Source organism: Sturnira hondurensis, unplaced genomic scaffold (genome assembly GCF_014824575.4).
Source record: "Sturnira hondurensis isolate 20B ecotype Veracruz unplaced genomic scaffold, ASM1482457v3 Scaffold0014854, whole genome shotgun sequence".
NCBI classification, from domain to species: Eukaryota; Metazoa; Chordata; class Mammalia; order Chiroptera; family Phyllostomidae; genus Sturnira; species Sturnira hondurensis.
In genome coordinates, this window is record NW_028087485.1 from 11,378,743 (window position 1) to 11,667,100 (window position 288,358).

A 288,358-nucleotide genomic window follows, 5' to 3' on the forward strand; every position below is an offset into this window, starting at 1 on the left:
CAACCTGACAAAAACTAGGTATAATTTTGATCTATTCACACCAGACGGCTATTGTTGTGTTGGCTGATGTCATTATTTTATTTGACATCTAAAGGAAACGAGGTGAGTGTGCCTGACTAAATAGTCAGGGGTTGCATGTTTTAAAATCCCTAGCAGCGCGCCAGGTGAAAATTGTTGGGCCAGAGGAGCGTAGTTGGGTCTTCACATACCCACCGTGGGGGGCGGGGACTGGATGTCTGGTGTGCACGTGTGTGGACACATGCTCGTTCATTCAGGAATCACTCATTCCTTCAGCAAACCCGTATTGAGTGGCAAGTGTGTGCCATGCCCTGAGGACAGAGGGGCAGCACTAAGGGGCTTATATTCTAGTGAGGGGAGTGCATAGAATAGGTGTGATTTAGGAGGCATCCCTGTGCTGTGTGTCTGGGTGCAGACTCACTGCAAAGTAGAAACAAGCACGGCAGAGGTGTGTGCGAGGCCCAGCTCGCCCTCTGGTGATGGAGACGCTGAATCCTCATCCGTCGTCTCAGCCCCTCTCTCCACATCCGGACTCTCTCACACACCCCTGAACCCACCAAACTCACTATCTCCCCTCCATCTGCTCCTTCTACTGTCTTATGCAATCGACCTGGAAATCTGAGGGATCCCTGGCTCCAGGACTGGCTATATAATGTTCAGGGCCCGATGCCAAATGAAAATACAGCCTCCTTATAAACTTATTAAAAAATTCCAAGACAGCTTTAAACCCAGCACTGGGCCCTGTTAAATGTGGCGTCCTGCGGGACTGCACAGGTCACGTGCCCGTGAAGTGGCCTCGGCGGGCTCCTCCCACACGTTTGTGTTCACATTCGTTGTCCTCACCGTCTCTCTCCTTTTCTGTGTCAGTGCCAACTCCTGCCTCATTCGTCCCTCTCAGCGACCTGCCTCCCTGCTGGCCCCCAGCCCCCCGCCCTTCCCTACTCCAGCCTCCCGGCCCCAGTCTAAGTCGGGTTCCCACGCACTCGCCCCGCCCCTTCTCCAGGATGCCTGGCTTCTTAGACTCACCCCAACACCCCCTGCACTTTGCCATTTTCACACCCACCCGCCCCCCGCATTCAATTCCTTTGGAAAATGTACTCTTCCTTTAACCACCTTTTCTTTTTTATAATTTTTACTTTTTGATTTTAGGAATCACAGAACTTTTATTAAATAGTCTTACCTACACTTTTTTAAAAATTTCATTTATTGACTTTAGAGGGAGAGGAAAGAGGGAAGAGAGAGACTCAGTATGCTGTTCCATGTAGTTGTGCACACATTGGGGGGTTTTGGTATGTGCCCTGACTGGGGATCGAACCCGCAACCTTGGTGTATTAGGAGGACGCTCTAACCAGCTGGCTCGCCCCCAGCTTTTCTGATTTTCCTGTTGGAAATCTCACGCCACAAACTGTGTACTCGGGTCAAAGCACAAATCATCCTCTGCTTTCACTCACAGCCCTTTGTCTGGTCCCTCTAGTAAACTTGAAATTCCAGACGCAGAGACGGCGTCATATTCATCACTGTAACTCCACAGCACCTAGTTGACATGTGCGTGGCAGGGGCTCAGTTAATATTTGTCGAGGCAGCTGTTGGTGTCTTTTGTGTGGGAAGGCCCTGAATTGTGGGCAGAGCTGTGTGTAAGGGCCTGTGTCCACACACACACATTTCTGCTTACGTGTGTACTTATTATCCACGTATGTGCGGGCATGTTGGGAGCACACATGTGCCCAGACGTAAGTGGTTTCTGTAGGCATGTGCATGAATTGCGGGTGTAGAGGTATGCATGGCTATATGTGCGGATTTCTGCTGGTGGGTGTGTACCGGGATCCGGTGGCAGATGTTCGCCCATGCGTGGCACAAAAGCACGCGTCCGTGGTCTTGGGAGGTGGGGGCTGTGCCTGGACAGGAGCTGCAGGTGCACGGTGCAAGGACACAGGCGGCTGGCGCGTGTGCAGGCCATGTGTGTGCACAGCTGCGTGTCCTGGCCTTGGGCAAGCCGGACGCCCAGTGCGCCCCCTGCTCCCGCTGAGCTCGCCGCCGCTTTGTTCCTCCGCCGCAGGCAGCCGCATGGGGTCCCGGCTCAGGGCCCGGCCCATCGTGATTGGCGGCCAGGAGGCCGCTTGGCTCCCTCCCGGGAGGGTGGAGCCCGATGATGGGCTCCCGTTACCGGCGCAGAGGGGTAGGGGTGGGCGGGGTGGGGGGGCACGCCAGGCCATCCATCTTCTGTTATTACAGCGTAATGGGGCTGCTCGGGCGCCCGCCCATTTGTCATCGGCCTCGTTCGCTGATAACGGGCATTTGTCATCACTTTCCTCTGCGCCAATGTCATCAGCTCTGCTGACAGACGGAGGTGGGGGGTGGGGGATGTCGCGTGCATGAGCACAGGCGCGCACACGTGCACATGGGCCTGCTGGACAGATGCTCATGCACGGGCACACGGAGCCGGAGGGGGCACACTGAACCTGGGGGACACACACGTCCCTGTGTGTGGATCAAGACTCCCTGGAGACAGACGTGTGTGCAGACACACACTTGGAAGAGCCTCATCTGTCAAGCAGATATTCCCAGCTGGAGATTCTCTCCCCAGTGGAGGAGACGTGTGCTGGGGGGAGGGCTGGTCTTCGTGGTTAATGGCAGTTTGAGCGTAGGTGGCCCTTTGCCAGCTCCCTGTGTGCACACGTGTGACATCAGCCACCAACGTTTATTGAACCCTCCACAGGCTCTACAGGCTTGTGTGCGCCTGTGTGTCCCAATGGCCGAGTGTGGCAGCACAGGGCCAGCCGAACAGCCACACTCAGGCCTCCCTGACCTCTCACACAAGGACTTTCAGCAAGACGGCAGGTGGGGATGGGGAGCGGGGTTGGCGGGTGGTGGATGGGTGGTGGTCCCCACAATGCCTTCCTCCCAATCCTCCAGAGACAATTTAGCTGGGAGTGACCCTTCCACTCCTGGCCCCACGCAGGTGCTTAGCCTAGGCTGATTTGCAGCATGAGGGACTTGGGAAAAACTTCAGAAAGAACTTCCTGCCTGGAAAGGGTGCAAGGCAGTTTGGGGGTAGAGATGGTGCTACAGTAGCCAAGAGGGGAGCTTGGAAGGCACAGAAGATCTCCTGTCCACATCCTGTGCCCTCCAGGTGGGGCCAGGAACCCGCCCACCTAGGGTGTGGGTGATGTGTCTTGCTGATGCTGCAGCCTAATGCACTCTCTCAGGGTGGCAGAGGGGGCTCCTTTAGCCCTTACTAGGGCAGGAGTGCCCCCATCTCTCTGGTCCCTGGCTGTCTGGCGTGTATCAGGTTCTTAATAGATAACTGTTGAATGACTAAGTGATTGAAGATAGGGTGTGGGGAGGAGGTGGGGAGGTATTTTTCTAGCCCCTCCCTGAATAGCTGTCAGCCACTGATGACACAGATGTCACCTCCCACCCTCTCCCCAACTCCCTCACTCTGTAGCTCCCCCAAATTCCCCTTCTCCCCCAGCCTCTCCCTCCTGGGCTGAGGGGGAGGGGTTGGGGGAAGGTCCCCTGGCAAAGCAGGGCTTGCTTGTTCCTTGTAAATGAAGACCATAATTAACATTAAATTAAGGTAATACAAATGAAGGCAACATAGAGGCTGACAAGATGAGCGTTTGGGGAGGCAGTGGGGAGAAGTGATTCATATTTTTAATTTACTGTACGGATGGGCCGTGTGGCTGGGGAGCGGGCGGCTTGCGTGGAGGGGGTGTCGCCCCGCGATGTTTGCTGGGCTCTGAGCAAGCACACAATGACTATTAAACCCAACTGTCCATATAATGGGACAGATTCGACAAGACACCCACCGGAGCACCAGGACCCCAGCCGGCCAGGCTGTAAATCCTGCCCGTGCGGCGCTCGCCTGCTCACCTGTCCAGTTATCCTGGCTTGGCCCAGGCCTGGGGCAGGGTGGGCTCAACCCCCACGGGGCCCGAGGGTGGCCTTGGACTTGGAGAGTCAGGGGGACCGAGAGGGTCTAGGCAGTCTGCCCTGGCTGAGCAGTGTCGGGGGACACTGGAAGGTCAGGTCCTGATTGTGTTGGGGTGAGGTGGGCCCTGGCACCCCCTCTCAGCCCAGGACCTTGGTGGCAGGGTGGGGCTGGAGCTCTGTGGCCCACTCGGGGTTTGTCCCGGGAGTTGAAGAGAAGACAGTGGTGCCCCACTCCAGGGAGGGGCGCTAGCACCACCTTCGTCTACATCAGGGCTCCCGCTTAGCCATCCTCACTCGGCACCAAGCCCGGCTTCTGACCCACGGAGTTCTCACAGCCGTCCTGGGGGAAGGTGTTCATCCGAGTTTTACACGTGGGGAAACGGAAGCTGGGAGGGAACAACTTGGTCACGAAGCTTGTAAATGCCCACTGCCTCATTCCACACATCCAAACCTCAGAGCCGGGGGCGACCCCTTGATCCTGAAAATGTCTTACATGAAATGAAAGCCAGCATCCCAGGCGCCCCTCACCCACTGGGCTCTGAGGCCTTAGACTCCCGGAACTCCTGTGAGAACTGGGATGCAGGCCTGCACGTGCATCCTCCCGCCCCCTGGGCCCCCAGTCAGAAGAAAAGTGTCAACAAGTTCCACGCAGGCAAGGAGGGGTCCCTGCTTACTCACTCTGCAAACGGAGCTGCCTAAAGATGCTCGTCCCTGGGATGAGAGACGCAAGTGTAATTTAGGTTTTGATATTATGAAAGTCTCGCTGCTCTAAAACAGCGGGGCACTCGGTGCCTCATTAATAAAGGATAAACTCGGAGTCTATTTACAAGGCGCTTTTTGGGGTTATTTACTCTCCAATATACATATGTAATGTTGCGCATACTTACCGCTAGGTACAGCTCATCCTTCCAGCCTGGGCCTTGGAGTCGCCCTGGGAAGTGGAGGCCCTGCAGGGTGGAGAGGGTCACTGGGGAAGAGGGAAGGCAGAGCGGGCCCCCTCTGAGAGAGGGGAGGCTTTGTGGGAGATGACAGGTCCCCATGGAGAGAGGGGAGCCAGAATTTTAGAGCTGGACAGTAGAAAGGTCAGAGAATGCACCCTGTCTGTCTCCCCTACCCCCTCCATCCTCCCTGAAGCCCCTTAAAGACAGGCAGGGTCCAGGCTAAGCTCTCTGCCTGGCCTCCAGGCTCCTGCTCCCAACCTCTGGCTCTGGATCAGGCCAGGGTGCGGTGGCTCCCTCACCACGGCCCTGCTCTGACCAGATCTCAACCACACTGGGGAAGAGCCCCCCCCCCCAGCTCTGAAAGGTCAGCCAGTCACTATCAGCAAGCTTGTCTCTGCAGCTACTGTGCACCAGCAGCTCTGTCACAGCCCCGCCGCCCCGCCCGAGTGCCCAGTGGTGCTCAGAGTGGTTTCTCCCTCAAACCGGGATGGAGGCTGCCTCCCAGCTCCAGGCGCCAGGGGCCAGCCATGCTGAGTTGGTCCCCATCGCTGCTCACCTGCCCATCTCCCTGCAGCTGCCACCACCTTAGCCTGGCCTCCTCCCATTTCCTGTTGTGTCCCAGTGACTGCATTCATCTGTCAGGTAGGGAGGGCACTGTTTTCATCTTCATTTTATAAATGAGGGAGCTGAGTCTTGGGCTAGGGAACTCACCCAAGGCCATACAGCCAGCAGGTGCCAGGCTGGGATTTTAATCTGGATTAAGGTTTTTACCCCCAGAAGGCCTCCTCGAGGGTCCTGGGCCTTGGCTGCCCACTGTGGCCCCTCTGTGAAGCATGGCCTCTAACCAGCCCATAGCCTCCATTCTCCTGCAGCGAACCACCCTTCACAAACTGACCTCAGCTGGTTCAGTCACAGAACACCCAGCACATGCAAACTTGGACCTGGACCCTGGCTGGGTGGATTTCAGTGTATGGAAGTGGATCCTGGTTAACGTGCTGGGGAGCTTGGACATAGGGCCACCCACCCGTGCACCCCACAGCTTAGTGTTGTGAGGCTGTTTGAGCTTGTCAGCTCCTCATCGAGGAATGTATGGTCCAGGGCCAGCCTGGGGGCAGTAATGGTGACATGTGAATGGGGCAACATCAATGCTAACCCCACCCCTGGGACCTGGTCAGTTTGGAGCAAGGAGATATCCGGTGGCCGCTGGGAGACCTGCAGCCTTGTTGCAGAGAGCCCTGTGGGGTGGTGTCAGGTTCCCACCAGTCCCTCGGGAACCCCCAGGGGTCTGAAGGAACAGAGTCACCACTGGGATGCAGCTCATGGCTGCTCCAGGCCTCGGTGGGAAGAGACCACGTTCTCTGTATTCTTCCTGACCTGAGGGCCCAGAGTTGGGGGAGAGCTGACCTGGACGGTGCTGGGCAGAGGGAGGACGGCAAGCAGGAGGACCTGATCCATCATTGTTGGAGAACAATGAGCCGTCACCAGCCTAATTAAAGATGTAATTACAGCAAATGCATTCTGGGCTGAGAATGAATGATGGATGGTAGGAAGGCACCTTGTAGCCAGCAACCGGGGGATGCTGCTAAGCTCCTCACTCCTGGTTGGGGAACCTTCCCCCTAGCTGGTTACAGGGTGTCCCAATGCCCCCCAACAGGGTGGTGACAGACAGGTGGGAACTAAAGTGGGAGCTGAGGGACCAGGCAAGGGCCAGGGCTGGTGTGACCACTTGCGAGGCAGTGGGGCAGGGCCAGGAAGGAGTGTCTCTGTGAAAGCATCACTACAGCATAAGACAGCCCCTGCTTGGGGGGCGGGGTGGGGGCGGGCTGGTAACAGGGCCCCTGGAAAGGCCAGAGGGGTGGATGGCCATTGAGCTGTGGCCCCAAAGAGTGAACACAGGGGCCAGGCCAAGGGAACGGAGCCTACAGAGGGTAACCGTAGCAGGGATCTGGTGGGCTGTACTGGCTTTTAGGTCTGGCCCAGGTTTCAGGAACTAGGAAGTGAGAGACTCTCCTGAGGTCCCATTTGTCAGGGAGGGGGGCTGGGGGAGGTCAGGGTACAGGGCAGGGACTGGCCATATGAAAAGAAAGAGGTGGGCTCCTCCCACTGCCCTAGCTGCTGCTGCCCCCTCTTTCAGCAGGACAGGCCCCCAGCCACCTCCCACCCCTCTCTAGGACACACTAAGTTGTGGGCACTGGTTGCGCCAGGGTTGCCTGGGTTTGGGACATCTTCTACTTGGGATCTCTCACCTGGATCCCAAAGCCTGTTTGCCCTGGGCCCCCACCCCCACCCCCAATCAACGCTCAGGGAGTCTGAAACCCTGCTCGTAGGGTCGGGTCACTCTGAGGCCAGCCTGAGCTGCGACCATCCCAGGGCCACGGCGTGCAGGCCTGCCCAGATGGGGAGCTTGGTGGCCTCAGCTCCCATCTGCCATAGTGGCCCCTGGCCAGGGTCCTTCAGGGTGTGCGAGCTGATCCCAAAGGAGGGAGGGCGGGGAGGGGGTGGGGGGGAGCCCAGGCAGCAGGCAGAGGGGAGGGAGGGAAGGCCACTGACAGCAGAACAAATGCTTGTAATTTTATAACCAATCTCAGCGTGTCCATGGGGGGCCGTTTGTGCCTCCACTCAGGACCAATCAGCCTGACAGAGCTATGAGTCTGCCTGAGTGAATGTGAGCAGCACCCCCCCCCAACACCACTTACTGCAATCTCATTACCCGCCCAGCCCAAGCCCGACCAGAGCTGAGGGGCTTCGGGGAAGGGCACCCAGCCCAGGCTGGAGCAGAGCCAGGTCAGGGCCTGGACCGGGCCTGGTGCCAGGAGGGCAGGCCTTGGAGAAGCAGGCGCAGAGGGAGGGAGGAAGGCTTGGGACACTTACTTTGCACCCATTGGTTGCTGAGCCTGTAGGACAGGCTAGGGCACAAGCCCCTGCCCTCAGGGGGCTTGCAGATGGGATGGGCCCCAGGGAAGGTAGAGATGGGAGACGTGACAAGGGGAGAAAGGGAGGCAAAGAGGGCAGACCCCCAAGGCAGGGCTGGCCTTGGGCCAGGATGGAAAAGAGGATAAGAAATCAAGGGAGAGGGAACCAGAGAAACCCTAGGCGGCAAGATGCAGACAGGCCACGGGAGAGAAATGCCTGCTGAGGTGAGGGGCAGCCGGCCAGTGGTGGATATTAAAGGACGGCCTTGCTGGATATCTGGCTCTGGGGATGGCCATGTGCCCATTAGTCTCTCTAATTGTCAAAAATCTAATTTAGTGTCTGGAGCCCGGGCCAGCCTCAGGTTAAATGGAGAAGGCAGGCCTGGCCATAAATCTGCCCTCCCAGCCTGGGCTGGTGCTAACTCTGCAGTTAAGTGAGGGGGTGAGGAGGGCAGCGAGATGGGACAGGGAGGGTTCTAGAGAGGGGCTCTCTCTGACCCTGATGCCTATCCCCGTCTTGCTAAGTCACGGCCAGGCCCCCCTCTTTCCGGAGGAAGCGGACTGGCTTGAGGCTCATTTGGGCCATTCAGGGGAAGGGCCTCCAGTGTGTGATGAGCTCAGAGGAGGAGTCCCGGGTGCCTGAGACTGGGACTGTAACCCCATCAGTCCCTCCTCCTCCTGGGCCCACTCAGGGTTGAGGGGTCTGCAAGGGCACAGCTCTGCACAGGGGTCAATAGGAAGGTCACATTTCCTAACACTGAACCTTTGGTGAGGAAGGGGATCACACCATGTGACCAAATGACTGGTCATCCCGTTCACTGGGTGACTGCTGGTGATGGCCCAGGAGACCCAGGGGCCACTCTTTGATGGAAACACACATGACCCTTGGGCAGCTCAGATTCCAAGCTACAGTGTGGGGACAGGACAGCCCCCTCCCCCCAGGGCCTGTGTGGCCTGAGGCACGGGAGGGCTTTCCACCTGGGCTTAGTAATGACCTCACTCCCCTCAGAGCTGCTAATTGAAAGCAAGGGGTGTGGTGGGCGCAGCAGGAAGGGTTGGGGGACTGAGAGGGCTCCTGAGAGGCGCTGCTTCCATGGGGGGAAGAAAACGACTTCTCCCGGCTTCAGCTCCGTCTCACCAGGCACCCACACGGCCTCTCCCGCTGCTACCCGAAGTGCCTTTAATTAGCAGCCTAATAAAATGCTCTTAATTGGCAAGAGCCAATCAGGAAAGAGAGGTCTCCTCCCCTTCGTCATTGCCGATGGTGGCACAGCTATAGGTTTCAAGAGAGGGATCCCAGACCCGGCCTGGCTTTGGGAAACAGTGCCTTCAGGGCTGTGTCAGGGGCGTGTCCCAGACCCCTGCCTTCTGAGGGAAGCTTACTCTGGGTTTGAAGGTGACCCTAAACCCCCAGGCCCAGCCTCTGCTCAGTATGGGGCTCAGGAGCCCAGCTGGGGACAAGTGACTAGATGCCAAGGCCTGAGCGGTCATTGCTGCCTCTTCCCTCCCTGCCCTTAGCTGATAGGAAGGAGAGCTAGTGTGGTCTCTGGAAGTTTGGGGAGCCCCTCTTCCCACGCAGGCTCCCCTTCTGCACAGTGTTCGGTCCACCCCATACCCTGCTATTATGCCTCCAGCCCTGGCAGGGATGGCTCTGCATGGGGGCCCTGCCTCTCGCAGTCTGAAAATGCTCTCATGACCAGTCGGTCCGGTATGACAGGCACTGAGGCCACACAGCTGACAGCGTTGACAGGGGGGTCTGGCCAGGAAAGGACACTCCCACTAGAAGTCCACAGAGGTAAGACAGGGATGGGTTTGTTCTGACAGGGTCCTGCTTGTGACTCCAGGAAGGGCGGGGCGGAGGGCGATGACATGCCCTTGCACCTGCCCAGGTCTGGTCTGAGGAGGGAAGCGGGTGTGCACCCCCCCACCCCCCGCCCCCCAGTCAATGCCTCCTTCATTTTCACGGTTTGCTGGAGTCTCCAGAAAGTGCTCCTCCTAAATATACGTTCACCCGTCTGCAGTCTTCTGACCCTCTCAGGAGGAAGTCAGGGCTCAGCCATGGTCATGGGGGGCCACGGCTATGGGGTCCAGTTCCCCAGTCAGACACCACGCTGGCTTCAGTTTAACAGGGGACATCCATGGTCTGCCGGGCCCACATTTATTCACAGCATTTGGCCCCGACTTCTCTCCACATCATTTTCTCATGTTGGATTATTGTAAAACGTACTTGTGCACTCTCTCAACTTGTATATTGAAAAACTCACTGTCCTACTGGTGCCGGGGCAAAGAGACAAGACACTTGGAAAATTCACTTTAATCTTATATTTGTAATTTAAGTTACTTTTTTCTGAACAGTTAAAAAAACCAAACACACTATGTTACCATGATTCTAGGTTGTGGACACATCGGCACATTGACTACACATCACCGAGACACGGTCGCACGAGTCAAAGCGGTCAGCGCTTGTTGAGTCGAGAGAACAAAGGGCTGAACCCACGGAAAGCTCCCAGGGAAGCTCACATTTGTGGCCGGGCCTGCTCCATGGCTGGAGTCCCGTGAAAATCTCTCAGAACAGCGTGGGTTGGGCTTGAGTGATCACTGACTTGGGAAGGTGTTCGTTTCCTTGGTACCCAGAGGTCTGACCCTCCTTTTCCTTCAGTGTCCAAGAAGGAACGAGACAAAAGGGAGTTGATGCTTATAATGCCATTTATCCTTAACCACACTTATCCTTAGATGCACACAGAGCCAATCAGGAGCTGAGAAAGCCAGATGGGCAGGCTGCAGAGTACGAAGTTTTAGAGGTCATCTGCCTCCCGCAAATTTCAGTGTCTAATCACAGACACACAACTTCCAATAGAAGAGGTTTTGTGATAGCAATGCGCTAAGTGTCACGTGAAACCAGGTTGCCATGATCATGCTCTTTTGGTTTCTCTCCTTAGTTCCAAGAATATCAAAGTCACAAATGAACTACGGGTAAAAGCAACAAGAAGCAAAACCCAGCCCTATTCACCTCGGAGATGGCCGTGTGGATGAAGCCTGGGGAGACAGACTCAGTCTGCAAGCTCTGGGTGCCCAGGTCAGACGTGAGAATCCCTCTAGGAGGGGAGAGAGGAAGGTGAGGAGGAGCAAGGGCGCCTCCTGGAACGTCTGTTGAAGGTGTCCAAATGGGGAAGGAGATCGAGATGAGGGTTAAAGTCAAACAGTAAACCTGATCATCAAGGAATGTGAGAGTCACAGGTGGGGGGGTATCTTAGCGCCCCTTTTTCAACCTAGATGTGTGGTGGATTCCTCCATAACTAAGCTTGCAGCCTCGACCCTTGGGCTGGCACTTCAGGCAAGACGGTGTTACCATCTAAGGTAAACGGAGGACACCAACGCCAGCAGTTCCAGAAAAGAAAACACTCTCCTCATTATTCCCAACAGCCCCCACCTCTGCCACCTGAGCCCTTTGCTTCCACACACAACCAAGTACTGGGTAAGGAGGCTGGCCCCAGTACGCAGACCAATGGGTACCAAGAGATGGCCAAAGAGTGTATATTTTCTTCTCTTTAGCTTTTGATTTTACAAAAGAAAAATTAAAAAGGATTTTTCTTAAGCAGAACACAGAATGGATGATTTAGGAGTCCCAGTGTCTTTTCCAGTTCAGAAACAAATTATAAGGGCCAAACTTTACAGTCTGTCAACAGAGTTCCAGAGAGTGCCTGTCTCTAAAGTTTCTGGTGAAGAGCCACCAGGAAGAATTTGTCAAGGGACAAATGTGAAAGGCATCCCATTCACAGCACACATCTGCTTTCAAACTGCATGTAAGAAAGCAGAAGGAAACACGTGTGGGGCAAGGCATGCTGGTGTCGTCCCGGCAGCCCCGAGGGGATGGAGCGCCCACACGGGCGCACAGGGCCCCAGGTGCAGGTGCACCCACACTCCCTGTGCCCACCTCTGAAGGGGCTCCCTCCTACCTTTAAGAACATTCCTTTGGGCCCACATGGGCATTTCAGTGAGAACAGAGTAATCTCCAAGGCAGACATTTCGTGTCACAGCACAGAGATGCCTTCAGCTCCTCTTCTACCATTCCTTTAAATGTGCTGAGACTTTCTTTGTTTCTTTTTTAAAAGGTCAAACTTTACATTTATTCTGGCCCAGTTGGGGATTAGTGATAATCAATTCCCACTGAAATCATGCAGAGATGGTAAGTGGGGTTTACCTTCTCTGGAAATGAACTTCTATTCACCTGATTATTTCTTCTACAATGAACTGGTAAATGACCCCTAGAGCTGAGAAAGGCGATTGACTCGAGTTTTTCAGACCCCTTCACTCCACTCCCATTTCCATCAGCAGCAGTGGACAGCGTGGGGAACATCCTCCGTGGAGCCAACGGCTGGGGACTGCAGGGCCACCTCCATCTCACTTAGGATGTACTGGACAAGCTTCAGAACAGTCTCAGAAACAATCTACCTTCCAACCTAGACGGGACGGCAACACCCTGGGCACCAGTGAATATTCAACAGCTCTCACTTTAGAACAGCAGCATGTGACAGAAGGGCTAGTAAGTTATGGCTATTGGACAATATTTTAAAACAGCTTCAAACCCACGCCTCTCTAACGCCTGACCTGTGTGTCTTCAGGGCTGATGGTCCTCTGCCTCATCTGCAACATCCTCCTCAACCAATCAAAAAGGCATTAATAGTCAACACAATGGACAAGGAACCACGATAAGTGACTAAATAGAAAACATTTCTTTGTGGCATTTGGGTAGTTGGGAAGGGAATTGTACTCAGAAAATACTTCCTAGGCAATGACATATTACATTGGGAAGTACTTTCTGACTATAACCTGGGAATAAAAGCTTAAAAGCATTCATAAAGCAGAAAAGGAAAACTGTGTATGCATGCCTGCCTCCCAACACGTGATAACACTCGGTCTGGGTACATCTTGGGAAGAGACGCCTTTTTGCAAATCAGAAGGAAGAGGAAAGATGGCTTTGCTCGCCTTCGCCATTGCTGAAGTAAAGGTGGCCTGGCTGTGAGGTTACTTGCAGCTGGCTCCCACTCCGAAGTTCTCCAGCAGTTGGTTAAAAAGGGGCTTTCTTTTACTCAACTGCTTAGATCAGGGATGGAAATGAAGGGCCTGAGAGCTCAGCTCCCCAGGGAAACTTGAGACTGTGCCTTGGCCTCGGGGGTTTTGATGGGCACGCCTGTGCCACCAGAAGTGGCTGGTGCAGGTCCATTCCTTGCCGCGAGAAACAGGCTGGGCACACGCTGACGGCACTCTCTGTGCTCCCGGGCTGGGTGGCACCTGTGCCCCACACCTGAAGCCCATACAGCTGCCTTTCAAGTAGCCGGGTCAGCCCGCCCCTGGCTGAGGTCCATTTGTTCATGTTATTCACCAACTCCCAGAGAAATCTTCCTGGTCAGAGGAGAGTGGAGAGTAAAGAAGACTGGAGGGAAGGAGGGAGGAAAGGAGAAGAGAAGGCAGTCTCTGCCTCAGTATGAAACCCTGTGTGCCAAGCTTCACCCCGATCTGCTCTCTCTAGCAGCTTTGCCCTTTGTAAATACTGGGTTTGGGAAAAGCAGAAGGAAGGTTCTGCAGTGCGAAGTTGAGATGATTTAGCTTGATTTTTGAGAAATGCTATTTACTGGACTAAATGAAAAAGAGACAAACTTTTACTCCTGACCACCTCTAAAGCTACTTCAACTGTGGCCTTGGCAAAGACACAGGCGCCTTGGTGCTCACAGGCCCTGGTGAGGAAACCAGAGATCTGAACCATGGTGCAGAATGCACTGAGCGCCTGGCTCCGGCCATTCAAGCCTTTCTGTAGGCTGAGCCTTACCAGTGATTTAAGATGAAGTACAATGCTTTTTATTACACATCTAATTGTTAATGAGAGAAAATGCAATCAGCAACTCCTTTGCACACTCTACATGGAGCCGAAGAGACCGCTGAGTCCAGAAAAGATGTGACCATTGATGGAACCCAGGGAATTTCGGCTCTACCCCTCCCTCTTTGGGGAAGGGTGTCAGAAGGAGAACAGAGTTGCAAATACGATGGAAACACCGTGTCTGAGAACTCATCATTGTCATAGAGGGTCACCTGCAGCAAAAGCCTCAGTTTGAAATTTTGACCGAATAGCATTTAACTTTTCTGAAAAGTGTTGCATTTTCTAGCCGATCTGTCTCATGCTAGCTGAAGATTCTCTCTTCATACTTTGCAGGTGGAGCAGAGAAGCAGGTTGGAGGGGAGTGAGGCAGGGGAAGAGGTGCAGAAACAGAGAAAAGAAATGGAAGAAAGAGGCCCGATCTCCCAGTGTACTTATTCTCGTTGTCTCTCTCTCGCCCCAGAGACGGTGCAGACAGCTGTCTCCTAAGCACAGTGGGGCTGTGCTGAGCTTGCCAGGCGCTGGGCCTTCCTGCGGTTCACAGGGAGACACTGGGTGCTGTCTGGCTTCAAGTTGTACCCCGCTCTCCCCTAGAAGTGGGTCTCTCCCAGCAGGCTATATAGGGAAACTAGTTCTTCTGCTTAACAGCAAAGCAAGAGAGATTCTGGCAAAACACTAAATATATTTATAAGTCATCTTTGTCTGGAACCAAACGAGGAAAAAAAGGTGCAGAGGGGAGAGGAGGAGGGGAAGTGAGGTGAGCTTTAAAAGTTCCAATCAGTCACGAAAGAAAAGATCTTCTGATAGCAGCAGGGAAGCAGTCAGCTGTGCTGAGCAGCCCCTCCGGGCCGACTGCAGACCAACTGTGTCCCAACGGGAGTCTCAAAGCCCCACTCCTCGGCTAGTCCGGGGGAAGTGGGTAGTATTTTGATTGTTACTGTTGTTGCTCATCCTGGTATTGGCAGATACGTTAAATACCGCAACTTTAATGAGTCCTGTGTGAAAACAGAGCAGATAGTCATTAGTCCCTTTCCCTGTATTTCTCACTCGCTCTTTGAGAAAAAGAATATTAACTTAGCTGTCAATTGGGAGAAAGGCTCAGAAATCCTTCCCAATGCCTGCTTTTGGCCCCTGCCAAGTAGGAGCTTCTTTTAGAGGCTGCACGGCCTGTTCGGGGACTTGGCAGGGGCTCACTGACATGTTCAGAGTCACGCAGAGTGATCTGATGTCTTGAGATGAAGAGGGATCGTGTGGGTGCAGCAGCACCGAGCTTGTGTCTGCTCCCTGCACAGGTGCAGCGGGTGAGGGCAGCTCTAAGGCTCTGGCCCCGCGTGGCCTCCCAAGACCAGTGTGCAGGTGGTGGCTGGGTGTGTGGTCTGGAGGTTAAGGCAGAAGCCTTGGGAAAAGACACAGCAGCCAAAGAAAGGGGGCTTCGACAAGGAAACAACGCCTGAGACAGACTCTTAGGGGATGTGTATGCTGTAGGGGTGAGAGAGGAAGGAGACGTAAGCTATAAGGGCACCAGGAAAAATATTACATATGGCAGAATGCCACAGAAATCTCAGGAGCAGCAAATTTTGGCAAAAGGAGGGGATAGGTAACATGATTACAATATTAATACCAATAAACCACTTTTTACTAAGGGCTTGTTAGGTGCTAGGCATTGTGCCAAGCAATGAAAATTTTATATACAACATTTCAGCTGCGATCCTCATAACAGCTCCGTGTAGCAGGTGTACCTGCAACCTTCACTGTACTAATCAGGAGACCAAGGCCCTGGGAGGTCACCTGCCCACGGGCACACAGCCAGGACTCGTGCCCAGGCCTGCCGGCGGGACTTGGCCGAGGAGGCCGAGGGGCGAGGAAGCAGCACGTCCTGTGAGAAGTGGGCACTGAAATGAGCCCAGCAGGGCACGAAGCACCCCACTTAGAAAAGCCACTGTAAAAAGATGTGCAGGAAAGTGTGCTAAACGCGTTCTTCTGCCACAAGCACTGAGGCAGGTGTGGGAGCCAATCCCCAGGGATAGTGCAGTTTTCCTAGACCAGTAATGACTTAACGTATTTCAACTGGGTAGGACACCAGGTATGGTTGGGATATACCACAACATAGTTAAAGATGAGTTTTAGGATTTTTTTCCTGACTCAGAGGGAGGATGAGGACTTGAATGGTGAATGCATGGAGTCCTCACCAACTCCAAAGCTACTCCCAAGGTCAAAAGATGGTTCTTTTCACTTTTAGAGGGAGTAGGGAGTGGGCATAAGGATAAAAAAAGCTACCTCTTACATCGAATGACACTGACAAGGCTGGGAGAAGTTGGCATTTTTCACCATGAGATGTTCCCATTCATACATTAAATTATCCACCCGATTTAAAGGGTTTTTATCATGGGTATTGGTTTAATTCAGGAAACTACAAAGCCACAGGCTTTTGGGTCAATTACTCTTAGTTTTGAAACTGATTCAAATCTCTTACTTTCTCCCCTCCCCCTTACTTTCTTAAGAATGCTATTAAATAATCGGGTCAGGAATTATTAGTTCTACTGCACACAGGTCAGCTAGGTCTAGTTCAGGAATCACCCAGAACGGAGGCTGGCGACCTGGATGAAGGCAGCATCCAACACACAGCCCCAGCTCTGTGTCATGATGTCAGCTTCCCTTGCTATTCACAACTTGGAAAGACAAAGGGCAAGAAGGCTCTCCGTGAGCTAGCAATACCTACAGCCAATATTCCATCCTCTATTCACAGTGCTGTGTACACAATTCTTTTTCATACCTGGGCACGTATATGAGGTCAGTGTACGATTATTTATCTGGAGATATACGTGTATGTTCGAGAAGGTGAGCGGGGGGGCTCGGCTTGGGCGGTCGGGTCGTTGAGGAAGTCCCAGATGAGGATCGTGTCATCGTGTGAGCTACTGACAATCTGGAACTCATCGAACTGGAGTCGGAAAACTCTTCCCGAATGCTCCTAAAGAAGCAGAAATGGCAACTTCTGAATTACTCAAAATCAAAAGGACACATACTCAGCAACATGTCAAAAGGAGTCAATGGTAAGGCTATGTAGTGCTGATCATTTTCTCGAGCATTTAGCTGTTTTAATGGAGAAAAAACCTAATTTGGATTAAAGGCAAGATGGAAAAGTCCAATAGTGGGCAGCTGATTTCATGCACAACCAAAGTAATATTCACTAGAGCTGAGACATGTCAAAGAGCATGCTGGTTTCTCACTGCTACCTCCCCCAGCCTTGGGCTAAACAAGACCACTCCGCATGGCCTCGTCCTCTCTCTGCACCCCTAGGATTCTTCTATAACCAGCAGCCGAGGATTGATGCACAATACTAAGCAGTGTGCCGGTAACTGTTTATCAATGGACTCTCCCAACTTGTAAAAGCATCTGCACATTTTCACGGTGTAAAAGTTCCTACCCTGAAAGAAAAAAAAAAGTTCCTACCCTGGCCAATTTCAAGCTATCTATATGAGCTCAACAAGCTGGCAAAATTCAGGACAATTTACTACCCGACTTAAGCAGTTGTAGGCATACACAGCACACCACTGCAGCACCCCAGAAGGCTTCTTGTGCCCATCGCTAGTCAATACTACCTTCATCCCAAAGGTATCAATTCACTTTTCCTGTTTTTCAATTTCATATAAATACGCTCAAAACAGCGTTCTTTTTCCTGGTTCCTTTCACTCAGCACTATAACGTTCCTCTCTGTTACTAGTATTACTAGTATTTTATTACTAGTCTACTCCATTACATGAACACACTACGATGTACTGTGCCCTGTGATGGAGCAACAGGCTGATTCCAGTCTTGGCTATTGTAAGTAAAGTCTCTATGCACACGTATGTTGATGGGTATGTGCTCCCATCTCCCCGAGGAGGAGCACCACTGGCCCACGGAGTAGGTGTGCACTCAGCGTTAGTGGGCGTGACAAAAGTTTTTAAAGTTCTACCAATTTATACTCCTCTCGGCTGTGTATCAGAATTCCAGTTGCTTCACATCTTCAACAAATTGATATTGCCAAGCTTTTAAATTTTGGCTATGTTGATAGATTTGTAGTGGTATTATATTGGGAGTTTTAGTTTGCATTTTTCTTTATGAAGTTGAAATAGTTCCCTTCTATTCCTAGTTTGCTGAGTTTATCGTGAACGGATGTTACATTTTGACTTTTCTGCATCTATCTATACAACCATGTGATTTTTCTTCTTATCCTTCTGATGTGATGGATTACGTGAATGGATTTTTGAGTATTATACCTGCTTTTGCATAAGTGGAATAAGTCCTGCTTGGTCATGGTGTGTAACCCTTTTTATACATTGTTAGATTCAGTTGGCTAATATTTTGTGGAAATTTATCTTAATATAAGTTACTTCATTTTATTGGCATATTACCATCTTTTAAATAATGGTAATTTTTTAGAAATTTTCTTTATTGTGAAATCACTAAACCTAAGGAGAGTAATATCACACTTAAATCTGAATCAAACAATTTAAAGTATTACCAAAAAATCCTACCTAATAAATTTGTATTAGTTATGAAATTGCACATTCACCTATTACATCTGTATTTTTTTAAAACATTTTATTTATTTATTTATTTATTTATTTTTTAAAGATTTTATTCATTTATCTTTAGAGGGGAAGGGAAGGAGAGAGGGAGAGAAATATCAATGTATGGTTGCCGGGAACTGGCCTGCAACCCAGGCATGTGCCCTGATTGGGAATCGAACTGCGATACTCTGGTTCGCAGGCCCGCGCTCAATCCACTGAGCTACACCAGCCAGGGCTAAAACATTTTATTTTGAAGTATGGAAATAACCATGTAACACCTGCCATCTTGCCCCCTTCCGGTCACTGTCAGCAGTGCTGAGTGAACGTGCTCTGCTGCGCAGTGCGTCTCCAGAGCCCTTACACACAACGAAACTAAAACTCCCCAGGCACCACTCTTCTGCTTTCTGTTTGTATATATTTGGCCACTTTAGATACCTCGTCATATTTGTCTTTTTGTGACTGACTTGTTTCACGTAGAATAATATCCTCACGTTTTATCCATGGTGTAGCATTCTTTTCAAGGCTGAATAATATTTGTGTGTGCATGTATCATGTTTTGGCTATCCGTTCATCTGTTGATGGACACTTGCGCTGCTTCCGCCTCTTGGCTATTGTGAATAATACTACTATGAACATGAATANACTAAAACTCCCCAGGCACCACTCTTCTGCTTTCTGTTTGTATATATTTGGCCACTTTAGATACCTCGTCATATTTGTCTTTTTGTGACTGACTTGTTTCACGTAGAATAATATCCTCACGTTTTATCCATGGTGTAGCATTCTTTTCAAGGCTGAATAATATTTGTGTGTGCATGTATCACGTTTTGGCTATCCGTTCATCTGTTGATGGACACTTGCGCTGCTTCCGCCTCTTGGCTATTGTGAATAATACTGCTATGAACATGAATATGCAAGTATCTCTTTGAGATCCTGGTTTTGATCTTTTGGATATAACGTATACCCAGAGTGAGAGTGCTGGATCATAATTCTATCTGTGATATTTTGAGGAACTGCCATACTGGTTTCCACAGAGATGTACCATTTTACATTCTTTACACAAGTGCGAATACACTCATAGACGAGCATCTGTGTGCATGGGACATATTGGTCTGTGATTTTCTTTTCTTGTAATATTTTTGTCTGCTTTTGCTCTCAGGGTAATTCTGCTTCATAGACTAAGTTAGGAAGTATTCACTTTGCTGATATCTTCTGGAAGGGATTGTTGAGAACTGGTATAATGCCTTCCTCACACATCTGGTGGAATTCACCAGTGAATTCATCTGGGTCTGGTGCTTTCTGTCTTAGGAGGTTATTAATTATTGCTTCAATTTCTTTAATAGGTATAGGCCTATTCAGATTGTCCATTTCTTTTGATGTGAAGGAACAGGATATCAAGTTTGGGGCACAGAGTTGTGTTCACAGTATGTCTTTATTATTATCCTTTTAATGACCAGGAAATCTGTAGTGATGCAAAATTGTATTTAACATTCAAAAATCAATGTAATACTCCAATTAACAGAATAAAGGTGAGAATATATGATCATTTCAATGGGTATAGGTAAGTGCATTTAATGAAATCCAACATCTACTTCTAATAAAAACTCTCAACTATCAAGGGACAGAAAGGAACTTACTGATCCTCTGATAATGTTGACCCATGAAAATCTATAGCTACCACATATCTGTGTATATGCAAGTTGCCTTTTCCCCATGATAAGGACATCCAGTTACTAATTCTTTTGATCATTGTACTGAAGGTCTTAGCACAATAAAACAAGAAAGAGAAATAAAAGGTATACAGGTTGAAAAAAAAGTAAAAGTGTATTTCTATGTATTTGCAATGAACAATCCAGAAACTAAAATGTAAAAACACCATTTACAATAGCATTAAAAGTATGAAATACTTGGGGATAAACATGATAAAAGATGTATAAGATCTTTGCACTGAAAGGTATAAAACATTGCTGAGAAAGTTTAAAGAGACCTAAACAAACAGAGATACACTGTGCTCATGGATCAGAAGACTCAATATTCCTAAGAAGTCGATTCTCTCTAATTCAAATTGATCTAGATTTAACACGATTCCAATGAAAATCTCAGCACATTTATTTTTGGGGGGTGGGGTGGGGCTTATACTACTAGACGTCATGAGTTATTAAAAAGCTGCACTAACCAAGATAATATGACACTGACATCAAGACAAAGACAGACGGCCCTGGCTGGTGTAGTTCAGTGGATTGAGTGTGGGCCTTCGAACCAGAGTATCGTGGTTCGGTTCCCAGTCAGGGCACATGCCTGGGTTGCAGGCCAGTTCCCAACAAGGGACGCATGAGAGGCAACCATACATTGATATTTCTCTCCCTCTTTACTTCCCTTCCCCTTAAAAATAAATAAATAAAATATTTTTAAAAAGAGACAAAGACAGACAAATAGACAAAAAGATCAATGGAACTGAGTAAGTTCGAAAGTAGACCCAGACACACATGGTCAACTGGTTTTTGGAAAGGCGGCAGAGGCAAGTCAGAGGACAAAGGACAGTTCTGAATAAACGGTGCTGGGATAACTGGATATCTATGTGAACTCTGAATCACACTTTGTACCATCTACAAAAGTTAACTAAAAATGAATCATAGACCAAAATGTAAAAACTAAAACTATACAACTTCTAAAGAAAACACAAGGGAAATCCTTGTGACTTTGGATTAGACAAAGTATTTTTTAGAGATATAATATCAAATAGGAAACCATAATAGACAAAGTTGATATACTGGGCTTAATCAAAATTAAGAATTTCTACCCTGGTTGGTGTAGCTCAGTAGATTGAGTGTGGGCCTGTGAACCAAAGGGTCAGCAGTTCGATACCCAGTTAGAGCACATGCCTGGGTTGCAGGCCAGGTCCCCAGTAGATGGTGCTCAAGAGGCAACCATACATTGATGTTTCCCTCTCTCCTTCCCTCCGCCCCTAAAAAACAAAAAAATAAAACCCTTAAAATAATTAAGAATTTTTGTTTTAAAAGATTCTTTTAAGGAGATAAAAAAACAAAATGGGTCTCCCGAATATGTAAAAAATCTCAAAACTCAATAATAAGACAACCACTCAATTAAAAAAAATGGGCAAAAGATTCAAACAGATACTTCACCAAAATAGATATATGGCTGGCAAATTAACACATGGAACAGTGTTCAACAGTAGTAACATTAAGGATATGCAAATTAAGATCACAATGAGGTACCATGAAACACTTACTAGAATAACTCAAATTTAAAAAAGGCTGTACACTGAGTATTGGCAAGAATGTGGAACTCTCATGCACTGTCGTACTGTAGTGTTAAATGGTACAACTACTTTGGAAAACAGCTGGGCAGTTTCTAAAAATATTAAACATACATTTATCATATGATCTAGCAATTCTGCTCCTAGGATTTACCCAGGAGAAATGAAGGCATACGGTCACATAAAGATCTGCACATAATGTTTATAGAAACTTTATTTGTAATAGTCATAAACTGGAAACAATCCGAATTGTTACCAACTGGCAGATGGATAAACTGTTGTAGAATCATACAATGGAACACCACTCAGCAATGAACTACTGATATATCAACAACATGGGCAAACATCAAAATAATTAGGCTTAATGAAAAGAAACAAAAAAGAGTACACACTCTTTTTTGATTCCATTAATTAAACCCTAGAAAATGCAGACTAATCATAACTGACAGAAAGCAGATCAGTGGGTGCCTGGGGCCTGCAGCAGGGGACGTGGGTGGAACGGGAAGGAGGGATCACATAGGGACCTGAGGATAAGTTCATTATCTTGGTTGAAGTGATCGTTTCATTGGTATGTACATATGTTAAAATTAACTACTAAGTTGTATACTTTAAATATGGCCACTTCATTGTATGTCAATTATATTTCAATAAATCTGTTTTCAAAAACTTAAGACAACTCAATAAATGAGGACAAGATTTGAACAGATACTTTACAAAGAAGGAACATGAAAAGATGTTCTACACCATTAGTTATCACAAAATGCAAATTAAAATTATAACCACTACAATTCACTAAAATGGCTATAACTAAAAAAAAACCCCGACAATAACAAGTGCTATCAAAGATGTGGAAAAATGAGCCTCTCATACATTGTTAGTGGAATTCTAAAATGGCATGCATTTGTAAACTCCTAAAATGCCACTTTGAAAATAGCTTAGTAGTTCTTTTAAATTCAAACATACACTTACCATAGAAGCCAGAAATTGTACTTCTAGGTGTTTACCCAAGAAAAATGAAAACAATATGTACATACAAAAACCTGTATGGGAATGCTTTCAGTATCACCAAAAACTGGAAACATTCCAAATGTCCTTAAATTGGTGAATGAATAAACAAACTGGTTTATCCACACAGTGGAATACTACTCAGCAATAAAAAAGAATGAAGTTCTAACACAGGCAACAACATGGATGAATCTTAAATAAAGTGAAACAGGCCAAAGGCAAAACACTAATACTGTATGATTTAATTTTTATGACATTCATAAGATAGCAAAAGTATAGAAACAGAAATCAGATGAATGGTTGCTAGGGGTGATTCTAAGGGACACAATTTTAGGGAGACATTGGAAATTTTGTATAACTTGATTATGGTATATACACATCTGAACAATTCACAGAAGTGCAATAAGGACTTCATATCAAGATGGTGGCATAGGCAGACATGGCCCATCTCTTTGCACAACCACAAAAAAATTGCAACTAAAATATAGAACAATCATCGCTCAGAACCGACAGAAATCGGGTTGAATGGAAGTCTGACAACTACCTGGCTAACACTGTTTGGCCTGCCTTGGAGATCCCCAGAGACTCTGCCCCACCCAAATTATGGGCGCACCTAGGCTGCTCTTCCACATGAGTGGTTGGTCTTGGCTTGTGCTTAGTAACTTCCTAAAATCCCCTCAAATAAGCAACAGCTGGCCTCAGTGAGCTCCAGGTCTGGAACTAGCAGCCTAGATTCACGGTTGACTTAGCCTGAGAATCTCCACGCCCAGTACGAATAGCAGCTATCTCAGACTGCTTTATAAGTCAGGCAGGGTGGCCCCAGGGAAAACACAGGTAGGGGCTGACTTCGGCCTACACCATCCAGTAAACCCACAGGGCCAGCACACCCAGTGGACAGCTACAGACATGTTGGAGCACCACTTCACCACACTCTGCTCCTGCACAGCTGATCCCCCAGAGGTGGAGGTTGGTGGTCAGTGGTCACAGCCAATCACTGCAGCTGACTAATCTGGGTAAATACCTCCCACTGATCTGCCAACAGCAACCAAGGCTCAACTACAACAGGAGAGCATACTCAGTCCACATGAGGGGCGCACTTCGAGTTCAAAGCTTAAGTGATGGAGGAGGATGTGCCACTGGACCCTATAAGACACCTACTATATTAGGTTATACTACCAAGATACCACGTCAAAGCAGCTCCAACTGATACATAGAAACAAACACAGGGAGGCTGCCAAAACAAGGAGGCAAAGAAACGTGGCACAAATGAACCAACAGATCAAAACTCCAGAAAAAAAGCTAAACAAAATGGAGATAAGCAATTTATCAGATGCAGAGTTCAAAACACTGCTTATAAGGATGCTCAAGGAACTTAGTGAGAATATTTTTTTTAAACACTGGATTCTTTTTTAAAAGATTTTATTTATTTATCTTTAGAGGGGAAGGGAAGGAGAGAGGGAGAGAAATATCAATTTATGGTTGCCTCTTGTGTGTCCCTTGCTGGGAACTGGCTTGCAACCCAGGCATGTGCCCTGACTAGGAATTGAACCACGATCTTCTGGTTCGCAGGCCCATGCTCAATCCACTGAGCTACACCAGCCAGGGCTTAGTGAGAATATTAACAGAATAAAAAGATCCAGTCAGAAACGAAGGATACAATAATTGAAATAAAGAACAATTCACAGGGAAACAACAGTAGAGTGGATGAAGCTGAGAATCAAACCAATGATTTGGAATGTCAGGAACCAAAAAACCAACCAATCAAAACAAGAAAAAAAAAGAATCCAAAAAAACAAGGATAGTGTAAACAACCTATGGGACACCTTTAAGCATTCCAATATTCACAAAGGGGTACCGGAAGGAGAAGAGAAAGAAGAAGAAATTGGAAATCTATTTGAAAAAATAATGAAGGAAAACCTCCCTAATTTGGTGAAGGAAATATACAAGTCCAAGAAGCACAGAGAGTTCCAAACGAGATGGGCACAAAGAGGCCCATGCCAAGACACATCATAAGTAAAATGCCAAAGGTTAAAGATAAAGAGATGGGAGGGGGTTGTGGGAGAATGGGTGAGAGGTGAGGGGATTAAGTACAAATAGGTAGTTACAGAATAGCCACAGGGATATAAAGCACAGCATAGGAAAGGGAGTAGCCGAAGAACTTAACATGCGTGGCCTGTGGACATGAACAAGAACGGGGGGATTGCCTGAGGTAGTGGGGCGTGCTGTTGGAGGGGCACAAAGGGGAAAAAATCAGGACAACTGTAATAGCATAATCAATAATTTTTTTCTTAAAAAGTACACTAAAATGGACAAATTTCGCTATATGTAAATCATACTTCATTTTTTAAACCTATTTTTCCCCATTTAGTTTTCTTTCAGAGGAATATTTATTTATTTGTTTGTCTGTTTATTTGAGAGAAGGGAAGGGAAGGAGAAAGAGAGGGAAAGAAACATCAATGTGCAAGAGAAACGTGGATAGGTTGCCTCTTGCATGCCCCTAACCAGGGACAGGCAACTGGGAACAGAACCAGTGACCTTTTGGTTTGCAGGCCAGTGCTCAACCCACTGAGCCACAACACCCAGGGCTGTAAATTATACTTTAAAAACTAGACTTAGGTTAATTGTAAATGAATAACAGTACATATTTTAAAAACATGTGGAAATATGAAGGTAAAGCATGCCTGGTACTGAAAGGACATGCTTTAATTCCAACAAGGAAGATAAAGAAATGTATCTCTCTCTTTTCCAGAGCAGAGACTGCCTAAATGTTGAGCCAGGACCCAGAATACTGGGGCTTCAAATGCTTGCTCTCACATCTTCCCTGTGCAAAAGATTGGCTTCCCTAGCGCCCCACCTAATCTTTTTCTAATGGAAGCAGCTTTTAACTTTAGGACATTTTCTAATCCAGGCCTTTGGCAAACACCATGATAAAGAATTTAGTGCTTTTGAAAGTGACATTAGTCCTTTTGAGGCACTTTTCCCCAAAATGTCAAGACGTGTATGCAAGGGGGCATACAAGGAGTAAAGAAGGTGGGATTCGAGTTGCTGGCAGCGCGTGCCTTGAGTAGGATGCAGAGATAAGGGCCCGACCGGGGCCCAGGCAGACTCCCGTGGCACTTCTGTAGGCACAGGTGTGCGGGTCCTCAGATTCTGGACGGGCTCCAGTTGGAGTAATCACGTTCCTTCTCCCCGAGTGCCCTACTGCTTCTGGTGGGCACAGAATTCTCATTCACTTCCTGAGCCGAACTGGTGTGTAGAGTTGCTGTGCAGCTGTTAAACAGCCGCCACATTTCTCTCCATATATGGCCTCTAAAGTGCTTTTGCAAGAAAGATACTACATAAACATATTTTATTATCATGTATTGGTTGCCTTTCCATTCAACAGCAGGTTTTGTGAGGTTCTAACGATCGAATCCAGATCTGTATTCCACAGCACACCAATGTTTAACTCCTTCCTACTCCCCAGCTCCCTTTACACAGCAAGACTTACCACAAGGGTCCGCAGACAGAGAGTCCCTGCAGGAGCACGGGGGTCCAAAGCAGCTACAAGATCCCACACTTTAATTTTTCTGAAGATGAAAAAGGGGACAAAAGTCTTTGTTAAAAGCAAAATTAAGGGAGCACAGGAAGAATGGCAAAAAGTCATAGTGATAAATTATGTATGGTGAATATAGTTTATATGATAAACACAGCTCATAGGAATATATAAAATCTTTTTTGTTTTGAAGACTTGGTTCTGATATTCATTCTTGAACAGAGGTTATTGGTCTTAACAGGGGGAAATGGATGTGATTAACCTAAAAATGAGAAAGGGGTTAGCCTTAACAAAACTGATAAAGATGGGGAATGGTCAAGTTACACCATGCTTAGGGGCTAAGAGCAGATTTTACATATTAGACTTTTTAATAATATAAAAGATCACTTAGACCTAGGAACCTATAATTCTGAGGCATATTCTTTTTGGTCAGTTCTAAGAATGGCACAGGTCACACATACCAGAGGACTGGGTCCCTTTAAAGAGTTTTGGAGCTTATATAAACAAACCCTCATATTTTGATTTAAATAAGAGAAGTTTAGCCCTTCTAAAAGTTAATTATAGGTCATCTCTCCTCGTGATAAATAAGAGACCAAACCCAAGAAAGGTGGGTATAGATCAAAACCACGGGAATGAGGAGACATAAGCTTGGCCCTGGCTGGGACCTGTCAGAACACCCGGAGCCATGTGCCGAGGGCACGGGCATGATGACTGACTCAAAGCAGAAGAGGCAGGCCTGCTACACGTCCCCTGGCTTGAATTGTCTTAATGTGGTGGCAGTATAATCAGTTCATACACTAAGATAAAGATGTTAAGTTAGTTTCTGATGTTTAAAAAGCTGCCAATATGTGACTGTAGCTTTCTATCCCCCAAATCAGNTTAGACCTAGGAACCTATAATTCTGAGGCATATTCTTTTTGGTCAGTTCTAAGAATGGCACAGGTCACACATACCAGAGGACTGGGTCCCTTTAAAGAGTTTTGGAGCTTATATAAACAAACCCTCATATTTTGATTTAAATAAGAGAAGTTTAGCCCTTCTAAAAGTTAATTATAGGTCATCTCTCCTCGTGATAAATAAGAGACCAAACCCAAGAAAGGTGGGTATAGATCAAAACCACGGGAATGAGGAGACATAAGCTTGGCCCTGGCTGGGACCTGTCAGAACACCCGGAGCCATGTGCCGAGGGCACGGGCATGATGACCGACTCAAAGCAGAAGAGGCAGGCCTGCTACACGTCCCCTGGCTTGAATTGTCTTAATGTGGTGGCAGTATAATCAGTTCATACACTAAGATAAAGATGTTAAATTAGTTTCTGATGTTTAAAAAGCCGCCAATATGTGACTGTAGCTTTCTATCCCCCAAATCAGGTACCTTGACAAGATGGTACCTGAGCAAATATACTTTTGTAAGAATTTAGTATGTGCTTGGCATTGCTAGACATGGGATCCATCCATAACATGAATGGATTCTATACTCACTTAAAATTAGACGGAATAAAATAAAGATTATTGAACTTATAACTGAAATGCTAGAAGTAAAGGGAACTGTACTTTCTGGAATCATTCAAAGATATCAAAACTTAAGGTCCTACCACACTAAGCCCTACAGATATCGCCCTCCTACGTTTTAATTTATTAGTAAGTCACTATTTTATACACATATTCTGTTATACTGGATTTGTCCAGTTCTCTGTAATATAGGGAAAAATCAGACAACTATATAACCTAAACCCCAAATATTGATAAAAATCATGAGCAAACAAGTGCAATGAAATAACTAGGAAGAATATTTTGGAAAAGAGTAAACAAAGGAGAGGTGAATTCGGAGAGCTGACCCCAGAGCCATTGTAGTGGGCCATCTACAATCTTTCCGTGCCAAGGAGCAGCTATGTTTAACATCCTGAGGCAGGAGGGGTTCAGATGCAGATGCAAACTCACCCATCATAGGCCCCACTAACTATCCTCTTGTTATCAAATCGAATACAGCGCACCAATTCCTCATGGCCTTCTAATACTCGTAAACATGCACCACATTCTATGTCCCATAATCTGGAAAAGAAAATCGAGTCAAGTAAATTCTCATTTATTCTTTCTGAAGTTTGGAATGTTAAAATAATGTTCTTCAATGTTTTTTTTCAAGAAATCCACAAAAATAAAATAAATCAAGACCCACACAAAAATGTACTGTTCCAATGTAATTTATTTCCTTTCTGCCACATAAGTCAGGTAGAAATATGTATGATTTAAGTTCAAACACTATATATTTTCAAAGCACAATGTTTTATGTAATTCTGTAACCAGGGTCTCCAAAGCATAAAAAGGATGAATTCAACGCACATAGTTGCCTGTGAAGAAAACGACCAGCTAAGGAAAGTAACGCTTCCTGAAATCACCATAAGACAAGGGGAAGCATGTCAGTGCACCCTGCCCTCACAAAGCACCTCCATCTCTTTCCCTGAGGACACTCTCTGCTTTCATGTGCGGGCCAGGACGGTCTTTCTCACACAGTGGTAGTGCAAAGTAAGTTCTCGGTGGCTTTTATATACTAATATACAAAAACTATATGCTTTCAGACCGATCCAAATGATTTCCAGGAATGATAATCTCCTTAGATACAATAATAGCTCTATCTGTTGTTTTTTTAAAATGGGCTTTTCATCCTCTTAATACTTCTTTGAAGGAACAGAGAGGATTGATAAATCACCCAAATACAATTCATATCTGTGTCATCCATCTTTGTGAAGAGAAGAAAACACCAAAAATACTTCAATTTGTGGATTCTTTATAATTTCAAAGACTGGTAACTCCCTGGCCAATTATGTGATGCTAAGAAAACAAAATGCACAATTTCTAGTTGGGAAACAAATCCTGTTCCTCTAAAGAAAAACAAAAAACAAAAAAAGTGTCAGAGAGAAACTGTCTTTAGCTATTTGTTAGCATTTTCCAATGGTAGACAGGTGAAATTTAAAGAAAAGGGCTGGGCTTTCAACCTCAATCTACTTATCTCCCTTGCTCACTTCCTCATTCAAGCAGTACCTTTTAAATAGGTCTGTCTGGTGATAAAATTATTGCAGGGAGTTATTACATCAACAAAAAGCTTTGCTGTGCTGCCTGCCTGCTTAGGGCAAACTTTTGACCTGCAAGAAGCTAAAGAAAAACATTTTATTATAAACATAACACAGTTGAAGACTCGTTTGAACTGTGCACAATGAATGGCATGATGATATTGATCCCTCCTGTGCAAGGGCACCTGCTGCTCACCTGATAGTGTTGTCAGATGAGCCACTAACAACCAGCCTGTCTCTGTACTGCAAACAGGCGATGCCGCGTTTGTGTCCATTTAAGGTCCTTACAAATTCACAAGTACTTGTGTTCCACACCTGAGACAGAAAATGGCATTTGACAATTGATTTGATGCTTTCACTAGTTAAGCATATGGCTAGTGGAGTCCTGGAGAAGCAAAAATAGTACTGGACAAAGTCAACCTCTCAAATCAAAGCAAACAAACGACAAGTTCAATTCATGGAAATATTGGGCTAATTTGGAGCTCGCTGCTATCACATGAAGATTCCTCAAAGTGATTACTCTCACTGTTTTTCTTGTCTTACAGACACACTGTTTTTTGTTTTTTTTTAGATTTTATTTATTTATTTATCTTTGGAGGGGAAGGAGAGAGGGAGAGAAACGTCAATGTATGGTTGCCTTTCATGCGTCCCCTGCTGAGAGTTGGCCTGCAGGGAACTGGCCTGCAACCCAGGCATGTGCCCTGACTAGGAATCCAACCTCGATCCTCTGGTTCGCAGGCCTGTGCTCAATCCACTGAGCTACGCCAGCCAGGGCCAGACACACTGTTTTGAACCTCAGTTTACTCCTGCCCTTTCCACACTCACCATTCACCAGGTGTCAGCTTTTCTCATCTCATGGCACACAAACTAATTACTAAAATTCTGCAGCACACCCCCCAAAATATTTTTGATGATCTGACAAAAAAATAGGTGTAATTTTGATTCATTCATATCAGATGGCTACTGTTGTGTTGGCTATTGTTATTTTTTAATTTGATAATCTAAGGGAAGAGGTTAGTACCCCTGATTAGTCAGGTATTGCATGTTTTAAAAATTCTTGTGGCACATGGGTTGAAAATTGCTGATTTATAGTAACAAAATACATAACCAACCCTGGCTGGTGTAGCTCAGTGGATTGAGCACTGGACTGTGAAGCAAAGAGTTCCCAGTTCAGTTCTCAGCTGGGGCACATGCCTGGGTTGCAGGCCAGGTCCTTAGTGGGGGGTGCGTGAGAGGTAACCACATGTTGAGGTTTCTCTCCCTCTCTTTCTCCCTCCCTTCCCCTGTCTAAAAATAAATAAAATCTTTAAAAAAATAGCCCTTGATCAGGTTTTCACATGGTTCCCCTATTCTTTAGTTGGGGACTTATTGCAAATGTCTTTTACCTTTATAGTCCTATCTCCAGATGCAGAAACGATGTACTTGTCATCAAAGTCTACAACATTGACGGCAGCTCGGTGTCCGACCAGCACCCTCCGGAGGGTGATGTCAGTTGGGGAGGCCATATCCCACACAGCAATGGACCGGTCTTTGGAGCAGGTCACCATCATGCCATTATTGAAACGTAAGTGTAGAACTGCTTCGCAATGATGAATCAATGTGTTTAGCATTTCACCTGTATTTACATCCCACACCCTGGAACAAACAACATTAAGAAGGCTATCTAAGATTTTGATGGTACTGGTGCTACAATCTACGACCAGTATTTGACCATCGTACTTCCCATAATTCCTGCTCCATGTTCATAGTACTACACCCCACTCTTGTTCTGCAGCTTATAGTTGAACTGAGGTACAGAGTATGGGTGGGCCATGAGGTGGTGGTAGGTAGAGGGCTGGACTGGGAAAGTGGGGAAAGGAAGGAGAAGGGATGCTGCTGACGTGGACTGCTTAAGACGCGCTACTTGAAATGTGGGCAAGCGTGGGGGTAGGAATGAGGTAGCAGCCACCTTCACCTACTAATTGGACACAGATCTCAAGATTATTATAAAGCTTCTGATAATCAATCTGATGCCATTAATAAGATATATTCAGGCTGGGAATCTGATTAATAATAGGAGCACTAGCCCTCAGGAACTAGTACTGACATGGGCCAAGAAGCTTCTGTAACAGACTGATTTAGTTAGTACTATGAATTTGAGTTTGATGATCTTGGATCTTAGATTTCACCACAAAGGTCAAAGTCCAAGATTACTTAGACCCTACTTCTGTGCTTCGAATGGGGGTTGGGATCAAGAAGAGCTCTCCACTGTAAATATGGGCATCGCAGCAGAGTGTGGGACCCTTGGATAGCTTGAAAATTTTGTGTGATAAAATACAGTATTTGACTTTGATTACTCGATTTTTGTATATTTACTTTGGTTTTGATAACACATTTTTATTTCCTTTTCCAGTTTAACCCCCCTTTTTCACAAAATCATTTTTTCCTTTATCCTATATATATGATAGCCTTTACACTGTTTCAGCTTCCTTGAGGCACTCCACATGTACCAATAAATGTTAAATGTCGATAACTATAAGAACTGAGTTTGCAATGCCTTTAAGTCAAGACGAGAAACAAGAACAGCCTTTTCTATTTACAGAGGATAACTGGGAATGGTAAACATTTTACTTCAGAGAATCTAACAATGCAGTTAACGGCTTTTTCCTCCCAATTTAAAAAAAAGTTACTTTTGATGCATTATGTTTGCTAAATCCTTTAGCTTAAGGCAAAATTCCTAACAGAGGTTTCCAGCGGTGCTGCTGGTACCCAGAACTCAAGCTGCACTGGACTCCAGCAGCATAATGGCTGTGTCATCAAATCACTAATGCCTCTGGAAATTGAAGGCCCCTCCCTGAGTGAAGCTTGCAATTAAAAACTGCAGGGACGGCAGGGGAGGGCTTGGCAAAGAGAGAGCATTGCTCACCTACACGCATTTTAAAAGAGAGAATGCATGCCTGCACTGCGGTTATAACTACCTGAAAGGAAGGCTTCATTCCTGTCATGTCATTCCCTTGTGAAGTCGTTTTTGTAAGGAATGCAAGGTTTACCAAGTTTTTATAATGGATGATTCCTGCAAATTTAAAAAGGCTGTGTAGTTTCTTAAATGTACCAAAATGTAAACTTACCTTAAGCATTCCTAATTCAAGTTTTCTAGTTCTAGACTGACACAATGATGGGGGGAACTAATGGTTTATTCTTCTTTAGTTATGAAGTTTCAGAACTGTGTTCATGCAGCTATGTACAGAGTTACCATCTATGACAAAGAACAGAGTGGATCTGGTGTTTCAGAGTTCAAAGATCATTTGAAATTTTCTACCTGACCGTGGAATCCGATGATCCAGTTATGATCACCCTCTCGTCATACTGGAGACACAGGACAGAACCTGTGTGGCCTGTGAGAATTCGCTTGCATTCCAACGTGCTTTTATCCCAGATCTAGGAGGACAAACAAGATCCTTTTGATCACTGTGATAATGGGGTGCTGCAGAGACTTGCTGGCTCTATTATGTGTTTGATTCCCCAAAAGAATCAAAGCCCAGAGCAGTGTGGAATGCATTCTTTTCTCTCCGTATAGCTAAGCACTATACATATGTGGCTTCGGTACTAATGCAGACTTTATCCTTTTCATTAAGGAACAGGGGTAGCCTATAATTATGTGAGGGCCAAGAGTAATAGCCCATTCAGTGGAATTCAAGAAGAGAATTTAGCAATCTATTTGGATGCTCTCCTGGGGGGGAAGCAGGTATCTGTCCTTTAGGGAAATGATTTTGGCTTTGGGACTAGAAACAATCTAAAATGCTAACTTACTTCCTGGAAATCACACTTAGAATTTATGCTTTGGATAGTTTTATGAATGTGATTGCCCTTGTTTCTTCAGCTACCTTCCCACAACTGAAGAAAACTCACCTTGATAGTGTTGTCTCGAAGGCCACTGACTATCTTCTGATCGTCATACTGTAAACAGTAAACTCCTTTGCTTGTCTCGCTTCGGCAGTGGATTCTCTGTAAACTGTGTCTTCCACATCTCCAATTAGATTCTATTGTCTGAAAAGAAGGGATGGGAAAGAGGTAGTAATTAGGAAAGGACCAGAACTAAACTCTTACCCGTCGATCCCGGCAACCAATGATAAGTGCTCCAGGCTTCACTCTACTGGCTACGTAGAACTTAAGGCAAACTAAGAAATTGCTTTAAAAAAGGCCCCTACTGAAAATTATAAAACATTTTTTCCATTTGTAATTAAACATTTATTTCCTAGAACTCTCTGCATATAATTAATCCAATTAAATAATAAACCTGGTGGAAAGAGACTGCTCACCAATGGAGGGCAAGCTGTGAACCACCTGAGGTTATGTGCTCAGGGCTCCTCCTACCCGTGTGGCAGCCACTGTGCCCAGTGAACTTCCGTGGAGGCTCGATTCAGAAGGTATCTGAGTACCAGGTTAAGAGCGCAACTTTAGCAGTCTCACTGCTGTTATGTGAAGACATCATAGTCTTTCTCTCTCACCTATTTATTACTAAACAACTTTTAAACACAAATTTTTGCCTAGCAACTTACTATATTTTACTTACTCTATTCTCTTACCAAGAAACTGTTTGTTGACCTACATCTATAAACCTTAAACCAAGTTTGCTGTAATGATGTTACTGAAGATCATTGTTGATTCTCTAGTATTTTGTAAATACACAAATATACATAGATTCTTACCTCAATGTCTTGTATAATTTTAGGATAAAGTGCTCTGTAAAACGAGTTGGGAGGAGCATTCCCATCAGGAGGTTTGTTTTTGAATAGATACTGTCCCCTAAAAAACAACAAATATTTCCCAATAAAAATCGTAATAGTATGCATTCCCGAGGAGCTTCATATTTCTTCAAAGTATTTTCACAGTTACTACTCCATATGTCTCCTTAACTAGCATAAAGAGGTGTGACGTTAAGTCTGATTTCAGGAGTCCCATGTCAAGGAGTAACTTTCTGGGCTCTAAGGAACTGGGCCAACCTCGATTTGTTTTTGTCTGAAATGTGGTGATTTCCAGTGTAGAAGATGTGCAGATCAGGTCTTCAGGAATATTATAATGTCAACAGATAAATGAAATACATATACTGAGAATTTACCCGCTGGGCTATCAGACCTCTGGACTGACAGACTTATTGGCCTTGCCTTTGGAGAATTTTACCTGAGATGGTGAGCCCTCGCTTTGGACTAGGTGCATGCCCCACGGTCTTACTTCACTGAGGGGAGTGGTGCTAGTCAGTGGAGCCTAGCACCACGGGCAGCTGGAATGCCTCTGTCACGGAGAATATTTTTTTTGTTTTCATTTATGTGGGTTAAGGTGTGTTGGCAACTCAGGCACCCAGGCTGCTGGTTGGTAACCAGTGTAGCTATGATTTTAAAAGAGCAATCTAGTTCATTTGCACAGAAAACAAAGGGATTGCAGGAGTGTTCAGAAGCAGGTATGGAAGAAGATGAAAAGAAATGCCTAAAAGCACTGTGCTGTCAAGTCTAAGGCATGAAATTGACTTTCACAGGTGTGTTCCTGGCTATGTACATACACACATGCATTTTACTGCCTTTCCTTGATTCCAGTGAGCAACATTTGTTAGCATCTCCTTCCTTATGACAGCACATCTTTGGAATACTCATATCCCAAGCTAGATCTTTGCTACAGAAAAAAATCAGTAAATGGCAATCACTTCCTGCTGGGTAAAAAATTTAATTCCTTATCCTGAAGTTAAGAACCCACCAAACACGGTGTGGAAGCTAGTAAACCCCACTATGGGTGTACTAACTGCTGTTCTCACTGGCACCGTGCCTTGCAAAGTGGAGATAGGCAGAAATGCCTCTGAGTGTAATCCTGGCACCAGAGAAACCATGTTTTCTCTGGGCCAGTCATCCACTCCTCCCTCTATAGCTCCATTACAATATAATTAATTGTTTCATGTCTCCAGGAGCGTTTCTCCCCTGCCCTCTTCCTATTATACACCTTGAAAATTAGTTGAGGAAATTTCCTATCAGGAAGGTAGCTGCTGGCTCTGACTTGTGTGTTAACACAGGGAGGGAAATCTACAATGGAGCCCTGGCTGGTGTGGCTCAGTGGATTGCATGCCAGCCTGCTAACCAAAAGGTCGCTGGTTCGATTCCCAGTCAGGGCACATGCCCAAGATGCCAGCTAGGCCCCTTCCCCTCTCTCTAAACAAATAAACAAAATCTTTTTTAAAAATCTGCAAAGAAGAAGCTAAAATAATAGTTTTTAAAAAGGAACAAAGGATCACGCTATAGGATACACCAACAAAAAGAAAAGGGCTAAACAAGATACAATGAAATAATTCTGGATTAAAGGTACTCTTTTCTAAATAATCTCATTCTAGAAACACACTGAAGACAAACAATAGATTTTGAAGAGATTCTAAATCTGGCTAATAATTATAATAATTCAACTCCAACATCATATAATCAGGTAGGAATCACTGTATTAATCGTGCAGATAAAAAAATCAAATGTCGGGGGTTGAGTAACCTGCCAAGGTCACACAGCTAGGGGGCGGAGCCGAGATTTGAATCGAAGTCTGACTTTGGCTCCCACCCCTTAACCACTTTGTTGTCTCTCAGGGCCCACTATTCCTCAGCGATTCCTGTCCTCCTCTTACTCTCTGGTTACACACACTACCTAGGTTTTCTTCATAAGCAATGAAACTCCACACCTAAGGAAAGAGAAATCATGTCAACCTTGACTGAAGTTGATGAGATAACTGCACTGTAGTTACCCTGACTTGCTAAAGTATATGAATTTCTTTAAATCAAAGGGATTACAAAAAAGGGTGGCTAGGTATTCAAAACTGGCTCCTCAGTCTATGTACGTTGTAAGTCAAAACCTTTCACAATGGAAGCTCTTTGACAACAGGGACCGCTGCTATATGAAATGCCTAGAGTCTCTGAGAGTGTAAGTGCCTAATAAATGCTAAATATTAAGCTCAGAATGTTATCACAAATGTGATCTGCTGATTAAGAAAATGGACTTTTCCCAGGTTGTCCTTTATTGTACTTTTAAGAGTTACCATTACTGAGCAGAGAGAGCATATTCAGTATTACTCAAGAGAGAAACTGACAGAATTTATGGCATAGAGTCAGACTGTCAAATTTACCTAGATATAAATTACAACAGCAAAGTAGAAGTTAAATCAAAAGCTTTATTAGAAAACTGTATTTACTTATTTTTTGGTTGGAAAAAATGGATGGAATTATCAAAGATAGCATTTGGGAAAAGGTGTAACAGAAAGACTTTACTGATTTAGTAGGCTCAGTAAGATAACTTGAGGAATAAAATGAAAGACTGATCATAGACCAAATTTTTTTAAAGAGTGGGAGGAGGATACCAACACAGGAAAAAGGGCAACATGTAGAAAAAGAAACAGCCACAGAAAGTCAAGGGCATACTGGAAGAGGTCTTCATGGGGTACCAAAGACAAATATATTTGTAATTTCATGGGGCTGTATCACACTAACTTGATAAATATGGCCAAAAACAAAGGAATGTAGTCAGAACCCTGATGGACACTCGAAGAGTAGGAGTGGGTTCCTGTGGTTGAAGAGACTGAGAAAGAGTGAATAAGTTGGATCCTGGATTATTTCTCTGCTATACCGTTATATACCCCTTTCGAAAGGCCAAAAGGCCACCTCTCCAATGATCTCCCCCCCGCCACCGCTCCCTACTGCTTACAGAACAGACCTTGCTGTTTAGTGTCAACTGTAAGCAAAATTGTGAAGCCTGTGTTTATGTCCAGCATTTTCACATGCATCTGCCAAAATCTGTCTGTGTATTTCCAATTCTCCCTATCTTCAAAAAAGACTTTGTAAGCTTCTCAGTGTCTGATAAAGGTTCATTGTCCTTTACAGTCCAAATGGGAACTAGATGTATTTTAACAGGGAACAAAACCTTCATAGCTATGGGAATGAATCTCTATAACAGAAATTTCAGGTCAAGAGTTATTTGGAGGAGAGTTTCTTTTCTTTTCTCCCCCCTCACCCCCCACCAGGGGTAGAGGAACATTCCTAGCTGCCCTAACATTTTCTCATGCAAGCAACTACTTGCTCTATCTGCAAGGCTGGTCTTGGCAAGCTTAACAAAATGATGGATTTTGAATACCACATAACTATATACTATTTTGCTTTTTCCTACTATAAGAGTTAATTCCCCAAAATGAAATAAACTATGAAAGATAAGGTTTCTATTTTCCTATATTGTGAAATAAGTGATAAAAAACACATTTGGGAAGGAGACATAACAAAATACTTTCATCGATGCAATTTTTAAATTGCCGAAGAACTGCCTGACATTTGCTTCCTTTAATTACATTTGAGAGAAATCTTAAAGTCTTCCCAGTAGCCAGAATGACAGAAATCTCTTGCAGCACTTGGTATAATATTTACAGGCCATTTTGTTTATTGCTTATTAATTAATTTCAAAGATGAAAGAAAAGGAAGGGAGCCAACCACATTTTTATGAAAATTGCTCAGAAGAGCTGGCCCTCCACTCTGAGCTGTTTTGTCATCGGTGTGGTCTGAGAAAAACAGGTGACAGGACTATGGGCTTGGGTGACACTGAGCACACCCCACCTGCCGGTGTGACTCGGTCGGCCACAGCACGGAATGCCACCTTTATTTTATGGAAATATTTACACCTGACTTTCTTAGAGTGACATTCTAGGGGCATCCTCTGGCTGAAAATGACACAAAGAAGGCATCTTCCGGAAGTTCGAATAAACTGATACCACTCTGGTAAGAAAACAACAAAATGCTGAAGTCTCAGGCTGCTGACTATATAATAATGCTGTAAGGAATTCAGGATTAAGCAGTAAAATCTTGAGAAAATATGAGTCTTATGAAGCAACAATTATTTACACCAAATTCCATCTTTCACTCTTCTTATGGCTGTAGTTCTTATTCTAGTTGGGCATAAAAATAATTTCGATTGCAAAGGTGATAAAACACCACGGGCAGGGGCTAAAGGCAAGGAATCTTCTGAAGGAGAAAATTATTTGTTCTGGACAGGTTTAGGGGAAAGCTGAATCTGGTGGCTTCTTTGTGATTCAAAGGCATCTACCTGCCTTATAAATTGCCCCTCAGCCCTTTTTCAGGGTACTGCTTTTGTCCAGAGAACAGAATATGTTTTAAACAGGAGGGCTGGTCAGTTTTTCATTATTTTTTGCAAAGCAGTATGAGCACATTATTATGTCATTTATGTGTCATTGGTCAGAAGAAAAACTGCCAAGTACATGAACAGCTCGGACATTTTTTTGCTATCAACCAGCAAAATCACTGTAGTAAATCAGAAATGGCCTCACTGGTTTTCAACGATATTCCAGTGACTGTGCGGCCAGGTTCTGAAGCTCTGTAACGGTAAGAAAGTTAAAAGGCTCACCACCCTCTCCGTTCTGCCAGGCCTCTCCACAGAGAATCTGTCCTGACCATTCTCTCAATGAGCTTTTTCCATAACATGCCGTCGGATGTCACTCGGTACCACTCCTTGCACACCAGTTCAGCAGCACAGAGAGACCTGGCATCCAGGTAGGACAGAATGTTCTCCGCGATGTGGTCCAAACCCCGAGCTTTTGGTGGCAAGAGGAGGCAAAGGAGAAGAACAGAGGTGGTGAATGGCTTTTTACGAATGGTTCTTTAAAACAGGACAGCTTTTATTCTATGAAGGCACATTACTGTTTCTAGCGCAGTCCAGTTTCTTTTTCAAACAGAGACTTGGGTCAAATGAGTGTCAATAATTTTTCCATAAGGTTACAGAAATGAACAGTATTTTCTATCTTCCTCTAGATAAGGAAGTTAAAGCTAACATCCAGCAAACCCCCCAAGACATTAAAAATAAAAAGGATCTCAGAAAACAATTCACATCTATCTGTATGGATTTCAGCACTAGGGGATGTTCTATGGATGGCATCTCCAACTCTGTGATTCAGACCCCCCCAAATCTCTATATTAGGTCCATTTCTCATTCTGTTTCTATTACTGCTGCAGTTCCAAAGCTGTTCAGTAAAAGAAATATCCTTTAAATGTACTGGGGGAGAGGCACTAAGTCAGAATGTGCTGGGTTATGGAATTTTGGGCATGCAGAAAGGAGAGAAGGAAATACAGATTGGTATAGGAACATCCCGAGAGGGAAGACAGAGAGGTATGTTTAAGTTCAAGGATGAGTTTAATTTCAAAGTTTAAAAAAAAGACTATATTTGAGAATAGTTGCTGCTATAAAACTTAAATGACAGTTGACCAAAAATGAAAAAAAAATCCCAGACCCACAGATAACTTGGTTAGAATTTCAGTCTATTTTGTTGGATGTACAGAAAAAAAAAACCCACAACCCCNCCCCCCCCCCCCCCCCCCCGCCGAAACAGTGGACAAGTAGATCTCGGGAAAGATGTGTAAACTAGATGGGCTTCCCAATTAAAATTCTCTACCACTCAAATCTGCAAGGAGGCCTCAAAGGAATAGACCCTATAAAATAGGATGATCACACTAATAAACCTCTGGCTGCTGTTCTAATTCACAAGTGAGACAAAAACATTCGAGGTTATTTCTCTTTATGGGTTACATATCGAAGGTTTGCTAAACACTTCAATAGTGCAGGAGGACTCCTTCAAACTCTGACTTCCTCAGGCACAAACTTAATAAACAAAAAAGAAGGCCAGACTTCATTTCTGCCTTTCCCCTGAATTGTACAGACACACTTGGACGCCATTAACAACATCCAAATGTGTTTAAACGTTATTCTAATTATAAAGATTGTATGAGTATCAGTCACACTTTTCAGCAGATTTAGAAAAGGAAGCATTAAATGAATCTTGTTTGGCTGGCATCACATGTTCATATTTAAGCATAAGCAGATGGAGGCATCCATCACCTCAGTCTTATTAAAGGAACATTATTATAAGCCAATTAAAGATATAATAATCAGTTCTTCATGCAAAATACAGTGATGATACAATTCCTGCATCTTTATACTGAAACTTTCTACACCATGAGAAGTTTCCAAAATCTATTCCTGTGCTTTTGATGGCTGCCGTTGAATTGCTCCTGATCTCTCACAGTGTCCCTATAATAAGTCTTCGGAAGTAATTTCACCTAACACTCCCAACAAACCCATTACATTAATGGATTACAGGCATTTTTTGAAGCAGTTTGGCTTACTAAATGTAGCCAGATGATGTAGGTTTGTAAGTTAAAATGGACATAAAGAATTAGACTGATGAGTGAATCTTGTAAAGTGGTCAGCAGACACACACCAGGGATCAGTATTAGGCAGAGGGCTACACTGGCCTAATCAACTCCTGTTCAGTTCTTAGTGGCACATGCTTGGGAGAGCAACGAGTCTCAGCGAGTGGGCACAGCACAGCAGCGAGGCGCTCGCAGGTTGTTCAGACAAAGAAAACTGATGGCCTGAGGCTGAAACAAAATCCAATGAGTAAAGAGGGGGCAGAATCCTATTCTATTTAACAAAAGATACAGGTATAAATTCAGCTTTAAAATGGTTATTTCTAAGTTATACCCAGGCATTTCTTTTGTTTTAAAGAGCAATGTAAATTACAATTTGGAAAAACAAATATTAAAAAAAAAGCTATAATTGGCAAAGATTAAGCAAAGTTGTAATAAACAGTTTTGGGGAAGGTGTCAGTTGGTATATTTTTCTTAGATGATAGTTTGGCATGTGTTATAAAAGCCATAAAATTCTCATCATTTTTTAATATAGGAATCCCACTTCTGGTATTTTTCCCTAGGATGTCCAAAAGATTACTGAAAATAAGAATGTCCACCACAAATTATTTATAATAGGGAAGACATTTTAAACTACTTTAACGTTCAATAAAGAGATTAACCATGTGTTTTAAACATCACAAAGAATTAATCCTATAGGGGAAAGGGGAGGAGACAGTGGGGAGAAGGGTTTTCAGGAACTACTATAAAGAACACATAGACAAAACCAAGGGGGAGGGTGGAAGCAAGGGAGGGAGGTGGGTTTGGAGGGGGAGGAGGGGGGGGAGAAAATATAGACAACTGTAAGTGAACAATAAAATAATTTAAATTAAAAATTTTTTAAATAAAATAAAATTAAGCCTATAAAAATGTTTTTAAAGAATACTTAGGAAATACATTAAGAGAAATATTAAGAAAAAAATGTTACAAACACATTAAGATCCCAGCTTTAGAAGGAAACACACACACACACACACACACACACCTAGAAATAACAAGAAGGCTATGTGCCAAAATATAACTATCACATCAGTAGTTCTCTTTCAATGGTGTGGCTCTGGGAAATTTTATTTTTATCTTTTAAACTTCGCCTACGTCTTGTACTAGATCACCACCATTCAGTAGCACAACCATAAAACCTCCTACATCAAAGTATTTTAAGTTTGTGTATATGTGCATATATGAATACTTCAGTGTGTTTGTACACACACAGTTTACAATAGCTATTTGGTTACTGTGCACAGTGAGATTGTAAAGCCTGGAATTTATATCCTGAGATACTCCTAAAATACTCAAAAATGTTTCTTATTCATTCCTACAATTTAAATATTCTGTTGATAAAACTCCCTTAGAAATCCAAAGCCAAGTATAGCAAATTAACATCTCTTGAAACTAACACACATCTCAAACCAGAAAAGATGTTACTTGACTGGTATGTGGGTAAAAAGGGAGAACATAGGGAAAAGAAGAGTTTCTGTTTCCAGAGTTTGATTTTTTTTATTTATACTCCAAGAAGGTACGATTAAAGGACTCAGTTTATAAAAATCAAGCCAATAAAGACTTTTAAAAACAGAGATGTATAGCTGAACATCCAGTACCATTACCATTGTCGTATCTCCCAGGCAAATTAATGGCTCACAAACACCCGTAGACGTACCTGGCAAAGCAGTTATGAAATCCCTCTGCAGCATAGGTTTAAGATACGAGTTTATGTGCCCATGTTGGTAATGGCACATTTGGGATATAAGATGTTCCACAAATTCCACTTGATCGGACTCTGACCACTGCTCAAAATATTTGACACACAGTTCCTTTTCCTTCTCATAGCTTGCCGAGAGCTTCCGCTGCTTGGGCACAATCATACTGGAAGTGCCATTGGCAAGTTTTGTCTGTAGAAGGGGTGGATTAAAAAAACATACAATCATAAGTATTGAAAATGAGGGAAATGCATAATTTGCTGGTCTTGCATGCCGTGTTATGTCTATATGACGGAGCTCACTCTGTTACTCTATTAGTAATTCAATGTTTGTGAACAGCAATCACAAGGAAAACTACAAAAATACCACATTAAGTTGGCAATTGGAATACTGCAGTATGACTAGGCACCCATTTCCAAAAGTTCACAGGAAGACATTATTTGGAGATATATAGATGAAAATCCAAAGTTGAAAGCATGTTATTACTCCCAAGCAAAAAAAGCTAATTTGCTTTTTCTGTATACACCAGTTATTAGACATTTATACAATTACTGACAACTTATTTTTTAATAGTGAAATAAATTCTCCATACAAAGAAAGGCCAATGAATAATTTGAGATGCTGCTAAATTTGGAGCTAAAGCTTAAATAACAGTTACATGTTTCATCTACACTTACCGTCCAAAAAAATCCCATCTCCACTCTCATCAAAATTATATGCTATAGCCTTGGCCAGTGTGGCTTGGTTGGTTGGGGCATTGTTCTGTCCACCAAAAAGTTACAGATTTGATTCCTGGTCAGCACACATGCTTCAGGTGGGGGTTTGGTCACCAGTCAGGGCACGTCTAGTAGGCAAGTGATCAATGTTTCTCTTTCACATCTATGTTTGTTTACCTCAACCCCGACCCCTCTCTTTCAAATCAATAAATATAGCCTTGGGCAAGGATTAAAAAGATTATATGCTATAAAGTCATTTTATTAATTGGTTTAGTTAATAAATATTAATCGAGCATTTACAATGTGTCAAACACTATCCTAGGTGCTGGGAATATAACACTGAACAAAAATAGCTGATACTCTAGTGTGTACAGCAAGTTAAAAACATAACCAAATAAACAGGAAATACAATGTCCATAATGCTAAGAAGAAAAATAAAGCAGGATAAGGGGACACACAAAATTATAAGATGGCCCCAAGACTCTTGGCTCCTGGTGTAGACACGTCTTCTCTCAGTTTTTCAAACAAACATGTAGGTACTGCTGTGATTTAATTAAGGTCTCAAATTAGTTGACCTTAAGGTTAGGAGATTACTTTGGTGGATCTGACCTAATCAAATAAGCTCTTTGAAAGCAGAGTTTTTGCCAGTTGGTTGCAGAAGAGGAAGGAGACCACGTGGCAAGGAATGCAGTCAGCCTCTAGCAGCTGACAGGCAGTAAAGAAAAGGGGACTTCAATTCTACAAAGGCGAGGAACTGAATTCTGCCAACAACAATGGGCGGAGAAGAAAAATTTCCCCCTGAGTCTCCAGAAGAGAAGTTGGCCTGGCCAACCCCTGATTTCAGCCTTGTGATAACACTGAGCCAAGGACCCAAACATGCTGTACCAGACTTCTGACCTGGAGAACTGTGAGCTAATGGATGGGTATTGTTTTAACTTCCTAAGTTTGTGGTAACTTGTTATGCAGCAAGAAAAAAAAACACTCAACAACAAAACTAATATAGTTATTTAAGTCTAAGGAGTCAGGAAAAGCTTTCTTAAAGTGATGATATTTGAACTGAAACATGAAGGAAATAAGGGAACTAGACATTTTATTACACAGGGGAAGAATGGTGTAGAACATGGAAATTTTGAGAGCAAAGGTCTTGGGTGGCCGTCTGTCTGGCATGTTCAAAGAACAAGAGGGCCCAGGGAGCAAGGAGAACTGCAGCTGGATGAGTAGCCCAAGCCAGATTGCGCAGGCCGTTTAGGTGGTGGCTAATCTCCACAGAGGGGGGCCACAAACAATTCCATTCCTCCCTGAACACAAATGCTGTTTCTTCCATCAAGAGGCTGAGTTTGTCCTAACCTTTGAATCTAGACTCTAACAAAATGTACAGAGAAAGTGATATTCTGGGACTTCAGAGCCCAAACAGCATCTGCTCACTCCTTCTTAAAGCTTTGAGCCACCATGTAAGAAATTCAGGCTCCCTGCTGGAGAGGAAAAACCGGAGGATAAGAAACTAAGAAGAGGTCATATGAAGAAGCACCTAGAGTGAAAGCCTAAGAGTGACATGATCAGTCACCTTTGAAAAGGATCACCACTGTGTGGAGAATGGACCATAGAGAACATGAATGGAAACAAGGAAACTAATTAAGAGACCACTTTACAACAGTCCACAGAAGAGACAACAATCTTTTTTTTTTAAAGATTTTATTCATTTATCTTTATAGGGGAAGGAAGGGAAGGAGAGAGGGAGATAAATATCAATGTATGGTTGCCTCTCGTGTGTCCCCTGCTGGGAACTGGCTACCACTCAGGAATGTACCCTGACTGGGAATCAAACTGCAATCATCTGGTTTGCAGGCCTGCGCTCAATCCACTAAAGCTACACCAGCCAGGGCAAGAGACAACAATCTTTACACTAGAGTGGTAGCTGTAGAGGTGGTGAGAGATAATTGAAATTCAATGTATATTTTGAAGGCAAAGACAACTGACTTTGCCAATAAACTGGATGTAGAGTATGAGAAGAAAAAGAGAAGAGGTGAATCCAAGATGGCGGCAGAGTAGGTGGACCAACTGGAATTACAACTAAATTATAGATCATCCTAAATAACCAACTGAAGACTAGCTAGTCATTTTTTAATATACTGACTTTTTTAGATTCGTTGTTCTACTTATTTATGCATTCACTAGGTGATTCTTGTATGTGCCCTGACTGAGGATCGAATCCACCACCTTGATACATCTGGATGATGCTCTAACCAACTGAGCTATCCGGCCAGGACCAAGACTAGCTGAAGAGAAGGCTTATAACCAAGGATTTATAGAAGAAGCCAAACCGAGACTGGAGGGGAGGGCAGAAATGTGAAAAAGGCTCGCTCGGATCTCATGACACCGAGGTTCCAGAGGGATATCTTAGCTGTGGATTATGAGATGTGTGGGGTCTCAACCCCAATCTGGACCCTCCAGCTCAGAGCACTAGAGCTTGGAAGAGGCACCCACATAACACCTAGCTATGAAAATCAGTGAGGGTTCTGTCTGCTAGAAACACAGGCACCCTCTTAAAGGGCCAACCCACAAGATTTCATTCACAGCCATTCACCCTGGGCTCCAGCAGAGGGAGGGAGGACTGGACTAGAGTTGTGTGAGGAGAGTCATTCTCACATAACACAGATGGCATCTTTCCTGGGTACAGCACTCCCCTCCGTGTGGCATTAGGCTGGGGCAAAGCAACAGCTCCACCCTCTGGACGCCCTCTTGCCCAGAGTACGGAGCTTACATCTGTGGAGGAGTTAGCTGCCTTGGGCGGGGTGTAGAGCTCTGGGCAGACTCAGGGGCTGTCTGTGACTGAGTTATGTGACTTTGGGGTTGGGGCCTCTCCCCTCACTTTCCTGTGGACCTCAGTGGCACTTCCTCCCTGTGGGAGATCCACTGGCCCTATTCTCCTGGTTTCTGGTAGACCCACTCACCAGACTCCTAGCGGCTCTGCCCTGCCAAGGTTGTGGCAAAACCTGGGATCAACTGAATTGTGTGGGTCTAGGGCAGGGGCCACACCGCCCACCTTCCCTGGGACCTGACCAGCACCTCCCCTTCCTTCATGGGAGATCCACTAGCCCCATCCTCCCAATTCTTGGCGACCCATTCCTTCTGAGCTCCAACTCCTCCTGGCAGAATCTGGGACAGACTGAGTTCTGTGACTCTAGGACAGGGGCCATTTTGCCTTTGCATGCCCGACCAGAGCAGAGCTGTCCCTTCATAGAGCAAATCTTAGTCTATTTGGGCCTGATAAGCTCTGCTGGCCTCACCCTGATGACTCCCTGAGAATATGTAAGGCAAATCTTGATGGACATAAAAGAGACAGACAATAATACAGTCATAGGTGGGGATTTTAACACCTGTTGACATCAATGGATAGATCTTCCAGACAACAAATCAACAAGGAAACAGCAGCTTAAATGACACACTAGATCAGAAAGACTTACTTGATATCTTCAGAGCATTTTACCCCAAAGCAGTAGACTATACATTCCTTACAAGTACACATGGAATTTCACTAGAAAGACCACATGTTAGGACACAAAACAAATCTCAATAATTTAAGAAGAATGAAATCATATTGAGCATCTCCTCTAATCATAATAGTATGAAACTAGGAATCAATCACTTTCAACTAGAAAGTGATTTTCTTTTTTTTTCCAAGAAAAAACCCTGAAAAATATAAAAAGACATGCAGGTTAAATAACATGTTACTAAACAATGAGTAGGTTAACAATGAGACCAAGGAAGAAATCAAAAGATACCTTGAAACAAATGAAAATGAGAACACAACCCAAAATCTATAGGACACAGCAAAAGCAGTTCTAATAGGGAAATTCATAGCATTATAGGCCTACCTCAACAAACAAGAAAAATCTCTAAATAATCTAACTTTACACTTAAAAAAAACTATGTATAAGGAACAACAAACGAAGCCCAAAGTGAGGAGAAAAAAGAAAATAATAAAGATCAGAGCAGAAATAAGTGAAACCCAGTCAAAAAAAACCCCCAAAACCCATATAGAAGATCAATGAAACCAAGATCTGGTTCTCTGAAAGGAGAAACAAGACTGATAAACCTTTAAATAGAACCATCAAGAAAAAAAGAGAGAGGAACAAATAAATACAATCAGAAATTAAGGAGGAGAAGTAACAACTGACACCAAAGAAAAACAAAAGATTGTAAGAACAAACAAAAGTACCAGACTGAATAGCTTTACAGGAGTACTTTACTAAACATGCAAAGAATAATTAATGCTCATCCTTCTTAAACTATTCCAAAAAATTCAAGAGGAGGCAAAATTCCCAAGCTCATTTGACGAGGCCAGTATTATCCTAATTCTAAACCAGATAAAGACACTACAAAGAAAGAAAATTATAAGCCAAAATCCCTGATGAACGTAGATGCTAAGATCCTCAATAACATATTAGCAAACTGGATCCAGCAATACACCATAATCAAGTGGGTTTTGTTTTTTTTTTTTGAGTCTGTTTCCATCTTCTGTAAAATAAGAATAATTATACAATCTAGTCCATTGGGTTTTTGTGAGGATCACACAAAACAATAAAAAAAAATGTGCTTAACTTACCTGTGTCACACAGTAATATGATTAATATTATTAACACTTCCAATACTGTTGGAGTTGGATTCTCCCACTTAAAAAAAAAACTTTCTTTCTATGTAATACACATATTTTCTATTTTAATTTTCATGGAAGTATAATATACATAAAGGTGCATAATTTTAAGTGTACAGCTTGATGAATTTTCACAAGGTGAACATACACATGTAGGCAGCACCCAGATCAAGAAAGGAATTATCACAAACTTCACAATCTCTGCCTTGTGCTTTCTCAGGTCACTAACCACCCCCTGCCCCACTCTACCGCCCCCAATGATAACCACTACATATACCACATTTTTGGACTATAAGACAACCCCCCCACCACCAAATTTGGGAGGAATAGTGGTTGTTAATGTTGCTGTTAAATTCTGTTTATATTTACATTGGTGAAATACGTTCTTTATGTTATTAAATATTTTACCACATTTTTGCTTCAAAAATTTTTTTCCTATTTTCCTTCTCTAAAACCTTGGTGCATCTCAGCCTCGAGTGGAAAACTTATTTGAACAAATAAAGGAGAACTTCCCCAGTCTGGCAAAGGAAATAGACTTCCAGGAAATCCAGGAAGCTCAGAGAGTGCCAAAGAAGCTGGACCCAAGAAGGAACACACCAAGGCACATCATAATTACATTAGCCAAGATTAAAATGAAGGAGAGAATCCTAGAAGCAGCAAGAGGTAAGGGGACAGTCACCTACAAAGGAGTACCCATCAGACTGTCAGCGGATTTCTGAAAAGAGACCTTCCAGGCAAGAAGGGGCTGGAAAGAAGTATTCCAAGTCATGAAATCCAAAGACCTACAGCCAAGATTGCTTTATCCAGCAAAGCTTTCATTTAGAATGGAAGGACAGATAAAGTGCTTCTCAGATAAGGTCAAGTTCAAGGAGTTCATCATCACCAAGCCCTTATTATATGAAATGCTAAAGGGACTTATATAAGAAAAAGAAGATAAAAAATATGAACAGTGAAAGGACAGCAAACTCACAGTTATTAACAACCACACCTAAAACAAAAGCAAACTCAGAGGACAGCTAGATCGGAAGCAGAACCATAGAAATGAAGAACACATGGAGGGTTAGCAACAGGGGAGTGGGAGGAGGAGAAGGGGGGAGAAGGTACAGAAAATAGCATAGACAGTAGGTAGAAAATAGATAGGGGAGAGGGCAAGAATAGTAGGGGAAATATAGAATCTAAAGAACTTAAGACACGTGGTCATAAATTAAAGGGGGGGAAGGTGGGGGAGGGGTGTGCAGGGTGGAGGGGAATGAAGGGGGGAATATAACAACTGTAATGGTATAATCAATAAAATATATTAAAAATAAATAAATAAAGATAAATAAATAAAATAAATAAAATAAAACCCTGGTGCATCTTATCACCCAAAAATACAGTGTGTGTGTGTATATATATAGATTTTTTCCCTTTTTATTGAATTTATCGGGGTGCTACTGGTTAACAAAATTATACAGGTTTCACAATTCCACAATATAATCACCTGTATACTGTATTGTGTGTTCACCAACCCAAGTCAAGTCTCCCCCATCACCACTTATCCCCCCAGACCCTCCCCCACTCTCCCCCACTCTCCCCCACCCCCAGCAATCACCACACCGTTGTCTGTGTAAACACTATGTTTTTAAAAACTGTCTGCCTGCACAATTGACAGTAGCATTAAAAAACCCATGTGATACTTGGAATGAATTTAATAACATATGTGGAATACCTGTAAACTGAAACTGTAACTATTGCTAAAGGAATTTTAAAGAGACTTAAATAAACGTAGAGCTAAATTATATTCACAAATTGGACTCAATATTATTAAGATGTTCACTTTCTAACTGATCTATAGAATCAACCCACTATCAACCAAAATCCCAGCAGGTATGGAAATGCAAAGGACCTAAACTTTAGACAAAACAATCTTAAAAAATAAAAATAAAGATGAAGGACAAATACTAATAAATTTCAAGACTTACAGTAAAGCCAATAGTAAAATCAAGACAGTGCGTGGACAAACATGTAGATCAATGGGGCAGAATAGTGAGTCCACAAATAGACTCACATATGGTCAGTAGATTTTTGAGAAAGGTACCAAGATGGTTCAATAGGGAAAGGATAGCCTTTCAACAAATGATGCTAAAACAACTGGATATCTATTTAGAAAAAACGAACTTGTTCTTTACTTTAGACCATATATAAAGATTAAGTGGATTCTAGCTTTATATATAGAACTTCTGGAAGAACATATAGGAGAAAATCTTGCTGCTATCGGGACAGGCAAACATTTCATGGGTGAGTTAGTATGTAGCAAAATTTCAACCTGGTTTCCAAAATAAACAGGTAAGAAAATAAACATTAAAACCAGAGAGAAAATATGAGCAATATATGTATTTGACAAAGGACTGGTATCGAGAATATATAAGGAATGCTCAGAACTCAGTAAGAAAACAAATAACGTTTTTGTTTAAATAGGCAAAAGATTTGAAGAGACATTTCACACACAAAAAAAGACCCATGGATGGCCAATAAAAACATGAACGTCATTAGTGACTAGGAAAATGCAAATTAAATCATGAGACACCACTACATACTTACTACAGCGGCTACACCTACAGAGACTGACCATACCAAGTACTGGCAAGAATGAGGAGTAATTGGGTCTCTCATATGCTGCCGGAAGTAATGTTTAGTGGTGCAACCACTTTAGAAAACCGGAGACAGTTTCTTATAAAGTGAGACACATACTTACCACATGGCCCAGCAACTCCGCTCCTAGGTATTTACCAACCCCCCGAGAAAACATATTTCCATGCAAAAACTTGGACATGAATATTCATAGCTACTGCTTTACATAATTGTCCCAAACTGAAAGAATCCCAATGTCCATCAAGAGTTGAACTGATAAACAAATTGTGTATATCTGTACAATGGATGAGTACTCATTAGTAAAAAGAATGAGCCACAGAGGCACAAAATGTTAAGAAAAAAATCTCAAAAACATGCTGAAGCCAGGCACAAAAAAAGTACATACTTTATGATTCTATTTATATGAAACTCTAGGAACAACAAATCTAATTTGCAATGATAAAAACAGATCGTGGTAGCCTGGAGCTGAATGTGGGGTTGGAGAACTGACTGAATAAGGGCAGGGGGAAAGTTTCTGGGGCAATGAAAATATTCTACAGCTTGACTGTTACATAGGGGTACACATTTGCCAAAATTCATCAAATTGTACACTTAAAGTGGGTGCATTTTATTATATGTAAGTTACCTTAATAAAATGGATTTTTAAGACTTCTAAGGATGGGTATTCCTAAGGAGAAATGCCAGTGTAACAGTAATTTCATTTGCAACTAAGATACTACATTCATGGAGAACTCTGGAGGAAAAGGCTTTTGTTATCAAACTTCTTCCGTCTATTATTCTCCCATACAGAGTTTTCTACTAATTTCTATAGTAAATGTAACAAAATTTCAATATGAGAACCTTTAAAAATCCACAAGAGTACAGTGAAAAAGTTCGATTATTAAAAAACCAAAGGTTGTACATTACAGTGCACGGGAGAAAGGGAATGGTTACTGGTCAGCAATGGAATTGATTTGGCTTCCCCAACAAAAGCCCAATGACTCACCACTACTGTTCATATGTCTGGGAAAGCTGACAAACAACCTCCGTTTAATGGTAACACTAACTTTCTGCCGCCCCTGTACATCTCCCTTTCTGCTTTTCTGTTCACAATGAACAGTTATCTCCAAAAGAAAGAAGAGAGAAGCTGTCAGGTGACAAGCACACAAAATGAAAGAACTTAAGTATTTATACGACTGTCCATAGCTTAGTCCTAAAAGGCTAAGGGCTAACACCCCCAACCCCACAGTCCTGAAAATATATTACATGCATCACTTTCAAAACTAGCATGAATTTCTCTGAAGCTGCTGCCAGGGCCAGGAGAGAAAAATACGCACTTGCAGACACCAACTAGTGTAACCAAGACACCAGCGTAATATGAAGTGTGCTGACTTTGTTAACTGTATAGGTTGGAAGATACACCATGGACTGGCTGGACTGGATGGTAAAATGGCAGATGTTTCTAGTCTGCATGCAAACCCTGCTTTATTTAACTACTAAGAAAGGGTGTGGTAGGTAGATAAAGAAAATGTTTCAGACATAGAACACCACTTGAAATTAGGGGACCAAGGCCTAGGTGAAAAATAGTATTTATGATGAGAGAGATGCAAAGGGTATTTAAGGATTATTTGGTTTTAAGCAGGACTTTGAAGGAAGACTGGCATTGAAACCCATGGTAGGGAAAAGGGATATAATGATTGAGATGATGAATGAACGTAAGAATAAAATGGGCAAGGATTGTGCTGGGGATAAGGCTAGATAGAGCCTAGGAGGCAAGGATGTGGATTTTCATTAAGGTTGGATCTTTAGCGTTATCAAGCAACCAACAACTATTTAGTGAGTGGTTACTCTGTGCTGGGAACTTTTCTAGGTGCTAGGGAAACTGTGGCGAACAGGCACACAAAGTTTCTTTACCTTTTCTAGGGAAGAGTAGAGGGAGAGTGTATAATAAACACATCAATTCCAGAAACCAATAAGTATTGTAAAGAAAACTAAGGTAGAGGACTTCCACCAAGATGGAGGCATAGGTGGAAACACTGTGCCTTCTCCCACAACCAGGTTTGAATACAACTAAGGTTTGGAGAACAAAGACACAGCCAAAGAACAGAAAATTGAATTAGACGGAAGTCCGACAACAACGAACCATTCAACCGGGACGGTAAGAGGGGCAGAGCCAGCAGCGAAGCAGGGTCGGGCAGGAAAGATCCCCAGACTTAGGTGCGCAGGCAGCCTGGACCCAGTCAGGGTGCAGGGCAGACTGACCGCGGTCCCACATTCTGGCACAGTGAGACGGGCCACGCAGGCCCCAGCAGGCCAACCCAGTGGTGGAGGGCTGACGTCGGTGGCACATTTGCATGCAGTGGGACGAAACGCAGGGGCCCCAGTGATGGTGGCAGCTGCGGTGGGAGGTGGCAGACAGGACGCCATTGCTCCTCTTTGACCCCGCCCCCACATACAGGGTCACAACCCAGCGACCTGGGTCGCCTGGCCCTGGTGAACACCTAGGCTCTGCTCCTGATACGTAACAGGCACGAACAGCCCAAAAGATGGCACAAGAAGAACTCAAAGTCCCAGAGCCGATAACTCTAAGTGACCAAGAGATTGCCAGCCTCTCAGAAGCACAGTTCAAGACACTGTTTATCAGGATGCTCACAGAACTGGTTGATTATAGTCACAAATTAGAGGAACATATGCAGGCTAAACTAATTGAAATGAAGGGAGATGCACAGGAAACCAATAGTGATGGAAAGGAAACGGGGACTCAAATCAATGGAATGGACCAGAAGGAAGAACGAAACATCCAACCAGAAAGGAATGATGAAATGAGAATTCAAAAAAATGAGGAGAGGCTTAGGAACCTCCAGGACATCTTTAAACGTTCCAACATCTGGATTATAGGGGTACCAGAAGGGGGAAAGAAACAGCCACGAGTGGAAAACGTATTTGAACAAATAATAAAGGAGAACTTCCCCAGTCTGGCAAAGGAAATAGACTTCCAGGAAATCCAGGAAGCTCAGAGAGTGCCAAAGAAGTTGGACCCAAGAAGGAACACACCAAGGCACATCATAATTACATTAGCCAAGACCAAAATGAAGGAGAGAATCCTAGAAGCAGCAAGGGATAAGGGGACAGTCACCTACAAAGGAGTACCCATCAGACTGTCAGCGGATTTCTCAAAAGAGACCTTACAGGCAAGAAGGGGCTGGAAAGAAGTATTCCAAGTCATGAAATCCAAAGACCTACAGCCAAGATTGCTTTATCCAGCAAAACTTTCATTTAGAATGGAAGGACAGATAAAGTGCTTCTCAGATAAGGTCAAGTTCAAGGAGTTCATCATCACCAAGCCCTTATTATATGAAATGCTAAAGGGACTTATATAAGAAAAAGAAGATGAAAAATATGAACAGTGAAAGGACAGCAAACACACAGTTATTAACAACCACACCTAAAACAAAAGCAAACCAAGAGGACAGCTAGATCAGGAGTGGAACCATAGAAATGAAGAACACATGGAGGGTTAGAAATAGGGGGGTGGGAGGAGGAGAAGGGGGGAGAAGGTACAGAAAATAGCATAGATGGTAGGTAGAAAATAGATAGGGGGGAGGGCGAGAATAGTGGGGGAAATATAGAATCCAAAGAACTTGAGACACATGGTTATAAACTAAGGGGGGGAGAATGGTGGGGGAGGGAGGGTGCGGGTGGAGGGGAATGAAGGGGGGGAATAGAACAACTGAAATGGTAATAATCAATAAAATATATTTTAAAAAAAAGAAAACTAAGGTAACATAAAATAAGAGTGAGTAGTGGTAATGAAAAGATGCTGAAGGAAGTAACTAATGGTTTGAGATCTAAATGATGAGAGTCAGTCTTCTGAAGATTCGGGGGAAGGCCTTCTAGACAGAGGAAAGAGCAAGTAAAAGGTGTCCGAATGAAGGAAAGAAAGAAGGCTTGTACAGCTGGGGCAGAGTGAATGAGGTGGACAGTGGTGGGAGACGAGGGTAGTGAGGTGGCCTGGGGCCAGATCACATAAGGCCTTCTGGGCTTCAGTAAGGGGCATAGATTTCATCCTAAGTGTAAAGAAGAGCGCCTGAGGTTTTGACGTAGTCAAATGTGACATAATTTAACTTATACTTTAGAAATATTTACACTAGCTGCCACACAGAGAATGGTGGTGGCGGTGGGTATTCTGGGGAAGTAGGAAGACGATAACAAAAGCAAAGTTGTGAGAGCAGAGGAAGGAAGACCAACTAGAAGGCTGATAAAATAATCCAGCAAGGGGCGAGCACAGCTAAAATTGGAAAGGTAGATTAGGAAATGCTTAGAAGGTATTTTACCCTCACAAGAGAGGAAGGAAGACAGAGGGCCTGTTGAGAATTTTAAGTCTGGGTTATAATACACATTTATTTCAGTATAACGACTTACTCTTACTGCAGCTGATTCTCCAAATATCAATCCGGTACATTAACCTGAATGGGGACGGAAGCAGGGTTCTTGCTTCTGTGCCCAGGAGACACAAGGCAAACCATTCGAGAGTTTTGAGGGGAAGGGAGGATTTTTAAAAGGTCTATACTATACTTTCCATTGGCTGTTGCCAGGCTTCAGTTTAATAAGAATATAAAAACATTGATTTTAAAGTTCTTTTCTATTTTTCCTTGATTTCTTTGTAATAAAATCTCTTTAAAGAAGTCAACATTGTCTTAGTTGAATTAATGGGGAATGGTATTGTCTACATTTTAATTAGGACTGAAAGAAAGAAGCACAAGAAGCACCCACCACAAGCACACTAGTGATGGAGGTGGTGATAGCCAACAGGTCCAGGACAGCTCTTGAATTTCCAAAAAGCCAGGGGAGAAAAGAAAAGGAACCCAGAAGGGATAGAGCCCACTGGCACCTAGGGATCTTTTAACAAGAAGATTTCAAGAGAAACAAAAGACTACCAATGATTATTTGGCCATAAATCGAACATGCACAATATGATGTAATGAACGCTCAGAAGTGGGACATAACTTGCAAGGTTCCAGTTTGCAGTTCTCAAAAAACCTTCAGCGACCAAGGAAGCAACCAACTTGAAAACTTTTAACAACCAAAGAAGTCCATTATCTTTTGGGGGGAGAGTGCATATGAAAAGAAAATGGTGGCTGTACATACAGAACAGGACACACATTTCAACAGGAGTAAACATCACATTTCACAGTGGGATTTATTGCATTAATATTTTAACAGCTTCTACTACATATGATTACATATTAGGTGAACTCATAAATATGTCAGATCTGATTAGTGAACAAGGAAGACAGAAAGGGGCAGATTTGTCAGCAGAAGGAAAGTTCACATTATGAATCTGACTGGTTTCTAATAACCAACAAGAAAAGTGAAGCTCGCAATCACTTCAATTCTTTTAAATAAAATTCACTAAGAAATGAACTCACAAATGTACCAGTATAAATGATTATTTGAAGACTGGATATTTGCTAATCTTTTTTTCTATTTACTAATTATAGGAAAAGCCATATAAAAAATTCACCAAAAGCCAAGCCAAGCCATTTTGATTATCTCTGGATTTTTAAGGTAGTTAAAGGGATAGGATTGCCATTTAACATTTTTAGGTTTCAAACTGGGACTCTTGTTTCTGTAGCAGGTTGCCTCATGCAACTTGATAGCTTCCAGAGTGAGAGGTTCTTTTGTTCTAAACCAAGAAACTCACAGCAGTTTAATTTACTGCTGCATTATTGTAGCTACTAACTACATACACCTCCAAGGCTGGTAAACCCACTGATGTAGACAGTGCCACCTTAAAAGGATTTTTGGATGGGTCTTAGTAATGGGGGGTGGGGGAGGACATAATGTTTAATTATAAGAAATGATTGAAATAGGCACAGACACACCCCGGGTGCCTCTGCACTGCAGCAAGCTCTAAACTTGTTATCGTTAATGGTTTAAATTTCACTGTGCTAATCATTTCAGGACACAAGCCTTTCTTGATAATCTAATGAATTATTCCAACATCCTTCAGCAAAAAAAAAATCCTCCATGACAGCACTAATTACAAGACGTTTTCCCAGTGCTTATGTAAAATATGACAGAGCAGCAGCTTAGGGAATTGCAGAAAACTGCTTCTAATTTCCACTGAGAAACTGACAAACACCTCTCTTTCATCTCTCCCAGCTCTCAAGTAAGATTTAACTTTCTCATTTAGTTAATTACCGAGTGAGGATCATCATTTCCCCGGATCGGAGCGGCACAGAGCCTTTATCGTGTTAACTTGTGAACTTGATCGATGGCTGCTGCTAAAACTTAATAACTTCACCCCCTGGCAAATTGTAAGATAAATATAATAGGAGAAACTCTGACAGTAAAAACCTGCCAGAAATGAGCACTGTGTTTATGTTTCTTTGCAGGCAGCAAAAAAACAACCAACAGCTTATTACTGGTTGCGTGTTACTTATATTTAAAAGACTCCAGGCAGTTAACTTTCTATGTACTGTTAAAACTTTGCTCACAAGATGGGGAAAAATGGGAAAATGCTCAATGATGCAGATTTGGGGAAGTGAGGAAAGAAGGAAAAAAAACACAGGGAGAAAAGTAAGGGAAAAAATATATTATGCAAAATCTTTTAAGATGTCATGTTTATCATATAAAATGTCCAAGCAGCATAAACAGGCATAAAATCTTTTTAAAAGAATCTGGACTTCTAGGATACTATATGAACTGTATCTAGTAGCAAAGCAAGAAAAATTCACTCACTTAAATTTTTCAATGACCATAAGTTCATGCCTGAAGAATTCAATTAACTGCAGAATCCCTAGATCTCTTTTCAGAAACTCCTGCAGCTAGAAAGCCATTTACTAACTACATCATTTAACCCCTTCTGAACTAAGTAGCCTACAGCTAGGAAACCCATGACTTTCTCTAGAACATGTCATCTTCCACACCTAAGCTACCCAAATGAGAAGGGATGAGCCCAGAAGTTCTTCTTTTGGTCAGACTTTAACCTGAACTTGGAATTTTAACATTTAACTGTGGAAGAGTTTGTATCACGGCCTAAGGTAGCATGAAATGTATGTCCTTTTATGACTGACAGTATCGAGGACAACGAAGTACGACAATGAGGCACAGCAGTAGTAGAAAGGCTGCTCACCAAGGCCAGTCCCCGCTACCCCCTGAAGCCGACTAACAGGGCTGAAAACAAATCTATATATAAATCGCCATGTCTGTCACACTGACCACCCTCATAGTACAGAAAGATTACAAAAAACAAAACATGAACTGAATTTTGGTGAGGATAGAGAAAGGCAGGAAAAGTCTTGTGGGTCGTAGAGTTTAAGCCTGCAGTGTGAGACTATTTAACATCCATCATGTGCTGTGAGAGCACCAAGAGCTGAAGTCCAAGGGGCTGCCATTTTGAAAGTTGGAAGAATTTGGAAAAGTGAATATCAAAATGGCAAACCAAGTTCATACTCACTGGAGGATCAAATCTTATTCCTCATTTTGTTCTGTTTTTACTTTCATTAAATAAGGATCTATTGGGGTCAGGCTCAGAAAGATCAAATGATTTTTTAAAAACAACATTTTATAAGAAACACGCTTTAGAAAATATGAAAAACAGAGAATCACAAAGAACATAAAATTGCCCATAGTTTCCACCATCAACAAACAAACAATGTTCACATGTTGCTAGGTATATATATCTTTCTGGTCTTTAAAAAAATCAGGCAAGAACTTGATTTATGGTGGGGAGGGTGTTCCTGTGTCATCTACAAGGTTCTTTGTCTATAGCATCAAAATAATCATAGCAGGGAAAAGTCATCTCCTTTACTGAACACCTTAGAAAAGTCAGGATCTGATCCTGGAGGATATAGGGTTATAGGTGATTGTAACTATGGACAGAAGGGGACAGAAGGGAACAGAAGAGGAGAAAGAAGAGAGGAGAAAAGGAAGAAGGGGAGGCTGAAAAAGAAGAGGGGGAAGAAAAGGAAGGAAAGCAGAGAGAAGAGGGAGAAGAGGGGAGGAGAGAAGGGCAAGAAATGAGGACAGTGGCTGAGGGTGGGGTGAAGGAGAGAGATGGGAATGGTAAGTGGGAGAGAGGTGAGGGGCTAGGCAAGAGATGGGGGTAGTAGGGGTGAGGTGAAGAGAGATGAGGGGGAAAAGAATAAATGTAACCAAATGCAAAACAGACCTAGCATTACCAAGCTCACCTGCTCAGAGAAAAACAATACGCTTGTTAGATAAACGGGTCCTCTCCTACACAATAAACAATAAACATCAAAAGGGAGAGGAGATGAAGAACTATTTTCCTAAACCACTACACAATGTTGTAGGCAGAGTAATAAAGTTTAATTGTCTGGAATCTGGTTGTTCTTTCTGTAAGCTTCCTCAGATAGAGGTTGCTCATCCAAATGTTAAATAATGTTAATATTACCAAAAAAAAATTTCTGTGATGGAGAAAGTTTAAACTAAGTCCTCTCCCTGACTTTCCCCTCACAGCCTCCCTTTATTTTAGCATCAGAAAGTTCTCCCATAAATAACATGAAATGATGGAGGCATTAGCTGCCAGAGGAAAACACACGAGACACTCTTAAAGCACAATTAAGAAGTACATGGGGGAAATATTGTCAGTTTTAAATAAAGAGGACTGCGAACCACACAATCGCGGTTCGAGTCCCAGTCGGCACACATGCCTGGGTTGCAGGCCAGTTCCCGGTTCCTGGCAGGGGACGCACGAGAGGCAACCATACATTGATATTTCTCTCTCTCCCTCTCCCTCTCTCTCTCTCCCCCCCTTCCCCTCTAAGATAAATAAAATCTTAAAAATAAATAAATAAATAAATAAATAAGGAAAGAGGAAAGACTGCCCTCCTCCTCTTTGCGCTCTAATCCTTACATTTTTGTGTCCAATAAAAAAGGTCTCAGTAACTTGGTAAAACTTGTTCCTGAAGAAAGCCTTTGAGGAGCTATATCTAAAACCTGGATTAGGAAAATACAAGGTTTTGGAGACAGGATCTCAAGAAGCCAACTCAGCTTTCTAGAAGAAATTCACCTCTTTCCAAGTACTTGTTAATGCATGTTAAATGCAGCAAGAAATAATCCTATGAGGCAGCAGCACAGGCCTCTCTTTGCTGCAGTGAGTGAAGTAAATGACTTGTAACTTTTGGAAGTCTTGGTTATCTGCAGGTAACACTTTAATAACCCTTGGAGCATCAAGGGACTAAAGACATTTCTCTCTGGAATAGCTTGGTAATTGTTTTCTTAATTTATCCAGGAAAAAGCTTAGTTTGGCAGCAATGTCTGTTTTTTCAGCAGAGGTGATCAAAATAACTTGCTAAGATTCATGTCAGTTAGTTGTGTTCAGACAAAATTTTAAAATGCAGTTGTTACATAAAGTATACATTTTTTCTAAAATAAAATTCTGGCTCTTCTTTTTCATGACAATGAAGTGCCACGGCAATGATGTAAGACTGAATGCAGAAGACCTAGGGGACTGCTTGGCGCAGATGAATAAACACATCTTCTATAGTCAAAAGAGGTTTACACGAGCACCAAGACCACAATCACCAAACTGAAGACAGTTCAAATGCCCTTCTGAAGGTGTTATGCTTTTGTAAGAAAATAACACAGTAATTTGGAAGTGACTCTATCCCAGCTCTATCATTTACTTGATGATCGATCTTGGCTGAGTTACCTGCCCTCTCTGTGCCTCAATTTCCTTATCTGTAAAATGACGATTTTTATAATACTTACCTAGAAGGGTTAATGTTAGGATAAAAATAAGATAACAGACGTTGGGGCATTTGGCAGAGTACCTGGCACACACAGTAAGGGCACTGGCTGTCATTATGCTTTTAACTAGAAAGAACTGTAATATATATAGTTGCTGATCATAATTAGCTTAACCCTTAACTAAATATAATCTCCTTTGCTTTTACAATAATTTTATGTCCAGAACCTTTTACTTTTAAACTCTGAAGGCAGAGATTATGACACAGCCTTTTGTACCTAGGTAACAGCTCAAAAATTGGTAAAGTGAATTTTGATTCCAAACTAACGTCAGGAGTGGACGTTGCCTTTTGGAAGTGCAGTGGTAAACTGCCTCATAGTGTAAACGCAACTGGGGTGGTTTTCTCTCATCAGGGATATCATCACTACATAGATGCTTTGTCTAAGTACTTTAATTTGGTAACCTCTAATTCATTGTTTTCTTAAGATTACTTTCAATACTTGTATGCAGTAATAAAACATGTAAATATTACCATGCACAATTTAAGAATCAAAGTAAAACTGACTGTATACTTTAAAATTGTATGGTTTTGTGAACCAATGTCATCCCAATAAATTCAATTGAAAAATCAAATTAAAACTGAATTTCCAAAAGAAACGATGACTGACATTTAACAATTGGAAAAGGCAGAAAAGAGCAAAAGAAAGACCTCAAAATATTCTACAATATGGAATAAAAAAACATTTGAACATCAATTTTTTTCAATTTCAGTTTTTTCCCCAATTTTTTTTATCAGAGCAATTGCCAAAATATATTCCCATAAAATTTAAGTTTATTGAAAGAAGGACAGTAAGGAAATTAATTAGAATGGTAATAAGACTCTTTTTTTTATTTTATTTATTTATTTATCTTTAGAGGGGAAGGAGAGGGAGAGAAACATCAATGTATGGTTGCCTTTCATGCGTCCCCTGCTGGGAGTTGACCTGCAGGGAACTGGCTTGCAACCCAGGCATGTGCCCTGACTGGGAATCGAACCGAGATCCTCTGGTTCGCAGGCCCGCGCTCAATCCACTGAGCTATACCAGCCAGGGCCAAGACTCTTAATATTTATTATTGGTTTCTATCAAAGAGCTAACATCCTGTAGGACACACAGTACGTTTTGCTTCCTTCAGACTCTAGTTGGTTTCAGTAATGAGCAAAGACAGAGCTAGGGCTGAAACTGGACTAAGTTCCAGCTGTCATAAGTACCCACTCTCCTTTCCCTCAAAAACTAGCAGAAAAACTATTAACTTGTGATTTTGTCTGAAGGCTATTTACATTTTTCTCACATAGGCACTATTTTTATGGGGTTCCCTGGGCCAGAGACTACAGATTTTTGGTGTTTCTGAGAAAAGACTGAATCTTGAAGGTCACAAAATAATTTCCTTTTGTAGAATTGGACCAAATCTCACCAGGGATTTATGTGTGTGTACTTACTGGAAATGAATGTGGGATAAAAAATCAGGCTCTGGTTGGGTAGCTCAGTTGGTTGGAGTATTGGCCCGTATACCAAAAAGGTTGTGGGTTCAAAACCTGGTCAGGGCACATACCTAGGATGTGGGTTTGATTCCAAGTCTGGGCATGTATGGGAGGCAAACAGTTGATGTTCCTCTCTCACACTGATGTTTCTTTCTCTCCCTTCATCTCTCTCCCCCTTCCTCTTTCTCTAAACTCAATTAAAAAAACAAAACATATCCTTGTGTGAGAATGAAAAAAACAAAGACAAAAAATCAGGAAGACAGTTACTTCCATAAAGCACTTGATTTAGAAATAGAAATGATAAAAAAAAAGAAATAGAAATTATATTCTTTCTTTGCAGAACCGGGCTTTCTTAAAGCATGAAGTGGTTTCTAGAAAGACATTTTTCTGGTTTACTAACGAACCTTTTTACCTTATCTGGGTGTGGATTAAGCTCACATGAAGCACTGTAAATATGAAACTCAAGGGTAGCAATTGTTCCCCCATGAAATTTTTCTGTCAAATGTTTCTGAAGTTATTCTGTGTCTATTTTGGTTAAGGAACACATACTGAAATCCGATGCTTTGGAATCAAACCACTATACAAAGTTTTCTTATAACTGACACACATGTATTAGGTGGGCAAAAAACTTCATCTAGATTTTTCCGTAAAATAAAAGATACATTTTTCATTTTCACCAATAACATGATTGATCTGGATATTTTGAGTACATTCGCTATTTCTTATGAGATATAATGTTGATTGTTCTCAATGTCTCCATTTGATCACTATCAACTTCGACTGGTCTACCGGACCATGGAGCATCATCCAGTTCGAAATCTCTAGCGTGAAACTTCACAAACTACTTTTGACATGTTCAGTCATAGCATCTTCTCCATATACTGCACAGTTTGGGTTTGTTTTGTTTTTGCATTTCAGTTGTATTTTTACCCTTCTTGAAATAATAAAACGTAATATGCCAAAAATGTTGCTTATTTTCTTCCATCTTCAATATTAAAATGGCTACACAAAAATTCACCAATTTTGATGTTTTTTTAAAAAATGCACACTGATATGACAGCTACCACAATACAATCTAACAAAACTGTTTCAAATGAAGTTAAAGACAGCTAAGCGCTACCGGAGCCATCTTACAGAAAAAAAGCAAACAAACTTTTTGGCCCAATAAATAGCCCCACAACAAAAATGAGGGAGCGTGATAGCCCAGTCCTATCACTTACCAGCTATGTGATCTTGGGCGAGTCTCTACTGCCACAAGATGTCATCTGTCAAATGATTGGTTGGTGGGCTAATCTGTGGCTCAGTCTGGCTTTATATTTTGAGTCTATGATTCAGATCCATGTTATATTAAAAGAGCTGAGCAAAATATTAAAAAACAGAGACTCATTCTTTATATTTTCTTACTAAAAAGCTACATCAGAGCTTAAGGATACAGATCAAGTGAAAAGAGAAATATTTTTCATAATATTACTTGGGCAAACAATATACTATAAAATTACAAGAATAAGTCAGGCTTTTCTCTAACAATTGAGGTTTTTATGCAAAGAAATGCTATCACTTTGAGTGACAGCCACAAAGGTAACATTACCATTCTGACTGTTCTACATGCTAAAATAGTCCATAATTAAGAACTGAAAACTTCCTAAGTGTTCATTTTTCTCAGCGCTGACACTAGGATCTGAATACCCCTTAATGTTTTCTTGAAGCTTTGCATCTTGATTTGCCTCATTTTTCTCACGTTTGCTCTTATTTTCCCAATTATCTCTCTTCATAGTTACTAGTATTTAAGAGATTTTCTAGACAACTGTCAATAAATGAATGTACCCCTTTATTTAAAAAATCCCTTTACTTCACACAATGGCAAGAAATTATATAAATTTAATATACCAACTTGTCTCATTTAGGGCTAAATCAAAGCAGTGGGGCTACATGAAGAGTGTGCAAACAGATATGAAAAGCCTACTGGGATCCTCTTAATGCTTTATCAAGATTATAGTGGTCAAGATCAGATGGGTGCTGTTCTCTGCCAGTTTAATTTCAGTATCAGAGCCCATAGCTTGCTCTATCTTAAAGACCTTCTTTCAGATTCCAAAGGCCAAAAGTGTCCCCAAGGTTAAGGTGACACATCAGCTACTGTAATAGATAAATGAATATGGAAAGAACTAGAGTTCAATTTTCATTTGAAAAATTATGTTACAAAGAGAATTTATGGCATCAACTTCCATGGTGATAGTGTTTTCCAAAAATGAGCAATCTAATGGGCCCATATTATAAGTAAATAAAACCAGAAGAGTGGGCTGATGACATCAGAATGGACTTGGACTAATAGTAGCAGTGACAATGTGGGGTGGAGTTCGGTGGAAAACAGAATCAAGACATTTTAAGTCTGGCTCATAAATGTACATAAATGTTACTGTTTGCTATATGTAGAAACCACTGCAGCAATTCAGGCTGTATCAGGACCTGCCCGCCAAACTCTGAAGCTGACGTTTTAACTGAAACTCCATATTAAACGACACAGGAAGGGGAATTACGAATTGGAATCTTTTAAAATACATTAACTTGTTTGGGCACCATGAGCAGATGTGACTGGGCATAGAATGGTGAATAAAGAAAAAATAATTAAGATGTGATTAGATTGTAAAAACAGCCCACTAAGCCAGGCTCAAAGCTCTGGGCATTTCAGAGGAAACTACATTTTAGGAATGTTTGTATGTACTGAGTTATTGTTGACTCTAACATTTATACAGAAATGCAAATGGCCAAGAATAACCAAAGTTAACATTAAAGAATAACAAAAAACAGGAGGTTAAGATTTGATGGAAAAAACATACATGTGGTCATGTAATTTATGACAAAGAAAACAATCCAGTACAGAGGAAATACATATTTTAATAAACAGAGCTGGGACAACTAAGCATCATATTAAAAAAACACCAAACTTCTTACCTGTACCCAGCACCACATACAAAAATCAAATGGATTATAAATCTAAATGTGAAAGGTAAAAATAAAAATTTAAGAAGAAAACATAAGAGAGATCTTCAGGGCACTGGGTTGGATGCAGGTTTCTTAAGTAGAATGTCAAAAAACTAATTATATAATATAAAAATTGATATATTGAAGTATATTAAAATTAAGAACCTCTATTCATCGACAGATATCATCTAAAAAGTGCAAAGGTAAAAGCACAGAGCAGGACAAAATATGTGCAACACACATGAGACAAAGGACTGGTACCCAAATTTATTTAAAAACTACAAGTCATTAAGAAAAATACACAAAACCCAGTAGAAAAATGGACAAAACACTTGAACAGCCACTTTACATTTAAATGGTCAATCAGCTCTGGCTGGTGTAGCTCAGTAGATTGAGTGCGGGCCTGTGAACCAGAGGATCGCGGTTCGATTCCCACTCACGGCACGAACCCATGCTTGGGTTGCAGGCCCGTTCCCAGCAGGGGACTCATGGGAGGCAAACATACACTGATACTTCTCTCCTTCCTTTCCCCTCTAAAGATGAATAAATAAAATCTTTTTTAAAAAATAAATAAAATAAAATAAATGGTCAATCGACCTAAAAGACTATGCTCAATTTTAAATGTTACTGGAAATTTAAATTAAAAGACAAGTGATAACAATATGAATATATACTAACACAACTGAACTGTACCACTTAAACATGGTTAAATTTTGTTTTATGTTTTTAAAAAAACCATAAAGTGATACTGCTGTTGCACAACACCAGAATACTACAATGGAAAAGCCACACAAAGTGCTGGTTAGTAAAGAAAAGGAAAAATGGAACTCTCACTCACTGGTGACTATAGTACAGATTGGGACCACCAGTTTGAAAATCCCAATTCCCTTCCTAGTCACCTACCTAATAGAATACATGTATTCATTCTACATATTCACCAAAGGATATATACATTTCTTATAGTTATCAAAATCTGAAAGCAATCCAATTGTCCATCTATAGTAAAACAAATAATTAAACTTGGTATAGTCATATAATGAAATACTGCATGTCAATGAAAATTAAATGAAAAATCACAACTATCTACAATGATATTACTCTCAAAAACATTACGCTGAGTGAAATCAAAAAGTAAATAATGTGCTGTATGATTCTACTTATATGAGGCTCAACAACAGACAAAACTAATGTATGTTAGAAGTGAGGATAACAGTTACCACCTTTGGGAGGGGAGTGACAGGAGTAGGCAGGAGAAGGCAGGAATAGGCTTCTGGAATGTTCTTTTACTTTCCTTCCTTCCTTCTTTTAAAAAGAATCTTTGCGATGGTTACACAGGTGTGTTCACTTTATGAAAATTCACTGATTCAAATTCAGGGTCTCCTGAATACTGTATTAAAGGAGATGATTATATTCATAGAAAGAGAGAGGAGGGTGAATAAAGTCCTGTTTGGTAACAGACAGTTCTAACCCCTTTTTTCTGATATAAAAGAAACAGGAAGTTGTAATAAAAAAGATTTAAATTTCTGCCACCGAACAGCGTTAGCCTCTGTCTTTAGTTGTGACCCTACGGCCACATACAGACAATTGTTCCCATATGCCACCACTCCGAACAAGGTTAGAGCTCCCTCTAGCACTTTTAACTCAGGAAACACCACAGGCCCTTACAGAGCTGACACATTTTGGTGCTGCCCACGGTTAAATGCAATATGGCGATTTTTATTTTTAATTTGCTTTAATTGTTGCTATGATATGAATAATTAATAGGTTGCCTAAGCCAGTTTTGTAAAGTTCACAATACAGAAAGCCAGAAGAGAAATATCTACTTAGAAAGGAGGCTTAAAGATGGTTATAACTGTTATGATGTTAGAGAATTTGAAACATTTATTCATGATTTGTGGCAACATTATATCTCACCAACAAAGAAACATGCTACCAGGCACTTCCTACAAAAAAATTCTTCTGGTTTTCATCTATTTCTCTCTTCACAGCTGCATAACCATTGTACCTACAGTACTGGATAAGAACAAAGTAGGTCACTGTTAGGAGAACCTCATTCTTTGGTGGAGAAGAGAAAGGTTTGGCTGTAAACACTTAACCTAGTTCCATCCATTCTAAACAAGTATTTATTAGCATTAAATAACCCCCTGGACAATCGAGACCTATTCAAATGGAAGCCTGTATTCTTTCCTCATGCTTGTAAACTCCCTTCTCCACTGACACCTTAACCATTTGAAATTATGATATCAATGCTTCCACTCAGCAAGTTCTGTTTCATGTATGGATATAGCCATAAAGTATAATTTAGATATGATGTTGTAATCCTGTGCACTCCAGGCAGAATGTGAGCAGACGCTAAAAGTTCAATGATGGTAATACAACCATCTGGGAATGCAGCCAGAAATAAAAGGAGTTTCATTTCTCATTCTCCCCCACCCTGGAAAAAAACACTGCTTTTTGACACTTGTTAAAATTAATACAAATATAAACTAGCTATAATTAATAAGTTCCTTGAATCAAGAAGAGGGAATGAAAAAGAGACTAGAGTCATCTTAAAAGTATATTCATTTTAGCAGACTGTATTATTCACTATTCTGCATTCTAAAATTAGAAATATTTTTTCAAAGATTTTATTTATTTATTTTTAGAGAGAGGGGAAGGGAAGGAGAGAGAGAGGTAGAGAAACATCAAAGTGTGGATGCCTCTCACATGCCCCCTACTCAGGGCCTGGCCTGCAACCCAGGCATGTGCCCTGACTGGGAATTGAACCCTTGATCCTTTGGTTCACAGGTCAGCACTTAATCCACTGAGCCACACCAGCCAGGACAATTTAAGAAAAAAAATTTTTGAGTTATAATATGAACCAAATATTTCCTATCAACCAATTTTTAGCATATAGCTCCCTCAAAAAGTGTGTCCATAATTAAGGAAACTTTTAAAAAAGATTTTATTTATTTATTTTTAGAGAGAGGGAAAGCGAAAGAGAAACATCAATGTGTGGTTGCCTCTCACATGCACCCCACTGGGCAACTGGCCCACAACCCAGGTATGTGCCCTGACTGGGAATCGAACTGGCGACCCTTTGGTTTGTAGCCCATGCTCAATCCACTGAGCTACACCAGCCAGGGCTAAAGGAAACTTGAGCAGTTTCCAAGGGAAACTTTTACTTTTTTTTTAAGCATTCTAAATGGAAGTTAATATTGGGTTGGCCAAAAAGTTTGTTTACTTTTTTCCATAAAATAAAAGACCACTATCATTTTCATCAATAACTTCATTGATGTCAGCTACCTCCCCACCATGTAACATTAGAGAACATTAGGTTGTTCTCATTAATGTTTTGATTTGATTGCTATCAACTTTACCCCAACTGTGGAGCATAGTCCAGCAAGAAATCTCTAGCACAAGACTTCACAACCACTTTTGACATATTTGATCAGTCATAGCACCTTCTCCATACACTGCACAAATCTTTTTTGTGTTTCGGTGGCATTTTTACTATTTTGAAAAAATAAAACATAATATGCCAAAAATTTTGCTTTTCTTCTATCTTCAATATTAAAATGGCTACACACCAATTCACCAATTTTGATAAGTTTTTTTAAAGATTTTATTTATTTACTTTTAGAGAGAGGGGAAGGAAGGAGAAACAGAGGAAGAGAAATATCAATGTGTGGTTGCCTTTTGCACGCTCCTCACTGGGAACCTGGCCTGCAACCCTGGCATGTGCCCTGACTAAGAATTGAACTGGCGACCCTTTGGTTTTCAGGCCTACACCCAATCCACTCAGCCACACCAGCCAGGGCTGATAAGTTGTTGTAGTTGTTGCTTTTAATGCACGCTGATACAATAGCTGTCACAATATAGTCTAAAAAAACTATTTCGAATGAAGTTAAAGACGACTAAAAGCTACTAGAGCCATCTCATGGAAAAAACAAATAAACTTTTTTGGCTAACCGAAGGCAAATCAGTACAACTTCCTCGCTCATGCTCTGGCTACACATAAGCACCCCTCTGCCAAAGACAGAAGTGCACTGGGAATGTCAGTCATGGACCTGTCCTGCACATACAACAAAGCCATGATGCCAACTCACCACATAGTTTGCTTTTGCATCGTGTCTACTGGTCACGTTAACATGGTCACATTCATTCCAAGGGCGCTCAAACTAGGAGTGAAATATTGCCTGAAAACAGTTATTTATTAACCTACTGAGAGCCTCAATCATGAGTTGCTTTTCCTAAGACAGGATTCACTACTGACTCCTTTTTCAATTCACCTAGTATCTGTTGAGAGCCATATATCATGAACTAGAACAAGAATGACAGATCTAAATTAACATGACAGAGAAGCTATCTGATGCTGCCTCTTGGTTTCTCCACTTCACTCTTTTGTGGCATCCAAAGGCTTTAGAAACCTGGCATTAATTAAGCAACAGTTTTATTACACACAATCAAAGCCTGAAAAGAAAAGCCTGACAGCAGAGATTACAAGGTTCAATTAACAATTTTACTTTTCTGTGGTTGCTAATTGAGGTATTTTTTATTTTTATCACCTCACATGGAATGCTGAAAAGGAAAATACTTTTAAGTGCAAGAAAACACAAACCTAAAATGTATTACTGTATCATGATTGTATATAACCGATTTGCATACTTCTGTATTTTCAAAATCCTGGCCACGTGTTAACCAATTGTTAACAGATAATAGGCACCATAGTGAACTTTTTAGATAATCCTCCCATTTGCTACAACGACACTAATCTCTATGCACTAAAATTTACAAACCATAATGGCTATTTGAAAGCACAGGCCATGGGGCCAGACAGTCTGGGTTCAAATTCCAGTTCTGTAACATATCCTGGGCAAGTTGCTTGATCTCTCTGAGTTCTGGTTTATTTGTGTGTAAAATGGGGTTGCAGCTTAATGAGAATGTGAGGATTTAAATGAGAGTGTATATAAAACCCTCAGCCCAGTGTCTAGTGCACTGTAAATGTATAGTAATAGTGCAAAAAGGCTGTCAAATTTGATGACATATTCTCTGAATTTTAATACTTTAAACCCATATCTCACATTTTTTTGTTTATAAGTCAATCAGGATCAATATATATAATTTGAGCATCTACCTTTTAATTTACTTTTGCATACAATTTGTCTTTTATAAGTAATACAATTTTTAAAAATAGTATGTTTAGTCACAGGGAGGATGCCAAAATAAGGAGACAAAGACACATGGTCCAAACGAAAGAACAGATCAAAACTCCAGGAAAAGAGCTAAATGAAACGGAGATAAGCAATCTATCAGATGCAGAGTTTAAAACACCGCTTAGAAGGATGTTCAAAGAACTTGGTGAGGACCTCAGCAGCATAAAAAAGATCCAGTCAGAAATGAAGGATCTGACTGAAATTTCACTAATTGAAATAAAGAAAATTTACAGGGAAACAACAGTAGAGTGGATGAACCTGAGAATCAAATCAATGATTTGGAACATAAGGAAGCAAAAAACAACCAATCAGGACAACAAGAAGAAAAAAGAATCCAAAAAAATGAGGGTATTATAAGTAGCCTCTGGGACAACTTCAATAGGTTCAATATTCATATCATAAGGGTGCCAGAAGGAGAAGAGAAAAGAGCAAGAAATTGGAAATTTATCTGAAAAAAATAATGAAAGAAAACTTCCCTAATTTGACAAAGGAAATAGACATGCAAGTCCAGGAAGACAAGAGAGTCCCAATCAATTAGACCCAAAGAGGACCACAAAAAGACACAACATAATTAAAATGTCAAGGGTTAAAGATAAAGAAAGAATCTCAAGGACAGCAAGAGAAAAGCACTTAGTTACTTATATGAAAGGCCCCATAAGACTGTCAGCTTATTTCTCCAAAGTAACTTTGCAGGCAAGAAGGGGCTGGAGAGAAGTATTCAAAGTGATGAAAAGCAAAGACCTACAACCAAGATTACTCTATCCAGCAAAGCTATCATTTAGAATGGAAGGGCAGATAAAGTGTTTTCCAGACAAGGACAAGTGAAAGGAGTTCATTGTCACCAAGTCGTTATTACATGAAATGTTAAAGGGACTTATTTAAGAAAAGATCAAAACTGTGAACATTAAAATGACAACAGACTCACAACTATCAGTAACTGAATCTAAAAAGTTAAAAAAAAAAGCAAAAAGCAAAAACAAACTAAGCAAACAACTGTAACAGGAACAGAATCATAGGTATGGGGATCATTTGGAGGGTTATCAGCTGGAAGGGGGAAATGGAAAGAAAGGGGGAATTGGTGGAGGGATCAAGAAGCATAATTGGCCCTGGCTGGTATAGCTCAGTGGATTGAGTGTGGGCCTGCGAACAAAAGAATCAAGGTTCGATTCCCAGTCAGGGCACAGGCCTGGGTTGCAGGCCAGTTCCCAGCAGGGGATGTACAAGAGGCAACCATACATTGATATTTCTTCCTCTCTCCTTCCTTTCCCCTCTAAAAGATAAATAAAATCTTAAAAAAGATGCATAATTGGTAGGAACAAGATAGACAGGGGGGAGTTAAGAATAGTATAGGAAATGGGGAAGTCAGAGAACTTACACGCACAACCCATGGACATGAACTAAGGAGGAGGGACTGCAGTAAGGAAGGAGGGTACTGGGCAGGGGGTGCAAAGGAAAAAAATTGGGACAATTTTATAATAGCATAATCAATAAAATATAAAAAAACAAAAAGAAAAACAACAAAAAAGTATGTCTATTGCTTTTAGAAAGAGAGAAGGGGAAAGGGAAACATTGATGTGATTGAGAAACATCTGTTGGTTGCCTCCCATAAGCATCCCAACCAGGGATTGAACCCACAACCTAGATAATGTTCCTTGACCAGTAATCAAAACCCCAGTCTTCTGGTGTAAGGGATGATGCTCCAACCATCTGAGCCACTGTGGCCAGGGCTTTTATAAGTAACCTTTATCACACATTTTCAATTGAGGGAAAGCAGAGAGTAAATAATAATCTAAATTTTAAACTTTTGAAGTTCCAAGAGCACTCAACAGTAGTATTAACTGACAACCAACAGCAAACTAAACAGCTGACTAAAAATAATAGATAAAGCTCTCACTTACTGAATGTTTTCATGGTATAATGTTGAGATAGTGACTCCAATAGTGTCCCAGGCCAGATGTATTCAAATTTACATTACTCAGTAACCAAACCTTTGAAAAGCATCTCATATCCAAAAACTATGTCATTGCAAATAGCACCTACTGTAATCTGGATACATGTGATGTATATATCTACTCTTTATCATTTATAACAAAATATTTTAAAAGTTGGATTTCTTGGATTTAGTTCCAGAACCCTTAAGTATTATTCAGAGAAAAAAATTAAAAAAAAAACTTTTAACCTATCAGTTTTAAAGTCTAAAATGATACTGTATTAATTCTACAAAAATTTTTTATATACACGTGTGTATGTGTGAGTGTGTGTGTGTGTGTGTGTGTGTGTGTGTGTGTATTAAAAGTTCCCTGATTAAACTGTCAGGTTTGTGAGTACTCTGATCACAAGAAGAAGAGAAAACACACAAACTGAAAGTGAACCTCACACAGATGTAAATAAAGCCACTCTTTAGGTTGCCCATTAATCCACGAGTGGCATATTCATCTTATTTACAGTATTATACCCCCTGCCATGATACTCCATTACAGAGTCGCGCTACACACTTCATAGTTAACACTGTAGGAACCATCTCTTTTTGAACAGGGTTTTCTCTCTGTATTTCCCTTTTGGCTTGCTCCCAGGTTTCAAAACAACAACTTTATAATTAAATTTCTAATGCTATTATTAGATACTCTACGAAAATGCAGATCAAGTTAAAGAAGTGATGTCTGAAGTAGAAAACATAACTGAATTTATGTTCATTCTTCTAGAAATATTTCAATATTCTTGTTTGTCATGGTCTTAGAGCTCTGTGTGAGCAAGTGCTCCTTACATATTTTTTATGGGCCTGGGCATGAAATTTATGTTAACCTTAACTCTCAAAAACTTCATTCTTCCCATTAGAGAATATCCAACAGAGGTTTTTATACACACACACACACACACACACACACACACACAGACACTGATATTCATGTTTGTTTTCTTTTTGTTTTAATTTGCTTCTGGTGAACCCATTTCTTCTTAATCACTCACTCCTGTCCCAGGCCTCCTTGCTCCTGTCTAAAAGAGGGCTTCAAGGTCCAACTGCTAACTCTCATCATGTCTTCACAATCACCGAACTATCTAGAAGCATGCATAAAACTATAAAAATATTCACCAAAGTTCAACCAGAGCCTGGGTTTTGATGCTTTAAGGGACATTTTTTAAACTGACAAAATTTATCACTAAGCTTAACCAGGAAAAATAAATTTATGGAGTAAAAGGACCACCAATGTATGTTCACATTGTAAATTATAACACACAGTAGGATGAGATCTGTAGTCCATAACTATTTCAAGAACAATTTCTAAGGTATAAATCACCACCTTGAACAGTATTGGACTCACAATGTTCCACTCATTTTATACGTAGAACAATGGAACACGGAGCCATGAAGTCACCTTGGATCCTTTAAGACCTATGTTTATAAGGTGGGTGATTAGTATTGAGCTAAGCATTTAAAGTTACACAGCAAAACTACTGAGTAGGTGGCCCAGAACAGAGATAGTTTAGTTTTCTGAAAAGAGTACTTGGCTCAATTAAGTCAGAAAAAGATATTTTATAAGCAGTAGAGGGGGTGGGGGAAAGGGCTGGAGATAACATTTGCTAGATGTAAAAAATGCTATAGAAATCAAATGAGAAAAAGCTATAGGAGCTTCTTAGAGTGAGACCAAGTATAATGGTAGGAGAGATACACAGGGCCTCCAAATGCTACTGGAAAGGCAACAGGTGTAATAGAGTAAGGGCTCTGAAGTCAGAGAGATCTGAATTTAAAAAACTGTAACTTGGAGATGTGAAAACTTGGGGAAAGGTTTAATTTCTCTATGCTTCAGGTGCCTTATCTGTAAATAAGGGCAATACACATCTCATCAGTTCATGTAAGGATTGAAGCATACAGTAATTTTCAGACTATAAGATGCACCCCCCCAACCCTCCTCATTTGGGAGGAAAATGGGGGTGTGTCTTATAATCTGAATGTAGCTTACCTGGCTCGCTGTGGTGAGTAGGGGGTGGGGAGGCCTATATCATTTATGTTATTAAATATTTTGCTTCAAAAATTTTTTTCCTAATTTCCTCCTCTAAAACCTAGGTGCATCTTATGGTCCAGTGTGTCTTATAGTCCAAAAAATTCGGTATAACATAGCCAGCACTATAGTGCCTAAACACAGGTGCAATAAATATTAATGTATTCTCTCTACACCTCAAACTTCGAGTAGTACAGAACTGGGGGGGGGGGGTAAACGTCTTCCATCCTGAAGATTCACAAAAAAGAAAATGGACATTTTTCAATTCCTTATACAGGAACATATCCCCAAACTAAAAAGTGTGGTGTGAGGACTTAGAAAAGGTTATAATAGCCTCAGAGATTCAACTGGTTCCATACATTAAAACTTTACTTAAAAAAAATTAATTCTAGAAAGAGGGAAAGGGAAGGAGAAGGAGAGAACCATTGATGTGAGAGAGAAACATCTATCAACCGCCTCTCACATGAGCTCTGACCAGGGACCTAATCCACGACCCAGGCATGTGCCTTGACTGGGAATCAAACCCATGCCCTCTTGGTTTGAGGGACAACATCCAATCAAGCCACACTGGCCAAGGCTACACTAAGAACTTTAAATAGGGTGTAAGAGTGAAGTCCAAAGGACTAAACTAACAAAAATTTTTCTAAAGTGAACCCTATTGGTAATATTTGGATCAGTAGAATTTAAGGTGACTTGGTAACTCTAGCTCAGTTAGGAAATCAAAAAAAGAGTTTCTTGGCCATTTGGCCAGTTAGATATTTCTTAATTACTAGTATAAACAAGAAAAGAGGTAAAAAGAAAAGTGACATTTATTTTAACACTGATCTTAAGAAGCAAATCTTACTGGAAAAGAACTCTAACAACAAAAACAAATATTGCCAAGATCACTAAGTAAAACAGAATCCCAGAATCATAGGAAAAAGAGAAAAATACAGTTTTATCATTTCTTGTAGAAACTTGGTAGAGAGAATAGTCTTTTGAATTCATAGCTCATTTGCCTTATAAGCTGAAGTCATGACACAAGAATAAAATTTAACATGTATAGATCCTGAGCTCATGGGTACTAAAAGGTTCAAAAGGATAGCTCAAGTTTCACAAGCTTTGTAAGTGATCTATTTATACCATATAACTAAGAACATATTTATTCATGGAGAGCGTATGAGTCCAAGCTTCTGAAATTGTCAAACTAGAAGAGAGGAGAATGAAAAGCCACAAAAATTCATAAAAGCTTCAAGAATAAAAAAATCTCTCTTCCTGATTGAGGAGTGTAGAAAAGTATCATGTAAAATTCTAACAAGTGGCCTTTAAAATATTAATATGCACAGCAGCATCATTCTCTTAAATAATGGAGGGGGGAAGTCCTACAGACTACTTAGTATTAAGTCACTGATCCTAAAATACTGATACATCTCAGTCTAAATACAATTTTTCAATAAAAGCTCACTATCAGTCCAAAAAAATCACGTTTCTGACAAAATTCCAAAAGCTATACTAAAGATGTTGTGGGGACGAGGGGTAGTGAGATGGGTATTAGGGAGAAGCAAAGTGCCTTTGTTCTATGAGTTTTGCAGAGAGGTATAATATCAGGGACTTAAATTCTGTAAATACGATATCTCAGGGCTGCAAGGCTAGAATCGCCATTAGTTGTATATATTATGAAAAGGTCTTATTAACTATGATGAAAAAAGATCATCTTATATTTAACCTGAATATTCTGTACTATACTTTAGGCTCTTTCCTGCTAATTCTGTACTCCAGATGGGTACCAATAACTGATTTTTATGTATTAATAATTTAAATAAATGCTTGAGTCAATTAGTTAATTATCAATTAAATAATATCAAGAAAATAAATTTATATATCTTTGGAAGATATCTAGATTCCTTTACATAGCCTAAAATATATTATTTGCTTTTACAGTAAGCCACTAAGATTAAGGTATAAAGACTAAAACAACATAAATTGGGATGGCCTCATACACTTTCCCAAAGTTACAGCTTAAAGAAAGGCCCAGAAAACTGATTTGGTAGGGAAAATGTGGCTCATTAATAATGTCTTCTGTAGCCTCATACTGTATTTTCCAAGATTACAAGGATGATTAACAAGACAACGATTTAACTGAATGTCAAATAGATAAACCAGCCTTTAGTCACAGTTACTGCGTAGATTCTCCCCTTCCTCCTACAAACACTATTCATTGATATTCCATTCTCAATTAATATAAATTGAAACGAACATATATTCCCCAATACTGAAAAGTCAATGGCATAAGGGAAAAAGAAAACAGCAGATTTCCTAATAAACAGAACCAGGAAAGGACATAATTTAAATACACTGCCCTGGCTGGTGTGGCTCAGTGGATTGAGCTCCACTCAATCCTGCAAACCAAAAGGTCACCAGTTTGATTCCCAGTCAGGGAACATGCCTGGGTTGTGGGCCAGGTCCCCGGTAGGGGGAACACGAGAGGCAACCACATGCTGATATATCTCTCCCTCTTTTTCTTCCTTCATTCCCCTTTCTCTAAAAAGAAATAAATAAAATCTTTAAAAAATACACCATAACTTACTTGCCTGGATTTTGCTTCTATTTTAAGTAACTCAAAAGGTGACAGAAGTGCTCCAAACTAGAAAACGCTCATGCTACTTGCAACTAAGTTGGAGGGATGAGGTTGACAAGACAGACCTCTTTAAAATTTAATTTCTCTGGTTACCTGATTTTTAAAAATCCAAAGGTCAAAACCCAGAGTACTATGCCAGAGAAAGTGTGCTGGTAACCAAAATCCTAAATGACCTACGACAGAATTACAGTCTATAGGTCATTAACACATCAACCATATTTGTGACACTACCTTGGAAGTAGGCAGTATTTCTTAGTCTGTGAACCACCTCTAGAGGGGAAACACAATACTTGTATACTGCAAGAAAAGCATGATGTTAAAACCTACAGATTTTCCCCCCTTTTCAGGAATTGAGCCTGGCATCATACAGCTGTGGAGCTGCCTTCAACACTCCCTCCGTTTCCAGTCTTGCTAATTAAAAGGTTGATCACAGAACAATGCTCTTCTCATTAATTTCAGTGTTCCGATTGGGCAGGATCCCTGCTTACCCCACCTGATCTTTTCACACTGCTGAAGTTAATGTGACAGGAGCCCGAAGATGGATTACCTGCTGCCATATTGCCCATCGCCTCCAATCAGGAGCTATCTGTGTAAACTGATTGTTCTAATTTGCTCTCATTATTTTTACAATATCAGGAGAAAATAACGCACACAGCTCACTGTCAAAGCCATGAAAATCAGCCATTAGTTAAACGCAGACACTGAGTGGCTTTATTGGAGGTGCTGCAGTTTATTGATGCAGCTCCAGTCAAACAAGGCAGCATTTGCTTCAGAAAGAAATGTTTATGCTGAAAGTAAATATTTATTGTAATAATACCCACAGCAATATGTTATTTTGAAGAATCTTGTTCTTAGTTCAAAAGCTTGGCTTTGACATAAATAAACAACAATGAAGACTTAGGTTGGCTAAGAAAGGTAACATTTAATACACATTCCGTTGTATGCAAACCTGTTTATTAACCAAAATCTATGAGTACTCTCCATATCCTATACCTTGTATAAATGAGAAACTCTAGTGTGTGACTACAAGCGCTAATCAGTCAATAAATAATGGAGGTTTTACTTTTCTCCACACAACAACAAACATTTCTCCAAAACAAAAATTTTATGACTTAGGGATCAAAATTATTTTTGTAATAATCACACAGGTATAGTTTTAAATTTTAATAAACTATATTCTTATACAATATAAATATTCAGTAAGAAAGATTATTAATCCTAGTATCATATATGTTCACAATATATTTCAGAATTGGAAAACAAGCAGTGTAGTAAAGCCAGCCGAGCAAACAACAAGCTCAGTTTTAAAACCCTTCATTAAGAGTTGGTTTCTTAAAGCAGAAGACAGAAGTCTCCAGAATGGTTTGATATTCAGTGAAATAATATCCTTAAAAGATGTGTCTTGGGCACAAAGAAACTGTATTTTTCTGTTATCAAGAAAAATCTAAACTCTAGAAGAAAACAGATTTTAACTTCGTATTTCTAGGCTCACTTGGCTATGAACATTTTGTAAAAATGTTAGCTAAATGCTGCCTGAACAGCATTGGGGGTGGGGGGAGTGCTAAAGAAGGAGGGTATAAATAATAGAAACCAGTGCATTTTAAATATAGAAATTTAATCCACATGCGCTCCCCCCCTTGTTCCCCCTTCAGTGTTAGAAGGAAACATGGCTTCCTCCTGTTTTCCTTCTACACTAAAATTTGTAGGTAATGTGAAGGCAAGAGTGTGCCCTTCTTGCTGCTCCCCTTTTAATGGCCACTTTTCTTTTTTCTAAGAAACGTGTGCCATGCTTTTCTCCTTAAAATTCCTGCACTAAAAGACTGCACCATACTGCACTCTGCAAAACGTGCTGATGGCGCCAATTACAAGCCCCCAGCCGAACACTCCAGCCCCCACCATTCGGGCAGATTTATGCGGACTCTTGCCGACGTTATTACAAGTCAGAGTTTATTGGGAAATTGTTACATTATGCGGAGTGTCTAACAAATTGCTTATGCTGCTATAATTGGATTACAACAGCCGCTTGCTCCCACCGGTAAGATTAGGCAAGTAGGACTCCTGCCGATCTCTGAGCGTTAGCAGTAATTTTATTTGCCTTGCCTCTCTCTTTCCTAACAACATGCCTCTCTCCCTGCCAGCTGTCTGCTGAAAAGGCACAGGCTTGTTCCTTGGCCCTAACAATGCAATTACAGCCCCGCAGATCGCACTGTTTGTGCATTAAGTACAGAGCCAAAACGAGGCGAATTGATCGTTTGACTTTTGGAGAAGCCATGTGATCTCTCCGTGCGGGTGATCCGACATGCATCAGCAGGCAATACTGCAGTCAGTTCTTGATAAAGAACTTTCTTCCGTCACCCCTCTCTCTCCCAACCTTCCCTTTTTCACTCAGGAAGACACTGACTGGGCTCATCTCATGCTAATCTAGATCAATCCACAAAGACAAACTCAATCTTATTAGCTCCCTAGCTAGAAAGAAATGTGAATAGATTTTTAGCATCTTGAAGCGTCTCAGTCAGATGTATCAGTGGTTCCTAACAGTCGAACCACTGCTACCTAAAAAAAAGGTTCATAAAGAGTTCACGGAGGAAAAAAGTTTGCAGAAACACTGTAGTTGTAGTTCAAAAGAACTACAGAAAGTTCTAGGTTTTGACAAATAAAACTGCCTTGGAAAGGCTTTGTTATAAGCTCCGTCTTATATTCGAGGGGCCATCAGGAAATCAGCACTGAAAACCGTGTCCTGCCTTTCTCTGCAGATCTGCTCTGCTGGAAGATACTGGCAGCCAACGTGCAGAATCAAAGCAGCTGACTTCAGGCTTAAAAACAGCCAATCTGACCTCCTCCACTAAGCGCAAAGCTTTAAACATATTTTGTCAACAGCTTTCAGTTTCTTGTTTCTTTTTCTTGTATGTTTAATAATGAATGCAGGTAGCAAGGAGGCTGTGCAAGCAGTTACTCTGACTCTCAGGATCACTCATGAAGATTCTCACTGGGGTCTGACTTTATAAAAAAAAAATTAACTCTCTTGAAGTGGTTGAAACTTTACCAATTTTAATACAGACCCCAGGATTCCTGTTTACATTTTTCATTCCAATGGCATATGATACTTAGGGTCCCTAAAGCTGATTACACAACAAATGTGCAGTCAATCTGCTGATTCATTTTGGTGTCCTTTGTCTGTTTTCCTAAATATCACGCACATCTAGAAGGTTATGCATTCTGGTCATGTGTTCTTATACCTTAATCTGATAAACACATAAACTCTTGTCTATAACAAGTCCTTGATTCTATTATTACTTCAAAGTGACCTCCGAAAAGTCACTCTACTAGTATTTCTCAGAACCTCTCTGTAACATCTCACCTTTAACCCTCATTAAATTCATATGAACATTTGAAGATGAAAGGAAATTTGAAGAATCAGAAAGAAAAAATATTATTTCCGAACTTTAGCAATAAGCCTAATATGTAACACGTTACATTCAGAGTTTTCCCAACCATATTGGTCTTAGTGATATGGTTAAATCTAAGTATGTTCTCCACAAAGTTAATTGTTAGACTCAAAAGAGGAGCTGTGTGCAGAATGGACCGTCTGACATGCTACTTGTAGAACATATATTAAAGAAGCCTGTTAACATGTAGTTTAAAACTCAGAAGAAACTCTGAACAGCTGAAATGCCTTATAAATAGCGCAGACCCAGAGGAAGCGCAAACGTCTGCACTGTGAATTGTAGATCTTAATTACCGACAATGGCTGGTACAGCAAGTAGCACAGAAAAAAAGTGAAACAGTTGCACTGTTCATGGTTGGCAATAATTCTTCAGGAAAATATTTACTATCAATCAGTTATGAGAAAAGGGACTCTGTGCTCGTAAAACAGCACGTTGCTTCTCATACCAGGACCATTTTGCTTCAGCATAATCTGAATTTAAACAGCTTGTTTCCTGCGGATATAATTTTGGAAATAAATAAAACAAGTCTTCTATCAAAATCTGGAATGAGTGAAAAGGAACATCACATTTTTCTGTCTCAGTCAGTTGCAAACAGATTATTAGTCTCAAGTAAAAAACAGTAACAACAAACAGCTACTACTATAATACAGAACATCTACAAAGGATTACTTAAGTGGTTTATTTCCAAAATATATAGACAATACTTATTCCTACCTGGACAGGAGTCTAGATAGATATGTTCAAACAACTCAATTTTAACTGTGTGTGTGTATGAGTAAATTAGGGAAAAACCTGAAACCAAACTTTTCAGTAATATTTAAATAAAGTCAATTTTAAAATAACAAAGAATCAATGCCCTTCATTTTCCATTAGTTTTCTTTACCAATAAAAAACATCATGAAGGTTGACAATTAGGTACAATGTAATTATTGATTTTAAAGATTAAGTTGGCAGTCAATAATGACTGTCCATTTAAAGCAACAATAAATACAAAGCTCATCATGTTTAAACACAAATTTCATGAAATACAGGGCTATAATTAATAAGAAGGAAGGCTTTGGGAGAAAATAAGACATTTCAGTGCCTCCAAATATTACTTGAATTAAGTTATACTGACAAAATGATCCCTGCTCTGTTTTAGTTTTTAAATCTTGTTTTAGTTCTCACTCTTCAAGTTAGAGGCTCGGAAGATTATTATTAACTTAGGGTGACTGTAGTTTGTCTAACAACTTTGTTTTCTTGTATTTGGAATAAGAGTAATGGGTCCCTTTGCACAGGCCTATTGTAAAGCACTTAGTGTAAGATATTTCTGGCAACAAAGAGTCACATACAATGTAGCCATAGGGGTCCAAACACAACGACATCGCTATGTTTACAGGAATAACTGGTACTAAAAGTTTTCTCTAAAACACTAACATAAATAGTACTCAGTAGTAAGGTTTTAGACCTCCTTATCACCACCCAAACCAAAGTCACTCCAACCAGAATTGACTGCTTTGAACTAGAGCCAAAAACAGTTGATATCACTATACTATAGTTGCTCCCACATGGAGATGGCTGGATATTCAAGGCCACTGTGGAGTACAGTCTGAATCATTAATAGACACTTGTACCAAGTTAAAAACCAATGCAGCCATACCAAGTGTAGCAGATGAAACTGTTCAGTTAAGGGCTAAAGGTGAAGAGCAGGAAATAGGGACAAGCTTGCAGACCTACAAAAATAGTATCAAGTCTTTATCCTTCAAAGGTCAGGCAATAAATAAGGCCAGGAGAAACAGCACAGAATCATGAGATATACTAACACATGTAAATGAAAAAGGCAAAATTATTTTCCTATTCCCATGTTATTGGTACCTCATTGAAGGCTGTTGCAAGAAAGAAAAACTTAGCTACATGTTTTTTATTTGCCATTGATCAACTGTTTATTTGGCTCAACTCTGAAGAAATTAACCAGAAGACAGGATGTAGGCTAACAAAAGGAATCAGAAAGTTAGGTAGGTTCCAACAGAAAATGACAGAAATCATTATTAAATTAGGATATTTAAGAAATCAAGGAAAGGGTAGAGATGTCGGAATAATGTTAAAATAAGCAAGAAAGGGATGAGAGGGTCACCATCTGGGAGCAAGGGAAACAGACTGATTAGCAGCAATGAGCAAACTTCCTCACCCAAGAGCACAGAAGAAATTATGCTACAATGGAAATTATACCATTGTGCCAGATGCCAGGAGAAAAAACCCAAAACTACCACATCATACAGACACACACCAACATAACTATGTAGCTTTAGAGACCCTGGCTTACAAAGTATTAAAAAGACAAAAGGAACAGATGCTCACTCGGCCAGCTCTCAGTGAAACTCACTGAAATCGTCACCCTGTCCTTGGGTATGTGCTCATGTTAAGATTTTACCTTCTTTAGCCAGAAGTCACCCACTTGTGATGATGACACTGAGAGCAGCATGGCCAAAAAGGAGACAGATTATTTTTACAGGCCCAAATAATTGGTCCCCCATCTCAATGTACAAATACTGGATATAAAATAGGGTCAATCAGTACTTGCTGGTTGTAACTTAATAACTGAAAAAAGAAATATATAATTTATAATATTCATATTTTACAGCAAATTGTTAAGACATTCTACTTTAAGAGACATGCAAATGACTACCTTCTTAAACTATAATTCTTAATAAATCCTGATATTTCTTACATGGATCATTTCCATTGAATGAATATATGAAAACACATCATACATCATATTCCCTATGATACATTTTCAGTTGATAAAGTAGGTCTAGAAACCATTGCATGTCTTAAGAAATAAAATAAAAATAATAAAAAATACCGCTGCCCTTTGATTTTTGTAGCAAAGGATGAAGACTACATGATACCAGCCCTGATTCTAATAACAGTAAGTAATTGAGAGGCTAAGTGTACAATACAACAGATTAAACTTAAACTAGTTACTGAGCAGGAAACACTGCAACGGTGACAAAATAGTTATTGAAGGTAGTCATTCTGCAGATATGCAAAGAAAAGGTCTAAAAACAGAGCTCACAGTAGAATTTTTCTTACTCTTGGAATAATCAAAATGGTTGATACCTGAATTTAGGTCAAAGCTGTTGATTAATTTGAGATCTCAGAAAATTTGAGTCATAGTTGATATAATTATTAGATTGTAAGACTTCTCTAATATATAAGATTTTTTAAATCTAGGCTATAGATATGGCACACATTTATACGTAAGAAAGAGGTACCTCATATACATGATTTATATATACTTGTCCACGCAAATCAAGATCATCAAAAGGAATATTCCTACCATTAAGCCACTTAATAAATCATAATGGTGATACAATTATTGAATTTTCTGTAGCATGTTTCATAATCTTTGCAATGGTGTACACTATACTTAATTACATTTAAAAATCATGAACTTAGAAAATAATTGCACATTTTCTTACATAAACCTTGTTTGTAATCATCTGTAACTAGTATCAAGAAACAAAGGTGATTTAGAATGAAGTGTGAGCAGAATACATAATCAGAAAATTCTGTTGTAATTGAAGAGATGGAGATTCCAACTTGTAGTCTAATTTTTGGATAAAATGATGCCTGCTATATTCTTTTTTAAATATAAAATCCTGAAGAGTCTGTAATTGCAATAGTGAGTGAAGATGTCTATAGATAAAGTATCATGATGACGTGGTATAATATACAATGTACTATATTACTTACTTTGGCCACACAATTTTCAGTCTTCATAGCAGTGCTTGCTAGACATACTGTTTCTTGGTTTAAGCAGATTCTGGCACAGCTGTTATAAGTCTGTAAAGATAATTTTTTGGAAACAGGTTTAATTATTAAAATACTATCTATCATATATAGTTTTTAAATTCTGCCTTATTCCTCAAAATCAACACAAATAGATTCTATATGTAAATTCCAGAGTTATGAGCCCTGAGGGACAAGTTAGACAGCAGAAAGCAAAGAAAGTGAAAGCCCACAAAAGCCACTGATGTGCCTAGGAACAAATATACGAACAGCAGTGGTACACTGAATGTATGCAAGGTGGGGGTATTAATTATTCAAAGCCAGGAAAAGGGCCATACAAATGGCCAATGAGCAGATGGTCAACATCACTAATAATTAGAGCAATACAAATCAAAACTATAATAAGATACCACTTCACACCCATTAGGGTAAGTATTAGTAAAAACAATAACAACAAAAAACAGAAAAAAAATGTTGGTGAGAATATGAAGAAATTGGAACCCTTGTGCACCATCCGTGGAACTGTAAAATGATACAGCCACTCTGGAAAACAATGGTGGTAAACAATTAAAAATAGAATCACCATATGATCCAACAACTCCATTTCTGGGTATATACTCCAAAGAACTGAAAACAGTACTGAAGTTATACACTTGTATATTGTGTATCACACAAGCTGAATGTGGAAGCAACCCAAGTGTCCACTGATGGGTTATAGGATAAGCAAAATGTGGCAGGTACAAACAATGGGATAGTATTCAGCCTTAAAAAGGATGGGAAATTATAACATGTATTACACCATAAATGAGCCTTGAGGACATTATGCTGAGTGGAGTTAAGCCCATCACAAAAGATAAACACTGTTAGGGCCCACTTATATATTTAAGTGGTAAAAATCCCAGAGACGGAAGGAGAAAAGTGGTTGCCAAGAACTGGGGGAGGAGGAGATGGGGGTTACCGCTTCACAGGTCCAGGGCTCCCACTTCATAAGGTGAAAAGAGTTACGGGGATGGATTGTGGTGACGGTTACATAACCATGTGAATATATCATATTTAATACCAATGAATTATACATTTTTAGATGACTAGTACATTACATATATTTTACCACAATTAAAAACAAAACTGGCTATACTTTATGGTAAACAAATATTACTAACTGGCCAATATATTAATAAAAGTGTTTCCCTTTAGTATTAAGTTTTTACTGATGGTACAAAATCATGGTGCTCAAACTTCAGCATGCATCGGAATCACCTGGAGGGCTTGTGAAGACACAGATTGCTGGGCCCCATCCCGCAGAGATGAGGAGAATGTGCATGTTTAACGAGCCCCCAGTTGATGTTGTTATCAGCCGCTAGTCTGGGAATGAGAACGCTCTGAGAACTACTGGTATAAATGTGTATGTTGAAACTGAAGAGTCTGAAGACACAGGGGAATTTCTGAAACTAACAATAGGAAAAAATGCATTCATAAAAAAATTCTAGACATACAGAACAGGTGCAAAAATAGGTATGAGTTCCTGGATACCCTTCACCCAACTTTCCCTTATGTGAGTGAATGTCTTACACAACTACAGAATATTCGTCAAAACTAAGAAACTAACGTGGCACAATAAAAAGAACTTGAGTGTCCCCACTTCCCCCTAAATACTGGGGGAAATACTTTGAGACTATGCAAACATTCTTTTTCTGCTTCAGCTTTGCCCACTAATTTTAGCATGTATTGCTGGATCTTGCTCATGGTAATATGTACTATGGAGTTCTATTGATCATTTTAAAATTTATCCCTTTTCTTTTATATTTATTAACTTGAATTTTTGTCAGGAAGAGCTATGACTTTTTCACCAATTTACTTATTTATTCATTTATTTTTTATCAGCAATGGTTGCATATATTTTAAATAATGCATATTTGGCCAATTGCCATTCTTTGGAAAGAGGATAGGTAGGTAAAAATAAAATTGAAAAAACAAAAAAAGATATTATAAAATTGTTTTTTCATTTAAACAAGTTAAACTTTCAAAAATAAACCCATATAACTGTTTTATTCTTTCATCATTTAAGTTGAAATTATTTCAAAACAGATTTTTATTTTTTTAATATTTGTTTATTTATTTGAGAGGGGAAGGGAAGGAAAAAGAGAAGGAGGAGAAACTTCAATGTGTGGTCCCCGACTGGGGTCCTAGTCTGCAACCCAGACATGTGTCCTGATTGGGAATCAAACTGGTGACCCTTTGGTTCTCAGGCCCGCATTCAATCCACTGAGCTACACCAGCCAGGGCTCGAAACACATATCTTAAAAGAATAAGTTGGTTCATTTGACATAATGTATAGAGTTGCTGACACATTTATATTCTGGGCTCAGGGTTCAGTACTTCTTTTGCAACTACTAATAATACATTTACCATTCATATACAGACAACACACAATTTTTTAAACTAAACTTACCATGTTTTGAAAAGACATTTATGCAATAATTGGTATATTGAACAAAATAAAACTTTAAGCCAAAGAATTCTAGTTCCAATAATGGTAGAAATGTCTGCATGAAAGAAATTAACCTCTTTGAGATAAAACTGTAAACCATAGAAAAAAATATTTTTTTAAGAAAAGTTTCCTCACCTGAGGATATCTTTACTGATTTTAGAGAGAGAAAGGGGTGGGGAGAGAGAGAGAAACATTTATGTAAGAGAGAAACAGAGATCAGTTACCTCCTCCTATACATGCCCCAGCTGGGAATTGAACCTGCAACCCAGGTATGTGTCCTGACAAGGAATTGAACCCACAACCTTTTTGTATGCAGGATGATGCTCAAGCCCTCAGCCAGGGCCATAGAAAAAGATTTAAACATAACTACTTAAAGGCAGGAGGTAGAAACTAGTGGGAAGAACTGACTGACTTTGAAAGAGGATAACCATGCTGGGTAAAGTCCATGTTTATGTGCTTTTTCCCTAAGGGTACTACTCACCAGTCCACTTGGTACAGGGTGACTAAAATTCAATTAGAAAGCCACAGTCTATTGGCTTGAGATGTCAGAGGATAGAGCTCAGGGCTACCACACTGGCTGGAAATTGAGAAGAGAAATCATAGAAAATAGAAAAAGCCATGGGGGAGGGACGAAGCATCAAAACATGCATATAAATTCCCCTCAAATCCATGGTTAATCCCCCAAGCTACATACATGAGTGGGAGACTCCAAGGACTCCAATGGAAAGTAACAGTTGCAAGGCTGAAAGATCTGAGCAGAGACTCTAGCTGCTGCCTATGAGGGAAGACATGGTTTATAATTTGATTCCCACTAAGTTAGAGGGGCTTAATAAGCACCTCAAGCTTTCCAATGAAAACCTGGAAAGACCCCGCATAAAGATTAAGTCTTAGGACTCAGTGCAAAATCAAAACATACTTGCCATAATGGATGCAAAACCAGACTCTATGAAGTCACATTTATCAGCCAGAAAGTTAAGTGGTAGAAGATAAAAAAAATCCATAGTCTCTCCTATGTGTCATTTATATTGCCCGTTATATAATAATGTAAGAAAAGTCCTGGCTGGTGTGGCTCAGTGGACTGAGTGCCAGCCTGTGAACCAAAGGGTCACCAGTTTGATTCCCAGTCAAGGCACATCCCTGAGTTGCAGGCCAGGTCCCCAGTGGGGGGCGCAAAAGAGGTAACCACACACTGAGTTTTTCCCCCTCTTTCTCCCTCCCTTCCCCTCTGTCTAGAAATAAATTAATAAATAAATCTTAAAACAACAACATCAAAAACTTGTATACATGAGAAGTAGACAAATGAGACCCATAGTCAAGAAAAAAAAGAGCAAACAGAATACGACCATGAGAGGATACGGTTGTGGGAATTAGCACATAAAGACTCTAAAGAGGCTATAATAAATACGTTCAACAACCTAAATGAAAAATGTGGTCACAATGGAAATTTTTTGATGAAAATTTTCACCAGAAAAATGAAAGCTGAAAATGAACCAAACAAATTTTAGAATTAAAAAGTACAGTATCTGAATTAAAAAATTACTGGATGTGCTTAAAAGCAGATTAGAGATGACTGAAGAAGAGGTCTATGAAATTGAAAGCAGATCAATTGACATGACTGAAACTGAAGAACAGAGAAAGGGAAAGAAAAAACAATAAATAGAATCTAGTTATCTGTGGGACAATTTTCAATGATCTAACACATGTTTATTTGGAGGCACAAAAAAATAATAAGGGCTTGGTGATAATGAACTCCTTGAATTTGATCTTATCTGAGAAGCACTTTATCTGACCTTCCATTCCAAATGAAAGCTTTGCTGGATAAAGCAATCTTGGCTGTCGGTCTTTAGATTTCCTGGCTTGGAATACTTCTTTGCAGCCCCTTCTTGCCTGGAAGATCTCTTTTGAGAAATCCGCTGACAGTCTGATGGGAACTCCTTTGTAGGTGACTATCCCCTTATCTCTTGCTGCTTCTAGGATTCTCTCCTTCATTTTTATCTTGGCTAATGTGATTATAATGTGCCTTGGTGTGTTCCTTCTTGGGTCCAACTTCTTTGGCACTCTCTGAGCTTCCTGGATTTCCTGGAAGTCTATTTCCTTTGCCAGACTGGGGAAGTTCTCCTTTATTATTTGTTCAAATAAGTTTTCCACTCGTGGCTGTTCCTCTTCCCCTTCTGGTACCCCTATAATTCAGATGTTGGAATGTTTGAAGATGTCCTGGAGGACATTCCTAAGCCTCTCCTCATTTTTTTTAATTCTTGTTTCTTCATTCTTTTCTGTTTGGTTGTTTCCTTCTTCCTTCTGGTCCACTCTCTTGATTTGAGTCCCAATTTCCTTTCCATCACTATTGGTTTCCTGTGCATTTCCCTTCATTTCACTCAGTTTAGCCTCCATATGTTCCTCTGATTTGTAGCTAAAATCAACCAATTCTGTGAGCGTCCTGATGACCAGTGTTTGGAACTGTGCATCTGAAAGGCTGGTTATTTCTTGGTCACTTAGACTTATAGGCTCTGGGGCTTTGAGCTGTTCTTGAGTCATAATGTTTGGTCTGTTTGCACCTGTTATGTTTGAGGGGCAGAGCCTGTGGTGTTCGTCAGGGCCAGGCGACCCAGGGTGCTGGATTGTGACACTGTATGTGGGGGCGGGGTCAGAGAGGGGGAAAAAATGGCACTTTGCTCCGCTCTGATCCCTCTCAGATTTCTGTCTCCTCTGCAGCTTCCCACAAGCAAATTGGGCCCCTCTTGTGCTGGTTCCCGGGTGTGTGGGCCCATGTACTCTCCAGGACCCTGTGGGTCTCTCCACGAACTCTCTGTGAGCCTGGGAGCCTCTGCCGGCCCCTCAACCCCAAGAAAGTCTTTCCAGTTGGTGCTTTCAGGCTCTTATTCCTGTCCCTGGGTCCTAGCCTGAGAGGTCTGTCTCACTGTTCGCTCCTTCGCTTAGTTTATCTGCGCGTGCGGACCGCAGTCAGCCAGCTGCCCTGCGCCGTCACTGGGTCCACCCCATTGCCACCCCATTGCCACCCCACGCCTGGGATCCACCAACCACCTCCGCTTCCACTCCTGGGTCGATAAGACCGATCTTTCCAGCCCGACCCTGCTCTGCCGCTGCCTCCGCCCCTCTTACCAGTCTGCCTGAGTGGTTGGTTGTTGTCGGACTTCCGTACAGTTCAATTTTCACTGTTTTGGCTGCGTTTTTGTTTCTAAAACTTAGCTGTCTTTAAATTTAATTGTGGGAGGGGGCACAGTGTTTCCACCTACGCCTCCATCTTGGCCGGAAGTCCCCCCATTCATAATTTTTAAAACACCTCAGCAAGGTAGGAATAGAAGGGAACTTTTACTCAAAAGAGAACCCAATCCCATAAAAGAAATCTAAAAAAAATTTCAACTCAGATCATACTTAATGATGAAAGTGTTAACACTGTCCCTCTAAGACAGAAAACACAGCAAAGATGTTTTCTTACCATATCTATTCAATATTCCAAAAGAGCAAGAAAAAGAAACAAAAGGCATATAAATTGGAGAAGAAATGAAATTGTCTTTATCTACAAATGACAGGGCACAAGGTAAAAATTCTTTGTATCTACAATAAGCAACAAAGAGAATGAAAATATTTACAACAGCACTGCAAAACTTTTGCTAAATTGATTCTAAAATTTAAATATAAATGCAAAGTATCTAAAGTAGACAAAATATTAAAAATAAAAATATGGAGGACTCACACTACCTGATTTCAAAACATATTAAAGCTACAATAGTCACGATTGTAATACAATCATCCTGGGCACTCCTGGGGCAATTGTTTTAAGACAACTCACCTCTCCCCCACAAGGACACCAAAATCCTTGGACACTCAAGTTCCTTATACAGAATGGCATGGCATTTGCATATAACCTATGCATATCCCCCCACATACTTTAAATAATCTCTAAATTAGTTACAATAACCAATACAATGTAAATGTTATATGAATAATTGTTATAACTATATTGTTTAGTGAATAAATGACAAGGTAAAAAGTCTGTACATGTTCAGTATAGGTGCAACCATTGCAGGCCTCACTACATAGTAGCCATCATAAACAATGTAATTTTTCCTCCCCAAATATCTTTGATCTGCAGTTGGTTGAACAGATGGATGTGGAACCTAGGAATATGGAGGGCTGACTGTATTTGGTATAAGGATAGATACCTCTAAAAACACAGGATCCTGAGCTCATCCTCTGTCATGTTAGGGACTTGAAGTAGGAGTTGGTCAGAGTCTCAGCCTCTGTCACCCTTTGCTCTTACTGAACAGCAGCCTTTCTTTTCTAGGAGGTTCAGAAATAGATGTATAAAGCCAACTAATCAGCTACTTGTACGGCCAACTGATTTTTGACAAAGGCGCCATGTAATTCGATGGGGAATGGAAAGTCTTTCCAACAATGGTGACAAAACAACTGAATAAAAAAGCATGGGGATGGATGTTTCTATCTTTGTTATTACAAGAAAAATAAAGTGCAAAAAAAAGCACTGGGAAAATAATGAATCCCAAGTTTACATCACAACACACATCAGGATTAGAGATGGACCATAGCCTTAAAGATAAAAGCTAAAACATATAAAGCTTCTAGAAGAATATAATCACAATCATAGGGTAAGAACTGATAGATAGACTTCATTAAAAAATTAGAAACTTATCAAAACGCACCACGAATAGGCAAGATAGACTGTAAGAAAATTTTCAGAATACATATATCTGACAAAGGACCAGTATCTAGAACTCAGTACAGTTCCACAACTCAGTAAGAGAGACAAAGCAAACTGTTCAAATGGCAAGAAACTTAGATACATCACAAAATATCTGAATAGCCAATAAGCACATGAAAATGTACTCAACATATGCTTATGAAAAAAAAAAGCTTCACAGAAGAACATCCATAGCAACTTCACTTATAAAAATGGAAACAGCTCAGGTGTCCATCAAAAGAAGAATTGAAAATAAACTATAGTACACTGGGTTGGCCAAAAAGTTCATTTGTTTTTTTCCATACTATGGCTCCAGTAGTGCTTAGTTGTCTTTAATTTCATTTGAAACAATTCTGTTAGATTGTATTATATCAGCGTGCATTAAAAAAAAAAACTTACTATAACTGGTGAATTTTTGTGCAGCCATTTTAATATTGAAGATGGAAGAAGATATACAACTTTATCAGTGTATTATCCTTTATTATTTTAAGAAAGGTAAAAATGCAACTGAAACACAAAAAAAGATTTGCGCAGTGTATGGAGAAGGTGCTGTGACTGATCGAACATGTCAGAAGTGGTTTCTGAAGTTTCTTGGTACCACTGACATTTTGGCCAAATGATTCTTTGCTGTGGAGTTAGTTGTCTTATGCATCGGAAGATGTTTAGCAGCACCCGGCCTCTACCCATCAGAAGCCAATAGTGGGAGATAGCTGACATACTCAAAATATCCAAATCAATAAAGTTATTGGTAAAAATAAAAAATGTGGCCTTTATTTTACAGAAAAAATTAAATGGACCTTTTGACCAACCCAATATTTACTCAATAAAATTTATAGTAAGAGAATAAACTACTGATATTTACAGTGGCATAGATGAATTATATATATATTTATTATGTTAGACTCCCAAAATGTATGGTTTTATTACATGAAATTCTAGGAAAGGCAAAACTAATCCATGGCAGTGAGCTGCTCATGTTTGATCCAGTGGGGGTACAGAGGCCATCTGGGCAGGAGACCAAGGAAACTTCCCTGGGAAATGAAAGTTCCTATATCTTAATCTGAGCAGGGGTTACATAGTGGACGGACTTTTCATTTTGTCCTCATAAATGAATATAACACACTTAGGAGAACACTAGATAGATTCAGGAAACCTGTTCTAGGCTTATAGAAGTTTCCAGAATAAAGCTATATAGGCTTTTATACTTCTGAGACATTCCATCCATAAAATGGGTATATGATCTTGTTTATCTCCCAAGGAAGTTACACAGATTAGTAAACTAAAACTTACCGAAATTCTTAAATGTAAGAAAACTAAAAAATTCAATATTTTACTAGCATAAGACTCCTTCCAGGCTATAATTAAACTAGTGAGTATAATAGCCACAAGCAAGATAAGTTCTGTCCCCATGCAACATTTGAAAGGTAGCTTCGCTGCTGAACCAGAGGCAGAATTTTGCGTTGGAGTACTTTAATGTTTTTATACTGCATATAAAGCACCTAAGCGTAAACCAGTAAGATGCCTTGCTGAAAACTACCTTTGTGAAAGCAGGCTGTAATTCTGAACAAGTTTTCAATTTTCACACTGCTGCTAGGGTAAAACATTTTAAAGAGTTTAATTTTTTACAATGGATTCAATGACATAGGATTATCTAACAAAGTAATGGCTAATCAATAGAAGGTTTAGTTGTCAGGTGAAACATATAACACACTAAAAGGGATTGATTGCCAGACTTCTCCTTATTTACTAGAAGGTATATATTTAAAATGACACAAACTTGTTACCAGGCTGCATTCTTTTAACCTTGCAAAAAGCTGCTTAAGAAATCTGTTCAGCAGCCCTATAGCAAAACAAGATATAGTATAATGAAAATGGCCAGTGATTGCGGAGTGGGGAGTGGGGAAGACAGGGACCTTCAGATATATGGTAACATTAAATCAAGTCCCCAGCACAAATATGGGACAGAAAAAGCAAACTAGAAAGCGACATCTAGGAAAGCTGGAACTGGGCTTTAAAAATGTCACACAGATCTACTGAATCTCACTCAATAGATGCAAAGCTATATCTGATTTCATTCCATGTTGCTCTTAGGGCAGATTTTTCTAAGGGCCCAAACAACTGGGCATAATAGGCTACTCCCCTCACCCCATTTTCTTTTCCTTCTTCTTCCTTTTTTAATGGTACATCCAGATTTAGCACTGAACACAAAATGAATTGGGCCCATATGGACTTCAACCAGCATATAAGCTGTTTCCTTTATAATTTATTCACAATATCTCAAGTCTCAATATGAAAATATACTTTTTATGGTCATTGCAACCCAGGAGTTCAATAGTATTTTTTCTACTAAGTTAGTGATTACACAATTTATCAAAGCATGATTACACTAGAATAAAAATAAAACCAAACACCAACCCCCTATATAGTCTTCCTTCCTCAAAGTAATTTTAAGAAAGCTGGTTATTAAATTGCTGCTTTTTGAAGAAGGGTTTTTGTAGCTAGACACAAATTGCCAAAGCATGTTAAAAAAAGTTATTAGACTCTGAAGGATTCAGCCGAAGTGGGAAGTTAAATAAACAAATCACTTCATCAGTCTTGGAAAGATCACTTTTGTCTTACTTAAGAGACCTACATTAATTACCTTTAAGGTCTTTTACATGAACTGTTTAAAATAAATACAATTTATTTATTTATTTCAAATGAGGTACGTCTTCCAAAGTATTAAATAATGTCTACAAATTCAAAAGCATTTTTATAAATAGGTAATTAAAACAGATGAATAAAATTAAGTCAAGCTGCAAAACATTACCCAGGATGCACTGTGATTTTTTTTTTTAATAAACATCTCAGGCTATTTTTTTCCATCCAAAGCCCAAAGCACCTCAGGAATAAAAAGGGGGGGTAGGAAGTTTTGTAGGGGAAAAAAGCATACATATATAATGAAATAATGCCAAACCCCCAAACTAAAGTATTTACAAGATAGTCCCTTAAGTATAGTTTGTCACATTGCAATTACACCTTGCCTACTGCCAAGTCAAAGTGCTTACTATTGCCACTAGGGGGAGAAATGTCTTAACAAAAAGCAACAGCAGATAGAGAATGGGTTTTCTTGAGCAATTATCAGAACAAAGCTCCCTTGGCTATGTGTACCTTCTAATTACTCAATACAATTAAAATGACTAACCTAAAACAAATAGGAAAAAACCCTGCCTGCCTGATATCAGAGACTTCATTAAACCTTTTCCCCCATCAATCAAATCGAAAAGAAGGGAATGCAATCATATACAAACATTGCAGAGCTATTAAAGGAAGTAAATCAGTGAGTTTGTTTTTAAAGAAAGAAAGAAGTGGCTCTCTTGAAAAAAGAAATGTCATGGTATTTACCCATCTGGATGCTGCCTGAAAACAAATTGTCCTCCAAAGAGCAGAAATACAGTATGCTTTCTCTCAGCTCACTGGCTTATGAATGACTTTTTGTTGTTGCTGTTGTTTTGTTAATACACACTATAATGTCATTTTCTGTGTCAGTGATGTACTTTTTTCCTCCCAGTCATCCAACTGTATAAGGGAGCTATGCCAATCACTTTCATGCTTATCCTGGGATGTTTTCACTTTCAGTTCTTCACTGCTGCTTTTTTGTTGTTGTTGTTCTTGTCTTTGTTTTGCTTTGCTTTTTGGTGGATCTCCTACAAGGTAATGTTTAGAAAAACAGGAATTTGGGGACGATGGGTACAGTGGGCAAAGAAAACAGCTACTTATTCCTTTTAAAGACTTACGTAGTTCCTTTTATAAGGCCCAGTCATTAACAGAACATGACAACAGAGTCATTTTTCTTTCAGCTGACAATTGTGACATTTTTCCAACAGTGTGCAAGGTGTTGAAAACCTGGCAGCTGTTACCTCCTGGGATGAAGATACTTTTTTATTGTCCCTTGACAGTTTAACTCAGTGGGCCAGCACCTTTAAAGACTGCAAAGTATCCTCGAAGAGGATGGAAGCTTGAATTACTGCTCCCTCCCTAATCAATGTAAACCCTCACTGCAGGTGAAGTCTCCATCTATAGAGGTGCATGAGGGAGGAAAATGTAATGCCCTGAGCCAGATGGTTTTTATCTTGTTTTTAAAGAATAAAGGAACAAGCTAACAAGGGAGACAGCTACTTTGTTAGCTTCTTGGCCTCTCTCATGGCTTTGCATCCCCAGGGTTCCAGCTACACAAGAGAAAGAATACAGAAAAACGTAAACACTTAAAGAAATATAACTAGAGGGCTGGCATCATGCTGGTTTCAAAGCGTTGAGAGAGTTCTACTCAATGCTTTATTTATCACTGCCCACGTTCTCAGGATGGTAAGTAGACACATACACAAAAGGAATGGGGGGTGGGGGAAGGATTAGACAGAGGTCACAATTTACTCAATTACAGAGAAAGGCAGGGCTGACAGATCCTATTAGCGCCAATATGAAGGAAAGAAGGAGTTGCATGTTGTAAGGCTACATTTTCAGAATGCAATGAGTACTTTCATGTATCCTCCCAGGCCTTTGCTCTTGTTTGCAGATATGAATAAAGGCTGTAAAAACAACTGCTATGGTTTCCCTGGCTTCACACTTTAGGAATAAAAGTAGAAAGAAAAAATTGTAGCTACTTTGTGCATCCTTTAAATAAAAGTTCATACTTAATGCCAAGATGTAAGATTATTCTGAAAGACTAATCTGTAAGATGATTAGAAAATTAAAAGGATACGTTGCTCTCCCCACCCCAACTCTCCTGCCTTCTGATGTTGGAAATGAAATGGAAAAGCACAGATACAAAATGAGCGGGTGATGCAGGAAGTAGTGTATCCCGACTTTCTCCTTCCACATTTTCTTTTTGTGCTAATGTCTTTTTCAGGTTTTGGTTATGGTTATGTCTTCACAACACAAGTCAGGAACTGTTCTTTTCTTCTCTACTTTCTGAAAGAATTTGTGTAAGATCGTTGTTATTTATTCCTTAAATGTTTGACAGAATCACCAGTGAAGCCATATGGGCCTTTTGATAGTTAATTCAATTTCTTTCATAGACATGGGGCTATTCAAATTTTGTTTCACCTTGTGTTGTATATTTTTCAAGGAATTTATCCGTTTCATCTAAGTTGCCAAATTTTTGGTTTAAAGCGGTTTATAATACCCATTATCCTTTTAATGTCTGTAAGAATTGTAATGATACTCTCCAATAATTAAATAACTGTCCAAGTTAACACACAGTAGTCATATTGTATCAAAAATGGTAAAAGCACACTTTAGGATAAAATATATAAACTATAAAATTACTTTTAAATATCATTAAACTTGTCAGAATGTAACTAAGCATTTTAAAATCAATGGCAAAAGAGTTCCTGAAATCACATTATAAATATGTACAAGAGAATCTCAAGTTAAGTATTGGCCTCCAAGTGGCAAATCCCACTTACATCAATACCAGGTTTTTAAAAAGGCAGCCTTGGCTTCTTTTTACCTACATTAACTTTCTAAAGTGGGGGGCGGGGGAAGAAGACAGCACAAGCAAATGGCACTTCATTATTGTCATATGCAACAGAGAAAAGAAGTATTTTAAACAGCTTATATATTATGTCCAACATTTAAAAAACCGGCAGTGGGGTAATCAAGTTCAGGGCAGTCCTGGACAGCTGCCCTGTGACCCGCTTCTATTGACCCCTGTTATTCATCACTCTTCCCTACGATTGAGAGGACGAGCTCCTAGGGAGTGACCACCACAATAGACAGACACAAGCCAACAGTAATCTGGTTCAAGCAAAAAACCAGATGGCACTGCAATAAATTTACAAATCTGCATTCATGGGGCTGTTAAAACACCCAGAAGCTAAAAGACTCCGAAGGCCCCAGGAGGATCTCCTACTTCCCTGTTTCTAAAGGCCATTTCTCTTTCCAAGAACATTGAGTTCATGCTCTTCACAAAGAGAATGGAGATAAAACCCTTTACAAAGAAAGGGGGTGGAGAGAGCCTCCTGACCTAATTAATCTCCAGAGCTTGGATCTCAACACTGACAGAATCAGAAAAATCATTTTGGAGCACCAGAAGGGAAAAAAGGACAAAAATGGCTAAATTAAAGTGGAGAGGGTGAAGTGAACCTGCTAAAAAGTGATGGGAAAAAAAAAACCACATTAAATTTCTTTCAAATACTGCACACAGCAGATCTTGCAAGTAGAAAATGATTCAATAATGTATGCATTTATTTTTAAAATGAATCAGATTAGTCCCATGTGTGACCTGCTGGTCCATCTGTATGTGCTGGACTTAATAGGCACGATTCTCTCTCTTGCTTCAGTTTGAAGTATGAGAGAGATAAATTTAGTTTAATTTTCAACAGATCAGCCTATCCATTTTCCAAATAGACCATCTGGATAAGCCTATTAAAATTAATTTATAACTTTGTAGAGTTAAAATTCGTTTGTTAGCTTAAATAAAGTTGCCAAAACTTTTTGTTGTGTCATTGTTTTCTGACAGTTGTCTCCGCCTCCAAATCTCAATATTCAATGTTGTCCTATTTATTTACATTTACAGATCAGTTATTTATTTCCAAATAATGGTGTAACATACAGTAAATAAAAAATGAGTGTCACAGTTTCAAGTAAACACTGTATGTAAACTGGAGTCGGAAGGCAGAAGCAAGCAACACGCTGGCAACACTGGGATCTGGGTTTCAGATCCCTGACTAGCTAAACAAACCATCTACCCTCTCTAAGCCTCCATTTTCTTCATCTTCGAACTGGAAATCGTACCTAGCAACTTTAGAGGGCTAATGTGAGGATTGAACTGAATACGTATAAGGTTCATGGTGGGTACTCAACAAACATTACATCCCCCCTTTTCTAGAATAATGCCATCAATACAATTAGAATTATTCTTTACTGCTGATGCTTATCTTATCCAATTTTATATTAAAAATGAAAAGCTGGAATAACTGAAAAAAATACAAAAAGTAAAACACCACTTGTCAAAAAAAAAAAGAACAGGTGCTATACCTATCCTATCACAGCACTGTAAGAATTTGTTCTTGGTGACAGTGGGAAACGGAAGACGTCAGAGGCTGCTGCTGCTACAGGTAGTAAGAGCAAATTTTCTTGACCAAATATTTTTTGAGCATTTTAATTTTTAAAAAGAAAGCACTATGGAATTGAGCTTTTAACTAAAAGGTGTTATCTTTGGAGAGTGTGGAGACAGTGGTGAGTTAAAATACTTTAAGTTGTCATCAATAATGGTCTTTACTTCTAATAAAGGCAAAGAAATACTACTCAGAAGGAGCTAACTCACTATAGGCAGATCCTTTCTGATTATTATTCTTTTTAACGCATGGAGAATCTTAAAAGAAATATAAGGTTCAAGTCAACTACTCTAACATCTGCACTTTTAAGAAGCATTTCAAGTTATTTTTCCTAACAAGAAGCTTATTCTTTGACTTAGTTTTCACTACTCATAGCAACTGACTGCCCTTTCCTTGTGCACCTGGCATATTTTTGAAGACTGAGAAAACAATGTTACCTGACTGGAACTGATGGTTATAGCCATATCAATTTCAGAGTACTCATTTTTTAAAAGATTTTGTTTATTTTTAGAGAGAGGGGAAGGGAGGGAGAAAAGGAGGGAGAGAAAAGAGCAATGTGCAGGAGAAACATCTATCAGTTGCCTCTCACACACCCCCAACTGGGGACCTAGCCTGCAACCCAGGCATGTGCCCTGACAGGGAATCGAACCTGCGACCTTTCAGTTTGTGGCACATGCCCACCCACTGAGGCACACCAGTCAGGGCCAGAGAGAGTATTATTAATTTAAGTTCCAACGCTTAAAGAATGACAAATTAAGGGTTTCCTATCTTTTGTTTTGTTGTTGGTAGCCTTTTAAGTAAGACTGAATTTCATACCTGTCTAAGTGAATTCTTCTCTGGTATTATCTTCCTAGGGGGTTCGCCATTATTACAGTCTTCTCTCTCTGAGGAATTCTGTGAAAGAAAGTAAGCTTTAATTCACTTCTCATTATCTTCAATCTTATTCTCTGGGAGTAAACTGAATTACATTTCTAATTCAGTAAGCTAGAATACCATGTATATTTATGCATTAATTCATTTGAAGATTTATATACATATAGACATACACTTATATAAAGGAAAACATATGCCCATGTATATAAATAAATGTATGTAGGGATCTAGGTGGCAAGTATTTTATCTATATTTAAGTGCTGCCCAGCAAATCATATTCATTAGAAGTCTAGTTTACTGCTTTTTGAAAATGTAGGTTCTGACACTGGGCACAAGAAAGCTCCAGTCTATAATTAGCTGATAAAAACTTACACCATCATTTTTAAATCGTCACCCAAGAATATGTTTTTTGCTTCTAGAGAAAGAGGAAGGGGGAGAGGGAGACACATCAGTTGGCTGACTCTCACGTACACCTCACCTGGTGATCAAACCCACAACCTAGTTACGAGCCCTGACCTAAAATTGAACCTGCAACCTTTTGGTTAGGGGAGGACCCTCCAACCAAATGAGCCACAGTGACCACGACTACTTTTTTTAAAATCTTCACCAGGGGACATACTTACTAATTTTAGAGAGAAGAGATGGGAGGGAGAGGGACATGGAAGTGAGAGAGAAACACTGATTGGTTGCCCCTCATATGCGTCCTGAAACAGCAACCTAAGCATGTGCCCTGACAGGAATCCAACTGAAGCCTTGCAGGAGTGTCCGATCTGGGGCCAGTGGGCCATGTGCGGCCCAGAATGGCTATGAATGCGGCCCAACACAAAATCATAAATTTACTTAAAACTTTTTTTTTTTGCTCATCAGTTTTCATTAGTGTTTGTGTATTTAACGTGTGCCCCAAGACAACTGTTCTTCTTCTGGTATGGCCCAGAGACACCCAAAGGTTGGACAGGATGACACTCCATCGGAGTTACATGGGCCAGGGCTATATATAATTAGTTTTAAACTACACAGTAAATGTTTGGTTGGTACAAGTTCTCAAAATCTGATTCCTAATAGGTAGTTCTTTCTCTTCCTCCCCTTCTCATATTTGATTTTCTTTTCTTATTAAAAAGAGCATAGCACTTAGCTCAAAACAACATTTAAACAGTGGTTTAAGATTAGAGCCCATTCTTGCCACTATTACCTCAAACAGCAGTTAGAAAACCCTAAAATGTCAATGGGATTTTTAAATACTTAAGAAGCAGGGGAGTCCACTTGAAAGCAAGTTTAGAATTCCAAATATCAACAGAGTAAAAAGTCACCCACAGAATGAGAGAAAATATTTGTAAATCATATATCTGATAAAGAATATATTAATATAGAATACACAGAGAATTTGTGAAACTCAACAATAAACAAACAATCCAATTAGGAAATGAGTAAAGGCCTTGAACAGACATTTCCTTAAAGAAGAAATACAAATGGTCAAAAAGCGGATGAAAAGATGTTCAACATCTCTGAACATTTTGGAAATGCAAATCAAGACTACAAGGAAATATCACCTCACATGCATTACGAAGGCTACTATCAAAAAAATAAAAACAAGTGGTAAGGATGTTCAAAAATTGGAATTCTTGTGCACTTTTGGTGGGAATACAAGATGGTACTTTTCTTGTAATGTGAGTGCTATGGGAAACAGTGTGGTGGTGCCTCCAAAAATTCAAAGTAGAATTACCACATGACCCGACCATTCTACTTCTGGGTGTATGCCCCAAAGAACTGAAAGCAGAGTCTTGAAGAGATGTTTGTACATCCATGTTCCTATCAGCATGATCGCAACAGCTAAAACATGGAAGTGATCCAACTATCCATTGATGGACAAAGGAATAAGCAAAATGTGGTCTATACGCACGATGGAATAGCATTCATCCTTAAAAAGGAAAGAGATTCTGACACATGGATGAAACTTGAGGACATTATGCTAAGTGAAATAAGTCAATCTCAAAAAGACAAACATTGTATGATTAGACTTATATGAGATACTTAGAATACTCAAAATCAGGGACTGGGAGAAGGGGTGAGGGGGGAGTTATTTAATGAGTAGAGAACTTCAATTTTACAAGACAAAAAGAGTAATGGAGATGAATGGGGGTGAATGAATGGATTTAACACCACTGAACTAAACACTTAAAAGTAGTTAGATGGTAAATTGTATGTTATGTGTATTCTAACACTAAAAAATAATTTTAAAAATCTGGCAATCAACACATGTAAATCATTTTATGCAAGGTAAAAACAGGAAATCCAAACAAATACATGTTATTTGGGTTCTATTTTCTATAACTACATATGTAATGTTAATATTTTAAAATTTACAGCTGATATATTCATTGTATTACACATATTCATCACATGCTGAGTGGGGAGTTACTTTATTTTTAGATCAAGAAATTCTTTCCTACATGAGTTTACCTGAAAATTTTCATACAAGTATGATATCATTAGTACAGTATAGGATCACAGCTGTATTTTAAACTTAGATATTAGGTATACTTTTTGATTTGTATTAAATATTAGATTTTTAAAGATATTAAGGGATAAATGGCATCCATACATAATGCCATTTAAAGGCTCCTGCACCTCTGTGGCTGACGTCTGTGTGTGCTTCGTGCATTACCTTCAGTTAGCCTGACAGGCCAGCACTGTTCCTTTGCACACTGTTGGAACTAAGGTGTTCCTTTTGGACAGAAATCTCTTGTGAAGTTTAACTTAGTATCTTTACATTGGTGACCATCTCTAAGGTAAAGGTCTCTAAAATTAAGACAAAGAAGAAAAACACGCTATGGTACAAGCAAGGGACAGAGAGACTCAATAACTTAAGAGCTCTAACTGCTTCTCTCCCCATTTTTTAAAAAAGGGAATGTAGACTATCTACAAAGAAATGAGGAAGAAACATAGTTAACAACAATAAAACATTACAAATAAGGAAACTAGCAATATATGCCACAAGAGAATCAAAGGAGAGCAAAGTTCAATTTGTATAAAAGCATACCTACCTAGTCTTATTACAAACTGAAGGCAAGACCTTCCACCAGCAGAAAAGACCATAGTCGCTGACTGTGATACTCACTATTCTGGTGTCCTGGAACCAAGTATGCAATATGTTTGAGGTATGCCTGTGCTCACTCTATTGTGGCGGCTTGGAACTGAACCTGCAATATCTCCAAGGGATGCCTGTATTTAACTTTCTTGTTTTTTTTTTTTAAAGTATAGATCACTGTTTTAAATACTAAAATTAAATGTCTTATATAATAAAAACTTAAGCCAGTATTCAATTATAACTCTATTCAACTAAGCCAGTATTCAATTTTAACTGCATTCAATTAAGCCAGTATCCAATTATAAACTTATTATTTGGAAGTAACTATTCCCCAAACCATGAAGTTCCACCTTTCTTTAAATAAAATACCTTTTCAGATAATCAAAACCTGTTTAATTCAATGTAAGGTCCTATATTTCAAAATTAACTATGTTTTGTTAAAATGTCATTATAATAAACTTGAAAGCCTAATTACTTTTTGGTGGAAGTCTGTTATACTAAAGATATTATAAATCCCATTTTTACCTACAGGTGCTTGGGATAAAACCAAATTGATGGTAAACTCTCTACACTAAGTTACACAGTACAAAGTAGTGATATGAACCCTAACAGGATGAACAATAACTATCTAGCTCAGTTTTCTGTTCCTAAACACAGTTTTCTTCCTCCTGACCCTCTATATTATCTGATTTCAATGGGGAACTACTGAGTGGGTATTATGAGAACCTCTAAGGTACAAGAAGGTGAAGGGAGCTTAAAGGATAATTACTGTCTGAGAGCAGGACACAGAGCTGAGCTGCAGAGGCGTTCCTTTCCTGCCAGGGCAAAAGTGTTCGTGTATAGATAGATAGATAGATAGATAGATAGATAGATAGATAGATATAGATATAGATATAGATATAGATATATATATACACACACGCATACCTTTATACATATGTATAAAACATTACATATATTGTGTTGTTAAAAAGTGTAACTCAAACAGGAAAAAGAGAAAAATAAACATTGTTACAGCTAGTTCTTCTTTGGATAGATTGACCCACTATTTTAACACTGGACCATCCACCATGAGAAAGCAAATCAAGACCAAAAAATTCAACTCTGCTGTTATATAAAATAGAGGTAGTGACATTAAACAGTCATGAAGTAAGGAGCAAGGAGTAAGGTGCCCTCCCAATAGAGGAGAGTGAGAAAGCCAGCAAGTAAGAGATGAATAGCTCTACAATCTTGAGGGTGGAGGTATACGTGAAATGGCCACGCAGACCAGAGTGGTCACCTCTGGTCCCCAAAGCCTGTCACTCTCCAACATCGCCCCAGGAGAGCTCAGCAGCACAGTTATTCCTTGTATAAAACTATGATGCATCCTAACAAGCAATGTTCACAACTGCCCAGGGTCATCAAGCTAAATTATGTCCAATAAGTTCTACTTAAGGGTAACTAATTAATGCAAGGAAGACTCATCACACAAATTAGCATGAGAAAGCCAAAACAACACTATAGTTACATAATGCCAAAATATTTCTCCATAAGATACTTAATAATTATAAAAGGAAAAAAGTAACCTCACATTAGAGAGATCTGGCAGACACCATCTTAACATTATGTACTTCTTGATATAATACACTAAGGAGAACACATTATTACTCGTGAGATAACCTTGCCAGAAACATATAACCTCGATCTGATCATGAGAAAACATCAGACTAAACAAATTGTGGGACATCCTATAAAGTCTGTACTTAACAAGAATGTCAATGTCATGAAATACAAAGGAAGATTAAGGAACTGTTTCAAGTTAAAGGAAACTAAAGAGACATGACAACTGTTTTCAACTTGTGATCGGAGATTACTTAGGGGAGCTGAAACAGTTGATGGTAAACTCCTCTCTACTGAAGTAGACAGTGAAAATAGTGATCTGACCTACCAGAATGAGTAGTACTACTTCTAGCCTATATCCACAATTTTCTTCCTCCTGACCCTCTATTTTATTTTATTTTGATGGGTATTGAGCAGGTATTAGGACATCATGGTACTATGAAGGACATCACTGGACTGCAAAATTTTAAATAAGGTCTTTAGATGAGCAAATAACAGTTTATCAATGTTAATTTCCTGATTGTTTCCCCACTTTTAAAATTTATATACAGAAAAATTCAGTTTTTTCAGTGTATAGTTCTATGAGTTTTGACAAAAGCATAGTGTAACTAACTTCTGCCACAATGAATATGGGAAGCAGTTCTTTCACTCCTCAAATTCTCTAGCGCTGTCCCTTTATAGTCAGTCCTTTTCCCCCAAATCATTTATTTTTGTCTCATTTTTTTTTTACAAAATGTCATAAAATGTAACCATATAGTATGTAATTTTTCAAGGCTGTCTTTTTTCACTTAGTATAACATAGTTGAGATTAATTTGTGTTGTTGCATATATCAGTAGTTCTTTTCATTGCCAACTAGTTACTGTATGAATGTACCACAGTTTACACATTCAATTTCCTAATTTTGATCATTTGCACTGTGATTATTTAAAATGTCCTTGTTTTTAGGAAACATACAATGAAACATTTATGGATAAAGGGATATTATGTCTGTAACTTTAAAATGGTTCAGAAAAATAGTAAGTAGATGTGAGTGTATACACATGTACATGTATAAATAAGAGATAAAACCAATGTGGTAACATGTTAACATATGGAGAATCTGTGTGAAAAGTATAAGGGGATTCTTTGTACTATTCTTTTAACTTTTCTGTAAATCTGAAATTATATCAAAATAAAAATTAACAAAATAGATGAAACCTAGAAGAAAATATGTTTAGGAACAGAAAAATAGCCCTGGCTGGCGTGGCTCAGCGGCTCGAGCACCAGCCTGCAAATCAAAAGGTCGCTGGTTTAATTCCCAGTTGGGGGACATGCCTGGGTTGCAGGCCAGGTCCCCATTGGGGGCATGTGAGAGGCAACTAACCGATGTATCTCTTGCATGTTTCTCTCCCTCTCTCACCCCTTCTCCTCTCTCTGAAAGTAAATCAATAAAAACTTTCAAAAAATAAATAGAAAACTAAGGGTCAGATAAATGAAAAATAAATTTTGAAGGGAAAATTCCATCAAATATAAGTAAAAGTTATACTCTACCACTTAACCCTGGGCCAACTAGAAAAACCTAACTTCTCACAACTCATTTACAACATTCAGATGGAAAGTTTCATTATAGTAAATTACTTGCAGAATGTATAGTCCTGGAGAAGCAATATTGTATAAATAGTAGCATTATATTAAAATACTTCTAAAAAAAGATACTATAGAACTTGTTGTCTTTAATATTAATTTAAATATTTATCTCTTAGCCCAGTACTTACCAGCTTAGATTTAAAAGGGGCAGAATAAAAGCCTCACTGACAACTTCGAATTTAACTTCAAACTAAAAGCATTTAGGTTGTAACTCCTGCAAACACTGTGATACAGCTTTGGGTAGGAAAAAGTCAATAAAATGAAATATTGCTAAAGCTTATACATTAGATCTCAGGGGTATATTTTGGATACAATATTTCTAGAAGTAACCTGGGGGTAAATAAAAAGGAATCACACCAAAAAAGTATTTAGATGATAGACTTAAACTGTCTCAAAATCAACATACCCAATTTTAAAACACCCTTTTATCATTCTCACCTATTCTAGGCCAGCTCTTACCCTTCAAACTTTACTTTCCATCCCTCAGTCAACTTCTACTTCACTTTCCCCCCTTTTTTCTTTGAATGTATCTAGCCAATTCAAGTCTTCAGTTTTTCCTCTAAACCATCTATTTTAACAGGTTTGCATTTCCACTGCTCCTACTCTAGCCCAGACCACCAGCCGCTCTTACCAAGTGCTATTTACACTCGGACAGCCTTCTGATATCCTCGCCTACACCTATATCTGATCCATTCTACACAATATTGTCCAAATCACTGTTCTGAAAAGACACTACACCCCTGCCCAAAAACCTTTTATAGCTCTCTGTCACCTACAAGATAAGACCAAACTTAGGATAGCATACACAATCTGGCCAACTTAAATTTCCATCAAAGTCTCTTGCACTATTTATATAACGTTATTTATCCTTCTCCAAAATAAAGCATCTCTGTGCTTTTGCTAATTCTATTCCCTCTTTCCTAATCTCTTTATCTACACCCTGATTCAAAAGTCTACAGACTCTGAGAAGCCCATGCTTATCTCCCGCCCCACCCCTCCATTCTACTCAGGCCCAGGTGAAATTAATTACTCTGAATTAGCATTTTATTTCTATTTTGGCACTTATTCTTTCTATGTTATATCTCTTTATGAATGAGCTTCTCGCCCCCTATCCTATACTGTAAGGTCCTTCAGGGCAGGATCAGCTTCTCTTTCATCTTCATTTCCCAGTATCTCAGCATAAAAAGCTTGAGAATATAATGTGAGTTTTAAAATGTTTGTTGGATTAAATACTATTTACCAGGTTAATCTTTCTTAAACACCGCTATTGTCCTGATGGTCTTTTTTCCCTCAGAAACTCTGAGTGGTTCTTGGTCTCTATGAAGCTAAATCCGAGTCCTGGGCCTGGTTTTCCAGACCTTCAGAATTTTCTGCTGCGTCACTTTATTACTTCCCGCATACATTTTCTGCCCTAGTGAAGCAAGTTTCTTCATCGTCTCAGTGAAATGTGATATGATCTTGAAACTTTCAAGCTGGGAAAACCCTTAATTCTAGTCTAGTTCACTGTGCAATTATAAATACAAGAAAGTTATTGAATCTATTTAAGTCCTACTTCTTTTTTTTTTAGGTTTTATTTATTTATTTTCGGGGGGGGGCGGCGAGAAAGGGAGAGGGACAGGGAAACAAACATGAACTGGTTGCTTCTGCCAGGTCCCCAAATGAGGACCTGGCCTGCAACCCAGGCATGTGCCCTGACCCTCTGGTTTGCAGGCCGGCGCTCATCCAACTGAGTCACACCAGCCAGACCTGTCCTACTCATTCTTAAGATGAATTTCAACGGTCATCTCCAAGGAACCATATGACTCCATTTTACTCTACTGGAAATTCCTTAACAATTTTGTTTTGGTCTACACTTAGATAAATATTTGTATGTTATGCTCAACTACCCAATATTTGGAAGCTTATTGGGCAAAGTCTTTGTGGCTCCCTCTACCCCCCAACACATTAGATAATAAGGGCTTGATTAAAAAAAAAAAGCTGAAACCCATGCTGTTCAGTTAGCTTTAAAAATGATGTTCATAGCTGAGAAACTTCAAAGTGAGAGCCCAACAGCAGTCCTCCCTTCCCACCACTTACAATGCAGTATGGTCCTTTGGCATGAATTATCAAGCTTCTGCTTTAAATAAAGGTTTGGGGTTTTTTTGTAAATAAAGTTTTGTTGAAACTTAGCAGCTCCATTCACCCATTCATTTGCCTTTTGTCTGTGGCTGCTTTCACATTCCAATGGCACAAGAGAGTAGCCATGACAGAGATCCTGTGGCCCACAAAGCCTCCAGTGTTTATTACCGGGTCTTTTACAGAATAAGTCTGCAGACACTCGATTAAAGAGGAAAAGTTCTTCTGTGGATAAGCAACACATTCCTAACTTTTTCAGAGGTTTCTAGTGTCAAAAACAAGAAGTTAGAGAGACTTTCAAAGTAGTAAACAGAAGTTTCATGACTGAGGAAATATTCTCCATGACCTAGTAAGTGGCTTATTTACTGTGTTCAGTTATCTATTCCAACACACACTCCTGATGACAGGGATAATTAAGAGTTGATTATATAATCAAATGAAAATCTAAACTAATTTACACAGTGATGAAAAGTCAAGTCACTCATAATGACTTATAATAATCTTCGAGTAAGCAGCTTGCTCAAGGTTGGATGGTGCAACAACGCCTGAGCCTCTTTGAAGGAACAAACAGAATAACCAGCTCCCAAAGCAGGAGTAACATTCTCCAGCTATGCCACATTCTTCATTGGGAGAATTCAAAGAACTATGTAACCAGGAAAATTATATCATTTTAGCAAAGTTGGTAAATTGTAGTGAATTATAACTCTGATTTTAAACACATTTTTAAAATGGAATCATTTGTTCATTATCATGTAGAACGACAACCCACATGAAGAATAAAATCTTGAGAGCAGTTTCTAGTAGCTACTTGTAAACACCACATAGCAGGCTTGACTGGTAAATTAGTAATTGGATTAATATTTTCCCATTAACTTATTATATGATTTGGAGCTAATTATAGTCTCTAAATATATGACTTACACTTTTCAAAAGTAGAAACTATTCTTCTACAAGGTTAAAAGGTAATTTAGCTACATAAAAATCATTCAAACTCTTCAATGAAAGGTGACATAAACACTGTGTGTGTATATATATATATTCAAAGAAATTTTAATTAATCCTTCTAGGATACAATAGGGAAAATAAATTTAGGTCACTTAAGTTCAGAAGCTGACTGAAGAATCCTACTCAAGAATGAGTTTTAGAAAGGACCTGGAAAGATAATGTTTTGGGGCATGTTTTCATGAACACTGTTCTCTGGCAGGTTTATCATTTGACATATTCACTAAACCACAATTTCAGAGCTTCCCCATACTGCTAAACTTCAACAAGATCCACCAATTAAAGCTTTCAGGAAGTGATATTTTCTAGTAATACACCAACTGAACCAGATATAATAATAGACAGCACTCTCAGGGACAACCAAACACACAAGACTTCCATTAATGCTGCCTTACTCCCTATGACAGATGTAAAAAAAAAAAAAAAAAAAGCCGAGTGGCTTCCCCCCTACCCCACTCCACTATATATGCTGTCCGACACTAATTATAAAATACTACAGATGCAGCCTTTCTCAAGTGCAAAGGGATTGTGTACATTTGCAAAGAACAACTATTTTTTATGCTTCCAAATTCTTAATCCTGTTTGGAGCTGTCAGTGGGGGTTAATGGAAGCCTTGGATAGGAGAATTCCAATCTGGTTGGCAGATGGATAGGTTGGTTATAGCTGCATAACTATGTCTTGCCTGCAGGCACAATTCAGAACACTGTTAAAGCAATATAAAGTCTCTGTCAAGCTGAACCATTTGGATCAGTAGCAAGGAGAAATAATAATAAAAAAGAAGTTCATTTCTGGGCCTTGTGCATTTATGCTAGTATGCAGAAACTGATTAATTGTCATAGTGTGCTGGTCTTCTATACCTCAGATTTCTACTTCTGGAGTAGGTTCTGCATGCTAATATAATCATTCTCCCTCTTGAGACATTAGCAAATAATCAAATGAAAAACAGGATCATAATTTACTGAGATTCAAGCAATTCTCTATGCAAATTTGACTTGTTATTGCTGCTGCCTCGTTAATCTGAATGCCTTTGACAAACTCCTTTGATTTATGAACTCCTGACAACTCCAATGTGTATATATTTTGCTAGATTGACATTATCATTAAGAGTGGGTGGACTGAGCTCACATGAATGGCTGGTTTTATTCGCTGGTGTCTGCTGCTCAACAGCTGAGCATCTCCTCCTCACAAAGCCCCTAAGCGTCAGGCTCTTCCCATCTTCCCATCCATTCATCATCTCGATGTTAATTGGCCCAGGCTTTAAGCAAATTTTCAACACGATTTAAAGGCACGATGACACTGATTACTGACCCTCTGCCATACGGTGCCTATTGATTAACCTGACAGAGATGATGAGCTTGAGGGAAACTAGGTGTGTGGGGACCTCAGGGGGGGAAATATATTGTCTATTCAGGCAAACACTTGTCATTACCTCACAAGCCAGAATTTGCACAGCATACATTCTTAAAACACACTACTGCTTTAACACCTACAGCTAATGCAGAAAGTGCTCTGTATTCAGAGATATTACAGATATGTCATGTCAGAGCACATGGCACATTCAGTATTTAGAAGAACTCCCCAGATAGATGGCTGCCTTTCAACCACTTATGTTTGTGCTGGCTGATGTATTTTAGGTTAAATTCAAAGAAAGTGCTAGGTGGCCTCGTAGTGTTGTCTCACATCAGAAAAGAATTAGAACAGGAAAACAAACTAGGTTCTTGAAAAAAAATAGAGGAAGCAGGAAGGAAGGAGTAAAACTGTCTGCTGCCATTCTGCCACTACTATAATAAACTGCCATTCTATCATTATTAAAATAAGAAGTACTCTTGAAAAGGAAGAAAACAACAACCTGATTTTACAAATTGTATTTTCTGGCCTTTAAATACTGCTACCTGATTCCAACTGTCAAACTATTCCTGGCACTGAAATTACCAATAACTGAATATTTAAAAATAAAGCTAAGTAATACTTAAGTCTAACAAACATACCCCTTAAATTCTTGCTTGCCATTTTCAACGGCTGTACAAACTGCTATACTTATGGAAATTGTGCAGGACATTTGAAGGTAAGCTTCATGAAAAAACTAAATGCTTTCCTATTCAAGAAAAAATATGAAAGTTCATACTTAATAGTTACTGACCATATACATCTGTAACAAACAAAAATCTGCTTTACAATATTGCTGTATCTGCAAATTTACACAAGCAAATTCATGCAGCACACTCTCAAGGATCTGACAAAAACCATCTTTAGATAGGCAAGGTACTTATTTAAAACAATGCTAACAAAATATGCTCCCTCTGGACACACACATCACCTTGTTTACTTACGAGTCCTGGGGGGACAGCCAGTATACAATTTTAAACACGAAGATTTTGGAGCAGCACTAACAGTTATTTCAAAGCTAAAATAATAGAAAACTGAACAACAGCCCAGCTGTAGTCCCTATTACAGTGACATGGGCTGTTAATGTAAGAGATCAAATGTTTTCCAAGTCAAACAGCATTGGTGCCTGTTATACTGGAACATGTAGCGGACTCCCTAAAAGCCTGCCTCCTGCTCTTTTAAGATAAACAAGCTCAACTAAGCACTGAGATGCTCTGATAGGGATGGAAGAGACGAGCTGCACCAGAGTGACAAGGCAAGGGCATGAAGGAACAGCACTGCTTTTGTTAACTTTCAAGTTATAGACTATATCATAATATAGCATTTAACATTTCCCCATTAAAAGTATAGCTATAGGAGGACAAATTTCTACCAATAAATATGGGGACAGAAAAAGGTAAAAACAGTTATCTCTGTTTTGTGAATAGGAGAGATTATACAGCAGTATGAACACATTCAGCTTTGTGACTTCTTAATCAAAGGTTTGAACATCAACTTAGCAATAACTGTAAGTATACAAAAGAGTTTGTAATTATGTTAATATGCTCCATATCAAAAGTAATAGTCCATTTAAACTCGAAAGTTTTTTTTTTTACTCTAAAGGCTTAATTTAAAAACAAACAAAAATACTTCATACCCTGTCCTTTCAAGTAGTTTTTTTTTTAAAAAACATTTTATTCTGTTTAACATCCCAATGCCGTCACCACACCTATTTACAAAAAATAGCTTAATATTCTTAAAACCCCAAATGGCTTGCAAAGGGGCCTTTTATTTACTACTGTAGGTCGTTTTTCTTGACAGAACTAAGATGACTATCGTTGGTTCAGAAGAAAATAAGTTTCATGCGTATGTTTTAACTGTTTAAAATGCCGTGACAGCACACAAAGTAGTTAAACAAGCTCAGTAAAATGAATAAAAATTCATCAAGGGGAACTGGAATAGAAAGACATACATAATAATAAGTTTTTTAAAAAGCTCACCCATCATGTGAACCTTTAAATATACATATTTTTCTTACTTTTAAATCTACATAAATCACAAAGATTTTTTTTCCTTTTCAAGATAAAACCTCTATGGTTAGGTATTTAGGACAAATCCTTTCATACCACAATTTTCTTTGCTGCCATATTTACACAGTATTTCATCCAGAGATCCTCTGCATATAGTTTTGTGTAAATTAAGAGGCAAACATTTGCTTCTTCTAATAAGGACATCTGGTTATTTTTGTAACTCAAACACATCTGCATTCTGTAGATCTTCTTGATTTTTCAAAATCAAGAACTACAGAACCCTTAGGACATAATGCCCAAATCCTTTCTCTCTGCAGAATAGTTATTTCTGTTACCCTTGTTCCTGATTATTTTTCTGCTAAATGATTTTCATCACCTTGGATATCTTCCCTGCTTTGGTGTTCCCATTTTATTACAATTCAACAATATTGTGAAAGAAACTTAAGGTTCTTATAAACTGATAAACTATAGCGTCCCCAAATGTCTACCTATTTAAACTGTAATATCCCCACATGTCAACCCATTTTGGAATGAAAATAAAGTTATACCAGATAAATAAGTAAATTTCTGAAAACTAGATTGTACTAAGTTAAGATTTATGTTTAGGTATATATTTCTATTGTAAATGGTCCCTTATTTAATCACTCCCTTCTTTCTTCTTATTATTTATTTATGCTCTATACCTGAAACTAACATAATATTGTATGTCAATTGTAATTAAAAATTTTTTTAAAAAATTTTAAAATCATTTCAACAAAGTAAAAAAATAATCTGAGGAATTATTATCCTATGGATTTTCCCACTAATTATATGACATTAATGAATTTTCAGGTCTTTAAATTTATAAGTTCTGTCGCATAAATTTATAAATGAGTCTCACTGACTCATAGACTTTTGGTCCCTAATTGTAAAAAACATGATCTAACATAGGTATTAAAGGGTATGCCTTAAAGAATAACAACTTACCAATAAAAAAATCAAATGACACATTTTGTGTCATACTCCTTGCTTTCTTCTTAAAATTCCAACAACACTAACTATATCCCTTATTCAAGATACTTGAATTTAAGCTATAACTTTTGCTTTTACTATAAATTCTGGTTTCTCGCTTTCTTTTCATTGCCACTACAAAATGTTTTTAAAAGTACAATGAAGGAAAATGTGTTTTTAAATAGAAAACAGCTAACATAATTCACACAGTCGGCATTATCACGGGTCTCTAAGTAGCTAAACACCAAGGTGGAATTGGCCTAAAGGATTTAAAATTTAAGTGAGAAGGTTTCTACTTCTGAAGGGTCAAAGGCTAACCATACCAATTAATGTCTTCAGCTTTTCATTTGTTAATATTACCAAACAACAAAATGAAAATAAAACCAAAACAGATTAACTTTGATTTCTACCAGGAGTAGTTGAACAAATTTATTTGGAAAGATGGTTAATTTTACTGCCCCAGGAGAGACAACCTTATAGGTTTGTTTTTCTGTAACAATGAAAACGGTTCCTACTTAAAGGATATGTTTGTGTTATTCCAACAAAAATTTTTCTCTTAACTATGGTCTTACACTATTAGAATGTTAGAGAATGGTTATATACCTTAAATCTGCCATTTTGCTAAGTATACAGAATTTTGTGCATTTCTGAGAAATCCTACAAATAGTTTGATTACGGTGTGTTCACCTTCCCCCACCATAAGTGTTCTTTTTTTAAAATCCTCACCTAAGGATATGTTTATTGATTTTATTTTTTTAGGGAGAAAGGAAGTGTGGGGGCAGGGGAAGAGAGAGAAACACTGACCCAACTGCCTCCCATATGCACCCCAACAGAGGATTGAACCCATAACCTAGGTATGTGCCCTGACCAGGAACTGAAACCGCAACCTTTTGGTGTGTGGACGGCACTCCAAACACCTGGGCAACACGGCCAGGTCACTCATCATAACTGTTTTTAATCTAAAGAATCAAAAGAAATCGACATTCTTTTTTCGGAATTACTTGAAAAGGAAAAAAAAAAGAATTACTTGATAAGTCACCACAACTACAAAAAGCAAGTTTTACTCTCACTTAGTGGGAAAATAGTGTTTTCTTTAGAAATAGTAATTACTTTTTTGTTAAGGAAAAAGGTAAGAAACAATCCAAATGTTCTAGAATTATTCTGTCTTGGGACCAGCATCTCAATTTTAAAATAGCCTTTTTGTTTAATTACTTACCACAGCCCTGGCTGGTGTGGCTCAGTGGACTGAGCACAGGCCAGCAAACCAAAGGTGTGCTGGTTTGATTCCCAGTCAGGGCACATACATACCTGGGTTGCAGGCCAGGTCCCCAGTAGGGGGCGCTCGAGAGGCAACCACACAGTGATGTCTCTCTTCCTCTCTTTCTCCTTCCCTCCCCTTCTCTCTAAAGATAAGTAAGTAAAATCTTTTTTAAAAATACCATAATTACTTAATTAAATGATTAGCCAATTTAAAGTACACTAATTTTAATCAATGATCTTTTAAAATCTGCTCCTAGTATCATCAATAGCACTTTTTTGTATTATGGGAAAAATCACTAACTTCGGAGTTTGGTAATGGTGATGGGTTTAACAGATATCAAACATTAGTTTTAACACCATAATACTTGTTCTTACAGCACAGAACCCTTGAATATCCTAATAGCCAACTTTGGTATTAAAGTTTGTTTTGTTTGCCACAGTCTCTCTTGTGGAAACCACTGTACTTCTTCCTCCTGCAGACAATGAAGGAACAGTTGACTTCAAAACCAGCTGCCTATCACTGACTGCTGTACAAAGGACATTCTGGGTAGTGGGTCAGTAAAGAAAGCAAAGCCAAATCTAAATGCCAGTAGTTTCCAGCATCTCCTTTCCTTCTGGGTGGAATGAAGTCTGCAAGCACTGACTGGTGGGTCGTTCAACCCACGAGAGCCTGGAAAGGTTTCAAGAATAACAGAGGTCATGTAATTGCCAAAAGAGCATTAGCCACTCAATCATAATGGATAATTAAATGACCTACATGATTCCTGAAATAGCTGCTCTATATTTGGTCTATTACTTATGTCCCTCAAGATAAGCTACTCGTCTGGTCTGCCTTGACCTGCAAAAGTCCAACCTGCGCCTGAAAACCAGCTGCATGCTTCCATTGCTTTGTAACAGCCACCCCCTCGCACAAATAGTCGTGCCCCAGACTATGCTTTCAAGAGGATACACATAAAAAAATCAATCTTGTATCCTTCTCCCTGCTGTGCTCTCTGGAATACAAATGACTAAGGAAAAGAAAAAAAATTAGTAAATTCCTGGTTTAGATCTTTGGAGGATAGAAGGAACAAACATAAGAACTACAAAGAAGGAAAGTCATGATACAATTTTTTGAAATTTTGCTCAATACGCCTCCAAAGAATTTTTACATTTGATTATAAAGCTAGTCAGGGATCTTTTTGTGGGCAGCAAGTCATTAAAACTCCAATTGCCTGGACTGCATTTTTGATGGTGTGGGCTATTAGATCTTTCCTGGCCTAGTTTTTTAGTCCATACAGAAAGCAAACTACCTCTCAACAAAATAAAATATACATAAAACCAATCGTTTATATAATAGCAGTAGCAAACGTAACAAGAATCTATATGCTTCACATTTTCATCTAACAAGTTCAACAATCTCAATGTAATATTTGATCAGAAATACAACCAAATAGAAGCCAGCTGCATGAAAGAGCAAAAACGTAATGAAGAACATGCTCCTTCAAGAGAAAAAGGTCTGCCTGTGGCCACAGAGGCGGCTGCACAACAAACAAGCACTACCAAGAGAAGCAAGACACAAGTAACCAAACACAACTCCACGGTAATGGCAAGGATCAAGGGATATGAGGGACAAAAGAGCTCACATTTAGAATACCTTGGAGGCTAGTAGGATTTTTCCGTTTCCACAGGAGATTATGTAGCTTGAGGCTACTGACTACCCTGATCTCTTACTAGTACTCGAATGGCTTATTAAACCTAGAACATATCTGTTTTAGTTAACTTCTGGGCAGGGAGGGGGCTAGAGGGAGAAAAGGGAACAAAATGTACTTAAATGCTGAATTTTTTCTCCAGGCTGAATGCCTTTCATCCAATAAGACATTCAAAGCAGTGACCCAGCAAATGGACTGAAAAAGCAATCTTCCATCCCAGTGCCACATTATCATTCCTATTCAGTATTCTCCATGAGATATCTCAATCAGCTGTGTGTAAGTGACAACGCAGCCCATTGCTGGGTTAATTAAACATTTGACTTTAACACCCTCCCCGTCATTAAGCAAATAAAAGCAGATAATTCAAACTGCACTTCATCCTCAGGGTACACAACACACATGTCAAAATTAAGAGAGTCCAAGGCCTCTGGGGAATTCTGTTGGGGCTATAATCAGTTTAAATCTTATCTGGTTTATCAATTATTCTATTGATTAAACCAAAGCGGTTATACACAACTCCTCTGCCACATGGGATTGATGTCAGCAGAGCAAGAAAATAACTCCAGGAGGTTCCAAACTGATTTAAAAACAGATCAACAGACAGACCAATAATAGTCGATTATTACATACCAGTGATCCATACACTGAAGAGTTGATTCTTAGTTTCAGGCGGGTGAAGTGAACTGTTTCCAATCACTATGTCCCTTTGCTATACCTTACAGTTGGCTTGAGTAAATTTATGTCTGGGAAGATCAACATATTTTGTACCAATTTAAACATGCTCAGCAATTAAAATACTTCATAGATACTAACCGTAAACTCTAACAGAGGAAAATCTCAAACAAGGAAAACAATTCTTTTCTAATCTGCTTACCTGTCTGCAAGTAACCAGGAACATGTAGGGATGAAAGAAGACATACTTGAATTGATTCTCTTAAAAATATGTAATCACCCAGCTATTCCAGTGTCCTAAAATACCATATTCTTGAATAAAGATATTCTAAAAATTAGAAATACCTTACCACAGACACAGAATCATGACTCCTTTCATTAATTCCAAGGGCAAACACCCTCAAAGCATTATGAACAGTGAAAATATAGGGCTATAAGCTATATCTTCAAATAAAATGTTGATATCCAAATCCTAATGCCTAGTTTCTACAGCAGTTTTTAAAACAATTTAGACATTCTCCTGCCCACCTCATTGTGTAATATCATTTAAATGTCCAGAACCCTCAATACATCAAGACCATGCCCTGCTGTATATGAGAATATACTAATAAAACCTAACAAAAAAGGTGGTGGGGGGCAGGGTAGATAAACTTGTGTACTCATAGATGCTCTTCAGAAACAAAATTTGTTCAATTGTTATCTTGGCAGCACATGTACAATCAACTATAATTTAACTTCTTCAGATTTTTTTTGTTTGCAGGCAGACTAAGAACCTGCATTAGCATGCTGTTTCTATGTTCACCACTAGAAATACTGAGGGTGCTATTTGTAATTGTATTCTTTTTAAGAGGTTTGTTCTCTGCAGCTGTTTTCTGCTTGCAGTGTATTTTGTGTAATCAGCACATCATCATAAATACATTGGCTGTTCCCCTGAGGGTAGCTGTCAGTGTTTAATTTACAGAACAACCTGGCCAATGTGAATTTTAACACTACAGCACTACGGCAAGAAGTTACCACACTCTGTGAAAAACAGGTTTCTATGAATTTTATATCAAGAGCTGGTCTCAGGACGATTTAGGTTCTAGAAATACTGTTTAAAGAAGTACTTTATACCTACTATGCAATGGACTCTTTCCCATTTATAGCTTTAGAAGGAGCCCTGAATTAACTACCAAACCACAAAGTGGGCACTACCAACTCTGGAGACAAGGATCGAAAAATATATGATCACCAGCAGGAGGCACTATAATAAATGTTATCTGTCTCTTTTTAAGCTACATGTAAAGCTATTTAAAATAACAACAAGAACAAACTACTGCTCCCTTAGAAGGTGTGCAAAGGCAAAAGGAAAAATCATTTAAGAAATAGACTGGTCTGAAATATGTGCGTCACTCTTCTTGCTGAGGTGAACTATATCTGATACAAACATAAGTATACTGCTTCCTTAGAGCTATTAGTAAGCCAGAACGCTAGTTCAAAAACAGGAAAAATACATGAAATTAATGGTTATTCACAGTACTAGTCCCCCACCCTGAAGTTACACAGTGGGGTAAAAATAGGTTTACAGTTGTTCATACAGAAAATAATACAATAATTAATATTACAAGAATAAACTTGTTTGCATACTCACAAATGTAAACCTACTTTTGCCCACCCCTGTATATGCATGCAGGCTAGTATATAGGCTCTGTGTACTAATTATTAGATATGTACTAATATCTAATAAATAACTATAAGCCCCTTGAGGACCAGGTCTGAATCTTAATTTATGTCCAATACTATGTGCAGTACGTACCTGGAACACAGAAAGTACTCTACATATGAATTAAATATATAGGTGTGAATGGCAATGTTATTTGTAAACCTTTAGATCTACAAGGTGCCAAAATGCATTCTCTAAATCAGTAAAATGCCCTTAAAGCCTATCTAAAGAGTACATATCATATATTGCAGTCATTTTAATTAAAGTTATTTGCACAAGAAACCTAAGTAGCTCAATCTTGCAATAAAAAACTAGCCTACAAGATACTGAAATAGTTAAATGTATTTTATTTTAATAACGATAATAAAGAGATTTAAACTTTCCTATACTTTATATTTCATTCATATGACAAGACTGAAAGAGATCATTTTAGATGCTCAAAAAGGCAACCATTAACAATTTTCTATTATTGAAGTGGTATTACATGCACAGATAAACATTTTATAAAGCAAGTGATTATACATAAGTATTTTTCTGCTAAGGGCTATTTTTACAAGTTAGAATGCCTAGTTAAACTGCATCAAAATATAGTTTGTGCTAAATTCTCCCCAGTGTATTTGCTTTTAAAGTTGTAAAGAATTATATTTTTATGTTTTACAAAAATCATTAAATTGTGACTAACAGGCTGGTTTTGTTTGTTGGTTTGTTTTTCAGAAAAAGGAGAAAATTGCCTACTTCACTTCAGAGGATTTCAAATTTACCCAAATTTGTGGTAAAGTTTAATTTTAGATAATTAGATTTATAGAACTTGCTCTGATACTTCTCCACTTAAAACACTTTTTCTATAACAATTTTTTAAAATTTTAGGTAAGCATAATTACGTATAGCAAAATTTGATAATACCCTTACACTGACTGACTTCAGTATTTTGACACCAGGAATTAAGTTTTACTTAAGAACACAAACCCTACATCAGTCTCTATCATTCTTTCTTTCTGTGCCTTATATATGCTAAGGCACTTCATAAAGATAATTCTTTTTCACATTTATGCCATATGAAATGCAGAATGAGAAAAAAAACATGATCTACTGACAGTACATTTAGATTTGTTTTCACCAATTAAATTAGATGTTAGAAGTTTTTAATTCAGTTGAATATTTGCAACTTAATACTTCATAGAAACAGTATGCCCAATAAAATACATATTCATTTTAATGGAGAAATTAATCACAGTCTTTCTTCTTAACTTTAGAATTACAAAATACATCCTGGGACCTTTTGAACTAAACTGGATGGGGTTAGACTGAGGTCACACCGGATCAGATGACTGCACTCTCTCTTCCCCGGAGACCATCCGGTAGTTCCGCAGGCTGCCATTAGATAGCAGCACAGTACACACCATCACTCATATCTCCCACACTTGGGTTGAGCATGGAATTATCTCAGTTACACACACACACACACAGAGATTCTAATTCAATTAGTGCAGTCGGCAACTCCAGAAAAAGAGTAATTCAATTAGTGCATTGTGGAGCTCTACAATATCTCTCAGCAGATGTTCACCATCTTCAGGAACTGGAGCTAGGTTTAAAATACCTGTACCACTCAGATATGCCACTACATTGTATCAGTTGTCAAGGTGCTTACATACGCTTTCCTGGCTTCAAAGAAAAGGTGAAGAAACAAGCCCAGGCTAAGTTCCTAGAGATTTTCCCATCATCTATACCAAAGCAGAATATGCAATTTTAGGCTGCAGTAATTAAATTACATAATCCAAATTACGTTCAATACAAAATGTGTCTATCACTGTATTCTAAACTATTACACACTTTTGCAGCACTGCCTCTAGTTATGCATGCCATATTGCAATGAGGACACTGTCAAGGTGGAATGCATTCAAAAGGGAGGACAACCAGAATGACGACAGCCCCCACCAAAATAGGAGATTATGAAAATGGCAGGAATGATTATTGATGTTTCCCAATGAAACACTAACCAGAACCGGGAATATTCACCCTGGGAACAGAAAATATGCTTATAAGCAACATGATAGATATCCTCAAACAAACATACAAAAAAAGAAGATAATTACTTTATATTTCTACAAAAGGCAGAATTAAAATCAGTAGGTGAACAAAAAGTTTGCATCCTCGAGGGAAAACCTAATAGAACCAACAGTGAAGAAGGAAACAAGCCTCAAGAAGTTCAGTTTGCCAACAATGGCAGGATCAAGCAGAGATTAGATGACCCCCCTCCCCCCCCTGCCCCGGGCAAAGAGCACTTCAACAAGAGCTCCTGTATGTGACTAGATGGACTTCACGTCCCTTCCAATGCTGAAATTCTATGGTTCCATGAATACAATGATTTCTGCTCACGAGGCAAGCCTGGACTGTAATAAAGCTAATCATTATTATGGAGGTATGGCTATATAAAGCCATGGCTGTAAAGGCATTTTCATAGTAATTGATGTATTAATAATACACCAGGGGAAGAAGAAATTTTGTAATTTCTGTGTGTTAAGATTTAGGAGATTCCATAAATGTACATATTTCTAGTCTTATTTTTGAGATAAGCACTTGCACTTTTATTCTTCCAAGACTGAAAAGAATGGTTTGTTTTCACTCATTCTCAGAAAATCAGCCAATGAGAAATCAATTTCTAGAATGATTTTTGAAAACTCCCCCACTGAGCCAAGACAGTGGGTTCTCATAGCTTAAATGCAAATCTGTATCAATATTTATGCTTTAAAAATACACAGCAATACTTAAGGCAACAGTAACTAATTCTCTACATCTCTCCCTTTGGTCTTGCTTTCTGTGCACTGTGTTTTGTAAATGAGGACATAATTCTGGGCACAAGGGAGAAGGATATTATTTTACAAATACTATCTCCTCTCTATCCAGCATGACCTCAAAGCAGGGAACTAAGACATGTCAGGAATGATTACCAAGATTTTTCCAGTGCATTTCACTATGTATTCATGACAGAGAATAGCTCCTGCCTTTCACATTTGCAAAGGGAGAGGGTTAAGCTAAATAGCTGTCCTTTAAAGCCATCAATAAAAGTTAATTCAAGTACTTTTAACACAAACTCCTACTTTTTCATACTCCACAAGAATTGCAAAAGGTCATCTTTACTTAAAAGGACAAAACTTAAAACTTTACTTGTAAGGTCTATGTCCCAAATGGATTAAGCACATATCTAACAGTAAAACTTAAAACTTTACTTGTAAGGTCTATGTCCCAAATGGATTAAGCACATATCTAACAGTGCTGCTTTCCTAGGAAGAAAACAAATTACTTTATTTATTTTTAAAAGATTTTATTTATTTCTGTAGAGAGAGGGAGGGAGGGAGGGAGAAAGAGAAGGAAACATCATGTGTGGTTGCCTCTCACGTGGCCCCCACTGGGGACCTGGCCTGCACCCCAGGCATGTATGCCGACTAGGAATCTAACCAGTGACCCTTTGGTTCTCAGACCATGCTCAGTACACTGAGCCACACCAGCCAGGGCCGAACAAAGATTTTTTAATATAAAATATTTGTTGTTTTAAGATGTGTGCAACTTAAAACAAATAGCACTAGAAAACTCATTCTATGATTAGAAAATATTTCCCAAGAAATCTATGGCTTGGCTTTTTCAACGAAGATTTTCTATTCATGTGCCATTAAGCTGTAGTAATACAACACAATGGTTCTTCCATATTACCTACTCATCAACTTTCTTACTAAAAACACAAATTTTGCACATTTTTGAAAAGTTATTTTCTTGCCAAAATTATTAGTCTTTCATAATGAACCGCTTGCCAAAGACATTTTGTACTTAGAGCAGTAAATAACATAGCTGGGTTAAGGCTGACTTGATTGGCAACACTGCCATATAACAGGCTGTCATTTAACAAACTATGTCTCCATGCCTCCCTAACTTCCTGCCTCCACAGAAACAGAACCAGAACCTAAGCTGATCCTTCCTTACAATATGGTGTTCCCTAAACTCCAATAACGATGTACTAACCCAATTTGGCCTCCTTTCACCCACACCTTACAGCCTGCGTTTTATGTTCCAGTGTTAAGTGTATTTGGCTCCATCAGCACCACTTCTCTTTAACATTGTCCCTTTTCATGAATTTAAGGCAACTACTTCCAACCCTATCAATGAAAGCAGACAAATGGGGGAGAAAGGAATGAACTGCAAACACCTCAAACAAGAAAGGTTGCTTAAAAAACCAAGTGTCACATTCTGACAGTTCAATATTTCATAGCCAATACAAGGAATGTGCAACGACACTGCAACTTTAAATCTTTCCCTTCTATGTCAGTCTCTCTTTCTCTCATTGTAATGCCAAAGGGAACAGCAATCAGAGTGGAGATGTTCAACGTGATAGAGGTCAGGACACCATCGGATCAACGTACCAGAAACACGACCTTGTTTATTTTTTTTCCACAGTATTATTGTTTACAGGGTGCTTTGCTCATGTACCTTGTGGTTCTTAGCTAAAAGATGAAATTACAGCCCAGGATGAAGCGCTCAGGCACACATCCAATTTGTGTTTCCATCTCAGAAAACAAAAAGCTTCTAAGGCCCTCAGGCTGCCATTCAAACTTGGAGGCTGACATTTTTAACAGCATGAACCAGAGACTGGCAGAGAGAATGATCTAATGCATTTCTGACTTGTCAATCAAAGATCTCACCTCTGCTGTCTTGTAAACAGTTGGGGGCCATCTAACTACATTCATAAACCTAGGGAGAACTCACTGCCAGCTGGGGTGCTGGAGCCACATGCTCTGGCTTCTATTCACCAAAATCATGATTTAGTTTTATAATCTCACTGTAAACAGTCCATAGGCACATTTCCAGGACCACTGGGATAGAACTATAGTAGGGAATACAAAAGAGATTTTGGTCAAATATGGCATTATTTTCAAGCTGCCGGAATCCTGTAAACCAGTTTATCCTCATTTTACCAATTCCCCCCAAAGGACTGCATTATGCTGCAACTGAAATGCTAAAAAAATTAATGACATGCCAATTTAAAAATCTGGGGGAAATATACTAATGGTTTACTAAAAATTTCACTTGTGTTTTATTACCAGGAAAGAAACAGGGTAGAAACTGCAATAAACAATAGAAACTATGTTTTAGTAAAACTAATGATGCACTTTCTTTCAAATATAAAAGCTTCCCATGTTCATATACAAAAGCTCTGTATTTACTAGTTTGAAATAGTGCAACATATATGTGTGTGTATAAAACATGAAAACAAGAAGAGTACCTATCCCTCTACACTTTGTTTATGACCTTTAAAACACACACACACACACACACCAAATCAGGCTATGACTTGAACTTGTTGCTAAAGGATCATACATGAAAATGAATATACTCTTCTTTTATGGAAACTTTACAGGGCGCAGAATCCAATTTAATGTACACCAAGCCACAAATACTAGGATACTAGATCTGCAACAAAGGTCTCAAGGATTTGAATGATATACCTGAGAACTTTAAAAAGCAGATGACAGATAGCCCAGCAGGGGAAGATATACTGCAAAGTCCTGTTTCATGATGATGTACTACATCCTAGGCCCAAATAAGCATTTCAAAAAACACTAGACTAGGTCTCCAAAGGACAAGGCTAGAGAATATAGAAAATCTTAAAGCTAGTCAACCTCACTCTCAGGAAGAACAAAACTCATGAGTATAACCTCCCAACAGTAAAGTATTACGTTCTTAGAGGCCAATGCAGCTAAACAAGGGATTAGTCTTTTTTTTTTCCCCAGTGAGGTTCTAGTAAATAATCTGGGTTCTCTCTTCATGAAAAAGGACCCCAAGAAGAGCTTCCTAAATGCTGCCTGCCCACCAAGATTCCAAATGTTGACAGTCCATATAAAATACCAAGTCTCAAAACTAACACAAGGAAGGACAGCAAGACAATAAAACACTACCACATAGAGCAGAGCAGTAGCAAAAGAAGGTATGAATGAATGGCTGGGGCAGTCCCAAAACAACCAACAGTGATTCCTAAATAGCACAGAAAGAACTCCTGTGGCACTATGGTATCCACTCAACATAATGACGGCTATAACAAGAAGCTAATCTCTGAATATGAAGAAAGTGGTGTGTACCTACCCAGAAGATACAGGCTCGTCTTAAATGCCCATAGCAAGAACTTGTCTGGTAAGGACAGTGTATCCACAGAGGCTCCTACCGCCTGTAGAGTTTTCATCAATTCCATTTTTCCAGTATGTGCTGCTTACACTGGGGCAACTCCAGGTCCCTGAGGTGCCTGCACTCTCTCCCCTCCGCCATTAGGGGTCATGTTAAAGTTACGGCAAATCGAAAAATCCAGTGTTATTCAACATGAACAAAAGCAATAAAACTTCTTTGTAGCATGAAGAGTTTAATGTTTCAGATTCATCAGAAAAAATATAAAATTTTTAAGAAAATACAATCATCTCACAATGAGATAATTTGGTTTACTCAAAACATTAGATAATGTTGCACATTAAGCCTATAAATAAAATCTACCTGCATCACAGACATGTCAAAATACTCAGCGATAGAGGAACCTATTATTACAAAACTCAAGAAATAAACAGTATTTAAGTAACAAAGTAGGCATCTCAAAACACAAATAAGTGCAAATGATGTCATTTCTCCAAGACAGACTACTGTATTTCCAGGTTAATGCAGCAAATTCAGGTCATCTCTACTCTTCTTGGTGAAATATATATAAAGTTGAAAGGCTAGAAGCTGAACAATAAATTTCAGTGTTAGCTAAAACATTTTAAAATCCATAATTATATTTTCTTTTTAAGAAGCAAGCTTCAAAAATGTATTTCCAACATTTTGCACATGCATATTAATTTTGTACCTAAAGGGTCATCACTTCCAGTGTGTCTAATGATTTCCATCTTTTCTCTAGACTGTTGTTTATCACTATTATCATCATTTTAATTTTATCAGTATCTGTTCTTTTTTAGAATAAGGGTAAAATGCAATAAAATAGTCAAATAATTGCATAAACATATACTGCTGTGAAGATAAAGATGTTGACATCATTGAAACTGAACTGCTGGCTTGCAGTGCCATTATTTAATAGCCTGAAATGTGTATCTGCTCATTAACAAGAGTCCAAATTCAGCATACAAAATCCAGTTCACAAGGCTCATTATGGTGTGAGTTGCATGGGGGCCAAATGTATAAAAGTTGAGGACTCAGCATGTTTTCCTTTTTTCCATGTAAATGTGTGGATTATGGAATAATTGTTTAAGTATGGCTTGTTTCTGAACACAGAACACATGCGTGTATGGATATGCAGGTAATACCAACAATCCAATGTTTTCGCTCCTCCCACCCCATATATGTTATTTGATGGTTTCCTTCAAATTATCTAAGCCCATTCATTCACTCATTTATTCAGCAAAAAATCATCAAGCATATACCCTGTATCAAGCACTGTACGTGACACTGGAAGTAGAAAATGGCCAAAATGCAGTCCTACTCTCAAGAAACGCACAGTCTGGTGAGGGAAAGATCACAGTATGTATCAGTGCTATTACAAAGATACCTACGGGGCATGCCCTGGAGAGTGGGAAAAGATCAGTGAGAGCTCTTCTTCTACAGGTAAAACAACTTAAGCCGCACTGTGGAGATTAAAAATTAGCCAGGTAGATAAAGGTGGGAGGCAGGGTGTAGGGGAGGATAGGTGTTTTTAGTAGGGCTCTCAGGAAGGGAGAACATTATATGATCAGTCCTCCCTTATGTGAGGGGGATCCCTTCCAAGACTCCAGTGGACATATGAAACTGCAGGTATTGGCAACCCTATGTTTGTCCTATTTGTACATAACTACAATAAAGCTGAATTTATGTTAGGCACAGTAAGAGATGAGCAATAATAACTAATAATAAAACAATTTTAACAATATACTGTAATATAAGTTATGTGAATGTGGTCTCTCTCTCTCTCTCTCAAAATACATGGAATTTCCCACTTAATATTTTCAGACTGCAGTTGACCATGGGTAACTGAAACCACGGAAAGCAAAACCAAAGACAAGGGGGGACTACCACAATTGAAATTCAGAAAGTATTAGTACCAAAAAATAGTAATGTCTAGAAGGGTAATTTAAAATATTTCCTTTCTTCTACTTCTCTGTATTTTCTACAATTCATATTAATGTTTATTTTTTATATTTTATTTTAAAATGGTAAAAAAATATTTAAAACAAAACTATATCTGGTTATATCTCTGTGTGTACATGCATAAATGGATGCATAAGTCATTTCAGACTGAAAGAAACTAACACACTGATAATTACCTTAAAGTGAAAAGATTATGTGACATACTTTCTTGTTTATATATTTATCAAGTAATTTACATATTTCATAATAAACAATTAGTTTTATAAGGAGGAGAAAATGTGGGTTTTCCCCCCACAAAAAACATTTTGTTTTGTCACTATATTAAAACTCCTAATGTAAGGGGTGTAGGTGGGATAAACCAAGGTCAAATGTCAGCACATTTAACAAAAAAGAACAAAATTTTTTATTACATGGAAATTGTGCTATACTGTGATTATTCATATACAATAGGGGGAACTCATCAGCTAGGTCTTGAAATGTATTTCTGTCATTGGATAATTTCCCTTATGGTATTATTTTGTAATAAGATTTGAACACTAATTTGCATTCGATGTGATAAACCGTATTTTCCTAAAACCTCAAATATAAAGTGAAGTCTTATTGTACATATACATACGTACATATATTTTGAATAATGCTTAAGTGTCCTAGTATTGCTCTGTTTTAATATTTTACTTAGTAGATGGCAAGATTTAGTAGATTTATAAATATTCTTGAACAACAAAACACATTATGTCTCCTGACATATGTCTCCTACCTTCAACAACTTTAACCTTTGACAAGGGAACCTGGCTAATGTTAAAATACTGTATGGTTCATTTAGCTCAATATTCCCTACAAGTACTTGCTATACCTGACACATAAAATATGTTAAGGTCATATAAATCTTCTTATACTCTTACTGTTAAAATTTCTCTTCCCTTTCAATGTCTAAAGAAAATAAAGGATCTTAATTACTTAGCTACTTCAAGCACTTTTTCCTCTACTAATCATTGTTAATTATAGAAGATCAGCATTTGGTAAGGATGAGCAAATGATTCCAAAAAAATTCATCTACTGTTAATAAAAAGAAATTCTCTTAACCACTCATACACTTTCTAGGACAAACCGATGGAATGATGCAAGTAAAAATATGCATAGACTAAATATATCCTAATAGAATCTATTAAACAGTATTTTCAGCATCTTCTATGTCACTAGTTTAAAATGTGTGGTTTGAAACATCAATAACCAGTTAAACTTCCAATTTGCCATTTCTATCTGAGTTACTGAGAAAATCCAACAAATTCAACAACCCCGTGGCTCTTCCTATTCTATTGTCACAGAACTGCGACTTCATAAAATGTTTCAAACTTACTAAAGGAATGCAATAATTTCAAGGGGAGGAAATGCCATGAAGCTAGTACTGAGTCACTTCCTTAAACGTATTTGGCAATATTAGTAAAATAAGTATTCCTACTGGGCTACCTACCTTGAAGAATTCCTTAATTGTCTCTTTCAAAAGTTAAAAATAGACTTATTCTATGACCCACAATTCCACTCTTAGGTATTTATCCAAGACAAACAAAAACGTGTGTCCAAAAGACTTGTACAAACTATATAAAGTAGCTTTTTCCATAGTAGACAAAAATGGAAACAATCCAAGTATCTATCCATATATGGATATTTGAACAGAAATTTATGTTCAAATAGATGAACACATAAATTATGATATATAAATACAATGGAAGATAGCAATAAAAAGGAATTACTGATAAACACTACAAAATGGATAAATTTTAAAAACATTATGTTGAGCAAAAGAATGCAGACACAAAAGAATGTGTACTATATGAGTGCATTTACCTAAAGTTCAGGAACAGGCAAAACTAATCTTTGGTGACAAATCAGAACAGTGATTGCACGCGAGGAATGGGTATTCAGTGGATGGGGGTACAAACGAATCTTCTCAGATTATGAAAATGTTCTGTGCCATGAGAATGAGGTTACACAAACATGTACATTTGTCAAACTCATCCACAGTACACTTAGGATCTGTGTATTTCACTACAGTAAATTCTACTGTACACAAACAAAACTATAAATAATAAAATAAAACCCAAGCTAGAAAGATGAAAATGTACTAAGATCGTTATAATTGCAGTTGTGGGAACAGGAAAGATTAGATTTAAATCCTGTATCTGCCAATTGGTCAACCAGCAGTATGGAGAGCCTAAGCATACTGAACCTGACAGAACAAATTTTGGACTATATAGAATAAAAATAGCATATAAGCCCATTTCTTCCATTTTTTGTTACACAGACAAAATGGCTTATCTCTCTGAAGATACGAAAAGAAAAATAAACATTCATACTTATAGCAATGTTGGGAAAACCAAAATTTTTCATCAACACCTGAACCAAGAGTAGGCTTCCCTATGCTGTAAGGTATGAAAAACATTAAGACTGTTTTTAATAGGATACTGTTTTATAACAAGGTGAAAAACAGTATTTTCTGAAAGCTAGTCTTCTGCACATTTTTCTAATAATATAAAACCCAATAATCTGCCAGGCACTGTTCTATGGACTTAACATATAAATCAACTGATTTAATCCTAACAACTCTATAAGAGATCCTATTATCACCCCCATTTTACTGAAAAGAAAAGTGAGGTACAGAGAGGTCAAGTACTTGCCCAAGGTCATATCTAGATAGAGCCAGGCCCACATCTCAAGGACTCTGGTGCCAGGGCCCATGCTCTTACCCACAGTACCAAGCATTGGCCTCTGGGTTTCTTTTCAAGATGTTTCTTAAGCATCTCTTTTCTGCCTATACCATACAATCTCACTCCTGCAATATAATTCAAGGACCACACACTCAAATTTATTCCTGACTCGTCCAGTAAAATCTCCAAATTGATCTTTCTTCAAATATACTCTAGAAGTAGCAACTTATAAGAGGACTCGACAAATGTTTAAAAATAAACATTTGTTGATTTGTGATTAAGACCAAATAGAGACCATCCTGACAGTGATAGTGAATTTGTTCAGAATTCTTTCCTACTGACCTTATATTCGAGATTGCTATAAACCAAATGAAAATTTGAATTTTTCTTGGTATCTTGGTTCCAAGTCAGATGATTTTAACTTGTACAATTTAAAAAAATCCTCACCTGAGGATATGTTTATTAATTTTAGAAAGGGAGAGGGAGAGAAACATCAAGTAATTGCCCCCAGTACATACCCCGACTAGGGATTGAATGGCAACCTAGGTATGTGCTCTGACTGGGGATCAAACCCATTACCTTTTGGTGTACAGGATGATGCTCCAACCGAGTCACCCAGCCAGGGCTAACTTGTACTATTTCTTTACCACTTATCTGATACAGTTCAAATCATCAGCATTTATTGAGCCCCAACTATGAAAAAGCACTCTACAGAGAATTGTGGAGGTCAATGGATAAGTGTCAGAATTCTGCTTTCAAGACATTTTCTAGCATATTTCTTATTATTACAGTAGCATGTATTAACAGCCTAGGGTCTGTAAGAATTCCCACTCCAACATTCCAGGGTGGGAAGAGGCTTTGGGTGGCAGTGTAGTAGTATCTCCCTGTGGTTTAATTTGCATTTCCCTGATAACTAAAAATATAGAGCATCTTTTCATATGCTTATTTGCCATTTGCATGTTTTTTGGTAATATATCCGTTCAATATTTTTGTCTACTAATTGCTCATTGTTTTACTGGATAGTTTATCTTATTATTATGTTGTAAGAGTTCTTTATATATTCTGAATACAAGTCTCTTATCAGAAATATATTTTACAAATGTTTTCTCCCAGTCAGTGCCTTACCTGTTCATTTTCTAAAGTGTCTTTTGAAAAGCAGAAGTTTCAAACTGTGATAAGTCCAACTTTTCCTTGATTTTTTAAGGTTCATATTCTTCCTGTTTTATCAAAGAAATCTTTTGCCTAACCCAAAGTCCCAATGATTTTTCTCCTTCCTCATTTTCTTCTGTTAGTTTTAAAATTTTAGCTCATATTTACAACTATGATCTGGTTTGAGTTAGTTTTTCTACGTGATGTAGTGTTAACAGTCAAAGGTCATTATTTTGCATTTAGATGACCAACTGTTCCAGAATGATTTGTTGAGAAGACTGAGAATGCATTTTAATATAAGAGAGCACAATAATAAGCTCAGTGAGATGATTTCAGATTTTATACTGCAACTCATCTTTTAGCAATTAGAACTATCTAAAAAGGGTATTAAAATACCTCTCCCTTTTCAAACTATCTGTGTGAAGCTGGATATTCTGCATATATTTCAACCAAAACACCACATCACACAACAGACTGAATGCAGAAACAGAAATGAGAATCCAGCTGTCTTTTACTAATCCAGACATTAAAGAGATTTATAAAAATGTAATTCAATTCCAGTCTTAATTTGTTTTAAAAAAGTTATTTTTCATAAAAGTATTTCATTTTCATGACCACATAATGGATTTATCATAGCTATTTAATATAAACTAGTATTTAATTTTTTCTCAATTGTAATTTTTAATATAGTAAAATATCAACAGATTTAATCAACATAAACAAAAGCACTCTGAGGTCCTCAATAATTTTTTTTAATCATCACCTGAGGACATTCTTATTGATTTTTTAGGTGAGAGAGAAAGAGAGGGGGAGAGAGGGAGAGAAACATTCATGTAAGAAACACCATTTGGCTGCCTCCCACGTTGCCCACACATGAGACCTGGGACCACACCCACAACACGGGCATGTGCCCCAATTGGGAATCAACCCATGACTTCTCAGTTCATAGGAGGACACTCCAACCAACTCAGCCATACCAGCCAGGGGAGGGTCCTCCATAATTTTAAGAATGCAAATCCTGAGACCAAATAAAACAGCCACCATCTCTCTCTCTTCAATGACTGAAACTAGACTTATTATAACTATAGTAATACATCTAAATGCACATATAATACATCAAACTTGTGTTCAAATCCTTTCTACAGCTCACTGCTCTTCTTAGCATTAAGACCAGTCCTGCATGACCAAGGATCTCCATTCTCCTCATTCTCTGATACAAGTCTTTTTTAGTGGAGTCCTTAAATGCACCAACCTCCACCTGTCCACAGGGCCTTTGCACTGCCTCTTCCTGAGGCCTCATTAATTCCTATTCAAACACTGATTAACTGATCTTCCTTACCCCCCACCCTCAGGTAAGATCAGGCTCCTCTTTAATATAGTCTTATAGCTCCCTGCACATTTCCTTCATAGCTTTATCAGTTTGGGAGATTATACTTTTGGAATTATGTAATTTATTAACTCTCCCAAGTAAAATATAAGTATCATATTCTTGTATACAAAACTATTAAATAAAATTCTGCCTATGTGTTGCAGTATTTTTACAAGATCAACAGTTTTCATCAAATCCTCAAAGGAGTCCATAACCCATGTATAGTGAAAAATTCACCTTATCCAAAATGAGTTCTGGCCTTCGCTCTTGGCTCCTGGGAGGTGATATCTAGGCCTGGAAGTTCTTACCTAACAGGAGTGCCTCTGTGTGCCTGGGGCCTTTGGCCACCAGACAAGTGTGATTCAGATGGGGACTTTAGCAGTTCCAATCCTGAGAGGAAATGGAGACTAAAAGTGTTAGTGTGACTGACAGGAAGGGCTAGAGACAAAGGTCACTACTCGGGGACAGTTTGTAATCAGTCCCAATAGAAACTCTAGACACCCGAGGCTTGGGTGAGAGTTTCCCTGGTTGGCAATATCCAACCTATTTTTTCACACACAGTGGCCCAAAAGCAGAAATGCCATCCACGACTCCATGGGGAGAGGATGACAGAAAGTTCTACACTTGGACCCTTCCGGGTTCTGCTCTGTGTGTCTCTTCCTTTGTCTAATTTTAACCTGTACCCTCTTCCTACAATAAAATGTGAATATAATAGCTTCCACTGAGTTTGGTGAGTCTTTTCCGGTGAATTACCAAACCTGAAGGTGGTCATGGGGGCTCCTAAACTTGCAACTGGTTTCTCAAGTAAGGGCAATCCCTACAAGATTTACCAGTTTTGGTTAAACGCATTGTAAGCAAAAAATTAAAAGGTTAAAAACCAATAAGCTAGACTGTGAGCTCCTTGAGAGCAGAAATTTTATCAATACAATACATAGTAAAAAAATATTTTATACAAATTGATATTCTCAGGATATCAATATTCTCTAACAATAATAGCAATGATGCTAATGATGATGAAGATGATAAAAACACCAACCATTTACTGCATGTCCTCACTACAGTCTCCATTTACAGATGAGGAACATGAGGATTAAATGACTTGCTCAAGATAATACCACTAGCAACAGATAGTGTATATGCCCTAATTTAACTAATTTTAAAGCCTACACATTTTACTATATTGTACCACATTTTACTATATTGTACCTTGTACTTCCTTTACACGCAAAGGAAGCTTAACAGTATATTTTGCAAAGGACAATAGAAATATCAGCATTATCCTCATTAAAGACTAGCAACTGTTAGCACTGTTCAGGAATGTGGAATACTTAAGTTCCTTTCTTTTAACTAAGAGTCACAAGCATTCTAATGCCTGCTTACCTACTCATCTTTGAAATTCTTCTAAATGAAAAAAGTTACATAGGTTAAAAATAAATTTAAAAATGAACTTTGTGTGTATTACTATGAAATGCTAAACACAAATTCCAAATACCCGAGGTGGACAGATAACACTTCTGCCAAAAAAACAAAATCCCCACCAGGAGAGGCAACCACACATTGTGTTTCTCTCCATCTTCCTTCTCCCTCCCTTCCCCTCCTCCTCGCTAAACATAAATAAATAAAACTTTAAATTTGACCTGTGATCAGTGGGACAAATGGCCTCCAGGAAAGGCTGAAAAGAAGTAAAACCTGTCGGTCCATGCAAGAGCAGCCTATCTCAAGCTGAACACTGACTTCAAAGGTCTCGAAGGCCTTTCTACCTTGAAACTAGACCTGGTAATCAACATATAATTAAGCAGTTATTACTTCCCAAAAAAGGTTTATAAACCAGCAGACACTCTGACAGAGCACTTTATATTTTTAGTGATCATAAGAAAAACATAAAAAGGTATTGGAGTGACTGGCTGTGATTAATTACATTAATTGGCTTTATGTAGGTCCAGAGCAAACATTACATATTGAATGCTATTTGTTGCGATTACTTTAAAATTCACTGTTGTACTTCTACTAGATAGGAAAACAAACTGTCCAGTTGTGCTATCTCAATTTTGGCAAACCAATCACGATAAGAGAAATGTCTTAAGAGTGGATCAGTCTGGATCTACATCAGAAATTAATCATTAAAGGAATACTGAGTAATGTGATATACAGACAATATGGAGGAAAAAAGGTGAACACAAGTAAAGCATGGAAAAGGAGGGAAACACTCATAAATTAGACACACACACTAAAGCCCGCAAATAACGCACAGAGACAGAGAAAGTACCTGGAAAGCTGTGAGTGCGCCAGTCCCTGGGTTATACAGGCACCGCAGCGAAGGCATGCTGTCCGCCAGGCTGGAGCAGCCCAGCCACAGAGACCTGGGCATAGAGCACTGCAGAGAGAGGACAACTATGAGATGGGACAGTATGAGACAGGATGGTACAGATTACAGGAATTTTCAAGGCTTGGCTGAATGTAATATTCCAGTTGTAGCTGCCCTTTATGATAGAAGTAGCTTCAAGAAACATGCTACTCATTCGTTCTAACCCCAGAGGGAGACTCAACCGAGGCACTAATGCCCAAAAAGCAAGGGGGAAAATGTAAGTCAAAGACTAAATATATTTAGTAAAAAGTTTTGTCCCTGTTCGCCTAAGTATGTGTCTAAAAGAAATCCACTTCTTAATCCAATTAATCAATTTTCCCCCTCTATGCACCTTGACTCAACTTCCATAAATTCACCACAGGGTGATATAAGGAGCAGACTAAGCAGAAAAAGAAATAGTTCACGTTAGCATTTCAATGGTTAATTAGAAAACAAAATACCACAGGAAAGTTAAAGTATTTTTTTAGAAGGTAGGAAGAAGGAAAAGTATTATACCCCTACAGCTTTGACAGCAACTAACTCTGCACAGTTTGCATATGTTTTATGTATCTTGTTAGTCTGCCATTCATTAACCAAAATGCATAGTTACCATAGCAGCTGCTTCTTCATCTTTCCAGATGGATTCAAGGGGAGGAGGGAGGGCAAGAAACCACCCAGACAGAAGGGAAAACAGCAACAAAGAAAGGAGAAATGGGGAGAAAAAAAGAGGAAAAGAGAACCCCAAATGCTGCTGGTTAAACCTTCTCAGCAAACAACTATTTGTGAATGTGTGTGTGTATGTATGTGTGTGTGTATATACTATATATATATATATAGTATGTATATATATACTATATATATATATGTAGTGTATTCAGTAGCAAAATAAGGTAGAACTTATGATTTCTAGTAATATTGACTAAACAATGTTAGTGTTATTGCTCCTATAGCTTTATAAAATACTTTATCTTTTAGAAGCAGTTTTATACTCTTTGAGTTTCCTTAAAAGTATCCCAGGCTGAAGTTTTGTTCATCCACTTGGGTACTATTACAGCCTAATAATACTTAAAAAATTAAATACCTGATAATAGCACATATAAAAACAGAAATACATATTTTAAAATAAAGCAGTCAATGCACATAACACTAAACTTTATAAGCTAGGTAATATTAAACATCATTATGGGACTTTTTTCTTCTTAAAATATTCTAGTTGTAAGAATAGTAGGAAACAAAATATGATATTCACTGTTCACACTACCTGTAACTGATACGAGAATAATAAGGACACCAAAAAATGATCTGGTCTAGACCCCTGCTTTCAGATCATTTTAGAGTTAAGGTGATTGATGCCCAGGAAAAATTAAGTATTTATCTATGATCATGAACTTAGAAAGTAGAGAGGTAGGTAAGTAGAATCCTGGCCTATTACTTCTTAGTGAAGAACTCTTCCTCCTGACTCCATCCACCCCTAGGTCATGAAGAGTGGAGACATCAGACTTCAAAGAAGGGCATCTGCTAAAGATATCACTGGATAACATCCCAAACAAAACAGCTGAACCGCTCTGAACTCCCACAACAAGCTCCTAACTCTGTTCATTGTTTCCAATTATTTCTTCACCGCAAGCTATAATCCATTTTACAAACAGCAACTAAATAGAATAATTGTGTTCACTCTGTTATCATGTCACTCTCATCAATAATTCATAATGGCTCCCTCCCTGTATCTATTGTATGAAATTCAAGCACTCGATTAATCTGACCTTTCCCCACTGCCTACATTAACTCACCTCTGTGCTTCCAACTGGCCTACCCCTGTAGCTAACTGACTACCTTGAAAATTCTTTTCCAATACCCACCTTACCCCCCTATCTTTGACTGGGAAGCATCAAGTTCTTCCCTAAAATAATTTCTGCAAGTAAATGAGATTAAATATTTCTAAGTAATGTTTTAGTCATTTATTCAACAAGTATTTATTGAGCATCTTCCTTGTGCTAGACACTGTTCTAGGCACTGGGGACAGAACAATGAACAAAAAAGACAAAAGTCCTTTACACTCAAGTGATACTCTCTCAACTTTAAATTCTTTTATATTTAAAATCTTTAATGTAAAAGAAACTCATTGTTAGTGAATGTCTCTCATTATTCATGAGAGACAATGTACACATTATTAAGCAATTGGTTCTGTGTGCCAGACAGAAGAAAGTCTCATTGTGCAGCAGAGAATGAATCTGAGAAAAGTGGAAGAGGAAGAAGAGTATACAAAAAGGGAGAACGAAAACACAGAAGAGTAAAAAGGAAATAATGGGGAACAAAAGGAATAAGCACTGAAAGATAGCTTGTCACTTCTCCCCACTCCCTTCTCAAAAGAACGATGGCTCCAACACTTTCATCTACACTAAGGCCACTTACTTGTTCTCATCTTTATTAAAATATGCATATTTACTTGTATTTGTGAATGGTCCTTCGTAAGTTTTTAAGTCATTCCTCTTTTGAATGTTTGTCGCCTTCATTTTATATTAGATCCTGTATTACTTTTGCAGTATGTATAATACTTACCACCTGACTTTCCTTTTGTAACTCATTCTAATCTTCCTCCATCACACATCCTATCTTCCATCAAAACTCCTAACAACTAAGAATTTGAAAGGGCTTACCCTACCCCCTTAAACTAAAATTTCAAATTAAAATTATAATCGTTAATGAGCCACATACACCCAGGAAAGCCACTAGATATACTGGCGTGATTTCCAAAATGGCATTAACTTGTAAATACCACACAGAGGATGCATTCACGATTATTACAAGACAATTGGTGTGGGTATGAAAACTGCACTTGAATATAGTCAGATCTGCACATTATTGTAAGATTTTACATATTATAGCTCAATTTAATAACCAATTTTCAAATTGGTTTGTATTGTTAACAATTAATCTTACCCATACTAGTAAATGCCACTTAAAAACACTGAGGAAAAAATATAATTGCAAAATTAATGGGATAAGCTATAACTTCTACTTCTTTTTCCCCTCTAAATTCCCATTTAGAAGCATTTCCTACAGAAGGGGAAAATCAAAGGAAATTTGGACAATAAGTAACAGAGTAGAAAGGACTGCCATTTTGGCTACTATTCTTATGTATTCCAAATACAGGGTGGGGTGAAAGTAAGTTTACAGTTGTTCATATGGAAAATGATATGATAATTAATAAAGAAACATACAAGAATAAACTCTGTGTTTCAAATACTAATAACTGTAAACCTATTTTGCCCCACCCTGTATTTCAGGGCCATCCTGAACAATTTTTTTTAAAAAATGTACAACTTTCTGTCCTTCAAATCTTAATAAATAATCCCCTTTAAAATATACCCAAAAGCACACACAATTTTCTACTTAAACTTTGGGCTGCAAGTTTGTTTCTCCCTGCAAGTTATATTTAAATTTCTAAGGTTTTCTTTATGAACTTAAAAAAATATTTTTAATTAAAAAAGGTTCTGAACTAAGCTGCAATCCAGCAGCTACATCCTCACATTTAAATATTTAACTTTTACTGACTGTTAAAGAACTTGTGAGTTCCTTACATGTTTCTTCTATGCAATCTCAAAAGCTCCCACAAAGTATGGATCATACATGTACCTCCATCCCACACAAACCCAGCCACCGACAGCACATCCTGGCTTCTTCAGCTCACTTCCTGCTTAACTTCACCCCAATTAACTCTCCTTTGCAATATCAAAGAAAAGTTGAAGACTATAATAATGTATTACATCTGAAATTTGTTATCCAATTGAATGAGTTTACCAGCTTTTGAAAAAGCATACACAGCATTTTTTTTTAATCTGGAGTTTGTTTTCTGCTACTTGAAAGAATGAGAAAGAGAAACTGAAATGTTGCAACAGGTCCTCCAGTGCTTCAAGAATACACTGTGGTCTGTCCCGAAAGTGTCCAGCCATGCAATATGAAAAATAGAAACGTTTATTGAAGAAGATACAAAATATAAAAAACACTGTGCATAGGACAATGATGCCTCAGTCTCCTTCAAAGTAGGCACCTTGGGACCTCACACAGTTCTCCCAATTGCCATCAGCTGCCCTGTCCTATTTTCCTGAATCTCATCAACTATATGAAACCTCTTCCCTTTCAAAGGAGATTTCAGTTTTGGGAAAAGCCAGAAATCACAAGGCACCAAACCTTGGCTGTAGTAGAACTGAATCACATGGGTGATTTGATGTTTCCTCAAAAAATTCTGCAGGAGACCTGATACCTGAGCATGTTGTTGTGATGAAGCTGCCAATCACCTGTTGCCCACAGCTGTGGCCTTCTGAATCATCCAAATAGTTTCCATGGAGGACTGTTCAAGCCTAATGCAAAATTTGATGCAGATTCATTGCTCTACTCACTCAGTCATTTTGAATGCAAATGCTACGGCCACACAGTGCACATGCTCACTCAACGGTATCTGCCACCGCCACTCACGGGTAGAGTGAGGTCACCATTGTTCAGACAAGCACATTCTGGTCCACTCTCAGTTGGCTGAAGGGGTTATACCAATGTTACGCAAACTGCTTCTCATTATATTAACAATGGTTGGACTTTTTCCAGACAGACCTCATATAGCATCTAGTGCCCATCAGGTTCAAGCCCACAAACTCATTTACACAGAGAACATTAAAATCCTTGACTCCTCCCATTACTTGGCTGCCAGGAAAGAAGTCACAGATTCTCTTCACTGACAGAGGCCCCTCCAAACAAAGGGCTGGTCTCAGCGTTCACTAGATGAAAGCTGAATGACAAAATCTCTTAAAATCAGGTCCCTGTTGGTCAACTTCTAAGAGTAACAGAAGCTAGAATAATCAACAATAAAAAGATTGCTACATTAATTTATGTATTTAAGTCATAGAAACGAACTCCCCTTTCTCTACTATATCAACTAAAAAATTCAGGCCAAGAGAACTACAGTATTCCATAAGCCACGTAATACATTCCAGCTTTACCTATACAAATTGGGATTGTCTACAATGACTGCCTCTTAAGAATGCCAATTTAGTTCACTCACTTCAAAAATGAAACTCCCACCTGTCATATAGGATAATCATATCTGCCTAGCCTTGTTGTACAGGTTGTGGCACAATTAAAATCAGAGATCTAAAAATTTCAAATACAAAAGAAAAATATCAAGTGTCATCATTACCAACAGCAGGCTTCCATGAATGCCACTTGCATTTCAAAATGTTCTGGGACGCCATTACAAATTACAGACCATGGAATCAATAAACTATTCATCGATCAAATTTATTTTTTCTTTAAAAAATGTTATTGAATTAATTGAGGTGACAGTGGTTAGTAACATTATATAGGTTTCAGGTGTACAATTCTATAATACATCATCTGTACATTGTATTGTGTGTTTGAGACCCAAAGTCAAGTCCCCTTCCATCACCATTTTATTGCCCCTGTACCCTCTTCTACCTCCTCCCACCACCCTTCACCAATCGAACTTCCTGTTCTCTACCAGAATGGACACAGGTCGAGTACAAAGACAGAACCAAAACTGATCAGGCAAAAACTGTTTGCCATATATTGTACTAGATTCTTTAAAGACATTATTTCATTTAATCATTACAACCCTGTCAAAGGGTCATCATATTTTCACTTTAATAGGGAAGTAAACTTAAGGTCAGAAAAGTTACAATGACCAAAAAGCAATGGTAGAAATAAGGTGTGGTCTCTCAAAATCCATAGACTCATCATTACCAAGACCTGTTCTCAAGCAGGTTTCACTCTACTTTAGGGACATAAATTAACTAAAACAAATAGTAACTACAAGGAAAAGCACTAAACTGTGTTAGACAATAGCTGCTACAAAAATTTAGTTAAAATTTTAAATTTTTTGAAAAGTTCAGATATTGGCTTTAGTTTTATTATAGAATTTGTTGCTGTACATCATTAAATATGTAGTTACCTCCTCTACCAGACTGTATTCCTCAGAGATAAGAGTCATATCTCAGCTTTTTGAAAATCTCCAGTATCTGGTCATAGTAGATGCTCAATAAATGTGTGCTTAAAAGTAAGAGATCAGAAAGAACTACATATCAAAGAGAAGAAAGAATTTCTTGATTCATGGAATAGTGAGAAACCTAATAAAACAGCATTAGTTACTTTATTGACATTACTAGATTGGAAGGTATCTACAATAGACAAAGCTTTCATAATTCAGTATCTTACTCACTTGTAAAACAATGTAGAGTAAGGTAGGTAAGATCCAAAGAGGTTAAATAAATTACTAAAAGTTGATGGGTAAATAGCAAGTGGTAAAGATGAGATTCAAAAGTAGATATTCTAAAGACCTAGGATAATGCCACATAAAAATGGCAATTAAAAAGTCAGACAATGGAGCAACCTCATTTATTAAGAAATGTGGAGCCAAAGGTTGTTCAGGGGCACTGGACTGACTACAGAAACTAAAGAAAAGGGCTGTTGTAATCATCAAAGTAATGGCATGGAGAAGACAAGTGTATATCAAAACAAGAACCAGCATAACTTAATGTGTGCCTGTAGGGAAAGAAGGAGGATGAGTCAGAAAGAATTCCCAAGGTTTCAAACTTGAATGACTAGAGGAATGGTGGAAGCACTAACTTATCTCCTTTCCTACCTGAACAGCTCAGTTCAACAACCATTAAATGAATATAGACTAAGTAGGCATCAAGCTGAATGGCAGAAGTAGCCATTCTGGTGGTGTGAGAAAAGTGTCCTTGAAGGGGGAAAGGCCTTACATACAGTTTCGAAGCCCAGGTAGGATAAAGGGGAAACATCTGCATGTGAGGGGGGCCTGGTATGGGGTGCTACAGCTCTAGCGGGGCATGGAAGTCTTCCACCTGGGGGACTAGAGTGGTAGTGAGCAGGACGATGGAGGGTGTCCACGGGATTGGGCAGAGCAGTGCAGGAAGTCAGAGTAGTGAGAGTTCCCAAAGCGGACAGATGACATTCATTCAGGGTGGAGGGAGAGTGGCCCAGCACTGAGTTTCACACCCAATTGGGAGAGGAGGAGAGAAGGGGTAGCCTAGCCCAAGTAGTCAGAAATCAAAGGAAAGAAAGCACCCATGCAGCATATGAGGTGGGAAATGAAAACGTTGTCAGCAACAGGAGATGAGTTATAAAGGAGGATTAAATAAAGGAGTAGATCAAACATTGAGGATAATGTGAGCAAGTTTTCTCATAATCAGAGAAAGAGTTACAGATACAGAAAGGAGGAAAACTAAAATGAATACTATGCTGCTGACCTAAAATTGAAGATATTGTAAATCAAAGCTTACTGCATATATATGTATATATACATAGAGAGAAAGAGAGAGAGAAATCTGTAAGTAAATGACATACGCACATACATTACAAACACTTCTATCAATAAGATGACCTGGTAATAGTAACACCCTGGTAGTAGTGAGTACATTTAATGACTCAAAATCACTCTCCAGGCACTGGCTGGTGTGGCTCAGTTGGTTAAAGCATTGTCCAATAAACTGAGAAGGCGCCAGTTCAGTTCCTGGTCAGGGCACAATGCCTTGGTTGAAGGTTTGGTCCCCAGTTGGGGAAAATGAGAGGTAACCAATTGATGTTTCTCTCTCTCACCAATGTTTCTCTCCTCCTTGCTCCATCCGTTACCCTCTCTCTAAAATTAGTAAGCATGTCCTTGGGTGAAGATACTTTAAAAAATCATTTTTGACTAACAGAGTACAGAGTAATGGCTGGTTCCACAGCTCCTGCAGAGAAAACTTAAGATAAGCTTAGAATACCTCCTTGGGGTACTCAAAGAATAATGGAGAGCCATGGCAAGATGACACATGGGCCAATGTGACAAGCTCTCACAGGCTAAATCAAAACAAATAATGATAATAACAGATTATAATAGTGGCAGGCACACTCTAACATGCCCCTCCAATGAATGCCATCTCCTGGTATTCATAACCTGTGTGTAACTGCGCCCCCCTGCATCTAGGTTACATTAAATCATAACTTTCACCCTGCTAATAGGCTCCATTACCTTCTTGTCTTGCATGTTTTTATAAAGAAGGAATGATATGGAAGGTCCATGTGGCAAGGAACTGAGGGTAGCCTCTAGCCAATACCTATCTAGGAACTGAGGTTCTCAGTCCAATAGCCCTTGAGGAAGAGGTATTCTGCCAAAAACAATGTAAACTTGGAAGTGGATCTTCCCCAATCAAGCCTTCAAATGAGACCTCAGCCCTGTGATAGACCTCAAAAAGGGGGCACCCAGGTTAGCCATGGCCAGACTCCAGACCCAAAGAAACTGTGAGATAATGAATGAGTATTGTATATTATTATAAGCCACTAAACTCGTGGTATTTTGGTATGCAGCAAAAGATAATACAATAAACCACTAAATAAAACAAAAATCCATCACTCTGTCAATGATATAAATTGCAAGTTTGATAAGGAATATGATATTGAAGAGTCCCAAAAATATCTCTCCACACTTATTACAAAGAAGAAAACAGTAATTTTACAATGTAAAAACTTGGGTGACATCTTAATCAAGTGATCAACATCAATATCACCAATGACAAACATTAAAATCACACATGACGTGCCAGAACACAGTAAGAATACAGCATCACCTCTGTGATACTTCTGTCAAAGATATATATAACCTGTACCTAATCATAAGAAAACACCAGAAAACCCCACCCTGAAAGCAATCTACAAAATAACTGGACTATAATCCTCAAAAAAAAAGTCAGTGTCATGAAAGTCAAGGAAAGACTGAAGAACTATCCCAGACTGAAGGAGACTAAAGAGAGATGTAACAACTAACAGCAACATGTGGGTCTGGACCAGGCCCTTTTGTTATAGAGGACATTTACTGGGACTGCTAGAAAAACTTGAATGGGGTCTATGGGTTAGTTGGCAGTCACGATCAATATTAATTTTCTCATTCTGATGGTTGTTACTGAGTTGTGTAGGAGAATGTTCTTGTGTGTACGAAATACACACCAAAGACTTCAAGAATGATGACACATCATGTAGTGCATTACTTTCAAATGATTTATGGAAACAATATTATCTGTGTTTCACTTGCACCTTTTTTGTAAGCTTGAGAATGTTTAAAAACTGTAAAAATTAATGAAAATATATACTGGGATTTTGCTCTTCACTATGATGTAATTGTTATCTGATTAAATTTCATGCAGAAAAAGAAAACTATAAAAAGTTAGTAAAATATAGAAAACTATTTGAAAGCATCAGAGGACTCCTAATACAACCAAAACTTTAGGGGCCCAAATTCTGGGCAGGGCTAAATGTATTGAGGTAAATCTGATAGTCTACACCCAGTTCCCCCATGAAGCATTTGCTCACTCTTTAATTTTGCACGCACAGAGTCAGATGTTAAACAATCAAGTGTAAAGCAGATTTCAGCAATCTCATGATGCTAAAGAGCCAAAAATTGGGAGTATAGAGCCCATCAAGAACAAGGTACCCTGATTTTTTTAGAGTTTATTTCCAGAGAGATGGGAAGGGAGTGAAAAAGAGAGACAAACATCAATGTGTGGTTGCCTCTTTTGCCTCCTACTGGGGGCCCAGCCCACAACCCAGGCATGTGCCCTAACTGGGAATTGAACCAGTGACCCTTTCATTTGCAGGTCAGCACTCAATACATTGGAGCCACACCAGCCAGGGCAGGTACCCTGATTTATTAAAGAGCGGGGGCGGGGGGAGGGGAGCAGCTTTCAGTTGATACCATGGAAGAACACCAGATATAGAGTAACCTCAATTCAACAAAAGGGATATGCCCATGAAAAGAATATTAAGCCTTCTCTGAAGGGGGTTATCTTCCAGAGTCTCTACCACTTTCATTAAAAAAATTGTAGCATACAATAAAATATTATCAACAGTTCAAGGAAAAGGGATCAAATGCCCCTAAAACAGAAAAGAAAAACAATAAAGCCCTGGCTGGTGTAGCTCAGTGGATTGAGTGTGGGCCTACGAACCAGAGGATTGTGGTTCGATTCCCAGTCAGGGCACATGCCTGGGTTGCAGGCCGGTTCCCTGCAGGCCAACTCCCAGCAGGGGACGCACAAAAGGCAACCATACATTGATGTTTCTCTCCCTCTCTCCTTCCCCTCTAAAGATAAATAAATAAAATCTTTAAAAAAAAAGAAAAACAATAAAAACAGACCCCCAAATAGCCAGTAGGTAGAAATAATCCAAGAGTCTATCAATGGATAAATAAAATGTGAGATGTGTGTGTGCACATAATGGAATATTACTCGGCCTTAAAAAGGGAAGAAACTCTGAGATATACTACAATATGTATGAACCTTGAGGACATTAGGCTAAATTATCAGTAACAAAAAGACAAGTACTATATGATTCCACTTATATTAGGTACTGAGAGTAATCAAATTCAGAAAGAACAGTGGTTACCAGTGGCTGGGAGGTAGGGGCAGTGGGGACAAGAAGAATGGGGAGTATAATGGGTAGAGAGTTTCAGTTTTGCAAGATGAAAATTTCTGGGGATGGGTTACACTACAACGTGAATGTAAAGCTACTAAAATGCACACAGAAAATGATTAAGATGGCCCTAGCTGGTACGGCTCATTTGGTTAGAGTGTCATCATGTGCAGACTGAAGGGTTGTGGGTTAAATTACTAGTCAGGGAACATACCCAGGTTACAGGTTCAATCCTCAGTCAGGCCTCATATGAAAAGGAAGCCAATTGATTTTCTATCTCACATCAATATTTCTCTTTCTTGCTCTCTCTCTCTCCCCACCCCCCTTTCCTCTCTCTGTAAAAGCAATGAAAAATTGTCCTTGGTTGAGGATAAATATGTATATGTATGAAGATACATATAAAAAAGAATGATTATACATAAAAGAATATATATATATATATACATATATATATATATACACACATACATACTATTGGCTGAAATAAATTCAACATTCTTTCTAAAAAACAATAAAATACAAATATGGAGTAATGTAACATTTACAATGTGTAAATTTAAAATTACTAGATAAAAAACAATAAAATGTGACCCATAAGCAGGAGGAATATCAGTTAGCAGAAGCAATCCAGAAATGACAGAGATGATGAAATTAACATACCAAAACATTAAAATAGCTATTAAGACAGGAAGATAGTGTAGAGAACTGTAGGATACAAAAATAATAAATGAAATAAAACTTCCAGAAAAAAAGATACAGTCTGAAATAATAATTTTCTGAAGTGGGATTAATAGCTGAGTAAGCACTATAGGAAAAAAGATCAGTGAACTTAAAGAAGTAGCAATACGTGAAATAAAGTACTAAAAGAAAAAAACTGGAAATAAACTGAGCAATGCCTCAGTGACCTACAGGAAATAATCAAGTGGTCCAACATATATATAACTGGTACACCATTAAAAAAATCAGGGGGTGAGGGTTGGGAGGAAGCATAAAATATATTTGGAAAATGATAATACAATCTATACAAAAATATGATAAGTGTCATAAATATAAATATGCAAGTAAATATTTTAAAAACCATTCTCACTTTAAAATTTATTTTTAAAAATAATAAACAATTTAAGCAAAAATAACAATGATTTATGATATTCATAATGTATTTGAAAACAAAACATCAAAATAACAACACAGAGATACAAGGAGAAAATGGGAATACATTTTATGTGAAGTAAAATATTATTTCAAGGAGGATTACAGTAAGCTAAAGATATATATTGTTCTGCAAATCATATATCTGATAAGGATCTCATATCCAGAATATATAAAAAGAGCTTCACAACTCAACAACAAAATGATCCAATGAACAAATAGGCAAAGAACCTGAATAGACACGTCTCCAAAGAAGACATAGAACTGGACCACGGGCACATTAAAAGGATGCTCAACCTCATTAGTCATTAGGGAAATGAAAATCAAAACCACAAGGAGGTGCCTTTCACGCCCATTAGGATAGCAATTAAAAAAAAAAAACAAAAAAAAACCAGTCATCCAGATATTTTAGGGGAGAAACATGCCAGGAGATGTAGATAGACTACAAGGAACTTTACCATCAAAGTCCTATCCAGTCTCAAAAGCATTTGAAGCTACAATTTTAAAAAGTGTAACAAAAACACAAAACAAGCTGTAGTGAGGATGTAGAGAAAATAAACTGTAGTGAGGATATGGAGGTAAGGTTCAGCAACTTGAGGTAATAGCTTGATTGTCCTTCAAAAGCACAGAATTACCTACCAGGTGACCACTTCCAGCAATTCTACTCCTGGGGATAGTCCCAAAAGAACTAAAAATAGGTGACCAAACAAATATATGTACACATGTTCACAGCAGCCTTATTCACAATACCTAAAAAGTAGAAACAACCTAAATGTTCACCAACAAATGAATTGTGATATATATATATATACTATAGAATATTTTCAGCCATAAATATTAATGAAGTACTGATACAAGCAACATTGATGAACCCCAAAAACATGCTATGTGAAAGAAGCCAGACATAAAAGGTCCCTTACTGTACTGTTCTATTTATATATAAAATATCAAGAACAGTGAATGAAAATTGGTGACTTCCAGGGCCTGGCAGGGGAAGGGAATGGAGAGAAATTGTTTAATGAATAAGAACTTTTATTTGGAGTAATAGAAATGTTTTAGAATTAGATAAAGGTGATGATTATACAACACTGTGACTATACTAAATCATTCACTTTATTTATTTTAAAATTTTATTTATTTATTTTTAGAGAGACAGGAAGGAAGGGAGAAAGAGAAGCAGAGAAACATCAGTGTGTGGTTGCCTCTCACATGCCCCAGCTGGAGACCTGGCCTGCAACCCAGGCATGTGCCCTGACTGCGAATTGAACCAGCAACTCTTTGGTTCACAGGCCAGCATTGAATCCATGAAGCCACACAAGCCAGGGCTAAATCATTCATTTCAAAATGGTTAATTTTATGTTATGTGAATTTCACCCAATAAATATTTTAAAATGTATATTGTACTCTCTAGAGCAACCATTTAAACAAAACAAAGGTACCTAATAAGCCAACAGAGCAGATAAAACGGAACACTAAGAAATAACCCAAAAGAGGGCAGGAAAATTTAAAACAAAAGGAGAAAAGAGCAGTTGGGACAAACAGAAACAAAATGGTAGGTTTAAACTTAACCATACTAAATATAAATTATCTAAACCTACATTTTCTAATAAAGTGATCACTACTCACATGCAGATACTGAGCATGCTAGTGCAGACTGAGATGTGCTTAACTGTGAAATCACATTGGATTTTGAAGACTCAATTAGAAAAAAAATCTCAATAACTTTATATAGATTACATGTTTAAATGATACTTCAAATATACTGAATTAAATAAAAAGCACTGCGATTTTTCAAGTTTCTTTTTACTTATATAATGTGGCTATAAAATAATTTTAAATATATATACGGTACTTGGTTAGAATCTGTAGCTAACATTTCTGTTGGACAGTACAAGTCCAAACACTGGAAGACAGACTGTTAGGCTGAACTGAAAAGCAAGACACAACTATATATTAATGTATACAGATAAATCAAAAGTAAAAACTTGAGGACTTTCGGCCAAGATGGAGGTGTGGGTAGACATGCTTCGCTTCCTTGCACAACAATAAGAAGGATAGCAAAGAATCTAAAAACAAAAAACAACCAGAACTGCCTGAAAATCAAACTGTATGGAGGTCTGACAACCAAGGAGTTAAAGAAGAAATATTCATCCAGATGGGTAGGAGGAGCAGAGACAAGCAGCCTGGCAGAGAGGACCACAGTGAGGCAGCGGCTGCTGATGGAACCGGCGGTCCCATGTTCACTTGCGGGAGGGACAACTGGGGAGCAACCAATCCCAGCCCCAGGCCAGACAGTGCAGCCCAGGCTTCCTGTGCCAGGAAAACAAAGCCCCACAACATCTGGATGTAACAACCAATGGGTGTTGTCATGGGAGAAGAAACTGCTGGTGTCTCAGGAGTCCGTTTAAAGGGTCCACAGGGTCCTAGAACGTACACAAACCCACTAACTTGTGGAATCAGCACCAGGGTAGCAGCTAGTAGGGCATTAGTCACTTAGAGGAAGTAGGGGAAGTAACTGAAAATGGGGTGGGAGCCGAGCAAGCAGCATTGTTCCCTCTCTGACCCCTACCTCACATACAGTGCCACAAAGTGGTGAAGCAGGTTGCCCTGCCCTGGCAAATACCTAAGGCTCAGCCCCTTACAATGTTAACAGGTACACTGACAACGGAAGTCAAAGTAGCTCTACCTAATACACAGAAACACAAAGAGGCTGCCAAATTGACGAGACAAAGAAATATGGGCCACAAAAAACAACAGAACAAAACTCCAGAAAAAGAACTAAGCAAAAGGAGATAGCCAACCTATGAAATGCAGAGTTCAAAACAGTGGTGATAAAAATGCTCAGAGAAATTATTGAGTACAGCCACAAAATAAAGAAGTGAAAGCTATACAACGTGAAATGAAGAAAAATACACAGGGAACCAACAGTGAAGGGAAAGAAGCGGGATTCAAATCAACACTTTTGAACAAAAGGAAGAAATAAACATTCACTCAGAACAGACAGAAGAAACAAGAATTCAAAAAAAACGAAGAGAGGCTTAGGAACCTCTGGGACTTTAAATGCATCAACATCTGAATCACAGGGATGCCAGAGGAGAGGAGGGAAAGCATGAAATTGAAAACTTATTTGAAAAAATAATGAAAGAAAATTTCGCCAATTTGGCAAAGGAAACAGATATACAAGTCCAGGAAGCCAGAGAGTCGTAAACAAGTTGGACCCAAAGAGGACCACACCAAGATACATCATAATTAAAATGCCAAAGGTTAAAGATAAAGAAAGAATCTTAAAAGCTACAAGAGAAAAGAAAAGAGTTACTTACAAAGGAGTTCCCATAAGACTGTAAGCTGATTTCTCAAAAGTAACCTTGTAGGCAAGAAGAAACTGGCAAAAAGTGTTCAAAGTGATGAAAAGGACCTACATCCAAGATTACTCTATCCAGCACAGCTATCATTTAGAATGGAAGGGCAGATAAAGTGTTTCCCAGATAAGGTAAAGCTAAAGGAATTCGTCATCGCCAAGCCCTTTTTTAAAAAATATCTTATTTATTTATTTTAAGAGATAGGGGAAGGGAAAGAGAAAGAGAGGGAGAGAAACATCAATCTGTGGTTGTCTCTCACATGCCCCCACTGGGGACCTGGCCTGCAACCCAGGCACATGCCCTGACTGGGAATCAAACCAGTGACCCTTTGGTACACAGCCCGTGCTCAATCCACTGAGCTACACCAGCCAGGGCTCACCAAGCCCTTATTATATGAAATGTTAAAAGCACTTATCTAAGAAAAAGAAGACCATAATTATGAACAGTAAAATGACAACAAACTCACAACTATCAACAATTAAAACTAGCATAGGCCTGCAAACCACACGATCACAGTTCGATTCCCAGTCAGGACACATGCCTGGGTTGCAGGCCAGTTCCCAGCAGGGGACTCACAAGAGGCAACCATACATTGATATTTCTCTCCCTCTCTCCTTCCCTTCCCTTCCCTTCTAAGGATAAATAAATAAAATCTTAAAAAAAAACAATTAAAACTAAAAAACTAAAACAAAAACAAATTAAGCAAACAACTAGAATAGGAACAGAATCACAGAAACGGAGATCACATGGAGTGTTATCAGTGGGGAGGGAGAGGAAGAGGTCAATTCCTCAAGAACTAACAACCTTAGAAGTGTATGTATTAATAAAATTTCAAATATAACAAACAAAATACACAGAACTAAAGGGGGAAGAATTCTGCAATCCCAGTTTGAGGTTTAACATCCCCCCCTCAGCTACTTGAAAGAATAAACCAAAAATAACTGCAGAGCACAATTAACAACTTGACTTAATGACTTATCTAGAACACTGTACCCAACAACTGCGGTTGTTTTCACGCACACTTGCTACATTTACCAAAATAGAGCTTAAGATGGGGCACGAAGGAAGTAACCAACAAATTTCAAAGGACTGAACTTTCAGAGCATGTTGTTAATGAGCTGTAAATGAGTATCAAAACGTGGTAACCAGAAGGGCATCTGGTTCCAGTTAAGAAGGAATAAGCTCTATCTCCCACTGAATGCAACTACAAAAAATGGACGGAATGCGAAGTGTAGCTATTTGAGTACTCTGAAGAGCTAACAGCAGTGGGTAGACTGGGGACAAAGACTTCACGTGACACTGAACCAAAAATGAATTTACTGTATTTTTAAATTTTTTTCAGTGTCCCACCAGTCTGGACTGCAGCACGAAACTCAAATGTAGGTATCAGTGTAAGGAAAGAGATCCAGGAGAAGCCCTCTAGTTCTGGCCCAAGGAATGTAGGAGTACCATAATACTCACAGAATGGTGAAAATCCTCCCCTTTTTTTCTTTAAAGTTCTCTTTATTCTCTCAAAGAATCCCACAATGAAAGCACAGTAGAAGTAGGAGGCCCCACAGGAGACAAAAAACTCTAAAGCAAGGAAACTCTCTTTGATCAGAGGAGTTGTGATCCTAAAAGGCTCAGGCAAAACTTACTGCTTTTATTCTTTGTTGTTGTTGTTGTTTTTAAATTTATCACTGCTTTTTTCCCCCCTTTCCATCTTCCTATCACTCACCGGCTAGACACAGTAAGTTTTCATGCAGAGTAGTTTAAATAAAGCTCCAGCTGTCTGGCTGCGGTGATGAAAAAGGGAGTGCGGGAACTAGATAGCTGTGGGGATTGTGGAGAGGGAGGAGCTCAGGAAAGCAGGCCCATTAAATGGTTTATGAATCCTATGCTCACCTGCAAGCTTCACATGTATGTACATAACACAAAAGAGCAAGCCACAGACTTGGAGAAATGAACTACAAGATAGACCACCATCTAGATCCCAGACTGGCCACTCAGTGGTGCACACATGGAACGGACTTCCATAGCACAGCAAAGGCTTTAAAAATAGAGTAAATCAGTGGCCCCAGACCTTTTCAGCAGGACAGGTTTGCAGGGAGGGGTCAAGCAGGTGCAGTTTTGCTCACTTGCTGCCTGTGGGTAGGTGTGGGGGAGATAGAAGGCTATTTGAACTTGTAAGTTGAACTCAACTGGGTTGGGGAGCCTGATAAAACAAAAAATCAACATTTTCAATACAATTTAAACAAAATTCAGTCCTATAATATTTAAAATGCCCAGGATATAACCCAATATTACCTAGCATATAAATAAAAGGTGGGTGGATCTCAACTCGTATCAACTGACATAGATGTTGGAATTACCTTTAGAGGCAAAGACTTCAAACTAGTACAAAAATGTTCCAATAACTAAGGACAAACACTCTTAAAACAGATGGAAATTTAGAAAATCTCAGCAAAGAAACAACAGATATAAAGAAAAAAACAAACAGAAGTATAAGAACTGAAAGTTACTGAAATTTAAAAACTCATTGGATGGACTCAAAAGTAGAATGGAGACGACAGAGCAATATTCCTTCCTTAAGAATATAAGGTCACCTTGGCTGGTGTGGCTTAATGGACTGAGTACTGGCCTGGGAACCAAAAGGTTGCAGGTTGATTCCTGGTCAAGGCACATGCCTGGGTCGTGGGCCAGGTCTCCAGGTTGGGGGCAAGCAAGAGGCAACTGATCAATATTTCCCTCCCTCCCTTCCCCTCTCTCTAAATAATAAATATTTTTAAAGACAAAAATACACAGGCAAAAACCCTAAATAAAATATGAGCAAATAAAATCCAGTATCATAAAAAGGATTACACACCATGACCAAGGAGAACCGATCCTGGGAATGGAAGGTGGATGCCTCGAGCTCCCAAGGTGTTCCAGGGTCTAGGCCCTATCTCTGTGGAGCCTGAGTGCACACCATCCCTTTAGGCTATCCCTGAACTCTTAAAAGAGGTGCCCCCTCTTGCTTAAAGGGAGAATGAGGCAATCTATTACTTGAAATCAACAGTACTTGATGAAGACTGATATATAATTCTAAAATGAGTATTATCCCCAGAGTAGACACCACAGAGAGCTATACTTATTCCAACAATGCCATCAATACTCTAAAAAATATATTTTTAATTCAAGCCTTCAAAAAAAAAAAAGAAACAGAATTAACTTTATGAGAACTAAATGAGCCCATACCTTTAAGGAGATTTAAAGGTTTAGCCATTACATGTTAACATATTTATAATCATTGGAAAATACCAGATAAATCAGTTAAAGTGTGAAATATCACTAGTTTGATAACATTATTGTTAAACTACATAAACACACTATTCTTACACTCTCTACATGCAGAACACAAGAAATCCCTGGTGAAATGAACTGTTGAATTCCAACACAACTGAGAGGAGGTATGCAGAGTTAAGACATCAGGCTCTCCTGCAGACTTGTCCTCAAACCAATTGTAAGATCTTCAGCAGTAACTCTATTCTACACAACTCTGCCTCTTCACTAGTAAAATGGAATAGATTATAAAATTTCTAACAGTCCCTTGCAGCAACAGAATTCCATAATTCTGTGATTTACACCCATCTGTAACACTTCTAGCATGGGTTTTTCTAGAGAATTATTAGGTTCACCACAAAACATGGACTAAAGCAATGGAAATCCCTTTAAACAATAAGGTGAAGGGGGAGAGGAAGAAGCAGCTCCTGATGTTTATTTAAAACAATTAAAATTCAAATACGGTGGCTTTCTAAAATAAATTTGTTTGTTATTATTTATTAAGCATGCAATTAGTCAAATATAACACTCTGATAAACTAGAATTTTGAACAAACAAATGCTTTAAAATTCTAATAACTATGCATAAGCAGTAAATTATTCTTACTTGAATTTCTACTGCTGTGTAGCACAGGGTTACTAAGTACATAATTACATAAGAGAGCCACCCAACTTCCAAAGGAGCCATTCCAGTGAATTGTGTAAATAATATGCTTTAAAAAAACATAACCTCCTAACATATGAATTTAGATTTACCAGATATGCAGTAGCCCCGTACCTGTGAGACTAGAACAGTCTTAAAAAGGCCTTCCTAATTATGAATTTACCAGAGAGACTAGAATGACCCAAAGCAAATTAATACATAGACTTTTTTCATAACTTTCTATAAAAACATTTTCACTATTTTGCTTCAGTACAGAAAACAAAAGATCTTAGAAGTCACTGGCTTAAGATAAGAACTCCTGAGTAGAAGACAATGAACAATTTTTCTAAAACTGCTGTTCTGGTTTTCTAATTACCAAATATTTGTGTTTTACATTTCTCTCATTTGTGTCAATATAATAAGTTCTAAATATTTGGTCTATGGCTGATTTTACTGTAATATTGTTGAGTTTGAAAATATAAGAACAATTTTCTTTTTAAAAAAATAATAAAATATTCAACATTAGAAGGCAGCAGGGCATAATAATAATACATAGATGCCACATGTTTTCTGTACCAAAAAAGTCATTTTTAATACTCTTCTACAGGAAATGAACCAACTTAGTAAACAAATTTATGCATACAACCAGGTGGTTTCTTTATTCTCCTCATAACAGAACAGAGAGTAAGGATGTTTGTTCACTTACATTTTCTTTGCTCCATTATTAAAAATCACCTTATGCTAAGAAAAGAGAATGTCTGCATTTTTGAAGTTCTCATTTTCTTGGTAAACAGTAAAACTGCAATTATCTTAGATTGAGTTTTACAAGTTCAATTTCCTATACCTGTACTTAAAGACCTTTTAAATCATGCCACAAAGAAATTATTTGGCAATACTGGAATTTTACTTTATTAAAATCAAGTCAAATCCCATTGCAATAAGCTCTAAGGAACTGTCTAAATTCTTTTATTGCAAAAAAATAAATAAATTCTTTTATTGCCTTAGAATTTATTGTATTAAATATTATTTGAAATAACTAGGCCACCAGCTGAAGCCTGGGAATCATGGGGTTACACAACAATCTTTGATGATGTGGGCCTACACACAAATTTGGCATAATCACAGTGCTCACTGGCAGGGATGGACATTCTGTATTTTTTAAATTTTTTAAAATTTAATCTTTATTGTATTTTTCCTCATTTAGTCCCCTAATGCCCCTGCCCCCAACAATCACCACACTGTTGTCCATATCCATGAGTCCATCCCCCACCCGCTAACCTCCCCCACCCCTCTGCCCCCACCCCACCCCCACAGCTGTCGTCCTGCTCTCCGTCTAGCAATCTGTCACCATTTTCCTTCAGTTTGTTCATTAGATTCTACATATGAGTGAAATCATATGGTATTTGTCTTTCTCTGACTAGCTTATTTCACTTAGCATAATGTTCTCCAGGTCCATCCATATTGTTGCAAAGGATAAAAATTTTTCTTCTTTTTTACAGCCAAGTAGTATTCCATTGTGTAAATGTCCCATAATTGTTTTATCCACTCATCTACTGATGGACACTTAGGTGGCTTCCATATCTTGGTGATTGTAATTAACACTGCGATAAATATAGGGGTGCTTATATTCTTTCAAATTAGTGTTTGGGGTTCCTTCGAATATATTCCCAGAAGTGGAATAGCTAAGTTGAAAGGCAGATCCATTTTTAATTTTTCCAGGTATCTCCATACTGCTTTCCACAGTGGCTGCACCAGTCTGCATTCCCACCAACAGGGCCAAAGTGTTCCCCTTTCTCCACATCCTCGTTTGCACTTGTTTGTTGGTTTACTGATGATAGCCACACTGACAGGTGTGAGATATTACTGGTGGTTTTAATTTGCATTTCTCTGATGATTAGTGACATTGAGCATCTTTTCATATGTCTATTGGCCATCTGTATCTCCTCTTTGGAGAAGTGTCTATTCAGGTCTTACACCTATTTTTTAATTGGGCTACTTGGGTTTTTTGGTGTTAAGTTTTTGTAAGTTCCTTATAAATTTTGGATATTAACCCCTTATCAGATGTATCAGTGAATATGTTCTCCTATTCTGTGGATCATCCTATGATCTCCTTTGCTGTGCAAAACTTCTTAGTTTGATACAGTCCTATTTATTTTTTTCTTTTGTTTCCCTTGCCTGGGGAGATATATCCGATTAAAATGTTACTACGAGCAATGTCCTAGACTTTGCTGCCTATGTTTTCTTCTACGATTTTTATGGTTTGGGGTCTAACATTTAAGTCTTTGATCCATTTTGAATTTATTCTTGTATGTGGTGTAAGAAGGTGGTCTAGTTTCATTTTTCTGCACATATCTGTCCAGTTTTCCCAACACCATTTATTGAATAAACTATCTTTAGCCCATTGTATGTGCTTGCCCACTTTGATGAACGACATTTGCAACACTTTTTCCCCCCAGTATGAATTTACACATTTGTTCATAGCAGTTAGTACGACTCAACAGAAGCCAGTGTCATGTTAACAATCCACATACTAAGTACGGCAGGCTGGCTGGCATTTGAGCAATTAGAGTACCCGTGCCTCACTTCACAGGCAAAAAGAGCAAAAGCAGCCACAGAGTAAAATCCTTCGAGTAGGGGAGCAGGGGTAAAGGAGACATATCCCCACCTTAGGCTTCTGGGTCATCCCTGTCGCTACAGACGAGTTTGCTCTAATGATGAGTTCAAAAGGGAGAGCTATCTGGAGCTTTCTTCTTAGCTGAGAGAGTCTGCTCATGAAAGGACCCCCTGATATCAAACAGTATCTCAAGGAGTGCAAACCAAGTATCCCAGCCCTCTTGGGTACTCCTTAATTTAACTTTTGTGAGGAGTAGAGAAAAGAAAATTACTTGCTCATTAGAAAGAGAATAAATGCCTACATAAATAAATGGAACCATATTACATCTGACTTCCTGGGTACCACAGACCAGCAGAGAAGAAACTCACCTTCAGCAGTGTGTTTACTTCACTATTTGCAAATGGCTGGCTGATTGGCAGCTACAATATATGAAATAAATAACCATTTCAAAGATCGAGTGTCATGTTCCCTGGTAAGTAACAAAATGAACACTATCTACCCCTCCCCATCCAGTTTATGGAATGTAGCAGGAGAATAGGTTTCCTGGCTATTTGACTGCTTGATATATTGTGAGGTTATTTTCTGTGATGATATGGTTATTATATAGGTTAGATAAGAAATTCTCCTTTCTCTCAGGACATCAGTATTAAGAATTACATATTCACAAAAAGGATCTAAAATGAATATTTCTGAAGTGAAATGTGACAAGAAACTGTGAAATGGGGAGTGATGAGTATACCTAATAATTTTTTTCTTCCAGAAAAATAAAGTACCTGATCTTACAATCCAATTTATAACAAACCAAGATGCAAACTAGGAAAACCACTTTTAGAAACCAGTCTAAAAACCAGAGCATCAGGTTTTAGTATTAAACATTTTTACAGACTTATAAACTAGCATTAAAAACTGTTCCGAGATAAGTTAGGAGAAAAGGAGATTTAAATCCATGCACTGTTATATCCCATTGGTGTACAACAGGACATTGGCACTTGTGATCAGTTTCATTTTCAAACTCCTTTATAAAATGTTAGCTAACTTGCTGGTGAAATTTTTGAAGTGTTTGCTGGGTATTTGAACCATTTAAGAACTCAGGTATATCTGATCTAAGTCACGAGTCTGAACAACCTACTACTACTAAATAACATCAGAAAGGGATGAATATTTTACAACTTTTTCAAAATAAACTAAAAACTTTAGTTCTCCCTTCTCTTCCCTCATATTTTTCTGCTTTTTAAAAACAGCTTTCTTCCCTATGCCCATTTGATAGGACAGTTTTTGGTTAGTCAGGCAAAATCGGGCAATGTTTAAAGTGAGAGGCCTATTTACGAAAATCAACTTATATTTAAATCAATATTAATGTTTGGATTTTGACTTAAAATATTCAACAACTGCTTCAAAACACTGTTCTTATGGTCAGTCAGTATTATCCCTCAACCCTGACTTATATTTGCACCACAGTTTTCAACTACAGCATGAGAACATTAACTATAAAAACCTCTATCTACTAAAGGACAAAAGGGCAATGGCATTAGTATACTCATGCTCTGGTAGTGATCAACTATTTGCAATAAATGTGGAAGAAAATATGGGAATTTCAACACCACAGTTTTTAGAAAAACCCTTCAGTTTTATGGATATTTATAGCATGTGCCCAGTCTTGCAGAACTCCATCTTCCTCCACCTCATTTGTAACATAAACTGCTCTTAAACCACTTAAATACAATGTTAGAGATACTTCTTCTACACAGTATCTACCAAGCAGCAGATCAATACTCTAATACAGAGATGCTGACTCCATTACCGCAAAAACCTGTGCGAGCAGCCAGATGCTGAACAAAGAGCATGGCTTTATTCAGGTTTATTTCTAACATGTCTCCACTCCACTGGGGTGAAATATTTTGCTATGGTGGGCAAGTAGAAGTTGGGGGGAAATAATGACATTTAAAATAACTAAGAAGCTTTGATTACACAGAAAGTTTGAAAGATAGGGCCAAAATAAATTTCTTCACACCTCTTGGATACTTATCATCTATCATCAACCCCATCTGTTCACCTGCAATCATAACGCTGCACTTGACGCTTTCACAAGCTGCCATGATATTGGGTGTCTGTGGTGCAATTCAACACTAAAGGCTAAAATGATACAGAAAGAGATTATGGAAAAGAATGAAAATAAAGCACTGAGAAATGGGGGAGAAAGGAAAGAGGAGAAAAAGAAAACATTCTACTGTTCTTTTAAAGACATTTTCAGTAACAAAATTTCATAACTTCAATTTCCTTCTAAATTTGTTGCCAAAAATCTTTCTTCACAAGATTTTCATGTAGTTATTATTCAATACATTTTCCTTTCCTTCTTACCATCATTATAATCTGAGGGAATAAAACAGAGTTGAAATATAATTAGAAAGGACAGAGATCGTCTGCGTATATGCAGTGGTACTAGCAACTTGTGATGCCAGAGGGATCTAACTTTTGCCTAAAACCAATTCTGTCTGTCTTTTCTTACACTATTTACTTTCAATGGACTAAAACTGCAATACATCCTTTCTAGACCAGCTTTAACCATTTTCACAACTACGGTTGCTATAACAACAGGATGCAGTTTATCTGTGCTGTTTTCATTTTCCCCATTTGAGTTGCCATAACAACACAATCATTCTGCCTTTCTCCAATATGTAACAACTTTATTTTAGGATTGTATTCTTGAGGACATTGGATTTCCCCAGGAGTAAATAATAGAATTTATATAAGAATTTATTTAAATGAAGATATCCAATTTTAAAATATTTTGAGGGAAGAGTTACTTTGATAGGGACTTTCATCATACAAGAACAAACAACACTACAAAAAAAACTGGTATCTGCTAAAATCTAAAGACTGTCTACCATTCATACTAATTTTTACACAGATTTCCCCAAGCAGAAGATAGCAATAACCATCACAATTACAAGCTATGAGAAAAGTGTCCACTAATACCTATCCAAAGTAGAACAATCAAGAATGAAGACAGTTCTATCCTACAATGTTAGAAATACCACACCTCAGAATGGTGGGCTTTATACTAGTAAAATTCATTTAAATATATTTACCCTTTATTCAAGGTTTTCCGTGGTAGTAGAATCCTACAGAAGTTTATACAGTTCAAAAATTTTTATGTGTAAAAATTGACATTCATAGAAAAGATAAAAGAAAAGCATTTATTGTTCTAAATCAGCAGCATAAAATCTAAAAAATATTTTGGCTCCTAGATCACCATATCTAGTAGTATGACCATTCATGTGGAAACAAGAAAGTGTTAAAAAAAAAAAAACCTCTGTTTTTACAACCCTTTGTTTTACCAGTATTTATTTGCTCTAACAGGACTTTGTATATGCAAAAGGTTATCTAAATTTAATAGCTTAAATCACTAAGTCAGATCCTTCAGCCATTTGTTCAGCTGATAAAGATACGTTAAAAATCTCTCCCATATGTATAAAGGACACATGGAGAACAACTAAGGGGGGGTGGAAATGGGAGGGAGGTGGGGAGCATGGGGGGGGGCTGGGCTGGCAGTGGGGGATGGATAACTGTACTTGAACACGAATTAAATAAAAATAAATTTTAAAAAATCTCTCCCATAGTATAAATACCCATGAATAGATATACCTACTTATTGCTTACAAACAAAACATGGAAATATTATTATCTGAGGAGAAAATATGCAAATATTACTAAACTCCCCCAGTTCCCTACAGGCATCAAACAAGATCATTTATAATATTGTAGTATTTTTACAGGATAGAACTAATTTCAACATATTAATGTAATGTGACACATTTTAATTTTAATCACAGCTGAGATTATTTAGTAAATACAATGGTTGCAATGAACTGAAAAATATGACTTATTTAACCAAACCTAAAGATTAAAAGAAAAACCTAAGGTCTTTTAAAACATGATCATTTTCTTCAGTACATTTTTTTAGAGAAAAAATTCACTAATATTCCAAACTCTGAAATAACAATTTAAACATTGGTATTTTAGTCAATTTTTTAAAGGACTGTAAAAAGAAAGGGTCTGCAAACACTAAGACCAAATATAATGGTTAGATTGAGATCTTTTCATTAGAATCCTTCCCATACAGGAAAATGAGGAACTCCAAGACAATGATAATGAAAATAAAGCAGCTGGAGCAAAAGGATGGATACACTACTTAGATGAGGGGTTGAGAGAGGCCCAACAGCAGCACAGAGGGTGTTGAAAGAAGAGAGACTAGGACAAAATATATTCAAAATCTAGGCAATCTAGCTAGACCCTTACATCAAGATTAAACAAACAAACTGGGCTAAAATCCTCTACAAATGCTTAACCCTCTCCAACCCTGCTTTCTCCTTTCCTTAGTTTGTTGTACTGGTAGGAAAACTCTGGAAAAAACCCCTTTGTAAGGCCTAAACTCCTCAGGCAAACACCACCTCACAGTGACTTCTAAATTAGCTCAAACCCATAGGTCCTAGCAAGATGATGCAATTTTATCACAGAGCAATAATGTGAATTTAGGTACTAATGCTGTTGGCATCATGTAAGTCTCAAGGCTGTATTTCTGTGATGCATTCTGACAGGACTGGTGAATCATCTGTGCATAGCATTCTTGGTACCAGTTATGACTCATCCAGAACATCCCTTAAAAGAAAGCCTCTGACTTCATCTACAGAGCAGTTGGCTGTGAGTCAACATGCATTCAGATCTGTGCTACTGCTTTGTGCCTGCTGAAATTCACTAGAATTTCTATTCTAGTGAATTGCTATTCCTGCCCTGATCTAACATGTCTAGCCATATACTCCATAGGGACTTGCAAGCTACCGGGAAAAGCCCCTACCATTCTTATCAAGAGTGTTACACCTTGGCCAGAGTGGTAAGGATCTTAACCCTTACTCTCTTTGGGCTAGGGTCTTACTTATTGCTCGTCTCTGTTCCTAAGGTAAGAAGTAGTTTGCTCTAGTTTCATTCCTAACTAGGTAATCTGTGTATATTGTGACCACGAGGAGAGTGGGGGAAGAACCTGCGTTTAGCTTTACCTTTGATACTATAATAGATAATTGAGTGTTTAAACAGACAGAAATCTAAACAATAAACTAGTGTCCCTAACAGAAACAAAGTGAAAACCACAAGCCAAGACAGCTACATAATGCAAAAGGTACTTGTTTCATGATGCTGAGGAGTAAGCATTTCATATATGCATGAGAGACTCATATGCACTCTCATGCTTCAAGATGCAATATACCAACCTTAAAAGATTCATTTTATCAGTATTGGTAATTAGATCTGAAAAGATTCAATTCTAAATTTTAAAAACAATTTTACTATTTAAACCAACCTAAAAAACTTTTCCAAACTGAAAGAATACATTACCTTCTTTAAAAAAATCATCAGCCCTGGCTAGTGTGGCTCAATGAATTGAGCATCAGACTGCGAAGCAAAAGGTCACCAGTTCGATTCCTACTCAGGGTACATGCCTGGGCTGCAGGCCAGGTCCCCATTAAACGGCACATGAGAGGCAACCACGCATTGATGTTTCTCCCCTCTTTCTCCCTTACTTCTCCTCTCTCTAAAAATAAATAAATAAAATCTTTAAAAATATATAAAAATAAAAAAATATTAGTCCTCTTTTTAGTAAGAAATATTAATATACCTTTAGTCATATATCTCTATCTCTAGCCATACAAAATATTAAATTCTTTCAAATAGAATTAAAATGGAAATCTCTCCTCTTGTCTAGCTAAACATTGTGCATATTCTATAGAGTCTCTAATTTAGTTACTAAACCCCTGAAATGAAAGAAGACCTACATACAGATTTCTGAGCATACACTTAGTTTTCAAAGTGCACGGTATATGGTATAAGAAGTTTACATTACATTGGCTATAGCTGTTCTAAGTATTTGTTTTCTCATTCAAGAGTCTTTCAATAATATATAAAATTTGAAGAGAATGTGAGAAAAGGAAAAGACCTCAATTCTGCCACAATACATCTTCCTAAGTGGGGTGTGCACATGCCAGGAGGTAGGCGAGATGATCCTTTGGAGTACAGGCAAAAATAAATAAACCTTTATTTAAATTAGTTATAAAAAAGAACTTGTCTTCTAATTTTTATGATATAAATTGACACTGGTTCCCTCATTTGATTTGAGATTATATGGTCAAATGTCAAATACGAACCAAGTGATCCGATGGAAGACTGGGAGTTCTACAACACCAAACAGTTGGCAGTGGTACCCCTCCTGCCCATCACATTCTCTCTTAGCACACTACAAAAAATTATAGCGTGCCCAGAGTAGAGGGACATAATCTAGTTTCAAATAAACTGTCAGCTGACACTTCTCTAATTGCTTGCAGAAGACTTTCATTAGTCAATTTACAAGGTAAAAACAATATTAAATGAACCATATATGAAAAAAGTGAGTCAAAGCCAGTATCAAAACAACTATTTGAAACATGACTTTATATATACCATTTGTATACATATACATACACTAGCCACAATTTATATTCACAAAGTGTACACAATATACATGCCTTCTCTAAGTGTATACACTGTGCCTCGATACAGTAGCTAATGTCAGCAATGCATGAATACAATTTGCAATTTGTAAATTAACAAATAAAAATACTCAAGATAGGTCTCAAAATTATTTTTGATGGCCATTGTCTGGATAGCAAGTTATTTCGATTATTTATTTATTACTGAGACATTACTGTCATATAACACTGTATAAATTTAAGGTATACAACATTGATTTAATACATTTATATTGCAATATGATTGCCACTGTAGTTAGCTAACACCTCTATAACCAAGTCACATAATTATCATGTCTTCTACTGGTGGGAACAAAGTTGGATTTTAAAAATAATTTAGCAAATTACAGCATATGCCAACTTTGCCATTTTTGTAAAGACTCTATAAATCAGCTCCAACTTACCCCTGACACACAAGAAGGAGCACTTGGTAATGCCTGCACTATGAAAACTGTAATCATACTAGGAAACAAAGGTAATTTTTCATTTGGCCTTTATCATAACAATTGATTCCAGGAAAATTTATTAACCTAAGACACTCACAAAAAATTAATTTTATATGTGGACAGTACTATATTTTAGTATTATAAACTCCACTTGCTAGTTAATTGGGTCTTTAGTTCCCAAAATAATCAAATGTTATATATTCCAAAGTAATAAATTTCAAGAAAGTAGTTCTCCCAATTGAATACACTTCTTATGCTAATCATTTTTCTAATCCAAAAATAGGTTCCAAGGGTTTCAAATGAAACTGTTTCATACCTAGTATAACTAACTCTTCAACAGTTGTAATATTGGAATCAGAGCAGAAGCTGTGCTTACAATAGGATAAATAGTAATCTCTATAAGTTGTTTTAAAAGAAAAATCAAGTTGTATGCTATATTAAGAAATACTGATTAGGCCCTGGCTGGAGAGCTCAGTTGGTTAGACTTTCATCACCCACTATAGTCATGGGTTCAATCCCCAGTCAGGGCACATAAAAGAAACAACCAACAAATGTGTAAGTGGAACAACAAATCGATGTTTCTCTCTCTTTAAAATCAATAAACAAAACTGTTTTTTAAAAAATCCTGATTTACAGAGTAGCTTCAGTAAGTTTTTATTAAAATTTTATCAAAAGTAACATTTCTAAATTAAAATATAGAACAATCATCACTCCGAACAGTCAGAAATCAAGTTGACTGAAAGTCTGACAACTGCAGAATTAAAGAAGCCACATCCATCCAGACTGGTAGGCAGGGTGAGGACGTGGAACAGGCTAGTCACACACCCACATGTGGTATATAAAAATCTGGAGAGGGGTCCCAGCCCCACACTAGACCACCCAGCCCAGAGATTCAGTGTCAGGAAGGTAAGTCCCCACAACTTCTGGCAAATACAAGCAGGAACTGAGTTGGTGGAAGAAACTGGTGGAGCCCCAAGCAGTTCCTCTTAAAGAACCCACACACAGCCTCGTCTACTTAGACTCACTCCCTCTGAGCTCCAGCTCCCAGGTAGCAGCTCGAAAGGCACCAGTGGAATAAAAGGAAGAACTGAAGTGCCTGACTGACATCAAGGTGAAGAGAGGCCATGGTTCCTTTTCTAAACCCTCCTCCCACAGAGCCACAGAGCCAGCAAGCTGATGCCATACTGAGATTCCATCAACCCGGCTAACACTGTCTGACCCACCTTGGAGATCCCCAGAGATTCTGCCCCACCCAAATTACAGGCCCACCCAAGCTGCTTTTTCATATAAATGACTGGTCTTGGCTCAAGCTTCACAACTTCCTAAATCCTCTCAAAAAAGCAACAGCTGGCCTCAGTGAGCCCCAGGCCCAGCACTAGCAGCAGCCAGCCTGGATTCACAGCGTGGCTTCACCTGGGAATCTCCAAGTCCAACACAAGCAGCAGCCATCTCAGACTGCTTTACAGCTAGCTCATGCAGAGTGGCCCCAGGAAAAACACAGGTGGAATTGACCTCGGCCTGCACGACCTCAGAAGCCCCAGGGCCAGTGCACCCAGTAGACAGCTACAGACCACGTCAGAGCACCACCACTCTGCCATTGCACAACAGATCCTCCACAGAAGACACAGGTTGGTTGTCAGTGGTCACAGCCAATCCTTGCAGCTGACTGGCCTGGGTAAATCCCTCCCACTGATCTGCCAACAGGAACCAAGGCTCGACTACAAAAGAAGCATGTACTCAGCCCACACAAAGGGCACACCTTGAGTACAGAGCTTGGGTGTAAGGGAGGCTGTACCATTGAACCCTACATACAGGACACCTACTACATTAGGACACCTACTACATTAGGCCACACTACCAAGACATGAAGTCAAAGCTGCTCTACCTAACACATAGAAACAAAGGGAGGCTGCCAAAATTAGGAGACAAAGAAATATGGTCTAAACGGAAGAACAAACCCAAACTCCATAAAAAGAGCTAAAGGAAATTGAGATTAGTAATCTATCAGATGCAGAGTTCAAAACACTGGTTATAAGGATGCTCAAGGAACTTAGTGAGAACCTCAGCAGCACAAAAAAGATCCGTTCAGAAACAAAGGGTACACTCATTGAAATAAAGAACAATTTACAGAGAAACAACAGTAGAGCAGGTGAAGCAGAAATTCAAATTGATGATTTGGAACATAAGGAAGCAAAAAACAGCCAAGGACAAAAAAGAATCCAAAAAAATTAGGACAGAGTAAGCAGCCTCTGGGACAACTTGAAGAGGTCCAACATTCACATGATAAGGGTGCCAAAAGGAGAAGAGAAAGTGCAAGAAATTGAAAATCTATCTGAAAAAATAGTGAAAGAAAACCGCCCTAATTTGGTGAAGGAAATAGACATGCAAGCCTAGGAAGCACAGAGAGTCTCAAAGAAGATGCAAAGAGGCCGACTCCAAGACACATCATAATTAAAATGCCAACGGTTAAAGACAAAGAGACAATCTTAAAAGCAGCAAGAGAAAAAAGGTTAGTTACCTACAGGGGAATACCCATAAGACTGTCAGCTAATTTCTCCAAAGAAACGTTGCAAGCTAGCCGGGACTGGCAAGAAATATTCAAAATCATGACAAGCAGGGACCTACAGCCAAGACTGGTCTACCCAGCAAAGCTATCACTTAGAATGAAAGGGCAGAAAAAGATTTTCTCAGAAGAAGAAACTAAAGGAGTTCATCATCACCAAACCATTATTACAGGAAATGTTAAAGAGACTGAAGTTTAAAAAAAGATCAAAATATAAGCAGTAAAATGGCAAAAAACACATAACTATCAACAATTGAATCTAAAAAACAAACTAAGCAAACAAGATGAACAGAGACAGAATCATGGATATGGAAAGCATTTTGACAGATGCCAGATATGGGGGGAGAATGGGTGAAGAGGTGAGTGATTAAGAAGTACAAATAGGCAGTTATAGAATAGTGATGGTTATATAAAGTACAGTATAGGAAATGGAGTAGCCAAAGAACTTGTATGCATGACCCATGGACATGAACAATGGTGGCGGGATGCCTAAGGGAATAGGTGGTGCTGGGTGGAGAGGGCAAAGGAGGAAAAATCAGGACAACTGTAATAACATAATCAATAAAATATAATTAAAATAAATAAAAATATATAAAATTAATGGATTACAATCAATGTGACCGCTTCAAAAATTTCTGGTAGGTGCTTGGGACTAAAAAATTAGAAGAGTGTTAGGCTGTAACTTAACCTTTAAAAGTTTTTTTAAAAACAAAATAGTTAAAAGCAATTGTGTAAGGTAGCAAAGTCGTTTTTTAAAACTGTTTTTTCATTCTCAAATATTCTAATGTCTTAAAAAAACAAAAGCTCATTTATCAAAATTATCCTCTGAAAAAGTCTTTTTTGCAAAAAATTACATAGGACATCCAAACTAATAAAAAAATACTGTTAGATTTACTCCCTACAATGACTTATGAGGTAAAATGGACAATTTATGACTACCCCTAATTTACATGATGAAAAATAGGGAAGGTAAAGATTTTATACATATAAATGTGTTGCCCACCTTGTGCTATGCAATAGGATATCCTGGAGGGAAAAACAGACAAAATTTGTCCTCATAGAGTTTATTTTCTAGTAGAAATAATAGATAATAAAGGGAGAAGCATTTACTCTAGATAGCTTAGTCCTTAAAGAAGTCACTTGAACTGAGAAACAAAAGATGTAAGAAGGATTCAAGTAAAAAGCCAGGGTCAGAGAAAACAACAAATGAAAAGGCTTTACAGTCATTTTGCAAGAGGCCAAGTTAATTAGGCTGAAAGTGAAGAGGGGGTGTGTTAGCATGATTAGAGAGTGAAAGGGGTAGGTCGGGAAGGAGCAGACCTGCCTGGCAGAACCAAAGTCAAAGTCTTATCACACATGGCATAAGTACAAATAAAAGATATTAAAAAGTTTTAAATTTAGATTTTTTGAAGATCACTGATTCTTTTATGGAAACTGGATTTCCATAATGAGGACAATGGTTGGGAAAGTATTCTAAATATAAAAGAAATTTTAATAACCTATAGTAAACTGAAGACAATGGAGGCAGAGAGAAGTGGATTAATTTCAAATATATTTTGGAAGTAAAAGACAGAATCTGATGCTGGATTGGATATCAGGGTAAAGAAAAATGAGGAGTCAACGATGATCCTGAGGTTTGAGGCTTCAGTAACTAGGTAAATGGCGTTATGACTTATTGGGATAGGAACATTAGCCAAAAAAAAACCAAACAAGATTTCTGTTTTTGATATATTAAATTGAAGATCACTTTTCCAGCCCTGGCTGGTGTACCTCGGTGGATTGAGTGCAGACTATGAACCAAAGGGTCGCCAGTTCGATTCCCAGTCAGGGCACAGGCCTGGGTTGCAGGCCAGGTCCCCAGTGGGAGCCACGTGAGAGGGAACCACACATTGATGTTTCTGTCTCTCTTTCTCCCTCCCTTCCCCTCTGCCTAAAAACAAAAACAAATAAAACCTTTAAAAAAATCACTTTTCCAGTGGACAGTAAGTTAAATATAAAAATCTAGAGGTCAGAGTAGAAGCATGAGTTAGAGATCATAGGCATATTAGAGGTCATCAGCACACAGATAGTAATTCAAAACCATAGGAATAGATGAAATCACCTAAGAAGAAAATAGGAAACAGAAGGCCTAGGACCAAGGGCTAAGAAAGTCCAGCAGAAGATTTGTCTAAGAATCAAATGCCTATTATATGATCCAGCTCAAGAGTGCTCCTTCATTATATACACCCCATTGCCTCTTCGGACTTTAATATTTACTCCATGGTAGTAGGTGTCTTCTAGGAGGGTTCTAGGAAAACCTCCTTATTGAATCTAACTTAAAATAACTGACAGACAAGAAGTGCTGGCCTCTGGAGAGGGAAACTAAATGTTTAAGAAGATGGGTGAGAGAGACTTCTGGTCAAGATGGAGGCACAGGTAAACGCGGCTCACCTCCTCAAACAACCACAGCAAAATTACAGATAAACAACAGAACAATACTCAGAACCACCAGAAAATCAAGCTGTATGGAAGTCTGAAAGCTAAGGAATGAAAGAAACCATAATCATCCAGATGTTTAAAAGGGATAGGGGGGTGGGAGATGCAGAGATGAAAAACAGGCTGGTCCCAAACCTACGTGTGGGGGGATATAAAATAGAGGGATATTTCAGGAGTGAAAGATCCCAGTCCCACACCAGACCACCCAGGCCAGGGTTCCAGTGCCAGGAAGTAAGGCCCCATAACTTCTGATCGTAAAAACCAGTGGGGGTTGGGCTGGCAGAAGAAACTGCAGGATCCACAGTGGGGGTTGGGTAGGCAGAAAAAACTGTGGGATCCACAGGCATCTCCTCTTGGAGGCCCCCCCACAAACTTACTCAGACTTACTCCCTCAGAGCTTCTGCACTATGGTAGCAGCTTAAAGGACACCATAGCATACAGGGAGGAACTGAAGTGTCTGGCATCATGGCAAGAGCTAGGTGATAGCTTCCTCCCAGACAGAATTACAGACTGCAGCCACTGTACCTTCTATGAACCCTCCTCCACACAAAGCCACAGTGCAGCAGCACATACCTGAGTCTCCATCAACCTGGCTCACACTGTAAGCTCTGTCCTGATGATTAGCTAAGGGTCTACCCCATCCAACTTACAGGCCTACTCAAGCTGGTAACAACAGCTTTTCCATATGAAAGACTGGGCTAGGCACAGGCTTCAAACCTTCCTAAATCTGTTCAAATAAGCAACAGCTGAGCCAGCCCACCAACTCCTTTACTCACCCCGGCCAGGGGGCCCCAGGCCCAGCACTAGCAGCAGCCATGTGCAGATCACTCTACAGCTTATACCAAGGGGCCCCAGACAGAAAGAACACTGGTAGAGGCTGGCTTTGGCCTGCACAACCTGGGAAACCGCAGAGCCTGCACACCCAGCAGATAGTTAGTTACAGGCCACACTGGAACACCACCCAACCACCCCCACAAGCCACGTAGAGTGGAGGTTGGTGGTCAGTAGTCACAGCCAGTCCTTGCAGCTGACGGGCCTGGATAATTCCCTCCCATTGACCTGCCAACAGCAAACAAGGCTCACTTACAAGAGGGTGCACTCAGCACACACACAGAATGCATTTGAACTACCCAGCTTGTGGAATAGGGGAGGCCGTGCCACTAGACTCTACAGGACACCGTCTACATTAGGCCAAGCAGATAATTACCTGCAAAGGAGTTCCCATAAGACTGTCAGATGATTTCTGAAAAGAAACTTTGCAGGCTAGAATGGGCTGGCAAGAAGTATTCAAAGTGATGAAATCAAAGCAAGGACCTAGAACCTAGATTACTCTATCCAGCAAAGCTATCATTTAGAATGGAAGGGCAGACAAAGTACTTCCCACACCAGGTAAAACTAAAGGAGTTCATCATCACCAAACCATTATTATAGGAAATGTTAAATGGGCTTATTTAAGAAAAAGAAGATCGAAACTATGAACATTAAAATGGCAATAAATACATAACTATCAAAAATTGAATCTAAAAAACAAACTAAGCAAACAAACAGAACAGAAACAAATCACAGGGATGGAGAACTCTGGGATGGTGGCCAGTGGGGAGGGGGTCTGGGAGAATGAGAGAAAAGGTGAAAGGATAAAGAAGTATAAATTGGTAGTACAGAAGAGGCAGGGAAGATGCTAAGAGCAAGTACAGGATATGGAGTTGCCAAAGAATTTATATGCATGACCCATGGACATGAACAAAGTGGATGGAGAAAACAACTCTAACAGCATAATCAATAAAATAAATAAATACATGAAAATGGGTGAAAGAGATATCTTTTCACTGTATACCCTTTTGTACTTTTTGAATTTTGTACTGTGTTGAGTTTTTTACATACTCGAAAATACTTCTGAGGGCCCAGCCGCAGGCGGGAGCAGGGCAGGCAGACAGCATGCTGAGCCTCCTCATCTGGAGCCTCCCTCTCTCTGATACTTCCTCCCAAGAGACTCTTTGTTTAATCAAGAATAGACTGTGTGAGGGACTTCTGGCCAAGATGAAGGCGAAGGTAGACACACTGTGCCTCCTCACACAACCAAAAGAAGGACAACAACAAATTTAAAAACAAAAAACAACCAGAACTGACAGAAAATCGAACTGTATGGAAGTCTAACAATCAAGGAGTTAAAGAAACATTCATCTGGTAGGAGGGGAAGAGATGGGCAGGTGGGTGGAGAGGACTTGTGGTAAAGTGGCAGTGGAGGACCAGGGTGGGCAGAACAGCAGCTGGAGGACTGGGCAGTCCCACATTTGCAGGCAGATAAACCAGGAGGAACAACTGGGGAGCAAGACAGACTGCACAACCCAGGGTCCCAGCTCAGGGAAGTAAAGCCTCAAAGCCTCTGACTGAAAACACCTGTGGGGCTTGAGGCACCAGTGGGAGAGACTCCCAGCTTCACAGGAGATTTCATAGGAGAGACACACAGGGTCCTAGAACATACACAAGCCCACCAACCCAGGAATCAGCACCAGAAGGGCCCAACTTGCTTGTGGGAATTGGGAGAAGTGACAGAAAACCAGCACAGAGTAGAGCAAGTGGCACTGTCCCCTCTCAATCCCTTGCCCCACATACAGCATCGCAATGCAACGAGGTAGGTTGCCCCACTCTGGGGAACACCTAAGGCTCCACCCCTCACTACATAACAGGCGCCCGGAGACAAAAAAAAAAAATGGCCCAAATGAAAGAACAGATCAAAGCTCCAGAAAAAAATACAACTAAGCAAGGAAGAGATAGCCAACCTATGAGATGTACAGTGCAAAATACTGGTGATCAGGATGCTCACAGAACTAGTTGAGTATGGTTGCAAATTAGCTGAAAAAAATGAAGGCTACTTACACTAAGTGAAATACAGGAAAATGTACAGGAAACCAAGAGTGATGGGAAGGAAACCAAGAGTGATGGGAAGGAAACCAGTGGAAACTCAGATCAACAACGTGGACCAGAAGGAAGAAAGAAACATCCGACTAGAACAGAATGAAGAAACAAGAATTCAAAAACATGAGGAGAGGCTTAGGAACCTCCAGGACATCTTTAAACGTTCCAACATCTGAATCATAGGGGTGCCAGAAGGAAAAGAGGAAGAGCAAGAAATTGAAAACTTATTTGAACAAATAATGAAGGAGAATTTCTCCAATCTGGAAAAGGAAAGAGACTTCCAGGAAGTCCAAGAAGCTCAGAGAGTCCCAAAGAAGTTGGACCCAAGGAAGCACATATCAAGGCACAGTATAATTACATTAGCCAAGATTAAAGATAAGGAGAGAATCTTAAAAGCAGCAAGAGAAAAGGAGACAGTTACCTACAAAGGACTGCCCGTAAGACTGTCAGCTGATTTCTCAAAAGAAATCTTGCAGGCAAGAAGGGGCTGGAAAGAAGTCTTCAAAGTCATGAAAGGCAAGGACCTCCATCCAAGATTGCTCTATCCAGCAAAGCTACCATTTAGAATAGAAGGGCAGATAAAGTGCTTCCCAGATAAGGTCAAGTTAAAGAAGTTCATCATCAACAAGCCGTTATTATATTAAATGTTAAAAGGACTTATCTAAGAAGAAAAAAAATATGAACAGTAAAATGACAACAAAGTCACAGTTATTAACAACCGAATCTAAAACAAAAACAAATACTAAGCAAACATCTAGAACAAAAACAGAATCACAGAAATGGAGATTGCATGGAGGGTTATCAGCAGGGCAGTGGGTGGGGAGAGAGCAGGAAAAGGTACAGAAAATAAGTAGCATGAATGGTAGGTAGAAGATAGACAGGGGGTTGGTTAAAAATAGTATAGGAAATGTAGAAGCCAAAGAATTTATATATATGACCCATGGACATGAACTAAAGGAGGGGAATGAGGGTGGGAGGGATGCACAGGGAAGAGGGGAATAAAAGGGGAGAAATGGGACAACTGTAATAGCAATAATCAATAAAATATAATTTAAAAATTAAAAAAATAAATACTTTTGAAATAATTCTATTTTGTTTTCTATTAACAATTAACTTAAGCCCCAGTAAGTTTATTATTTTTTGCCTTTAGATTGTTTTGTTGAGCTTGACCAGTTACCTGTAAAGTTTTTATGAAAGTACCATGAATAAAAAAAGCCATGAATAACCAACACACTCTTGAAGAAACACAAGGTACAAGAACTTACTACCATGTATCAAGACTTATTATAAAGCTACATAAGACTGTATGGTTCTGATACAAGGATAGCTAAACAGATAAAAAGAACTAAATAATGAGTACTAGTAAAGACATGATTTACGATGGAGGTAGCACAGCATATCAATGGAGAATACATATTCTTCCAATAGATGACGCTGGAGGTGGGGTGGGCACTGGAAAGCCATATAAAAAAAAATGAAACAGAATCCCTACCTTACATGAAACACAACAATCCCAGAGATTGTTGATTTTACATTTATAACTAAAGTTTTAAAGTTTTACATTTATAACTTTAGTTATAAGACAAAGACAAAGACAAAACTATTAAGTTTCTAGTAGAAAATATATTTTCATGACTGAGTAAAAAGTCTTCCTTTAAGCAAGTCACAGAAGCACTAATTAATAATTAAGTACACGTACACATACCCTTCAATTCACCTACCCATTACATCCATTGGAAGAAACACAAACTCAGCCACAAACAAAACAGAAAGGCAAAAAGGCACTAAGTAGGCTTGAATTTGTAAATGTGGTCTCTAATCCAGGCTGTCATCAACTGTAACCTTGGATAATTCACATGATCTCTTTGAGTGTCAGTTTGCTCATTTTTCAAAGGAAGGAGTCATATTCTGTGATCTAAACAAGGTGTTTTAACCAGTGTACTAATGATCTAAACTGATCATGAACCACTATTTCTTGAATGAGCTTAGGAGGTGGACAGCATTCCCAGTGTTGATACTTTAAGAATATGAAGAGATGATAAATGTTTCCCAATCTCCCCAAAACTGCAGGTATAAGTAACTGAACAGGCTGAAAGTTACTTTAAGGCTGACCTGGATAGAAAAAGAGTATATTCCTGCCCTAGCTGGTGTGGCTCAGAGGACTGAGTGCTGGCCTGTGAACCAGTATCAACAGTTCGATTCTCAGTCAGGGCACATGCCTGGGTTGCAGGTACGTCCCCAGTAGGGGGTGCATGAGAGGCAAACACACATTGATGTTTCTCTCCCTTACTTTCTCCCTCCCTTCCCCTCTGTCTAAAAATAAATAAAATCTTTTTTCTTTAAGAGTATATTCCCAATGTTCTTAGGTGTAAACTACACTCACTGGGGTAAACTGACCTTGATGGGCACTTGCTTGGTCATACTAGTTCTTTAATAAAACTGATGAAAGTATCAAGATCCTGGAATAGCAATCAAAGGATTTAAGTGTGTCCTTCCATATATTCCTAACAAATAAAATTCCATTATCAAAGACAGAGATAAACTGTGGCTGCTTGCCTGGGTAGACAAGAATGAGAAAATTAAGAAAAGGACATTCCAGCAGGACTTCCAATCACTGCCAGCCAAGTCATTTCCGTACCATTTTTCCTAACACTACCAAATAACATACTCAAAATTTCACAACTCCTAAAAATTACATTTTATGCTCAGACCTGATAGTCATAGTTTTATTAAGGCAACCAGAACTATTTCTGACCAGTATGGCTCAGCTGGTCAGGCGTCCTTCCACAAAGTGAAAGGTTAGCGGTTCGATTCCTGGTCAGGGTCCGTGCCTGGGTTGTAGGTTCCATCCCCCATTGGGGTGCGTACAAGAGGCAATCAATGTTTCTCACATCGGTGTTTCCCTCCCTCCCTGTCCCCCTCCCTTCCCCTCTCTCTTAAAAATAAAGAAATAAAATCTTTCTTAAAAAGTCAGAACTAGTTATGGTGGAATGATAATTATCAAAAACAAAAGCTTTTTAACTAAAGTTCATTATGTAACAATATTAAAATAAAGCTAGACAAGGGTCTTAACCTAGGATCTAAGGGAAGGATAAAAGTGCCGCTGAACCTCTTGAAGTTGTGCATAAAATAAATGTGCATGTCTGGGGGAAGTATCTCATGACATACAAAACATTTTCAGTCAGGTCATAAAAAAGTTTATGAAGCCTTGAATTAGACGATCCCTCCTAACTCTTAAAGCCTGTGACCCAACACAAATTCAGTGACATTTCACTTAAGGCAAATTAACTGACCCACCTATTAAGGAAATAGAACCTTGTCTCCTTCTGACTCATTGCATTTTCTCTTAATCCAAGTCCAATAAAAGTCAGTTTGCCTTAAAATAAAAAATTTTAAATTTCATAGCTTCAAGTAAGCAACTAAAAATTCAGTCCAATAGTACCCTTCAATTTCAAAATCTTCCGATTGCCCTAGGTTTATCTTCTTACTTTTTAAGCCTCTCCAAACACTCTAAATGTATTTTATTTACCAATAAAAAGAGAATTTCTTCTTTGGTCTTTTCCATCACGCCTCACTCTTTCTTGATTCTGAGTACAAGATCTCACTCTTTCCTATTGCTTTATGCAATTAACTGGGGCTGTTAGTCCAAATTCATCAATACCCAAGCATTTGAAAAAAACTATTAGTCAACTCCTCCTAGTCTGGCCAAAATTTGATGACAAATTCCTACTTCCACCTCATAAATACATACTTAAAAAATATACACACAGAAATTACTAATGAGAACTATAATTTACTACCAACTACTCATAAGAAATAATAGCTCTACTGACTGGCAAGTAATTTGCAAAAACAGACCCATTTAACTGCATAAAATAAATATCCACCTGCCTGTACTAGCACTAATCAAGGCGTGAAATTAAACTTTTTATTCAGAAGGAAATAACTGCTTCAAGGCTGTGATTTAGTCTGGGAAGCAAATATTGAGGACATCCTTTTTTCTCTGATGTTTATAGTTATTTCTAGTGGTGGAAGCAAGGGAGAAGAGCCAACTGGCCAAATTCTGTAGAAGCAAAAATATCTCCATGACATAACAAATGTTCCACTTGCTTAACTAATTGCACAGACTTAACAGAACCAAGTTGCTAGGATGTTTGCAAAGATTACTTAAGTAGTAAAAGCCCAAACTGACCACTGGGGACATCTAATTTAGTCAAAACTAAGGGATCAGTGTTTCATTAAGCAAAGAAAATTCAACAAATATAAGTGCCACATTAAGTTTTAAAATAGCCTATAGCCATTTTCATTACAACACAATTTTAGACTAGCCAGTTTAATGAGATTCTATTCAGTAACTTAGTCAATTCCCAAATATTTTCCAACATTTATCAAACTCAACTAATGCAAACATCAACTGATTCCACTATGCTATATTCACAGTACTCTCATGTCTACCAGAGACAGCAAACAAGGAGAGAAAGGGCCCAAATAATTGTGAGCAAGATATTGGCTTGAAAGGCCTAGAGAGCACCGAATCCTAACCATCAGACCACCAGGGAGTGGTGAAAGGCCTAGAGAAGCCACAGCGGATCCCAAGATAGTATCACCTGAAAACTAGTCGGAAACGCACACTTTCAGGCCTTACCCCATGCCTATTGAACAGAAAAACACAGCCCCCCTCCAGGAACTTCTGATGCGGTATTTACTACCACAAGCCCTTAGAATCTAAACTCAATTCTTCAAGCAGCTCTAGCAGTGTTTTCCACTAAAAACAAGATTATAAAGTATATAACCTGAAAATTAGAACATAAGAGACATTTCAATTAGTCTAAGTTCAAAAAGAAAAATTAAAAAAATAAAGTCTACACCATATCTTCCCCGAATCTTCCCCAAATCAGAAACAGTCACCACTTCAAAGTCAAGAAGAAGAAAAATTGACTCGGAACTGCCTCAAAGTAAGCAGGCTGATTTTACAACTACCACAGAAGAATCATCAACAAAGCATGCTAACACTATTGGGGCAAGCAATGCTGGGAAACAAGATATTTACAATTTCCAAGTCTCGCTCTAGTGAGCACTTATTAATTATAAATACACTTTTACAACAAAGACATCTGGAGAACACATCCTTAATAAAATGATAAGACAGTATCACCAATAAAAGAACAAAATTGACATGATGTACTTTCTGATATAATGCCCTAAGTGAGAAAACATAACATATATTCCTGCCAATTTTTTTAACCTGAATTTAATCATAGAGAAACAATCCAATCCAACGAGAAATGTTTTGTAAAACTAGCCTAGACTCTTCAAAAATGTCAATTTCCTCAATAAAAAGACTGGGGAACTGGTGTAATTAAAGAAGACTAAAGAGTTGTAAATATACATAATATGATTGGACTGTGTATTTTTTTAAAAAGCTATAAAGGATATTACTGGGACAATTGGGGAAATTTGAATATGGATACATATTACATTTTTTAAACTTATTCATTTATTTATCTTTGGAGGGGAAGGGAAGGAGAGAGGGAAAGAAATATCAACATATGGTTGTCTCTCATGTGTCCCCTGCTGGGAACTGGCCTGCAACCCAGGCATGTGCCCTGACTGGGAATCGAACTGGGATCCTTTGGTTCGCAGGCCCGCGCTCAATCCACTGAGCTACACCAGCCAGGGCCTAAATTTTAAAATGTTATCACTGCTAAATTTCCTAAGTAGGACTTTGCTTCATGGTTATGAAAGACTATGCTCTTGTTCTCAGACAACCCACGTGGAAGCAAAGGTGAAATACCATGATGACTACAACTCAGATGATTCAGAAAGAAAAATATAACTATATATGGAGAGAGAAAAAATCAAACGTGGCAAAATGTTAAGAATTGGCTGATCCAGGTGAGGGGTATATGACTAACCATTATGCGTTTCCCATAATTTTTCTATAGACTAGAAAGAAGATGGAAACTATCCATATTCCTCTTAAAACCAATAATGATCTTGAGGAAATAATCTCTCTGAGCTTCAGTTTCCACATTTGGAAATCAGGGATAATAAATATGTACCTAATAAAGTGAGAGGACCAAATGAGTTGATACATGTAGAATGCCTAGACTCCTGTGTATGGTATAACATATTGAGATATAAGAGTTTGCTGCCATTATTACTGTTGTTGTTTTATCATGACTGCTACTTCTACCCAAGGTCATAGAGATTTTAAGAAACAGTTTGGATGCTCACAGTCCTATATAATTTCAAAATATTTTCACGACCTATAATTTCATTTGATTCTCACAACAGCGCTTTGAAGTAGAAAGAGGATTATCTTCACTTTCCAGATGAGGAAAATGAGACTCAGAGCAGGTAAGCAACTTGCCCAATGCTTTATGACTTTAAGAAAGTAGTATAGGTGGGAAGAGAATCGGGTCTTGTTTTTGCGCTATGACACAATGTAAAACTTATATTCCAACCTAAAATAATTACAGGACATTTCAAGAAAAATACACTAAGAAGGCAGGTAGAACTCTAGACTAAAGTTCTCACTAGTCTATTCGGCAAAACAGATGTCACTTTACAGAGCTTTGATATTTTTCTTAAATACCCTTGAAAACAAGGATCAGAAAATATGAACTCTTATAAAAAGGGATTTATTGTATTTTTATAGCTTATTACATACCTTGTAACAATCATTTTGTTAAATGTGAATGTCAGTTTTATTTTCGGTCCCTTTTTTCTTGGCTATTTACAAGCTTTGTAAGAACCGTTCCTTAATTAAGTCTAAACATAGTTTTATATAAATGGATTCCTGGAAATAAAACGTTCAGACTTAAGAAATGATTGTTACAGAGACTGTAACAGGCCATAAAAAAAGAATGCCACTTTAAACAAAGATTTCTCATTTTAATTAAAAAGATAATCATCAGACCATTCTTACACTTAACAGAACCACTTAAAGAAGCATCTTTGGGGGGAAAATATGTTGTATCTTATGCAGGCTTCCATGAATAACTTATAATATATTTAAATCAAAGTCTCAGGCCTATAGTATGAATTCTTATATAGTATACCTACACTTTAATGCTACATTAAAAGAGAAACAGGTCCAAATGAGATAAACATCACTTGTAATTTTTTTAACATGAATTCTTTCAAAAGATTATATTTTTCCAGCAGATGTAGTAAAACACAGTTAAGAATACTTAAGAAATACTTTTTAATGCAGTTGGAATGCATTGGGTAAAGAAAGGGACTGTATCCATAAAACTACCATAATAAAGAAATGACACATACCTAAATAAAAAGAGTTTCTCAACTCTGCTAAAAGCTCAAGCAATCATTTTGATTTTCAAAATGCCATAATGGAAATGACTGGAGGGTGTGAAAACATTTAAATCATGATTTCATACAGAGGATTCTTTTTCATTAATTCATTAACTTTTAAATTGTCCATTTTTAACTCATATCATGTAAAATTTGTAAAGTTCAACAAAATCCCAAGGGAGAATGATGTAGATCTCATAAGCTGTCACTACAATTAGCTGCAATCTGAAAAGCAGATGCACCAATGTTCCTCTATTTAAGTCACCTTTTCTAAATTATACTGAACACTAAACCTGAGTCATTACTTGACAATCTATTTCTACAGAAATATATGATTGGAAACTGCCTCAAAGCAGACTACAGTTTCTTAGGGAAACAAGCTATAATTGGGAGGCTATTTCCTAACTGAGAACTTGGTATACAAAAAAGTAATGACATGCCTAACAACATCAAAACAAAGATTCAGTAACTATAAACCTCTACAGTCATTAAAACTAAGAAAATTACATTTCAGATACATAAAATGGGAGTTACATACCAATGGTCAGCAAGTGTGTGTTCAAAGTGTGAAAATAGTAACTCTTCCATATTTATTTATTAAACAAATTTGACCTTAAGTTAATAACCAACTAAAATAAACACTAAACATTTATTTAGCAATTAGTTGGTTTGCTTCTTATAATGCAGACTACTGCTTGGAATGATTTATGAAGGGAGAAACAGAAATATATTACTCAAGGGAATACCCTCCTTTCCTTATCTAGATTATTTCCCCCAAATAAGCAAGTTTTCAGAACCACACCACTGACCTACGCCACCAGGAACAAGTGATCAGTAAATGCCGATCACTGTCATGACGACCAGAAGTGTTTCTTACTCAGTTTACTTCATTTTTAAAAATTATATGATGGTCGAATATTTTTCTTTTCCTATCTTCTCAGTTTATTAAAAGCCACAAGTGACCCTGGCTGGTGTGGCTGGCTCAGTGGATTGAGCACAGGCCTGCAAACCAAATGGTTACTGGTTCAGTTCCTGGTCAGGGTACATGCCTGGGTTGTGGGCCAGGTCCCCAGTGGGGGCGCATATGAAAGGCAATCACATACTGATATTTCTCTCTCTTTCTCCTTCCCTTTTCCTAAGTCTGGAAATAAATAAAGTCTTTTAAAAAAATAAAATAAAATAAAAATAAAAGCCACAAGCATTCTATGTAAGACCAAAGGTCACCAGAAAAAGAAATTCATTTAAGTCAATCTTTTCATTCTCATTGTCACAGGGCTTACTTAAAACATTATAGATTTCAGAGTACCTCACACTTCATTGAAAAACCATGAACATTCATTAGCATAAACTCCTTTTAAAAATATTCACAAAAAGTCTTTCATAGAATGTTAAATTTAAGGCATATCATTCTGATGACCATCCTTCTGATTCTTCTGGTTATCTTTTGTTTGATCCCAATAGATAAAGTCATCAAGAACTGAGGAATGAACTAAGAAAATGCAAATTAAAACCATAGTGAGATACAACTATATACCCATTAGGGTGGCTAAAATAAAAAACTGACAATCCCAAGTGCTACCAAGGATACAGAGCAACTGAAACCCATACATTGCTTGCAAAAATGCAAAATTGTACAGCTACTCTGGAAAAGAGTGCCAGATTCTTATAAAGTTAACATAAGCCCTGACTGGCATGGCTCAGTGGATTGAGTGCTGGCCTGTGAACTGAAAGGTTGTGAGTTCGATTCCCAGTCAGGGCACATGGCGGGGTTGCAGGCCAGGTGCCCAACTAGGGGCATGTGAGAGACAACCAATGCATGTATCTCTCACACACTGATGTTTGTCTCCCCTCTCTTTCGCACTTTTCCCTCCTCTCTCTAAAAATAAGTAAACAAAATCTTTTTAAAAAAACAAAAAATACAAACTTACCATATGACCCAGCAATTCCCCTCCTGGGTATTTACCCTAGAGAAATGAAAATTTATGTTCATACAAAACCTATACACAAGTATTTATAGCAGCTCTATTTATAATCACCAAAAACTGGAAACAACCCAGATGGGTACACAATATGTGATACAACCCATACAACAGAATGCAACTAAGAGGTAAAAAAGTAGGGACTGCTGACACATGTAACAACTTGGACAGTATCTTAAAGGTATTATGCTGAGTCAAAAAGTCAGTAGTAGCACATGATTGCATATTGTATGATTTCATTTATATTACATTTTTAAAAAGATAAAATAAAAGGGAGAGAGAAGATCATAGTTCCTAGGAATTAGGGATGGGGAGACAGTACAAGGAAGTNATATGTGATACAACCCATACAACAGAATGCAACTAAGAGGTAAAAAAGTAGGGACTGCTGACACATGTAACAACTTGGACAGTATCTTAAAGGTATTATGCTGAGTCAAAAAGTCAGTAGTAGCACATGATTGCATATTGTATGATTTTATTTATATTACATTTTTAAAAAGATAAAATAAAAGGGAGAGAGAAGATCATAGTTCCTAGGAATTAGGGATGGGAGACAGTACAAGGAAGTTCGGGGGAGTGATGAAACTGTTTTCTATATGCTGACTGTGGAGGTGGTTACATGGATTTATATAGACAGTGGTGGACAAAAGTAGGTTTACAGTTGCATTGTGATATTCTTTTGAGTTAATAAAGCTACTGCAACAATCATAACCTGTATGGCTTTTTTTCGTATGAACTGGAAAGCTACTTTTGCCCACCCCTGTACATATGTCAAAATTCTCAGACAGAACTAAATACACTAAAAATAGTTAATTTTACTGGATGTTAATTAAAAAAAGAAGAGGGGAACATATGAATCAATATATGTTTAAACAGTAAAATGAAATAGGGGTGGAATGCCTATTCAATGAGCATCAGAAGTCTGTGTGAACTATTTTGTGTTTGAGTTTTGTTGGACAAAACTCACTACCACAAGACGCTTATGGCCTAGAGAACACCTCCACATTTACCTCTTTTAAATTGTGTGAAATTGATCGACTTCCGCCAAGGCATAGGTGGAAACACTGTGCCTTCTCCCACAACCAAGTGTGAATACAACAAAGGTTTGGAGAACAAAGACACAGCCAAAGAACAGAAAATTGAATTATACGGAAGTCCGACAACAACGAACCATTCAACCGGGATGGTAAGAGGGGTGGAGCCAGCAGCGGAGCTGGGTCGAGCAGGAAAGATCCCCCGACATAGGTGCGCAGGCAGCCCAGACCCAGTCAGGGTGCAGGGCAGACTGACCGCGGTCCCACATTCTGGCACAGTGAGACGGGCCACGCAGGCCCCAGCGGGCCAACCCAGTGGTGGAGGGCTGATGTCAGTGGCACACTTGCATGCAGTGGGACGAAATGCGCGGGCCCCAGTGACGGTGGCAGCTGCGGTGGGAGGCGGCAGATGGGACGCCATTGCTCCTCTTTGACCCCGCCCCCACATACAGCGTCACAACCCAGTGACCTGGGTCGCCCGGCCCTGGTGAACACCTAGGGCTCTGCTCCTGATACGTAACAGGCACAAACAGCCCAAAAGATGGCACAAGAAGAACTCAAAGTCCCAGAGCCGATAACTCTAAGTGACCAAGAGATTGCCAGCCTCTCAGAAGCACAGTTCAAGACACTGTTTATCAGGATGCTCACAGAACTGGTTGATTATAGTCACAAATTAGAAGAACATATGAAGACTAAACTAATTGAAATGAAGGGAGATGCACAGGAAACCAATAGTGATGGAAAGGAAACTGGGACTCAAATCAATGGAATGGACCAGAAGGAAGAACGAAACATCCAACCAGAAAGGAATGATGAAATGAGAATTCAAAAAAATGAGGAGAGGCTTAGGAACCTCCAGGACATCTTTAAACGTTCCAACATCCGGATTATAGGGGTACCAGAAGGGGGAAAGAAACAGCCACGAGTGGAAAACGTATTTGAACAAATAATAAAGGAGAACTTCCCCAGTCTGGCAAAGGAAATAGACTTCCAGGAAATCCAGGAAGCTCAGAGAGTCCCAAAGAAGTTGGACCCAAGAAGGAACACACCAAGGCACATCATAATTACATTAGCCAAGACTAAAATGAAGGAGAGAATCCTAGAAGCAGCAAGGGATAAGGGGACAGTCACCTACAAAGGAGTACCCATCAGACTGTCAGCGGATTTCTCAAAAGAGACCTTACAGGCAAGAAGGGGCTGGAAAGAAGTATTCCAAGTCATGAAATCCAAAGACCTACAGCCAAGATTGCTTTATCCAGCAAAACTTTCATTTAGAATGGAAGGACAGATAAAGTGCTTCTCAGATAAGGTCAAGTTCAAGGAGTTCATCATCACCAAGCCCTTATTATATGAAATGCTAAAGGGACTTATATAAGAAAAAGAAGATGAAAAATATTAACAGTGAAAGGACAGCAAACTCACAGTTATTAACAACCATGCCTAAAACAAAAGCAAACCAAGAGAACAGCTAGATCAGGAGTGGAACCATAGAAATGAAGAACACATGGAGGGTTAGCAACAGGGGAGTGGGAGGAGGAGAAGTGGGGAGAAGGTATGGAAAATAGCATAGACAATAGGTAGAAAATAGATAGGGGGAGGGCAAGAATAGTAGGGGAAATATAGAATCTAAAGAACTTGAGACACATGGTTATAAACTAAGGGGGGGAGAATGGTGGGGGAGGGAGTTTGCAGGTGGAGGGGAATGACGGGGGGAATAGAACAACTGCAATGGTATAATCAATAAAAATATTTTAAAAAAGTAAATATACATCTCAATAACCAAAAAATAAATAAATAAATAAATAAATAAATTGTGTGAATCACATCTTTCCCTATTTTAAAGATGCTATGGCTTATGGTGATTATAATCAAAGGGATAGAGATAAAAAAAAAAGGACTTTTCAGATGGAATCTCCCACTTGAGGTCAGAGAGCCTAGGGCTATATGTCTCTCACTCAAGGTCAGCATGAAGCCCCTGTTCAAAAGAACAACCCCATCACGTAACTGTAGGAGAGACTAATTTTTCATCATAACTTTGCCATTCAGTTATGCCTTGTGGCTTTAGGCAACATTTCAGTGATTCCTCAAACTTCTTCCTTTATTCCTTGACATTACTTCCACTTTAAGCTCTATAAAACAACTGTTGAGGTAATCTGTTGTCATTTATTTTCACACATGTAATAGGGTCATAGAATATTAACAATAAAAAGAACTATCCACATTTCCATAGGACCAGGAAGGACTACCAGATGTAATGTGGTATGATTATAAAAAGCAAGAGTAACCACATTTGAAGATGTTGCTGTTTCTTCTACTACATATACCTCTTGTAAATGACATACCTTGCTTATTTTTCTGCCCCTCATAGTTTACCAATTTCTCTAGCTGCAAACAGCACCCAGAAGAAAATTCTTTTTAGAAACCAACTTATTACAAATCAGTTGGAATTTGAAGAGATTCCAAGCCTCTGATATAAGGTTTGCCTCACTCTGCCTTTACTCTTTTTTCCCAGCATTACTGGGATATAATTGACATTGTGCAAGTTTAAGGTGTGTCAAATGCTGGTTTAACACACTTACATATTGCAAAATGATTACCACCTGCTTTCATTTCTGATTCCAGTTAACTCAGCTCCCTTTTGCTATGTTCCTCACATCCAAGGTTCTAGCCACAATATTCCCCCCACTCCCTCTGTGTTGGTACCCCATGCAGGACACAGTGGACTAGTCATTTTGTCAAAGCGTGACCAGCAAAATATCTGCATCAGGAACAGTGAGACGCTTGTTAAACATGTAGATTCTTGCCGCCTACAAAATTAAGTGGAGGAAGAGGAGTTGAGAATCTACACTATGTTTTAAGATGCTCTCCAATAATTCTTATGCACAGTATAGGACTGAGTACAGGTTAGATGAATGAATGAATTCTTTAGTTCCCTGCTGAATATTCTAGTTCCTGTTTTGAGCCCAAACTTGAAAGCATGGGCCTTGCCACCTGTTCTTAGAACTCACTGGTGCTATCTGCCTGTCTGCACACAGACAAAATATCCGCACAGACTCCTTATCACTATCTCTCCTGAGTAGTTTCCTGCCCTTCCTCTCTAGGGAATTATGGAACTTCCCTAATTCCACAAATCTGATTGCATTGCCAGTAGAATCTGTGTTCCATCAACCTGGCTAATTTTCCTCTCAATTCCTAGACATACCCAAGCACTTGGCCTACCTTGGTGAACATGCAAAGCCTCTGTAGGCTTGTGCCCCCTGATCTTGATAAAACAGTGTCCCTAGTACCATAGACAGTGATTACGAAATCACTCAAAAACCAAACATAATGTTTACATAAATCCTGATCTTTCTATTACATAGAAATTTGAGTAGAGCTGGTTCAGAGAACTTCAGTTTAGCTCACTCTCTATGTGAATCTTTTTTTAACGTTTTTATGGATACTTTTATATATAAGAAAAATATGGGATGGTATATGATGAATCCCCATCACCCAGCTTTTCACCTACCAAATTAAGTAGAAGAAGAGAAGCTAAGAATGTGCCCTATGTGTTAACATGTACTCCATTTTGCCCAATTTTATCAATGTAAATATATCTTAAATTTAGTCTTCGTATTAAAGTTAGGGACTATCTTTATTCATCAAATTCTCATTTTCCCATACATACTGCTACGGCATTCTTCCCCTTAACTAAATGTCCTGAACATGCCTGACACCAGCCGTATCTTACTCTTCTTTCTTTTTTTTCTTCATTTCTTCTATCCTATTTCAGACAAACCTTATTCATTCTATATTTATATGAAGTAGTTAGAGTGCTCAGATTCATAAAAACAAAGTGGAATGAATGGCAGTTGCCAGGGTCTGGAGGGAGAGGAAAATGGAGAGTTGTTGTTTAATAAGTACAGAGTTTTAGTTTTGCAAGATGACAAATCTGCGGTCAGTTTAGTTAAGGCGGAGCAAAACAGGTGTCTGCATGAGATGGATGGAGGAGCAGCAGTGATCGCTGCAGGATGCCAGAGCCCTAGCAGAATAAAGAGATGTCCACACATGAACGTGGCAGCCTCGGTTCCCCTGCACAGAGTGCTGGAGTCCAAATGGAGCGAGGAGAGCAAACCTAGTACAGGGTATCAGAGCCTGAAGTGATAAGGGTGTTCAAACGGGCAGAGGCCGGGGGAGGTAGAGGCAGCAGCCTGATGTGGGATTCTGGAGGCTGAGTACAGTGACAATGGTATTCCCATGGCAGATATCAAAAAGAGCAACAACAGAATAGATTAGTCACATACAGAGGGATTGATTAAGAAAATACGTTGAGGATAATGAGAGCCAACTTACTGTCAAAAAAAGGAGTTACAGTTATAAAAGGAAGCTACTGAATGAACCCTGCAGTGTTAGACTACAATTGGAGATATTGTGAATCCACGGTTTTAAATAAATACTGAGATAATATTAAAAGGGCGACAAAAATGTACGTGTGTGTGTGTGTGTTCATATACAGGCAATATATGTACTTCCCACCCTTGTCCAGTGAGATGGCCTGGGAGCAATGACATCCCAATAGCAATGAGCACATCTGATACCCAGATCTTGACTTCTAAATGTCGTATTCTACTGTAAGAAACCAGGGCTCCTTGAAGAAATCACAGATTTCAGAGCTGGAGCAAAAATGTACAAGATAGACATCTTCTTTCACCAAAAAATAAGAAAAATGCTCAAAGACTAATAGGAATACATCAAAAAGACAAAGCGGCTTGGGAATACTCTCATTAGCCAAAGAGGGAGCCATTTAAGAATCAAAATAAATGACAGTATTCAATTATTACCCATCAAATAAACAGGAATTCATAAATTCACTGTTATAAATACACTGAACATATGATTAATAGAAAGTTACATGGTGTCAAAGTACCTTCCCATAAAACATCTATTACAAAGGGGAAAAAAGTTAACTTTAAAGGAAGAGACTGGCAGGTGCTACCTTAAGTAAACAAAATTGTAAGACATAAAAATCATGTGCCCCCTGACAGGAGGCAGTAAGCAAACCACAGCATCATTTCTGTGGAATTTCTGCCAAAAATACGTAACTTCAATCTAATCACGAGGAAACATCGTCAGATGGATCAAAAGTGAGGGACAACTCTACAAAATAACTAGCCTATTATCTTCAAAAGTCCCAGAGTTGAGGAAGTCGCAGAAAGACTCAGGGGCTGGTCTAGACTGGAGGAGACTAGAGACATGAGAGCCCACCTCAGTGCATGACTCTGGAGTGGATCCCTTTGTGAGAGAGAACATCACTGTAACAACTGGCAAATTTTAATGGGGCCTGTGGTTAGATCCGTAATTGTACTGTATGTTCATTTCTAAATGTTGATAGTTACAAATCAGTTACGTACAATACCCTCATTTGTATAAAATACACACTAAAGCATTCGGTGATGATGCCACAACTCACCCTGAAAGCATTCAGGAAGAATGCCATTTGTGTTTACATTGAACTTTTCTGTAATTCTGAGACTGATTCAAAATTAAATGTTAGGAGAAAGATAAAGATCTTTATCTTTATCTGATAGTTATCAAACACTAAAAATAAAGATACTATATTTGTGTGCATATTGATCAACACACACACCTCAGTTAGAGGAAGGACTTCTCTTGAGAAAGACTGTACATACCAGTTTTCCATGACTGCTGTAACAAATTAGCATATATACTTAGTGGCTTAAAACAACACTAACTTATCATTTTACAGTTTTGTAGTTCAGAAGTTTAAAATGGGCCTCACTGAACCAAAATCAAGGTGCTAGTGGGACCGTGTCTTGTTCTGGAGACTCTAGCTTGTCCTTTCCAGCTTCTAGAAGCTGCTCATTCCTTGACTCCTCCCCACCTTCAAACCAGTTACAGCAGACTGAGTTCTTACGCCTCACTCTGGTCTCCTCTTCTGCTCACCTCTTACACATTTAGGGTTCCTTCTGATTACACTAGGCCCAGGGTAACCTACCTAACTTAAAGCCTTCCGATTAGTAACCTTAATTCTCCTTTACCATGGAACATCGCACAAGTTTTAAGGATTAGACTGGACATCTTGAGGCGTGGGGATGCGTTAGCCTGCCCACCTTAAGGAGTTTCCCTTTTTTCTGAGATTATATCCTTTCTACCTTTGTGGTATTAAGTGCCCTTTCTTTTATAAAATGATGATGCTAATAGTGGTGAGCCTTTTTTTACATATTGGTATGTAGAAAATAAACTTGCTAACCCTGCAAATCCTGTAAAGGTAGTACAAAATCTGCTACTTTTTTTTACTTATCTTTTAAGTGAAAAAGTGAAATAAAACATTGGTTTCCTACAAAAATACTATATACTTGATGAAAGATTTGTATTTTTCAAAATACAGTAGTCCTTCCTTATCTATGGTTTCATTTTCTGCAATTTCAATTATCTGTGGTCAACCACGATCTAAAAATATTAAATGGAAAATTCCAGAAAAAAACTATTCATGAGTTTTCAATTGCATGCTGTCCTGAGCACCTTACTTTATCTTGTTACTGAGGCAGTGCATCACCTACATCATCACAAGAACAGTATAGTAAAATAAAATAGTTTGAAAGACAACATTCACATAACTTTTATTATAGTATATATAATACAGTATATATAACAGTATATATATTTTAGTATAGTATTTGTTATAGTATATATATTTATAGTATATATTTTATAGAATGTATAGTATATACATTTTTATATAAGTATAAAATGTATTTTATATTTCATATAAGTATAAAATATATAGTATAAGCATATATTATAGTATATATTATATGCTACATAGCATATATATTTTAGTATATAGTACATATTATATATGGTATGTGTATGTTATAGTATATATATATTTTTTAATTCTTTTTAAAATGATTTTTCTTAATTGTCATTCAAGAGAGAGGGGAAGGGAGAGAGTGAGAGAAACACTGATGGATCGCCTCCTGAACACATCCTGACTGGGGACTGAACATGCAACCCAGACATGTGCCCTGACAGGGAACCAAACCAGCAACATTTTCATTATGGGATAACGCTCCAACCAACTGAGCCACACTGGCCAGAGTTATTACATATTACAGTATATTGTTTTATTAACTTTATTATAAGTTGTTATTGTTCATTTCTTACTGTGCCTAATTTATAAATTAAACTTTATCACAGGTGTGAGTATGTAGAAAGAAACAGTAGGGTTAGTTTCTATTCACAGTTTCAGGCATCCACTTGGGGTCTAGGAACATGACCCCTACAGATAAAGAGGGACTACTATAAAGGAATGTGTCAATAAAAAAAACAGATGATCCAATAGAAAAAATGACCAAGGGTTAAATAAACTTCACAAAAAAAGGATATCTAAATAGCCAATAAACCTAAAAAGATGGGTTATAGTCACAGGAAATGTGAATTAAAATAGCAAGAGCATAGCATTCACCCACTAACACAGCTAAAATGAAAAAGGTGGTATCAGTGATAAGAATGTCCAGCAACTGGAACTCTCATAGGCTGCTGTAGGAAGTGTAAAATGAAAAAGAGTTTCACTCTAGCTGATATGGCTCAGTGGATTGAGTGCCGGCCTGCGAACCAAAGGGTCACCAGTTCAGTTCCCAGTCAGGGCACATGCCTGGGTTGTGGGCCAGGTCCTGGTTGGAGGCACACACGAGATAACCACACACTGATGTTTCTCTCCCCGTCTTTCTCACTCCACCCCCTCTGTCTAAAAATAAATAAAATCTCTAAAATATATTTCGAATATTTCCTATAATCCAACAATTCACAAATAACCATATTAACTATTTAGTTTCATCTAATGCTTCTTCAGTGCAAGGATTTATGCATCTGTGCAACAAAAACATTACCTACAGGCTACAATTCCTGGATGCCTATCTCCATGAATTTTCAGGGAAAGCCTGGAAGTCCCCAAGACATCTGAAAATATCAGCACCAAACCTTTGCAGCCTTAAATTTAGGTGCAGAGAAGGGACTAAAGACCTCTCAACCTGCTACCAAGGGAGTTGTTTGGGAATTATGTATAACCTTGACTTAAATTCTGTTACATTTCAAACTGTTACAAATGCCATTGGAGTAACATCAAGCAAGGAGAGAAGAGCACAGCACTGTGATATTCAGGGCACCACTGTTAATTAAAGTCAAGATTCTGATTATTTCTTTGTGCCTTTTTTCCCCCTACATAACATGATGCAAAGATATCTGATGTATTAAATTTTGATTCTTGAGGTATCCAACTAACAGGTGTTGTTCAGAAACCAAAATAAGAAAGTGCTAGTCGGAACAGTGTCAACAATGGAAACCAGAAAAAAAAACGCAAGTTATCACAGTAAGCATTCTATGATTCTTCTAAAAATCAAGTGTACTAGATTTCAGATTATTATTACTGAAATTATTGTGCAAGTTATTCCCTCCTATACTCCTTCTATGGGCAAAGTATACTTTCCTTTCCCTTGACATTGGGCTTGACCATGTAACTCACTTTGGTTAATGGAACATCAGAAGGCATGAAACAACCAGTGATTGAACAGCACTTAAACAACTGGGCTTGCTTTCCTGTGCCTTTGTTATAGTTGAGAAGAGTTTTGCCAGGGACGTCACTGCCTCCTTGAGTCCCGAGCAAGCAACCAAGCCCAGAGTCACCCAACTAAGCCTAATTTATATCTTTCAGTACCCAGCAAATCCACATATTTGTGCAAATATCTACCGTTGTAGGACATTACATTTTGTGGTTCTTTATTACATACCTGATGCAATGATACTGTGACAACTGTAAAGTGTTACTCCATTTCCTCAGTAATTCGAATGATCAGAAAATCTATATGTAAGTCTAGATAGTAACCCTTCCACTCTAGCCATGGTTGGACTAGGAAAGAAATACGCCGTGACATTCCACTGCTTCTCTGCTTTTCGAGGATGAAATACTAGTGCAAGTCAAGGTCTCAAGTCAGACTGCCTGGGTTTGATTTCGAGCTTCTTACTTGGAGGGTGGCTTTGTGTAATTTACTTAACCTGTCTGGAATCAGTTTTCTCATCCGAAAAGCAAGGATAACAAGAATCCTGACTATATCTTATAGAATTATTAGAAGGATTAAATGAAATAATATATGTAAAAAAGTTAGAATAGCACATTTAGAACAGCTTGCAGTAAATGATAAATAAGAGCTCTTAGCTATTTAAAGTTGACCATATTTTTTAAAAAACAATGAAAAACACAACTCTCCCACTTCAGCTATGGTTATTCTGTTTTGACAGAGTCAGGTCAGAAGCCTGGTAACAGGAAGGCAAGTACACCCAAATTGCCAAATCTCAGAAAGGAGCAAGACCTCAAATGGAAATCTCAGCTCCAAAGTTCATTTATTTATTTTTTGTTTTCATTTATTGACTTTAGAGAGAGAGAAACATCAATTTTTTGTTCCACTGAGTTTTGCATTCATTGATAGAGTCTTCTATGTGCTGCTGACTGGGGACGCATCTGGCAACCTTGGCATTTGGGGTCATGCTGTAACCCACTTAGCTACCCTGCTAGAGCCTCACCAGTTTTCTTTCAGTAGATGGAAATTCTCTCCCATCTCTGTGGCTTTTGCTTCCTTGCTCTCCACAACCTACCTTGTCCACTGAAAAAGACAATCCAGAAAGTAGGATGCTAGTGTCCCAGAGAACAAATCATATTCTTAGGTCAATATTACTCTCAGTATCTATCTAATCCACCACAATCTGAGTCTTTGATAAAATAGTCTAGCTCTGTCTTGACTAGGCTTTGGGAAATTAAAGGAAATTATTCAGAGATTCCCCAAGTACAAGATGAATCTTGTGGAATACCAGCTAAAACTGTAACATCTGATAAACATTTCCTATAGAGATTCTTTTCCCCTCCACTGACAATTTTAAGATGCTGGGATTGATTTAGTAAGAAAAGTTTTTGCTCTGGCTGGGGTGGCTCAGTGGATTTGAGCCCTGTCCGGCAAACCTAAAGGTTACTGGTTCAATTCCGGATCAGGGCACACGCCTGGGTTTCAGGTTCTGTCCTCGGTCTAGGCAAATACACAGGCAACCAATTGATGTTTCTCTCCCTCTTTCCTCCCTACCTTCCCCTTTCTCTAGAAATAAATAAATAAAATACTTTTTAAGTTTTCTTCATAGTGACAAGTTGTTAAACTTTGGTAAAAATTTTCTATTTCATCTTCAATGAACTCTTATTGTACACATTTAGAAGGTACCTCCGTGCTATATTAAAATATTGCTAGAGCCCTGGCTGGTGTAACTCAGTGGATTGAGCACGGGCCTGTGAAGCAAAGGATCACGGTTCGATTACCAGTCAGGGCACATGCCTCAGTTGCAGGCCAGTTCCCAGCAGGGGACACATGAAAGGCAACCATACATTGATATTTCTTTCCTCCCTTTCCCCTCTAAAGATAAATAAAAAATCTTTTAAAAAATTAAAAAATAAAAATAAAATATTGCTAGAAAGTAAGAGGTTTTAAAGTATTTTAGTACCACAAAAATTCTTTCCTCATTCTAATTCTCTTTTTTTTTCTTATGCCATTTGCCATAAGTTCAGTTTATCTATTCATAATCAAGATCTTGGTCCAAGGACCTCTGAAAGGTAAAAATGGCTTCTGTTGCCCTTCCTGACCCCTTCGCATCTGGCTGGATCCACTGCACTGACTCCCCACTGGGAGAGCTTTCCTATGAAGGGTTTCAGAGAATCTTTAAGAATATGTTTTGGCCTGGCTGGTGTAGCTCAGTGGATTGAGCGCGGGTCTGTGAACCAGATGATCACGGTTCGATTCCCAGTCAGGGCACATGCCTAGGTTGCAGACCAGTTCCCTGCAGGCCAACTCCCAGCAGGGGACGCTCTAAAGGCAACCATACATTGATGTTTCTCTCCCTCTCTCCTTCCCCTCTAAAGATAAATAAATAAATAAAAATCTTAAAAAAAGAATATGTTTTGGTTAGGGTCAATATACACCAGGAGTTCCTAGTTCTATTCTAAAGAGCTACCTAAAAGCCAAAAGGTGAAGATGAAATGAAGAACTGCTGCCAGATGGGGTGGCAGGGTGCCCAAGACTATGACAATTGCTCTGTAGCATGAGTAATTAAGTTCAGCAAGTATTTACTGGGTGCCTACTGCATGCCAGGAGTCATCTTGACTTCTGGAGATACAAAAGTGAATAAATTCTGTACCTGTCCTGCCAATTTTTTAAAAGATTTTATTTATTTATTTATCTCTAGAGGGGAAGAGAGGGAGAGAAACATCAGTGTATGGTTGCCTCTCGAGCGTCCCCTGCTGGGAGTTGGCCTGCAGGGAACTGGTCTGCAACCCAAGGATGTGCCCTGACTGGGAATCGAACCATGATCCTCTGGTTCGCAGGCTTGGGCTCAATCCACTGAGCTACACCAGCCAGGGGTCCAAGGGTTTAAACAGCATACAAACACAGTAATACCTTGGTACTCGTCAGCTTCAGAACTGGTCAAACCCTGTACTTGTCACATTTTGACGAGAAAAAAATGTCTCTGCACTCAGAGCTTGCTTGAGACCCTTCACACTTGCTAGAACTTGTATGAGTCACACATTTCCCTACCAAGAGAAAGTGCTTCATCACTTGTTGCTTGTTTGGTACTCATGGGTTTCAGGGCTCATGAGGAGTTCCAGAGCTAATTAACGAGGAGTACCAAGGCACCACTGTAATACAGAATACCAAGTGGTCTCTTGAAAGTTCGTAGTCTAATTTACTGACAAAAATTTCTGATAGCCATTAAAAGTAACAGAATTTTCTCTCACATCTATATTCACTTCCAATAATTTATTATATGCATCTATTCCACAAATCAAGAAAATTAACACAAAAAAATCAATAATTTGTAATTTCATACTACAATAACATACAGCATAAGAGTGTTCAGAAAAGAAACTGAAGGCTAACTTAAATTGGGAACAGGCGTGGTATACATAGAAACTCTGACAACTTAAACTATGAACCAGTTTCAGATGCTCATCCAAACAGCTGGTAATCAATCTCACTGATTTAAAGAAAAGCCCATCACAGTGAAAATCTGAGTTTGCCTGCCTGCCTGCCTTCCTTTCTTCCTTCCTTCCTTCCTTCCCTCCTTCCCTCCCTCCCTCCCTCCCTGAGGACATTTTTTCATTGCTTTCAGAGAAGGAAGAAGGGGGAGGGCAGGGAAGAGAGAGATAAACATCCATCTGCAACAGAAACATCAACTTGTTGCCTTCTCAAATNGCGTGGTATACATAGAAACTCTGACAACTTAAACTATGAACCAGTTTCAGATGCTCATCCAAACAGCTGGTAATCAATCTCACTGATTTAAAGAAAAGCCCATCACAGTGAAAATCTGAGTTTGCCTGCCTGCCTGCCTGCCTTCCTTTCTTCCTTCCTTCCTTCCTTCCCTCCATCCCTCCCTCCCTGAGGACATTTTTTCATTGCTTTCAGAGAAGGAAGAAGGGGGAGGGCAGGGAAGAGAGAGAGAAACATCCATCTGCAACAGAAACATCAACTTGTTGCCTTCTCAAATGGTCCCAGACCTGAGATCCAACCCACAATCCTTTAGTCCAACCAACTGAGTCACAACAGCCAGGGCTAATCTGTGTATTCATTCATTTATTTCAGGGGAGAGTATGAACACAGGCCCCCACTACCACAAATTATGCAGTAGAGTTTCTCACAATTGTGGAAATCACAGGGGTCAGCATATCCCAAGTACAATGAATAAGCCTTGCCCTGGGAAAGCCACCTTCGGGATCTTGGTGTCTCCCCTGCCAGGTAAGTATGAGTATGAGGGTATTTACTTTTAAACGCAATTTCTTGCTTTTAGATACATATGCTTACATATTTAAGCAAGTAAGAAGTTACTAAATCATGTTAATTCACCTAGTATTATCTCTACAGTAATATTAAAACACCTCATAAAAAATCACATTTGTTTCTTAAGAAATTAACCTCCAGCCCTGGCTGGTGTGGCTCAGTAGATGGAATGCCAGCCTACAAACTGAAGGTTCAAATCCCAGTCAGGGCACATGCCTGGGTTGTAGGCCAGGTCCCCAGTAGGGGATGTGCAAGAGGCAACCAACCACACATTAATGTTTCTCTCCCTCTCTTTTCCCTTCCCTTCCCCTCTCTCTAAATATAAATAAATGCTTTAAAAAAGAAGTTAACCTCCAACATGAGATACTTCCAAAGCACTCCTAGTGTTTTAACCCACAAATCTGGCTGATCCCATTCGTATTGGGTTGGCCAAAAAGTCCATTTAGTTTTTTCCACTAAATAAAAGACAAATTTTTCATTTTCACCAATAACTTTATTGATTTTTCATTTTCACCAATAACTTTATTTTGACCTTGTGGGCTATATCCTGCTATTGACTTCTAGTGCATAAAAGGCCAGGGGTGCTGCTAAACATCTTCCAATGCATAAGACATCCCACAACAAAGAATTATTTGGCCCAAATATCAATACCAAGAAACTTCATAAACCACTTTTGACACATTTGATCAGTCACTGTAACTTCTTCATACACTACACAGTATTTTTTGTGTTTTAGCTGCGCTTTTACCTTTTTTAAAATAGCAAAGCACAATAAACCAAAATGCTGCATATTTTTCCATCTTCAGTATTAAAATGACTGCACAAAAACTGACCAATTTTGATATATATTTTTAAATGCTCACTGAAATGACACTTGTCACAATACAATCTAACTAAATTGTTTCAAATGAAGCTAAAGACAACTAAGCAGCACTAGAGTCATCTGAGGGAAAAACCAAAACAAATTTTTTGGCCAACCCAATATTTTTAGCCTGAACAACCAACTAGAATAGCATCTATGATACTCAGTCTCAAAAGAGCATCCTGCCCCCCAGCAAGCTGTTTATGCATGTTACTCTTCATGCCTGCAGGCAGAGAGTATTTCCCTTTACTCTGCCCAACAATGCCAAGCTTGGACTTCCGAACCTAGGACTTAAGAGAAGTGGCTTGTTGGTTTCTATCTCCCGTCTCCTGGAGTTGCTCCATGCTTCAGGGAACTCCAAAGGCAATGTGCAGAGAGGAGGCCCACACAGAGAAGGTCTCTAGAGCCTGCTGACTGTCACCCGGCGGCCAGTCATGTTAGTGTGGGCATTTTGAACATTCCAGCCATGCTGGCACCCTGGACAACACCAAGTGAAGCAGAAAACCCTTCAGTCAATCACTGATAGGAAGCTATAAGTTTTGGAGTGGCGCATTTCAAAGCAAGTAACCTTTAACACTGTCTCCTTATCAACTGTATTAAAAATTCTTTTATATACCCCCAAATTATGTCATTCAAGTTTCAAATGTTTCCCCAGTTCTAAGATTATGAAATTTGCTAATCCTGTTCACTTTTCTTAGGCTTAAAAATTCATTCCCTCAAGAACAACACAAACTAATTAAAAAAAAAATCATCCTTCAACTTGTCTTCTCATCCCTCATATATATTGTTTTAAAATATATACACCCTTATAAAACAGTGCCTACATTCCCTCAATCATTTTCATTTCTTCTCTCCGGGCCTCTTCCACATCCCATCTATCTTCTTGAGGAATTATAATTTCGTTGACCAAGAAAGTGTTAGGAAAGGTCCTTAAGGACCTGCTAAAGCTGAATGAGAGATATTAGCATATAGGTTCTTTAATGTAAACTACTGCTTTAATATCATGTATCTAGAAGTTAAACTATGTTTTACAAGTATCCAAGGGTAAACTTTCAGTCTAGACCATGTGTGAATTATGATCGATTCTGAATTAGCAGTCTCATTAAGAAGATTTTATTGCAAAATTCCTAACTGAAGCACTACATTAATGTAGCAATGAGCAAAAGTCATAGAAGAGAATATCCATTTCATGTTGGCATTTTAAACAAATTACATTTTCTTAAACAATGAAAATCAGAACTTCCATACAAAAAGTATCATTCATATGTTACAACTGAAGAAAAGGTAAGGAAAAAGCAAAGGCAAATACTATATAAAATTTTCAATTTGATTACAAGGATAGCCCTTCCAGGTGTACTGTGCACTAATCACTTGGTGCAAAGACAAATAAAACATCTTCCTATTCAAAGGAAGACTCTGAGTAAAGCAGACATGTTATGACAGGGTAAATGGAGCCACAGGCAAGTTGTGACTTACTAAGATTCATAATAAGCCTGGCTGAGCTGAAAAAGAATACCAAATCTCTAACTCTTCATTCTCTGCTTCAGATATTAAGGTGTCATACTTAGTGACCCTCCTCCAGTTGGTCTTTTCTCAAACGGCAGCCGCAACTGCAGGCAAAGTCAAAAATAAAAGTAACTAAAATTAAAGAAAAAACTGGCTTCTCCCTATAGTAACTGACTCAACATCTAATAATATGTGATGCTCTAAAAGCTGCAAACTACTACATGGCCGTCTCCAGGTCCACTTCAACTCAATCAGGAAACCGCTATTGAAACATAACTCACAGGTACAAAGCAGAAGTCAAGTAGTTGAGGACGTTCTCAGGCTGAGGTCTGATGGGAAGCAAAGAAGATGATCTCATAATGTTTCTTTATGATCTGTAAATCACACTACTCCATAAATCTGACAGAAGTGTCAAGGTTAGGGTTAAGTCAACCTCTAAGTAAGAAAATAAAATAAGCAGCTGCCACTTCATTTTTTAAGGTTTATTTTTTATTCTCATTTGAGAGAGGGGGGAGTTGGGAAGAGAGAGGGGAGTTGGGAAGAGAGAGAGACATCAATCATTTGCCTCCTGCACATGACCTGACTAGGAATCAAACCTGCAACCTAGAATTCAACATTGGGAAGAAATTTAAGAACTTTCTTCAAAATGTAATTACATTAATGATGCACTCAAACTTCAGTTAGGTGTTTTTGAAAGCACTAATACAAAATAAATAAAGTTTTAGTAAATCTGACCAGTCTCTGAAAAATATTCTTGTAAATAGGGCCATTTATAGCCTAAATTCAGTAAGGGTTCGTGTTCATTTAGATTTGTTCAGGTATTTCAGGCAAAGACACAAAATAACAAAGAAATAAGATTTGGAGTGACAGGTTACAAATACTTCTGAAAAAGCAGGACCTAACTACAAATATCAATGTCCCTAAGGCCACCTGTTAAGATGGAAGTCTATGCATCCCATCATTCTTTAGCTGTGACCACAAAGTCTGGTTTTACACCTAGGATATACAAGAAGCATCAGATTAAAAGCATCGAATATCAGACTATACAAAATTGCCAAACAGAAGCATAGAAGAAAAGCATGATATAAAGTTAACAAACTAGGCTCAAAAAGATTTAAACCCACCCACAAAATTCCTTGGGAACCCATACTGTGCTTCAACCTAAAACTGATAAGCAACGACCAATCCTGACATCTCCCATTACCTACATTCCCCCTTTTATCTCCTGAATTTCTCCACTGATCTCATCACTTCTCTTGAGTTTAGCGATTCTTATCTCCACCGCCTTTCCTTTCCCAGAAAGTGATACAGGACTGGCCCCTACATTTTACTATCTCTACAATTTAGCACTAACTTTTGTTTTGTTTTACCCTGTTAGATGGGAATTTTGTCCCCAATCTCGTGTGCCCAGGTTTTCCTGACCAGTTCAACCTCGTCTTTACTACAGTACTTAGCCTCTCCTTTCAAAGAACAGTATGTGTTCCCTTTTCTGACATTTGAAATGCTGGCTCATAGTCAACACCCTCTCCCTTTCCCAAAGACTGCTGTCACCAGAGCCCTAGGTCTCCATCCCCAGTCCTTATCTCCCTAAGTAAGGCCTCTTTCTTCCCAGAGTTTGTCAACATTAGTTTGGCCAAGTGGGACCTGAAGGCAACGGCTTATCTCAACCCCCCTCATTCTACAAAACTCTTAAACCTCCCACCAGCCCTGGCTGTCCTCAACACTTCGATCCATCTGCATCCAGGCCTGCATGCGCCCCTCCCCTCTAACATCTTTCCTCCCACTACCCGCTGATCCCTTTCCCCACTCCTCAATGCACCTCTTCTCCCGGGCCTTACCCGTAAGCCTGACATTGGGAAGGCCCTGCCAGCAGCCTCACCGGGTCTGCCCTCCGGGCTCCCTCCGCTCTTCAGTAACTGTCCCCACGCCCCTTTCCCTCCAGGGCCCCGCGTGCCACCCAGAGCCCCCTCCCAGATTAAGCTCCCGCTGTCACTTGGTCTCTCATCCACAAGATGGCGGAGCTGCTGCCCCCACCCCCGGGTCCTCTCCGCAACCACCTCCCGCCTCCCTAGAGCTCCCATCCCGTCCCCTCAGCAGCCCCCGCCGCCGGCCTCGGCCCAGAGTCCCTCTGTGCCCTCCTCGGTGGACGGGAGGCCCAGGCCGGAGCCTCAGCGACGCCGCCAACGCCACAGCCTCCACCGTTTCCCATCCTGCACCTTCTCCTCACCATAAACTTCAGCGCTTTTTCCTGCAGCACCGCCTCGGCCGGGTCCATAATCTCCGAGGGACACTAGGTCTGCACTCCGCCGGGGCCGCCCCCTTGGTGCCAGACCGCAGCCAACGCAGCGCTCAGATCCCGCCTCCTCTTCCTTCCCTCCGCCCTCTCTTACCTCTCAAGCACCCGCAGGGGGGCCAGGGAGGACCGGCTGCTCGGCGCGCATGCGTGAGCCCTCTGACTCACCGGATTTGTAGTTCTAGAGCTTCGCGTAGCAAACCGTGAGGCCACCTCGTGAACTGCAGTTCCCGCGGTTCACTGCGAAGGGGGCTCGGATGCCGGCGAGCCAAATCTAGACATCTCGCATCTAAGCAGAGAAAAATCAGCTGATGGGAATCGTAGTTTACAGCCTCCACGGGCTGGAAAAGGGGAGGGGGGGAGGCATGTGTGTCTCCGTGGTTACCAAGTGACGCCAGTGGCGCCTTGCTGGGCATTTGATATCAAGATGGCGATCATTGCCTCACCTGTAGCCCATATACTGGAAAACACTGTGAGAGGATTGAGAGTTACTATGTGGTTTTAGAGAACTGGATACTTACAAATTCCATATCTGTCTGATGTCTGTGGGATGAGTTTGACCCAGAGGCGCTAGGCCTATGAGCTCCTGGCAGCGCTTTATACACCAATGCTGAATTTAAAGGCCCTAAGCCATTGCCCCACACTTTTCCCAAAGACCTCATTTTCCCTGCAAGGGGTGTCCCATCTTTGGCTCAGGATGGCTATGAATGCGGTCCAACATAAAATCATAAAGTTACTTAAAACATGAAATTTTTTGTGATTACATGTAGCAATGTATTTAATGCGTGGCTCAAGACAACTCTTCTTCCAGTGTGGCCCAGAGATGCCAAGAGGTTGGAGATGCCTGCCCCCAAGTCAGGGCCCAGCAAAACTCAGTTCCCAAAACTTTTGGGTGTTTAGCATTCACAAAGTTGGCACTGCTAACCCTGAGATGTATGGTAAGCTGCACATTAAGGGTCATATGAGTGCTTATCAATCGTGGAATATAGTGGCCATCCAGCAAATAAAGCATGTATTTAGTTTGGCCTTGAAAAGGACAATTCAAATTTATTTTGAAAATTGGGTCTACCCTAGGTGGAAAAAAACACTATAGTTGAGCCAAAAGTGATAGGCTTAATGGCAATGGGGGGAAAATTATTTGGAATAAAAAAGTGAGGCTTGTACAAAATATCTGAACTTTTAAAATAAGTCAGTTAGGGAAATGCCTTTTTACTTATAAGAAGAAATTCCAGTGTAAATTATTTGTTAATTCACCAACAATAAGCACATAACTGTGTGTGGACATCATCCCAGGAAGTGGGGATTCATTAGTGAAGGCAATAGACCCGGTTTTGTGGAACCTACAATTCTAGTACGGTGCTACTTTGTCCTAGTATTCATCCCTATGTCCTAATACAGCACAATACCTAATACATAATAGGCTTTCAGGTAATAAAAAGTTTTCTCTTGAATAGAAAAATAGTTCTATCAAATGCAAAACAGGGAAGAATTAAGACTCATTCATATGAAAACTACCTGGAGGTTTTCATAGTACTAAATCAGTATGGGACACAGTTGCCTAAAGAGCTAAAGGAGGCCTAGGAAACTTGAGGAGTGTTGTCTGGGGAATGGAGACTTAAGGTCTTACTGTTTCGAAACACTCAGGCCACACCTGGAGTACTTTTTAATTTACAGACACTATGTTCTACAAACATCACATCCAGGAACATGGTCAAGAGCAGAATAAGCAAGAGACAAAATATTGGTGGGTGCTTGCTCTGAAAAAAAGAACACTTAGAAATAACTAAATTCAAGCATTTGAAAGTATTGAAAGGTATATGTACATAACACCACAGGGCAAACTAGGACCAATGGATAGGATAATAATTATGATGATGATGAGTATAATAGCTATTGCTTTATTAACTCTTTGTGCCAGGCACTATACTGGGCATTTTACAATCATCATCTCTAATACTCGTGGTAACTCTGTAAAACAGGCATTACGCCAATGTACAGGTGAAGTGAATGACACTGATAGAGGACAAATAAGTTGCTCAAGTCGTGAGGCAAATTACATCATTAAGAATCAAACTCAAGTCTGTTTGAGTGCCCTGTGCTATTTTCACTGAATCGTGCTGCAGTGACATAGGATGCAGACTCAGAGTTTTCTAGTAATCAGATCTGGCAAAGGAATGCCCTGCTCCATTCCTGAAAACACTAGAGAGACAGGCTGACCATCTGTCGGGGGTATTGTTTAGGGGGTTTCCTCTTGGGTGGGAGGTTAAGATCTTTTAAACTCTAAGATTCTATTCTTTTTTAGAAGTCATTTGTTTTAATTTTTTATCCAGAGAGGACTATGAAAATATTGCCTGAAAGCCTGGCAGTCAGTGACAGTCCTCACTGTGCCCAGCCGTGCAGAGGTAAAAATTTGTAAAGCAAACACCAGGAGTTTTGTTTAGAAGCCCAACCAGATATGGATTGAAACTGAGCTGGCAGAGGCTAGGTACAGAAAGGGTAGATCCTAATTCTTGAAAATTGACCTCTCATGGTCAGGCAAATGCAGAAGTCCAAATGTGAGTTGCCTTGATTCTCAAGCTCCTCGGATCCAATATACCGGTAATTAGGAAAGTTCATTGGACTATAAGTTAAGAGGCCTGGCTCTAGCCCATCGTTTTCTCCAGTTAATTGGTTGACTTTGGGAAATTAACCAAACATTTTTGGTCCTCTTGTCACCTGTGAAACAAAGCTCTCTGCCAACTCTAAAATGAGTAAACCCATGAGCCCGTTCGGGGTGCTTGCTCAAAGAGATTACTGAATTATTAGAACCTTTAAAGCTCCACTTCACTGGAAAACTGCATTTCCAGCGTAAGAAATCGCAGCTACTACTGCACTTAATTTCTCCCCCTAACTTCCTGGTTTAAGACCTCCAAGTACTCTGACTTCGCCTTGCCTACTTCGCCTTGCCTATTAGTGTCCACATTCAGCTAGTAATCAATCAGAATGTNGCTTGCTCAAAGAGATTACTGAATTATTAGAACCTTTAAAGCTCCACTTCACTGGAAAACTGCATTTCCAGCGTAAGAAATCGCAGCTACTACTGCACTTAATTTCTCCCCCTAACTTCCTGGTTTAAGACCTCCAAGTACTCTGACTTCGCCTTGCCTATTAGTGTCCACATTCAGCTAGTAATCAATCAGAATGTGTCTTTCACCCTCCAGCTCAAAAGCTTGCCTGCTCCAGGCTACCTACCTTCATCTGTTTTGTTTAGTTCACTCAGGAATTCACCTCCAATCCAGTTCTCTGACTTCAGGCTCTCTCCACCCACTTCTTCTGACTTCACTTTCACCACCTTCTTCCCCTCTCAATCCTTTTCCGGTTCTCTTATCTACTTTATCATTGTTTAAATTCCTTTGCCTGGCTTTCCAGGCCTGCAGAATCTTATCCAATCCTCTCTCTTTCCCTCCAGCCTTAATCCCTACTTTGCTTTAACATACCTCTCTGCTCCAATCAGACCTTTCTCCTACCCCACCTGCTCCACACACATTTGCCTCCTGGTCTTAGCCTGTGGGAGGATTTTGCCATTCTAGAAGCCTTCCGTTTCCCCCTCTTTCCTACTCATCTTTCAAGGTCTGATTTAAATCTTACTTTTAAAGAAATGTTTATCTACCTATCTCATTGTGGCTCAATGGATTGATTGCCAGCCTGTGAAACAAAAGGTTGGAGGTTCAATTCCCAGTCAGGGCAAATGCCTGGGTTGCAGGCCAGGTCCCTAGATGAGGGTGCGCAAGAGGCAGTAGATCAATGAATCTCTCACACACTGATATGTCTCTCCCTCTGTATCTCCTTCCCTTCCCCTCTCTCTAAAAGTAAATAAAATTTGAAATATAATAAAAATAAAAAATAAAATATAAAATAATTATCTAGTTATATATTTCCTTTTAGCACCATGGCTCGCTCCCTTTTCCCTCCCCCATAGGCAACATTTATCTTTTTATTTGTATGGTTCTTGCAAAATAAACACTTTTGCGTGCTAGATTTTTTTGTGTAGGCTACATTTTTATTCACAAATTTAATATTGTTTTATATGTCTCATTATGTTTCATACTTTTCACATTCAGTAATTATGGTTTAAAGATTCACTCATGTTGCTATGTGTATATCTAACCTGTTGCTTCTAACTGCCGAATAATGGTCTGATGGTGTGTCTCCCCCACATTCCACCTATCTACTCTTCCAGCAAAGCCTTCTATTCCCAGTCACTCCCACTGGGAGTAACACTGCAGTGATCAATCTCCTACATGCCCCCAAGTGACACTGGTGAGAATACATATCTAAAATCATACTTACTGGTTCATAGGCTATTAAGGATACTTATCTGGACTGCGTAGTGTCAAACTGCAGTACAGAAAGACCAGGACAATCTGCACTTCCACCACACTTGGCATCAATGGGTTTTCCACTTTTTGCCAGTTTATACATTTAACCTTCTCTAGGCAACACCCAACCCACAAGAGCCACGCCCTTCTTTGAGCATGCAACTCTGCTCTTCTACCCCCGCTGTCTGCAGTGTGTGCTTATGACACACAGCAAGCTGGGGTCAGAAATATTCCACACATGCCTGCACTGTTTTCTCATTCCATGGCATTCCTTCTCCCATACCTGGTGGGGTACTCAACTCTGCTCGCACATGAGAGTCATTTCAGGAGCTTTATGAACAGTATTTATGCCCAAGCTCTACCCCTCAGGTATTCTGATTAAAAGATGTGTAGTAGACCCTTGGCAATGGTAACTTTAAAAGAGCCCCAGGTGCCATAGTTCTAATCTTCAGCCAGATTTGAGACAACTGCCTTGGAGTTTAAATGCCCAGTGCCTTCTTGCTGACCTCTGGCTACCCAGAGTCCCCCCATATGCCAAACTTGCCTTCCAAAAAAATACTCTTCCCTGCCCCTTGTCCCTACATTCCTGGAAAAAAAAAAAAAAAAGCTAATCAAAGCTCAGAGCTGAATGGAAGAAAAGGGATTAACTGATTTAAAAAGCCATGAATTATTTTGATATCTGATATCTGATAGGCTCAACCCCAGGGTCAAGAGGCCCTGGGGGTCTATAAATAAATAAATATTTATTTATTTTTAGACAGAGAGGAAGGGAGGGAGAAAGAGAGGGAAAGAAACATCAGTGTGTGGTTGCCTCTTGCATACCCCCCAAGCATGTGCCCTGACTGGGAATCGAACTGGTGACCCTTTGGTTCACAGACTGGCTGGCACTCAATCCACTGAGCCACACCAGCCAGAGTTCTAGCTATTAAATATCTTGACTTTCACCCCAGTTTATAGGCTGCATTAAGGAATTTGGACTTCATCCTGAGGGCTATTAGAAACTACTGAAAAAATTTTAAGCAAGGCTACAGTATGTCAGACTTCTATTTTTAGAAAATTACTTATGTCAGGAAACTGAGAAAAACAACTATGAACTTTCTGATCGTCCTGGGAGAGAAGTTGGAGGTCTGATGAAGGAGATGATAGGAATAGGAAGTAGATTCCAAAGACACTGAGGAGATAGAATCTGTAGGACTTGGTGATTGATTAGATGTGTCGTGGATGAAGTCAAAGGGACGTGTCAAAGATGACTTCTAGGCATCTGGCTCAGGAAACAGGATGAATGAGAAATGCCACTTTTTGAGACAGGGAAAGCAATAGAAGGAACAGGTTATGGGAAGATAATCAGTTCTTTCTTGGACATAGTGCTTCAAGGTGTCTGGAAGACTTCCACATGGGTTTAGACATTGAGGCAGTTGGACATTTAGAACTGAAGCTGGAGAAAAAGGCCTGGCTGCAGATATAAATCTTGAGCAGATAGGTGGTAATTGAAGCCCCCAGAAAAGGATGAAATCACCCAGGTAAAGTACAAGCAGTGTAAAAAGCAGCAGATCTAAGACAGAATCCTGAAGAACCTTGATATATACAGGATGAGCAGAAGAAGAGGGGCCAGCAAAGGAGCCCAGGAAGAAGTGACCAGAGAGACAGGAGGAAAATCTGGCAAGCGTGGCTCATGATGGGCATCAGATGCCATACGGCAGTGAGTTACAAGTGGAAGGTGAGGGAATGAAGACTGTTGAGTCTCTTCCTACAAAACATGCATCTGTCAAGGGAAGGAGAAGAAAGAGAGCACAGCGGTTAGAGGTAGAAGTTACGGGTCTCGGAAGTGTCCATGATGTGTTTGAAAGCCGGGAGACTGTAGTTCAAAGGAAAGTGAAGGGGCATGACAACCAAATGCACTGACTGATCTCTGATCAGGCACTGGAACAACACCCACATACACTGACACGCAGAAGACAAAACAGAAATCAAAGATATTAGTGGGATGATCTGGGGAGAATTCAACATGGACTGTATATATGATAATAGTATTATAACAGTGTTACATTCTCCACTGTGGTAATTTTATTGTGAGGCTAAGAGAACTAGAGAATGCCCTTGTTCTTAGGAGATACATGCTGAAGTGCTTAGGGTGAAATGTCACGTTGCTTACAACCAACTCTCAAATGGTTTAGGGTGGGAAAAAGTGTTTGTGGAAAAAAACAGAGAGGGGAGGGAAAAAGAGAGAGAACTGAAGCAAATATGGCAAAATGTTAATAATTGGTGGATCTAGATGAAGTGTTATGGGTATTCATTGTACCCTTCTTGCAACTCTTCTGAGGGCTTGAAGTTTTCCAAAGCAAAATCTTGGGGAGTGAAAAGAAGTAAGAGACTTGAGCATATTTAAATGCTGATGGAAAGGTTCCACAAGACAGAGAAAGGTTGAAGATAAAAGAAAGAGACAAGGGATAATTATGAAGCCAGGTCCTGGGAAGATGAGACAGAATGAGTCCAGCTGGAGGGATTGGCGACCAGTGAGAGAGGAAGGAAGAGAGTACAGAGGCAAAGTAGGTCAGGTATAGAGTTGGAGAAGAAAGGTCGAGGAAATCCCCTCCTGACGGGTACTGGAACAGACAACTAGCAATCTCTGCCACACAAATGGGATTTTTGCATTTTCTGCTCTTCTGGATTACATTTATCCCTTTTCTTTCATTCATTAGCAACACAATCAAAAAGTAGTTTTCCTTAAATTAAATTAATGTTGTCGTAGACCAGTGGTTCTCAGTAGAGTCAATTTGTCCCCAGAGGACATTTAGCAATAACTGTGCTTCAGGCCGGCAGCAGAAGGACACAGGATACCTAAGGATATTCGAAAAGTTCAATAAGACATTTCTGCTCTATCTCATTAGCAACAGCGTGACCTTGGGCAAGTTACTTAACCTCCTTATGCCTCATCAGCAAAACGGGGACTGTAATAGTTCCTATCTCATTAGGAGCCTCAGAGAATTCATAGAAAATTCTTAGAACATTACCCGGCACATAGTAAGTACTCAATAAATGTTAGCGACTAATAGGTCTAAATTTTACACAGTTTGCATATATCATCAAGATGGGCTAAGTTTACACCTTCTTTTTCCTGAACAACTTAGTCTTAAAACCATTACATAGGACAGAACAAGGCTGATGTCCATGCAGAGAGGGGGCCTGACACGGGCTGCTAAGGCCCAAGTGGTGCGGTAAGGACATCCATGTGCAGGAAGAAGCTCTCATGGGGGTCTGGTTACATATACACATACAAACACATGTACAGACAGCTCTGCCCACTGAGTAGAGGACCTTGGAGCAGCACTACCCAGTAACAATGAGCAGAGTTCGCATCCAGATCTTAGCCCCTACATACCATTCTCTGCTGAAAAGAACCAGTGTTCTTAGGGAAATGGCTGCTTCCAGGGCTGGGACAAGGAAAGTACAAGATGAGCCTATGACACTTTTTCCCAAACACTGAAAGAAGTGGCCAAAGAGTAATGGAGATGTGTCAGAAAGACTCATTGTTTCATCTCCCAAAATATTTAGTGATTTGAAAAACAAAGAGTAACTCCACAGAGGAGAAGGCTAGTAGATATCACTTTAACCGAGTGATCGAAGTGAACATCATCGGCAGAGAGGCAAACTGGAACTATGTGGCCCCAATAGACAGCAATGCGAAGAACAAAGAGGTTGTGGTGGCTTCCTCAAAGATGGCACTCCAAAATTCTTGCCTCCTAGTGTTCACACCAGGGCTGATGTACATAAGTAATAAAGTATTACAGAAATGAGAGAGGGTGACTCCCAAGGTGAGGTTATAGAAGATATTGTGGCTTCTGCCTTACTCACTCTTTTCACTCGCTCTGAGGAAAATACAGTGCTGTGTTGTGAGGAATCTCAAGCAGCCCTTCAGAGGGGTCATGTAGTGAGGAGCTAAAGTCCTCTGCCAACAGCCAGCACCAAATAGGCAATGACGTGAGGGAGTTATCTTGAAGCAGATCCAACGGTCCCAGCTAAGCCTTCAGGTGACAACAACCCCAGCCAACACCTTGAGTATAATTTCATGAGACACTGCGTAGAACACTAAACTGTTCCTGGATTTCTGACCCATGTGACGTAATAAATGTTTTTAGTTGTCCTAAGCTGTTAAGTTTGGGGGCAATCATTAAGTTATGCAGCAATCATAGATAACCAATAGTTTCTATTACAGGTAGTCTAATCCCAGAGCCTAAATGCAATGACAGACAGTGTCTCATTTATCAACAGTAGTATCCAAATCAGGAACCTTTATCCAAACAGACAAAAGCAGTACTCACTTTGGTTATACCGGAAGATACTTTATATAGCTGCTGCAGGTTTTTCCCAGTTCGGAAGATAAATCAGCCTTTTGGGCTGACAATGCTATCTTTCCCATGATTTCTCTGCTTAGGAACTATTTCATCAATAGCATTCACCACACTTAATTTTACAGACTTTATGCAGGTTCTTTTCCCCTTTGTCCAGATCCCATCATGACCATTCCTTCAAGTCTATGATTTCCTTTATCTGGCTGCTCTCATTTCCAAGACATTTACATTATCTGAAGCTATTTCCCTTTTGATTCCGCTTGCCTCCCCAAAATGCCATTTGTGGAAGAGGTGATCAGGGCCAAGTAAGAGATGGGCCCTGCCTTCAAGCTTTGTGCTTTGTAAAACAAACAAAACACAAAAATGTATGTATACGAACTGGAGCTCTCTTGGCCACAGAATCAGGCAGGGTCCTGGCCCATGTAAACTGGATTACTTTGAGGAGGGTTTAATTAAAGGCCTGTTTGCAAAGGTGTGGGCAGGATTTAGAAAGACAGCAGGAAGAATGCATACCACAGGCCAGCAGTGGTGGGGAGCCAACCACTCCCGGGTCTGCAGGCCTGAGGGGAGGAAGTGGCTACCAGAGACTGCAGTGGCTGTGTTGGAGGGTCATTGAGAAACCAGTGGCCTTCAAAAGGGGACGCAGTGCTTTCCCAGTAGCTCAACGGGCAGAGACCTGGAAAGATTTATACCCCAAATCACTCTCCTTCTGTCCTCTAATCTTCTTATATCTCCTGTTGGCCAAACAAACAGAAGTCAGAGGGTAAGATGCAGTCAGTGTGTGTTGTTTCCCCAGGTCCAGACAGGACAGAAAAGGACGGCATCTCTGGAAGAGCAAACAGAAGATTTCCAAGTGGGTCCATCTTAGGGTGGGAGGAGGTCTGGAATCTGGATAGCCCTCCAGGGCAGGGCAGGTCACTCAGGAGGTCCCCAGGGAAAACCCAAGGGGGACTTCCAGCTGGAAGGAGCCGTGAGCCCTGTTAGTCTGTAGGTGGGCAGAGAGGATCCAGACAGCTAGGCTGTCAGCCTGAGATAGGTCTGGAAGCAGACTGAGGTGGGAGGTGTGGAAAAGGTAGGACTTTAACATTGGAGAATTACCCCTCAAATCAAAGGCAACCCCCTCTGTGTATGAAGGGACAATTTTTTAGGGGGACAACTTTGAGGAGGGACAGCAGTATGGCAGAGGGAGCCAGGACAGCTATACAAAGAGGTCTGGATCCCCTATCCCAAAAAATTTGCCTTCTTGGGGTTCTCCCACAATTATCGCTTGTACCACCACTGCCCCTGGATCTGGGGTGCCTTTCCTCACTGGCCCACACGCACATGAAACCCATTTGACTTGGTTTGTCCTTACCACAGCTAAAATAGGCTGACATTTACAAAGTAAATAAATAAAGGCACCTTACTTCAGAAGCAATAACCAAAGAAGAAAAAGGAAGCACAAGAAAAGGGGGGAAATGTATAGTGTATACATTTAAGTTTCAATTAGGTAAATTTTCAAACACGTAGAAAGGTAAAGAGAATGAATATAATGAACCTCCATTTGTTCATTACTCAGCTTCAAAAATATTGAGTTACAGCCACTTTTGTTTCAGGTGTATCCCCACCCACTTCTTTTCCCCTAGATTATACCGATGCAAATCTCAGATATATTATTTCAGCCATGAATATGTCAGGAGCTCACAATATATAAGGTCGTAAAGCTCAGTCCTGATTCTGATCTCAAAGCTTTCCTGAGCACAGAATTCCCCTCTCCTAACCTAGTATCTCCCTCCATTGTTGTTAAGTGAGCACAGAGAACTGTCCCAATCATGTGCCAACTGTCAGAGAGCAACCTACCTAAACTTTATCCCCAGTCCCTGGGTTCTCCCTGTTGGTTCCAGTGCTGCCCTGAGCATCTGCCTCGTACGCAACAGAGCCCTGGAGACTGACCCACTGAACTATTGTCCTGCTTCAGGCTGAGCAGTCCCGCTTTAGCCGCACCAGGAGGAAAAGACGCATGTAAAGCACTTTGTCTGGGCCCCAGCTCATGGTAGGGACTCAGTAAATGTTAGGTGGCAGTGGTGATGCTGCTGCTGATGACGACAAGGATCTGACAGAATTTCACCAAGGCCAGGGGCCCAGAGAAGACATAACAAAGATCTGTTTACCAAGATTCAACATTGAAGCCTTAACTTGAATCCAAGTATAGCAGAGTAGTTTTTTGTTTATTGGTTTTAATTTACCTTCTTCAGAACACGTACAATTTAACAGAATAAGACTCTCTGTCACATAATACTGGAGATGTGTGAAGGCTGGTAAAGCTGGGCTCTTGAAAGATCCGATTATTTTGTTATAAGGCCTCACCTGCCAACATTCTCCCCAGTTCAGGCACCTGTCAGGGAATCTGACTGAAGGAGTCCCGTGGAGAGGAGGTCAGTCTTATCAGCAGAGAATTGAAAGAGGATCTGAGTTTGGGCTGGCAGGCAGGTGGGTGGGTGGGTGGGTGGGTGGGTGGAGGTGGGAAAGGGAAAGAAGAGGCAAGTTGAAGGACAGGCAGGGAGACCCCACACTGACATGGGCAGGAAGAGCACCAAAGGACAGCCCACAACCACGCTTGAATCCTCAGGTCTCTTTGCAATTGCAATGTATTTATTCAAGTCATCAGGACTAGGTGAGAATTTGAATGGCTCACACCAAACCCTTTGGGACACAGACTGTGCTGCCCCCTCCCTTCCATGCTGGGGTACGGATGACAGTGTTGCCTTGGGAACAAAGCAGCGTAGCTGGTAACACCACCGATGAGACTTCTTGATTCTAANGGAGGTGGGAAAGGGAAAGAAGAGGCAAGTTGAAGGACACGCAGGGAGACCCCACACTGACATGGGCAGGAAGAGCACCAAAGGACAGCCCACAACCACGCTTGAATCCTCAGGTCTCTTTGCAATTGCAATATATTTATTCAAGTCATCAGGACTAGGTGAGAATTTGAATGGCTCACACCAAACCCTTTGGGACACAGACTGTGCTGCCCCCTCCCTTCCATGCTGGGGTACCGATGACAGTGTTGCCTTGGGAACAAAGCAGTGTAGCTGGTAACACCACCGATGAGAGTTCTTGATTCTAACCCTCTAAGCTCCTGAACAGAGCTCCTCTGTGATCCTCCCAGTGGTAACTGAGAGAAACCAGAGAAAGGAGACAACTCAGAGGCTTCCTGCAGACCTAGTTCGGAGACACCTCCCATTGAAGACGAACTGAGAGGGTTGATTGCAAAGTGAAAGTGGATAAATCCTATTCAAACACTTCTGGGACAGAAAAAAAATCGAAGTGCTAGTTCACATTCTTTCACCTACCTCCCTAGGCTTTGTGTTAGTAAACCTTTCTTAGGCCGCAAGAGAAAAAGTGGTAGGTCACTCTATTGTAAGTGGAGGCAGACAGGGCAGAAAGCTCTGGTGGCAAAGAAGAAATCCTAAAGGTGGGAGGAGGAGGCTGAAGAGAGGCCACCAGAGAAAGGAAAGATCCCTCCCTGAGCCAAGGGCCTTTGATTTTGTTATTTACACCTTTGCCTAAGCTGCTTTTGCCTTGTCTCCTGGTTGGTCAGTCCTCCTCAGGGTCCAGGCAGCAGAGCTCCCAGCTAGTCCTCTCAGAGCATCCATCGCAATCTGTATTTCCGGCTTGCTGATCATGTTTCATTTGTCTCCCACTGGAGACTGTAAGTACCATGAAAGCCGAACCCAGTATACCTCGTTGATCTTCATCCACTCAGTGCCTAATATGGTAGGTGCTCAGTAAATACACTATTTGTGAAAGGAATGAAAGAAAGGGAAGAAAGGAGAGAGGTTTGGGTTGGAGAAGCTTCTAGAAGGAAAGGTCTTTAAGGAGTGAGTACCGTGCAATTTCCCTTTTTGATGCTCCTTTAAGAGACTAAAGACAGCCCTGGCTGATGTGACTCAGTGGCCTGAGTGCTGGCCTGTGAACCAAGGGGTCACTGATGCAATTCCCAGTCGGGGCACATGCCTGGGTTGCAGGCCAGGTCCCCAGTGGAGGGTGTGCAAGAGGCAACCACACATTAATGTTTCTCTCCCTCCCTTCCCCTCTTTCTCTGAGAAAAAAAAGATGTATAAAATCTTTTTAAAAAAAGAAAGACTAAAGAGAAACTATTCTTCAGTGCTATTTAGAACCAAATTTGTGGCTCAGTTGGTTAAGAGTGTCCTCTTTTTTTTTTAAAGATTTTATTTATTTATTTATCTTTAGAGGGGAAGGAGAGGGAAAGAAACATCAATGTACGCTTGCCTTTTGTGTGTCCCCTGCTGGGAGTTGGCCTGCAGGGAACCAGCCTGCAACCCAGGCATGTGCCCTGATTGGGAATCGAACCACGATCCTCTGGTTCGCAGGCCCATGCTCAATCCACTGAGCTACACCAACCAGGACTTAAGAGTGTCCTCTTGACAGGCCAAGGTTGTGGGTTCCATCCCCGGTCAGGGCACATACAAGAAACAGCCAATGAATGCATAAATAAGTTGTACAACAAATCGATGTTTCTCTCTCTTCCTTCCTCTATCTCTGTAAAATCAATTTTAAAAATATGTTAAAAAGAACAGAGAAGACTTCATGCTGACTTCATACTGGTACATTCACTTTGAAAAAACCACTGAGCTGTAGACTCCTATGTGACCCACAGGGGACTGCCGCACGACTCCCCCATGAGCTGAGACTGTTCCGTGACCCCCACACGACACCTATGTGAATGCTAATGACCCCCACAGGACCCCCTGTTCACCTTTTATTTGAAAGTCTTCCTGTTTATTTTATTCATTTATTTATTTCTAGGGGCCAAAATTCTCTTCTGAGAATCTCAGGAGAACTATCTCTCTTCTTTTTTTAAAAAAATGTTTTATTTATTTATTTGTAGAGAGAGGGGAATGGAGAGAAAAAGAGAGGAAGAGAAACATCACTGTGAGAGAGAAACTTCAACTTGGTTGCCTCTTGAACGTGCCCCAACTAGGATGGAACCTGCACCCCAGGCACGTGCCCTGAGCGGGAATCAAACTGGCGACCTCTCCCTTGGTGGAACAATTCCCAACTGAGCCACAGTGATCAGGCCACGGGAACTACTTCTGAGGAAGGTTTAGCCAGTGCTACTGCTCTCTAAGTGTATAGTTCCCTTCTAAGTACTCCCCAAGTTGCTGAAGCAGAATCTCCCAACTGCGTGTGCAAAATTATTATTCTGTGCACTTTTCTGTATGTATACCATACTTAAATAAAAATTACATCCAAAAAAACCCCAAACAAACAAAGAAGGAAACGGACCATACAGGCCCAGGTGTATAAAACACAAATGCCCCTGAAGAGTGAGAGGGAAAGTATAACTGAGTGTGGGGGCCAGGGTGAGTTACAACAAAGCCATGAGGAAGCAATGAGGTCCGCATGTCTGAAAGATTGAGGAAATTGGGAGACGAGAGGCGAGGGCTGCCAAGGGTCAGATTAGTGGCCTGGATGCCATGGCGGGGAGTTCCGGTTCACAGAGAAACTGCCTGAGGGCAGTGTCCATATTGGTTTTCCAATTCCAGATGCATGGTAATCGTCTGGAGAACTTGTCGGGCAGCACTCTCATGAGCCACATGTTCAGAGATTTTTTTTTTCAAATTAAGATTTTATTTCTTCATTTTTAAAGAGGGGAAGGGAGGGACAAAGAAAGAAAAACATCAATGTGTGATTGCCTCTCCAGCGACCCCTACTGTGAACCTGGCCTGCGACCCAGGCATGTGCCCTGACTAGAAGTCAAACCAGAGACCCTTTGGTTCATAGGCTGGTGCTCAATCCACTGAGCCACACCAGCCAGGGCCATATTCAGAGATTTCAATCAAGAAGATTGGATGGGCCCTGAACCTGCATTTTAACAAGATGCCCAGATGATTAAGTTTAAAAGGTTGTCCTCTGGCTGTAATTGGATTCCTTTTAAAGATTTATCTAATTTTTTTAGAGAAAAAGGAAGGGAGGGAGAAAGGGAGAGACACATCACTGTGCAGTTACCTCTCACACACCTCCCACTGGGGACCTGGCCCACAACCCAGGCACATGCCCTGACTGGGAATCAAATTGGCAACCCATTGGTTCACAGGCCAGCACTCAATCCACTGAGCTGGCCGTCATTTGAGAAACATGGAATAGTGCCTCCTATTTGACCCAGGACCCTGGGTCCCTGTCAGAGATTTGTTGATTTTGGTGAAAATCAAACATAGTATCGAAGTGAGCATGACTCTGAGGCTAGATCAGAATTTAGATCCTGCCAAAGAAAGACGCTTTTTGAACCGAGAACGATATGGCAGTTTTCATTGACAGACTTAAGAGCAAAGGCTCTAGAACCAAAGCCTGGTTCGGTTGTTTAACTTTTCTGCATCTCAGTTTCTTCAGCTGTAAAAGAAAAATGGGAATAGATAATAGTATCTAGTTTATAGGATTATTACGAGGATTAAATAAATTACTAAGTAAAAAGCACTTACCACTGTGCATGTTACAGGGTAAACTTGCATAACAATGATGCTTTCTCCCTTCGTAGGCCACTTCTCCTTGTCATTGGATAGGGACAGGGCCTGGGGTGGGTCTGCCTCAGGCCAGCCTGTAGTGCTTGGGTTCTTGACTTTATGCAGGAAATATTTTCCAACATGAGTCTAGGTGATTTTTTAGTGTATGTTTATTAAAGCTGGAGACAGCGGGGGCGGTGGTGGGGAGGAAGGACTCAAAGTAGAAGAAGAAAGAGGAGAGCTCTAGCTGGTATGGCTCTTTGGATTGAGCACTGGCCTGTGAGCCAAAAGGTTCCAGGTTCAATTCCCAGTCACAGCACATGCCTGGGTTGCACGCCAGGCAGCTGATCAATGTTTCTCACACATCAGTGTTTCTGTCCTTCTCTTTCTCCCTCCCTTCTCTTCTCTCTAAAAATACATAAATAAAAATCTTTAAAAAAATAGGACTTTCACCAAGATGGAGGCATAGGTGGAAACACTGTGCCTTCTCCCACAACCACGTTTGAATACAACAAAGGTTTAGTACACAAAGACACAGCCAAAGAACAGAAAATTGAACTATACAGAAGTCTGACAACAACAGCAGCGGAACAGGGTCAGGCAGGAAAGATCCCCCAACCCAGACACGCAGGCAGCGCGCACCCAGGCTCGCAGGCAGTGCAGACCCAGTCGAGGTGCGGGGCAGACTGACTGCGGTCACACATTCTCGCACAGTGAGACAGACCGCACAGGCCCCAGCAGGCGAACCCAGTGGCAGAGGGCTGACCGCGGTCGCACATTCACGCGCAGTGGGACGGAACGTGCGGGCCCCGGTAATGGCAGCAGCTGCGGCGGCAGCAGCAGCGGCAGCAGCGGGAGGTGGCAGACGAGACCACCATTGCTCCTCTTTGACCCCGCCCCCACATACAGCGTCACAACCCAGTGACCTGGGTCGCCCGGCCTTGGTGAACACCTAGGGCTCTGCTCCTGATACGTAACAGGTACGATCAGTCCAAAATATGGCTCAAGAAGAACTCAAAGCCTCAGAGCCGATAACTCTAAGCCACCAGGAAATAGTGAACCTCTCAGATGCACAGTTCAAAACACTGGTGATCAGGATGCTCACAGAACTGGTTGATTATAGTCACAAATTAGAGGAACATATGAAGGCTAAACTGATTGAAATGAACAGAAATGCACAGGAAACCAATAGTGATGGAAAGGAAACTGGGACTCAAATCAATAGAATGGACCAGAAGGAAGAACGAAACATCCAACCAGAAAAGAATGAAGAAACGAGAATTAAAAAAATGAGGAGAGGCTTAGGAACCTCCAGGATACCTTTAAACATTCCAACATCTGAATTATAGGGGTACCAGGAGGGGAAAAGAAACAGCCATGAGTGGAAAACTTATTTGAACAAATAATAAAGGAGAACTTCCCCAGTCTGGCAAAGGAAATAGACTTCTAGGAAATCCAGAAAGCTCAGAGAGTCCCAAAGAAGTTGGACCCAAGAAGGAATACACCAAGGCACATCATAATTACATTAGCCAAGATTAAAATGAAGGAGAGAATCCTAGAAGCAGCAAGAGGTAAGGGGACAGTCACCTACAAAGGAGTACCCATCAGACTGTCAGCTGATTTCTCAAAAGAGACCTTANTTGGCTCCTTAGAAACCTTATAGGTATCAAGATAAAAAGAGAAGCAACTGTTTGGGAAAATATATTTGCCAATGATACCTCAGACAAAGGTTTAATCTCCAAAATATACAAAGAACTCACAGGACTCCTCTCAAAGAAGATGAGCAACCCAATTAAAAAATAGGCAAAGGACTTGAACAGACACTTCTCCAAGGAGGACATATAGAGGATCCAGAGACTCATGAAAAGATGCTCAATGTCGCTAGCTATCAGAGAGATGCAAATTAAAACCACAATGAGATACCACTTTACACCAGTCAGAATGGCCATCATAAACAAAGAAACAAACAACAAGTACTGGAGAGGTTGTGGGGAAAAGGGGACCCTAGTTCACTGTTGGTGGGATTGCAGACTGGTACAACCACTGTGGAAAACAGTATGGAATTTTCTAAGAAAACTAAAAATGAACGTGTCTTTTGACCCAGCAATTCCACTGTTAGGAGTATATCCTGAGAACCCTAAAACACCAATCCAAAAGAACCTATGTACCCCGATGTTCATAGCAGCACAATTTACAATAGCCAAGAGTTGGAAGCAACCTAGATGCCCATTGGTAAATGACTGGATCAAAAAACTATGGTACATATACACAATGGAATTCTATGCAGCAGAAAGGAAGGAGGAGCTCCTACCCTTTGCAACATCATGGATGGAACTGGAAAGCATTATGCTGAGTGAAATAAGCCAGGCGGTGAAAGACAAATACCATATAATATCACCGTTAACAGAAATCTAAACAACAAAACAAACAAACAAGCAAAATATGACCAAAGACACTGAAATATGGAACAGGCTGACAGGGACCAGAGGGGAGAGGGGAGAGAATCACAGGGGAAAAGGGGAAGGACTCACATGAACAAGTATAAAAGACACATGGACAATGACTAAGGTGGGGGGTGGAAATGGGAGGGAGGTGGGGAGCATTGGGGGGAGCGGGCAGGGCTGGGAATATAAGACAGAAAACTGTACTTGAACAAGAATTAAATTTAAAAAATTTAAATTAAAAAAAAAGAAACCTTATAGGAAAGTTAGCTCTCTGGAAAGTCTGAGAAAAGGGGGGCCTTGGAGATAGGATCAGGGGTTCAGTTTGGACGAGCTGCTACTGCCTGCTGCTCCCCTGATTGCAAATCTCGTGGGGACCCTTAGAGTTTAGGAAGAAGTAAAAATTTCATGCCTGAGAAGGGGCATGGATGGACATGCCCGAGGGGTATCCAACCTTTTGGTGTCTCTGGGCCACACTGGAAGGAAAAGAGTTGTCTTGAGACACACATTAAACACATAAACACTAATGAAAACTGATGAGCAAAATAAAGGTTTTAAGTAAATTTATGATTTTGTATTGGGTCGTGCTCATAGCCATCCTGGGCTGTATGCAGTTTGCAGGCTGCAGGTTGGACACCCCTGCGGGGTATCTAGAGCAAACCTACACTGGTATCCTTTGTCTTGAGGGTTTTACCTCTCCCCTGAAGGCAAAAGTCTTAGGGAGGGTTTCAATAGAATATTCATATTCATCAGCTTTCCATGTGCATTTTTAATGTGCTAATGTATCAAAATGAGCATATAGAAGAGTTTGGGATGATTCTTTGGTCTGCTTTACTGTTTTACTTTTATCTTGGGTGTATCTGGCTCTAACCGGGTTTTTGTTATTCGTTTCCCTGACTTCCTCTGGGTTTGGCTGGCACAGATAGCATTAACTGGGTCTCTGTCCTCTGTGTCACGGACCAGGGTGATTTAAGCTGTGCATTCTCTGATTAGGGAGGAGAAGTAGAAACCATTTGTTCACAAGGGTCCTTGGCAAGGGAAGATAAGGTCTTACAATTTACTAGCTGGCTGTAAATTGTTCGAATTCCTTGGCCTTCTTTAATTATCTTGTCTCTGTTTCCCCATTCCACTTGCCCAGGAATTTTCCTAGCTTCTTCCTATTCTTCCTTCTTCCTGTCGTCTGTTTCTCCAACACTGAGTAGTAGAAATAACTGGAGAAGGAATTGGGCCTTAGCTCTGTAGTCAGGGTCTGAACCATCCTACAGCCTCTTGCTCCCCACCCCCCAGTACCAGGGCAGACAAGCAGGAAGAAGTCCAGCCTCCACACACTGTCAGCATCTGTGTGTGAGACTCTTGGTCTAACCTGCCCCCAAGTTTTACTGCCACTAGGCCTAATTAATTCTAGGTCCTGGATTTGTGATTCCAACTTAGTTAACGAGTTGATATAGCTGTGCCTCATGAGGATATAGGTTTCCTTACCTGAGATTTTCTCTAACAGGAGGTTGAGAAATCAGTAGAAACTAGGAAAATTCCTCAGAGGTGGCAAGAAGGCAAGAATCAGGATTATTATTATCTTTTAAATTTTTGTAGGAACAAAGCCAGCAACCATTCCTCATCGCCCCTCCACCCATGAGGTTTGGGCGCCAATGTCCCAGCGTGTTAGCACTCACAGGTGATGGCTGGACAATCACTCAGCTGCGAGGCAGCCTTCCCTTCCCACGGCAGGGCTTCGGCTAGCGCATCTGGCAGTTTATTTGTCAATATTATTTGTTGTGAGCTTAATTGTAGGAAAATTGAAAAGTGTAATGCTTAGCCACGAAACCCTTAAGGCTGGTTAATCTTGTTGGATTGTAACCAATGTAATTGTATTAGCTGATCCCATCTTGATTGTAATATGCAGAGCCCTGGAAAAGTTGCTGATGGTTCCAAGTCATGGTGTACACAGGGAAACAAGGGCTTCATCACCTGCATTTTCTGCCAAAGAGAGGAAACGGGGGGGGGGGGTGCCGGACTGAAAGAACTGGGTTTGAGACGCCAGTGGGGAGAAGAGTGCAGTCTCCAGTACAGACACAGAACCAATCCCGGCAATCTCATTCGGAGAGGGGGCTGGGTCAAGCCGGGTTAGGTTCTGTGCCCTATATGCTGGAGGTACCCAGGCCCAGCGTGTGCTGCAATGAGAACATCTGAGTAAGGGCAGAGCTCAGAATTAGGCTTCAGCAGAGACAAATCCAAAAGGTGAAAGAAAACACATGTTCTTGCCATCAGCATTGGTTTTTTGTGATTATTTGAAGAGTCCCTCTTCTCCAGTTTTACGGTTAAAGCATGATGGTGTCAGGAATCAGCATGGTATCTATAACTGAGACGTTAAAATGTGTAAAGGATGACTCTTAGAGCCTCCGGTCCTTTCCAGACTTTGATTTCCTGCACCAAAGAATGGGGAACGGACATTCTCATCCATCCGACTGCCCCTTTCTTGGCTTTGATGAAGAGACCTCCTTTCTTGCATTGGCATCTCCAGAGAAGAACGGGGTTTCACTACTTCTAATGCCCAATCCAGCAATGAGCCCTTTTTGAAAGATGAAGTTGGGGGCCAGAAACACTGGGATTCTACTGACATTTGACTGATGCCCTTGACCCCAAACCATACACCCTGGCAAATGAGCCAGCAGCCTATTCTAGACAAATGGGGAGCCTACAGGCAGCATGTGAGCATTTTTTCCCTTAGCCCCTTTATGAATATAAATATTTAGTGCATGGTGTTTTGTGGAATTAAATCTCTGAGCCTAGATTAGCCTGGTAATATCATTATGTAGATGCCAGGGACGAGCTACCTGTGACTGCTGTGTGTCTTCTCATTCAAAGATGCCTGTGATGACTTGATGCACTTCCATTTGCCAGGGCAATCATTAATTGCACATGAAACAGTTGGTGTTTGGCTTTAAGGGAAGCTGATTGGGTCAGTCACCAAGCGTTTGGCTCAATGATCTACAGCTGGCTCTTTGCTCCTGCACTCCTGCCTTCTTTTCAAAGCATTCTCACTCAGTGTTTTTGGGACCCCCTGAGGAAGAGGCTGTGAAACATAGGGGGTTTTAATCTGTGTTTTCCTTTGGGCATTATAGCTTTAATTTTAATATTTTGGATAATAAAGAATGATTTTAAATTAAATTTGCAAGTCTGCCATCTGTGATTGTTTGGACTTTTTCCTCCTCTCTGGCGGGGGTTTTTTACTTAATTCTTTCTGAACAGTTACCGGAGTGGGTTGACAGCAGGAGGAGCGAGGGGCAGCACAGCGGGTCAACCTGTGAGTTTAGAGAAATGAGGAAAGGCTTTGACCCCTGGCCTTTGGCCCTGGGGGTTGGCGGGAAAAACTTGATGCGTTGAGTCAAAATTCAAAAGTTAACTCAGATGTAATTGCAGCTTCCTGTCAACTCCTCTTGATCTGACTTCTAGTGATTTGCCAGGGTTATGCCTCAGTCTGCCCATCTGTTAAAGAGGGAAGAGATTTCCCCCACGGAAGTACTACTGCAGTGTGGGTAGTTCTGCACCTGAGGACAGCCCCCAGAGCCCAAGGCATGATCATTATCCACCAAAGGCTAAAAGGATCTGAGGGCTTATGTGTGTTTCCAGATCTAAAGCTAAATCCAAGAAATCTCCACCTAGAAATATGTCCTTGATCTTGTCAGTGAAATCCAGGAAGAAGAATTTTCTACCCTTCCAGGGAAGTGAAGGCACATCATCATCACCACTGCCGACCATGGCATTAATGAGTCAGACAGATAGCACCACTGAACACTCAAACAAATGCTGAGCGAATGCCAGAATACAATGAAAAAGCACCTGCCAGCAGAGGGGTTGGTAGGATGAGTGCTTAGCTAGGAAAGGAAGAGGCAGGGGCTTATACGGCAAGGCAAGTGACTGCTTCTCCACTGTTTAGCAAAAATAGTGGAGGGGTTAAATTCTTGGAGGGGTTAAATTTTGCATTTGCGGCGGGGTGGGGGGTGGGGGCGGTGAGGAGCAGTGCAGACAGTGTTCCCGGCAGAGCATGTGGACCACCTGAGAAGAAGCCCTAGCCGGTGGGCAGAACAGGGCCTGAGAAACTAAGAAGTGAGGGAAGGAGATGGTCGGGGACAGAGACAAGGTAGAAGGTGAAAAAAGCCACCTTAAATGCTCTCTGGAATCAGAATGGGGTACAAACAAAATTCCAGGAAGCTGCTGGGCTCTGAAGTTGTGTGTAGGCCAGAGGCTTTCTTAGCATCAGAGTGGATTTATATAAGTGCTAATTTCCCACTGTCTCTGCTCCCTCACCCCAAGTTCTAATTTTATCAAACCAGGCTGGGGCTCCCAGGCACCTCCCTGTACAGAGAAAGGCCAAAATCATTGCCACACGGATCAGAGAGCAAAGGTTCATGAAATGACCTTGAAAGTTAGGGAGGCAATATCCATGGCTCTGAGAGGATGGATGCTCAGGTAAACAAGTACTTATCACATTTTTTAAGACTTCACAGGGGCATCCTTTGTGCCACAGAACAGCTAGACTGAGAGATAAGCTTGGGATCTCTCTCTGTCTCTGTCTCTCTCAGTCTCTTTCTCTGCCTCTCTCTGTCTCTCTCTTTCTCTCACCCTTTAATACATACTTTCCTTCCTCCTTTTCCTCTCTCCTTCCTAAAATCCCTAGTTCTCCTAAATACCACCTTAGTATCCCCCCAATAGTAGAAGACAACCCCAACAAGTGCCTGTGAAAAAAGCCTTTAAGACTCATGAATATTTAGTTCGTCCTCATGTAAAATATATGACTTTGTGTAAGGATCAGGCGAACGAGGTGCATGATTTTTTTCTGATTTATGGGCCTGGAGACGGATTATTCATAGCAGAGCAGCTGTGTGGAAAGATTCATCCGCTGCAAAATGTGATTGTACATCAGGCAGTGTGTGGGAACGGAGCTATGACTAATGGCTGCTTTACATATAAATGAGAAGGTTTGTGCTAGGAACTGTAAAAAAATACAATCACTCAGCTGACGGGCAGGCTCCTTGTCATGGGTGCAGAAGAGGGACCACAAGGAAAGGCAGGCAAATGAATGTCTCACCCCCATAAGCTGAGCCAGGTGGGGGTGAGAATCCGGGAGCACGGGAGAGCGGGACGGAGGGAATTCGGCGAAGCAGCCAACTCTCCGGATGTGGCTCCAGTCAGTGTCCGCATCTGTAACTCCATCTTCCAGGCCCCACTGTGACCTCTGAGAGAGCCTGCAAGGGCAGGGATGTGGCCAACAGAAGTGGCTGCATTGCCAACACATCCAGGGTGATGATCATGCCCTGAACTCTTCAGACCTTGGAGACGGGCTGCTGAAATTCAGTTCCATTTCAGAAGTTAGCACAGGATTTATTTAGGCAAACCTCTGAAGAAAAAAATTGTACGAATCTGAGATTTCCCTCTACCACTCCTCACGTCTCCCTCATTTTCCCTCGTTCATCTCTCTTCTCTCTTGTAGCTGAGACAGGCTGTCTAGACGTTGCAGATGTGGACAGATGTTGGGTCTGTAATTTATAACAACGGCCTCCAGAAGGCAATTCCAATTTGTTTCGGTAAGGCTTTGAGTTACAGGCAGAAAAAATATCCTGTAAATACTGTTGACTTACATGGTAACTACACCAAGGGTTTACTTAGTGAACAATCACTAACTACAGCATAATTACATATCCCTGCAGATTACCAGGGAATTTAATGACACCAAGCAGGTAACAACCACCAAACCAAGTTTCTGGCTTTGGAAGGGCCTGGAGAGCAAGGGAGTGGAACCATATTTAACAAGAATTGATGCCCATTTCTTCAAGTCATCAGTTAGTGTCTGTTTTCAGGGCCTTCCATTTTTATCTACATGCTGGGCATCCCCTCACCATTATACTGAACTTCCAGCAGGTTGGAGGCTGGTTGGTGCTTGCTGCTGATGCTGTTTTAAACCATGTAATATCTCTAGGTCCTCACAAAGCCCTCAGACAAGCCAGGAGGCTGGAAAAAGATTTTTGCTGTTACCATAACAGGTCACGCACTCAGCAGCAGGGCTGGGCTACACCACTCTACTCTCATTCTGTCCTGCTGGCCAATGACTAAACAGCTGTCCAGGCCAGCAGTGAAGAGGACTGGCCCACCCAAGGCCAAACTAATCCTCCTGGAAACTATATTCTGATCTGGTAATTACGATGGGAAATGAAAAGGTGGATTTCTGAAATGGTTTTTCAAGAAATGCAGGATGCTTCTTACCACCATCTGTGGAGGTGCATGGGAGGGGGCATGGGAGGCTAATGAAAAGGTCACTACATGGAGAAGTGATCTGGCCAACATCAGAGTCTGTTGGTAGCAGAAGCCAAATTTGTACTTGGGATCTGCCATCCCTGAGAACTCTGACCAGTTAGTCCCTCTGGGTTTAGGGGATCAGAGCTGGCCAGCAGCTGGGGAGCTCAGGCTTCCCTGGACGTATAAGGTTGCAGCTGAAATAGCCATCAGGGTATTATGTCTGTCAGTCTGGGGGATGGGGGAAGAGGAGTGGGAATAAAGGGGCTAGGAAAATGTGGAAATCAAATAAACACATTGGCAGGATTGGATTCCAAATTTTCATCCATCACCAACCTCTTCAAGTTTATCTGTTTCTTAGAATCTTCCATCCCCCTCTTGCCAGTCCAAAGACAATCAAGGAAAACTTAATCTTAATACACCTCTAGGCACAGAGTCTTGGGTTTCCACAGACCCTGAAAAGAATGACTGATGCCAATTTAAGAACAGATACTGTCTGGAGAATCCTGACTCTTTGAACACAACTTGTTTTCTTGTGTGTTGCTTCTTTCATTGCTCCCCTCCCTTGCTCCTGCTTACTGAATGCTCTGTATCCATCTAATTTCAATGATATCTTGCTTCACCTGAAGAAGTGGGTCTGGTTTAGGATGTCAGCTCCTGGCAGAGCCACAAAACAATCACTAGCTAGGAGGGTAGGTCACCTGGGCCAAAGGAAGTACGTTAGGATTATCAGGTGTCCCGGCTGAAACTGGTCTTCTCTGGTGGACATTGGCCAGTGGGTCTGGCCGCAGGTCTGACCTCAGAGAAAAGGTGTCAGCTGCAGAAGAATGGGTTTAGCCCTGCCTGGTGTGGCCCAGCTGGTTGGGCATCATCCCACAAGGTGAAAGAGTGCCAGTTAGATTCCCAGGCAGGGCACATGCCTGGGTTGTAAGCCTGGTCCTTGGTTGGGGCTCATATGAGAGGCAACTGATCAATGTTTCTCTCTCACATCAACATTTCTCCCCCTTTCTTTTTCCCTACCCGCCCCTCTCTCTAAAATAAAAACATAAAACATTCTTTTGAAAAAAAGGATGGGTTTAGGAAGCAATCTGTATCTCAGAAGTTTAAGGTTTCAGATGCAAAGTCTAAAGAGATTTATTTCAAGGGACTTTAAAAATATGAGTTAGTCCTGCCTGCCAGGGGTGTGTGAGATTTTTGTCCTACTGAAAGCTATAGATGACAGTGGCCTGGAGCCCTGTAACCTCAGGAGGTCCTTGTAAGGGCACTAAGCCTCACACAGCTCCATGGCAGGAGTGGATATGGGTACTTGTACTTTCAGCCCTAGAAGAGCTGTGGGGAGAAGGAGGGACACCCCCTGGTCAGGGAGGATGAATGAGCTGTGATAATGTTAATAGCTAACATGAATCAAGAGACGACTGTATGCCAGGCATATATTAACTCTTTGATGATACATTTATGCATTAGCTCTTTGATAAAGAGAAAGTTACCCACTACCAGGGAGTAGAACTTTTCTTAAGATAAGAAGAAGCACATGGCACACAGTCCAACTCTGTGGCCTGCCAGCATTAGATGGAAGGTTGCATGTAGTTTCTAGAAGGGAGGATAAAAGCAAGAGGAAAAGGTAACTACCGGGATATGTATCCATAGATGTCTGTGGGGAAGAAACTTCACGGTGTAGACTCATGTGTCTGCATATGCAGAATGTAAACCAGTGGGATATGAGAACGCTAATGAAAGGGTGGGTTTATTGAAACAAGTGTCTATGTAATTGAACACATCTCAACACAACATGCATACCTCGATATATACCATGTGGACAATCAATATGCCTGAATTCCTGAGAAAGGACCACATAGCTTAGGCACAAGAGACATATTACATGACACAGAAGAATGATGTTTCATCTCCCACAAAAAAGACTCCTTCTTAGACTTTCTGATAAGCTAACCTAAGCCTGGGGTCTCGGAGGAAGGACAGAGCAGGAGGGGGAAGGGTTTGCCTTTCAGGCACCTCCCCAAAGACATTAAGATCTGGTCTTCTCTAACCCTAATCTTCCTGTCCTGGCCAGGCCTGGCATCTGAGGTATCATGTGCTTCTGTGGGAAGGTTGTAGGTGGAAAGACTAGTCTGAGTCAGGGGAAGCATGGATCCTGAATCCAACTTCCAGTTACTTCTCTAATTCTGACCAGACCCTGAGACTCCAAAACTAGTTGCCTGAAATAGAAAATAGAAGGATCAGGTGGGCTTTGAAGCCAGAAACTAGGTTTGACTCCTGTCTTTTCTATTTATTAGCTTCTTATTCATTCATTCACTCACTCAGTAAGGACTTATTGAGCATCCATTTGTGGGTCAGGCGTGTGACCTTTTTCTGAGCAAGTTGTTTAAATTCAGTTGGCTTCAGTGTCCTCATCTATAAAACAAGGATAATAATACCAAGATGTCACAGTTGTAAAGATTACATGAGATTAGATGTTTGGCACATAGTTGATTCTCAATTAATGCTGCTTATTGTTATCATCTCTAGTAAGAAAATTCCAATGATGGCTCTTTAACAGAATCTCTTTCTTGTGCTAATTTCTCCCTTAAAGGTGGCCGAGCTGTGTCTGGGGAAGTTTAGGGAGAATTTTGTATGGCCCCAGAAGGTCAGCCACATTTCATAGATGACCCTAACCGTGGACTTGGATTGTGGCTCTTCTCTGGATGAAGCAGCACAGGACAGGTTTAGCACCATGGTGGCCTGCCCTGCTTGTCTCTCTCCCCGGACCACGAACGCCTTAGGGCACAGGCTGTGTCTTCTCTTGTTTAGCATTGTGGCTGCAGTGCTCCTGACAGTGCCAGGCACACAGGAGGCGTTCAGTCCGTGTTTGTCGAAGGAGTGAAAGAAGGAAGGAGCAGGGCTTCTAGTGGTTGTGCTGTCCCCTCATTTCGTCATTCGATGAATGTTTACCAAGCACTTACTTTGTCCTTGGCTACTGTTCCAGGTGCTGGAGATATAATGGTGAGTGAAGTGGAATAGTCCCTTCCCTCATGAAGTTCACACTTCAGTGGGAGAATACAGGCTGTAATGAAATAGTCACAGAAGAAAACATATTCTACAATGGGTAGTATGGTCTGTCTTGTAAAAGGAAGTAAATTATGCTAAGACAGCAAATCAAAGCAGAGTTCACTAAGTCTGGGTAGTGACAGGCTTCCCAGAGGATGCAACGCTTCAGCTGACACCTGAGGTGGGGGTAGGCATTGAGGCCCTGCTGGGGTGGAGTCTTCTCCACAGTCCCAGGGGCTGTGAGAACACGGCACGTCCGGACAACAGGAAAAGACCAACATGGCTGGAGCACAATTTCCAATTGGGAGAGTGAAGCAAAGAAGTAGGAGGTGTGATTCTGGTCATTTTTGTAGGAGCAAGGGGACACTGTAGCCAGGTTTCAAGTGAAAGGGGTGGTAGTAGAGACACAACCACTACCTGGCTGAGCTGAGGTGGCAAGAGGGGACGTGGGGAGCCCAGTCAGGAGGGGGTTGAGTCAGCTAGGCCACAGATGGTGTGGCCTTGAACTGAGATGGTGGAAACAGACGGAAAAAGAAGGATGAGAAAAACGCTTTACAGTGGAGTGAAGGGCTCTCTGATGGTCTGGTCTGGCAGTTTTGGATGAGGGAGCAGGAGGACCCATGGATAACTCCTAGGTTTGTGGAACTTGCTCCTTGCCTCTGTCACCTTTATAAAAAATCTTCCTTCTCATCCACAGGAGAGTTTGGTTCAGATAGCCTTCAGATGTGGTTGGATTTCTATCCAATTCCAGAGAATGAGAGATTACCAGGGACACCACGGCATCTGACAGGCAGCTAGACAGTCGTTTTCCCAACCAAGCTCCTTGCCACTTTGGCAATCATTTATCCTCCCAAACTCACCCAAACACAAACATGCATACACTCAGACTCTCTGGCTCCCCAGACTTACACAGACTTCCAAACACTCCCTCCAGACCACTTCAACTTACCCTTATTTATCCTTGCATGCCCAAAAGCCCCCCATGCCCCCCCATTCTCACTCCTCTCCTTACCCCACCCCAGCCCCTGCCTCCCTCTGCCTCCACTGCACCCTATTAAGAGACAACAGCCCCCCAGTACCCCTGCCCCTGGCTGCTGCTCCCTGAGCCCCGCCCGCCCTCCCTCCTCCTGCTCCTCTCCCTGACAGATGCCTCAGAGCCCCGGGCCGCAGTTAAGGTGACGAGATGCAGCAATTCTTTATGAACATTTCATTCCTGCTCGCTACACGACGTAAATTAGATGGTGTGTTACATTCGGGCAATAAGAGAGATATGTCACCACGACGCTGGCCCATTGGATGGAGAGGGTAATCCTGCCGTGAATTTCATTACTGCTTTTATATAGACAGAATTAGCTCGGTGACAGCGAGCCTGATTGTCTTTCACTAGGGGTTTGGCGAAGAGCTGAAAGGATTTCACCCTGATGTGCACACTACTGAGTGACCCCGCTCACCAGCGGCTCCGCTGATTGCTTTGCACCTTGCAGACCCGTGATTGGCTCAGCCTCTCAGCTGCCTCGCCTCCCTCCCTGGTCCCCAACCTTCCCTGCCGGTTTTTTTTTTCTTGAAGCAAGAAGAAAGGAGACCTAATAGAGGAGTCACAAGGTCACGAAGGGAAATGTGTGTGCGGGGATAGGCAAGGTGGCAGAGTTTAAAAGAAAAAAAAGTCCGTTCTGATCAGAGTCTCCTGGACAGAAAGAAGCCGTGGCCACTCACTCTCGCCCCCAGAAAAGGCCAAGAAGGACGGGGTCCCCAGAGCATGTGCCCATTGCCCTCGGGGAAAAGGAGGGACAGGGTAGGGCTGGTAGACCCTCTCGTCCCCCTGGCAGCGACTCCGGCACCGCCATTACTTTCCTATCTCTCTGCCTCTTGCATCTCTGGGTCCTTCCCCTGTGGCAGCTCAGCGCTTCCCCACCTCCCAGCCAGGGAGAGTCGAAAGGAAAAGAGACCAAAGTAAGAACCATTGTCACTCCCAGCCTGTGGACCTAGCAATTTCCTTGTGAAGGTGAGCAAGGGGCACGGACTCCCTTTACTCCATTTCTCAACCCATCTGCTCCTGTTTTCTCCCACCCCAAGCCCACCTCATATGTACATAACAGTCTTCAGTAACTTCCAAAATCCCTCATTGGACACCTAGATGGCCCAGACCAGCAGCCTGCAAACAAGCCCAAACTTCAGTTTGTTTCTGTGGGAGTGGCTGGTTCCGAGAAAGCAGCCGCGTTCCTGTTCTCTTGGCCTCCACCTTGATATTTCTCACCTTCTGTCACTTTGTCCATGCCTTCTCTGCCCTCTGTCAATCCCTCAGCAAGTGTCTTCAGAGGCTGGCCAGGGAAGTGACCATTGTAGGACCTCTACTGATTGCTCTGCCTTCTCCCAGAAGCCCTGAAGGGTTCCATCCCCTGGGGGGCGGGGGGTTGGGGAGCAGGCATGAAACAGACAGAATAATCTCCTCAAAGCCCCTCATCTTTCGGTCAGTCCGGCACATCTGTCACGAAAATTTCTCTTGCGACCCAGATCAACCAGCTCTGAGGCCCCTGGGCTGGAAGAGATTAAGGCCATAGTCTCCACTTTCCAGAAGCGGGGGTGGGGGGGGGGGGAGGCTCCCTGGACCTTGGCAGGACTTGGCAGGCCCTCCAGAAACCTGGCGCAAAGTCTCCACGGCCTGACTTTTAGGTGATAATGCACCAAGCTCCCTGTCTGACTCCCCAGCCAGGGCAACCTTAGACCGAACCGCCTGTCCTCCATGAAGCCCAGGGCGAGGGTTCCATTAATGATTTATTCATGCAGTCACACTGAGTTTTACATGGAGAGCCCTTCTCAGCAAAGCCAAGGCTAAGTCTACCATGCTGAAACTATACTCTAACCCTGCTTGTATGATAGCTGTATGATGAGGCAGGTCAACACTTCTCTCTGAACTTGAACTTTCTCCTCTTCAAAAGGAGAGAGCTAATCGCTGTGGTGGAGCCCGTAGAGTGCAAGGCAGTAGCACCACACCGTGCTTCCCTCAGTACTGAAGGATGTTCCCCAGCTGTTGCCTTGACCTGTTGGGCTTTCTGGGGTTTGTCTGTGCTGGAGAGTGCTGCTTCACCTAAGGTCATGCCCCTTTCCTTGGGCAGCCAGTGTCTAGTGCCTGGTTATAATTGGCACGTAAAGGCCCAGCCACCTCTCCCCAATTCCAGACAGTTCTAAAGGGCCATCCTGGGCTCACAGCCACACTTGTGGTTGGCCATGGTCTTTTTTGAGATTACAGCACAGTGTAACTTCTCCCTCAGGCCAGTCCTTTCTAGTTCCTTCCCTTGCGCTGGAGGTAATGCCAGGGGCATGCTCCCGTATAGCCCTTGCACAATTCTCTTTATCTCAGAGTCAGCTTCCAGACACAACCTGCGGACAACTCCTGCGCCGCCTACCAAGTGTACTACTGCGAGGATGTTCTGTACGGTAACATGCTGTGAAAAATATAGTTGCTGCTGTTTATCATCATAATCATCATCGTTGTCCTCTTCATCGTCTTCACAGCAGGGCCTGCCCAGCTGGCGTGATAGTTAGCACACTTTGGCCAGGAAGTCCGGTAAACGCATGCCCAGCCTTCTTTTCCTCCTAAGGACAAAGTCATTTGCTCCTGCCTTTTATCTTCTGATTAAAACGACCTTCCCAAATTGGCCAGGCTGCCCCTCAGGAAGTCCAGCCACGGTCCCACAGACCTAGGGGTTCACACTGCTGGAGCTCTGTTATCTACATCTCATTCTTTGCTCCAAGAATCAGTGAGCTGGGTACCCAGTGGACTGTCCCTCCTGCACTCTCAGGATGCATTCCTAGCTGGGCTCCCAGGTCCTTACTTAAAGTGTGTACTTTCCTCCCATAGACTAAAGCACCCAGCCTTAGGGGAAGGAGGAGCAACAGGTCCCAAGTAAGGCCTGAGAACAGTGTTTCCTCCCCTTTGAGCCAAGATTTCCTTCTGGGCTTTGTTTATCGGCCTCCCAAACAAAGCCAAGGATCCCTCTCTCCTGAGGACAGGGAGGGACAGCCACAATGATCTCCTACTATTGTTACCCTTCTATGTGTGCTCACACTGTGCACCATTGGGCCCACAACCTTGTCAGCATTTCCGAGTGGGCTGGTTGGTACAAATACTGTCAGGTGAATCGGATCTACAAACCAACCCCCACTCTTGGGCCCTACCCCGGAATCTGTGCTCCTCAGGAGTGCGGTTCCTGCAGCTCTTCTGGAGCTTTTCCTGCAGGGCTGTAGACCCTGAACAGGTAACCAAGAATGTGGGGGATGGAGGTTTCTCACCCCACCCCCATCCTGACATCACAGCCCTCACTTGCTGACACTAATTGGTTTAAGGAAACAAGTTTCTTAAAGTGCATGGTGACTTGAGGTCACGGGAGGGAGAGCCAGAGGAGCCAGCCCTACCATGGAGAATCCACAGAGCCCCTCAGACCAAGCAGGGCTGCCCGGGTCCCTATCTCCTGCTGGTACAAGTGCCTTGCACATAAGAAAAAAGTTTATCAGTTCAAGAAAAATGCCCCACTACTACACCAAGGTCATCCTAGTTCACTGTCACTATTATTTTCCACTTTTTCTGGGAGTCTGTCTTGTCTTTGACTGGGAGGTCTTGCTGCAAAGCCAGAGACAGTCCAAAGCAGGAAAAGTTCAGCCATTTACTCGGGAACAAATGGATATCAGATGTGATGTGGGACCTTCTCTTCCAGGCCCAGATTGGGTCCTATCTTCTAAGAAACTGTCCTTAACTAGTCAGTCTCGTCCTCCTCCATCACATGCACATGCGTGCACACATACACTGCCCTTACCACCTACTCTAGAGCTTACATATTCTTTCAGCCACTTACTCAACAAGATTTACAAGTCTCTGGCCTACTGTATACCCTGCACTGGGCCCTAGGGATAAAGCCAGGGGCTGATAAGTCCCTGCCCTATGGAGCTCATTGTCAACACCTTACACCATATCTTTCTACACTCACATGCTCATCCCTTTAATAAATATCTCTGGGTTTTCTTTTCTTCAGCTCCCCAAATGCGGTGAACTATCCCACTGCTGGTAGGCTAGAGTGCAATTTGCTTGTTACCCACTTCTACCCACGGGCATCTAAGAGCCTGTTAAAGTACGCCCTTCCCTGACACGAAACTCCAAGATATGGGGTCCCTCAGCCTTTCCACATTACCCCATTGCTTCCAGCACCAGTCCCCCAAGGACCCAGGGTTCCTCCATTCTCTTTCAAGGCCAGTGAACAGAGGAATGAATGGAACTTGAGGATGGGAGCAGAAAGGTGTGTCTGCCTGTGTCCCCTAGAACACATGCACAGGCGCCAGGTACAGGGCTGTGCCTCCATGCATCTGTCCTGCTGCCATGCATGTGCACTTATGTTGGCCCATATCTGTGATTTTTTCCAAAACGGCCAGTACAGGAATATGAACATGTGCATGATTCCACTTCTGAGTGTGAGTGAACATGTGTTCAGGGGAAGGGAAATTTTAAGGGTATGTCTCTATGTATGTTTTTTCCAAATGCTTGGCTTTTTTCAAAATGGCTTAGAGCACTACTGTCATTTATGGGGTTTAAAATGTCAGAACAGGGCCCGAGGGGAGGCAGGGGAGATTAAACTGCAAACAGTGAAGGTTATAGATGACGTTTCTGATAGGCTGACAGGCAGACTCAAATGATGCCACACTTTAGCAAGCATTCAAACACACACACGCACACGCACACCCCCAGATAATCTCTCCATATTTTAATGGAATATTCTGAAGGCTAAAACCATAAAAGGCCATCTCTAGGAAACCACAATTCTGCTTTCAGAACCCTACCAGCAGCCCTCTGGGGGTAGGGGTGTGCACATGCTCAGTCAAGTGCACCTACCACTGCCAAGTGAACACATGTGCTTATTTGTACTGTAGTGTCTGTATCAGTTAATTCCACCTCACATTTACATAATTGCCATATATAATCAGCAAAATATATCACATCCAAAGATCTACCTGAGCACCATAACAACCTGTATAAAGCAGGCAGGGTCAAGATTAGTACCCCCATTTTACAGATTAAGAAAACTGAGGCTCAAAGAGCTCCCATGGGTTGCCCAAGACCACTCAGTTAGGAAATGACAAAGCTAAGATTCGCAGCAGTGTCCCTTACATTCATCCAGAGCTCTTTTCTTGAGGTTATGGTTCTCAACTCTGGTTACACATTAGAATCACCTGGGGAACTTTCGGCACCCACCAATGCCTGCATCCCAGAGACTCTAATTCAGTTGTTTAGGAGGTTTTTGAAGTCCCCTCACCTAGTAATTCTTACATGCAGACTGGTTAAGAACCATCGCTTTCTCTGGGGCCTGGATTACCTCAGTTAATGTTGTCTCTCACTCTGTATTTTACTTATTTTCATGCCTGTCTCCCCCATTGGACTGCAATCACCTGGTAGGCACTGGCCATGTCTTATTTGTCTCTGAGAAATAGAGTGGGTAGGGAAGAGATCAGATTCCAGGTCCTGTAGGGAATTTACAGACTGTTGGTTCCCTTGGCTAAAGTACTTGGTTAAGAATGCTTTGGCTTAGGCTCTTGCCCTGGCTGGTGTGGCTCAGTTGGTTGGAGTGTAGTCCTGCACGATGATGAAAGTTTGGAGGTTCAATTCCCAGTCAGGGCACATATAGGAAGCAGCAGATCAATGCTTCTCTCTCACATAATGTTTCACTCTCTCTCTCCTTTCCTCTCTCTCTAACAGCAATGAAAAAAAAATGTCCTCAGGTGAAGATTAAAAAAAAGAATGCTTTGACTTAGTCTTCTCTCCTCCTGGAGACAAGCAGAGAGGCTAAGTATGAGCCAGTAGGCCCAAACAAGCCACTGGCCAGCCATGGTGCCCCTAGGTCCCCCTGTGGGTCTGCTTCTCTAGGCCCTAGTACTGGGAGCTCTGACCACCATAACACCCGGTGCCCCATCATGGCCCGACCAAGGTGAGAATAGGCTCTTCTCTCCCCTCTTTCATCTGAAATCAGGCTGGAATCACTCCAATGGAACCTACAGAGAGAAACCAAGTGAAACTAAAGGCAGGCAGGCAGGCAAGCAAGCAAGCAAACAAGATCCATAAACACTTAGAGATACAGAAAGGGACACAAATGCAGAGGTCTGATTCTAATTTATCAACCCCGACTAAAGGAAGGAGCTCCCTTGCCTTTTCTCCCCACCCTTGCCCAGGGAAGGAGCTAGGCAGGAATCCTAGTCCCACCCACTCCAGGAAGGTAGACAGCTAAAAAGGTACAATTCCTTTTTTTTAAAAATTGATTTGAGAGAGAGAGAGAAACACTCATTTGTTGTTCCACTTCTTCATGCATTCATTTGTTGATTCTTTTCTTAAAATATTTTTAAAGATTTTTTATTTATTTATCTTTAGAGGTGAAGGGAAGGAGAGAAGGAGAGAAATATCAATGTATGGTTGCCTCTCATGGGTCCCCTGCTGGGAACTGGCCTGCAACCCAGGCATGTGCCCTGACTGGGAATCGAACTGTGACCCTCTAGTTTGCAGGCTCACGCTCAATCCACTGAGCTATACCAGCCAGGGCCATTTGTTGATTCTTGTATGTGCCCTGACTGGGTATTGCACCCACAACCTTGGTATATTGGGATGATGCTCTAACCAACTGAGCTACCTGGTCAGGGCCCAAAAAGGTGCAATTCTTACAACCAGGGAAATTAAACCAAGCCTTCATCTTACGCTAAAGTGAAAGGTCAAGACCATCAATGGTCTTGGGCAATAGAAAAAGTCAGGGGCCCAGAGAATCACCCACAGACAAACTATGGCCAGCGTTGGCCCCATCCACACCTAGATCTGCTATGCCAAACCATTACTTGCTACTATACCTAGAGTTCTTGCATATGTCAGCACTGTGCCAAGCACTATAATGGCCAGAGTAACCATTATAACAACTTTATGAAGTAGGGACTATTAATATTCCTATGACAGATGAGGAAACTCAGCCAGGCGAAGTGACTTTTCCAAGGTGACAAAGCTGTCAAATGGCTGAGCTGGGATTCATACAGTGTGACTCCAAAACCCCAGGCTCCTAACCGCCGAGGTGTACTGCCTAACACACCTAGCAGGGGATTGCTCAGTGTTTGCTAATAGTAATAATAAGAGCCAACATTTAACAACGTGCCAATTACTTGTAAGCCCATCATACATATTGTTTTATTCATTAGATGGGCACTAGTTAGTGTTCCCCTTTTATAGATGAAGACACTGAGGCTTAGAGAAGCTAAGCGCATTGTTCACAGCCCAAAGCTCACAGGTGAAAGAAGTAGGACACAAACCCAGGAGGGTGGATACATGAATGACCAGAGGCACAGATAATCTCCCCCATGAGCACCACTACCATCCTGGAGAATGTCCTCGAAGGCAAGAGAATGCCTTTCCAGGAGTCCTTATAAGGTGGCTGATACCTTGATTAAGACTGTCTGTGGGCTATCACCCCATTTCCTGGCAAAGGCAATTCCAGCCTGGATTGCTCTGCCAAGTTCAGGGCCCAGGATACTTAAAAGTGATCCTAGAAGGCTGGGTACTAGTTCCTCTTTTCCCCAAGGCGTCTTCGGAGCACCCTCTCACCAGCTAGATCTACTTACAATAGTCTGACACTTGGAATCTGGTTAGATCTGGGGGTCCCAATATGCAGAGAAACAGAGCCTCCAGGACCCTCCCCCAAGCAGGCAGTTTCAGCCCTCCCTGCTGGTTCCTTTGGTCTCCACCTTTGGCACTCCTGGTGGGAATCCTTGCAGACAGCCAGGCTGGCACCTAAGGAAAAAAGAGACAGGAGGGAAGGAGCCACTCTATAGCCTCTCCTCCCCACCTCCTCCCCCTCCCCAAAGCCTTGTTGGCTGACGCCACCACCTCCAACCCGCTGTTTCTCACCTTTAGGCAAAGGCAGATAGGCAAAGGCAGATGATCGCAGAGCTGGAGAGCAGAATTTAACTGAGCCCTCAGGGCACTGCAAATCCCTGTCATTAGTATTTAGGGAATGTGGGTCCTGGAAGATGAAGAAGGAAGGGAGAGACTGGGAGAGGAAGGGTGAGATGCTCAGAGATGCAGAGATGGAGATGGACACAGAAACCGAGAGAGGGTGCAGAGAGAGACAGAAGAGGAGGGAGTGAGGGAGGAAAAGAAAGGAGACTGAGGAGGGTGGGAGACAGTCAGAGAAAGTGGGGAGGGGGGAGAGAGACAGAAAGAGCCAGTTGCTTTATTCATGGCTGGTGATATTATAGACTGAGTGAAAATCACATTATCGTAATGGGAAAGTTAGAGTTGCTGAGATGATGCCCTGAAGCCTCGGTGCTGATTGGGGTGTGATTGCTATCTGTATTTATATGTAGAAAGCAAAGTTCACTGCCAGTTCAAGATGGTGGCGGCTGCTTTATGCAACATAATTCTTCAGTAGGGAGACGCCCCGAGCAAGCTGAGCTAGCCAAGCAGGAGTGGAACCCGAGCCTGAGCACGAGCTGGACGCCTGAGCGGGGCTGGAGCTGGTGATGGAGCCTGAGGCGGAGCTCAGCGTGTGGGGGAGGGGAACACCAACCTGAGGAACAGCTCGGGAAGGAACAGCTCCTGCAGGACCTGGGTCTGGACCCAGCTGAGGCCTGAGGGAGGGGGGAGCTGTTTCCACCGTGCCCCCTCCCAGGCCAGGCCAGAGTTGGGCCCAACCTGGGGAGAGGGCTGGACTAGACCTCCAGAGGCCAGAAATCTTGAACACCTTACATAGTCGACCCACCCCATCCCCACAGTATCATAATTCAGTGTTAAGCTGTACAGTAAGTATCAGGAAGTTTTAATTTTCCTGTGATTTTTTTACATCTCCAATTTCTTGATATCTGTGCTTTAATTTCTTTTTCAGGGACCCCTGCTGTGCTCCCCTGCCCCACCCCCAACTTGTGGTCTTTCCAGCCTGCTGCCTGTTGAGCAGCCCAGGGATCAAACAGTGCCCATCCCTGCTCATTGGTGAATGGGTGTGATCTCTGATCCCCTGGGATCCAAGCCCTGCCCCACCCTCGGAAGTGTCAGTCACTATCAGGGAGAGAGGAAAGGGCTGCTTTCGAAGCCAGAGCAGTCTGCTGAGCTCGGAACACCTACACCAGAGGCCTATTTCCTTCTGGGCTTTCTGGGGGAATGGGCAAGACTGGGCCCCATGGTAAAGGTGCTGGATAAAATGTAGGGTGCCCAGTTAAATTTGAATTTCAGATCAACATCAAACTATTTTAGTATAACTATATCCCATGCAATATTTGGGATACACTTATGTTAAAGAAACAAACAACAACAACAACAAAACCCAAAACTACCTGTTGAACTATACAAGTCCCACTGAGAATTCCGGATAGCTGACCACATGGGTGAAACAAGGACTGAGAGCAAGCCCTACCCCCAGCCCCAATCACACTGCATACATTCCCAGCTAGTCTCCTAAACTTGCAGAACAAACGGCTGTCTTCCTTCTTTCCCTCCCCCAAGTTCCCCTTTCTCTCAGGAAGAGGGAGGGTGATATGGCGCTGTTCTGGAAGGGGCCCTGCCGATCTGTGAGGCCACAGAATGAGTTGTTTGAGCAACCAGTCTACCTAACAGCTATCCCATCAGTGTTTCGGACCAAACCCCGGTCCATCCTCGGGCAAAGGCAGCTGAAAGTCAGTGAATCCTTCAGGGTCTCTGTGTTCTTCATTCTTTGTAACTGAGCCTCAGCTCAGAACTGACATGGTAAAGGGAAGAGGCAGCGTGCAGGGAGTTCTGAGTTCCGCAGAGGCTCTTGTGTTCCAGTCTCACCTTTATCATCTGCAGCCTCTCTCTGACAGAAAGATGGGACTTGTCCCCCCGCCCCCTCCAGTACAGATAATCCCGACTGACTCTGAAGAAAGAAGTGGCTCCCGGTAGCCCTCAGTCCCAGAGAACCTGGTGGTTGGACCCCAGCCCTTGTCTCTGAAAGAGGCTAATTATTCAGGAACCAATTTATGGGCCAATAGGAGCATATCTCCTTAACTTCAGAAGTCACAGAATTAACTTGGATGCCAGACAGATTATATAAATGTGAAGCAACCAGTGAGATGAAAAGGGGGAAGGGTAGAGTCTGTGGCCATACTTCAAAAGCACATGCCTCTCCAAAGGCATTCAATGTCATGTTTGCTCGTTTGGTGTAATCACTGTGCTCAGCAAACCAAAGACCCCGGCGAGCCTGGTTTTGGTGCATCAAGTAACTCCTTAGTTTACTGATCCTTCTGGTGACACCTATCTTCAGCCCTAGGGTCACAAAGTATTGACACATAGGGGTACAACATGTGTGGAGCCACGCTGACCCATAAGGATGCACATGGTACCTATGTTAGACCCCAAATAATCAGAGTGTCTGTAAAAAAGCATAAAAACACTTACAGAGGAGCTGCCCATCCACAGCTTGCCTTCCTTTCCACCTCTTGCCAGCCTACCACCTCTCTGCCTCCGCCTCCTTGTTCACCCAGTGAGACCCCAGTCTGCTGCTCACATTCTCCCCTCCCCCTGGTAGTGGCATTCAGTAAAACCCAAAGGGTGTAAATGGAAATGGGTTTGGGAGACAGTGCTCTGTACAGTTGGCCCTTAGAACAGGGCCATCACACACGCACATGGGGCTCCTGGGATGCCGCTCCTACTTTGTGTCCTCACCACAAGCCTATATTGGGGCAGAGGACTGACAAGGAGTGTTCACACACCCTTGGCCTTGATATCAGGAAGTTGAACTCCAATTTCAGTGTTTTAAGTTCATGTTTGTTATCAACTCCATCAGGATGTGTGATGACCCTCTCCCAAGGGTCACCCAGAAGGCCTTCTTGGGTCCCTTCCCTGAGGACCAGACCATAAAGCAGAGCTGGTTCCTAGGCACTCAGGCCACTGATCCTAGAAGGATTCTAATGGGGATGTGGGTTTTGCATGCTCCTTCTGGTTCATTCCATCCTGGCCATCAATGCTAAAGCCTACGCAGCCTCTTCCTGAGCTCAGTCTTTTCAGCAAAACAAAAGTAAACGAATCAATTGCAATAAATTAAAGTCCAGTGCCTTTTCAAACATTCCTGAGAACTGATTTTCAGATGATTCATGTTTTGGAATTGTCTAATGCTCCTATTCTCTTCCTTTTCATGATTATAAATAATATTATCATCACCATCTTATCAAAGCTACAGTGTCCATGGCTTAGGGAATGACTCCCCAAATCACACAGGAGGCAGAGGAGGGTCCATTGAATAAGGATTTGTCCTCTTAAAGGTACAGGGGACAGTCCAAGGAGGTGACTTCTGTCTTGTCTTGGAGACAGGAGTCTTTGAGGATAAAAGTGAGGCATCTCCAAGGGCAGGAAGCTGGTGGCTCATTTATTCAGATTCCTCTGAAGTTCCTCTTTTATGTCCCTCTGGGCTTGGTTCTGTGCAGCTCTGTTGGGGGACTGTGCTATGACCCCAGTCCCTAGATTGACCTGCAGGGAGAACTGAGGTTTGGCAGCCAACACTCTGCCTGCTGTAGAGGAAAAAGAGATGAGGTGCCTACCCCAGAAACACCCCCTTATCAGGGAAAAGAGAGCAGAAAATCACCCAGTCCCCCTGGGACAGAGGAAGGAGCTAATCTACTCAAAAGCTGGAGGCTACATCAAATGACCCTGGCCTGGGATGGCTGTGGAAAGGAATGTCTCTGAGGAAATGTCACTCCACTGCCCTGGAGGGCCGGGGAGGTGGCTGGCAATCCACCTACCTCCCCCCACTGCTGAACCCCCTTCCCCAACACACACACGCACACACATGCACATAAATCTTAATTGTGTCTGGGGCTTTTTACAGTGTTAATTAATCATATTTAGGTCTGTTTCCAGCTGTTGCTGAGGGAGAGAAGGTCCCACACGCCTGTGACTTAGGGTAAATCCAATCAGGGAGAGGAATTCTTTGATTCTAGAGAAGCTGAGCATGGGAAAGACACCTCTAATCCCAGTGCCTCTCAGACCCCTGCCTGCTACCTCCCCCAACACTGCCCTTGGAAACTGATCTGGGCAGGGGGAGGGGAGGGGCCGGGGGCCAGAGGGAAGAAGAGTGAAGCGGCAGGGAGGGGTACAGGGCCCTGTTTGAGATGGCCAGGGGCTGACTGCAATTGGGGCCTAGGCCCACCCTGCTGACTAGGAGCTTCTGTCCTGCACTTGGGCTGTTTAGTGGGCTCCAGAGAGCCTGTGATTCCCGAATAGCCACTGGGCCCAAGAGTTATATCAGGAGGCTGGGCCTGGATGAGTCAGATCAGCGGGTGGGCAGCACCAACCTGATTACAGTTCGAGGCAGCCATTGTGGTCTGAGAAAGGGCTGTACCCAAGCCCCTCTTTCCTGCGATTTCTTCCTCAGCTTCTCAAGCGTCTCTCCATTTCTGGGTCTGGTTTTCTCTCTCTCCCTAGGGCTCTGTAGCTTGAATCTCTTTCAGTGATGTCTGTCTCTCTCTGCTACTATCTCTGAAATCCTAGCCCACCTTCTCAAATCTTCACAGGGGTCCACTTTAAAACAGACATCTTGAGGGGAGGAACAAGCCTGGCTGGTGCTGGTTGCAGGGGGTGGGGCAAGGGGGTGCTGCTGAGAGTAGAGTCAGGAAAGGGACCATCCCACCCCTCAGAGACCCAGAGGGGAAAGGGAACTTCACCTAGGGTGGAAAGTGATGGGCCGGGCTGTGAGAAGGCCAAAGAGAGACCAAGTACTGGTGACCCTCCCCCTCCCCCACCATGACCTCCCCTCAGCCTACCCCCTTGTTGAGGCCTTCTGGGTCCTGGCCTAACTGGGTCTAAATAATTGAGGAGCCCATTACAGCCTTGCTGTTTCCTCACTGTCAAGTGTAAACGCTGCACTGGTCGGGTGGGGAAATGGGGCTAATTTGAATTGATAATAGGAAACGCGGGGAAAAGTCATCTATAGTGAGTGAGGAGCGAGCGATCCCCGAGCAGATGCTAAATCTTGTATAATGAAAGAATCTGCCGATGTCAATTATGTACGAGCGTCTTTGCAGTGGTTGGAGGCGGTGGGTGGGCGAGGGAGCGGAGGGCTGGGTGCATCCCATAAACCCAAACACCCATCAAAGGCTCATACATATGGAGCGGCAGAGATTACGGCATAAATTTGAATGTTATGAATGTGCATGAGGGACAGGCAGGAAGCCCACCTCATAAGGGGGTAGGAGAGAGACTGTTTTTCAGGGCGTGTGTACAAGGGAGCTTTTGTCCTCTTGGTCCCTCAGCTGTGTCTCTTCTGTCTCAGCTGTGCCCCTCTGCACCCAGGATGAGAAAAAATGTCAGGGTCTGGAACCTGAATGTGAGTCCCTTAAGGGCTTGGACCCAAACTGCCCTTGACCCATTCAGAGTGCTCCCAGGATGAGATATAGAGATTGATGTGCCCAAAGATCCAGAGGGATGTCTTAAAATATCTGTGATGTGAACATAGCTTTTTCTCCTGCCCAGTGGAAAAGACAAGTGAGATCAATGTAGACAGTGATGCCCACTATGGAATGGGCAGGGTGATCCTGGAAGACAGCCTGGAGGAAGAGGTCACAAACTGTGCTATAAAGAGAGCTCAGAGCTCAGAATCACAATATGAAGGGCACATCTTCCTGTTCCTGGGTGTAAGCCCATACCACAGATAGGAGTGTGTGCTTGTGACTGTCTGCACACACATGCACAACCCATAACAGGGCCCAGACCCCTCCGTAGGTCCCCAACCTGCAGCCGCTCCCTGAGCAGACTCCATGATTTGTGGTGCAGGCCACCCAGGGACTTTAATCTTCACCGTGACAAATGCAATAAAAGGAACAATTTGGAGATCAGAGCTAAGGAAGACACATTTACAAACCCTTCCCCAAAGGTTGGATGGGGCTGTCACCATGTGATTTGTGCCGGAGATGAAGCCGGGAGGGGGAGAGGAGGAGACAGAGAGCTAGAGAAGGCAGGCTGGGGAAGAGGACGCATCCCCACCCCTTTCCTCCTCACCCTCTCTGCTGGATCACAGTGGGGTGGGAGGGTAACCCAGAGGGAGGAAGACCACCACAGGCGGCCGCTGCCCTCCTCCCCCATCACAACCAGGGAGCACAACTCAATTACCAGAAACACAGGCCAGAATCACGAGCCTCAGAGATTCATCTCAGCAGTTCAGAGGCTCTATCTAGAGGAGGGTTGGTGGGGGGTGGGGGAAGATTGGAGAAGAGAGAAAGAGGGAGAGGCAGAGGCAGAGCAGGAAAGACACTTTAATAGAAAGACAGTGACATCTCAAGTTGCAAAGGGAGCCCCTAGGAAGCCCCAATCTGGAGAAGGAAAGGGAGGGGAGGTTTTCCAATCAGGTATCCTCAATCAGGCAGATCAAGAGAGGTCTAAATGTAGAGCAGCAACGGGGGCTGGGAGGGAAGCACTTAGTCTGGGAACAAACCTGTGGGGCCAGCAGCTCTGCCTGGGTTTCCGTAGGATGAAGCCAATTCGGGGTCTGAGAGCTCAGCTGGGGGATAGCCAAGCAGGACTCAAAATGTAGTACAGTCTGGGACCTAGGCTTCCTTTCCTCCCGAGTCTCCTTTTCCTTACCTGTAAAATGGGTGCTGGGCTACATGACATGTGAGTGCCTGTTGCCTTACCATTTAGAGGCTCTGAGCCCTGGGTTTCTTGGAACCAGCAACAGGAGACCGGGTAAGAGAGACAAGCGCCACCCCGCTGCTCCCTCATCCCGCCTCTCTAGAGGGATGAACCAGTAACACCAGTAAGTTACAAACACATGGGAGACCTTCCTCAGGGATCTCAGCTCTACTCCCCAGGGGGTTCAGGCCTTCAGTCCTCAGCTACTCACACTCTGGTAAAGGTTCTAAAGAAACTCCTCGGTTCTCTTTCTTCTTGAAAACTTACTGACTCTTACCTTCCTTTTAGATAAGATCATCCTTCAACCAAGTCCGCTCTATCCCTAGCTTTCTCCACCCCATACCCAGGTGGCCTTTTAGGATGTATTCTCTCTGCCCCAGGGTCTAACTTTGAAGCCTCTGTTCCTTCTAGTTTCCCCACTTAGGGCAGCCAGAAGCTGAGATCTTACTTTCCTTGACCAGTGCCCTCCTCTCCCCTCTACTCCCCATTCTCTCCACCTGTCTCTGCTCCTCCCACCCTCACACACACATTTCCAACCAGGCTGTGAGACCATGGGGACACTGTGCTGGCAGAGAGGGGGATGTTTCCAGGCATTGATTTTTTATCTCACTCAAAGCCACACCTCAGCTCTCCTTCACCTAGCTGCAGCCCCTCCGCCAGCCTGATCCACAGCGTGGAGACTGTCTTTCTGTCAATCTCCAGGTCCACACTTACATGGCCAGGTCAGTGCCTAGATGGGGGTCAGGGAAAGGAAGGATACTTCAGGTGCATGTGGTTCTGACCCTCATTCAAAACACCCTGGGGAGGACTGGGGATCGGATGCAGACAAAGTCTAGTTGTCGTGGTCAGGGCCCGGCAGGCACAGAGCAGCTCCCCCAGATGGGCTGGGCCTCTTCAGGCTGCTGACTCAGCTGGATCGTGGGCCCCAGGAGGATGTGGGAGGTAGGGAGTGTAGACTGTGAGAAGTCTAAGGAGGTAGGAGGAGTGGACAAAAGTATGTTTTCTAAGCTCTAGATATGAAGGAGAGGAGCCCCTACTTAGCAATGAATAGAGGGACTTGTGGGGGTCAAATCAAGAACTGGCTGACTTCCCCAAGGTCTCTTCCCAGCAGAGGAGCAGGGGCTGGAACAGTAAACACTTCAGACCAGGTGAATCCTTCCTGTGGGCTCCATGGTAGACAGTGGACTCAAAGAGAACAGAACCACTGATTGCGTGATGGGGCAATTCCCATGGTCCTCTGCTGCCTCCCTCTGGGGGAGGGCAAGAGGGTGAGCTCTGTCCTCCAAGACCTGTGCAGTCCCTCCTGGCTTCTCTCTACTGTACCCCAGTCCTGCCCAGGTCCCTGATTTCTTCCCAGTCCGCACACACTCGACCTACATTTCCCACACCCCCGACTCTCCACCCCATAAAAGGCACTAGATCAAAATTAGACTGGTAGGTGAGTGAAAGGACTCTCTGGAATCTTCTTTACTCCCTGCCTCTCCTCTGAGAAGAAAAGGACTTTCACTTGCACTCCCAGCCCCGATGATGAGCTGAGCTGGGAAAGGCATCGAGAAGAGTGAGCCTGAGAATCAGGCTACCTGCCAGGGACCCCCTCTTTTCCCTGGAGTATGACTTACCCAGAGCCTAATGCCTCTCTGAGGCCAAGATCAGAGTTGCACCCAAGTGGAGCCTATTTTGACCAATAATAGTTCAGTGTCCTCCAGTGCCCCTCCCTGCACTAGAAGATTGATCCCAACCGGCCAACCCCTGAACCCCAGCTCTGCCAGTTTCTCACCAGTTTAGTCCAGTCCCTGAGGGGCCTGAGACCAAAGATGGTATTGGGGAGGGGAGGGCCAAAAAAGCCAGAAATGGCCAAAGAGTCACGAAGACTCTAAAAGAGGTACTTCCCTTTGCAAGCCCTCAGATGAGGTCCAGTAGAGGTTGATGAGAAGACAAGGAAACAGTCAAGGAGGTCATTCTGATTCCTCTTCTCCTTCACGTTCACCCTCATTCGGCCTGTGACTTATGACTCTGATCTTATCTACCCAGCACATTCACACACACACACACACACACACACACACACACACACACAGCTAAGTCCCTTAATTCTCATGTGATAAATCACAGGGTAGGGACCAGTGCAGAGAGCCAGGGGCAGGGTGTACACAGCAAGGGGCTGAGATAGTCAGCAGAGGAAGCAGGGACAGCAGGCACAGTGTGGGGAACAGTGGGGAGAGAACACAGTGGGGCCTGGAAGGCAAGAGACAATGGAGAGGGACAGAAAACAGAGGTTAGCTGGAGGCTGAGGAGGGGTTGATTCCACATGGAAGGGTTTGGGCAATGAGCTGCTCTAGCAGAGTCCCATATTGGCTGGGGGCCCAGGTCCTAGGTAACTAGCATACTCTGTCCAGAGTAAGAGGTGGGCCAGTTCACCAAAGGCACCCCAGAAGGCAGCCAGGGGCCAGGAGTGCTCCAGGCACGATTCCTTCTTTCCTTGTGCTGGTAAGTGAATGAGCAGGTGGGAGCCCGATGGCAGATCTCCACTCTCCCCTACCCCCTCAAAAGGCTGGATTTACCTACTCTTTCCAAATCCAATCATCCCCTGAGTAGATGCATCCTCCCAAACTGAGCTTCCCTCTCCCCTCCCCTCCAAAGTAGAAAACAAGACAAAACAATAAAACAGATCTTCTCTAACTTGCTCCAAATCCTGAACTGGTCAAGGTCAGGGTAAGAAAGTTCAAGTGGTTGTGGTTTCCCGCGGATCTCTTTTTCGCCTGAGTCTGGCCATATGACCTCTTGTCCTGTAGTAGGGTGTAAGGTTAGCGGTGGTGGGAGGGTGGCCATATTGACCTTGGGAGGCCTGCCTGGGTCTTTACTCATTCCCTGCCAGCTCTCAGTGCCCTTTGGAGGTTTATAGTCATATAAATCGCAGAGTCCCATGCCAGGTTTGGAGCCTGCAGCTATAAATAGGCACGAGGTAAACAAGGTGGCAGATGCAGGGGCTTGGGACAAGGCAGAAAATCCGCCCCTCTTTGCCTGGGCAGGGGCCAAGGCACATCCGTGGAAAGGAATATCCCCCTCTCCTCCCCTCCCTTGCCCTCCGGCTTCTAGCTGCCTGTACTCTAGGCTTCTAGTCTTTGCCCTCTGGCAATTACCTCTAAGGCAGCTTTCTTCTGAAAGGCTTCCCTAGGCACCTGCCCAGTGTCTTTCGACTCAGGATGGGAGGGGCAGCGGTATCTCCATTACCCACAGTGTTCCCTCACTGTCTCCTTCCAGCTGCTCCACACTCTGTCCCCAGCAACTCCTGCATACCTTGAGGAGGTGCCCTTGTCACCAACCACCCGGCTCTACCACTGGGGGTGTTCTGGTGCCTTCTCCATGCTAATTGCCTAGGGAATGCTAACCTTTCTCAACTAGGAAACTTCACTAAGAAACTGGAGAAACAAAGCAAAGGTCCCTACCTCACACCCATTACCTTCCAAAGCACATCAGAGTGCATAGATTTTCAAGCACAGATTTCTTGTACTTTGGTTGATCAACAGCTTCCTGGACACTTAAAGTTTCTTCTCCCCAGGACCTCCGGGCCACGGGAGCTGGATTGTGAACAGAGACCCTGAGCTTGAGGCAATTTGGGTGGCGCTCCCTGGACCTATCCCTGCCTTCCCTCTGCCCCAGGGTCCTGCCACTTTGCTCCTCTGACCTTGTCCTGGCCCCCGTCCTAGAGTCCTTTCAGCAGTTTCAAATCCCACTGGCCCCACAATTACGTTTCTTTGCCTCTCTTGAAAGATTCTGGATCTTCAGCCTCGAAGTTCCTCCTCTCATCCCAAGTTGGGCTCTCCAGATGTATTCACTTACCAGTTTAAAACCACAGATGCTACAGCTGATAAAGACCTTAACATTTTCATTTTCCAGATGAGGAACCCGAAGCCCAGAGAAGTTAGGTGACTCTCCCCATAGCCACACAACTAACGCTGGCTTTGTTGCTAATGCTGGACATGCTCCTCCATGAAGCTGGGCTTCTTTGGCCAGACCTCCCACTTCCAGCTCCTAATGGCTTCTTTTGCCCCCACCTCCAAAACAAGCTTTGCGTCTTTCAAAAGTCCATTCTTCTATGAGCCCCACCTCCTGCTGTCCTTTTACACAAGGAGAGGGGTTGGACAGGCTGTGAATTGCAACGAATGCATGAGCTTTACATGGCTCTGTTTGTAATTCCTTCAACTCCCCACTTCCTGCGGTCCACTCTGAAGGCTTACTCACCGAACAGATAGATGATCCCGGAGGGATGGCTTTGCAGAATCCCATCTTGGTAAAGCCTAGAGGAGTAAGAGGCATCCACCCACTGTGGGAAGATGTCACTTCTCTGGTCATTCCTTCATTTTACTTCTAAATAAAGTAAATGTCAATTTCCTAATTTGGAAGGCAGGGTGGGATCAAGTCTGGTTCCATGAATGGTGACCCCTGTGCCCTGGGTGTGCAATGTACATACACACACCCATACACTCATATTCTCATCACCAACCTCTTCAAGTGTCCTAGACTAGGAGTGGGGCCAGAATCTGAGGATAAATATGTCAAATGAGACACAAGAAACAGAAGACAAATCTAGGAGCAGATTTGGGGCGTGGAGTCCCCATGGTTCTCTAAAGGTAGAGGTGAGCATGAGGCATAGGTAACTAAGGTGAGCCAGTATCCTGGCTCCCAGAAGGCCAGGAAGGGTCTCCCTGCCCACAGGGCTGTTGGGATGAATGTAATTTTTAGGAGAGAGGGAAGATGCTGATGGAGGTCAGAAGGGAGTCCAGTTACCCCAGAATACTCCCATCTTACAGCTGGACTGGAGCGCCCAGATGCCATCTGAGAGTGCCTGGGATGCAGGAAATAGCTATGATCTACCCAGCACCTGTCCTGCATCCACAGGCCAGTGATGTAACTGTATAACAATGTAACAGAGCACAAAGGGGCTTTAGGATCTGAGGGAGGGCTGGTCCAGTTTTCAGTGCTGTGGCTGGGGTAAGGCCACTGTTGTCTCTGCGCTGGACTCGGAAGGAGCTCCTGCCCTTCGGTGATCCTGGCTGCACGCACCTTAATTCCAGTCCTTTGGTCATGGGGTGGTTTGCGAGGAGATCTCCTTCCAAGAAACAAAAATGATTTGAGCCACACAGATTCTAAATAGAGATCAGACACACAGATTCTAAATAGAGATCAGACATGACACAGAAAAGACACGGCTCATGACTGAAGTGGAGGTCTTCCTTCCTACAAGTCTGGGGGCATTCGGACACTGGAGGATTCTTTATCCTAGGGTATAAGTATCTACTCCCTGCTTCCCACATCTATGTCTGTCTCACTTCTCTGGTCTTCTGGTGCCCCTCACTTGCCCTTGTGCCTTCAGTTTAGGCCTCCAAAGGATTCCCGACCCAGGTCCTTTTCAACCTTGTACCTGGTCTCTCTGAAAGGCCTCATCTTTGTCCTTAATGATCCATCATCCTAGACCTCCAGAGACTCTCACCAGGATCCCTTGCAAACACTTTATAGGTAAACTTGCCTGTAGATTCAGTGGCCACTATTGTCTACATGTTCGTTAGGGGCTCTGGTAACCAGGCCCACCCAGGTGAGCGGCACCGATGGGGTGATGGTCCTTCACTCACCCAATTTAACCAATTTCCCTTCTGCTTTTTCATCCCAGCTCCCAAACCAGTCAAGTCCTAGAGAAGTAATCTCAGTACCCATTTCCCAAGCTTTCCCCTTCCTTGTTCCTGCAAACTCCAGGTTTCTCCAAACTGTGTCATTGAAAGCGGCAGCTCTGACTGACTTACCCTCTGCCCCAAACGCAAGACCACACAAGGGTTCGACAAATATTCATTGAAAGAATTACTCCTCAAACTTCTCTGGTATGTTTCCTTTTCCTAGTATACAGCCCTGCCAGCAATTTCCAACAATCATGCACTTCTTTAAATTCCCAAGGCAGCTTTTCAGGTGCTACGTGGAAACATTAACCTCCTTTGGTCCCAGATGATATGGGGCAAATGCACGGATGTCCAGGTCTGGGACCCAGAGCTGAGCACATGGCCGGCCTGCCTCCCCTGAGCCTCCAGGCCCCAGGCAGGATTGTCTCGCCTGGCTCATTCTTGCCGCCAAGGCCTCCTCACTTGTATTTATATACACTAAAGCCTCTGCTCGAATAAAACATCCATGTAAAATCCAATTTCCTTGGAATCTCTTGGAGTCTGGGCCTGAGATGGAGTAGGTAACCCCAGCAGTAACTGCCTGAACCACTCCTGCTGGCTGCAAAGGTGAGGCCCATTTTTCAATTATCTATCTGCTGTGACAGCAGCGGTCCAGCCACCGAGCCAAGATATGGGGGAGGGGGCAGGCAGAGCTGGGGAGAAGAGAGAAAGAAGGCAAGGGCACGGTGGGGAGAGGGAGAAAGCAGCATGGGGGAGAGACGCCTGCACGTAGCACCCAGTAGGTGCTCAAGAATTACTTGGAAAATGAGTGGAAGAGTGAATTGGGAGGGTGGGGGTGAGGCACGGAGAGGGGGAGAGCTGGAGAGACAGAGTGGGTGGAGAGAGGGCGGGAGGGGGAGGGGAGGCGAGCGTGGATGGAGCCAACAAGAGGCTCCTGTGTCAATCCGTGGAAACGGGAGGCAGAGTGATGCGGTCACAGCTCCTGCCATCAATATCCTCTAATATAAATGTCAGTGATGCTATTTTCCGCGCAGTCATTTCGCACACTGCTGATTACATTAACGTATAATGGAGGGGCGCCGGCTCCACTGCTTTCTCCCCTAACCCTCCCCCCGGTGATGTGTCAATAGCCGCCTCCATGAACAAGTCAATTTTCTGCAGGCTTGGCAGCGGAATAAATCTGCCCGGCTATGGGGAGAGCTGGAGATATTTATATACCCGGCTCCTGCCTCGCGTGTGCGCGCGCGCGTGTGCGCGGCAGGCGCGGTCGAGGGGTGGGGGCGCGCCACCGAGCTGAATGATTTCCAGCCTGGACTCAATAAGAGGAGAATTTAGAGCGGTCCCTGAGCTGGGCTCCCAGAAACAGCCTTACACGTTTATTTTCCTTAGCTGAACAGGAAAGGCGAGAATTATATGTGGATTTATAGGACAGGCGCAGCTCAACCCAAATGCTCCCGCTCCGGGGGGCGGGGAACGGGGGCTGTGTGGGAGGGAGGCAACGGGCACAGCGGGCCGCTGGGACCCCAGCTCGCGCCGGTGCTGGCAGGGGCGCACGCCCCTCGCCGGTCGCTTTAATTACATTTGTTCTTGTCCTTCGTGAGGGCGAGACTTTGAGAGGGCTGTACGGGAAGTGGGGGAGGGGGGCGGAGGGAAGGCTCAGTCTGGGACTGCCTGGAGATGGGGGAGGGGGGCGCCGGGAATGGGGGCGAGAGATCGGGAAGGGAGGGCTGTCAGCTTCGGCTCAGAAGCGGATCAATAGTACGAGATCTAATGGGCTAACTGCCAAGCGGGCGCACCCAGGCGCTGCCCCGCGGGGGCGGGAAGGGGGTGGGCGAAGGACGGGAGAAAGGGAGGGTGTAGGAGAGGGAGTGAGAGGACAGGGGATGGGGGAAGGGCATGAGGAGTGGGAGAGATGGGGGAGTAGGAACAGAAAAACGGGGAGAGGGACTGAGGGAGAGCGGAAAGGAAGGGACAGCGCGGGACAGTCTTCCAGGGGGCGTCTCTTCAACATCCTCCACCTCCACTCCCCACCCCCAACGCTGGGAAGGAGGAACCGCTTTCCCCCAGCGACAAGACCCCGAAGCCGCCCGCCCCTCTGACCTCAACTCTGCCATTGAGCCGCCAGGGGGCGGCGCGACCCCGTGTTGTCCCCGCAGATCGCTGCGCCTCCAAGCTGAGGCTCAAGTCACCCGTTGCCTCTGACACCTGGTCCCGGCGCAGTTCTCTCTGCCCTCTCTCAGAGGTCTTCGGTTGTGGAGAGGGTGGGGGTGGGGTGGGGCAATTCCCCGAATGGAAGGAACTTTCTGGATTTCATGGTGTTGAGCTCCACACCCTGGGACCTTGAAGCGGAGAAGTGCCTAGGGGCTGGATTTCCGGGCTAGGGGCTGGCCAGTGACTCCTAAAGATACAGAGCGACAGAGGCGTCTTCGGAGTGTAGGATTTGGGCCTGTGCATCCTAGAGGTGCAGGGCACGAGAGTGTCTGGGACAGTTCCCACTAGAAAGGTCTTTCTGTGTGTGCCGTGTGAGAACTAACTAGGCCAAGCCAAAGACGAAGGGTGGGGGCCAAGGGGGAGTATCAGTGTCCAGTTTTAACTCTCTCAGTTCCAGGCTATTGTCCGACCCCTAACCGCCTGGCCACAGACAGAGCCTTTTCTCAGCTCCTGCCTGCCCCTTCCCAAGCTGAGTGAGAAAATCAAATATAGCCCATCACACTGTTGGCAAATTCTGCCACCCAGTAGAGGAGAGCCTGGGGTGTTGGTTTAATGGTTCTCAACCCGGGGACATGTCAGAATTTCTTTAGGAAACTTGTCAACAACATAAACGTGGCTACCCAGGAGCACTCATGCTGTAGGGTGTGTATAGTGTGTATATAGGCTGGTAGAAGTTCCTGGAAATGTGCATTTTGTCAAAGCTGCCCAGGTAATTCAGAAATATCCCCACATAGGCATTGTCTGGAGAAAGGTCCTACTACTGCATTTTTTTTCTTGTCGGATTTGGCAGCTCATCCTGGGCTATTTGCCCTCATGGGTGTGCCTGTGTGAGTATCATTATGTGCACCTGTCATTGGTGCCTGTTTCACCGGGTAAGCATTGTTCCATGAATCTCTTTATGTGTCCTGTGTGGAGATGTCACATGCATTGTACCGAGTGCTGATGGTGTTGCCATCAGCATTTATTGAGAGCACCTATTGTCTGTGTGTGAGTGTCGTTGTACATGCCTGTCCTGACCAGAGCAAGTGTGGGTCTCTCTGCGTGTTTGTGTCCTGTCAAGCCCCGTCTCTGTGGGCTCCACTGCGGGGCACAGCCATTGTCTCCTTGTCACCGAGAGTGTGTGTGCTGGTGAGAGCTCCTGACACAAATGGAACGAAGCTGATCTGCCCCAGAAGCAAAGGCAGCAATGACCTTCTTTTTCCAATTATATCCTGGTCAGAGGTGAGCGACCTCTCCCCACTGAGGCCGCTTCTTGTCATGCAAACTGAGCAGGAGGATGGAGATTAGAGGAATGTGACCTGAGTCACGTGTGAAAACAATCAGCTCCCAATGGGTCCTGATCAATGCCCCAGATTACAAATGAGCCCAGGGCAAGGAGTCACTTTGGAGTTTGTCCCAAGGAGGGGAAAACGCACAGTAGACACCATTCAGAGCTCATTGCCACACACTCATCCCACACCCCTGAGTGACCCACAGTACTCACACAGCCTGGGGATGGCTAGAAAGTGGGGTCAGGAGAGCTGAGCAAATGAATGGCTGGCCATTCCCTCCGAATTGGTGGGCAACTATTATTACTAGTAGGTGGTTATTTTGTTTTGCTAAAGATGCAACCTTTATTCAGCTGGTAGCAGGAAGTATAAAAGCTTGTGTTGAGTGTTTTCTATTTTAAGTCTGGAGAGTTAGGATTCTAAGTGGGTCATGGAGGCAGTATGGGGATTTGGAGGAAACTCTCATGTCAGGAAAGAGCAATAGAGGGCTTGTATTGAGGGGGTGGCAAAGGAAAAGTCTTTGGTCAGCCGTGGGCAGGGGCCAGGTGTGCAGCCAAGCGGCTCCTGGGGCCAGAGCATCTGTCCTCAGGACAACCTGAAACCAGGTGTGGGTGAGGGAGCTGAGTTTCTGAAAGTTGGGGCCTAACCACAAATATGCTCCAGGATAATAGGCAGAACAGAGAGAACTGAGCTGGGGTAACCAGGACCTCTGAAGGGCAGAGCCATGAGGGGGCCCATGGAAAGGCTGACTTGTTTTTTGGAGGGAGCCTAGAGGAAGGAACTGAGTGAGGGGGGAACTATAATGACTAGTTGAAAAGCTTAGTACAAGGTCAAGGGAAACCAATGAGAAGATGGGAAGGGTTCTGGAAAGGCCTGAAGATCTCATCAGATCTGGCTGTCATATCATTTGAGCCTTCCTCTGGCCAGGAGTCAGAGTGGCTGGTTCTGGCACCCAAGCCATCCAGGGTTGAGGCAAGGGGAAGCACCATGTTGTCTGTGCCCATGGGGTGTAATAGGTAATCCACTGTGGCTTTTAGTTGTCTTAGAATTCTTTTGGTGTGCATTTATGGACGTCCTTCTCTGCCTCATCCCATAAAAATGAAATGATGGGCACTTAGGGAGCTGACAGTCTAATTTTGAATAAAGAATTTAACCCTGGCTGGTGTAGCTCAGCGGATTAAGCGCAGGCCTGTGAACCACACAATTTCGGTTCGATTCCCAGTCAGGGCACATGCCTGGGTTGCAGGCCAGTTCCCAGCAGGGGATTCATGAGAGGCAACCATACATTGATATTTCTCTCCTTCTCTCCTTCCTTTCCCCTCTAAAGATAAATAAATTTTTAAAAAAAGAATAAAGAATTTAGAAGACTTTATTTAGCCCTGGCTGGTGTGGCTCAGTGCATTGAGCACCAGCCTGCAAACCAAAGTGTCACTGGTTTGATTCCCAGTCAAGGCACATGCCTGGGTTGTGGGCCAGGTCCCCAGTAGGAGACTCTGCAAGAGGCAGCCACACTTTGATGTTTCTCTCCCTCTCTTTCTCCCTCCTTTCCTCTCTCTAAAAATAAAGAAATAAAATCTTTTTTTTTAAGATTTTATTTATTTATTTATTTATCTCTAGAGGGGAAGGAGAGAGGGAGAGAAACATCAATGTATGGTTGCCTTTTGTGCGTCCCCTGCTGGGAGTTGGCCTGCAGGGAACCCGCCTGCAACACAGGCATGTGCCCTGACTGGGAATTGAACCGCGATCCTCTGGTTCGCAGGCCCATGCTCAGAAATAAAATCTTTTTTAAAAAAGAATTTGAAGACTTTAAATTCTCTTTCTTCCTTGCTTCCTTCCCTCCTTCCTTTGGAAAAAGCAGTGCTGCACACGGGAACACTGCCTGAATTCAGATCCCAGCTCTGCCATTATCAGCTGATGAGCTTTTAGGTCCTTCTTTCCTCCATCTCTAGAATAGGGGTACCCACTTCTTAGGACTGTGGATTATTGTGCAAATTTTAGGCAAAGCCCTTAGAACAGTGCCTGAACACTAGAACATACATAGGCTTTTCTAGTCTTTCCTCTAGTTTTCTAGTACAGTGCCTTTGGAAAAATCCCATTCTTGTGTCATCAGAATTAAAGTGAAAAAAAGACAAGATAATGGGTGATTAGAAAACCCCAAGAGAGGCTGGAGAGAAGGATGGGGTGGGGGCAGTGACGACGCTTGCTGGGGGACATGGGAATCCTGGTGTGGGCTGATGAGGTAACTGAGATACACTCTTTTTTCTAGGTGGGGCTGAGGAGGCAGAGGGCAGAAAGGGGAGGGAGACAGGGCTTCTGCGTGAAGCCCAGCCTGCTTAGGGTGGCTCAATGGTGCAAACTCTGTCCCCTCTCTCTGGAAGGGCACCCTCTGCTGGAGCTGCCAGCCCACAGATGTCCAGCCTGGGCTGCATGGGGAGAACAGCAGACCGCCTTGGGGTGATCAGCACTTCTGCTTCTCTGGGTCGGGCCCACCAGACTCTCCCACCACTTGACCTCAGCTACAGTAGCCCCCCCTGCTGGCCTCAGCAGGACTAAAACCAGGCAGGCCCACTCTCCGCTGATCTCCCTTCCTTCTAGCCGGCCTTGAGGCAAGTTAAGATGTCACAGCAGGTTCACTCTACTGCCTGGAACATTTAGCCAAAAGACCCCTGAACTAGGTCTACTTGTTTAACGAGACTCCAGCAGCACTCGGGAGAGATCCGTCCAAGATGCTTAAACTGTAGGCTGTAGAAACAGTCTCGAGTTTGAAGCCTGTACACTTATTAGCTGATATGAACTTGAGCCAGTCATTTAACTTGTTCAGCCTCAGTTTGCTCATCTGAAAGAGGGGAGCAATAATACCTACCTTACGGGGTTGTTGTGAGGATCAAATAAGGCAGTGCACTTCTTTTTTTAATTGTTGTTCAACTGTTGTTCAACAGCTGTCCCCGTTGGCAGTGAACTCTATAAAATGTTCAGCACTAAATGACCAACCAATTCTTCAGGAATTTGCCCAAGGAGGAAGTTCCCGCTGTGATAGCACTGTTGTCCTCTAGGGTCTTAGCCCCTGACTGTGGACTTCTAGGGACCTCACCATCCCACGTTTGTTTATTCAAATCCCAAAGCACCAAGTGGCTGAGCAGCTGCCAGAAGCTGCTGATTCTTTATAGAATGAAACATGAGGGATGGGATAGGGGAGTCCTGGTACTATTTGGGGGATAAAGGGTTAAGGTGGGATGGGCTGAGGGGGTGCTGGCATAGAAGTAGGTCACCCCTCCCCTTCCATTGATTATTCTCCTCTCCAGGTGTTTTTGTGGCATTTTTTCTCCCTTGGGGTGGGAGTGGGGGCTGCTGGGCCCACTCCGGGCTTAGTTATTGTTTTAATTTTGGTGCTGGCTCCCTGGTGCCCGGAGTGGATAATGAAAGAGGAAAAGAGAGGTCAGGGTGGTGCCCAGGCAGGCTGGGCTGGGCGGGTGGGGAAGTGGGGGCGTGCGTGCTAAGTTAATATCAATAAAGCAACTGGAGGCTCAGAAGTGAGAAGCTGCAGAGCCAAGCACAATGTCTTTGTGCTCTGGGAGCCTCAAGGAGCACTTTGCTGTCCGCAATGAACCCTTGGAACGGGGCTGGGCATAGAGGTAGGGGGACAGAGAGCATATAGGCTGGGCAGATATAGCTCAGCCAGCAGCAAGTGGAGCAAGTGAGGATCTGGGAAAAGAACCAAGTCTCAACTCTGTCTGACATTGCCCTACATGTGTCCAATCTTATGGGGGCAGGTTTTGGGGGGTGGGGTGCCGTGAGGCTACTAGAGATGGAGAAAAATAGAGAAAGGGGGCAAGAAAGTATAGGGATGAAGATTACAAGCTTTGTTGTCAGACAGACCCGAATTCCTGGCCAAGTACTGCTTACTGGCTGTGTGACTTTGGGCAAGTGACTGAACCTCTCTGAGCCTGTTTCCTCAACTGTACAATGGCACTAATAGTAGAGCCCATCTCGCAGGGTCATGGATGGTTTACGTGGAGAACTCAGCACAGGGCTTGGTGTTCAGCGAGCACTCGGTGCACACTGACTAAATATGTTTTCCTCAGCTGTGAAATGGGGATATCAGTTGTAACTTCCCCACAGGGGCCTTATGGGGAGCAAATTAGATAAAGCCTATAAGTGCTTAGCACAATGCCTGGTACATAAATAAGCCCTCAATACATGTTAGCTGTTGTTATTATATTATTTTTATCTTTATTATTCCCCACTGTCTTGGAACCGGTGATTTAGTTGAGGAGACTGAGGCCAGGCCACTCCCTTAGCCATCCGAGGTATTCGGCTCCTTTCGTAAGGGCTTTCTGAAGTGCAACCCTACTTGGAGAAACTTCTGGTTTGTCTTTTACAATCTGGGTGGACAGAGTAAAGGTCCCCAGGAGCTGAGATGCTAGCTGGACTTGTAAGAGAATGGGACCTCCAAGGCCACCTCTGTCCCCAGGAGAAACATGTCAGCAATGCAGCTGTCTGTGGGAGGGCCAGCGGGGCTTCACTCCGATCCCCCTGGAGCTGAAGAAGCATATGGGCTGGATGAGGGTGCTCACCTAAGTCCCTCTGGGGAGGCTCAATGGGCATGTCAGAGAACATGGGTCTCAGCACCCCCACCCTTATCCCATCAGAGCTCCTCCAATTCCTTCTCCTGAGGCTGAGATGGGGGTGGGGGCTGAGCAGATCAAAAAAGAGGGTAATGGTTCCCACTTGACCTTTCTTTCCCCACCCCCCACCCCCACCCCCAGCAGGCGGGCAGGCTGAGGGGATGAATGGAGTGGAGGGCACGATTTTCACATTAATGGCGGCATATGTTGTGTTTATTGACACCGCAGGGTCGGTGCTTGTGGTGGTTGGGGGAGTGGGTGTTGCCTAGGAGGCCACAGGCAGGAGGGGTCTAGGGGAAGAGGAGGCAGAGGGGAAGGCTGCCGGCAAATGGGGAGGGGGGAAGGAGGGGGCCGGGGCCTGGGGGGAGGGAGGCAGGAACAATATTGTTGCAGGAGCATGCCAGGTGCTCGCTGTCAGCCCGAACAAAAAGGAAGAGTCAGCAACTCTGGGGGGGTGGGGGGTGGAGGGGGAGGGAAGGCAGGAGCCACAGACTGCTCCAGCCTTGCAGGCTCTCCCCATTAACCCCTGTTCTGCCATGCAGCTGAAGAAGGGAGGGGCATCTGGGGCTGTTCCGCGGCCCAGGATCTCCCCTCAGCCCAGTGACCAGGGGAGAGGTGGTGTCTCCTAGTCATTGGAAGATGTGGTTCCTCCGGGGTCAGCAGTGCCAGGACTTTCCCTTCCTCAAAGCCTGAAGGAAAAGGAGCCCCTCTCAATCCCACCCTTTCCATAGCGGACTGGCTTAGGTGGCCTTTGAGAGGCTGGCGAACCAGAGCGGTAGAAGCCAATCACCCTGCGTTGCCCAAACAGCTGAGGTGAGGGGTCGTGTGAAGAGGAAATTTAAGAAGGGAATGATGGGTCCTCCAATGGAGGGTTGCAAAGATTCCCAAAATTCCTCTCTCTTAGTCCTTCGTGGCAGATTCCTTCCCCCTCCACTGGCCCCCGGAAGTGTTTCCTGGGTCATCTGACCTGGGTCAGGGAATCGGAAGGGACTAGGTCTGTTTTATAGAGATGGCCCTCAGTTGGCTGAGAGTACTGGGTTCACTCCTTAGTCTGAAAAGCACTGGGGGCACATCCTAGAACACCCAGAGGTGAGAAGGATAAATAGCAAGATGGGTTCCCCACCCTGGACCCCCATTCTGGGGGTCTGGGAGGGGCTCCTGGCTTCCTGGCTGGGGAACAGAGCTGCAGGTGTGTCCCACCGTCACTGTCCTTCCTGCCTCCCTTCCCCTTCCTGCAAAGCCCTGAAGGGAAGCACCTGGCTCAGAGCTGCTCAGGACTCAGCTTCCTGCCTTCTCAGGGCTTGGGGCGTTCCCCTAGGGTTGGGAGTGGGGGTGCGCGCAAGCCAGAGGCTGTCAGACTGGGAAAGAGGGTCTGTGAGGGCAGGGGGAGGGGGGAACTGGAATTTCAACCCAAAGAAGCAAGAGTAACTGGTTTCCTCCAGAGTCTGTGGCCTGACATTCTGGAGCCTTCCATCTGGATGTTAACTTTCATCCTAGCTATTCTAGTCTACATTCCATGCTCTTGGTCACCCTGGATAAGTGTCATAGATGCCCAGGCACGAAGGTCGAAGGTCGGGGGGACACTAGAGGAGAAGGGTGCCCTTTCCATATGCCCACCCTCCCGCCCCATCTCTCGTCAGGCCACCAGAAGTCTCCTGAATTTGGGCTCAGAGGCCGCGGTGGATGTCCCCACCCACAGCTGCACAGAAGGTAAGCACGCCAGCCTGGAAGCCTCCTGGACTCTTTCCTCTTGCAGAGAGAGTCAGCCCTCGCACCTTGCGCTCCCGGGCCGTCTCTCTCGCGCGTGGCGGTAGGTAGGCCCGGCGCGGACTCAGCGGATCAGCGCCGCTCGCCATTCTCACCTCGGCTCCTCTCTGGGCTGCGGGCCGGGTCCGCGCCCCCCTTCCCCGGCCCTCTCACCGGGCTCCAGCTGCGCGCGAAGCGGTCCCGGCTCGGCTCCAGCTCCTCAATGGCCCTGCTCCCCCATTACCCTGATGTCGGCCCCTCTCCCCCTCGGCTTTATCGGCTCTCAGCCGGCTCCGCCAGGGTAATGAGGGCCCTCCTAATTACCATTGCAGAAACTCCACTTACATTAACAGCTCCATGCGAGGAGCAGCAACATCTGCTGTGCGCAGGCAGGCGCCCCACCCCCGCCCCTCCCGCCCCTTCCCTTGCAGCTCCCCTCTTTCCAGGTCCAATCCCCCAACCCTTCTCTCCATCGACTCTGACCCCCTCTCCTACCCTTCCCTTCTAATCATTTCTCTCTTCATTCACTCCCCACCACCCTGCCAGCCAGGCCCTTTTCAAATTCAGCATCCCAGGATGAGAGAGACCCAGGTAGAGACAGGGCCTCAGAGGCACTGAGAGGTGGACACACTCAGAAAAGCCAGGCCAGAACTTCAAGAGACCCCCAAAGCCAGGACTGCAGAAACACAGCCAAGTAACTCAGGAACAAATAGAAAGGAGGAGCAGCTGTCACTGAGAAAGACATGGGGGTGGGGGGTCAGACTGCCTGTGTGGAGCGGGCAGGGTTCTCGTGTCCAGGGAGTATGAAGGCATGTGCATGGCATGTGTATGAACATAGCACATATGTATGTATTGTGCACGCTCATGTATTTAAGCATTGTGTATATGAATGTGTGTGCATGTCATTGTTTCTTTACAGGTATGTGTCCGCATTTGTGATATCTATTATACACTTGCATCACACATGTAATTATATCTGTCTATGTGTATCTTTAGCTGTTCACTTGCATTTTGCAAGTGTGTATCTCTGTGTATACATATACTTGTCTACCATACATGTAGCATCTTGTGTGCCTTTGTATACATGTATGATACATGTTCAAAGTCATGTTTGTGCTCCGTGTGGGTTTGGGTGAGGATGCCTCGGTGCCTCTGGGTGTGTTTGCATCTCTGCCTGCATGCCTATGCATGTGTGTGTTATCTGTGTAATTATTTGATGAGAGTGGGAGCATGTGTGTGTTCCTGCTCCATGGGGGATGACAGGCAGTGGGGAAGACGCTGAGCCCATTTCATCTGAGGTTAACAGGGGTCACATTTCACTCCTGGAAGTCTCCTGCCCTGCCCCCACCGCCATACAATTAAGCCTCAGTGTGGTGGAAAGACAGCCAGCAGACGTTAAAAAAGGTCAACAATATTATCAGCTCCTAATCCAATTAGTTACTGTTTATTTGGGAATCCAGCTCCAAGTCAGCTTCTAGGGAGGAAGCCCGTGCAAAAGACAGGAATGGGACGGGGACACAGGCTGAAAGAAACTGTGGAGGGTGTCCAAGGCTGTGGCCCCGTGGCAGGGCCGGGGGTGATTCCCAAAAGCACTGTCCAGTAATGCTCCTCCCACTGGCTACTTGGAGGCTGGGTAGCTCTGGGGAAGGGCCTGCACTTCACAGGAGGAGCTGAGATCTGGGGTTTCATCTCCAGAGGCTGGGGTGTAAGAGAAGAGGGGTTATCTCCCCCACCTGAGTGATGTCCTGACTCTCTGCAGCCCCAGAGAGGTGGTCTGGGAGCTGGACCGGCTTCCACAGGGCTGGGGCCAGTTTCCCCCTGGATGGGAGGCAGAGGAGGAGAATGTCGGTAAATGCACTATTAGCTCTCGAAGCCACTTCATTAATCCTGCCCTCTATTTTATTTCCTCTTTTCTCTCCCACGTCCTTTTCTGAGCCTTGGCAGGACCTCTACTCCCTCCCACCACAGGACATGCAGGGGCACTAGCTTAGTCCCATAGCATCCCTAGGGTCCCTCTCCTGAGTATAAATAATGGCAGAGATCCACAACTTGGCCTCCTGTCCTTGGACAAGGAATGGCCTGACAGGGCAGGAGTAGGTAAGTGGGGTGGCCTTTGCCTTGCTCTGACCTTCTCTGTCTCTCAAGGATGGACAATATCCTGGGGTGCCCAGGATATTGGGCAGTGGGGGGCAGCTAACAGGGAGAAAAGGATTGACTGCTGGAATCTCAGGCCAGATCCCAGGGCCTCCCCAGCTCAAGAGTCAGGGGCAGGCAGGGCTAACACTGTGGTGAACTCAGACCCCAGCTGTGGTCAAATCAGTGACAGGAACAGCCATGCTCCTCCAAGAACCAAGTCTGGGGTCAGCCTGAGCCCCCAGGAATTAGACTGCCATCGGTTCCCCTCTCTCAATACAGAACCCTCACATGATTGCCTGCTCACTGCCCTTTCCGACACACGTTTATGAAAACACACAGACTTGAATACTCACCCATCACAGACCTGCATCTGAGACTCCAGATCAGAGATGGTCTGAGTATGAAGACAGTGGGACAGTGACAGTGGTCCTTCTCTAAGCACTTAGAGTAGGTCTACTCACTCTACAGTAGACTTCCCCGAAAGGTGTCCTCCCATTTCCAACCCCCACCCTGCCCCTGCCAAAAGATAACAGGGGATAATACTTTAATGGTAATGATAGCAATACACATCTTTACTCTAGCAGTTCTCATCCTTAGCTGAGCATTGAAGTTACCTTCAGAAGCTGTTTAAAGCCCTGGCTGGTGTGGCTCAGTGAATGGAACACTGGTCTGTAAATTGAGAGGGTGCCAGTTTGATTCCTGGTCAGGGCACATGCCTGGTTTGTGGGCCAGGTACCCAGTTGGGGATGTGCTAAAGGCACCCGATTGATGTTTCTCTTGCACATTTTCCTCTCACACGTCAATGTTTCTCTCCCTGTCTTTCTCTGCCCCTTCCCCTCTCTCTAAATATAAATAAAAATAAAAATCTTTAAAAACGTACATGCCCAGGATCAAGCCAGTCTACATCTCCAGGGTGAGTCCCTGGAACCCACATGTTTTATAAAGTTCCAAAGATGATGGCTATGGCTACAAAATTCTGTCAATTTTACAAAATTAAAATTTACAAAAGGCAAAGTGCTGTCTCTCTGCTGTTAACAAGGCGGTATTATTATTTCCATTTTACAGGTGAGGAAGCTGAGGCCTAAGTTATTTAAGAGTAGTGGACTGTCCTTTACTCCTACTCCCTCCTTCCTTCCCTCTTCCCTTCCCCTCCCTCCTTCCCTCTCTTCCTGTTTTCCTTTCTTTCTCTTTCTGACACTAGGTCCCCAAAGGCAGCCCATCAGATTCCACCTGAATCTAGTCCATCCCTGGGATTTAGAATAGCTAGCTGAGTCTCCCCCTTTGTGACATCTGCTTCCAAGAACAGCCTCTTCATGGGCCATGATTCACTCATTTTTTAAACATTTATTGATGAGAGAGAGAGAGATATCAATTTGTTATTCCACTTATTTATGCATTCATCAGTTGCTTCTTGCAGGCCTTGACCAGAGATGGACCCCACAACCTTGGCGTACGGAGACGGTGCTCTAACCAACTGAGCTACCTGGCCAGGACCCATTCATTTAACTGAACAATCCTGTATTAAGCTCTGACTTAGGCACTACAGAATATCTCAGAAGGAATAAGACAAGGGCCTTTCTAATGTGGCAGGAGAGAGGCAACGTGACGTATTCAGGCAAACAGAGCCTTTGGTATCATGTCAGACAGTTGTGCCTTTGTATTCTGGTTCTACTACTTATTATCCACGTCACCCTGTTCAACTTAGAAGTTGGAGCCTCACTTGTAAAATGGGGATAATAACACTTGCTTTCTAGAGTTGTTCCTAGTGCCACATCTGATGGATAGATGATAAATGCCATTATTTTGAAATAAAAAGAAGCAATATAACACTGCTGACATGGCTATAATTTAAAAAGACTGACAACACCGGGAGACTCGAACTCACGTTGCTGGGAGGGTAAGTGGGACTAATGTCTGGCAACACCTACGAAGCGATGCATATCCTCCAAAATGCAGCAAATCCACTCTGGGCTCCACAGCCATGAAAAAGGGTTGCTCGTGTCCAGCAAAAGTCACATGTAAGAATGTTCTCAGCACTTGATTTTGTAATAGTCCCCAACTAGGACAACTCAAAAGTCCATCCATCAGAGAACAGGTAAAAAAATGTTGGTATATTCACGCATTGGGATACTATAAAGCAAGAAGAAAGAATGGACTACTGAAATAAGCAAGAACGCAGGTAAATCCCACAGATGTGCTGCATGAAATATGTTGGACACAAAAGAATATATGGTGTATGATTTATTTGTATAAGGTTCAATAACAAGCAAAGGTAACCTAGGATGACAGCAAGTGAGCAGACGCTGGGCAAAGGGACACGAAGGATCCTTTTGGGGGGCTAGAAATGTGCTGTATCTGGTTAGAGGTCACATGTATGCATGTGAAATTTCATTCAAAATGCACTTAGGATTACTGCATTTGACTGTCTATGAGGGGGGACCCCCCAAAAAGAAAACCAAAATTATCTTCTGGAGGATGGGCCCGTTGCAGTACAGGCTTCCCCAACTACTCGAGTGTTACTAGGAGCCCATCTGTATCACAGTACCAACTGGCGTTGTTGTGAGAGGCTATGTTTGGCTTCAGTGAATTTTTTGAAGACTCTTTCAACATGTTTGCCCATTTCATGATGGGTGATTTCCAAGCGCACCTGCCCATAACTACTCTGAGTGTTCAGTCATTTTTGACCAAAAATGGCGTGACTCCCATGCTCCACCCTCCCCATTTCCCCATCTTGCCCCCAGCAACTTTTTTTGTTTCCATGGATGAAAAAAGTCCTTAAAGGGAACGGTTTGCTGATGTGGAAAAGGTGAAACAAAAATCAACAGAAACACTAAAAGGGATCAAAATTGATGAGTTCAAAAACTGTTTTGAGCAGTGAAAAAAAAATCCTGATAGGTGTATTGCATCAGATGGAGAGCACTTTGAGGGTGACTGAAGTTTAAACACCTAAGACTAAATACACAATTTTTATAAGCAAATTCCAGGTTTTTTTTTATCCCCCCTCGTATGTTGTACTTCAATTAAAAAAGAAAATAACTATGCTATCAGGCAGCCTAAGGTCAGTGCCTTGAGAGGAGTAAAGACTATGATGGTGCCCTGACCTCGTGGCTCAGTTGGTTGGAGCATTGTCCCATACACCAAAAGGTTGCAGGTTCAATTCCTGGTCAAGACACATACCTAGGTTGCAGGTTCAATCCCCGATCTGGGTGCTTGAGGAAAGTAACCAATCCATGTTTCTTTCTCACATTAATATCTCTCTCTCTCTCTCTCTCTCTCTCTCTCTCTCTCAAGTCAATGAAAACATAGCCTCAGGTGAGGATTTAAAAAAAAGTATGATGGAATTCAAGGGAAGAGGTACACCTGGCAGCCATTGTGTTTAGGGAGGGTGATTGGGAAAGGTTTTATAACAAGGGGCATTTGTTATAGGACTTGAAAAAGATGGGGCCTTGATAGGTAGAGAAAGAAAGAGTTGTTGAAAAGGTGTTTTCCAGTTGGGGTGTCAGGTGGGCAGGAGAAAGAAGGCTGCAAAGGCAGTTTGAGATTCAATCAGGAAGACCAACCCTGAATGCCAGCCAGGAAGTTTGCATTTAATTGGGCAGCACTGTTTTTGAGCAGGACAGGGACATAATGGAGTATGCTCCAGTGATTCATCGGGTGACCAGCAGGTTGGCTGGGTGGAGGGGAGGGAGGCAGGCTGGGCTTTTTGCAGCCCCCAGGACTGTGGGATCCTGGGCGTCAGGCCCTTTGGGTGTCAGGGCCGTTCATGCCCCAGGAGGAGCCGAGTGCCGCAATGGGAGTCAGGAGAAGTGCACGTAGACTCGGCTGAGGGTGGAGTCCTCAGAGAGACAGGCTCCTCCCCAAGTTCGCAGTGGAGACATCTGTTGCTATTTCCTCTGCATTTCCTCGGCACTCTGGTCTTTGCCCTACGGAGCTGCTACTGGGAATGCTTCTCTGTACCTGCGTTCCAGCAGAGCCTAGAGCAGGGGTGTCAGACTCACTTTCACCAGGGGCCACATCAGCCTTGCAGTTGCCTCCAAAGGGCCAAATGTAATTTTAGGACTGTATAAATGTAACTATTCCTTAACAGTTAAGTGAGAGCCTGGTGCTGCCTCTGGGTAGAAACAAGGTGCTGGGCGGGATAAAACAAGGTGGAGGGCCGGTTGGTCCTCAGTTCTTGTGTTAGCCACCTGTGGCCTAGAACTTTGCTGGGGATAGAGGAAGTGAGTAATAAATATTTGTAACGTGTAGTCTAAAGGTCTAGCTCAACGAAGACATCTGTAGCTATAGGAAGCCAGTGGAAAGTCCTCGTAAAAAATGGAACAGTAAAAAACTGGAAGGAAAGTGCAGTCTGCCTGACCTCAAATCCTTCTTGTAAGTACTTACTAACTGTGTCATCTCAGGCAAGTTGCCTTTCGTGCCTCGGCTCCTTCCGGTTAAGTGGGGACAATCCCAGTGCCTGTTTCCCAGAATTTTGTGCTAATGAAATGAAATGAAATAAAGCACCCAAAGCTATTGGAATAATGCCTGATACGGAGCGACACTCCAGAAGTACAATTGTACAATTGCTTCTGATGGTGCGAGTAAAGGTTTCTTTCTCCTACATCTTTACACCTTCTTTTTGCAAAAGCAGGGGAAAGTAGAAGAGGGAAGAAAAAAGAAACTGGTGGTAGAAACATGCTTAAAGGGGCAGCCAGTGAAAAAGGCTCTGCTACTCAGAAGCATGTATCCAGTCCCAAGCAGGGACAAGGGGCTGCCCTACAGGCCTGGCTCAGCGGGTATAGAGAGGGGCTGGGTTTGAACCTTAAAGAGTGGGAGAGATGTAGATTGACTGGCATAAAGATGATGCAGCTCTATGGAAAAACCCAATATCTTCAATTTAAAAAAAAAAAACACATCATTTGTTGAGTGTTTACTAGGTGCCAGAGTTTTTTGTATCATTACTGATCATTGCTACACCCCTGCAAGCTAAATATTATTACCCCAATTATTACACCACTCTGAGAAGTAACTTGCCAAAAATCCTACCACAAAGCTGAAATTTGAACACAACATTGAGATGACTTCTTTCCACTAACCCTCCGGGTCATTTTCCACATATTTGATGCAGGAAATACCCCTAAACGAGGGGAGTTTGTGCAGCCAGGCCTCAGGCCTGAACAGCCTACCCCAGGCAAGACTGAGCTGGGCTGAGCATTCCCTCTCCCAGCCCTCCCCTCCCCCCAGGTTGTCGCAGGGATCTGCCAGTCCGTGGACTTGTCCCCAGGCCTCCTCCCTGAAGGTGGGTGCCAGCCCTGGTCCTTGTACCCAGCCCAGACAACACTGCCTCCCCCTCCTACCCTCCCAGACCACTGACTTCCCTTCCCCCAAACCCTATATCCCATCCCCTTCTCTCTTCATCACTGGGGGACATCCCCTCCCCTTCCCTGCCTGCCAACACCATCCATCAGTAGCACTTGAAGTTCTGCCACAGCCCGTCCATGTTGCTAAATCCCCTGTTTGGTTTAGTTCCACTCCAGCTCCCCCTGCACAGAGGGACCCTATGGGACATGAGGAAATTATACATGTAATAAAGAGCTGGTTTGCTCTGATAATTCTGGTAATGATACACACCTCACACCTTCCCAAGCTCACTCACCACCATATACACATGCATATATCACACTCCACACCCCCAATCCCCTTTCCCACCAAAACATATCCCAACCGGCTGACATGCAGCTCACATCCTGGAGACCCTCCCCAGACCAGTGCCTATACTCACCCCACTAATGTACTCATTCTCTAGAAATTCTCTGAGTGACCTCTCCTCTTCCTGGCTCCCATAGCAGGCTACAGCCCCCATCATGGCGTTTACCAGCTGAGTCCCGCGGGGCTGCTGGAGCCCATTAGATGGTGAATAGGAGCTGTGTCTGTGTGATTCGCCGTTAACTAAGCGTAGTGCTGAGGAACATGGTGGCTCCCCCATAACCTTGTTGAATGAATGAATGAATGAGTGAGTAAAGGAAGAAATGAATGGATATACACATCACTACATTCATCCCCTCAGAAATACATGTTGCATCTTTTTTTAAAGATATAGCATATTTTTTAAGGATTTTATTTATTTATCTCTAGAGGGGAAGGGAAGGAGAGAGGGAGAAAAACATCAATGTGTGGTTGCCTCCTGTGCATCCCCTGCTGGGAACTGGCCTGCAACCCAGGCATGTGCCCTGACTGGGAATTGAACCGGGATCTTTTGGTTCATAGGCCTGTGCTCAATCCACTGAGCTACACCAGCCAGGACACATGTTGAATCTTGACATATCCCCAGCCCTACCTGCCGTCACATCACCCTCTGAGTCACCTGTTACTTACAGTAACACACACCACACACTACAGAGCTGCTCACTTCAACAGTGGTGCCCATGACCCAGCCCCCAGGACATCCAGGACTCTTGTGAACAGCAGTCTGCTGCCTGGGGTTCTCCTTGGGTGTGGGTGGGGGGATGGAAGGGAGTGAGCACGTGTTTGCACATGGATGAACACATGTGAGTGCTGTGTGTGTGTCTGTGGGTGACTGTGTATGTGAGTGTATATGTGTGTGCACACACAAGCCTTGTGTTCCCCACATTCACTTTGATCCCCATCTTCTTAAAAACACTGACAAGGAACATGGGGTTCTTGTTCAGGTTTGCTCTTCTCCCCCTGCCACCTCCGCCCCCAAAGTCTGGCTCCTTTTAGAGAGAAATTTTTCCTCAGTGTCTGTTTTTCTGCAGCCTAGAGAGGTTTAGAAACCAGGGGCAGGGCAATGACGCGGGGGCAAGACGGGGCGTTCTCACTTCCCGGTCAGCTCTTCCCCTGCCGCCCTGGTTGATGTTCTCCCTGCTTCCACCGACCCTCAACTCCCACTCCCCGCCCCTTTGTGCACCTAGGAGAGAGCAAAAACAAAACACTGTCTGTGCCCCTGAGGACTGGCAGGCCTGGCTGTCCAGAGCCTCCCAGGCTTGCTGACTGCTCCTGCTGCTGTGGCTGCCTCTCCACCCCACTCGTAAACGCTGGCCGCTGGGGCTCTGAGCTCTTCCCAGTCCCCTTCTTACTTCCGACTTGGTCTGTTTGCTCAACCATCACCATCAGGCCTGCCCCCAACCACTCTACCTGACTAGCTGTCCTCCAACCATGGCAGGGGACCCCCCAGGGCCTGGCCCTTGGACATCTTTTCTCTAGGGGACCTCAGACATCATCTGAGTCTTAGAGATTTAGCCATTTTCCCAAGGTGGAGCCCTCTCCTGGGCAAACTTAGTCACTGCCACAGGGTGATACCTGCCAGGGACTTCAGTTCAGCCTCTGTCTTCCACTGCCTGCAGGAACTGGCTCATGGGTCCTCTTCACTTTCCCCTCCCCCAGTCATGCAGGTGCCCTTTGGCCCCTCCTGAACTTATCCTCTGTCTGATCTTTACAGTCAGTTCCTTCTCCTTGCTATTTCTCCACCACCATACCCTTCGAGCTGCCCTGGGTCTCCTGCGGCTCCCCTTGACCAGGTAGCTTCCTAATGCCCTGGGAGCTACCTGGAGGGTTCTGGGGCTGCCTCAGAGTGTGCCACTCACAATCAACCTGTCATCCTCACAGGTAACAGAATGTTTGACTTTTTTTTTTAATGTTTAATGTCAATGGCTTCCCCATTCTTCAAAAATAAAGGCCCAGCTCTGCCTGGCTAACTCAGTTGGTTAGAGCTTCGTCCTGACACACCAAGGTTGTGGGTTCGATCTCCAGTCAGGGCACAAACAAGAAGCAACCAATGAAAGCAAAAATAAGAGGAACAACAAATCGATGTTTCTCTCTCTAAAATCAATAAGTAAAAATTAAAAGAAAAACCAATAAAAGCCCAAACCTTTCTAATGCCTGCTGGGCTCTGGCATAGTCTGGCCTCTGCTGACCTTCTAGCCTCCTTTCTCATCGCATTCCCTTCACTCCCTGAGACCCAGCCACGCCTTCGCCTTCGGGGTCTTGCTGCTCCTGGGGCTTCCCAGGCTCCCTCTGCAGGCCACAGGGCTGTGGGCATGCTGCTTGCTCGGTCTGAAATGCTTTTCTCTTTTCTCTTCAGCTATTTAGCTCCTTCTCCTCTTTCCAATGTCAGCTCAGATTTCGCTCCCTCAGAACAGCCTTGTCTCAACTTCTGAACCAGGTAAGCCTTCCCCCTACTGTATGCACGCAAGGCAGCAGGAATACCTGCCTGACTGAACTTATTACACTTATACATTTACATGTATTTATGTGATTATTTCATTAAGATCTGAATTACCCACTATAGCTCTGGAGAATGAGGAGTATGTTTTGTGCATCACTGAACCCACAGCACAGTGTCTGGTCCGTGGAAGGCCTTTGATAAATATGTCAGGAATGAATAAATAATCGGTAGTCTCAGGCTAAACAAAGAAAGACATTTTACCAAAAACCAAATGGTACCTGCACAAGATCTGCGTCTATTTATCATGTCACTTACCTGCTCAAGAACTTTCTGTGGCTCCCTATTACCTCACAAATTAAGTCTGAAGTCCTGTCTGGATTATTGAGGTTTCGATAACCTAGCTTCCTCCACCCAGGCCAAATCTATTTTCTATCATTACTCTTTGCTTCCACCAAGCAAACTCAGCAGCCCATAACCACACCTTGATTAGTCTCGCCTGCATGCCTTCATTCACACTATTCTCTCTGCTTGGAAAAACTCTCATTTCCTCTTTATCTTCACCGAAATCCTACTCACCCTTTTAAGGCCACAGTCATGTCCCAGTTCTTTCTCAAAACCTTCCCTGACCGCTCTAGCATTTGCTGAGCACCAATGATGTGTACTCTGGGTGCAGCCAGAATACCAGGGGCTATTAACCCTCAAAGGGCCATAGAGATTACCGGTTCAACTAGAGTCTGGTCAACCCCTGAAATCACGTTGTCCGGGCTTTAGCATTTATGTACCAACTTCATAAATCACGCCATATCCCTATACCACTTGGTATTCTTCTTTAGATTCACTTGAATATGTTAATTATTTTAAAACTTTATAGCACTACAGTAACGGGAAAACCAACCATTACTTGCCAAAAATAGAAAGTAATTATAAAAATAAGTAAAATAAAAACAATGATATTCGATTCTAGCTAGATACCACTCCCTGCTGAGTACTTTTGAGCCCGAGGCCTCCTTGCTCTTTGTGAAAAAGGGAAAGAAGAGAAACAGGTGTTGGAGGGTGTTAGAGACAGGCCAGCACCAAAAGAGACCCTTCCTTTGACAAAACTGGAAGATTCAACCACCCAAATATCCACCAGTGGGAAAGCCATATCTTTTTAAAATTGTGATAAATATACAAAATATATAAATATACAAAATATACCATTTTAACCACTTTTAAGTATATTTTATTATTATGCTATTATAGTTGTTTCATTTTTTTCTCCTTTAGTCCCCTCCAACCTTCACCCGCTCCCACCAGCATTCCCCCACCTTCGTTCGTGTCCATGGGTCCTGCATGTAAGTTCTTTGGCTTCCCCATTTTGTATACTGTTCTTAACCTTCTCTGGTCTATTTTGTGCTCCCTACCTACCTACCATTTATGCTTCTTATTCCCTGTACTTTTCCCCCCATTCTCCACTTTCCCTCTCCCCACTCATCACCCTCCATGTGATCTCCATTTCTGTGATTCTGTTCCTTTTCTAGTTGTTTGCTTAGTTTGTCTTTGTTTTTGTTTTTTTAGGTTCAGTTGTTGATAGTTGTGAGTTTGTTGTTATTTTACTGTTTATAGTTTTGATCTTCTTTTTCTTAGATAAGTCCCTTTAACATTTCATATAAAAAGGTCTGGGTGATGATGAACTCCTGGAACTTGACCTTATCTGAGAATCGCTTTATCTGCCCTTCCATTCCAAATAAAAGCTTTGCTGGACAGAACAATCTTGGCTGTAGGTCTTTGCCTTTCGTGACTTTGAAGACTTCTTTCCAGCCCCTTCTTGCCTGTAAGGTCTCTTTTGAGAAATCAGCTGACAGTCTTATGGGAACTCCTTTCTAGGTAACTGTAGATTCTCTCCTTATCTTTCATCTTGGGTAATATAATTATGATGTGCCTTGGTGTGTGCTTCCTTGGTTCTAACTTGTTTGGGACTCTCAACTTCCTGGACTCTCTGGAAGTCTATTTCCTTTGCCAGATTGGGGAAATTCTCCTTCATTATTTGTTCAAATAAGTTTTCAATTTCTTACTCTTCCTCTTCTCCTTCTGGCACCCCTATGATTTGGATGGTGGAATGTTTAAAGTTGTCCCAGAGGTTCCCAAGCCTCTCCTCATTTTTTTGAATTTGTATTTCTTCATTCTGTTCTGGTCGAATGTTTAGTTCTCCTTCTGGTCCAAACCATTGATTTGAGTCCTGGTTTCCTTCTCCTCACTTTTGGTGCCCTGTACGTTTTCCTTTATTTCTCTTTTTCCTCTAATTTCCAATTGTACTCAACCATTTCTGTGAGCAGCCTGATTACCAGTGTTTTGAACTCTGCATCTGATAAGTTGGCTATTTCTTCATCACTTAGCTCTTTTTCTGGAGCTTTGATCTGTTCTTTCATCTGGGCCATATTTCTTTGTCTGGGGGCACCTGTTACATTGTAAGGTGTGCAGCCTTGGGTGCTCACCAGGGTGGGACAACCCATGTCACCTTACATGGGGGAGGGGTCTGAGAGGGAACAATGTCACTTGCTCAGCTATCACCCGGCTTTCAGAAACTTCCCCCACTACCCACAGTTGAATTGGGCCCTTCTGGTGCTGATTCCTGGGTGGGCTTCTGTATGTTTTAGGACCCTGTGGGTCTCCCCAACCAACTCCCCTGTGAGGCTGGGACTTTCTCCTGCTGCTGTAACCTCCACAGATTTTTACAGCCAGAGGTTTTGAGGCTTTGTTTTCCTGCACTGAAACCCTGGGTTGGGCGGTTTGTCTCGTTCCTCAGTTGTTCCTCACAGTTTATCTGCATGCAAATGATGGACTGCCAGCAACTGCCTTGCCCGCCCTGGTCCTCTAGCCGCCACCTTGCTATGAGTCCTCTCCACCCGAGTTGCCCATGTCCACCCCTCCTACTGGTCTGGATGAATGTTTCTTCTTTAACTCCTTGGTTGTAGGACTTCCATACAGTTTGATTTTCTAGAAGTTCTGGTTATTTTTTTTGTTTTCAAATATGTTGTTGTCCTTCTTTTGTTTGTGCAAGGAGGCAAAGTGTATCGACCTATGCCTCCATCTTGGCTGGAAACCCATTTTAACCATTTTTAAGTGCACAGTTTAGTGGCACCACGTTACACTCACAACTATTTCTGACATTCATCTCCAGAACTCTCCATCTTCTCAAGCTGAAATTCTATGCCCATTAAACACCAACCCCATCTCCCTCCCCACCCCAGGATTCAACCAACATTCTACTTTCTGTCTCTATGAAGTTCACTACGCTAGGTACCTCATGTAAGTGGGATCACACATTACTTGTCTTTTTGTGCCTGGCTTATGTCGATTTGTGTCATTTCTTCAAGGTCCATCTATGTGGTAAGCATGTGTCAGAATTTATTTCCTTTTAAAGGCTGGCTGCATATATCCATTGTATGTCTATACCTAATTTTATTTATTCATTTATCTGTTGACAGATGCCTGGGTTGCTTCTGCCTTTGGCACTTGCAAATGATGCTACTATGAACACAGGTAAAAAAGTGATATCTGCCAGGGGGAGGGGGTATAAGGCAGATAAATGGTAATGGAAAAATACAATAAAAATGATATCTTTACAATAGCCTGCAGTATCCTCACACAATAGAATATTATTGTATATAATAGTCAAAATAAAGGAACTTAAGTGACAGGCAACAGTATAGATGACTCAGCGATATAACATTATATCAAGTGGTAAGCCCCAAAATTTTATATACCTGATATCATTTTTAATAAAATTAAAAACAGTTTAAAATATACTTTATAGAAATACATATAGGAGCAGCTCTATATTAAACTATATTAAAAGCAAAACAAAAGTATAAAAAATATGGGATTCAGGACATCAGTTGCCTCGAGTCATAAGCAAAAAATAAGAGGAACACTTGGTTAGTTGTTATTGTCAAAGTCTGAGATTTGGTTTTGGGTAATAAATTCACAGGGCACTTATAGTATTATTTAAAAACAACTAATAAAACTAACTATATAATAAAGTGGTCCATGCAGTGACCATTGTGTGATGAACTGTGTGAGGACTATAATTAATTCAGTTTTGTGAATCCAAGGTCCAGTGGAAAAAAGAGGAAAAGAAAGAAAGGAAGGAAATAACTTTCTCGCTCTGGCATCCGGTGTCCCATTGGTGCTCCACCGAAAATCATCCGACATCTGACCGGAGGTCCAGATTCTGCACTTGAGTGAAAAAGCCCCAAAATACCTCTGCCACGAGGCTGCCTGCTTCCTCAGCCGTCCAGCTGACCTCCCATGTGAGGGAGTTTGGGGATTCTAGGAGCACTTACCTGGAGAGATCCTTTCCTCAGGAAATTTTCCCTTGCATTCCCTTCCAGTTCAACCTCCTGCAATTTCCACCACTGTCTCCTTCTCACCTGGAGCCCAGCACGGGCTTGAGCGCGCAGGAACCTGCAATTTCCCCATCAATTGCTTCGTGCGGGAGCCTCAAGCCCCGAAGCAGGAGCCACGCCAGTGTTGCCTGCTGTAAGACAAAGCATTCTTAATAAAAAACACTTAAGCAATTTTCACTTTTAGTGGAATTCAGATTTTTTTCTCAGAATACAGTTTCCCATGTTCTTCGCCATTTGTCAGAGTTTGATGCATTTCATCCAGACATTATTTTTGCATGTCCGTTTTAACAATTCTAACCCTCTCCTTTCCTCTAAATGTGTCTGCCAAGAGGTAATCCTTGAATTGGCCTCTTTTTACTTATAGCAAGATTGAAATAAAACTTTGACACATGCTCATAAATAAATGGTCTAAAAAGCCTTTTTTATGTGTTTTTTCCCCCTTCAATACAACTGAATACTTGAAGGTGGGCTAGAATTTCTTAGCCATATTTTTCTAATCCTCAAGCTGGATTAACTGAGATTCCTTGGTCCCAAACTCCTTGGCCAGACCCTGTGAAGGTCCCTCCCAGCCCTGATCAGCCACTCTCTTCCCCTGACACAGTCCATGGACTTGGGAGTCCCAGGGTGGGAGAGGGCAGAAGGGAGGAAAAGGGGTGAATATAAGTCTGAATGTATCCCCACAAATCCAGGTCCTCACTGAACTTCAGAAGTAGGGATGAGGCTGCCTTCACCCAGCCCACCCCACCCCGAACCCCCTCCACCCCCTGCCCCTGGCACCACGCCCCATGCACACACACACTTGTATCCAGAAATAGTCACTGGCCCAGAGGGAAGAGATTTTCAGGCAGAGGCCGACTCCCAGGCCTCCACCCCCTTTTGCGGGGCTGGGATTGAGGAGCTGTGAACACCAGTGCTCCAGGTAGCTGCTTGGTAGCCTCAGTCCCTAAAGCCTGGCCTCTCTCCAGCTGGGAAATGAGCCCCCTGCCTCCCATTGGACACGGGACTGTCTGCAGGCACAGCTGACTCCCAGCTGCCGGTCCCTAGGCCCTCCCCCACAGGCTGCCATAAAGGGGGTGCTGCCGAGGATCACCAAAGGAGACATGGGGAGTAGGCAGTGCACTTGGGGTCTGTAGAAATTCAGGGCCACCTTTAGGGAGTAACCTTGACCCCAGAGTCATCTTAATCTTTTTCATAACTTCTGAATTGTAAGTGTATCTGTTGATATAAACTTGGAAACTGTAAAGAAGCATAAATAAAACAAAATCATACATATTCTCCCCGTACCTTCCAGAAACTGTACTGTCTATATTTCACTGGTTTTATTCTAGTCTTTTAGTTTAATCTATACATTTATTTTTGCTTCATAAATGAGATTGTTCTATACCTAGTGCTTTGTATCCTATTTTTCTTTATTATTATTTCCCAAAAATGTTCTTTGTTCGATTGGAAGTTCTTTGAGAATCTGATTTTTAGTGGATGTGAGTAGCATGAACTCCACGGCTCCTCTCTTCACCAGCCACAACCCCTTTCCACCCATCCCTCAGTTTCCAAAGGCACCCCCATCAGTGACTATGGGGCTGTAACTGCGGCGGATACTCCAGCCACAGCCTTGGAACCTATCTGGGGGCAAGAGGAGGAGTAAGCCAGCTGGAGGGACTCTTGACTCATCCTGGGGGCAGATCCCTTTAGCTCCGGATCCTGCCACACTCACCTCCCACGCTCAGACACAGAGAAATTAGAGGGGAATCTTTCCTTCAGGTTCATCCTTACCCTGGTCATGTGTGAAATCAGTACTCTCTCTTCCCTCACTTGCCATTTTCCTTGGGAAGCAGGTTCCCAGCATTTCTTTCTTTCCTTTTTTTAAATTGTTGATCAAGTACAGTTGTCTCCATTTTCCTGCCACCAATTTTCCCCACCCCACCCACCCAGTTTTCAGCATCTCTGAGGCTACTCAGGCAGTTCCTGGCCACTGTGACAGCGTCAGCCGTCCTGGACTACATCCTCATGTCTCTCTGGTTCAGGGAGCACTGGCCTTGGGCTGCCTTGTCCTCAGAACGGCCAGTGGGAGTTTGAAGAGGAGGGAATGGTCAGTGGGAATCTGAAGGTAAACGGGGACTTGGAGCCAATGTTTGACATGGGGGGTTTAAAAAAAAAATCTCCCTCTTCACCTGGAAAGCTGTCGGGAGCCTCAGAATGGCCCCTGCAAAGACACCAGGGGTCGGAAGGACGTTGGGGGGAGGGCTGGGGAGAAAGGGGCACATGCTCGGTGCCTGGACTTGCCGCAGCAGAGACAAGGGCCCTGCCCCTCCCCTCCCGCTCAGCAACTGCTCCTCTCCCAGGCCCCGTTCCCACCCCCCCAGGTCCCTGTCCTGACCGCGCACTGTCACCAGCCCAAAGCATCTCCACACCAGAGACCCTTGGCATAGTCATGCCACGGATAGAAGTGTGAACACTCCTTTCCGCCTCCTTGAGGAAATCCTAACCCAAACTCCAGAGTCAGGCCGGTGGCAGGCGCCCTGCTCGTCACTCAGTTTAACCTGACCTGGCCAAATAACAAGGCTTCCAAGTTGTCCCCGGTCTTCTCTCGCAGCCCAGTGGAGTAACAATTCTATCACCAGCTCTCATTCTGTGCAGTAACTTCAAAGTGATCAGTGCGTGTTTGCATTTATCTCCTCATTTGATCTGCTAGCACTGCTATCAGGTGAGTAGGATTGGTCTTAGTGTTTCATTTACTGATGAAAAAATGGAGCCCTGAAGTCAACCATGGGTAGTGGAAGAACCTAGGCCCTCTGCTCTGCGGAACCTCCAGGCCTCCTTCCTTCAGACTCCGCTTCCCAGGGCACTGAAGCGTCACGTTGTCTGTCCCGGCTCGCCGTGACTGCAGATTTCTGTGCCTGGCTTTTCATACCTGACTCTTTTAAACCTAAAGGCTTCCGGGTCTCCACCCAGAATAACCGTTCTCTGCCCTAGCATCTCTGTCTGTTTCAATACAGTCCCCTCGGTGGGTTGTCGAAGGGAGGAGGCGAGGAGAGGCTCATTTTGAAACCTCTTCTAATTGATTTCTCTCTGATGAGGTGCCATAATCCTTTCTGGCTATCCTTAAAGCTTCTCCAGTTTCTTCAAATAGTCTCTCCATACTCTTTCTCCCAGCCTCCCACGTCTTCCCTGGGCTGGAAATATCTTTCCTGATTTTTTTCTTGGCAGCCATCACCCATGACAGGCTTACAACCCAACTGTTCACCAGGACAGCCCTGCCTCCCAGGGCCCTAGACGCAGGTACGCGCACACACCTGCACGGGGGGCAGACACCACATCCTGCCTTTTCCATTCTGTTCCAGTCAGACTGTACGGAGCAGCAAGGATGGATCTAAATTATCCTGCTTAAGGTGAGGCCTTTCTTGCCAAATCTATCAATGGCTTGTTGAGGGTCGAGGAAAGGTGTGAGGCCTGCTGTTTGCTCTTTGCTTAGCTTTGGGACAGCTGGGGCGGGGGGGGGGGGGGGGGGGGGCAGGCTTACCTGGGCAACCCTGTCCTTGTGGGTAGGGAAGATATATTCCCCTAGTCCACAGGCTGCCTTCTCCTGCAGGACTCCCAGCCCCCTCACCGACCCCTCACCAGGAGGAGAGCCACAGAGGCCAGGTGAGTTGAAGCATTTGCCTTTGGCCCCAGACCCCAGAGCTCACCTGGACTCAAGTTTTTACTCAAGCCTCCCCCCATCCTTCTTGTCCCCTCTTTCATCCTGCCAGCTCTGGGGGAGGGAAGGAGGAGATTGACTGGGTGCAATGCAGTGTTTCTGGGGACTGGGGGGCAGGGGAGTCCATTCAAATTGACAAAAATAGAACATCAGCCTCATATCATTTTTCTCAAAACAAGATTTATTGAAGTTCTGTCGGTGAAAATCGCTGCTGTGTGGAACGCTTAACTTATAGATTAGATTACTCAGTCGTGCCTTACTACATTTTTCATTAGAAAAATATTGGCTGGGAGAGTTTGACCTCATAATCTCTGCATTTTAAACAATAACCAGAGGAAAACCAAATAGAAGGCACAAGTTAACGGGTTTTCCCCCTCAGCATTTCCCCCTGGGAGAGATGAGAGCGAGGGCCGGGAAGGGAACAGGAGCGAATCTGCTGCGTGAGCAATTCCCCATCTCCCGGCCCTCTCCCCAGAGGCTGCGGAGTGGCTGGGGGCCCGCAGGAGGAATCGTGGGCTGAGCTGAGTGAGTCGCTGGGGCTCAGGCCCTGCAGATCCCTGCTTGGGTGGCCTGCAGTTCTGCAGGCTGAGGGCACAAGGGGGAGGGGGTGGCGCAGGGGTATCCAGGGAAATTCCTTTTCTCTGCCCCAGGGACTGCCTGGTCTAGTTCTTCTTCCCCAAAGAGCCCAGAATCCCAGAGCTGCTGTGGGCCTCCATCTCGGTTGATGGAGCAGAGGGGATAGGGCATGACTGCCCCTTCATTGCCACCCTGGGGCGGTCTCCCTCCAGGAGGATTCTGTGGAGGAGGAAGTGACCCCAAGGTTAGCCACACCGGACAGTCCAGGCTGTCCCCTGGCGTTCTAACAGTCCTTTTGATCCATCAGCAAAGGCTCCTGGGGGAACTCTGGGCCTGAAGCCTTGAGGCTGAGGGTGAGCGCGGGGTGCCGGCTGCTCCACAGAAGGGCAGAGAGCAGCCCAGGTGCAAACGGATCCCTGGCCACTTTACGATTTCTGATTTGATTCCTTGGAGAGTGGCACCCCACCCCCGACTGTGTCTCTGTTTCTACTTTCTGGGGCTTTGGTGATTTCCAACTTCTGACACAGTCATTAGTTACAAAGAGCAATTATTTTTTTTGTCATTAAGTCATTTTTTAAATGGCTCCAGGCAACATCACAGAACAAAGAAACAAAATATCCATGAAAAGACTTAATCACAAATTACTAATTATTTCACCCCCTCCTCCCTCCCAAAATCGTGAAATCTGAGCCCCATGAAAAGGGAGAAGGTCTCCCCAGCCATGAGCTCGCCATGGCTCTTAGCCACCTAATCCATCATGAAGGGGGGGCATTTCCTGCCTCCCTCTCAGCCCCGTGGGAAGGGGTGGCAGGGAGTCCCCCATTCCTGACCTTTAAGGTCACCTTCTACCCATAGATACAGCTCCTCAGGGGGATTTGAAAATCAGTGGGGGACCCCACCCAGAGCCCCACACCTTGGGCCCCTCCTCCTAGGTCTGCAGTCTCCCCAGCTGGCGTTCCACTCTGGGCCCTTTGAAGCCTCATGGGCCATGGCAGAGGAGCCGCCCCCCACCCCCAACCCCCCCTGCCGTGGGGCTCCTAGAGTCTCCAGCTGGAAAACAAACCGGAGGAGGAAGTAATTCTGGAGGGGAAGCCCCTGAGTCCCCAGACGTGAGGAAATAAAATGTGTTTGACACCAAAATGTATGGGAGGAGGAGGAAATCTAGCGTATGGGCCCCTTCATCCTTCCAGACCTTCTCCTAGAGCTGACCGTGGTCTCCTTATTTGACCCTTGCTGAGTAAGAGAGGGGCTACATGGAGGAGACAGCAGCCAGGAAAGCCCTGTCTCTGTCCAGGAACAAAGCTGGGTCCACCAAGAAGGTGGATTTGAGGCCCCAGGCAGGCCTCCTAGGAACTAACTCTGTACTTGCCCCGTTCCCTAGGAGCAGCCTGTATTGAACTTGAATGATTAGCTCAGCAGTCCTGGACAGAAGAGACTGGGAAGGATGGCATTGCTGGCCCAGAAACAGGCCGCCGAGGAGGGGTATGTGTTAGGGCAAGGGGCAGCTGTGGAGTTCCCACCTTCAAAACCCAAATAATATAAAACCTGACTCTGGAGTAAAGGCAGCCCCAGATTTCATTCATTCAACAAATGCTTGTCAAGCTCTTATTACGTGCCAGGCAACAGGAATATATCGGTGACCTGGGCTCTGCCTTCATGAAGACCTAGTTGGCTTTTCTTGAATATGTACCTGTTTGTTTGTTTTTTAAAGATTTTATTTATTTGTAGAGAGGGGAGGGGAGGGAAAGAATCATGTGTGGCTGCCTCCTACACACCCCCTATTGCGGACCTGGCCTGGAACCCAGGCATGTGTCCTGACTGGGAATCAAACCAGTGACCCTTTGGTTCCCAGGCTAGTTTTAGTGCTCAGTCCACTGAGTCACACCAGCCAGGGCTTGAGTATCTATTTGCTAAGAAGATCTGGATCAAAGAGAAAGTCAAAGCTAGGCTCAGTGTTCCATCCCAGTCATTGCTCACTCCTTGATTATTTGGACAGTCGTGTTGGTGGTTTTCTGACTCCTCAGCCAGACCATTGACTTAAATACAGGTCTCACATGTCTCCTGGGTCCACCTCCCTCCCTGACAGCCCTGGGCACCTGATAGTAGTACAATGGTTATAGGTAGGAAGAGAGAAGACAGACAAGCAGCTTTTTTTAAAAAATGGAAGCCCTTACCTTTTCTCTTTTTAAATGTTATTTATTTATTTTTAGAGAGAGGAGAAGGAAGGGAGAAAGAGAGAGAGAGAGAGAAACATCAATGTGTGGTTGCCTCACATGTGGCCCTCACTGGGGACCTGGCCTGCAACCTGGATATGTGCCCTGACTGGGAATTGAACTGGCGACCCTTTGATTTGCAGCCCTCACTCAATCCACTGATTGATCCACTGAATCTACATCAGCCAGGGCTGACAAGCAGTTTTTTAATAAACAGAACCTACTTAACAAGTGTTTGCAGCCATTGTTCCAATGTCATATGACCAGTGAAGACCTTGAGTATAAATATCCAAAATGCTGGAAACATAGTCATTGTCCCAAACAAGAATGCTTAGAATTCAAATAATCATTCTCAGTAACAGACAGGTACCCACTCTCCCTTTTTCTTGTTGGACTGTCTTTTTTCTCCCTTCTCTTAAAATCTTCTAACCGAGGAACATCTGGGAATATGATGGGACTTGGGCTGCCTTTATTAAAGGCATTTCTTTAAAAGGAACGGGCTTTTCCGCCCACTCCTCAGTGGTGGTGCTATCTACTCCTCAGATCTGTAGAAGGTCTGAGCCTAGGGGATCATCCCACTTTGGATGTAGCTGGACTGCTTCTTTGTCCCCCGATATCCATTCTCTCCTTCTTCTTTTAATAATAAACCCCCCAAGTGTTGGTTGGAACCTGGACACCCAGTTTAGGACTATTTCTCAGACTCCCTTGCAGCTAGGTGTGTCCAGGTCACTAGATTCTGGCCAACAAGCTAGCAAAAGTAGTGTAGTATCTTCTAGGATTTGCGCTTAAAAAGAAGGAACTGATTCTCCACATCCTTTTCTCTCCATGCCAAATAGACATGGAGACTAGAGCAGCCATCTTGGAGCTCATATTAGAAGCCATGTGTTGAGGGCGGTGGAACCATAATGGAGAAGAAACCTGGGACCTTGACACTGTGGGGTGAAGCTGCCATATCTTCCCTGGAGTGCTTCAGCTCAGAAGCACTTCAGGGGGACAGAAACAAATATTATGTGCTTAGTCCACTAGTATTTTGTAATTTGCTTCATTTCTTTCCTTCTGCTTCTCGAGACAAAGAAAAAGCAAATGACCTAAGGCAGTACTGGCCCTGTACAATATAATGGGAACCACATATGTTATTGAAAATTATCTGGTAGACATATTTTTTTAAAAATTCAAGAGACAGGTAAAAGTTAATTTTAATATATTTTATTTAAAACAATATTATTTTAGCCCTGGCTGGCGTAGCTCAGTGGATTGAGCGCCGGCCTGCAAACCAGACGATCGCGGTTCGATTCCCAGTCAGGGCACATTCCTGGGTTGCAGGCTGGTTCCTTGCAGGCTAACTACCAGCAGGGGACGCACAAAAGGCAACCATACATTGATGTTTCTCTCCCTCTCTCCTTCCCCTCTAAAAATAAATAAATTTTAAAAATATTAAAAAAATAAAACAATATTATTTCAACATATGATCAGTATAAAAGTTATTAAAGAGATAGTTTCCATTCTTTTTTTAATATTAAGTCTTCAAAATCCAATGTATATATTACACTCCCATCTCAACTGGACTAGCTGTATTTCAGGTGCTCAACAGGCACACCTGGCTAGCTGCCACAGGATTGGCCGGCACAGGCCTAGGGGAACCGCCAGAGGCTGAACCATGCAGGGACTGAGGACCATCCCTGAGCTGGGCATAGCAGCTGCAGCGAGCACTGCTGCTCCTGCAGCTACAAGGCGGGCCTTTTGTCAGTCATCCCATTTTCTAGCCAGATGTCAGGCATACCCATTGTGCTGAGGCTCCGGCTCACAAGAAAAAAAACTCAGTGCCTTAGTTGCCTATATTGGACCCTGGAGAGGCCTATCTTAGGAAGCAAGTAGACCCCTAGGAAGATGGAGAAAGGGAAGAGAAAGCTGGAGTATGGTTCTCCCTCCAATCTCCGCTTTGTCTATAATCAGAACACAGTGGAGCAGGGAAGACAGTGCCGGTCTGAGCACAGCGGCATGGGGAGAAGAGGTCCTCCCTCCTGTTCAGAGAGACCCGGGGACAGTACACTTTCCTCCTGAGCTTGCATAAAGGGTCGGGTTTATATCTCATACATGTTGGGATTAAAGAAAGAGCAATGCTACCACAGGAGGAGTCCATATTCACCCGTGTGATCCTTCCCACTGACTCCCTCACCTAGAGAGCAAGTTAACTTCTCTACCACTGTCAAACGTTCCCTTTCACTTGTGATGACAGCTGGTGTCACCATCATCCACCCCCAAAATAATTACTTCCGTCACTATGAACTTCAGTGTCACCACTTTCTTCATCGTGACAATTATCATCACTCACTGCCTTTATCACCATGGCAGCCATCTTTAGCAACACCATTTCCACTCTTCATCCCATTGTTGCTATTACCATAATCATACAATCACTGTAATTATCATGCTCACCATGACAACCACATCCACCATCACCATAATAAGTATTAGGACCTTCAACATCTCCTTCACTTCATTTTGTAAGGTCACCCCCAGCTCTCCTTTTACTTTCTAAAAGTCTTCAGAGTTTACTCCTAATTTCCTCTTGGTCAAAATAACCTCTTGCACCCCTTGTACCCCTTGTACCCCAGCATCCTCCTCACTCAATTATTTTTGCCTCAGAGTCAAATTCCCATTGCCCCGTTTGACTTTTTGGATTCTGGACTCTTGCTTGCCCTGGCCTGCCCATTGAAATCTGTGATCCCTTTCTGCTTGCTCGGATGCTATGAATTTGGACCCTTGGTTTATCTCTAACTGGTGGCCACCTAACCCTGGGCATCCTGCCATCAGTTGCAGAGGTCTGCCTGGTTAGGCTTGGGGAATTCGGCACTGCCATGCTCTCTCAGGGGACCAAGATCCTGCCAACATCTTTTCTTGGACTTTCGCTGAGTGAAGAGAGGCCGGATGCATATATTTGTTCTCCAAAGTCTGGTTTGATGACTCCAAACCCAGAGGAAGCTGGGAAAGGGTTATTTCTGGGCAGAATCTGCCAACCTGGTGAGGACAAAGTTTCAGCGGCAGAAGAGCTTTGGGGGAGGGAACAAACTCTTTGCTCCCCTGTTGGTTTGTCCAATGGAGATCACAATAAGGATTGTTCTCCTACATTTCCCTGGTGTCCCTAGAAAGGGTGAAACGCTGCACTTTTATGGGAGGTGGTTGCGACAGAGGCAGCAGGAGCTCTCATCTCTCTCAACCCTGTACTCTGGACATGGTGGCTTGTGTCACCTCTTACCCCCCCACCCAGGAAGCCACAGGCACCCAGGTTTTCTGCAAGCACTCAACCCCGCCAGTCACACACGGTTCATGGGAGGAAAAGGATGAGCATATGGATTGAGATCAGATTCCAAAGTGCATCTCTGAATCTGATCATGTAGCCCAAAAGAAACGGCTGTCTAATCCCTAGATCTGAATAACTCTTACCAGAGAGCCGGGGTGAGGTAGGAAGAAGGAAACTAGATCTTTGTTTTGTATGTTTGGAGGCCAGACCCCTTCCCAGTGCTTGGTATAGGGCTCTGCCCAGGGCAAACAGGGTTGATTTACTGCTTGTCTTCAGAGAAGGTGCGGTTGGTGGCTCTAGGACATGTGAGTGAGGCTGCCAAATCCTTCATTTGGGGGCAGCCCAGATGCTTCTTAATAGTGACCTCTCCAAGTGCAGGGGAGACAGATTGTGAAATGATTCAGGGAGGTGGCCAGTGGGAAGGACAGAAGCAGTTGTCCTCCATCACAAGAAAACATTGTGGTGATAGACATATCTGTTAATAAACACAATCTTCTCCCCATGTGCCTCAACAGAGAAAGGGGGTAAAGTCCTTCCTTCCCCCCTCTCTTATTCGTCCTTTGGTCTCCCTTTTAATTGAGCAACTACTATGTGCTGAGCCCGGAACCAGACCTTGGAGACACCAAGAAGAATATGACCTGGCTCTTATCCTTAAAGAGCTCACAGTCATCACTGAGAGGAGAGAAAGGGAAAAATGCCCCTGGCCTTCCCAGCTTGTCAAGGGTCAACCACATGCCTGAGCCAGTCCTCCTGAGAGGGCAGGGTGTGACATTCCAGCAGGTAATGGATGAGCACAGCTATGCCCTGACAGGGACATTACCTGCAATTGGTTCCAGTCATCTCTGGAGCCAAGCAGCTTTAAAAATTGGGGGAGAATGGTGATAGAGGAGAGCAGGTCTCACCACCCCCATCCCTAATCTGTCCTGATCCCTCACCCAGAGAGAAGCAGAGTATGGTTTCCTATGGCCAGAACAGAGAAAATATCTTTTGCCTCTTCTCTCGGCCAGGCTGGTCTTTGCATGGGCTGGAGACCAACCCCAAGGTGGAAGCACTAAGGGCTTAGGAGAAAGGGCAGAGGCTAGAGGCCGGAGATGGCCTACTTATGAGGTCAGATTCCAGAGCAAACAGCACACCATCTGCCTTTCCAGGCTCTAGAAGGATGGTTGTGGGATCGGAAAATGAGGGTGGAAGCTTAGGGTTCCTGTGGGCTGGGGAGGGGCCTCCAGGGTCTGACAGGCACCCCTAAACATTGTGTCAGCCTTTGCTGGGAAAGTGGGTGCTAGAGGCACCTATTCAGGGAGTAGAGCCCCTCAGATTTCACTACACGATCAGAGTCCCGTTAGCGTGGTCTGAGCTGGTAGGAACGTGCCAGAGTACATGGTCCTCCCCCTCATGTAGATGGGAAACCGAGGTCCCGTCATACAAGGATAAGCATCTGCTCCGGTGTCTTCTCTCCAACTGCCCTGTGATCTCTCCTGCAATGTTGACACATAGCATCTCTCCCCGCAGGGGACTCAGCACATTTCCCCAGCTGAGCAAGTTCCCACCTCGGTCCCTAGGGTACCACTGTCAGTGGACTTTGGGGACAGTTTCAGACTTCAGGAGCAGGGCTGGGGATAGCTGCGTTGCAGCCAGCCAGGATTCTGGTGAGCCCGAGACTCCTCATCCTGGCCTCCCCAGCCCCTCCAGCAAGGGCACGGCCAGGCCTCTGTCCTGAGCCATTTGCCTGCTGCTCTGCCTCAGCCTGTTCAGCCACCAGCACTTGCACTTTTTCTGTCCCCTTCATGCCTTCTGAGCTCATTTTCTCTGTGTTCCTCTGCCACCCTCCCTGCCACATCCACCCTCCTTGTCCCTTTTCATCTCTATACCACCCCCATACATACCTTCCTCAAAATATGGGGGCCACAGGGCTCTCCTTCTCAGGGATAGGACCATGCGCAGGGGAGGGGCCCACTGTGACACTGGCAACTGCAGGAAGGTAAAGGAATCTGATGTATTCCCAGTAAGTCACGTGGGGACAAAAGCTGGATTGCTGGTCTGAACCCCAGGGTGGGACATAAGGCTGTGGGGCCCTGGGACGGGGCCCTAGACAGCATGGGCAGGAGTTTCCCCAAGTTCAACTCTGAGCAGTGCTGCCAGAGCCTGCCCTTTCCAGGTGCCAATGGTTCCATTCATAGAAATCTTCTCAGAGCCTCAAACAGGACTGGATATGAGGCAGGAGAGCATCCAGGTGGGCGGAGAAGAGTTTGACCCCTGGCTCTGTCCCCAGCCGTCAAACTCAACCCCGCAGTTCCCTCTACCCCAGCCCCAGCACAGTGCTGCGGTGGATCTGGCCTTCTTCCCCTCCAGTGCCTTCCTGTCTCCAGGCCACTCCTGTTCTTAGCCTATTTGGGGGTGAGAGCTTAGGGAACAGGTGAGAAGGACTTTCTGGGAGTGACAGCGACACTCACTCACAGGCACATGCACCCAGCAGTGGCACTCAAACAGCTGGCTGAGGTCACACTCTTACACACACACGCACTAGCATGTGAACACCTGCACCCAGTCCTGTTCATTCATTCGGTCATCCAGCAAATATTTATAAAACGACTCCCCCGCCCAGGCCCTGCAGGGTCTGGTGTCACAGTGATGAACAAGACAGACCCAGATGCGTGGTCCTAGCCCCCAAGGAGTTTAGAGCCTAGCAGGGAGGGCATTATCAAACAGATACTTACACAGAACAATGGAAGATGTTAAAATCATAATAAGTGCCATGGTGGAGAAAATCCCACTGGATGGTGAGAGGAGAACGGGGGGCACACCCATGGCCTCCACTCAGAGTGATGTACATTGTACGCTGCACAAGAAAGCTCCAGGAGGACACAACCGGGGGGCTGTGACTTTGTGGAGAAAGGTGCACATTTCTCTAATTCCTACAGAGGCATCCCATGGGCTAGGCTGGGGGTCAGTTTCACATTTACTGTCTTATACCCAAACTCATGGTGTCTCAAGGCCAATTTCAGGATTAATTTCAATGTCACACAAATGGTATTGTAGAACACCCTAGCATACATACATTGCACAACTGCCTGCACATATTGAACATCGCACACAGACGTGACTTTGACACACACTTAAAGCATCCTCACCACTCTGGGCAGATTCTCATACGTCACACACAATCCTTCATATCCTATCACACACAGTTTCTCTGACCCATGTCACCCATATACCCACTGCTTCACTGCAGTCACACACAGTCCCTCATACCCTGTCACACACATGTGAGTTTCTTGCACACACAGGCAGCTAGTTCCTGTTAGGATTCTAGAGACAGGCGTGTGCAGCCCCTGATCACAGCTAAATGTCAGCGAGTCTCTCTCCTCCCAGTTAGAGATGAATTGTTGCTCAGGAGATATTTCATCCTTAATGCCTCCTGCTTGAACTGGAGCATGCATCTCCAGGAGGTTATGTTTTGCCCAATCTGTCTGCTGCACCCCCACCCCACCCGCTGGCTGAGAGAGCTGCCCTCCTGCCTCTCAGCTTTCACGGGGCAAGAGGAGGGCTCCCTCTCGCCTTACAGCCTCTCTTCATCCTCCCCCGCCCCGCCAGCTCACCTCTTGGCAAAAGAACAAAGCCCAGGCAGTTGCTCAGGCCCCCTCCTCAGCTCCCAGCACAGGAGGTGTCCCCAGAGCCCAGGGGCCATAGCCTGGCCATACCCCACCCCCATCCCAGCTGCTGGCTGCATTCAGGCCCAACGCAGACCCTGTAGCCTAGAGAACTGTGTGCAGAAAGAGAGATATGACGTTGAGAGACAGTCTCTCCTAAGGGTCTCTGCACCCACACCCCTCCCCATCATAAACTTGAAAAACAAAGGGAAGAAAGAAAAGCCCAAGTGATGCTGGCATGAGGGTACTTGGTACAACCTTTCAGGAGGCCAGGTGGGTAAGATGTATCCATGGCCTCTACGAGATGCATCCCTTTGGCCCCCGCAATGCTGTGTTTAGGAATTTACTGTAAGGAAATAAGCAGGAATAGTCTAGACAATCTAGCTTCAAGGGGCTCATCCAAGCTTGGTTATAAGAGTGAAAAATTGGAAACAATCTAAACATTCCACAGTAGGGATTGGCGACGACACCACCGCCGACAGAATACTGCACAGCCACTAAAAGGACGGTGTGGGAGGATATGTAGCCTCATCGAAAGGTGTTCACATAACACTGAGCAAGGCAAGCAGGTTGCAAAACAGTATGCGTACTCAGTGCCATGTGGGGACCTGGAAGAGATCCTGGAGTTAAAAAAAGGACATTGGTGGGAAAACTAACAGAAGCCAAGTCAAGCCTGGAGTTCAGTTAATAATAATGCACCAGTGCTGGTTTCCTAGATCTGACAAATGTACCACGGCCATGTTAGCATCAGGGTGCTGGGTCAGGGGCGTGAAAACTTTCCCTCTGTACTAACTTTGCAAGCTTCTTGTAAACCTGAAATTATCCCCAAATTAAGCTAATTTAAGAAAGTATTATGTATCTATAATGTGATCTCCCATTTTTTAACAGCATATATACATAAAGGCTGGGATGATATTCACTGTGTTAACTTTAGCAATACCTGAGGGGTGGGACTCTGAGCAACTTGAGTTGGATTTAATTTTGACCATTTGAATGTTCTTTTTGCAGCTTTATAGAGGCTGTATTGACATAGAACACTGTGTAAGTTTAAGGTGTATGACATGTTGATTTGATACACATATATTATGGTAAAATTACCACCGTAATGTCAGCTAACACCTCCATCACATCATATAATTACCATTTCTCTTTTGTTTTCACATCTAAGATCTAGTCTCAGAAGTTTCCAAGTACACAATACAGTACCATTAACTATAATCACAGGGCTGCACATTGGCTCTTCAGATCTTTTTTTAAATAAAGGAATATGCACTACTTGTGTAATTTTTTAAAAAATTCAAACATGAAGGGGACATTGAGAGTGGCTCAATTTCCGGCCACCCGCCCAGCCTCCTCAGCCCCCTGATGGTCTTGAACCCAGCCATTCTGCAATGCCTTTGACTTCTCTGCAGCCACTAATTGGCATGACCACCCCTCACCTTTGGCAACTCCAGAATTTCAGGACCTGAACTTCTCTTCTTTGGTCTCAATCTCCTGTCTTCTCACCTCACTCATTCCCTCATTCCTTCTCACTTGTTCTCTGGTCTCCTAAGCCCTCCTCCTCCCCCCAGTCCACCACCCCCATTCTGGCTTTACTTCCTCCCTTCCTACCCTGGCTCCATGTCAACAGCTTCAATGATGTGCTTCCTGCCCTCCTGCCTCCCCATCTCCAGCCTTAAGCAACACTGCCATCCACGTGTCTGCCTCCTACTCCTGGGCACGCTGGAGTAGGTGGAAAAAAAGTGGGGGGTTCACTCTGGTTGGTGTGGCTCAGTGGATTGAGCACCACCTGTGAACCAAAAGGTCGCAGGTTTGATTCCCAGTCTGGGCAAGGGCCTGGGTTGCATGCCAGCAGGTTCCCCAGTTGGGGGCGTAAGAGAGGCAACCAATCAATGTATCTCTTGCACACTGATATTTCCCTTTCTTTCTCCCTTCCTTCTTCTCTAAGAAGTAAATAAATAAAATCTTTAAAAACATTGTCTTGCTTTAAAAAATGGTTCATTTATGCTGCCTCAACTCATCCTTCACCAGTAAGTGAAGGGAGGGAGAAGCAAGCAAACCTCAAGCAAACAAGCAAACCTTTCTCTTCATCTATAATTGACTCTCCATTACAATTCCACAACATTACAAACCTCCTCTGCAAGCCTTTGACTCCAACTTGACCAAGTATATGGACCCCATTTGTCGAATAATATTTTCCTTTCTACCTGTCCCCAAACCCACCAGTCCACCCCAGAATTTCCCTGGGCCACCGCCCATCATTTTTCTTCCCTCCCGTCTCTGAGGAAGAAAAGTCCCTCCTCCTAAGCAAGGACCCAACCTCTCCTACGTCTTCCCAGAATTATCTCCATCGAGTATCTTCCACATCTTGTCCATCTTGGCTCTCCCTCTTTCCTTTTTGTCCTGGGCCAACTTAATAAATGACAAACCACCTTGATTACCTCTAGTCCTAGCCTCTTACAGTCACCTGTGACCTTGACATAAGCAAACCCACTGGCCATATGCTTTGTCCCCCTCACTGATCACTCTGCAGTTCCCTCCCTAAAAAGTTCCGTTATCACCAGGGCACTCACTCCCCTTGTTTTCCTCCAACTTTCCAACCACCCCTCTTTAGTCTCCTCCAACTCCTTTCTGTCCTCCCACTTTCTCCATATAGGGGTCTCCTGGGGCTCAGTTTTCAATCTTGTCTCATTCTGCCCTCTCCCCCATTCCTGGCATGTTCACTACTCTATTGGCTTCCACTAACCATCTCTTTGGAAGAATCCCTAACTGACAGCTTCTGGGTTCCTATCTGGAATGTCCAACTTCCTGCTGAGCGTCTCTGAGTGGATGTCTGAGAACACCTGAAACTCATTAAACCACAGTCACTATCTCCATCCTCTCCCCAAGAAGCCCCGCCTTCAGACTTCTGCCACTGCTTCCACAGTCAGGCTAGACATCTCGCAGTCCCGTAGACTCCAGTCCTCCTCTTCATCATCCCCCCAAATCCACTCAGTCACCAGGTCTGGCCAATTCTACATTAGCTCACACCCTATTGCATTCTGTCCTTTCTGCCCCCATCTTGTTCTGGCCTGACTCACTTGGACTATGGCAATATCTTTATCCAAGACCATCCTGCCTCTCATCCTGTCCCAGGTACCTACTCCCGGAACAGCGACAGCCCAGAGCCCCTAAAGTTGGGACAGCTAACTGTATACTCATTATCCAAACCAGCATGCTTTTGAGAGTGAAAGGGGCTCTATGAAATAATAATAATAATAATAATAATAATATATCTTAGCCCTGGCTGGCATAGCTCAGTGGATTGAGCGCGGGCCTGCGAACCAGATGATCGCGGTTTGATTCCCAGTCAGGGCACATGCCTGGGTTGAAGGCCAGTTCCCAGCAGGGGCCAGTTCCCAGCAGGGGATGCAGGAGAAGCAACCATACATTGATATTTCTCTTCCTCTCTCCTTCCCTTCCCTTCTAAAGATAAATAAATAAAATATTAAAAAAATAATAATATATCTTAGTAATAATTACAGTGGGACTGTCCTGGGCCTCTGGTCATCCTACCTAAAGTGCATGTCTGACCATATCCACCTCTGGCTCAAAGACCTCCCATGACCCCCATTAAATTAAGTTCCAACTCAGATCAGCATTCAAGTCCCACCTTTCCAGCCTCCCATGCACTCACTCTCCTAATAAGCAGAACTACTCACTGGCCCTTGCACATGACGCATGCTGCCCTACTCCCATGCCTGTGTTTATACTCTACCTTTCTTCAGGCAATCCTCAGCTCCAATGCTGCTCCCCAAATCCTATCCTTAGATCAAGACCAAAATCGCACACTACCTTCCATGAAGTCTCTCCTCATCCTTTTCTTGCCCCTGTCTCATTGCACTTTGCATTTCCTCCGTAGTGTGATATTATTTCTCTACTTGGCTCTATGAAAAGTGCTGGTCGGTGGCTGCATTTGGCCCTACTCCTAGTCAGGTCTTTGGCTGGGCAGCTGCTTACGCTGTGGCCTGGCATTAAAAGATGAGCTGGGCCAGTTGATGTCCTCTCCTGGGAATGAGAACTATGAAATACGAAGAGACTAGAGCAGTTAGCAGAGGTGATGTAGAGAGCGACTCAGAAAGGCCGGCTGGTCAAATGCAAGTCACATTATGAGAAATTATGAGAAAACCCAGGAAGCTCTATATGCCGCACAGGGGTCAGAGGCAGTTATGAGCTGGGGCTCTGGAGGCCAACCTGAGTGAGAATCCTGACTCCTCCACCTCCTGGGTTGGTCTGGGGCAGGATACCCAATCTCCTTGAGCCTCAGTGTTCTGATATGGAAAATGGGAATAACATCATCAGCTAACTCACAGTGTCTTTAAGGGGATAAACTGAGAAAGCACGGATGACACTGCTGTGTTTGGCATTTAGTAAGTGCCAGAACTTGTTAGCTATCATTCCTCCTCCTCCTCTAGTTA

At 42.1% G+C, this 288,358-nt stretch overlaps 1 protein-coding gene and 1 non-coding gene across 6 annotated transcripts; both read right to left on the reverse strand.

Annotated features, from left to right (window-relative positions):
- Positions 1–10,467: 10,467 nt before the first annotated feature.
- Positions 10,468–197,713, reverse strand: BTRC (beta-transducin repeat containing E3 ubiquitin protein ligase). Of its 5 annotated transcripts, XM_037064107.1 has the most exons (15): positions 197,577–197,713; positions 133,214–133,321; positions 98,388–98,465; positions 83,231–83,320; positions 42,007–42,238; positions 38,515–38,701; positions 33,802–33,898; positions 33,002–33,139; positions 32,412–32,530; positions 30,499–30,748; positions 29,310–29,428; positions 27,987–28,097; positions 26,002–26,080; positions 16,450–16,644; positions 10,468–14,671 (listed from the first exon to the last, which is right to left on the reverse strand). In XM_037064107.1, the coding sequence occupies exons 1-14, from the start codon at positions 197,622–197,624 to the stop codon at positions 16,483–16,485; spliced, it is 1,818 nt and encodes a 605-aa protein (XP_036920002.1). In that variant the 5' UTR covers positions 197,625–197,713; the 3' UTR covers positions 10,468–14,671; positions 16,450–16,482. The 5 variants fall into 5 exon arrangements, with proteins under 5 accessions (XP_036920002.1, XP_036920004.1, XP_036920003.1 ...); XM_037064109.1 differs by lacking the exon at positions 133,214–133,321; XM_037064108.1 differs by lacking the exon at positions 98,388–98,465.
- Positions 192,784–192,947, reverse strand: LOC118999545 (U1 spliceosomal RNA). Its single transcript, XR_005069129.1, has one exon. It is a non-coding gene; the product is annotated as a U1 spliceosomal RNA (small nuclear RNA).
- Positions 197,714–288,358: the final 90,645 nt, after the last annotated feature.

What these genes read in the sequence shown, in the direction of transcription:
- BTRC (XM_037064107.1), bottom strand. Translation starts at nt 197,624, where the DNA reads ATGGACCCGGCCGAGGCGGTGCTGCAGGAAAAAGCGCTGAAGTTTATG. An exon ending in AAATTATACAAGACATTGAG is followed by an intron (nt 33,140 to 33,801) that starts GTAAGAATCTAT and finishes CCTTCTTTTCAG; the next exon opens with ACAATAGAATCTAATTGGAG. An exon ending in TTCGAGACAACACTATCAAG is followed by an intron (nt 32,531 to 33,001) that starts GTGAGTTTTCTT and finishes TTGTCCTCCTAG; the next exon opens with ATCTGGGATAAAAGCACGTT.